We start from the raw sequence: 288358 nt of genomic DNA, 5'->3' as shown, positions 1-288358 counted from the left end.
AATTAAGTTCCCTATTCCCTATGTACTTCGCAGATATTTAGTATCATAGCATTATATATTTCATAATTATATTTAAATTATGTCTATGCCCTCTGCTGCCTGTTTGTGTTTGCTGTAAATAATGAAATGGAAAAAAAACATTAAAATTGAAGTAATGTGTTTTTGTGTCTATCCTAAGATCCAGAATGTGTTCCAGGAGCCAGGCACGCCATCAGTCTCTCTGGTGTACGTTGTGAAGAACCAGGATGCGATTCTTAATGGGACAATTTCCAGTGGTCTCCTCAACCAACTGACTGCAGAGCTGGTGGGATATTTTCTGTTCTACCCACCCCTGGTCATTGCTGAACGTAAGTCAAACCACAATGCACCATAAGGTTCTAAGAGACAAGGTTGACACATAGATTTAGCTAATGATAGTATTTGACTAAGTTCTCAGTTCTTGTAAATTGGCTGCCTTCATTTCTTATGTTGCAGAAATTCATTCGGCAGTGCACAGTACCACATAATTTACCATATTAATTCATATTAAAGGTCCCCTGTGAAAGTTGAAAAAAAAAAAAAAGTTAACAATTAGCCTACTGCTTCTCACCAAGATGCATTCTTTGTAAATTGAGGTCAAAATGACATCAAAAATGGTTAAGGATTTCTTTCATATTCTAGAGAGTCGGCATTTGACTACCTGGGATTAAAACATGTTAGACATGGGTATTTAGAACAAAAAAAGTAATTTTTCATAAAATAAATTCTTAATTTAATTTATTTTATGAGTCACCATCTAACTAAAAATCTGCTACTGCTGGTCTGAACATCAAAAGTAGCAAAACAACAATTTTCTATGAAATTGTATTTAAAAGAAAGATCTCTAGTTACAATTAGTTATTTCTGATAAAAATAAAAATCAGAGAGAGTAGAGTCTGTCAGCAAGAAAGACTTTTTTCCATCCAGTCACATGTGAGGCTGGTCATTAATGAGCGTAGGGATTTGTCAGCATTACATGATTTCTATTTTCCCTGAAACAAATAATATACATAGTTCATATCACACCAAAAACGTATTTGGGTTTAGAATGAAGTCGCAACCAGGTTATCAGTAATTCTAAATGCAAATAATGAACAAACAATTTTAAGACCATCACTAATGGGTGGACTGTGTACCCAGACACTGTCCTATCCCAAAAAACCAATAACCAATAAATCGTCAAGAGTTATTAAATATTGACTGAGCATTAAAATTTTAACCGGTGCAATATTTCTAGCCTTTAAATAACATAACAAAGAGTACAGTCTAGACCTGCTCTTTCTGTAAAGTGTCTTGAGATAACTTTGGTTATGATTTGGCGCTATACAAATAAAATTTGATTTGATTTGATTTGATTTCGATTTAGCCTTTACGGTACTGGCATGCATTGCAAATTATTTGCAGCATTTCGATGTGCGTTATCCGGTTGCAACTCGAATGTACACATACAGCTGGAGAAAATGACGCTAGGTGATTAAAAAAAAAATATCACCTATTATTTGCCACCTAGATGTCTGCAATCGAATACTATGAATAGCCTACAGTAGTAATACAGCCTTGAGATCATGTCATGAGGGGCTTGTTGCATTTTGCAATAAATCTTGTCAATCTTTAATAGTAAATAAGTGCCATAGTTTAATCAAACGAAGAACATTATATCAATTTAAAGGGAAGCAATGTCCAAAATCTACATTTTTTTTACAAGGTAACATAGTAGGCTAGGCTTTTTGTCTTGATGATTTAGTTCAATGGTTTAAATGGTTTTCCAGAGTGTAGCAGCACAGACAGCACAGCCAGTGGTAGTGCAGATGAGTTGCAAGCAGCAGAGCCAGGATTAGTAACGGAAACAGGGCGTGCGTGTGAGTGTGTGAGAGAGAGTTTGGTAAATGAGAGTCCTGTATTTTGTGTATGTGTGTATGAGATTGAGCGAAAGAGTTTTATTTTTTCTGATGAGATAAACAATTTAATTATGGCCATAAAATCAACAACCCCCTGCTGCCCCTGGACCCCCCTACAAGGTCTGAGGTAAGCCCCACTTGTATTTGGCTAAGTCCCAGATGTTTTCAAGTCCTAAAAATGCCCCTGGTTTGTTCTTTCCACTGGCTTAAACTTTAAAGGTGTATTTAATCGTGACTTTAATACACAGTTAAAAAGACAATTGTATTAGTGTGAGAAGGAAGATAACTGGATAAAATAAAATTGTAGAATTAGAAATGTCACAATTATGGTTATGTCCTTTGGGAGATGTACATTTTACATGTGGGGACAGGGGGGTTATCCAATTGGACCATCCCCCTTGTTAAAAATTGACAAATCACCTAGTGATTAACTCCGAACTGCCACTAAGGGCACTGAAGTGCATCTGATATCAATAGTTGTTGCAGTCTGAGTCGAGCAGGTCCGCAGCAGCAGGTGGTCTGCAGCAACGATCCCCAGGAACCTATAAGACAAGGGAGCGCCCGGGAAGATATATGGAACAGTGGAAAGAAATAAAAAAAAATAAAAATGCCGGCCTGGGTCCGGTTTATGTAAGAAGAATGACTAAAATCCACCTTGTAAATAACAATATGCCTCTCTAAACAGGCTCTTAAAGGGAATGAGCGCTGACACTCTGAAAACACGCCTAGGAATATTCCAGGGATTTAAGCCAACCTCTGTGCGCCTTGCGCCTCGTTTTGTGCCCAGATCGTGCGCCATGTAACTAGCAAAGGTGCGTCAGACATGCCCTAAGTCACTTTAGACTGTGAACCTTCTGCTGTCTAAATAAGGGCCCTCTGTGCTTTTTGCATGTGGGTGTATATGATGACGTCATCCCTGACGCATCACCGTTACGTCAACTTTATTTATAGAAAAGTCAACTTAAAAAAATCAGAAGTCGTGCAAACCCTAGTGTGTGTTTGTGTGAATGTGTGTGTCTATGCCGTGTGTGTGTGTGTGTGTGCTTAGTTTAACTCCGCCATGCTAGCGCATATGCGCATGTAGGTATGACTCTTGAACAACACAGGTGCGTTTGCATGTAGCCTACTGCACGTGGCTGAACTTAGACATGCACTAACAGATGTGTGACTATTTATGGTCAGGGATTCAAAAAGAAGTGAAGAAAAAACATTAGAGGAGATGTTTATCTAAATGTGGAGCCTAGTAACAGTCTGTATTGCATGGATTGCATGGCAGAGTTGAACTAAGCACACAAAGAAGCACATACGTACACATTTGTTGGACTTTTATGAAATAATCAGCCATAAGTGCGTTGTGTAGTCAGTGACACTGATCCCGTGCCATAGTGTGTGTGCACGTGCATGTGTGTGAGAGAGACATGGGCTGGATCCCAAGTCTCTAAAATTGCCTCACTTGCATCTTTTACCTACCTACCTATCTACCTAACCCTAACCCACTCGGGATGGCAGGCGAGGAGAAAGGAAACGAGTAAATGTGTTTCAAGGCCCAATCCCAATCTCCATCCTAAAGCCTAAGCACTGAACCCTCACAGACTTTAATGACGTCAGAAATTAAATGCGTGAGTCCGTTAGGACTTGATAACTGTATTAAAACGAGGAATGGAACAAACTATAATGACATCACACGTTGCCTGGAAACAAGATGTGTCATTAAATAGTTAGAAAAAAAGCCAATCTCCAGTATGTAATTGTGTATCTAACTATCAAAGCAAAACTGAAAACATAAACATCTCTAAAACATGCAATAAATAACCACCACAGTGATTAACTACATGTTTTCACTTCCAGTTAAACTTATTTGAGGTTGTTCAGCACTAAGCACTCACACATTTAGCAGGGATGAGCCTCAAAGTCCGTGAGTTTGGAGATTGGGAATGGGCCTTAGGGACATGAAACGTCCTTTCCTCTGAAGCGTCACATGAAGCAATGTCCGTTTATGATGACGGTGTCAGCTGCTCACAGCTGGATCAGCTGTCATTTGGCTTTAATAGTTGTTTGTGTCTGCACACATGCAGATTAATTATTAGTATTATAGTATTGGTATTAATTTAATTAATTTAACAAATACCTGCAAATGAAGAACAGGCTGCAGTCTGTGTTTACATTGTGTGCTGCTTAAAACCATACAGACCTCTTCTACTGCACTATGCTTTTTTTAATTATTTATGGAGTCATATACATTATGTAAACAATTTATTAGACTAAACATTTTCAGTAAAATAGAAATCATGTTATGCTGATCTTATTGTTTTCATCTGTATTAATTAGTTTCACTGTTTATCCCCTGTGTATATAGTCTTTGTCTTCCCTTGTTTCTTTGCTAGTTCATCGTTGTTGTTTCTGGTTTGGATTGCCTTGTTTCCTTGTGGCTCACACTGGCTCTCATTTATCAATCTTGCGTGAAAACGGTTGCAGATCTGATTGCAGAATTGGTCTCACGACAGGACACACGTGTGATTTATGAAACATTCGTGTCTGACCAATCCCAGCGTACGATTGATCTGGTCTTGATAAATGCGGTGGCTGAATTTGATCGTCATTAACATGTTACGCCCTTAAATATTCCTGGTTCGGAGGCCTCGCCCACTGAGGTCAAACATGGAGAGAAGAAACACTGGCAAGAAAAGAAACTTTTCCGAGATGTTAATCGGCATCCTCAGATCTGAGGTGGAGCAAAACAAAGATGTGCTTTTTGGCAGTCTGAAAACTGGAATTAAAGGAGCTCATAAAAGAGGATAACGGAGGCAGTCAACAGCGTTGCCGTACAGGAACGGACTCCGGCTGAGGTTTGATTAAAATTCTCAATAACTTACAAATTTCTTACAAATAATTAGGCTTACACATGTTACATGGGTATACATTTCTATTGTATGTTTAAATGTTTCAGAGCCAGGTACCAGCAGTATGTCGGCCAGGTCTCCTCCCCAGACCCACCGAGTCAGGCTGCAGAGAGCGAGCGCATGCCCTCTGCCCCCCGTGCTGCGCTGGCTCAGTTGTCGGCACACTTGAGGCAATAAATAACACATTAAAAGAAATAAACGAAACCCTAAAAAAGCCTTAATAAAATGTTTAAATGACTAAATGTTGTCCATTGTCTGTGTTTAGTATGCCTTTAGCCAATTTCACCTAGGATACTTCATCACATTACTGATTAAATACTGCAGCGCGTTTGCAGAAGTTTGAGGTATACTTTGCATTTTAAAAGCGATTAATGGGGTCCTGTCTCCTCCGTATAGCCCCCAGTGGAGGCTGTGCTGGCCACGGTTCCCTGGGCATTGGCTCCTCTGGCTGCGCCGGCACATCAAAAGGCACTCCATTTACTAATGCAATGTTGTGCAAAACTGAACAGGCCAAAATAATGTCGCACACTTTCTCTTGGGTATACAGCAGCGTTCCCCCCGCTGGTCCAAGACAGAGCCACCTGCCCTTGAGCAACCCGAAGCAGCGCTCCACTGTGACCCGTGTGCATGTGTGCGCACTGTTGAACCTGCGCTCAAAAACAATTGCACAATTTTACCATAGGCTATTTTGAGTTAATTTGCAAACACAGATTTCTGCTTGTATTTATTATTATTTCAAATTGTAATGTGCAATAATTAGTTGTCATGTTTAGGCTATCATATTTATTTTATTTTACAAAAAAAGTGGTATCAGTAAAATGTGGGCTTTAAAAAAAAAAAATCATTTTGTTTTATTCGTTTTAAGAATCCGTTTTGATCTGTTCTGAATATGTGGCTGCGTATGCTTAGATGACAGCTGAGGTTTGTTTAATATTTATTTTCAGACTCAGCCAGATTTTGCTGTGCTGCACCGCAAATCCACAGACTCAGATTTGCGTACACAAGCGCAGACCTGACGTGAGATCTGATCGTAGCTTCCGCTCACGTCCAAATTGATGAATGCCGAAGCTTGCTTGGAAATGGTCGTACGCACGGTTTTCTACCGTACGTTCGTTTGATAAATGAGGGCCACTGTGTTTCTGTTTTTCCTTGGGATAATTTTTTACCTGGACTTCAGTAAGGCTTTTTGTTCTACCATCATTCAGCTGTACAGTAAAATTTCTTAATGCTTGGCCACCCTACTCACTACCTTGGGTATAGGGCATCACAAGGAGTCACTAAGAAAGTACGGGAACCATGGGCCAGGGTCAGTCAGTGTGCCATGTGATAAATGCTAAAACATAAGGGATCTCATGAACAAACTATGATTTTAAAAGACAAAATATGCAGCCTAAATAACAGTTTACTGACCTGAGGAAACACCAAACACTGCCAACAGCCAGCAAGGCAGGAGCATGAGCACTTTACAAAGGCGGCAGGTGCCTTATATAACTTGGCCCTGATTAGGAGGTTGGTGGAGGAGGAGTCAGGCATGGGGCTGCGCTAACAAACAACGACTGCACTACACAATATTCGGGGAACCTAACATGATGTACGAACCAAAGGAGCATTCCCTAACACATTAGAATCAAGATCACAACACAGTTTTCTGTAAAATGGATGATTATGACATAATGAGGGGGAAATGTTGCCGCTTGCAACACAGTGAATGGGAGCTAATTTTTGTATTCCAGAGAGAGAAGCAGATGATTTAATATAATACAGAGTATGATCTCAACCTGCTCTTTGTAAAGTGTCTTGAGATAACTTCAGTTACGATTTGGCGCTATATAAATAACAATGAATTGATTGATTGAGTTTTTTTCAAAGGCTGGGCAATTGTACATGAGTTTGTTACTGCCGACAATACCGATAGAGGTTAAATTAAGGTTTGACATACAAATCAATTGCGGACCTATCGGATAGATAGATAGACGTACAGCATGGTTTGAAAAATTAACAATAAGCCAAGCAAGCAAACTACAGGCAAAATGTATAAAAAAGGGCTTTTTGTATATATATTTGGGCAGTAAAGATTTCTTGTATCTGTCCTTGTGACAGTGAAGCTGAACCAATCTGTAGGAGAAAGTCCTCCACTGTCCTAACTAAATGCGTTAAGTTTGCAGCCAATGATGAGCCGGCCTTCTTGATCATTTAATTAAGTCTGTTGACATCATGGGCTCCTCAAGTACACCAGCACACCACAACATGGTACAGTGCAAATGGTCAAGGAATGTACTGTTAGGGTTAACTACAGTAGGTACTGACCAAATTGTGTCCAGTTAGAGTATTTTTTTCTTAAGTATTGTCATACTGTATACTGCCTTATTGGAAATCTAGTGAAATAAATATATTTCGTTTCTCAGACATCACATTATAAATTATTCAAAGTAAAAACTGATGACTGCAGCAGCAGTGCACACATATTGACTCATTGAAAATGTAGGTAAAAGCCTATAGACCCCATGTATGACCCACTTAAGCTCTGTTTGTATTTCTTTCCAGCCTCTAATGCCATCTGTGAGATTTTAAAAGGGCAAACAGCTGGAAAGCTCTAATCATCTGAATTATGCCATAGGCAATCTATTGCCCATGCCTGAATCAGCTAATTTTAGCCTGCATAGATTAGTATCTGTTTGTGCGTGCTCTCATCATCCAGAGAGTTTAAAGATCACACACCACATGTCCATATCAAAATCCACTTTGCATCAACAAAGAATCAATGTCTGTTCCCTTAAAAAGCAGGTTATTTTACTAACGAGTAAAAATTTGTGAAGTATTCATATAAAATGAAATAGATTACTGATCAGTTGAAGAACAGCTGTACATTTTCGTTAACACAACTGTAAAAGTATACAGGCATTTGTTTGTTTGACATGTTAACTGTGGTTATACCCAGAGGGGGGATTACAAAAGTGACTTACTTTAGATTTAACAATAATAATAGTTTTTCCTGTAATCTCATTCACCATTTCCTGATATTAAACTCGTTTAAACTGTTTATTATAAAGCTTCTATAGACTTGTGACATGTTAGTTTAATGGTGGCATGACTGTTTATGTCAGCAAAAGCACAACAAGAAATTTAGGAAAAGAAATGCCAAAGATATGTTTTAAAAACATTTCCCCTTTCTATAATTTGTCCAACAGAAAACATGCTATGTTTAGTTTTTAACTTTAAAATGTCCTGCCATGTACTTTTCCCACACTTTTCACAATTGTTTAGAAAAACATTATCAATTTAAATAACTTTATCAAAATATTTATTAAAATAATTTCTGACAATATGAGAAATAAATTAGTTTTATCCTTTAAACCTTTTATCTTACAATCATTTCTTATTGGGGAACGTCTTCATTTTACCTAATTTTTGGAATTGTGTAACATTTTCAAGCTGTTGTGTTAATAGATGCCTAGGGCAAACTGTAAATAATCACCTCCTCTGCAGATCCATCACTAAGACACAAACATTCTGCTGTCACATTCACATGACTTCCATGGATCCCTTAAAATGTTGGATCAAATTGATTATGTCTTGACTTGCTTGACTCAGGAGTATTAAAAGGCACCAATCACCAATTGAATATATATTTAGTACATCATTTTTTCTTTCTAATTTTCATGTTGATGCTATGAAATAGAAATCTGCTTCCCGTGTTCTGTACAAAAGGGCATTATTGAGTTAAATGGATGCTAATTTGAGGTCAGAGAACGTTTTTAATATATTTAAATACTTTTAAAATTTCTTCAAACTTGGGGGGATTAACTAAGAATGAATTGCGGCCGCTGATAGCACCATAAATTGTGCATCATTTGCACATGCTATCTGCTTTTTCTCACTCCCAAGGTCCAATTCACAAAGAAAATTGCACGAAAGATATTCGAGTCCAAACACGCACATAAAGTTTTAGAGATCCATGCAGTTTGCTCTTGTTTTGTGTCTGACTGTGAAGAGGAGTTGTGCTCTCATGCATTAATTGAGCTGACACTGACGGAAACACTGACGGAGCTCAACTCCATCCATCGATCAATGATAAGCAGAAAGAGGAGGGGGCAGCTCTTACAATTTAGTTCAGACTCGGCAAGTGTTTTACTACGTACGCAACAGCTTTGGGTCGTAATAATAACTTTTATTTATATAGCACCTTTCAAGAAACCCAAGGTCGCTTTATATGGGAGATCACACAAAAACAAATAAACACAAGTACAAAGAAAGAAAGCAAAGTGAGCTGGTTAACATTTGTTATTGATTTTAGGTCTTGAGAAGTTGTTTATATGAGTGCTTGTTGCATTGCGGTTCTCAGGGAGAGAGGGTCGGGGCTGCCACACTGAAGGCTCTCTCCCCAAAAGTCTGCAGACGTGTGTAGGGAATGGGGAGTAGGCCCGTGTCTGAGGACCGTTGATTCTGGCACAGGATATAGGGGGAGAGGAGTTCAGAAAGGTACTGTGAGGCCAGGGCATGAAGGGATTTGCAGGTGAGAGGGAGGATTTTATAGGAGATGTGGGACCTGACTGAGAGCCAGTGAAGGTGGATGAGGTTGCTATGTGTTGCCAGGGCTTGGTGCAGTTTAGAACCCTGGCAGCACAATTGTATACATACTGGAGCCTTTCCAGGGATTTGCTCGATATCCTGGACAGGACTCCAGACTGCAGTAGTCCCGACGGGAGGTAATGAAGGCATGTATGAGGGTCTCTGCCACGGAGTCAGGGCTGGTCATGGATGATGATCAGAGGTAGAATGCAGATTTTGTGACTGATTTCATATCTGACTGGAATGAGAGGGTGGAGTCCAGGATGACACCCAAGTTGCGGACTTTTGGGGATGGGCAGATGGAACAGCCGCCCATGTCGACAAGGATATCTCCAACCTTCCTGAGCAGTGCCTTGGGTGCCACAACCATGAGCTCTGTTTTGTTGCTCTTTGGCTTGAGAAAATTAGATTACATCCAGTTTTTTATGTTTTGCAGGCAGGTGACAAGTGACTGTGGGGGGAGATTAGTGGATGGTTTGGTGCTGAGCTACAGCTGAGTGTCATTGGCTAAGCAGTGAAAGCTGAAGCTATGATAGAGGATGATCTGGCAGAAGGGGAGCATGTAAATGGTGAAGAGGAGGGGTCCAAGGAAGGAGCCTTGGGGCACACCTTGGTTGACACATGAGATTGAGGTGATTTTGATGAGGATGGCTTCTGCACTATGGTACGCTCTGAAGCCAGATTGGAGAGGTTCAGAGAGCTCATGGTTGGACATGTGCTGTTGGAGTTGAGCAGCAACTACTCTTTTCAGGATTGTACTGAGTTAGATATGGTTGGAGATCAGCCTGTAGTTAGAGAGGTCATCAGGGTCTAGGCCTGTTTTTTAAGGTTGGGAGTCAATCAATCAATCAAATGAATCAAATTTTATTTGTACAGTGCCAAATCATAAGTATGTCCTTGTTGCAACAACAACATATGTTCTTGTTACATCATCATCAACAACAATAACAACAACAACAGACAATACATATGGTTAAAAAGCCACTAATAATGGTACAAATGTGTGTAAAATTAGCATGAACTGCATAGTAATGAAGTGAAGGTAGTGACTGCTGCCATTTTGAAGGTGGATAGTACGATGCCAGAATGGAGGGAGGGAGGGAGTTGATGATGTCCATGATCATGGGCACAGGGTGGGTATGCATGCCTTCACCAGTGATGTGAGCATGGGGTCCAGAGAGCAGGTGAAAGGAGAGGCAGGAATGCAGCGGGGGAAAACGAACCCTGAGTGTGGCCAGGTGTCAAAAGCTGCTGGTTGATGGAGTCCACTTTGGTGTCGAGGAGAGCTGAGGTCAAATAGGTGGCTATTGTGTTGGTTAAAGCTGGTGCACTCACTGCCTTGATGTTTCTGAAGGTGTGTTTTTTGCTGTGACTGGGCAGTGGAACAGGAATGGTGAAATAAATGTCATGATGATCGGATACAGCTAGGCACTATAGGCAGGATAGAGATATGCCAGTGGAACATATCAGGTCAAGAGGGTGACCCTTGGCGTGTGTGGGACCTTGCACGTGCTGAATGATATTGAAACAGTCCAGCGGTGACAGAAATTCCGCTCCGAGGGTGCAGCAGCTGGAGTCCACGTGGATGTTGAAGTCACTGAGGAGGAGTGTATTGATCTCCTGGTTATAATAATAATGACAAAAATTATTTACAGACTGTATTTAGTGACAATTACATTTTATTGTTCACACAAAAGGTGGAATTGTTGTCATGATCACTGGAAATATTTTTACTCTAACTGTGAACTCTGGCATTTGTGAATTATTTCCTCTTTGCCATGAGTTTCATTTTCATAGAAAGGGGCCAAATTTACCCAGAATGTCTGCATAATGAATCATTTAAATAAGTGCAAACAGCACCAGAGCACAGAGATGCTATTTGCTCTGCAGCACTGTTTCGGGTGCATTTAATCCTTAGCATGTGCTCCGTGTTTTAGGCAGTCTTTTTTTATCATTTGCACAGGTTTAGTGGGCGCAAAAGATGCAAAATCCTTTAGTGAATTCCGCCCTTAATGTGTGTCTCCTATTTATCTTTTGGTTATCGGCATCTGTCTTGCCAGGCTGCAGAAATGAGTTGTGCTGCCCTTCATCACCCTTCTTTGTTTCCTTGCAGTAGGGACATTTTTGAAAATCCATTTCTAATTGTTACAATAATAATAATACATTTTATTTAGATGCGCCTTTCAGGACACTCAAGGTCGCTGTACAAACAAAACACAAACAAGAGTAAAAACACCAACAAGAGTAAAACAAACCAAATCAGTCACAATCTCAGTTACAATGACTGCAAGGATGGAAAACTGTATGCTGGAAATTATGTGTATCAACTACTCATATTTTTGTGTCATACATATTTGAATTATTTTTAAGAGACAAGATTTTAGAATTTGCAGAGAGATTGTCAGGGCCTTATGCATCACAGGTTTTTGACACTGATAACTGACTTTTTTTTAATCCTGAATCCAATGTGTGGTTCATGTTTTAAATGAGTGTCGAAGCATAAAAACACAAAAAATAGTGCTCTTTTTCAAGTCTATATTGTACTGTAGGGTACATTTTGTAGAAACCAAAGTAAAAAAGTTGTCTTTAAACATCTTTGAGATATGCTGTTACATTATGCCATTAATATCAAGTGTCTGTAAATTTTGCAAGTATAAAATGTAATGTAGGGGGACCTAACCAGGTATTCCAGCCAAGAAGTTACCCAACACCTGACATTTTTTGTACCTTTTCAAGTGTGTGAATTAAGGTAAATTATATCTAAAACCTTCTTGTCTTCAAATTAGGTGGTGTTTCCAAAGTCTTAAATTAGGCATTCTACATGTTGCATGTAGTTGTAACTTTTGTCTCTCTTCTTCTCTTCAGCCCTTGAATACCATAATCTCAACACGTCAATGGCTACCAAGAACTATTGGGTGAAAACAGGTAAATTGTTCTTAGACACACACACACACACACACACACACACACACACACACACACACACACACACACACAGAGCCACCGTGTATCTCGTCCCAGCCCGGGACAAGATGATCCCAAAAGCAGCCTATCCAAAGTGCAGCCAGTGTGTGTAAACAGCCTATGTCTATTAACTGTGCACATACAAACAAATAACATCATATATGTATTGTAAACAAAGACACATGCACTGCCCTGCAGTGCATCAAAACTCGTTTACGCCATGTGTAAAACTTCAAACCAAACTCAACATAAACAACGACAACAACAACAATATCCAAATAATTCCATAAGATCCTACCTTAAGGTGTCTTGCTGTTGATGCACCAGATATTTATTGTTGAACTCTCATTTTATCTTTTTTTCACTTGATGACTGGCCATCTTGACACTTAACTAGTTAGCCTTTAGGTGCGAAACATTTACGTTGCTATGGCAACCAGTCAGACCAAACCATTTTATATATAATAGGTGAGAGAAAATTGTTGACCATCACTCATTCATGGAAAATTCTAAAATAGAAAAGTTATCCAGCTTTTTTGAGTCTCACAAATGATATATAAATGAATCACAAAAATATATTTTTGTTGAAATATATCAAAAGTTTTTTTTACAATTAGAGGACCCTCCCCTGGCCCAGGGCCTAGGACAACATACCTGTGTGTCCCCTCCTGTCGGCGGCCTTGCACACACACACATGAATGTACAACTCCATGATCAGTGGTAATCAAGATCTGCATCGATTGAACAGAACAGCAGTTAAACCCTGGGGCTTGATGTTGGGCAGTTCAGCAGGATGGTATCGACTCTTTACCTTTTACTTTCCTTCCTTCTTACTGCCCACTTGTCTGTGTCTTTAGCCACACTGTTCCTGGGAACATGTACTGTTGTTTAATTCACAGTTTTTATGACTGGGGAAGAGGGAGAGAACAGTCAATCATACATATGTGTGTGTACAATGTGTTTATGTTTATTTCTGTCAGTGTGTGTGTTTGGTTTGGAGTACCATTGGTGTGTTTGGCTGTAATAGAAGTTTATGGATTAGAAGCTTTGAAATGGAAGGGGCAATAATCCAATCATCTCTATATCCAATTCATTTCCTGTCTATAGCTTCTCTACTGCCCTCAAATGATCTCCCTTTGATATGTCGACCCCTCTTTGTCTGCCAGAATACCCCATACATGCTTCAATTCCTGCTCTTTTCTCTTTTTACAGTTATCCAGGATGTGGAAAGCTCCTCCTTGGAGGCCAACTATCAGAGCTTTGCCAGCCTGATGGAGCAGCGGCTGGCTGAGCTCTTCCTGGTATCTGGCAGGCAGGGCTCTCAGAGGGCACGATCTCGGCGAGCCACCACTGTAGGGGGTTACACCGTGCAGGTAGGGGGGACTGGGAATTTCTATTTTTGTAATTGTGTATTTTGCAAGTCATGTTGATGGCAGGATTGTGCTTATCCTTGTACATGTACAAGGATGGTCTACAGAATCCACAATTTATGACACCTTCAATGGTTGTATTGTTTGAAAATGTTTTATGAGATGGTCTGAACTAAAATGACACATTATACCTCCCTAAGGGTTTTAGATGTCAACGTGTGTCGACATGTTTGTTATGTTTAATTGCACTTTAATTTTTAAAGATTTTCCTTTAATTAAAAACAAGTAGTTTGAGATTTATATCCCCTTGTCCTTTGGAATACTGGAATAATGTTCCAGCATATCTCAAAAATGTTAACTAACTTATTTAATTTGGTTACTACAAAATTCAGTCCTACGGTACAATATAGACTTTAAATTAAGCACTATCAGAATTGGTTTCAGTGTGTTTCATTACCATCGAAAAACTCCTCACAGGGGCTTTAAGTAAATTTTAATCAAGCTACTTTTTACTTTTACTTGAGTACATTTTTAGACTGGTAATTAGGGCCCGAGCACCGAAGGCGGTGCGAGAACCTCTTGAAATTGAAGGAATTATTATTCTTTCTTTCTTTGTTTGTTTGTTTGTTTGTTTGTTTGTTTGTTTGTTTGTTTGTTTCTGGTGCCAAATGAATCGCATATTTGGCGGCTTTAACATGCCCCAAAACTCATCAAATTTGGACTGTGCATCAGGTCTGGTGAAAAATTTGATATTTTGTGGGTTTCGCAGATGACTGTTGCAAAATGGCTCCATAGCGCCCCCTAGAAATTTTCAAAAACGCCTCCCCATAGAGGTTACTTTCACCTAGGTGTATGAAATTTGGTAAGCATATTGAACAGCCCAAGACGCACTAAAAAGCCTCTTGCACCCATACCTCAAACCAAACAGGAAGTCAGCCATTTTGCTTTGAATTTCAAAATAAGACGTTTTTTTTGGCGATTTCCAGGGGTCATACTTTAACGAACTCCTCCTAGGGACTTCCTCCCAGACTTTTCAAAGTCGCTCAGTTTATTGACAACACATTGAAGATTAAAAGTTATCAAAAGCTTGAGTTTTTGAGAATGGGCGTGGCCTTGGCTGGGGGTCAAAGTCTGATGTTTTTTGGGCAAAATGCCAAAACATGAAAATCACTGTTACTCTCACATACAGTCTTCTATCCTCTTCATATTTCACATGTATGACAAGAATCCCAGCCCCAACACAATAACAGGACAATATTTCCCATCAGGCCTAGCGCCCGCTACTGGAAGCAGGAAGTGACATGTTTTACTCTACAAGCCCCTCCTCCAAGGTGGTAAAACATATTAACCTCAAATTCATGTCAGGAAACTCTTAAGATCTTGATTAAGGTCTGTGAGAAAACTTGGTGAGGTTACAACAGAGGGCGTGACCCTGGCGGCGTCACGAATATAACCTTCGCCATGATGCCTCGCCATAACATTTAGGCTGCAATAACTCGTCCGTACTTCATCCTGTCTGCACCAAATTTCACATGCTTGATCAGAGTCCCGCCCTGAACAGATCTACACACTCCTTTCCTTACCAATCCTATAGCGCCACCCACTGGTGACAGCCTGTATCAACTCTCATATACATTGTCCAATCTCCACCAAATTTCACAGGTTTCATGAGGGTACTGCCCTGAACACATCTACAGATACATTTTTCACTCAAAGTCATAGCGCCACCTACTGGGCAGAGCCAGTACTAACTCTCACATACATTGTCCGATCAGCTCCAAATTTCACAAGTTTCATGAGGGTACCGCCCTGAACAGGTCTACATATTCCTCTTTCACTCATAGTCATAGCGCCACCTACTGGGCAGTGCCAGTACTAACTCTCACATAGATTGTCCGATCAGCTCCTAATTTCACATGCATGATGACAGTCCCGGCCTGGACAGATCAATATATACATTTTTCACTCATAGTCATAGCGCCACCTACTGGGCAGAGCCTGAATAAACTCTCATATACATTGTCCAATCTCCTCCAAATTTCACTTGTGTCATGAGGGTACTGCCCTGAACAGATCTCCATAGGATTTTGGGTGATGCTGATAGCACCACCTACTGGTGCACAGCCCCTGGCTGCAGCACATGCTGTGGCTCATTCACACTCTGCTCTTGCAGCACGCCCCAAGGCTGGCTCGCACCCCGTGGTCGCGACATGCCCCAACGTGGCCACGGGTGCGAGGGCCCGTTCATCGCCGCTTGCGGCTTTAATTCTACTTGTATTTAAGTAAAATTTCATCAAAGTAATAGTACTTTAGTGTTTTTTTAAAACAGAAAAAAAAAAAAGACAAACAGTATCAATTTGTGTCAAATAATCAACAACTAAGGGCCCTATTTACACGGCGATCGGTGCACCTTCTAAAGCGCATGGTGCTAAGTGATTTAGGGCTTGTTGGACCAACTTTTGCTCATTTAAGCAGCACACAATCTGGGCCCAAAGTGAAGCACAAAGCACAAAGATGAGGTAACACAATGGTGATTGAGCCTATGGACCACTGATGAAAGCCTTTGTATTTGCAGTATTACAGACTGGCCGTCTGTTGCGTCTTTTCGCAGAGCAAATCACAAGCAGCACCCAGTTAGTGACGCGTTTTCCATCAGCCAGCAGTGGTTGGTCTGCCAGAGAGGGTAGGTGGAGCTAAGCGGCTGCTTTTCAGGTCTCTGCAAGTTTTGCAAGTAAACAGTAATCTACTATGGCTGAACAAACAAAGAAAAGATCGATGACTACAGATACAATTTTGAAAAAACAAGCGACCTCAGCGAGGAAAATCAATAGTTACAACGGTTACAACCAGAGCCAACCGTGGACGTCACACATGCACAGTTTGGATATCTGGCAAGTGTGCTCCCGCCAGAGTAATTATACTATTGAAATTTCCATTAGTTTTTATTATTATTTCCTCTTTATGTTTGTTGACGAGTTCATAAGTATTTCTAATTTTGAGAAATTGACTAGTTTTAGTTTAGTTTTCTAGTTTTCTTCAGTCTTCTTTGGAGTTTCTACAGGAGCTGACATCCCCATATGTTGCTTTGCTGCTACCTTCTGGAACTAGTTTGTTACTGTGTCATCTTCATTCTAGGTTCTTTTTATTAGGCCATCGTCTCTCGTCAAACAGAAAAGGACAAAGTGGTTTCGCAACGATAACAAAGTTGATTTTACCTGCAATTCTATTTAGTTTTGGTTTGTGTTGCACTGTTCATTGTAGTTTTTATTTAGTTTACGTTTTTTTGAAAACAGTTGTTTTTATTTTTATTTCAGTTAACGAAATAAATTTTTCACTGCTAGTTTTAGTCTTCGTCTTAGTTTTTGTTAACTATTATAACCCTGGCTTCCGCAACTACCGATTATCACCAGGGTAGCCACCAAAGAGAACAAAACTGAGATCTTTGAGATTATGGGCCCTGTCGTCCACCCAGCGCAAAGCGCCAAAGCGTGCAGCGCAAGTGTCATTGTTATCTTCCACCCGGCACAGTCGTCATTTTCACGCCCAGCACCCACGTTGTGTGAATAGCAAGTGATCTTGCGCCACCAATAGCACCCGTGGGCGTACTGGTTTTGATATGAGGTGTGGTCAGGCAAACGGGTGGCGCGTTGCTATCTAGAGGACGCAGAAAGCGACTGCGTCTTAGACCAACAAAAACCTGGTTTAAAGTCTAGTCAATCTGTGTTTGCTATTTAAAGGCGCATTATGGACATACATCGGAGAGTTCACAACATAACACTTACCATCAAAGAAAGGTAGGCTGTAAATGTTTATTTACCTAGTTTTGCTGCTCGATCACATGGCTGTATTCTCCAGTGTGTGCATGATGGACACTGGACAGTGTAATAATATCTGTTGGCATGATTGTCAGTGCCACGGGTAGTTATGTTTGACGATTATAATAAATGTACCTCCTAGTTGCGTGTGTGTAAGTTATTGCTGTCAAAATTGGCCAAAAATGACATTTAATTATTCATTCTAAAAAAGCACATAGTCTTGAACTATTCAAATATCTATTTTTGTGCAATATGTCCACAATAGGGCATACCAATACAAACTACTTGCAGATAGATATACATATCTATATTGAACATAGATTATAAATTGTACACCTGGATTATAGCAAAAAGATATGAACTAGTGTTTTAGTGAAATTAGGAATGATATTGAGAGGAGGGCTGTTCTTCCACTGGACCTGAGTTTACAAATAGATACTATAAAAATGAATATTCTTCCATGTATCCTGTACTCATTTCAGTCACTACCAATCAAGATCCCTGAGAAGCAATTCAGAGCATGGCATGGGCGCAGGAAGTAGGGTGCAGAGGTTGCTGCAGTAACCCCTAAAATCAGAAGAAATAAAAACCATCAGCTAATAAAAAGGTGAAGTAACTCTGACTGTGTCGTAGTCTTTTTATCTGTCAACAATCAATAGCATCTAAATAGTTTATGATACTTCCAGCAGTTTTGCGACATTTATGTGTTTCAGAGAGTTTAGCGTTTTTAACTGAAAATAAGAAAAGACATCAGGACACTGATCATCCTGTCAGACAGGGCAACGGTGAGTTCAATTAATGCAGCTTTACATGGACACTGTATAACAGGACAGGTGACGTGGTTATTGCTGTGAATTAAATAGTAAAGGAGGGTTACTAAACGGTATTTTCAAATGTTTACATTTAGTAGTTCAATTAATATCTTAAAAAAATCGACTCTGTGGACAGGGGGAGAGAGATAAGATAAGACGAGCTTTATGGATCCACCAAAGGGTAAATTAACTCGTTACAGCAGCTTACGAAACAGGCAAATTAAATAAAGCACTCAAGTAATAAAGAAGATACAAAGTAGGTGGCAATAAAAAGATTAAAACATATGACAATTGTAGCGTTAAGGGGTAGCAAGATTAATAACTAATTAATAGCAAAAGGATTTAGGTTTACCTTAAATTCAGTGTTGGACGCCACCCAATTTTGACAAAACAGGGAAAACTTATAATTAGTTAATTAATGACTTCAGGCTCATGATCTCAGGGTTGCTACGAGGTTCTTGGACATGGTGTACAGTGACTTTACCATTTTATACACACACAAATCACATGGATCAAGGTCTTTATAAATGAGAGGTTTATTTAACTACTTCTAAGCGGAATATGAATGAAGAAATAAACAGGGACAATGAATACAACGATGAACAATACATGAATGACAACGGACCACATTGTAGAAAGCATCTGTGACTGGTTTCTTTGATGTTTTAGAATTAAATGGGATTTAATTACTAATGGCATCGTTCGGCAGTTGAGAGTTAAAAAGGGCACCAAGGAAGATTGTGAAGCAATTCAAAAGTAATTCTAATTTTAAAAGATTTTAGATTTAGGTTTAATGTTAATTAATCCTAGTTAATTTAGCATCAAGCATCAACACATGGGAGATGTAATTGAATCACCTGATGATCATCTGATGGGTGTGGCAGCAGGCTCTCTTTTGGCGCTCGGGCCTTTTCAGGACGACTTTCGTCCCTCGTGGCCGATTCGGCTTGAAACGGGTTTCTCCATCTCTCTCTCTCTCTCCGGCTCAGCAGGTAGCTGAATCATCTTCATCTTCACCCCCCTTTCTCTGGCTGGGGTGAGGTCTGTTGCAGTTTTGCCAGACATCGTTCGGGAGTGTCTTTTGTGCAAAGTCTCCTTTAAAGGTTGCTGGATTCGGCTTTTTCAACACGCTCAGTGCAGCACGGGATCAGCATGGTAATACTGGCGGCGTTCTGCAGCCCAGTACACAATAAGGCCGTTCTTGACGGCTCAGGACTTCAGGAGAGGTTCAGGCTGCATGAGCTGACAGCAGAACCTGGGACAGGCCATGTGGCCAACCCTCCCCGGGGGGGGAGAGAACTCAGAGGAGTCAGGAACAAGAGCAACAGGAGAAGAACAAATGGCGAAGGCCCAACAGGAGAAGAGAGCAAGAGGAAGTTGCTTGGAGCTTTATAACCTCGGGACCAGAGGGGTCTGGTTTCTGGGGTCCCTCTCTAGCCACACACATGAGGAGAAGGCTCTGAGATTGAGATTATGTCTTTTAAAGCATTAAAATCAATATTGCCTACTTCACATATTTAATTCTTCCATATTTAAAAGTTGGCCTCTGTCAACTAAAGAACGATACCAAACACTTTATATTAATTGTTGAATAAAACCTGTTGAAAAGGGATTAAATGAACTAAACAATTAAACAACAAGGTTGATGGCAACATCCATTATGACAACAAATAGTATATACATGTACACGTACATGTCTGCATATGCACAGGTAAACCTTTCTGCACATCACATGAATGGATCAAATGATCTCACTTGTCCACATGTGGTCTTCCTTTGTTAGCAGACAGACATGAGGAGGAGGTGTGATCAGGATGAGGAGAACTGCAGTTTCAGATTCACGTTAAAACAATTTTCACAGTATTAAAATATGTTAGCTCAGCATAACATTACTTTAAGTACATTTCAATTGCATAGGAGAATCAGTCACTTTAGTCCTTATATTCTTTGCAGAAAGGATGTGTCTGCATGTGAGTTATCTTCTCTGGAATGTGAGAAGGGTCGTAAACTTGGGGGATGGTTGGTACCTAAATTGACCATTTGTAACAGCACTCTTCTTACAGACTCTGCATGTGTCTGTTCCAATGATCAGAATACTTTGTAAAAAGACGCAGAATTAAGGTCAAGGCGATTCACGCTACACAATATATATGGTTACAGTAACAAAAGAGAGGGAGAGTGCAATTATGCACAGGAGCGGAGATCATCTTGCTCTAATATAACTCAGTTTATCAGGGAAGTGTGTAACTTCACTGAAGACTTCTGTCTTCCAGTGTCAGAATGACACAGTCTCATAAGTCTCATGGTCTGAATTTGCGGTCTGCGTATCACTAGTCTCCTGTATGAAATGACTTATCCTCACTGCGCTGCACTGTACTATTTTATGTTACTGTATGCATAACAGGCCACATCTGTGTAAAGTCTTTGTATCACTCCCAGATCTTTTCTGTGCAGTATTCCTTCTTCAGTTTTTTTTCCTTAAGTTCTCTGATACATGAAGTTTACGTGAAGTTTTATGTGTTACAGGGTAAAAAGCACTCAAAAACTCGGTATATAATGCTGTCGATTTGTAAAAGATATAAATAATCTTTGATATTTCAATTGATGCAAAAAAATGCACAGCATAGACTGACTTCCTCTCAGCACCTCCAGCTATGACTGTCTTCCAGCACGCCTGGAGCATGGGACAAAATTATGTGGAATGGTCAAAAGGCCAAAAATCTCATTTGAAATGCTATAGATTGGGAAACATAAAGGGGGCATGGCATTACCTAATCTTAGAGAATACTTTCATGCAGCACAAATTAGACCAGTGATTTACTGGTGTGCAGAGGACTATGAAGGAAAATCAAAATTGTTATGTACAAGGAAGGTAAATTCAAAGCTTCACTGGAGACAGAGATATGGCAAAGGTTTTTACTCGAAAAGGTAGATACTGTTCAAGGTTCAAGGTAATACAAAAATATCAATTAGAGAAAGAACTCAGACTTCTTCGATGGATAGCTTATGACATATGACATATGACATTTTATTATGAGCACTCTTGATCAGAGGTTCAAACAATGGATTTCATGTGGAATATTAGCACTATGCACAATGTTAAAAGATGGGAATGTTATGAGTTTCCAGGAGCGGAAACAAAAATATACACTTAAAAAACAGGACTTTTTTCCAGATATTTGCAATTAAGATATGTAATTTAAATAAAATAATAATAATTAGAACCACAATTGGAGTGTACAATTCAAATAAATATAGAATATTATCTGCATTGTATAGAGCTGAGATGGGAAAAGAAACTAGTTGTGAATATCAAAAAGATGAATGGTTGCATATTTGCAGAACACAGCAAGAAGAGAACACTGTTGAAAGAATGTTATTAGATTCTTTATTGCACCTAAAAAAAAGAGCAAATACATTTCTGCAGCACAACCTTGTTGGAGACTGTCTGGGGCAATAAATGTAGACCATTCCCATATTTTTTGTCTTTGTCCGAACATTGAACAATTCTAGGAAAATGTTAATATGGCTATTATCAAAATTCTGGGCTACGATATACCTAGGTCATGTATAGTGCTGTTGTACTTTGGTAATATCACAGAAGATATTGTGTTAAGAGAATACAGATATTTGCTGAAAGTAGTGTTGGCAGCTTGTAAGAAAGGGCCATCACAAAGAGATGGTACAAGGCAGAATCGCCAACACAAGATGAATAGGATAAGACAAAGGATGTCATGTGAAATTGGAGAAATGGACAATGTTTACATGTCAATGACAAGACAGGAGGATGAACTACTGAATTTGCCAGCGGAGTAGAAAAGGGTTTTTTTGGAGACATTGCAATCCAGATCTTTTCCTGATTTACTTTTTTGGTTTGTTTGTTTATGTGTTTTTAGCTTGCTCTCGTCTGTGTTTTTGTATTAAATCTGGTTTAAGATAATATGTTGTACTGATGTACTCTTTCAGATGGTGAGTATGCGTAGAATGCCTGGTCCCAAGAACCCAGCTGAGATGACATACTACGCCCAGCTACACGGCGCACCCATCACTGGAACAACTGCTGCTAAGACCCTGAGCAGTCTGGACTCCCAGACCATGGCTCTGACACTGGGATACTTTGTACAAGTGCAGGCTGAACGTAAGTTTGTTAACTAACTCTGCAGTGGTATAATACATTATCAAATTTGTAGGGCAAAACAAGTCATGCACAAGAGACACCATGCATATGAAGGGTTTTATTATCCTAATGTTGGTGTGCATAAGAAATACTTTGAAAGAACAGTTAAGATATTCAACTGGAAAAAATAACGCTTTTGTGATGTCTCTAACTGAGCAGGAATTGTCAATGTGAAAAAACAAAGAAACCAAAGGAGGAAAATGTAGACCTTTCTGGGCAGAAAATGAACACATTAAGGAGGAAAGGGGAACATGCATAATTTTTTACTCAAGTAAAGGAATTACATTGCAAACTGTTAACAATGAAACCTACTACACTTTATGACAGCTAAAAGTTTTGGAAAAACAACATGAATGAGAGCACAGGGTCAGGGTATGGTTTTAGAAGAAAGAAGTCCACAAAGGCACCTAGCTGAAGCATTTGCCCCTACCTAAGGCTTATCTCGATAAATACAGACACAGTGTGGGATGGGAATTGTATGACTTGCATTGTCTTCAAGAATTTTAACAATTTGTTAAAATCTGTCACCTGGTGTTAATAGCGAAACTATGTTTAAATGCTCAGTCAAATACTGATATCATTTGTATGGTCACAGCTGTGGTAAAGATGCCGCCAAGTAACCTGTGGATCATGGCTGTTCTGACGCCTCTCTTCTTGTTGGTGGTGGTGATCGGTATGGTGGCCTTCATTTTATGCAAGAGGAACAGGGTCATCTTCAAAACTGGTGCCTTCAGGACCTTCAAAACTCGTTCCAAGGTTAGACTATCATACATCATCATAAAACTCTGTCCCCTTCTGCTTTTGTTTACTGTATATTTGTTCCTTTCAACCTTTTTTTCTGTAATGTTTTATATAAGAGTAAGTGTTAATAGTAGCATCATAAATTATAAATTGTTAGTTAATAAGACATTGATAAGGATGTTACAGAGCCCCGGAATGAAAAAAAATAAAATGAGCGCACAAGGTGCTGCCCGTTTGTTGTTGTCCACTGGTGGAGCCGAGGAGCGGTGCTCAAACTGCTTCTTTCAATTACACACGGAGTGTGTCCAATTCATGGCACAGAAAGGAAAGCCAGTGGCAGAGTTGGATGAGCCAGACAGGGTTACAGGTCTTGCTTTATGAGTGGAATTTGAATGTGTTGAATGTTTACATGCAGGGCCACAACAAACCTGTCACAGAGCACAGCATTCCTGCTTTCCAAATTAAATTGGTTCTGTAAGAGACACAGCTTTCCCAGCACAACAATGTGTTCACTTCCCCCATGTAATATATTTACCTGTGGATAACGAAAATATCAGAATCAGAATATTGGCCAAGTATGTGGGCACACACAAGGAATTTGACTCCGGGTTTTCTTTGCTCTCAAAGTACAGACACACTAAACAGACATACTAAACTTAAAAACAAGAACAGGTTAGACAAAGGTAACACAGACTCTTAGACACTAAACACAAAATCGACTAAACTACTATATACAGACCTATGGATATAAAAATATTTTACAAATTATTAATATATATATATAGATATATAGATATATACATTATTTAAAGAAAACACAACACTTCTTAACAATAGACAATAGTGCAATGGTGCAATAGAGGGTGCAAAGGTGCAGAGATAAATATGGTTGTGAATCAGGTTGTTATGTAGCAATGACAATAAATAATAAATAACATATTTATCATGCACAATGGATGATTGTATAACTCACATGTACAGTTGATTAGGTTATTTAGTTAGTTTATCAGAGAGACAGCCTGGGGAAAGAAACAGTTTCTGTGTCTTGTTGTTTTGGCGTACAGTGCTCTGTAACACCTGCCAGAGGGGACAAGTTCAAACAGTTTGTGACCGGGGTGTGATGGGTCTGCAGTGATGTTACCTGCCCGTTTCCTAACCCTGGACCGGTATAAGGCATCCGTGGAGGGCAGGTCCGTGTCAATAATCCTCTCTGCAGACCTGATTGTCCGTTGCAGTCTGTTCTTGTCCTGTTTGGTGGCAGATCCAAACCAGACAGTGATGGACGTGCAGAGAACAAACTGGATGATGGCAGAGTAGTACAAGATCAGCAGCTCCTGAGGCAGGTTGAACTTCCTGAGCTGGCACAGGAAGTACATCCTCTGCTGGGCCTTTTTATTTGTTTGTTTATGTGAAAGGTAGTACTGATTGTCCGGGTGCTTGATGTGATGTTTCCCAGCCTCACCTGCTGCCTCCTGTCAGTCAGTTGGTAATCCACTGGCAGGTGGGGGCTGGCACAGTGAGCTGGATGAGTTTGTGGTGGAGGATTTCAGGGATGGTGGTGTTGAATGCTGAGCTGAAGTCCACAAACAGGATCCTCGCATTTGTCCCTGGGGAGTCGAGGTGATGCAAGATGTAGTGCAGTCCCATGCTGACTGCATCATCCACCGACCTGTTTGTCCAGTAGGCAAACTGCAAGGGGCTCAACACCAGTCTCTCAAAGGATTTCATGATCACAGATGTCAGGGTGACGGGCTTGTAGTCATTCAGTCCTGTGATGGAGGGTTTCTTGGGGACCGGGATGATGGTGAAGCATTTTAAGCAGGAGGAGACTTCACACAGCTCCAGAGATCTGTTGAAGATTGAGGTGAAGATAGGAGTCAGCTGGTCAGCACAAACTCTCAGGCAGGCGGGAGACACGCTGTCAGGTCCTTGAGCCTTCCTGGTCGTCTGCCTCTGAAAGAGCTGACACACATCCTCTTCACAGATCCTTATTGCAGGTGGGGGGGCAGGGGGTGCAGGTAGTCCTTTGATGTTGGAGTGGGTTTGGGGTGTGTAAGCGTTCTTTTCAAACCTGCAGTAGAAGGTGTTGAGGTCGTCAGCCAGTCAGGGGTTTTCCACAGGGTGGGGGGATAGTCTCCTGTAGTTGGTGATGTTCTGCAGGCCTCTCCACACTGATGCAGGGTCGTTGGCTGAAAAGCTGTTTTTTTAGCTTCTCAGTGTAGCTCCTCTTTGCTACCCTGATCTCCTGTGTGTCAGTGTGTTCCTGGCCTGCTTGCACAGCAACACATCCCCGCTTCTGTAGGCCTCCTCCTTGGCCTGATGTAGCTGCCTGACTTTTGCAGTGAACCAGGGTTTATTGTTGTTGTATGTGCAGAAGGTTTTGGTCTGCACACACATGTCCTCAAAAAAGCTAATGTACGATGTCACAGTATCAGTGAGTTCATCCAGGTCTGTGGCTGCAGCTTCAAAAATAATCCAATCCGTACAGTCAAAGCAGGCCTGTAACTACAGTTTTGGCCTATCTCTCCATGTCTTCACAGTTTACACTACAGGCTTAGCAGATTTTAGTTTTTGCCTGTAGGTAGGATTAAGATGGACCGGACAGTGGTCAGAGAGTCCCAAAGCTGCACGGGGGACAGAGCGATATGAGTCCTTTAAAACTGTGTAACAGTGGTCTAGTATGTTGGCATCCCTGGTGGGACACTTTATATGCTGCCATTATATTGATAGTTCGTGGCTGAGGTTTGCTCTGTTAAAATCCCCCAGAATGATGAGCAGGGAGTCTGGATGTTTTTTCTCCACGTCTGTGAGCTGGTCAGCCAGATGGCCTCAGTTACACAGTCCTGAGGTGGGATGTAAAAACCGACCTGAACAAACGAGGAAAACTCCCGCGGTGAATAAAAGGATAAAAAGAGTCTCCAAGTGAGGGCTGCACAACCTCTGTAACACTGTGACATCTGTACACCAACCTTTGTTAATATAGGAGCAGGTTCTGCCTCCCCTTGTCTTTCCAGAAAATTCTGTTACGCGGTCCGCTTGGTAAAGCTGGAAGCCCAGTAGATGTAATGAGCTGTCCGGGATGTGTTTACTGAGCCAGGTTTCAGTGAAACAAATGGCGGATAATGACAAATTACTGAGCCTCACTGAAGCAATACAGGTACATGTCCCTTTTTATTTATATTTTTACAAATTCCCCCATTCTGCTGCCAGAAATTCTTCCCAGAGCACTGAGATGCAGAATACAGAATACTCAATACGCAGATGTAAATAGTTGCCAGCAAAAGCAGTACAAACTCCTGTTAGAGTAGGATTTGCCATACCCTACAGTGCACAGGTCCTTCTTTCAGAGATGGAACTATATGCCTGTGACATTATTCAGTGATTTAGTAGGATCAAAATGGTTTGGGACCGATTGCCAAAACCGGAGTACCGAAGTTTCGACAAAAGGAACAAACAGACCAATGTGTGCAACTACATAGGAATATGGCAACATCATTTAACCATATCAGGTCTTACAACTTTGTAGCATAAATGGGTAGCAAGATTAATAATTAATAACTAATTAATAGCAAAAGGATTTAGGTTTACCTTAAATTCAGTGTTGGACGCCACCCAATTTTGACAAAACAGGGAAAACTTATAATTAGTTGTTAATGACTTTAGGCTCATGATCTCAGGGTTGCTACGAGGTTCTTGGACATGGTGTACAGTGACTTTACCATTTCATACACACACAAATCACATGGATCTTTATAAATGAAAGGTTTATTTAGCTACTTTTAAGCGGAATATTAATGAAGAAATCACCAGGGACAATGAATACAACGATGAACAATACATGAATGACAACGGACCACATTGTAGAAAGCATCGGTGACTGGTTTCTTTGATGTTTTAGAATTAAATGGGATTTAATTACTAATGGCATCGTTCGGCAGTTGAGAGTTAAGAAGGGCACCAAGGAAGATTGTGAAGCAATTTAAAAGTAATTTTAATTTAAAAAGATTTTAGGTTTAGGTTTAATGTTAATTAATCCTAGTTAATTTAACATCAGGCATCAACACATGGGAGATGTAATTGAATCACCTGATGATCATCTGATGGGTGTGGCAGCAGGCTCTCTTGTGGCGCTCGGGCCTTTTCAGGACGGCTTTCGTCCCTCGTGGCCGATTCGGCTTGAAATGGGTTTCTCCATCTCTCTCTCTCTCTCCGGCTCAGCAGGTAGCTGAATCATCTTCATCTTCATCCCCCCTTTCTCTGGCTGGGGTGAGGTCTGTTGCAGTTTTGCCAGACATCGTTCGGGAGTGTCTTTTGTGCAAAGTCTCCTTTAAAGGTTGCTGGATTCGGCTTCTTCAACCCATTCAGTGCAGCACGGGATCAGCACGGTGACACTGGCGGCGTTCTGCGGCCCAGTACTCAATAAGGCCGTTCTTGACTGCTCAGGACTTCAGGAGAGGTTCAGGCTGCATGAGCTGACAGCAGAACCTGGGACAGGCCATGTGGCCAACCCTTCCCCCCCAGGGGGGAAAGAGAACTCAGAGGAGTCAGGAACAAGAGTAACAGGACAAGAGACAGGACGAAGACCCAACAGGAGAAGAGCAGAGGAAGTTGCTTGGAGCTTTATAATCTTGGGACCAGAGGGGTCTGGTCTCTGTGGTCCCTCTCTAGCCCCACCCATGAGGAGAAGGCTCTGAGAGTGAGATTATGTCTTTTAAAGCATTAAAATCAATATTGCCTACTTCACATATTTAATTCTTCCATATTTAAAAGTTGGGCTCTGTCAACTACAGAACGATTCCAAACACTTTATATTAATTGTTGAATAAAACCTGTTGAAAAGGGATTAGATGGCAACATCCGTTATGACGACAAATAATATATACTGTACATGTACACGTACACGTCTGCATATGCACAGGTAAACCTTTCTGCACATCACATGAATGGATCAAATGATATCACTTGTCCACATGTGGTCTTCCTTTGTTAGCAGACAGACATGAGGAGGAGGTGTGATCAGGATAAGGAGAACTGCAGTTTCAGATTCACATTAAAACAATTTACACAGTATTAACTCAGCTCAGCATAACATTACTTTAAGTACATTTCAATTGCATAGGAGAATCAGTCACTTTAGTCCTTATATTCTTTGCAGAAAGGATGTGTCTGCATGTGAGTTATCTTCTCTGGAATGTGAGAAGGGTCGTAAACTTGGGGGATGGTTGGTACCTAAATTGACCATTTGTAACAGCACTCTTCTTACAGACTGCATGTGTCTGTTCCAATGATCAGAATACTTTGTAAAAAGATGCAGAATTAAGGTCAACGTTGCACGTTACAACTTACAAAAACATTCAGATATGCAGGACAATGGGCCTCAGTTACGAACAGTGCGTACGCACGAATCTGTGCTTGAACTGTGCGTACGCACGTTTGACGCACAAATCTGGGATTCATCAATTTGTTCTTACCTAAATTTCTTCGTACTCTGCGAGCAAATGTAGAACTCCCTCAGACCATGCGTACGCACAAATGATGAAAGAAATGTCCTAGGAAATGTTAACACACACCCTTTTAACTAAATGCATAATATATTAAAACTTCATTTATTGAAAAAAAGGCTTTAATAGGCAACAATAATTGAATTTACTAATGTATGGACCAAACGTAAATGCCGTGTCATCCTCATAATTTATTGTCATATAATTAAAATCTTCAATTATAGAAGTTGAATTAGTTTCTTAAGTTTACAATGGAGTAGACCATATGAAAATGTTCACATTGAAATGAAACACTTTTGTTACAATTGTTTCTATTTCTGCTGATGTGAAACTTTTCTTTTTTCCTTTTGAGGCCATCTTTCACGTTCTTTCAGCTTCTCCGTAACACCGCTCTCTTCATGTGGCACCAAACAGATGTCCTTATACAGAGAAATAGAGGTGTGGCAGTATGCTGATTGCAGATCGCAGACACGCGCCTGTCGATTTAGAATGGTTCTGATTTACTAACATACGCGCGGTGGTGAGAACAAAATTGGCCGGTACGCACGTGTCATAAATCCGACGGTGATTTTGCGCAAGTACTTATTTTTTGCAGAGAGTAAGAACATTTCTGCGCAGATATTAGTGAATGAGGCCCATTGATCCTATTTTATCCATTTCAGGGTGGTATGATTTATGGCACACAAAATGACAGTATCTCATCATATGCAGAGATATGTATATGTTTGGTATAATCGTGCATTTTGTGTTGGAGTCCGTCTATTGGGGAAAAATAGTAAAAGAAGGAATGTAATGTTTTATTTCAATGAGATTTGTGCCCAGTATGAGTATACATTTTTTGGAGGTATATGCAAATCCAGAGCTTTTAACAATTTTTTCCCCTTGGACTGAATTAAGTTTGCAGTTCAGAATTTTGTAAAATGGTATATGCAAACTTAACAGAAATTGTTGTATCAGTTTTAGAACTGTATGTAGAAAATTACTTGAAAGATGAAATAGATCAGAAACATGGCCACATATTTGATCAAATATGGAAACTGTTCAATGCTCGGATTGGTCCTTAAATACTGAAAGAACTGAAAGTGTAAGCTGTTACATAAAAGTTATATTAAATAATGCTAGGAAAAAGAGTAAAATAGTAAGGATATAATCAATAGCTGGGACTGTTTGAACAAGACTAGGTCAAAACTTAGTATGTGGCTGACCGCATTATTATGTGCGCTTTTGTGGGCAATGCGTTGGAAGGACTGCCCTCATGAGGCCGATGACAGCGTGTTTGAAAGCAGGTGCGTGCTGCGGATGTAGGTGAGGACAGCGGAGGAGCAGCGGAGGAGCAGCCCCGCCTACACACCAGAACAACGTATCCAGAGCCATTTAGACAGAGAGTCGCATCAGTGGAGGTCCAATATGCTACATGATCAGTCAGTCAGTCAGTCAGTCAGTCACATACAGACCCGTGTGTAGGGCTGACCCAGGCGGTCAGCCAAATTGTTTCAAAAATGAATCTTTCCTTTAATGTACATTGTTTGTTAAATAACAGACTTGCAGAGGGCTGTACCACATAGTTCAGCATACCAAGGCTTTCTTTACTAAAGCTGGATCGGCAAAGCCTAAAGCCCCAGTTAGAGATAATGGGTATCACAAAGGTTATCAATTTTTTCTGTAAACCCAGGCTTTCAGCTTCAGGAACTGTGCATGCTCACATAAAAGTGGATGTTTGACGCATCATCAGGCTGTTATAATGGGAAGAAATGCACTAAATGAAATGCTAAAAACAAAAACTGCTGCTGCCAATAAGGCAAGTGAGGAATGCTGCAGAAAATATATGCGTTAATTAGTAAATTAATATGTTTATCTTGTCATCTGATATCTTCTTAGTGCCTTAAAAGTATAGTCAGGAAGTGCAGACACTGCCCCTTCATTAAGAACATGTTGAAGTCACTGTAGTATTTTGATAAATCAAAGTAAATTCAGAGAATAATCAATGATTATATCTACTGTCTAAACAAGTCAGTCTAATCAAATCAAGTCAATTTCCTGCATCACTGACTGAATGCATGAAGGTTCCCTTGACGTGATACTTTCATATACTGTAACTGTAATGCTGCGTTTTGTGGCATTTCTAACATAACATTATAGCTCAACAACCAAAACTCTGAACATAAGCTTATCCTGACCAGGTTAGAAGTGCAGAGTTAGTTACCATGGTCATCTAGCCTGGTTAAAGGATAGCCAGCTATGTTTCAAATCCCTAAGTTTGGCTCAACAGCTTGCTTTGTAGTACACCCCTCAACTTTTTGGTTTTGGTCAATTCATTACGTATGATGACAATAAAAATGTTCAGCCCTTTCCTTTAAAACTTTTTCTGATCCTTGAGCAATGTTCCATTCTTCACAGATCTCAGCTCTGGTCTCAGCTCAGTTCAGATCTCTGATCTGTTCCATTCTATTATTTCCTTAACCCCTCCCTGCTTTTATCCCACCGACTGTGTCCCTGTTTAGACCTCATATCGAAGAGAGGGCAGTTACCACCACCAGGTATTTACTTAGACACTTGTTGGGTGGATTACTGACTAACGAACAGAATTAATAATTAGTAAATTCTGCTTTGTGTGCTGCTTGTGACTGACTAACTTTGTTCATCAGCTTGTTTACAATTGTCTTGTTGGCTGCATTTTTCTGTATGTGCTGCCTGTTTCTGTTGCTCAATATAAATGTTCTTGTGGCTACTGTGTGTACATGAGTTGTTCTACCGTTCTCTTAAATAAATAGGAGAGGGCCAATTGGGAGAGGATAAAAATGTCATAGGGTTTTGAAATTCACAAGCACATTCCTTAAATTTTAAATTGTTTTGGTTTGAGTAGATGGGCTAATTTAACATGAGATGCTAGCTCACAACAAATGAGCTAAACTCTTTTTTTTGGTAGAATTGTTTAACATTGACTCAAGCTTGTCAAGCCATTTAGTCCGCAGAGTCCCTTTCCACCTTCAAGAAGAAGCTAAAGACCCAGCTCTTTCATGAACACCTTTGCACTTAATGATATTGATGATGACGGATGACGAAAGCTGTTTGTTGGCACTTACTGACTTTTTTCCCTTCTGTCTTGATCGTTGCTTGTGTTGTATTAACTCTCAGATGTACGTCGCTTTGGACAAAAGCGTCTGCTAAATGAAATTGTAACATTATAACATTGTAGCTTGTACCATCAGCCAAGTCTGCCTCTACCAGTTATTTTAGCTTATCAATCAATCAATCAAGTTTTATTTGTATAGCGTCAAATCATAACCAAAGTTATCTCAAGACACTTTACAAAAACAGTAGGTTGAAACTGTACTCTTTGTTATTTAGAGAGAGGCCCAACATGAATCACCATGAGTAGCACTTAGCAACATTCAGCACATTGGCAGAAAAACTTCCTTTTAACAGGCAGAAACCTCGAGCAGAACCAGACTCATGTTGAACAGCCATCTGCCTCGACTGGATGGGCCGAAAATGGGATAGAAGGAGATGCAGGATAGAGACAGGCAAAGAGAGCAACAACAACATATGTCCTTGTTACAACAACAACATATGTCCTTATTACATCAACAACAACAATCAATCAATCAATCAAATTTTATTTGTATAGCGCCAAATCATAACCAGAGTTATCTCGAGACACTTTACAGAAAGAGCAGGTCTAGATCGACTCTTTGTTATGTTATTTAAAGAGAGGACCAACATGAATCACCATGAGTAGCACTTAGCAATATTTGGCACATTGGCAGAAAAACTTCCTTTTAACAGGCAGAAACCTCGAGCAGAACCAGACTCATGTTGAACAGCCATCTGCCTCGACTGGATGGGCCGAAAATGGGATAGAAGGAGATGCAGGATAGAGACAGGCAAAGAGAGCAACATATGTTCTTGTTACCACAACAACATATGTCCTTGTTACATGAACAACAACAGACATATACTTATGGTTACAATGCCAATAATAGTAATAGACTAGGGTGAAGATTAGCAAAATAAATAAATAAATAAATTAGCGAGAGAAGCAGAGTAATGATAAAGGCTGAGGTAGTTGAAGTCAACAGGTCTACTATTAGCATTAGCAGCAACAATAATGATACTATGGGGAAGGCTGATGTTAGTAGTTGTTGCAGTCGAGCAGGTCCACAGCAGCAGGTGGTCTGCAGCAACGATCCGCAGGAACCTTCAAGACAAGGGAGCACGAGAACTCCCGGGAAGATATGTGGTTAGTAATGTTAATGGGACCAGAAGATACAGAGTTAATGAGCTGCATTAATATGACAGAGAGAGAGAGAGAGAGAGAGAGAACGAGAGACAGAGAGAGAGACAGAGAGGGAGAGAGACAGAGAAACACAGAGAGACAGAGAGAGAGAGAGAAGCTTGGTGTGCAGGTCCCCCCGGCAGTCTAAACCTATAGCAGCATAACTATGGGCTAGTCCAAGCCTGAGCCAGCCCTAACTATAAGCTTTATCAAAGAGGAAAGTTTTAAGTCTACTCTTAAAAGAAGAGAGGGTGTCTGCCTCCCGGACCTTGACTGGTAGATTGTTCCAGAGGAGGGGGGCCTGGTAATTGAAGGCTCTACCTCCAACACTACTCTTAGAGACTTTAGGTACCACAAGCAGGCCTGCATCCTGGGAGCGCAATGTTCTAGAGACGTAATATGGCACTATGAGCTCTTTAAGATATGATGGTGCCTGACCATTAAGAGCTTTGTAAGTAAGAAGAAGGATTTTAAATTCTATTCTAGATTTTACAGGAAGCCAGTGCAGAGAGGCTAATACAGGAGAGATGTGATCTCTCTTCCTAGTTCTTGTCAGCACACGTGCTGCAGTATTTTGTACCAGCTGCAGAGTTTTTAATGACTTATTAGGGCAGCCTGATAGTAACGAGTTACAATAATCCAACCTTGAAGTAACGAATGCATGGACTAGTTTTTCTGCATCGTTTTGAGAAGATGTGTCTGATTTTTGCTATGTTGCGAAGATGAAAGAAGGCTGTCCTTGATATTTGTTTTATGTGGGAGATGAAGGACATATCCTGATCAAATAGAACTCCCAGATTCCTAACAGTAGTGCTGGATGCCAGGCTGATGCCATCTAGGGCAGCTATATCATTAGAGAAAGAATCTCTAGGGTGTTTTGGGCCGAGCACAATAACTTCAGTTTTGTCTGAATTAAGTAGCAGAAAGTTTCTAGTCATCCAGATCTTTATGTCCTTAAGGCATGCTTCTAGTTAAGATAGCTGATTGGTTTCATCTGGCTTCATAGATAAGTATAATTGAGTATCATCTGCATAACAATGAAAATTAATGGAGTGTTTCCTCATGATATTACCAAGAGGAAGCATATATAAGGTAAAAAGAATTGGTCCGAGCACAGAACCTTGTGGAACTCCATGACTAACTTTGGTGTGCATAGAGGACACATCATGGACATTAACAACAGATAATATATACTTGTGTTCATGATGCCAATAATAGTGGTACTTATTAATCTTCTCAGATAAAACCATGTCAGCTGTTTGCAGGGTTTTTAATTCACCACATCCCTCAGGAGGCAAGGTGAGGAAAGTAAAGGTTGGAGGGGTAAAGTGGTATGGCGGGCAAGTTTTTGGCTGGTAATGAAGCTGGTGCGACACCATGGCACAGCAGGGTTTAAACAAGTTAAACACACAGTATGTACATGTTGTGGAAAGTAAGCATTTTCCCTGCTATACCGTATCTCCTTTTAATGTAGTATCACATGGACATTTACATTTCCAAGCTCAATGTTTTGTTTGCTTTTACAATCATTAGTAAACATTTTATAATGCTTATGCTGTGTTTTACGAGAGTGCAATCAATTTTAGTTATATAGAACCAAATCATAACCCTAGTTATATCAAGACCCTTAACAAAAATGAGTCTAGCAAAAGTGGCAAGGCAAAACTTTCTTGTAGCAGGCAGAAACCTTGAGCAGAACCAGGCTCATAGTGAACAGTTATCGGCGTCGACTAGGAGGGCAGAGAAAGTGGGATCGAGGGAGATGCAGAAATAAAAGCTTGGTGTGCCAGCGTCATAGAAACATAAACCACAAGGATATACAAATTGATCCTGTTCTAAAAGTGTTTCCACTGTAAATTATTCCTGTTAATAATAGACTCCATCATTTTGACTCCATCATTTTTTAAAGTCGACAGCCATGTCTTGAAAGTCAAGGCGATGCTGACTAGTTGCTGATGACGTCACTAATAATACCACAGGTGAAGGGAATGCTTTGTAACAGCCAACAATATGTATGCAAAACTTAATGCATATGCAGCTAACAGCAGACACTTTACACACATATTATTTAGGAGCAAGTAGAAACAACAACAGGTTGCAACTCAGCTGCAATAATGTATGCAATAACATAGTGAAGTACATTGTAACCGTCTTCTACACTTTTGACAGTGTAAGAGCACAGAGAGGTGCTGATCATGTTGAAAATCACTCGATGGATCATGACGATTGACTTCTGCACGCTTGGTTTGGTGACTTTTCGTTTCGTCCCAAGCACAGATTGCACCACAATCCTTTGCTCCAACAGCTACTGGAGTATGACAACTGTGATAAGCGACCAGTCGACGTAAAGCAAAAAGCGTCATCACACAGCAGTAAAGACCACCAGTCGACCAGTTGACTAGTCTGTGCAACCCCTACATCACACTAAGCTATCAGTCACGATCACAGGCTGTATAAATAATGGACGTAGTCTCAGTGACGTCACCCATAGGTTACTGAAATGTTTTGAAGCCCGAACATTGGAAATGCCAGTGCCGGCTAATCCAGAGACGGGCAAAGAGGCAGAGCGTGAACGAGCTGAAGCCTATGGCCTATGACCAGGCCAGCTACTGCTAAGAAGCTAGGCTATATGCTTCTCAGCGTAGCTAGCAGTTATTAACCACAGACTGTATACATAATGAATGAGCTAGTTTAACTTTGTGTTTCCCACAGAGGAGATTATGTTTGTGATGGTGACTGACAGCAGGTGTTTATTTATCAGACAAAAGAAGTAGCAGACTGGTTGCTCGCTCGCCCAGTGAGATAGCGGCTGGTGAACGACACGAAACAGGAAATTGTAAATGTAATGTAAAAAATGTAATTTTTACTGGGAAAAGCCAACAACTCCTGACTCCTATTTACTGGCTGACGGTTAAATGGATATTTGATAAACACTGAACAGGCTAACAAGCCAGCTTAAGCGAGCACTGCTTTAGTCTTAAATTATATCAATACTATAATATTAGCATTTAACTCACCGAAAAGCTGGAGCACATACTTCTTGCACGGCCATAAAGTTCCATAAATCCCACAGAGACAGATTATTTGTCCAAATTTTTAATGAAAAAATTCCCCAAAAGGATCCAACTACACAAACAGGTGAAGTTAAGTTCAGTGACTGTATATCTGTGTTGACAGCCAGCAGTGATCCACCTGTCACTCAAGTGACCCGGCCCCTATGATTTAAGGCTAAGGATGATTTAAGACTTAATATAATTAAAACAGATGAAAATCACCCCTCGTACAGTTATCTTGAACAGTAACGTTAACTATTAATAACAAAACCGTTTTTTGTACCAGGCTGTAAACATGTTTATTTCTGCTGTAAAAATGGGCATTTTCCCATCTGCTGTAATGTTATTTCTTGTTTTCTGGAGCCAGCCTCAAGTGGCCACTAAAGGAGCTGCAGTTTTTTGCACTTCCACATTTGCTTCATTTTTTCAGCACCAGATGTTGCTGCTTGGTCATGATGCAGGAGAAGCCAAAGCTGCTGATCAATACTGTGGTTTATACCATGTCTGCATGTGTGTTAAAGCATTGAGTGATTCTGCATATTCTGGCTCATTTCTTTATGCAGCAAGTTTTACAGTGCCTTCTCTTTTTTGGGACCTGGTTGGAGCAGATTGGTTATTAGTAAAATATGAATAATGATCCAAGATGTTAATTCATATTTTAATTAACAACTCCTCCTCCAAATTGAGGAAGAGAGACTGAATTCAAGCTAGATCCAACACTTAGTCAGTACTGCTGTACATCTAAAGTACAAGTACAGTTGTGTTTCTTAATTTTTTTATGTAATGTACCCACTCTTTGGAATGTTATTTGCATACAGCTCTGTGGTGTTTTTCCAAACATTAGCCCTGCTAAAGCTGAATTTTAATCAATATGGCCACAGGGGAAATAGAGTATTTCCCATCCATCTGCTGTACCTTGTCACGTAGCTGTTGGCTGTTACTCTGAGCTAAAATCAGACAAGAGGAGCAGCTTCTGTTTGATGGTGCCAGCAGAGAAAACAAGTGTGGATAATTTAATGCTGGAGCGGTTTTGTGCTCACAGTAACTCCACGTGACATCTTCAAGCAAAAGAAATGGTTGGACCCTATGTTCTATGTCTTTCTCCCTCTTCTCATCAGCTCTTTCCCTGTCACTGTTCTTCATGGATGTGGAGAAAACTGCCATCCATCTCTGTCTGACAGATCAAAGGTTTGCGCTGTACTACATGTCCTGACAGCAACCCAAGTCTTCATTAAACTGAGCTGCTTGCACAAGATGAAAGATGACGATTTGTTAAGTCAACGTGCTGTCAGTAGACGGTTGGAGAAGGAGGATTTACATAGAGAAAAAGGGAGAGACATAAAAAGATGGATACATAAGGATATGTGAGTGGTAAAACAACAGACAAAGAATGACCTTCAACAAGTGCAGAAAAATAAGAGATGTTAAATGCCAGGAAACCTTTCTAGGTTAAACCCCTCGGCACTGTCATTTCAGAAAATCCATATACTGTGTGCATGAATGACATAACCCATAAGCCAGTTCAACAACCTAGATACCACATCTCATGTTTGGTCGACAAAATAACACATAATGGATATTGATGGAGGGATATGTTTGGAACTGCATATTCAACGGGTACCTCCCTTGCCTTCTGTCCGTTGTTAGATAGTCATAAATATACACACACACACACACACACACACACACACACACACACACACACAGCCAAACTCCCTCTTAACCTGTGAACAGCATGAGGCCATAGGCAAAGTTGACAATTTCCATACATCTTTTACACGATAGAGTCTGGACTGTCATTGTACATTAACACAGTGGGTAGAGGATGTTTTGCAGCCACATGCATATTCAATCCATATATTCATGCTGTGGTAAAATGAGCTATCCCCATTCTTTCCTCATCTCATGTGTTTGCGTATATATTATATGTATCGCTTTCCCCACAGTAATCCACAGCAGCAGCTAGTGTGTTGGAGCTAGATGATGGCAAAGCTGTGTGTATGACTGATGAATTATTAACAAAGCCGTCAGCCGGATGCTCACGCTGCATAACCTCACATGCACTCAGAATTTAGCATGCATCAACAAATGCATTAGGCGTCCTATTTTAGAGCTGCTCAAAATAGAAGAGAGGAGGCAAAAAATTCAGGGTTTCATCTGCTTTGTTGTGTAACCTAAAAAGGGTCTTTCTCTACATTTCTTTCACTTGTTCTCTATTCTGCAAGTTCAAAGCCATTTACATATACAAAGACTGTGTTCAGGCATTGGATGCTTTAGAGAAACAAATCTTCTACTTTCTATGTTTGTTTCTTTGGCAAATCCCCTGACTTTAAAGGTTCCAATTTTTTATTATGCCAGCCCTTGTGTTTGGAGATGGATAAAAACTGCTTAGAGGTGGGAGGTCCAACTTATTACCTTTATATGAAATAGAAGCAACACTTACATGGATGCTTTCGTTTGTATTCAGGGGACAAGTTTAACAGGAATAAGTAGTATTATGAGTCATCCATTTGATCCTTTTTCAGATCAGCAAGAAAAAAACAGAAGACAAATACAACTTAATTTGACATGCAGCATTGCCTACAGACTGCAACAACTTTGTCTATCCCCCTACACCATTATCATTATAATTTACAGTGAAGCAAAAGTAACCTTCATACATAGGATAAAAGTGTCTTATAATGAGTAGAATAAATCAGTTGCTGTTTGTAGGCATATCCTTCAAAGTTGACCCCCAACTCTATGGCTCAACAAATGAGAGCGAGCCCAGTGATGGTTGTGCAAGATTAACAGCAATTAAAAAGAGGGAGCAACGTTTATGAGAACGAAGCACTAAACCAGAGGAACAAAACATTACTATTATACTATTATACTACTACTATTTTATTGCACGGTGACTTCACCTACACCTGTTGATAGGTGTCAAATTTTAAGGAGAAATTGTGTGACCTACACATGGCAAGGCCTTTACTTCAATTTTTAAGTTTTCGGGTAGACCAACCCCATTAAATCAAACCTTAAAAACAGACCACAAGTTCCTTGGATGATACATTTCCCCCCCAAGTACACATTTATTTAAATTATTCAATATATAAAAGACAACATTTACTAACAGCAATTTAAAATTTAATTTAAAAACACAGAAAACAAAACTAAATGCAGTGCAATATAATGAGTGCCAAGGACAGGTGGCTACGACCGTAGATAGTGGGGGGAGGGAAAATAGAACAAAAGAAAAAACTGTGTTACTACAACATACACAGTCACAATCACATTAAAATACTTCTTGGGGGAAATTAACGCCACAAAGGGCAAGCAACAGATGACAAAATAATAAAGATAATAATCACCAAGGAGCTGAACAAAAGTAACTTAACTTGAACGAGACGAACTAAACAAAATATACAAATTCTAAACAAAACAAAACAGCAGTGGCAGTCAGGTCTTCATTGGATGACACGGAAACACGGAAGATGAGGGAGGAGCTACGGCCGACTGAGATCGAGCCCTACGGTGGCCCTGGAGGGACAATGTTCTGCTTACTACATTCGTAACTAGGAATTATCTCAAAATGTATTGGGATCTAACATTCACTCTAGGTGCACCTGTCATACTGTTGTGCTGATGTTGGCTTTGCTTGCAAAATTAATTTTGTGATTTGAGAGTCTGACCATTATTAGCCATAGTTTAGAATACTTCTCTAAACCAGGCATTATGGTCTAAGTGCAACACCTTTATCACTCATTGCTAATTATTTTGGGTTATAAGGCACAGTGACCTACAGCATTTTTCTTACTTATCAGTCTATGCTATGTTGAAAAAATGAAAAACTGCACTGTAATATGGAATACTGAGTTATCCTGTGTTGCTTTCATGTGTCATTGCATGTGCTTTGTGTCTTGAAAATCGATGCTTGTTTTTGTAATATTTTTTCAGTACCTCAATCCAACAGGCAAACTGAAGACAAAGACCATTTAACACCAGACTGTTAAAAAAAATCTTTTGCCTCTTAATTTGGAGAAAGAAAACTCTGGCATCTTTTTAGCCAATCAGATGAAAATATAATCTCCAGAATTCAGTTCCTGAATGGGTTGATCTACAAGCTGCAATAGCTTTGACCTTGCAGAAATCAAGGGTTTTATGACCCCTAATATGTGTTATTGTTTCCCCTGCCAGCCGGTCCAGGGCTTTGACTATGCCAAGAAGCACATGTGTCGAACAGGGGATGAGACCATCTCTGTTACAAAGGACACTCTTGTGCTCGGGCTGCCTGTACGAGATGCTCCACTCTCACTATCCTTGGATAAGAAGGTCCACCAGGATGGGACCGCCAGCAAGAGACCTCCATCTGCTGACATACACAAAGGAGGGTAAGACAGTTACAAATTTGTCTGCAAATAGAAGACTTCCATTACTGACTTATTTCTGCATAATACAAAACAAATCTGGATTTTTTGGTAAAGCTTGCCCATTTAAATCATCCCTACTGGCTGTTATTGTGCTGAAATAACAGGCAGACTGGACGTTCTGTTACCAACTGGAAAATATGTGAAGGGGAACCACATAGTTCTTGAGCAGCTGTTTTAGTCCGTAAGCAAACCAGCTACAAAACCATGAGCTTTTCAGAAGGTCCAGACATCAGTGTTGATTTGTTCACTGCTTTGTTAAGCCAGAGAGAAGCCAAAAGTAAGTAGTGCAGACTCTGACAGATTGACGTGATCTGAACATAAATCCATTGTAAACCAGAAGCTGTTCAGAGACAGTAAGCAGGAAAAGTCCCTTGTTTGCATGCTAATTTTGATGAAGCATTTTACTAGATTTTTTAAATGCTTATTTAAACAGTACTGAGACCAAGTCACAGATGCTGTGCTAGCAAGAGCAAAGAAACAGTAGAGGTGGTAGATGTATTATTTATTGTCACAGTTATTTTGAGTTGATAAGAGCTTCATCACTATATTAGCGATGGTCTAACACATACATACATAGAGAGGAGTGAATTGTAGAAATCAGATAAATCTTCAGCCATGACAATCTTTTAGATAGCACTGAGCAACGCTTTCTGTACTCCAACACAACAAACGGCACTTCTCCCTCTTCGTCTTCGTCTTCGTCTTCTCTCACTCCTCTCTCCTTCTTCCTGCAACAACTACGGTCTCGCGCGAGATTTCAGCGCGAGACTTCTCCGTGAGCGAGTCTTGGTTACAGACAACAACAGAGAGCATAAGGTAAAGTAGCATGGCTGCCATAGTGTTGTCAGACACTGATTATAACGATCTGAGCCTGTCACTAGCAAAAACAAGCGCTTTTAGTGGCTGTATATTGGCGTATGCGTGGTGCCCCATTTAGTTACATTGTATCTCATTTCGCGGCTGCCGGCCGGTGCTCCCTCCCTGAATACTGGATCGATTTCAATAATTGTTGTCTCCACTAGTCACTTACACACAAAAACATGGGAAAATAGGGTCTAGGTTGAAAAATCCAGAAGTTATCCTTTAAGGGTGTACTCATTCAATTATGTGGTCAGTAGTAAAAGTTCTCCGTCACTTTTACCTCATCTGTCCTATTTTCGTGAATGGTATATTTCAAGAATTGCAAGCACTTTGTTTAAAAACTGCACAGTAATGAAGCCAGCCAATGTGCCAAGCCAGGCACATTTTTATATGTGTATTGTGTATTTTCTCTTGTAAATTTTAAAGTTGGGAAACAGTGTTTTTAAAGATCTGCATTAGATCCCCTTTTCCATATTTTGTTTTTGGCAACATGCACCCATGATACAAGACAAATATTCAGTAATTTTGGCAACTTTGTAAAACAGCTCCTGATGAATGTCAAGCAGCCACATGTAGGGAGAGAGAAACAGAAAGAGTCACTGTGTTCAGTTACAGCAGAGGTGTAGGTGTGGGGAAAATAACTTGAAACAAGCAAGGTGTGCAGATTAAAGTCGTTTGTGAACAAACACTAAACTATGGTGACGAGTGAAGCACAATTCTAATGGTGAAAAAACGATATAACCTATTCTGCACCAATGAACACATTAGTTTCTTAAAAAATCATATTTTCTCTGATAAGATATGTTCCCTTACACTGACAATAGAGGAAAAGAGCTAGAATCATGTTTTTAGTTTAGTAAATGCAGCCATATAATACTGTTACCGCAAGAAGCAACAAAAAAATACAGTGATAGTAATTTTAGGTCGTGTTGCCCTACTTCTGCTTGTTGTGCCCGAAATGATTTTTCCAACAACAAACAAACCTGTTTAACCTGACAAAAGTTTTATTTCAACTGTTTTATAGATGGAAAAAAAGATACTTAATTTACCTATGAAATGATACGGCCCATAACGTTATCTACACAATTTATTGAGTATCATTTTGTGTATATTTTCAGACAAGGTAAGTTGTCTCCTTAAACAATTCAAAAAAATGCTGCTCCAGTCTTGTCACAATAGGAGAGGTGACATCCTCACTCTCTGCTCCATCATGCTTGTTTGGTGAAAACATATTATTCAACTGCAGATTTGTCATTGGTCTTAGGAAAAGAAAAGGTACAGAAAGTACAGAAAGTGAAAGGATGGCATCACAAGGAGTGCTTTATTCTTTTCATTGAATCCTTCCAGAGAGCTACATTGTGTGATGCAGTACATTCAGAGAGGCAAAAAGAGGCAGGTTTTGTTGGATTTGGCAATACTTTCCAGTTATTATTGATTATGTTGCTCCTCTCTCTGCCCTTTCAACAAAGATTTACATGGAACACACATTTCTACCATCACCCCTCCAGCAATTTATTTAATACCACATGACTTTAACTGGGACTCAGCCAGCTATTGGCTGCACTTCTTGCATTTGTGTGTTTGTGTGTTTGTGTGTGTGTGTGTGTGTGTGTGTGTGTGTGTGTGTGTGTGTGTGTGTGTGTGTGTGTGTTTGGGTATATTTTCCCACATTCAGGACGGCAGCCTTGCTTTTGGCTTTGTAATGTCCTATCTTGCTGATCTGTGCATCTTACACCACCTGTAGACTGGCCTGTCACGTTCTGTGACTGCTGAGATTTAAAGGACTTTTAAATCTTTTTCATACTCTAATGTTGTTTATTTTTTTAATTTATGCTTAAAGTGAATAGATAGTATATTGCCCATATTAACTGTGAGATGATGCCCCATGTTCACACTGACAATAACAAGTCCTTCCCTCTCCTCTCTTACTTCCTTGCCACTGGATGTTGTTGCCATGGATACAACAGGCAGTTGCCAAGCGATGAGGATGGCTCAATGTCGAGCAACGGCTCTGGCAAGCTGAACACCAGTAAGAGCTCCTCAGCCCGGAGGCCAGCGACCAGCAACAGCAGCAAGAATGTCAAGGAGGAACTGCACAAGAGGAGCGCCAACGGTAGGGGGTGCAGACAGAGGGGTAAAGGATACAGTATATGCAGGGGGGGAAAAAGAAGGAAGATGACAGAGAGAATGAGGAGTTTTTCACTGGTTATGAAACAGACTGAAATTAATTACTCTATATGACCCACAAAAGCAAACCAGAATATCAGCAACAAGATTAATTATTTCTACATAGTTAATTTTAAGGGCTGAAACTGCTAGTGGGGGATAGGTGTCAGACAAAGTGATTAACTGCACGCTGCTTGTTTACATTTTTAAGGGCAGAAATTTAAAGTCAGTGATACATATGACAAGAAAGCAGGATGAGATTTTATGTGAAAAACCACCACTTAAGCATGAACAGGACAAAATCAGCAAAGACAAAGAGGCACGGCTTTGTCCATAGCTTTGCTTTGTCGCCAAAATCAACACAAACAGAAAGTTCCTCACAGTAGCTTTAAGTTAATAATGTAGTGTATCAAAACATTTGAAAGTGGTACTAAATTACATCGGCAAAACTGTCTCATAAAACAGCAGCAAAAATATGTCTAAATTACACAGGACAGGTCAGACCTAAATCAATCTCGTTTTTTACTAGATTTCTCTAGTTTTTACTCTAATTATTGATAAAATGTAACTTCTAATTTTGCAGCGCTATAAACATGATTGCTGTTGCTGTCCATTAGTCCAGTTAATTTATAACTTCAGTCATACTTGTATAATATTCAATGAAGATACAAGATTAAAAGCTAAACACACACAACAAACTTTTATCTGCCATACTTTATCACTGTTGGCTGTAAGTATAGCCTACGGTATATTTGATACTTGGTCAACGGATTACTAGGCAGCTGAAATTCCAGTTCTGCATAATCAAAATTAGTTAGATAAACATTGCTTTGATCATTGATTACACTGCAATGTTGCTTATGACCCTGGGAGTTTCAATCTGTTTAGTTTCAGCAAACTAATGTTGGCAGTAATTTTTGTGATTAACATTTTTTATGCAGGCAAATTAATAAATACATGAAGGAGATGAGTAATTATTTCTCCCTATTGTTCACAAAGAACTGGCCATGCATAGAAGTATTCATTTCATAAAAATACATTGGTGGAAGAAAAACGGGAGCACACTGAAGGGCACCACCCTGGGATCAGGGACTAATAACCAAAAAGAAAAAAATGTAAACGTTAATATTGCTTTTATTTAATCAATGTTTTCATTAAAGGGAAAAACAAGGTATGAATCCGAGAACTGACCTTAGCAACCCACTATTTTCACAATGCACATACACAAGTAATCACAAACAACTGCTCTTTAAAATTGTAATAGAAAAAGTAACACCAATCACAATGAATGATACATAATCAAACAAATAACTTTCATAAACCTAAACTACAAGCAGCTATATTTACAATAAATCAAAAGCTGAGGCAGGTGTGTGTGTGTGTGTGTGTGTGTGTGTGTGTGTGTGTGTGTGTGTGTGTATGTGTTTGTGTGTGTGTGTGTGTGTGTGTGTGTGTGTGTGTGTGTGTGTGTGAGAGGGCAGTAGTACTCTAAGGAGAAAACACATTTAACTTTTTTTTAATTGTTTTTTAAACAAACACAAAACAGACAATCCAAACATATGCCTATGCCAAGATGACCTGTAAAATAAAACTAGACATAAACAGATAAACACACACATTTAATATTAATGACTCCCATCTCTGAAGTATCAACTAAACTTCTATGTTAGGTGGGGAAGCCCTTAGTAACGAAGGGGACCCTCCAATTGCAAACCGACGTCTCTGACTGGTTAATATCAGAGCAGTGCACACAGAAAAACAACTGTTCCCATTGTATTTAAATCTATTTAGATCGCTCAACATTATTACAGGAAAATTTGTTTAACCTCTTATGATATTGCAGCAGACCAGGTTAGTGTAGGGGCTGAGCACTCCCTGCTAGAAGGATCAGAAGGAGGTTTGGACACCTATCCTTACTGAAGGGCTTGTCCTTCAGTAGGTCGAATATCCCGCTGCAGATAGAGAATGCTAGTCCAACATCAACAAGCTTAGATGAGGGAATTATGGTTTTCTATGCTGAGCTGTAAACAAGGAAAAGCATTCTCACATATTCATGATCAGGGTGGTTCGTAGTTAGAATACACTTTAGGGGGAACTCACTCAAGTATGGATTGCGGCAGAGATAGCAACATACATAGCATATCATTTCATCCTGCTATCTGCTCCGTCTCAAGGTCCAATTCCCAAAGTAAATTGCACTTGATATTCTGGTGCAAACGCTCATAAAGCTCGGCTGCTGTGTATGGTTTGCTCTTGCAACAATTAAACTCCACACTAAGGGATCAATGATAAACAGGGAGAAAAGGTGGCAGCTCTTCTAACAGTTTTTTGTGAAGCCCAGACTCAATAGGTGGTTTACTAATTTCACTGTCTGTAAGTTAGCTTCATTTGTTAAAAGAGCCCACAATAGCAGCTCGTCCAGATATAATAATCCTGGTCCTGCATATCGGCTCCAGACTAGGGCCGATCTCCTGATTATAATTAAAACAGCAAAATATTATTTACAGACTGTATTTACAGACGTTTTAATGTTGATGGTCACACAAAGGTGTAATTATTGGTATCATTTTATCATTATTGGTAATCACTGGTAACTCTGAGCGTGACAGCCCCCTTATACGGCACTGCAGTTACCACCAGCTCTGTACGGTGCTGTTAGTGCTGCCGTTTGCGATCTAGACACTTTTTGATATGAGGTTCATTTGCATAGAAAGGCGCACATTTTTACCCAATTGCATAATGGCGTATTTAAGTATGAGAGCACAGTTTGGAGTGCATTTAACCCTGTGCACACGCTTCAGGAATAAGGCGGTGTTTTTTTTGTGTCATTTGCACAGGTTTATTAGCCGCAAAAGCCGCACAGTCCTTTTGTGAATGTTTAGGAGGTCATGCCTTGCTGCTTGTAAGCATCCACAGGTAACCTTGGTTGGAGGCGGTGGACTGTGCTTTGAGTTTAGCACAAACCTTCTGGCTTACCCAAGGTTTTTAATTTGGATAGGTGAAGACATTTAGCTTTCTTTATTTGAGTCAGAGTATAAGTTAAAAGAAATGTGATAGAGCAAGGCAGAGGCTTTGGCTGCTTGTGCACATTGCATCCATGAACTTTGGCACTATTGGCAGGGCCCTGTGATCTGGGGAAGTCAGCTTTCTTGGACAATATAACTTTTGCAAGCATTATGACTCACACACTCACTTATTAGTGGTTATAAATCTTAATGCACATTTGCACCGTACGTTTTTTACACTAACTCTACTCATCATGTTTAAATTTGCACTGCCTCCATATAGCCACTACTCTATGTTGCAGTGTATAGTTGTATTTTTAATAGCCAGTGGCAGTGTTTAGTTTGATTGAACAGAGTTTGATTGTTATCTTTTCTGAACATTTGCCATTTAGGCCTATTAGGCCACGCTGTATTGACAATATTTGCTGTTAGTCCAGGTATAAAGACACAACTTTAAGCAGTACCTTAAGTAAACCGTAGACATTTTACAAATGAAAGGAGTCCCAGACTAAGCGACTTTAATCACGACCTAACAGTTATGCTAACTATCAGCATGCTCAATTTGTCACTCAGTTTGCCTGTAAACAAAAAGAAAGCGACAGCATTCTACTAATAGCTCACATCAAAAATGTAGTCAAACAAAGTACTCAAAATTAAATTGAGAAGGAAGGAAACAACATAATTTTTGAAAATAAGCTTATTTGGTTTCTTGCTCAGTTAGAAGTGAGGATCAATACCAATCCATATCTGTCCAGTCAGTATAAAGCTAGCTTAGCATAATGACTGCTAACAGAGGTAAACAGCGAGCCTTGCTTTGTACATCACAAAAAAATCACTGTTTTGTTTTTCCTTTGGCTCTTGTAGGGTATAACAAACATAATTTTAAGCAGTAATGAGCTTTAGAGGTACTGATAGGTGGGAATTTTTAATCACCTTTGGAGTCAGACTAGCTTTTTTCCCATTTGTAGTTTTAATGCTAAGTGAAAGTAACTAGCTCCTGACTCTACCCTCTATATTTACTGTACAGACATTAGATTGGAATTAGTGCTTAAATCCAAGTCTCGGCTTTAAAGCATATTTGCTAATGTTCCCTTATCTTTCATGCTGCAGAATTGCAGAATGGCCAATGGAGCTTACTGAAAGGACTGACTGTCTGACTTTTGCTCACCTCTTTGTCTTCCTTGTCTTACAAGACCCATATGAGGACCATTCAGGCTCTCTGCGTCTCATTACAATCAAACCCATGACAGCTCAGCCAACCTACTCCTACCCCTCCTCCTCATCCCACAGCCAAGACTCTGTTGTCCTCAATGGGGAGGTGAGTCTGCACGCACACACACACACACACACACACACAAAACACGCCAACACACGTAATGCACATGCACGTCTGAGGCTTTATAGCACTCAGCTGTGAGGTAAGTCTGCAGTGTAGATAGTATGTGACACTACAAAAAAACTCGAACATCATCATCATGAGTCATACAGACACAATAGATAGTGTACAACAGTATTTGATGGCCTTGCACTCCATCTTGTGTGCTGCTGTTCAGTCACACTTTTAGGTTACTCCAGTTATACATTTGAAGTGATAATAATTGTAGTAACAGTTATGTATAGATGGTATGATATTCAAGCGCAAACACACCCATAAAGTTTCACAGATCCATGTAGTTTGCTCTTGTTTTGTGTCCGATTGTGGACACAAGTGTTGCCACAAGGCTCATTTGAATAGAAAAGGGCCAATTTTTCCCCAAATGTCTGCATAATGACTCTTTAAATATGCGTGAACGGCACAGGAGCACAGAGACGCTGTTTGCTCTGCAGCGCACTTTGGGGTGCATTAAACCCTCTGCATGTGTGTCAAGAGTCCTTTTGCACAGTCATTTACACAGGTTTAGCTGGCGCAAAAGCCACGCAATCGTCACAGATTTCTCATTAGCAGACCATTGCTATGAAAAACAGACCATTGCTAGGGATAAAGCTGATCAAAGAATCTGGAGGAATAATTGTAATTATATCAATCCACGGTTTTCATCTCTTTTCTTTTTTTCTGCTATAGAGAAATAGCAGACCTCGGAATGCTGTAATTAAACTCACTAAATATTATCCCTTACATAATATATGATCAATAGCGTGAGATAACATCCAGTTTAAACTCATTTGAAACATATTAGGATGATAGGTGGTTTCTGTGAAGGGGTACCTCACTTCATATGACAGAGGTGTCTGGGGATATCTGACAAAAAGTTGTTGAATATGAATTATCCATTTATGCAACAAATAATATGCCTCCTCTCCTGCTCGAACTTCTCAATCCTCCTGCCACTTTCCTATTACCCAGCAACCTCTCACTGTTTACTTTCCCGTCTTTCCCCTTTTCCACCTTAACCTCTGTGAAGCTGAGAGTGATACACAGGCTGACGGTAAATTATCCATTAATCTTGAAACAAAAGAACCACAAAATTCCCTCAGGGCTCTCCTGTTTTCAAGTTCATCTTCAATTACTTGCGGATCATTAACAGAAAATATCATGGTTAAGGCATGACATATTCTCTAATCATCAAACTGCAGAACAAGTTTAAAAAAAAACAAATTTTCTGGGGCGCTGGTATAGCTCAGTTGGTGGAGCGGGCGCCCCATGTACAGAGGCTATAGACCGCGTCGCACTGATCGCAGGTTCGACTTCCGGTCTGCCGATCATTTGGTGCATGTCGTCCCCCACTCTCTATTCCCAACATTTCCTGTCTATCTTCAGCTGTCCTGTCAAATAAAGGCAAAAGCCAAAAAAAAAGTATCTTTATTAAAAATTATCTTAAATAAAACAAAACAAAAAAATATTTTCTCAGCACTAAAGAGAAAGGACACAAAAACATGAAGATATCTTATTTGAAACTAAAACAGCACTTGGTTGCCTCATCTGAATGGAGCTAGGGAAATATGATTACTTGAATTACTTGAATTTGAATTAAACACTTGAATGTATTGATTGCAGACAAACCATGTTGGGTTGAAGCAAAAGTCTGACATTGAGAACTACAGGAACAAACTTCGTCAAAAGGCTCGAAGGAAAGGCTACGGGGAGTTCTCTTTGTCTGAGAGTGGCAGCCATGGTTACAGTCACCGTGACACCAGGCAGAGTCGGCATGACAAGGGGGTCAAGGAGCCAATGACCGCTGAAGAGAAGAGGGCCTCCTTTGCAGGATGTCACAAGAGGTATGAACAGGGCCTTTAAACTGTAAAAGGAGTATATGTAGGTGCATGCCATCATTCAAAACAGGAATGGCCCATTAATCACAAGCCTTAATGGCCTTAACCATGCCCAGATGGTTGAACAAATCAATAAAATGGACCAGTCTATTCAAACATGGGCTGCTGTGAGACAAAGGGCCCTATCGTACGGCCATCACAAAGTGCCTTGTGATGGCCGCCCATGGGCATGTTGGTCCCAAAATGAGGTGTGGTCAGGCAAACGGGTGGCGCAGAAAATGACTGCGCCATAGACCAACAAAAACGTGGTCTAAAGTCTATGGTGCAGTCCGTCTCTGTAATTTAAAGGGCGCATCATGGGCATACATCTGCGATTTCACAACACGAGTCTCTGCTTGTTACTCATACAGGGATACACAGCAGTGCTTCTACTCATCAGGAAAAAGCAGTGTATTTGCAGATACAGTGAAATAACATTGTTTATGGGACTGTGAGACGGGAAGCTTTTGTTTACCTCGTCTTCTTAAATCCTGATACTGCTTTCAGTTTGTTACCAATCTGGTTAGAATTGCCGGAAGACGTGGACAATCTCAATGCTGCCTCCACTCACACCTGCTTCACCTGCTCGAGCCATGCATGGGCCAAAAAGTACAGAGACACCAAGCTCTCCATCTCGTGCGCTCTTTCTGATGCACACTCTCATTAATACACGCAGAAACAGACACACACTCACACACACACACACACACACACACACACTCACACACACACACACACACACACACACACACACACGTGCGCAACTTAGAGGCACATTTATTAGAATCCTCAAACATAACTACCTGTGGCGCTGACTATCACCCACAGATATTAATACACTATCCAGTGTCCATTACGCACACACTGGAGAATATAGCCATGTGAACCAGCAGCAACAATAAGTAAATAGACATTTACAGCCTACCTTCAGCACACAGAACTTTAAACACCATCCAGGCCTGACCTGTATGATCCTGACAGAGTGTCTGGATATTTAAACAATTGATGTTATGCTGCTGTGGCTAGTGCATAAAGGTACACAGGTCTCTCTTAATTTTTTTTTTAGGCAGTGGGATTGCTTCAGTGGCTTTAACATCAATCCCTGCTTTGACATAGAGTATATTGTTCAGTGACCTGTGTATGTTCTTCATCTGCAGGGGCACAGAGGAAAGAAATAAGTTAAATATGTCGGTCTAAGCCCGCTATATATAAAAAGAATGACTGAAATCTGCTGTGTAAATAGCAAGGCGCACCTGGCTTTAAAGGGAATGAGAGCTGACCCTCTGATTGGTTTGATTCATGTTAGGCCGAAAACACACCTACGGGGGATTTAAGTCAAACTCTTTGCACCTTGCGCCCAGATTGTGCGCCGTCTTACCAGCAAAAGTGGGTCGGACACGCCCTAAATCATTGACGGCCATGCACTTTATACTGTGCGCCTTCCGCTGTGTAAATAGGGCCCAAAGTCTCACCAGAAGTAGTGACAGTTATATAGAAATGTTACCCCCAAAATTAGTATTATACTGCAATAAAAACTTGAATCATATTTTATTATTCAATTGTACTACTAAAACTATTCTAAGTTTGTTTAATTTCCCTTCATCATTATTTGAGGTCCCAGTATATGAACAATGAATATGTGACTTTTTCACACCGCAAAATTTATTTTTTCAAGCAACCAGCCAAATAGTGGAGCGGCTAAGAGCTGATTTTAGGCAGAATCGTGCATTTGGTGATACAAGCATGAAAATTGGCATGAGCAGTCTCCATGGGTCACTTGACAAGAAAATTGTCCCAGCCACTTGAAATTTCAAGATGGCGGCCATTTTCAAGACGGCTGCCACCTTAGTAGAGCAGTTAAGTGATGTAATCATTCAGTTGGTGATACACACATGAAAATTGGCATGAGCAGTGTACTTGGGTCACTTGACCAGAAACTGATCACAGCCAATTGAGATTTCAAGATGGCAGCTATTCTTTGAGATTGCCACCAGGATCTTTAAATAATATATTTTCTCATGTTAATTTGAGTTCCTAAAAAGGCCAAGAGTGTTTTTTTGATTGTGTTTTATCTAACTTCTCACCCTTGACCTGTCCGATGTGGTAAAACCTGCCAGGAGTTGCCTCCTAACGGCATAGCTCTCAGGGTTCAGTGAAGTACACAAGCTCCCTTACCACGAAAAGGTAACAGTCACAAGGGAGGGTTTTTTTTGTTTTTTTTAAGGCCTAAACAAACAGACAGTTATGTTGTCAATAAAAAAATACTAAGGGATGGGAAAACAAAAAGGAAGATTAGTAAAATAGCACAGCTGTGGTGCTGAATGGACAGCGCTCCAAAAAATAATTGAGCAATTAGTACTGAATGGTAATATAGGCAGATCCAGAGGCAACAGCAGGTCTGACTGACACAGCCATGGAACCATGACAAACTGAAAATATCTCTCACAAATAAAAGGTAGAGGTGCTGACATTACAAAGTAACTCCTCAACTAAAAATATCTCTCACTGGTAATTAGCCAGTGGAAAACAATACTAAAGAACTAAACTAAAAATGTGATTCACTCTTAGAACTAAAGACACACTGATGTGGCGATGGGGAGCCGAGCCATAGGTCTACACCAGAAAACACAGGTGGCCAAGGGGGAGTAACCCTGGCAAAAAGAATACACACATAGGGTCTAGCAGGGGCAACTACACAGACATGTGCAAGTGACTCCATATCTGAAGCACTTACACCTTCCAGTACATGCCTTGGTGCACCCGCATTTGGTCAACTCCCAACAACTCTCTGCAATAGGTGGAAGAGGAGTCCAAAAGATTTTCCACTCCTCATCTTGTTTCATACATCCCCAGTCGGATGGGCTTGGCATTTCCGGTTGTTGCTTTAATGCCTGTCCCCACACGTATCCAGCCTCATAAAATGCACGTTTGGCATGCTCCTTGAGTGCTGCTTGAGTTGGTGGGATCATGTCATATGGTCTTTGTTTTCTGGCAAAGAGATCAAGCCTCGCCTCATTCACAGTTGTGACATCGCTGGATCTGTCATACATTAGCACAAAAAATCTCTTCAAAGCTTGCAGGTCGCTATCATCCACTGCAGACGGGTTTTGCAAATGTGTTTGAGACCTCATCACACTCGTCCCATGTTTTCTAAACAAGTTTTTCCTTTGTGTCCTGCTGACAAATACAACATCTGTCCCAGTTGGTTTTCTGAACTGTTATGATAACCTCTGCCATGTCTGCAGCAAATGTATAGGCAAAGGCCGAGGGTTCATCCTTTTACCACCTTTTACCAAACACATTCTTGTATGGGATACAACTAGGTTCATGCTTTCGCCCTACACCTAGTCCGATCGTTCATCCAATGCCATTTAAATCCTGTGCGATCTGTACACCATCTGGTTAACTAAAACCCTGTTAACCTTGGCTCGGCTCTTACGCGCTGGCACAACCTATCAATTCAGGTGCGGCTATCTAACTGATTTGGGGTAAATTAGATAACATTTGGGATACTAACTTTCAATTAGCTGACATTGAACCCCACTCTGAGTTTAACAGTAGTGATATATCACCAATGTGCCCTGGTAGTGCAGATATTCACTCTAGTCTAAATTAATCAGACTCTAGTCTGTAATCACCAAATCAACACAAGTGTATTTTTATGCATCAGTGTTAGAGGTCATAAAATGAATCCTTTTTACTGAAAAAAACTATATTTATATGAGAAAATTGACCTTTTGAAGATCCATTAGGCGGCTCACGCCAGTTTCCATGCTTGTATTAGCCTAAATGCTCCAATAAGGTGGCAGCCATCTTGAAAAATGTCCGCCATGTTGAAATCTCAATTGGCTGTGAGCATTTTCTGGTCAAGTGACCCATGTACACTGCGCATGCAAATTTTCATGTGTGAATCACCAGCTGAATGATTACATCACTTAACTGCTCTACTAAGGTGGCGGCCATCTTGAAATTTCAAGTGGCTGGGACAATTTTCTTGTCAAGTGACTCATGGAGACTGCCCATGCCAATTGTCATGCCTATATCACCAACCAAACAATAACATCACTTAATTGTTCGACCAAAGTGGCGGCCATCTTGAAAAATGGCCACCAACTTGAAATTTCAAGTGGCTGGGACAATTTTCTTGTCAAGTGACTCATGGAGACTGCCCATGCCAATATTCATGCCTATATCACCAAATGCACGATTATGTGACTTATCTGCTCTAAAATTTGAATGATAACAAAATCTACAAAAAAATAACTTAAGGTTTCATAATCGTGAGAAAATGTGTAACCTTGAACTGTGACATTTACAAATTGTGACTTTTACTAGTTATACTATCTAAAGCACTGTATTCAAAATCATTGATTTCTCACTGTTTTTGTAAAATAAATTATATTACTGTGTCTATTGATTTTTCATCCATCAATGCAAAATTCATCTTCCCCAAGATTGAAAGTACCATCGGTTTAAATATTAAATACAGAATTTTTTTTTTTTTTTCAGAGTTCAAGGCCTGTGTCACAAGAGGTAGCTACTATATGGCCCTTAGCTTGCAGTTTGAAAAACATTTTCCTTTTATATCTGTTCATCAGGTACTCCCAACCACGGGAGCCCACCTACTGGAGCCGGCAGTCTCTCAGCAGCCCAAGCCCAGTTGAGGCGGAGATGGACCTGCTTGTACTGAGAGAAAGATCCAGGAGGGGCATCCGAAACAACGGCTACGATGTGAGTCACTGGACAAGTTATGTACCTTTTGATGAAAGCAGAGTAAGAGTTCTTTGTTGTATTTTTTAAACACAGCCATAGTAGGGAAGAGGTACATTCAAGAACATGTCAGAAGCAGAAAATGGACAGTTCATACAATTATCTTAGTGATAAGAAGCCAATACCTCTATAACCCTGAAGTCTGAACCAGAACTAAAGGTGTGTAAGAAGAATATGTAAGAGATTTACTGTTGAGGATATTCAAAAAAGTGGAGCTGTAAAGAATGCTGGATGATCCGATAACAAATTCTAGCAGTTGAGTCATACAGAGAGATGATTTATCTATAGATGGATCCTTTTAAATATGTTACATGATGGTCATAGCGAAGGAAAGCTCTGCCACTTTTATCTTCTAACAGCATTTATAACTTTCATTCTTCATCCTGTATTTACTCTAACTCTGGTCCTCTGAGTTCTCTTTCAGAGCATTGACAAATCACTGTTGAATGGAGTTCATAAACTTGCACCACACAGAAGACAGAGCAAGTTAGACAGAACTGGAGGAAAGGACTAAAAGATTAGAAAACATATGATCCCTATTTTAACAACAGCAATAGGTGGAGAAATACTGAGGGAGCAGGACATAAAATGGGGACAGACCGAGTGAGTGTGAGTGAAATGTCTTTATGCTGCGTCTTTACTGCACCACACACCAACAACGATAACGGTTAATAGCTTTAATGCACCAAACTGTTGAAAAGCTACAAGGAGAAGAGAGTGTGTTTGTGCAACAGCATGTATGTTTGTGTGTATGTCTATGGTAGGCAAGTAAGTTTTGTGTTTTATAAGCAAACTATTACATCATACTCTGTGTTTATGGTGGTTTTGCTGTAGCTGAGGGCTGTACTACAATGGTCTGCCCCAATTATCGGCATATTACTCTTCTCAGCCTCCCGGGTAAAGTTTAGTCTAGAGTGCTGGAAAGGAGGCTCCGACCGATTGTCGAACCTTGGATTCAAGAGGAACAATGTGGAAGCCGACCTGGCTGTGGAACAGTACCCATGCAGGGCTGCTTAGGGGGGACATGGGAGTTTGTTTATCCAATCTTCGTTTTGTGGACTTGGAGAAGGGGGGTGGGGGACTCATTGCTACAAGCCATCTGGTCTCTGTATAACCAAAGTGAGAGCTGTGCCTGCATCCTCGGCACAAAGTCAGACCTCAAAATTCCATCTCTGCTTTTTGCAGATGATGTGGTTCTGTTGGCTTCATCAAACTGGGACCTCCAGCAGGCATTAGGGCAGTTTGTAGCAGAGTGTGAAGTAGTTGGGATGGGGGTCAGCACCTCCAAGTCTGAGGCCGTGGTTCTCTGCCGGAAAACGGTGGATTTCCCCCTCCAGGTAGGGAGTGAGTCCCTGCTCTTCTTGTCCTGTTCACGAGTGAGGGTAAAATGGATCATGAGATTGACAGATTGGTGCAACATCAGCAGTAATGCAGGCATTATACCAGGCCGTTGTGGTGAAGAGGAAGCTGAGCCAGAAGGCAATTTGATTTACCAGTCGATCTACGTTTCAACCCTCACCCATGGTCAGGAGCTTTGGGTATTACCGAAAGAATGAGGTCACGGATACAAGCGGCCAAAATGAGCTTTCTTTGAAGGGTGCCTGGGCTCAGCCTTAGAGATAAGGAGCTCAGACATCCAGGGGAGCTCGGAGTAGAGCCACTACTCCTTCACATCGAAAGGAGCCAGTTCAGGTGGTTAAGGCATCTGATTAGGATGCCTCCTGGGTGCCTCCCTGAGTTTTTCTGGGCACATCCAACTGGGGGGAGACCCCGGAGCAGGCCGAGAGCTTGCTGGAAAATGTTGCTGGGTAGAGGGACGTCTGGGTCAACTTGCTTAGCTTGCGGTCACCGCGACCTGGCCCTGGATAAGTGGAAGATAATGGATGGATAGATGGATGGATGTACTACAAAGCAAGTTCAACCCATGGCCTCTTTGCTTAAGCTTGCTCAACAAAACCCGGAGCCACAGTTAGAGATAACGGATATCACAAAGGTGATTATCATCTTTCTCTGTTAACCCTGGCTTTTTGCTTCAGGGTTTGTAAGCGCTCAAACAAAAGTGTGCGTTTGACTTGCATTTGATGCATCTTATGCACAAAAAGAACTGATGCCTGGCTGGCTACTTCAGTCTGACAGCAATAAGGAATCTAAGAAGGTTATTGTGGTAAAAACCAACACTAAGTAGGGCAAGAGAAGAATACAGCAAGGAATTAAAATTATGGTGTTAATTTGTAAATTCTATATTTTATTTATCCCCTGTAACAGGATTGGGCAGAGGACAGGGTAAAAACGGTGGTGCAGCAATCAGACACAGGGTCAGGTTAATGGTAGAAAAGGGTTTTTATTTACCCTAACAGAAAGTCTTTGACAAAAACAGAAAATTTAGCTCCTTCAGGAGGCCTATCATTATATCTACAAAAGAAAAAGACTATCTTAGCCGGGCCTCTAACCGACTTACCAGCTCGAAAGAAATATCACCTCAAAGTTCGCCTTGGGTCTCACAGTGCAAGAAACAGAGAGCCTCCTACTCCCAGCATGTGCCACCCGAACTGAATCCCCTGATTCCCTTTGTTCTCCCCTGATGATTGATCAGCCCCAAGTGTGTGGCTTCCCACACCTGCTCCCAATACTGTCAATTGGGAGTGGGTGGAGCCACCCGGCAGAAATGCAGATCCCTCCAATTACCTTGCCCCTCAACCCCTTACACACCCAATTAACTCTCAGTGCCTCCCATTTTATTTCTATGTTAGAAACAAACTTTGAAAATACACTCAGTTGCAACTTTATGTTGTTCCTGCAATAAACCCTACCATTATAAAGGTTATAATAGTAGTAATAGTTATAATTCAAAGCTTAATCCAAAAGGGCAACTGGACTTGGTGGAAGTTCTTGAAGATGTTTCACCTCTCATCCGAAAGGCTTCTTCAGTTCTAAACTGACTGGTGGACGGAGTTAGAAATATAAGCCTCAGATAATAGTTACAATGTGCAGTTTTTGTTGAAACTGTAGTGAGGTGTTAAGGTGACTATAGTTTGTGTTTAAACTTTTTTGTATTAAGTTTATTTCTACTTAAGGGTGTTTAGTGTTTTCCATATTCCATACTCCATCTTGAAGTACAGTTCAACAGCAACACAAACTTCATCCTCCCAAATTATGACTACATCACTGATGTGCGTACTGTAGATTGGTTTTGTCTGCCTGATAATCTGATAAAAAAGTGTCAAAAAAGTATTAACTTGAAAATGAATGGGTTTTTATTGTTTGTTTTCGTTTTTTGACATATTCCATATTCCACATGTGTGCTTATGTTATTTTAATCACTTAATGGACATGCTAATGAATTGAATCAACTGTGTGCCCTGAAGGGAGAACCTGAACAGTTTGAGGAGACCAATGTGGACCGCCTGATGAGCTCTCTGGGTTACGGAGGTGGATCTACTGGCACTGGGACTGGAAGCCTGGGGGTGAAAGCTCACCGTGGCTCTGACTCCTCCACACTCAGCTCCCAGCCATCCATTGACGAGGTCCGCACACAGATGCATATGTTGCTAGGCAACGCCTTCAGCCTGGCACCTCAGGACCACGACCCCCCTTCTCCTCATACCAAGTAAATATTTTTCACAGAATTTTTTTTTTAAAACATCCTGATTTTCTGTATAGAAAAGAGAGGTCCCCCCCTACATTGCTTGAAATCCCAGTGTATAAGTTCATGCATCCCACTTTAAACCGTTTATCACAAAGTAGAGTACACATTTCTGAACAGGTCTTGATCATAGAGAATGCATAGGAGAAAAACAAATTAACTAAAGAGAGAGGTGTCTTTCTGTTGATTAAACTTTTTTTTTAAATTCCTCTCACTCATTAGCAGCCACCACCATCACCACCATCATGCCCACAGAGCCTACAACCCGTCCCACACGAGCCACTACAGTGACGGGGTGACCAGTGCCCCAGGGACTATGAACCATCCCTGCGGAGGAAGGCAGAGGAGCACAGGCTACGAGGATATGCACCAGTGTAGCCTACCCAAACCAGTGAGCATTTAGGAAGAAGTTTAAGTGTTGACTCACCAAAAAATTAAAATAAACAGCTCACCTACCTCTAGCTAGTGTCTAGCCTGTCTGTTTCTCATCCCCAATACAGTGGAGATGAATAAAATTCTACGGGAAGGCTGAAAAATGATATTAACAGAGAGTTTGGTCAAAAGCATATGATGAAGCAGTTTTTAATAGCTATCATTTCTTCAGTTGGGCCGTATTGCACACCCATTGCAAAGCACACAGCAGAAGTGTCATTGCTATTTTCCACCTGACGCAGTTGTCATTTTCACGCCCAGTGCCCATGTTGTGTAAATAGCAAGTGATCTTGCACCCACGTTAGTGTCCATCAAATCAAATCAAATCAAACTTTATTTATATAGCACCTTTCATGCAAAAAGAGTGCTTCACAGAAAAATTAAAAACATATCACAATAATACAAATACTGGAAACTTGCCCCTCCTGACCCACCCGCAGAGGCACACATTCACTTTATCACACACAGATATAGACAGACACACATGTACACGTATGTACATACACACTCACACACATACACCCACCCACACACACGCATGCACTCAGGATAAAACATGGTAAAGAGACATGGCAGGACACTGAGGAACAGGTGAGGAAAACGCCACCTATGGGAGCCATCCGCACTGTGAGGGGTCACAGTCTGCGCCTGCAGGGAGTGCCACCCACAGAGACCACCCCTACCGGGAAAGACCGGGATAGACTCCGCACAAGGTGCGGAGCCCCACGGTCCTCCGGGCCTGAGGGATCTCCAGGACGACGTCCCCGTGGGCAGACCAGACACAACTCCCAGTGTGGAGGGCTCCCATGAGGAAACACTGGAGCTAAAAAGTAAAAGGCTAAAAGACAATAAGATAGGCTGAGATAAATGTAAGAAATAAAATGATAAAAATAGAAAAAATAAGATAAAAGCAATAAAGTGCAAAAAGAATTAAGAATAAATCAAAAAAATATTAGATAATAAAAATAGAATAAAATAGTTAAAAGAATAGGATAAATCAGTTTAAAGCCAAGTTGAAAAAGTGAGTCTTGAGCTTCTTTTTAAAAATATCAACAGTCTCTGCGGTCCTGATGCTCTCTGGCAGGCTGTTCCACAAGTGTGGGCCATAGTAACTGAATGCTGCCTCACCGTGGGTTTTTGTCCTAACTTTAGGAATGACTAAAAGGCCGGAGGGGTCCGCAAGGGTTGATATGATAAAAGCGGCTCAGATAGATAAGATGGCGTAAGACCATTAAGACACTTAAAAAATAATAAAATAACCTTAAAATCGATCCTGAAACACATGGGGAGCCAATGCAACGACTTTAAAACTGGTGTAATGTGCTCCCGCCCTCTGGTCTTCGTCAGCACACGTGCGGCGGAGTTTTGTAGCAATTGTAAGTTAGAGATAGTCTTTTTGCGAAGACCAGAGAGCAGGGCATTACAATAGTCTAAACGACAAGAGATAAAAGCATGCATCAGCACCTCCGTGTTAGCCTGAGAGAGAAACGGGCAGACTCTGGCAATGTTCTTAAGATGATAAAAACCTGTTTTTGTTACGTTTTTAATGTGTGGGATAAAAGTGAGCTCAGAGTCAAAAATGACGCCCAGATTCTTCACGTATTGTGATGGTTTAAAATCCTGCAGTTTTGGTAAAAGTTTCTCTCTCTTGCCTTCAGGACCAATGATTAAAACTTCTGTTTTGTCCTGGTTGAGCTGTAGGAAATTCTCTGCCATCCATGACTAAAATACAGTTTAAAAGGGTATCAATAGGCCCTGTGTCATCAGGAGACACGGCAATGTACAGCTGTGTGTCATCAGCGTAGCTGTGAAAATTGATGCCGTGCCTCCTGATGACATCCCCATGGGCGTGTTGGTCTTAAAATGAGGTGTGGTCAGGCAAACGGATGGCGCGTTGCTATCTCGCTCTGCTATTTAAAGCACATTATGCATACATTGGCGAGTTCACAACACACAAGTTTCTGCTTGTTACTCACATGGGGACGCACAGCAGCGCTTCTACTCATAAGAAAAAAGCAGATACAGTAAAATAACGTTGTTTATGGGACAGAGGAGACAGCAAGCTTTAGTTTCCCTCGTCTCCTTTAATCATGATACTGCTTTCAGTTTGTTATCGATCTGGTGAGAAGTGCTGGGAGATGTGGACAAGCTCACCACTGTCACACACACTTTCTTCACCTCAGGGAGATTCCTGCTTGAGCCACGCACGGGCCAAAACTGCCGAGACCGACACCAAGCTCTCTATCATTTGCGCTCATTGTGATGTGCGATCTCCCTAATACACGCAGAAAAAGACACACATTTGCAAACTGATACATTTATTATAATACTCAAACATAACTACCTGTAACACTGACAATCATGCCCACAGACATTAATACATTGTCCAGTGTCCAATACGCACGCACTGGAGAATACAGCCATGTGATCCAGCAGTAACAGTAAGTAAATAAACATTCACAGCCTACCTTTCTTTGATGGTCAACACACAGAACTTTAATAAACATAAGATCCTGTCCGATCCTGACAGCGTGTCTGGAGATTTAAATAATTAATAAAGTTACGCTGCTGTGCCTTGTGCGTAAACATATACAGCATTCCTCTTAATTTACATTTCTGCTAGGCAGTGGGAATGCTTTAATGGTTTTAACTTCAATCTGTGCATCGACATATATCGTACAGTAACCTGTGTGTGTGCAGCCTGTGCAGGGGCACAGTGGAAGAAAAAGGGTTAAATATTTTGGCCCGAGTCTGGTTTAGATAAGAACAATGACTGAAATCCACCGTTTAAATAGCAACACACTTGCCTGCAGGCACACCTGGCTCTTAAAAGGGAATGAGAGCTGACACAGCCAACCTCCATGTGCCTTGAACCTCGGTTTGCGCTCAGATTGTGCGTCATGTAACTAGCAAAAGTGGGTGGGACACACCCTAAATCACTTAGTGCCATGCGCTTTAGACTGTGCGCCTTCCGCTGTGTCAAGAGGGCCCACTGACTGTGGTGTCTACTGAAAGAATAGAATAGGATAAGTCTTTTTTATTATTATTTAATTGCCTAGAAAAGAATAAGTCTAAATGGACAAAATAATCCACCTGTAAATAGTTCAAATCTATTCTATTTCATCTTTATGATTCAAGTAGAGTTACTAAGTAACTACTAGGTAATCAGCAGAGGTAGAAACAATATTGAATTCCTTTACTTAAGAAAAACAAGCAATTATACCTGTATGTAAAAATACACCACTACATGTAAAAGCCTTAATTAGTTAGTTAATGTACTTAGTTGCTTTATACCAATGAAAATCAGTACCATGGCTTTTAATTAATGTCACAGGGTTACTCATGACTAAAGCATAATGCTGCTGCCATCAAGTTGAATGCTTACTATACTGGTTTAAAAAACAAACAAGAAGAAACCGATAAAGCCAGATGCTTGTTTCTAATTTACATTTGTTGTTTGCGCAGGGTTTCCGGTTCACACAGCTTCCTGATATGGGCATTGGGTCTCCTCCGCCACTGATCCCCTCAAGGCCAGGACCACCACCGGGGACCTCACTAAGACGGTATCACACACACATTCACACACTGAAATATAGACATCTACATACTTAAATGAGAAAATGTATATAAGAATACAAATGTGAATAAAATTACACAAAACAAGGAACTGTCTTTACACCTGTTAATAACAAGAACATTAAGAATGGAGTTTTAGTTCTTACTAAACATCAAATGTAAATGAGAATGAGAATGTTGTTCACAAATATTAATTAGTTATGTTAAGCAATCAACACATCATTAATTACATGCTTTGTGATTACTTAATCCAAATTAACTGTATATATCATTAAAAAAATATCAAAACATTTTTTGTGAGAAGACTTGCATATAAGACATGAACTGCATTAAATTACTTCTTCTAATCTAGTATTGCACTTTATAGTAGTCTTACCGAGCTTCCCTTCAACTTCTTATATATGTGTATGTAAGTATTTATTCCCCCTCACTTCTCTCTCTCAAGCCCATATGTTGGTGTGATTCAGTTTAAATGAGTAGTTTCTTTATTTAAATGCTGTTGCTATGTGCATCATGTTTCTGTGCAGTTAAGCACTGCAGACAGTGTTGGATTGTTCAGCTTTTTTGAATTGTGGATTTACTGTTCGCCATCTAGTGGACAAACAAAAAAATAACACGCATATGTAAACATGTTCTAGCTGCAATGTAACTGACAGGCACACACTACTCTATGAGAAAATTCATATAGATCATTTCTTAAATTAGATAATTAGATATTATATATATCATATATTTTGTATGACAGCGACAGCCCTGTTGGTTTTACATGCCTGTAATGTTAATTGAATTCTGAATCTATGATTTTGAAACTATGGATGTGATACACTTAATCTTGCTTTAAAATCAGAAAGAGATATATTTTAGTAATTAATCAGTCAGCCTTTCATTCATCAGTTCCTCTCTACCCTCAGGGAGGAACAGTGCAGCATTTAAATTATCTTCCTCTTTTGTATGCAGCATGAAGCTGTGTGCAATAGTGCGCACGCTGCATGCATTATGGTCCTGAGCCCTTGAAGTGACATCATATGCCCAAGATCTGCTGCTGTAGTGTAACAGATGTTGCAGTGTAGAAGAGCTTGTAAAGGATAATGACAAAATCGGCCATAAAAAATAAATACATAAATAAATAAATTGTGGAGTAAACACAGAATAATAAGCTAAAAAATGCCTTAAACATGTTCTACATGGTCAACTATTTAGTTGATTTTTTTTTCTGTAATTTTTCCTTGCATTATTTAATCTTGTTATTAATTTTAGGAGTTTTCCTTATTATGCATGTAAACTCCTGCACAGTGTCTAACATGTCTGTTATGTTTAGTTTTGCATTTAATTTATTCTGTGTTCTGTCATGATTTAGTCTACTTTAGTTATTTCATTTGTATTTCGTTGTTTAGGTATTTGCTGTTTTACTTTGACACCTTGGTTGCGGTCGAAAAGCGTCATGAGGTCAAGGAAAGGTGTGAGGAGAATTCAAAAGTAGTAAGGAAAAGACAACCGTGATGCTCAGAGAATTCCGACTGCACTTACACTGGGTAGATGTGACTGATGTCATGTGGTTCTGCCGTGTAAAAAACTACAATCTATTGATAGTGGACTACAAAGAGCGCATCTATCGCCTGGTGCTTTCTTACCTCGTTGTTTCATAGAGTCATAAAAACGGCCCGTCAGGACAAGGCAGCTTTTACCAGCATCAGTCTGAGGACCTGAAAACACCTGAAGTATTCATATCTCTAAACGTGCAGTAGATTAAGAATCCATAAATTAATGATTTTATGTTTTTTAAATCACTTAATTTACTGTATTATGTTGTAAAATTGTATTATGTTTTGTTGTTTTCTTTTACCTTATATGTATTAACGGTAACATTACTATATTCTACACTTATTCTGTCTTACTATGAGCTCGTAATGTGTGCAAACTGCAAACTAACACACTCCACCGTCACAGATGATTATTTATTTATTTATCATATGATGGGCAAAACAACGATCGTGTTTTAGTTATAGTCCTGCACCTCATCAACCTCATCACAAGAGAACACTTCATAGAGGCACTTGGGTTTAATTTGTATTATCTTACAGTAGAGACACTTACTTGGAGGTTGGGTAAATAAAAAAAGAAAATAAGTTACTAAAGGTGAAGAGAAATGGTTGTCATATTTACAATATTTCAAACATATCCTCTTATATTTATCCACATAAATCATAAGTTTGATTGTTTGAATACAACTGTTTATTCCAGTCAAACTGGCAATTAAATCTAAATCTACTATTTTCTGTCATGTTCATGCGTGTTTTCATGACCACAGAGAAGTGTGTCACTTTAAATGTTGTGGTCAAGGAATTGTGGGTCATTACTGTCTTTTCTCCTTTCGTAAAGGATGGTCCAGCGTTTCCTATGCTAAGGAGACAAAAAAGGAAGCAATGAAGCTCCTTTCCTTATCATTTACAGAAATCGAAACGCTCTTATCATGGCTGACACTTAAACACTGTCTAGCCCCTGTCTCTTGTGATGATCCACTTCCTGCCTTTGTGTGTTTTCCCGCTTGTTTGATTATGTGCCCTGACCTTGTCGTTTCACCTGCCTCTTGATTGTCTCTCCTGTGTCTAATTAGCGTCACATCCCAAGTTTATTTAGTCTTTGTGCTTCCCTGTGTCAGTTTGTCGAATGTCGTTTGTCATGAATCATCGTCATTCTCAGTAAAACCTTTGGATGTCCTGTTTTCTTGTAGCTGTTTGTGTTTTCTCCCTTTGTTGGATTATCAGTTGGAACTTTTTGTTGGATTTTAAAACCTGGACTGTTTTAAGTAAGCCTTTGTTTTTTGGCTTTTTGTTAAACTTATTTTTCTGCATCTGGGTCCCCTCCCTTTTTATTTTTTACAACAGAATTGTGACACTTAGATTGTTAAAACTTGACAATGTACATTTTTTGTGGCATCAATAAAATATGTCTAAGTGTTTTGCCTTGCACAAACATGGACATTTCAGTGTAATATGCAACTACTATATATTTTTTTAAACATTTCAACTTGATTGCTGCTTTAAACTTGAATGTTTATGCATTAAAATGTTGTGTAGTTGTCCTTTCCAGGGCTTTTGTACCAAGCATGAATTTACTTTTATAGTTGTGATTACTGTATGTCAGGTTAATCACTCTTTTCCACTGACAGTTCCACCCCTGATGTTAGTCTGAAGCCTCGTGTGTCGGAGGCCTCAGACCTGCAGGCCCAGCAGCTCAATGGTGCCCCATATCTGCCACTGTCCAGGACCCCATTCCCAGCTGTCACTGTCGACCAGTCTATTACCACCTACTCAGGTATGACACGGTTGTGATGTGTTGAAATGCAGTCAGCAGCCTATGATGATCTGACCCCTTCATGTATTATCCAAATCCATCTGTATATCTTTTTGACAGGAAATCCGATAACAGCAGTCTATGCTATATCAGCCAACCGCTCGGGTTACTCAGACTACTTTGTCATGTCACCACCATCGTCATACCGTAGCCCATCCTGGATGTCCTATCCACCTGAGCCAGAAGACCTGCCACGCCAGTGGAATGACACACCGGTGAGGGACATGCCCTGTACAATCTAATCTAAAACATGACATGAACATTTTTTCAGACTGTAAAACAGTTCCTCTCTACTCTCTGCAGAACTCACGTCATCTTGAAACCATCTGCTGAAGTTGTCTGCCTGTGACATTGAGTGAAAACAGCCCATAGCTTGGTAGGTCATATATTCATGCTTGTTTAGTGAATAGAGAATTATGTGATGCTTTCATCTTTTTACAATTTTGATTTTAAATTTTTTTATGTTTTTATTTCACAAGACAACAGCTTTTAGTACTTTAGGTGAAAAATGTGATATCAAAACTACATAGACTATTTGGATGACATTTAAAAGTTCGATTTTAATAGTAAAATTTAGCTCCATTATGGACATATATCAGGAAGCAACAATCAAGACTGCTCCATTGTCAATAACTAACATATTACGGGATTAGCCTTAATATCTGTAACAGTAGTTTCAGGCTGGGTGTTTGGGTTTTACATCAATCCATATAAATATCAATATATGGTACCCTATGAGGTTTTTGATAACTAATAGCATTATTGATTAGTGTTTTGATGTGTGGTGGTTACCATCATGAAAGCAGCAATAAGTCTACAAAGGCAGATTGAATGCAAACAGAAGCATAAATGTACAATAATTAACTTTTGAAATAATCAGTTAAGATACAAATAATGTCTAAAAGGTTGTGTGTAATGTATACCTAAACTAAGCAGTTTTAAATCCTAGTTTGTTGGGGCTTTCATACTGAAAGGATACAAATCAGCTTCTGAGTGAAAATTGCAGGTCAGATATATGTGCTTACTGTGTCTTTTTCCAGGTGTCTGATTTGATGAGCAGAGGACCTCCTCACTGAATCTCCCTGGAGCTTTATCACCCCTCCTTCACTTTGGTGGGGCCTGTCCTATTTGTTTTCCATTCTTCCTCTGCCCTGAGCTTTGTTTATTGTCACTCTCCTGCTTTAGTTGCAGCTTAAAGCGTTTCTTATCCTCCAAAGTTCCTCAGTCCCAAAAGCCCCTTCACCTGGTCAAACCTTCGCTTAAATCTCGTTACAAATGCAAATGCTCAGCCATAATTCTCTCGATTTCTGTATTCTCTTACTGGCCCTTACTGGGCCCCCTGTTAACATCTTTATGTAGGCGGCCTCATCTGTGGTGACCACCTCTGCACAGCAAGAGGCTCATCACACTGCTGAACTGAACAGTGCTCAGCTGAGCTGCATAAAGCTGTGCTGTGTCTCCCTGACTTATAACACAGCGTGCAGTGTAGATGAACAGGGGGAGTAGAGTGCAGTGTGACATGCAAGATGGGACCTTTCAACTAGTTCTCGTTGTACAGTAACAGCCATCTGCCCAGCACATAATGGCACACAGCGCTGTGTTATCAGTACAGCAGTGCCCCAGCAATTACCAGTGGTCTCATCCTCCTCTAAATTAGACTGGACTGGACGATCCTGGACTTTCCCCTTAGGTCCACCATAAAGCCAGGAATGCTGGAATGACTTAAAACTGTGCTTTTTTGATGAATTCCAATTCCTATGTAAACCTTCTACAGCTGATTAATATGTATTTTAAACTTAACTAAGAAAAGAATTCTAATGAAATAGAAAAAAAAATTGTCTTGAGCTGTCTCAATTTCAGTTTTTGGATAGTTGTGATTTTGTCATTTAATTTTGTGTATTATCAATGGTTTCCTGTACAAAAAAAAAAGTGAGTGATTACTTTCCACTTATTTCAAGGCAAAAAAAAAATATATATATATATATATATATATACATTTTTTAAAACAGAGAAATCGGCGGCTTAGTTGTTTGTGGTTATGATAGCATTTATGTTCTTTTAAAAAAAAATATCTTCAATATTTCTTTTCTGATTCAGCAAAGAAAACAAAAATGTGTCACTATGTTCTGTCCATCATCTGATTATGAAGTTTTTGTCTGATAACCATTAGGCAGACCTGGATCAAATATATTAATTGAAATCCTTTTTGCATAGAGTTCTGTGTGCAGGGTTCTTTGACTTTACACATAAGATTAAAAAAAATTACGATTTTGATTTGAGCAGATTTCAATTCTTGTTTGACTTAGGTCTGTTACAATTATGTGAACACACGTGTATTCTTAGAAAAAAACTGTTCTTTTACTTGAAAATTGTCTACTGTATTCTACTGTATAAAGGAATTTGACTGGGTTATTTTCAAACTTGACAAAGAGGGATGATTATTTGGGCACAATCCAAATTCTGCCCCCTCAGCTCTACCACTTGGCCCTCCCCCTATGTTTGTGTGTTTCTGCTTAGAATAGGGTGTCTTATTTCTTTTGGGCATTTACAGTCAGTGGTTATCTTTACCTTAAAATACCCCTTGTACTGAGTGCAAACTGAAGAAGTGCAACCACATACATCCATACTGCTTCAGGGAAAGAAATCCAAATCTTTGGAATCTATTTCAAAATTGAAAACAGGGGTAGGGCAAAGGGGGAATTGAAATTGGGCCATAGTGACCGGACTATAGGGTTGTAATGATCATGAAACATGCCGGGCTCGTATGAGCCATATACGTAACAATTAAATGTATAACTGTATATATCAGATGATTTAATGAATAGAATTATGCAAGTACTGTGGGTGGGAAACTTCACTTGACATTCTTATGAAGCCATTTTTATTTTTATTTTTACTGCATTTATGGTCAGTCAAAACTTTTTGAAACTCACTGACTTTCAGAGGGATGTGTCCATTTCAGTATCATGTGGCATAATTGTTCATAATAAGATAACAGAAAACATTACAGACAACATATTAGAAAAGAAACGGGTGTTAAGAATGACGTGCAGTAAAAAGGCACTTGTTGAGGAGATCTTACCCTGCATTTTAATTATTCTTTATGTTTTAACAACACTTAAATGTAACAATAAGGGGCAAAATAATCTTTTGTTTTGTTTTGTTTTACAAAGAATGTTATTGTGTTCTTCCTCATTTGAGGAGAACTATAAATCTTTATTGAGCACACAGTATGTAGGGCTCTCTGACACAAACCCACACACACACACACACACACACACACACACAAGATAGGGAGTATGATGAGAAAGGGCATACAAAGATATAATAGATAGAAATGGTAACATAAGATAGTAAATATGGTTTAACATGACCTTACCCCTAATATAAGAAGCCCAAACCTTGCCATCACAGAGCATTGAATATTCAGATTCTATAAATCTGAATAACATTTTAGAAGTAGTTTCCACTGAGCTTAAATCTGTAAATGCATAATCAAAGTAAATCATTAGTTAACATATTGTTTTAACCTAATTATAAAAGGGCTGCAGCTACCATTGACATCATAGAAGATGTGCAAATTTAACAGAGTTAGGCTTAAAAGCCAGATTTTGATTTTTGATTTTAATTATTGACATTTGATTGTTTTTGGCTTAGACAGCATTTACACTGTTTATAAAGTTTTGTGGGAAAATATAAGAAAAATAGGAATATTATTCAGCAAATAAAGTAAAGGTAATTTAAAGGTAACAGTCATTGCAGTTGTTCAAAAATGTCTTATGAGGGCTGGGGTTGGAAGAGATGCCTTTCACTCAATCAAATTTTAAACATATACCACATTTCATACAATGTCAATGTGCACCATCAATCAATCAATCACATTTTATCTGTATAGCGCCAAATCATAACCAAAGTTATCTCAAGACACTTTACAAAAAGAGCAGGTCTAGACCGACTCTTTGTCATTGTCATGAGAGGCCCAACGTGAATCACCATGAGTAGCACTTAGCAATATTCGGCACATTTGCAAGGAAAAACTTCCTTTTAACAGGCAGAAACCTCGAGCAGAACCAGACTCATGTTCTGCCTCGACTGGATGGGCCGAAAATGGGATAGAAGGAGATGCAGGACAGAGAAACAACTTGTTACATGAACAACAAAAGACACATACTTATGGTTACAATGCCAATAATAGTGGTACACTAGTGTGAAGATTAGCAAAAAATAAATAAGCGAGAGAAGCAGAGTAATAATAAAGGCTGAGGTAATCGTAATTGTAACAGTTGAAGTCAACAGGTCTACTATTAGCATTAGCAGCAACAATAATGATACTATGGGAGAGACTCCTTGAGGAAACGCTTGGCGGCATGCCCACCTGCAACTTCAAGAAGGCTTGATACTCAGAGCGGCCGTACGGTGCAAAAGCACACAAAACAATCGGAGCCCCATGTTTCCTGAGACAACACTGAACAACGCACTGAACATAATTACTTAGATTTAAAATACATTTTATTTTTAAAAGCCTTTATGTGGGAAGTTGTTTTCTTCAAGTTTAGATATTGTTTAAAATTTGTCCATCTTTTAAATCATGGGTATTTAGGGAAAAAAAGTGAAGATATGAGATGACAGTACTGGATCATTAAAAGAGCACACGGTGCTGTTGTGTTTTTGAATCGCCACCATCATCATTATCATCATCAACCATCACATTTAAAATCACATTTAGTGTACGAACCCATGTATATTCAAAGAGAACACACCTCCACTTATGTTTCAATTTTGTTCACTCCATGTTAAGGGGTAGGTGGGTTTTGTTTTTAAGCAGTAATTTTAGGAGCCTTGATGCTATGCTTTAAGTTGATGTACAATGTTTGTGCTTTACACGGGTAGCGGCGAGATGCTTTTATTGACAGCTGACTCTGGGATGGACTGTCTGTCAGTAGATTTTACTTCTGCCATTTGAGCCATGTCCTGATGCTGTGACATCATGGTGGCGCTAATGATGTCACACTATCGTCGCTAGGGTGTTGTGAGATCACAGTGACGACAAAAATGAATGCTGTTGGATGTAGTTATGCAGAAACTTTTTGGTGAATTTAAACAATAAAGATAAATGACTATTCTCAGCTTGCATGTGTTTTTTTTTTCTTTTTGATAGGTTTCTTTTTTTTCTTACAAATTTGTGATATATCTGATACTGCCTTGTTGATATGTTATGTATTTTATTAACTAAGTGCCTTGGGTGTACAGTAAAAGTAGATCACTGCCTTAAGACCACTAGAGGGAGGCAGACACATACATCCTTGGCCTCGTCTTCAGGAGTCACATTGATTGTGTCCACCCTTTGAAAGTACTAAGAGCAAGTGATCAAAAGTACAATCCATTCATAATTGTGTAGTTAGTTCTGGCAGCCATATGCAAAAGAATAAAAGGTGAAAGGTGAGGTAGTTGCATAATTAATAAAACGTGTTTGGAGAAGCATTTCTGTCTCTAAGATAAAAGTGAGCTGTGGTAATAGCCCTTTGACAGTTTCACAGATTTCTCAAAAAATGCTTGCGGTCACAGTGTGAACTAATTCTTGTAAATTGCCACATTCACAGCTAAGAATTACAGAACATACAACTGTTTTATATTGCCTCCAATTGTAGCCTAAAGTAATAATTAATGTCACTTTGGAGAATGCAATTTCTGTTTGAGTATTATGGAATGAAAGGGAATAACTAACTCTCTTTAAAGGTTGTTATGTCTTTGTTTCTCAATCTGTACTCAAAATAAAGGAAAGAACAGCTCTCCAACGATGAAGGATTTTTCTTGAATTTCTCAGAACTATTTCTCAGTAAATTGTTCTAAACTCAATAATTTACTGAATTTGGTTTCATCCCTAATTTTTGTTATATACATCTGTATTGGTGTCTAATTCAAAGCGATCATCAGTGTAAATAAGAAGTCAGTTGACCATTCAAAGCTTACATGACTTCACTTTAAAGGCATAGTGATGTATAAAACTTACCATTCATTTCTTAAATGGCTGGTTTGAGATATATCTTTATTATGTGAAAGATTAATTAATGGTTTGTGTAAGTAGAGCACATATGGGCAGGATTTGTGATATCAAGTGTTATGTGGGGATGTGAATCCTCCAGTGCACAATACACGGATTGCACATCTTGAGTCAGTCGCTAAACTTTCAAAATAAACAATATTTGCATATTCATAGATTCTGGATAACAACTATGGGGTACAAGGTACATTTTTTAATCTAATAAAATAAAAATGTTTAACAAGGTAATTTGCTTTTTGGTTGATAATTTTTTTAAATGTCTAAAAACACATTCATTGAGTTATTGAGATTTGGCCACCTAAAGGGATGAGCAGAAACAGCAACATTGATAGATTGTCACTACACTTCAGTTGCTATAGAGAAGAAAAGAAGAAACAGTGATTAAATACCTTTCCAGCTGACATGGATCAATACATGATTGCACTGAATGTAAGTCCAACATTTATTTTCAGGCTTACTCCCTTCTAAACCATCTCTTAGACCCGATTGCAACCAAGCTGATTAACTTCATTCGGAGAGCCCCCACATAAGGGGGCTGGCAAGCCTCTGCGTGTGTAAAGCATTACAGGGCATTTAAACATGCGTGTATATAGTCACATGGCACACCGTTTCAATCAGAAGAAGCTCGACTAGAAAGCTAGCATAACCATTTCCAACTAAACAAAACACACGTCACACACCGAGCACCAGAATGATCTTGAGGCAAAACATGTTCTCCGGCTGAACCCGGTGCATGCCTGCAAACACAGCGCTCTGGATATCTTATATTTCAGGGTAGCCAAATAATTACCTCAAATTAAACCTGAGATTCCGCAGATTCTAACAGTATAACTCATCACTGTGCGACTAAAACTCGCCAAGAAAACAGCCAAAAGCCAAACTAGACAAACTTCACTTTTTACAGTTCCTACTATAAATTTGGTCTTACCTTTGTTGTTTTTCTTATCAAAAGTGGTGTCTGGTCACATAAATCCACTTATAATGGCTACTCCTAACACTGGAAATACTAACGACAACATCCTGAAGATTCATAGTAAGATGAGAAGGGTAAGTAAGATTAGTAAGTAGTAGTAAGTAGTATAACAATTTAACCTGAACCTGACCAAGACAATGACTCAGCAGGAGCAGATTGCCTTGTCACAACCCATCGATGGAAAAGTATGTAATTTTTATATTAATTCATATATTTATATTTGTATGTAATCTTTATATTGTGTTTGATTACTTATTGATTTGTTGTGAAACGTTTAGAATAGTGTTAATGTGTTTTATTTCCAACGATCTGCTTTTTTACTTACGCCAGCGGCATAGAACTAAGATGGCGTCCACTGAAACACCATTTGGGAGGATGAAGGACCTACTGGCCGTCACAGTGTTAATGCTGTATCTTTGTACAGCTGTTGGTACATGATACATTACTGCCCTTTATTTTATGAAAACAAACGCTTATGGGCTACATTTATGTAGGGTAAATCGGTCTATTAATTATTAATTATTAAATAATTAATAAGTCATAGAATGCCTGCACTCTGCATTGAATAGCAAAGTTTAACTTTAATTCAAATGATTTATCATATTGGAAGTATTTATTGGGGCACCACCCTATTTTGACAAAACAGAGAAAACTTATTAACTTAGTTAATTAATGAATTAGATTCAGTCTCATAACCTGAAGGGTGCTACAGAGTTGAGTTCATTAAGCGTTGTACAGAGGCTTAGTTCTTCACACACACAAAACACTTAAACCTTTTGTCCGGGCTTCTTTTTCCTTTTCCCTTTGGGATTCACGGTCCACCAAAGAGCCATATATACTCCTCTTAACCTTAATTATTTTCTCCGGACTTTCTTTTGTTTCGTACTTTCCTTAACTTCTCGACCGTCAAAGTAACGCGTAATTGTATCCAGCTCAGCAAGCTTGATTTTCTTTCTTTTTCTACATCAGTAAAGCCCGCTTTTATATTTTGAAGGTATTATCGTCCGGCCGGCGAAATTACTTTTAAGTTATTTAAACAAGTTAATTAAGAAGTTTTGTCCGCCTTCGGCTTTTGACTACCAGCACTGAATGCGGGACCAGCGTGTTTTGCCCAGGCAGTTAACCAGAGACCTCTACCGATCCACCGTGGTGGATGCTCGGGCCAGCTAAAATAACATCGATCCTTGCATTCGTCGACCGGCAGTGACGGCCTTTCACCGGGTGGAGACCCGTTGCGGAGCCCTTGATGCCGCCGACTGGAGCGAACTACAGCTGGACCCCACCGGAGAAGCCCTCTGACAATGCTGCAACAAGTAGGCATAAAACACCCGACACTGCTGTGATCAAAAGTTGATGTAGCGTGTAATATTTTGAAATTTCACCATTCCAAATTTAGAGATCTTCGTGATATCCGACCCGTCCGTTTATCCGCCATAAACTAAATCAAAACATATTCTTTATCACTATCGCCAAGTTAGTACTTTAGTTCATAACCAGGTAACAATCTTCTTTAAGTGTTTATATTCATTGTATGCTCACTTATTCACTTATTAATCATCATTTTATTATAAATAAAAGGTCTTCATTTACTGATCAAAGTCGTTGTCTGTCTATATTTGTCATTACAGAACTATGGTCAATGTGTTCAGATCTTACTAAAAAGATAACGAGACTGATACATTTTCCTGTAATCCTATCTGTTTAATTTCCTCCTAATCGGAGGTGGTGCCCCTTTCAACGAGAGTAAATTTCTAATCCAAAAAGGTAGTTACCGCTACATATTGTCTTCAAATTGTGTACAAATCTTCAACACGTTAAATTTAGGTGGGAAAGGGGTATTAGATACATTTTTGTAACATCATACTAAGTCACCACATATGACTCAATGCATTACATTAAAATGAGTATTATCTCTGTACATTCAGCATAGCCTCTGTATATATACAGTACACCTTTGCAAGCTGCCATGGCAACATCTTACCAGCACCGTAATGCAAACGTGAGCCCCCCCCCCCCGCAGCTTATCCTGAGTGGGCCCATTTACTGCAGCACAGAGCAGGGGAATTTTAACATCTTTGTAATTGTATCGAGTACATTTTGAACTGTTGGAGCTTTTTAACCTATATGCTGCATGTTTAACTTTACTGTGTTTTTTAATTGACGACTGTGCGCCCCGCAGCTTCAACATCAGGTGGGGGAGACCCCGGTATGACCCTGATCATTCTTGGATCCCATCGGCTATAGTTGACGATGATATAGCCTCTGTGGACACTGGTTAACATGAAGGGGTAAACAGGATAAATGACTTCCAGTCAAGACTTCCTTTTTCGTGTGCTGCATTGTTTACAGATAAATAAACCGTTGTGATTTACTTTAATTAACAGGTCTTACCTTTGCCGAAATTTCAACATCATGATGCAGATTAGTAAAAAGTCAAAATGAAGCGTTGTCAGGTCTGTCCTCAAGAGGAGAAGAACAGAAGTTTGTTGAACGGAGGTCAGATCGAGCATTTCTGATGCATTCTAGGAAGGCGGGAAATCTGAACGCTAAACAGCTTTCGTGACACCACGTCAGGGAATTTATCTCAAGTTAAACTTTAGATCTAGAACAGATTGTTAGCAGTTAGCATGCAGACAGAGATTAATAAGAAGCTAAATCACTGTCAGAGATCCACGGATTGGAAGCCTGGATTTCGCATTACATTCCACCTGCTTTTGCTCTCCACATGGACTATTTTTCCTGCATATGCCCATATGCAGCCTGCTGATACATGATTGGTCAATATTACTCGGACTACAAGCATACTACAAAGGCAAAACAGAACACTTGCTGTCTGAAAACTCCATGTCCCACATCCCATTTCTGTAAATACAGATTAGCCCTGATAGATAGCCTTCTTTATTATTTTTCCAATAGTTGCTGACAGGCGGGGGCGGTTAGTTATCTTGAGCTTGCTGTTAATTTCGTTTTCTATGTTACATTCTATTTTTATGATCACTCTAATGCACAAATAACATTAAGACAAATTCCTTATAGGTGTGGAGCCCCACAAATTTTTAACGGGCCATGCCGCTGGGCCGAAGAGGGAAGTTACAACTTTCTCATTCATTCAGCCCATATCACGCGTGTGTTTGAGCGGTGAAGCGTTTGTCTGTGTGATATAGAAGCCCACTTTTTGTGCGACCATGGCATGTCCATTTGTCAAGGACATTGTTGACGAAGGGGCTGCACTTTTCTGCAAGGAGTTCAACCCTCATCGGGAGAAAATGTTAAGCCTCTGATTAGATGTATTTTCATTTCCCGACCACTTTTTATTTGAGCATTACCGTTTTTTTTATACAGTCATTGCAATATTTTTGAACACTCTCCTACAGCCACACAAAACCAATATCACCCAACATAGACATGCACATTCAAGCTAATTATTTGTGTTGCCTTATGTTACGTTTTTTCTATTGGAAGTTTTCCTTACAATTTTTGGGGACACGGAGCGACTCAGCAAAGCTACCGTCTGCAGGGCAGTGAGGAAAGTCTGCCTGGCTCTTAAATGTTTTTCGCATGTTTTAGTAACATTTCCCAGGCACAAGCCGCTGAGAGCCATTAAGGAGGAACTCCACAGGAATGCAGGTAGACGATGTAGAAATCAGTTTAAATTAGTGATTATGTATTGTATGCTGTTAATGACATGTTGCTGTGACCTCAGAGTAGGATTACTAATTTCAGTTTATTCTAGGATTTCCCAATGTGATTGGATGCATGGATGGAACCCATATTCCCATCATGGCATGTCAATCATGTCAATAGGAAGTCCATCCACAGCATTAATGTTAAGGTAGGTATGACCACTGTGCCAAAATGTCATAGACTGCATCACAATCCTTCAACTTACATGGTAAATGGACTGTACTTATATAGCGCTTTTCTAGTCTTTGCAACCACTCAAAGCTGCTTTTACACTACATATCACACTACATATTGGCTATGCCACCGGGAGCAATTTGGGGTTCAGTGTCTTGCCCAAGGACACTTCGACATGTAGCCTGAGGGAGCTGGGGATTGAACCTCCGACCTTGCGATTGAAAGACAACCAACTCTGCCACTGAGCCACAGCCCCCATCTCTCAGTCTTTGCACTGTTAAGATCATATGCAATGCTTCACATCTCATCACAAGTGGATCGGGTCTGTCTACTGTAAGCCACAGAATGAAACGTGGTAAGTAGCCTAGAGCTTGGTTCAATATCATTCACTTGTCTCCCTCCTTTAATACACTCGATGTAACCACTATACGTTACAGGACACTTTGACGGCTATCTGCTGGGTGACAGGGGCTACCTATGCCGGCCACACCGCTGACCCTCACCCTGACCCTGAGCCAGGCCCCTACATCATCTCAGGGTAACCCCTGAGAGGGTTTGCGACATTATTGTTGCATGTGTATTTCTCCGTAATATTGCCACAATTAGAGGAGAGCAACACCCTGCCCTACAAATAGAGGCTGATGAAGACCCCCTCCCTGCAGCTGGAAGGGCAGTCAGAGATGTCATCTGCCACAATTATTTTGCTGTCTAAGACACATGGATTTTTTTTTTTTACCTTTAGTTCTTTAACATTGCTTACCTTATTTAGATCATACATACTTTAAACTATTAGTCATATTTCTTAACTTCCAACTGCTTAGCTATTGTTGAACTGTTTTAACCTTGTACATTTTCTACCCATTGACCCATTTACACAGTGCTTCTTAGATGAGGCCTGGGTTGTTTTCCACACTTGTTTTCTACTTTCTGAAGCCCAAGGTCACTGAGGTCTCCCATCTCTAAAAAATGCCTGTGTATTCACCCCTTTCTTTGTCATTATCATGAGGCTCTCGGTGGTTGTGTCTCTGTGATGCTCTGACCCCTTTGCAAAAGTATTTTCTAATTATAATAAAATACTCAAAAGACAAATCTATGTCAAAGTCAGCATTTTTCCACCACCACTGCCGAGAGCACTCAAATAAGACAAATGAGTCAGATTTTATTTAATTCTCTATATTTCCAACAAATACAAAAGCTGTGGTTAGTTATTGAAACAACATTAAAAAAAACAAAAAAACACAATTCACCTGTGACTATGCACCCACCTCTAACTTGTGTTTCAATATTTCTATCTCCAGTGCTGCCTTTTTAATCTAGTGGTCCAAGTGCACCATTTATTTGTCTCTTTTTTTCAATAGATGTCTCCTGTAAGCTTCCTTTACAGGCAACTGGGAATACATAAGGATGGCATTAAATCATACAGTTCTACATGCAGAATTAACCCCTGGCATTTAGTGAACATCTCACTGTGTTCACCTGTGCCGTTGAATCTGATGGACCCTCCTCCTGCTGCCCAGCCATGCTCTGTTAAAAAAGGATAAGAATGTCTGTTCATACTTCAATGTAGGCTACATGCCACAATATTCCACACAAGAATGTAAAGAACAGTGAATGGAAAGATATTATCAGTAACACATTATTTTAAGATGTTACCTCTGTAGGCCTCTCTGTAGCAGCATCTTCTTGAGCTTCATCCTGTTAAGATGAGTGTTATGTTTTAGAACACTCAGTATTTGGTATAATCTCTGGAGCATTGAGTACAATCAATCAATCAATCAATTTTTATTTGTATAGTGACCATTTACAACAAAAGTAATCTCATGACACTTAACATGCAGCCCAGGTTTAGACGGTACTCTTTATTTCTTAAATCTTACGAAGGCACTTGTGTCCTGGGGGGTGACAGGCTCAGATGAGCTCCCCGCGGGGATTCCCTCTGCCACTGGCCCCTGTGAGTTCTGGCTTAGGGCCAGCTCCTCTGCCTCAGTCAGAGGTGGTGATTTTGGACCTCCACTAGTTTTGCGGGCCTCTGCCTTCTTTCTGTTGGCTGAGAAGGATTCAAATTTATTGAGGCCTAATTAATCAACTAAACTCGATTTAGGTGAGGGAACATAATATATGTGAAATTAGCATTATGTTAGGGATAAAGCTAATGCACATTAAAAACAGCTACTTAATGATATTTGCTTTGTTTAATATTTAAAATATGATTGAAGTGAGGTTCAGCCATGAGTCTTTTTTGCCTAAGTGTAAGGGAGATTGTCACTGGAATGCTGGGGAGGCTATATAAGGGTGTCGAAAACAAGTGCCCCCACCTGTGTGAGAAACCAGGAAGTGCAGCGAGACACGCATCACGACGGACACCAAACCTTTGCTCGCGGTAGGCGCTATATTAGCTTAAAATGTTGTTCATATCATGCAATAATGATGGCACAGCTAAACGTTGCTAAGACAAGCGAATTCACTCAGGTAAAGCCCAGAAACAAGACAGCAGAATGAAGATCGGACGCCGCATAGGCATGCCGACATTACCAGTAGGCCAGCACTCAGTTAAGCTGTAAACACCAAATCATCTTTAGTGAGTGTTAACTTACACAAACATGTGTTATGAGTTTTATTTCATTATAGCTTTTAATCATCTGCTTATAACCGTTATGATTGCATGCGGTGGGATGGTAATTGTGAGTCGATATTCATCAAACTGCGAATGTATTAAGTCATGTGGCAGTATGTCTTTTTCTTTCTTAATTATTCAGAGACTAGAGGCTCCAGAAGCAGAGATACCCTTTTTTTGTAGTTGTTTGTGTAGATCTTCTTTGTAATGTTATTAATTTTACTGCTTGGGGTGCAGTTGGACTCAAATAGTGATTCTTAACAAGTGCAGAGCAATTTGTTGTGGGATTTAGAATGCTTTTTTTTGGAGCCGCTGCTTCTCTCTGTAGGCTATATACACTGAACAAAAATATAAACGCAACACTTTTGGTTTTGCTCCCATTTTTCATGAGCTGAACTCAAAGATCTAAGACTTTTTCTATGTACACAAAAGGCCTATTTCTCTCAAATATGGTTCACAAATTTGTCTAAATCTGTGTTAGTGAGCACTTCTCCTTTGCCGAGATAATCCATCCACCTCACAGGTGTGGCATATCAAGATGCTGATTAGACAGCATGATTTTTGCACAGGTGTGCCTTAGGCTGGCCACAAAAAAGTGTTGCGTTTATATTTTTGTTCAGTGTATTTTGCTATATGTATCAAGTGATCTGTGCCAATCCCTTACAGTCTTAGAGTTACTACTGACTGTCCCTGTTTAGTGTGTTGCACAACTTGCTCCTTTAAAGTGGTTACTGTGAAACTCAAGCTCGGTAAATTGCCCTTGGCCTGTTGATGTTTTTTTTTTTAAATCTTTCATTCTGTAAATACATTTTGTATCTTGGAAGCGACCAGCCACTCATCTGTTTAGTTGAGACACTTACCTGTTGTAGCGTAAATCGGTCGATTAATTATTTAATAATTAATTAGACTCGTCATAGAATGCCTGCACTCTATATTGACGAGAAGTTAACTTTAACGTTAATTAAAAGACTTAACCTATCATAGGTATTTAACAGGGCACCACCCTCTTTTGACAAAACAGGGAAAACATATAATTAGTTACCTAATTATTTTAATTCAGTCTCATAATCTGAAGGTTGCTACAGTCTAGACTTGAGTTCGTTTCGCGGTGTACAGAGACTTAGTACTTCACACACACAAAACACATAATGCAGATCTTTATAAATGAAGGATTTATTAACTAATACTACTAAACATACATGAGATAACTAAATATGGTGATGAACATGAAAACGATTAATAACAGGATGAATATGATGAAAGATGGACTGAAAATGAAACCTGTAAAGGGAGCACGGTGCAGCAGCTGAGATATTGGGAGGTATCTTTGCTAAAGTTCTACTCTATCCCTTCATACCCTTAATACTACCACATCAGCTCCGATATACGGTAAAGCAAAGTTAGACCTACTCTGATGGAGGATATGGTCAACCGTGCTGTTGGTTAGGCGTGTGAAGGCCGTCAGACCGGCATCGCCTGGAGCTTCAGGTGCCCCGGGCTTAGACCCGGGTAGCATCCCTCGGAGCGGCACAGCACGGCCGGTTCGGTCTCTCTAGATGACGATGTGCAGGTCACTCCGTGTTGTGACTGGTACTGGATGGAGGCTGGTTGCGTCTTCTGGGCTCTGAGTTTGAGGCTTGTCAGAGCGCAAGGATTGGAGCAAAAAGAGAGCTGTTGTCTTCAGTTCTTGGAACACAGGGCTAGAACAGCTTGAAGTTTACTTGGAGCAATGTCTACTCGCGAGGTCTTCAGCGCGGCAAGGCACACGCAGGCTCTGGGCCTTCTCTAAGATCCAGGTGCAGGTGTCAGCCGGACCGCCGATGGAGAACTTGGAGCAGGTGTCGGCCGGACCGCCGACGGGGAACTGGGATGGGAATCCTCCAGCTGGGCCAGAGGGGGTGTCGGCCGGGAAGCCGAGGGAGAGCCAGGAAGGGAATCCTCCAGCTGGGCCAGAAGGGGTGTCGGCCGAGACACCGACGGAGAGCCAGGAGGGGAGTCCTCCTGCTGGACCAGAGGAGCCATCTGGACCCGGGGAGCAGGAGTCGACCGGGGAGCCGACTGGACCCGGGGTGCAGGAGTCGGCCGTGGAGCCGACTGGACCCGGGGAGCAGGAGTCAGCCGGGGAGCCGACTGGACCCGGGGAGCAGGAGTCAGCCTCGGAGCCGACCAGAACACAGGAGCAGGAGTTGGCAGAGCCTCTGACCAGGACACAGGAGCAGGAGTCGGCAGAGCCTTCGACCGGAACACAGAGGCATGAGTCGGCAGAGCCTCCGACTGGAACACAGGGGCATGAGTCGGCAGGACCTCCGACCGAAACACAGGAGCAGGAGTCAGCAGGGCCTCCGACCGGAACACAGAGACAGGAGTCGGCAGGACCTCCGACCCGAACACAGGGGCAGGAGTTTCTGGGGAGCTAGGCAGTGGAGGCTCTGGGGCTCTGGGCTGGGGAGAGGGGCGAGGAAAACGAGAGCCACGATGGCCACGTCTTTTCCTGGTGCCTCCGCGGAGCCAGGAAAAATGGCCAAGCAAGTCCCAGTCCAGGGAGACTGCTCAAAATCATATTCCCCTCTCACCGCTCTGAAAATGTTCTGAAAATAATGAATTTTTGAAAATAAATCTAAATTGTCCAAGTCTGCTGGGTCCATCTTTGGCCTGTTCATTCTGTCACAGTTTCAATAGAAACAAAAAGGTGAGGACCCAGAAGCAGACTTAGAAACGGATTTAATTAAATAAAAGGCAAAAATGCACAAACAAAATTTAAATTCAACAAAAGACAAAAAAGGAAAATCAAAAGGCAGAGCAAAAAACTTACAAAAAAAACAGGAACAGGTAATCCAAGGGACACGAGGGGTCAGGGGAAGCACAAAGAATATCCAGGGAAAAACACAAGGAACCAAGTGCAGGTCAGAGACATAGACTAAACTCCAGAGAAGGACGACAATGAACAGGCAACGAGACAGGGGAGCACAAAGACTAAATAAACTTAGGAGGTGAGGCTAATCAGACACAGGTGAGAAAATCAAGGGGCAGGTGAAAACAATCAGGGCAGGGCACATAATCAAACAGGCGGGAAAACACACAAAGGCAAAGTAAAACAAGACAAAACATACATAGGGCAAGAACTACAAAATAAAACAGGAAACACTAAAAACCAAACTCAGGACTGTGATAGCAGAACTCAAGCAGAAAATCTCTAGACAGTGAAACACAAATTAATTACATAACTAAACAAGACTAAATCAAGACAAGAACACAATATATTAAATACAACATTAAACAATAAGAACTCATGACAGGGCATTACTGTATACTGAAGAAAATTGTCGGGTGTGACAAAAGCAGAGATTTCAGAGGCACGTGGTGTTAACGGAACCTGCCAGTAACCTTTTAGAATGTCAAGTTTGCTGACATACACTGCTGGACCAATCTCATCAATACAGTCATCAATAAGTGGCAATGGATGTGCATCAGGGACTGTTACAGAGTTCACCTTACGAAAGTCGGTACAGAATCTTGGACTGCTGTCGGACTTCTCATCCAGGAGACATGGTGAGCTCCATGAACTGGAGCTGGGCACAGCGAATCCATGTTCCACAAGGTAGTCCACCTCTTTCCTCATGCACTCCCTCTTTGCAGGATTAACCCGATAGGCATGCTGTTTGATGGGTCTTGGGATAGTTAAGACAATGTCATGTGTAATGACAGTAGTTTCAGAGGGAATATCATTAAACAAGCACGGGAAGTCAGAAATTAGATTCTCAACATCACCACGATGATCATCAGGAAGATGAGCCAAAAAGTGAGACAAATCAGAAAGTAGCTCAGAATTCTTCAGTCTTGCCCCCTGTGGTGTGGCACTACACATAACCAGCCCATCCTCTTCAGCGGAGCTCAGTGTTGAGAAAACAGATACTGATGACACATCTTTTACCTCTGGGACGACAGACGTTCCACTTCCATCTTCTGGTGTAAAGTATGGCTTCATCATGTTTACATGACACAATCTGTTTCTGCGTCTGCGGTCAGGAGTTTGAATGATAAAGTTAGTGTCACTGACTTTCTTCTCCGCAACATAGGGAAAATGTTTTGCAGATAAAGCAGAACCAGGGATAGGAGAAAGAATCACTTGTCACCAGGTTGAAACGAGTGGGCAATGGCTTTCTGGTCATAGTGTTGCTTCATTTTTACCTGAGAAGAGGATATAGAGTCTTTGGCTAACAAACAGGCGCTCTGAAGACGAGCTCTGAGTTTCATAACATACTCAGGGATGCTATTGACTTTCTTTCCTTCTGGCAAGAGAAGTTGTTCTTTTAGAAGCTTTAAGGGGCCACGAACCTCATGTCCACCAGTTCGGCAGGACTAAAACTGAGTGACTCCTGTACAGCTTCACGAGCAGCAAACAAAACGAATGGCACAGCCTCATCCCAGTCCTTTTGAGACTCAACACAGTATTTCCTGAGCATGGACTTCAAGGTCTGATGAAACCTTTCTAGTGCCCCCTGGCTTTCAGGATGATAGGGGCTTGAAGTTACATGCTTAATGCCTTAGGTTTTCAGTACCTGGGAAAACACTTGGGATGTGAAATCGGTACCCCGATCGGACAGAACCACCTTAGGAAGACCAAACATTGTAAAGAACTTCATGAGCAGGAACCTAGTGGAAACACACATAATGGTCAGAAGAAACTGGTTGCCAGATTTGGTCTTTGGTAATGGTCCCACGCAGTCAACAATCACTTTTTCAAATGGCCCACCCATCACGGGTATGGGACAGAGTGGGGCAGGAGAAACCACTTGGTTTGGTTTGCCAGTGACCTGACACACATGACATGAGCGGCAATGGCGCACCACATCAGACTTCAGTCCTGGCCAGAAGAAATGTCTAAGGACTCTATCATAATATTCCGTGACACCCAGATGTCCAGCCCATGGATTGTCATGAGCCAGAGACAGTACCTGACCACACACATTGGGACCACAACTTGATAGGTTGCATTCCAGTCTCCACCATCCAAGAAATCACCACTCCAACGGTGAACCAGCAGTCCATGGTCTATGAGGTAGGCCACTTTCTTTCTATTTGCCTCCTCAATACTAAGAAAAACAGTTTTTTAGTGTTTTATCACTCTGCTGGGTTGCAATAAACTCATCTCTTGTGGCTGGCAGCTCCACTGCCTCTGTACTTGATATACCAGATTGCTCATGATTAGGTTGAAATGCTGATGGATTCTTAGACTCTGGAGTTTCAGTATCAGCCGGCTGGTCTACAAAGAAGAAAGAGTCAGATAGGTCAGGTCCATATTTCTTTGTCTGAGCCCTTGTGACTGCACAAGCCGGAAAAATCTCAGGAGATTCTTGGCTGTCATAATCAGTGTCGGTTGCAACAGGGACATCTACTATCACTGGAGTTCGACTCACCTTTCCCCCATCATTACAAAGGAGGAAATCAATACCAGCAACAGGCAAGTCAGGAAGAACTGCAACGTCAAACCACCCACTAAGTAAAGGACACTGAAGATGGATTCTGTGTAGTGGCGCAAGTACATTAAACATCCCGACCCCCCGGACTTTAACACTAGACTGACAGAAGGTAGTAGATGACAAAGGTAAGATGCCGTCCTTAATGATTGACTAAGAACCAGCTGAGTCTCTCAGTAAGGTGATCACTTTATGGTCTTTTGAATTGCCAGTCAATGAGACAAAACCTTTTGAAATAAAAGGTTTGAAACAAGGGTCAGGTTTATCATTAATGGCCTCAGACTGTTCAGTAACGTAAGTAAAGTGTTGGAACCGTTTTAATTAAACACACATCCTTTTTTTGAGGAGCTGAGGGTAATTGCTGTTTCCGTTTCAATGACAGGCAGTCAGTAATTACATGGCCTCTTCTGTGACAATAGAAACACTCACGGTTCTCTTGGGAGGGTGACGGGGGACCTTTGGCCTTTTCAGGGGCCAAATGGCCAGAATCAGATCTTGTGGGACGTGAAACAAAAGTTCTGTCAGATCGAGGGGAAGATGCAAACACATTTTTATGGGTTAGCACAAACTCATCTGCAAGGACAGCAGCCTTGGATAATGAAAACACTTTCTGTTCATTCAAGAACATTACCACCTTCTCTGGCAAGGAGCCTTTAAACTCTTCCAACAGAACAAGCTGACGAAGTGACTTGAAGTTGTTTTTGACATCATTGGCGGCACACCATTTATCAAAGAAGGTGCCCTTCTCCCGTGCAAACTCAACAAAAGTCTGACCATTGGATTTCCTGTGATTCCTAAATTTTTGCCTATAGACCTCAGGAACGAGCTCATAAGCATGCAAAATGGTCTCCTTTAATACATCATATTGCAGACCGTCTAAGGAAAGGGCGGACACTACCTCTTGCGCTTTACCTATCAGCTTGCATTGGAGGAGAATAGGCCACATGTCTCTTGGCCAGTCGAGTGCTGAGGCTATTCGTTCAAAAGCACTGAAATATGAATCAACTTCGGCCTCCCGAAATGCCGGCACCAGAGAAATATTTTTACTCACATCAAAACCTTGTTTATTGGATACAGTTTGAAAAGGTGTGGACCTGTCAGACATGTTCAACGAGTGACTGGTGATTTTCAGAGCCTCAACCTCAAGTTGCTTTAGTTTTACTTCTTTCTCTGCATCAATTTCTAACTTTCGTACCTGTAGGCGGAGATCATACTCTGCCTTACGCACCTACTCCTTTTCCTGGGCCTCTAGCTGAAGGCGAGTTAAGTGAACCTTGAGCTTGGAATCCAGACTGAACCCAGGAGAGTGTGGAGGAGAGAAAGGGTCAAAACGAGGTAACGTAGCTGGAGCAGATCTCCCAGCATGGTCTGCAGGAGGTGTTACTAGTACCTCTGCTGTAGTAGAAGAGACATCATTGGTTGAAACCTCAGCCACAGGCTGGACAGGACTAAGGACATTTAAATCAACCAATTTTCCTAGGACCTGTTTCTTGATTTCTTTCTTAAGTCCATACTTTTGAACAGAAATGTCAAAGTGCGCTGCAACACACAATAAATCATCCTTGCGACATACATCAATCTTTTCAAACGAGGGATTGTCAACAAAGTCTTGCAAGTTGAAACTCATTTTCACTCACATGCCAAACAAACACCATAAGTAATTTCTCATTGACTGTCAGAAGGAAAAACAGGTTTATCCCGGACGAGCCCCCAATTGTTACATTTCCCTTTTAGCAGAAACAATAACTCTGACAACCAACAAAGAAAGAACTCAGGGCGGACGTGAGGCAGTCAAAGAAAAAAGGTTTATTCACAATATTTAAATGAAGGTAAACAACAAACGTAGGTTTGAAAAATGTGGGGGAAGGAGGAACTGTTGGGGTTGTGCCAAACAAAATAAACAAAGTACAACAAAATAGGGCCTAGCTCAACTCTATCTGTGAGGAAAGAAAACGAAAACAAAAGGCCTGACTACCTTATCTACAAAGTGTCTGAATATAATAAAAGTATAACAGTGGCAACAACCCATAACCTGGTGTAGTAACAATTTCCTGCTAAGTGCGTGAATGTATAGGGTACCCCAGCCTTACCTCAGCTCTACCTCCCCACCACAAACAGACAGCCTTAGACAGCCAAGCAACATAGGGGAGAACAAAGCAAAAGAGAGGCTTTTAAAATGGTGCCCTCCGTCTCTGATTGGCTAATTGGCTGGAGTGTGAGCCAATCCACAGCTCTTCCCGAGCTCACAGGTGGCAGCCAATCTTCCACTTCTCACCTGCAGGACAAAGGGAGAAGAGAGAGAGAGAGAGACACACACACACAACTCTATACACGTAACAATGACCATTGGAGCGATGAGTGCAAGAAAGCATTTCAAACGCTTAAGAAGTTCCTGTTTAGTGCGTTGCACAACTTGGTCTTTTAAGTCGTTACTGTGAAGCTCAAGCTCAATAAATTGCCCTTGGCCTGTTGAAGGTTGTTTTTTTACTTCTGCAATACTGTAAATACATTTTGTATCTTGGAAGTGACCAGCCTCTCATTTGTTTAGTTGAGACACTTACCTGTGTTAGGTGAACCATCTAGAGATTAATAGCTAATGTTGCATTGTCGACAGTTATAAATGAAGAAAAAAAGCCTTACCTATTTGAATGATGTTCTTGTATTTCATTTATAGCTGCTTCCACGTACATTTTTCTCCCGCTGGATCCCCCTCAAATTAATAAAAATTTTAGCTTCTATTCCATTCCAGGCATCATTTAAATGAAAAGACCAATTCAAACTTCACTCGAGCAGCAAATTCTTGCCACACCGCTTCTCTCTCTTTTGCAGCTGCAGCAGCAGAACAGCTGATTTGAGTTAGTTCAATCAACCCTGAGTAGATTCAGCCAGAGCTAAGCATGCTCACGCTGACTGTAAAAAGCCAGCATTAATAGAGCCCCGATACCACGATTCACCATGGCAATGGTACACAAAAAGAGGTCCTCCTACGACACACTCGAAATCCTCATGCGGACGTTCAGCGAATACGAGTACGTTTTTAGAAAAGTAAAGTAGCACGGCTGCAGCTGCAAAAGAGAGAGGAATGAGTGAACGCGTAAGTTTGAACTATTTTTTAAATATTTAATCGTGACTGGAATGGAATAGAAGCTAAAATTTATATTATTTAAGGCGCAATCCAGCGGGAGAAAAACGTACATGGAAGCAGCTAAAAATAAAATACAAGAACATCATTCAAAGGTAAAGCTTAGGCAAAATCGGCTCATGGCTCAATCATATTTTAAATATTAAACAAAGAAAATATCATTCAGTGGCTGTTTTAATGTGCATTAGCTTTATCCTTAACATAATGCTGATTTCACGTACATTATGTCCTCTCTTCTAAAGCCTGTTTACTTGATTTAACTGAATTGTGTTATTTTTTCTTTTTTTAAATATTGTTCCAATAATTAACGGCTGCTTCTGTATTTGTAGGAAATGAAGAGGACCAAATAAATGAATCATTTGTCTTATTTGAGTGCTCTCTGCAGTGGTGGTGGAAAATCTACAAATGATGACTGTGACATAGATTTGTCTTTATTTTATTATAATTATAAAAGACTTTTGCAAAGGGGTCAGAGCATCACAGTTTTCTCTTTAGGTTTCCCTCATTTCAAGGCTAACAATCCCGGGGTTTTCACTAAACCTGCTATCTGAAACTGACCCCTGGGGGGTATACTACGAAGCGAGTTCAACATACCCAGGGTCTCTTTTCCTGATCTGACTTCACTTAACCTAACAAAGGAAATGGCGCTTAACTTTCACGCGACACTAGTTATAAACTCGATAAGTCAACCCGGGGTTTCTATGAGCACATTAAAAGGGAGTTGTTTGGAGCAAACGACCAATCTTAACACGGGCAAGTCTGCCATCAGCTGATCGGCATATTTTAAAAACTCAGAGCAAACTATAATTTCAGAAAGAAATTACACATTATCCAGACTAAAATCCACTCACTTCGGCTGCTGAATGCAGGAAGGAAAAATAGCAAAAAAAAATGCAGACTGTGTAAATGTGCAAAAATAATAATATCACTGCTCCATCATTAGAGAATTATATATTTATTATAACACTCGTGTGGTACATGAGATTAAAACAGATGTATTTTTGTTAGTGGCAGATTTAGACCTTATTCTCTCAGCTGTATCAGTACTTCAGGCCTCAGTGTTTTTTTATCCGTTTCTGTTGTAGATTTACATCAGTAAAGCACAATGAATATCTTTCATGAATATATTTTAAAAACTCCTACGGTAAAGTGGAAGTGTTTTACCGCTCTCTCTCCTTCCTCCCTTTCATGATCTACTCACATAGATCCTAAATCAAGAGACCTGATTTGTCAGTAGGTGGTGTGTAGTTCAGGTTAATCTCTTATCTGGAACATAACCTGCTCCGGAGCAGGTTAGGTGTTCACCATAGTGATCAATCAATCAATCAATCAATCAAATTTTATTTGTATAGCGCCAAATCATAACCAGGGTTATCTCGAGACACTTTACAGAAAGAGCAGGTCTAGACCGACTCTTTGTTAAGTTATTTAAAGAGAGGCCCAACATGAATCCACCATGAGTAGCACTTAGCAATTCGACACATTGGCAAGGAAAAACTTCCTTTTAACAGGCAGAAACCTCGAGCAGAACCAGACTCATGTTGAACAGCCACCTGCCTCGACTGGATGGGCCGAAAATGGGATAGAAGGAGATGCAGGATAGAGACAGGCAAAGAGAGCAACAACAACATATGTTCTTGTTACCACAACAACATATGTCCTTGTTACATGAACAACAACAGACACATACTTAAGGTTACAATGCCAATAATAGTGGTAGACTAGGGTGAAGATTGGCTAAATAAATAAATAAATAAATAAATAAATAAATAAATAAATAAGCGAGAGAAGCAGAGTAATGATAAAGGCTGAGGTAATCGTAATTGTAACAGTTGAAGTCAACAGGTCTACTATTAGCATTAGCAGCAACAATAATGATACTATGATCTATGATCTAACCCGGTAAGAAGTGAACCACCTTCGTAGTACTGAAAACTCGGAGTTAACCCTGAATTTACCGCAAATCCTGCTTCGTAGTATACCCCCCTGGTCCCTACAAGTGTTGCGAGTTAACAGTAATCTTTTATGGCTGAACAAACAAAGAAAAGATCATTGAAAATCCAAAGAAAAAGAAACTAATTTGACACTCAGGTAAAGGCAGTTTAATAAGGGAAGCGACCATCAGCGAGGAAAATCCTGAGTTACAACCAGAGCCGATCATGGACATTAACCATGCAACACTGTCTAGATATCTGGAGATTGTGCTTCCGCAGTTACCGTTTATTCACCATAGGTCCATTGGTGCCGCCAAAGAGAAAGAAACTGAAATCTTTCAGATTACCACTTTAACGTTCTGGAAATCTACTTATATTATGTTTATCTTCCAAACAGGCAGTTTTACTTGAGAAAAATGTATAAGTAGGTGTGACAATTCTACTTAAATACATTCTACTTAAATACCTAACCTTCACCATCTATGGAAATACAAGACAAAATGAGGAACATGCTCCTTTAGCAAGGATTTACTTGAGTAAGAAACTATTATCTAAATAAAGCAAATGTCTTCTATGGGAAGAATAAAAAAAAGGCTGGATGTAAATTTTGAATAAAGTTAAACTGCTAATGGATTTTACCCTAATGCTTTATTTCCTTAGACTGAATTTGAAAAAGTTAGTGGCTGAATGCCAGTGTTACTGGCTACTATGAAAACAGGTTGTTTTCATTCTGAAAGGTCATCGAGTTGTTTTTGACTCCATATCTTAGTCAAGGGTAAGAAGACACCAGCCAATCCATCAGCCAGTTTATTGTGCAGAGGCACTCCAGATGGGATCCATCACTGTGCTATTTACTTAAGCCACATCCAGCTCTGACAACTGCTTTCTGTTAGGTAAACACTTTGGCATGTGGATGAAAAGCCACAGAAAGGCAGGAAATTCTGTTTGACTTGTTTTTGTTTGTTTTGATCAAGCTCTTTTCTCTGATGTTTTATTATTTAAACACACACGTACACATATACATTTATTTAAAAATGGGCATGGCTGATTTAATTTGGTCAAAATCAAAGTTAAAAAAAGTTGCACCAGCATTTGGGACAGAAGAAGGATACCCAATTTTTATTTAAAAAAAGCAAAATACATTCAGAAAGGGAAACAGATCAATATATCCTCTGACATAATTTTTTTTCTTAAAGGTCCAATATGTAACTTTCTGAAAATCCTCATTCCTAGTGACACAGTCGGCCGTTGAGTGAACTGCAGTCTACCTTCTTGTATGCACTTGCGTGGACACTCACACAAATGAACAAGCATCCAGGGTTTTTGCCGAAGGCACACAAAACTGAGCATGCTCAACCTTGGAACTCAGCGGCTCTGTTTACTTTGCACTGACGAGACGTGTTTATTGACCGGCATCATGTTGTCCTAAATCGACACCGTTTGTAATAATACCTGAGTTAGCTGGCGAAGTTATTTGTCAAGCTGGACTGACAACACTGACATACACACTCAGATGGTATTTTGGTTGTCATAACGTTAGCGAGCTTGCTAATGTTAGCCAACTACCTCTAACATAAATACACTGCATGACTCCGGCATTGTGCTTTGGTAACCAAACGTCAAATTACTCAATTACTAGTCAGATCAGCCCCGGGAGTCTGCATGAGTTAGCTGATGTTATCCACTTGATGGTATTTTGCTACATTGCCTAACTGGCAAATCGTCTGCAATAGCAGACAAGCTAACGTTTGCTTGCTTGCTTTTTTGTTTTTGTTTTTATTGAAACATGGAGTTTGAACAAAGTATTTAATCTTCAGTTTCACAATTTCAAGTTAGATATGTATAACAAAAAAATAAAAAACAGAGAAAAAACAAACATGCTTGCTTGCTAACTGTAGCTTGTTGCTACAGCTAGCTGGCCAATCGGTAGTTAATACATTTGCTTTGTTCTGTTACATAATAGAAGAGCTTGTGCTGTGAGAGAAAAAACGCAGCATGCGGTGAGAGAAAAATCGCTTACGCAGATACCTTACATCCTCTTGTAATGCGGAAAAACTGCCCCGAGTGCTTTACAGAAAAATCTGCCACAGGCTGTTAGAGGCAATGGAGGAAGTTGGGGAAGGTCTCAATTTTTCAGTTCCTCTACTATCCCTTCACACACTGGCAATAAAAAATGATATTTGATTGATGAATGCAAACTCTTATATATAGCCCCTTTAAATCCATAGTATACATTAAATATAAAACCTTGAATCCTAAATTTCCATAATCCCTCATACTTTTCTGAGGAGTTGGTAAAATAAAAAGTGCAGTGATTAGGGAAGTGAGAGATTTACACTGAGATTTGATGAACTAAAGGTAAAGGTACTTTGACTACTCCTTGCCAAAATACACCTACTTGGGGCCCGAGTAGGTGTATTTTGACCAACTGATAATCCGGATTATTGACAGTTTGTTTGTTTGAGATGTGAGGAAATTGAGTGCCCAACATTTTTGCAGTCGGTTTTGAACGGCAGGCATTAGAAGTGTATTTGTCCCCACCGTGTGTACGATCCACACAGACACAGAGGGCGGGCTTAGTTTGTTTGTGTGTATTAGGGACGGCTGGCTCTTATTAAAGCGCGGATCTCCAGATTGGAACTTCCCTCAATTTGCGTCAAGGAGACAACAGCGTGCACCAGTGCTTGTTTTTTTTTCTCCTCAAAGCAGCCCTGCAGCCCTCAGGCTTTTTTCCAACACTACACACTGGAAACAATAGCAGCTGTTGCTCACTCTTCTACTTCACCGCTTTAACATTTTGCGCCCCAGACGCGCTCTCTTCACTTCAGGATAGACTCTTTTTTTTCCACCTTTACCACGGACTGTGACGCTGTTGTAGTTTGGTAGGAGTTCGTGTGAAGGAGCTGGAACTGAGCCTGTGTCCGCAGTTTCGCCTTTGTATTTGGGTTTTAGGCTACTTTGATTGAACTGCCCCTGTATCTGGGCTCTGATATGGGAATGTTTTTACATTTGCTGCTTATGCAGTACTATTTCGTCTCAAATTTTGTGTGCCACGCCGTCGCTTTCGTTGAGGAGCCCCCCGGAGGCAGGTCGGACGGGTACTGCGGGCGGATCCTCCGGGCGCAGACTCAGGGAACCCGGAGGGATGGCCATCATGAGTTCAGGCTCAGAGTGGAGGGGGACCCTGAAACCTATCAGCCTGGAAACAAATACAGAGGTAGAGTTTCTCAGTCAATCTGTGCAATAACTACATATCAAGTAGACTGATAATCATGTTCGAGAAGAGGACATGCTACTCTGAAATTCAAGTATTTTTAGATATTATTTCTAGAAAACTGGTTATGTGTAACAACCAAACATTTTTAGTAGGAACAGTTAAAAAACTGACAAAATATCCAATGTCTGCCCTCCTCTGAAATTCTGCAGACAGATTATGATAAAGCTACTTGGTTCTATGATATCTGACCTATATTCACTTCCTGTTCTTTCTGCAAGCAAGGACACACACACACACACACACACACACACCCGCTGAGAGAGGGAGAGAGAGAGAGATCTGACTATTATTAAACTGAACCTTACAAATTTAATTCCCCAACCTTCCAGGTGGATTTGGTCACATACAAATAATTTGGCTGACAAATAGAAATTCTTGGTGAGCTTAAAACACCATGCCATTTCTCAACTCAAATGACAACTTTTTGACTAAAATCTAAACTTTCTTCATAAAATACAAGTAAATCTAGGGATGTGATCAAGGGATTTTAGAGTAACATGGCCTGGCATGTTTAGAAAAAACAGGCTTAGAAAACCTTCTACATTTGAAACTTCCAACAGGGAGCTTTTTAGGACACCACCAAAGGAAAAAAGAAATGATTTCCCAAATGGAAAATAAGTTAACTTTTTAAAAAAACAGATAAGGTTGTAAATATCGACGCCACCTCTCTCAGCCCCATTTCCACATTTGGCTAATGCTCACAGAAAGGCTACCTCCATGTTTGTTTCCCTTGCATCATCCAGGGTAATCCTGCATCATTTGGCATGACCCTGATCTGTCCAGGAAGTTATGTGTCCTTTTCTGCTCATTGTCTCCCCTGCAGTGGTCCTCCTGGCAACCAGCCCTGCTTATTTCAGAGGTTTCACCCTCATCGCACTTAAGGAGGGTAGAGAAGGCACCACTGATGATGATTACACAGGCCAGTTTCAGGTAAGGATGACGTGGAGACAAAAGTAAGAATTGCTGGATATTAAATGTGCTCTCCCAAGTAAATGTCAACATACCTTCCTGTTATGGTGTTATGTTTTGTTATTCTTTGCTGCTGTTACTTTGCTGACGGATGCAACAGAGCTCCCCTGGATGAACCTAGCCTTGATTGCTATTTGGTGTAGCCCTCTAGAGAAAAACTAGGTAATAATTGTCTAGCAGAGGCTTCCTTCAGCTAAAAAAGGAGAGAGGGAAAGAGTAGGCAGAGGAGGACTGCAAAAAGATTTTTGGTTCAGTATTAACACAGCTCACACTGTGAAGCACATAGCTCCGGAGGAGAGTCAGACTTCCTGAATTACCTCCTGTGCAGTGTAAACAGGAACACACATCTGTAAGTGTGTTTCCACTTGCTGATCCTAGCCAGATTCTCACTAAACAGAGCAGGAGGATGCTTTTATTTAGCCAATAGTTTAAGGAAAGAACTGAGAAGATTTTTGGTATGTTTTCATCTGCCCCCTGACTAAAACATGTTTGTTAAGATTTTGTAGTACTGCTGCCTTCCCTGCATATAGAATAAGAAGTGAGAGGGAGTTATCTTAAACTAAACTATTTGATTTTACATTGAGATAAGAGACAAGATAACTTATAACCTCTCATTTGCAATCTACCATATATCCACACTGATAAGAGGGGAAAGTTTTTCTATTAAGGGGTTTAGTGAGGCTTGCAGGTATAATGTATTTATGTAGATACACATTAATATTACATGAAGCAATGACAAGAAGCTTAGTTTTGTGCACACACACACACACACACACAAGCACAAACAGGCAGGAAATGCTGTACACATTCCTGCCCCTAGTTGTACATTATTCTGCTGATTAACAGTGGGCGGAAGCAACATGCATTGTTTAAGTATGTAAACATAGAGGTAAACCATGTATGAAAGTTTCAAATAAGATTCAATTCACAGCCGTACTTCTGTGATGCTGTACTTGAATGCTGACATATTAACAATGACAACAAAACAGAACAGAAAACAAAAAGTCTTCATAGCCACAAAGAAAAAAGTTAGTATGACAGATCCTCTGACAACCATGAATGAAATGTTTATTATTGTCGTTGAGGGGGGTCTACATCTCAGCTATATAGTGTATACATTTTAGATGCAAAGGATTGAATGGATGTGTTGCAACACAGATATTTTCAGTTCCATTTTGCAAAAGATTTTTGTTGTTTGCAAAATCATTAATTTGTAACATTTCAGTAGTTTTTTCACACAAAGACCTGTCACATGCATCCATTTAACTTCTCCGTGTACTAACATTAAAAAGTTGAGAGTAAATTTGTGTTTGCTCCCTGAGGAGGACAGATATGTTAGTCCTGATGATAAGTCTGGACAGATGTTTTTTAACTGACATTGTAAGAGATTGGTGAGGGTTATATTGCAGATGAAGTTGAAAAAGTTGAATGCCAAAATATGTTCAGCCACTGGTGAAATATCAATGTCTAAGCTGTCCTACCACTAGTTCGAGGGCTTAGGTTTAAGAGGAACATTAGATCAGCAGACGATAAGCTGTTGGTGAATGATATAAACATTGACCTACGGGGACACAAAAATTAAATAAATCAGATCTTGGGGTGGCTGTGGCTCAGTGGTAAGGTCGGTCGTCTTTCAGTCTGAAGGTCGGAGGTTCGATCCCCAGCTCCCTCAGGCTTGTCGAAGTGTCCTTGGGCAAGACACTGAACCCCAAATTGCTCCCGGAGGCATAGCCAACATGCCAACATGTATGAATGTGATAACTGTTTGACAGTTAGCACTTTATGTAGCCATCAGTGTATAAATGTGTGTGTGAATGGGTGAATGTGATATGTAGTGTAAAAAGCAGCTTCGAGTGGTCGCAAAGACTAGAAAAGCGCTATATAAGTACAGTCCATTTACCATCTCACGAACCAGCTTGTTGTATGAAAGGGAGATAACAGAGTAACCACCTTGTTTTCTAGCGTTAGTATTGTCTGCCTTGAGAACAAGGACCATTTGAGACAAGCGTTATTACTACATGTATGCATGCAGTGACAATGCAGCACTAACTCAGTTACATTATTTTGGTTTAAACAATTACTAAAACATATCAGCACCATCTGCTGTTTGTTTTCTGCTTCCTGCACAATAAATACCTCACAATCTCAACCCCAGAGTCCCAACAGAGTCTTGAGTGAGACTGAGACTAGGGAATAGGCAGTGAGCAAAAACTGATACAGTGTGACCTGAGCTTAAACAAAATTGAAGTTGACCATCTGGATTTGCAATCTGTTTAAAACATATTGGTAAATCTTTCAGACACTTCTGTAATTGACTATTGTAATAGACACTTTTATCTTCGTGTGGAAAATGATTAGGCTTGTAGATATCTCGGAAAGCATTGGCAATTGTCTGGCGACAATATATTCTCTGAGAGCAACAACCACCTATTCAGGGCTTTGGGAATAGCCACTGGTTAGCAATAAAGGATTTCCAGCCAAGACTTCCTTTACTGTGTGCTTTATGTTTACAGTCCGACTGGCAACTTGAGAAGCGATAATAGAGTTAGAGCAGGGGTCTCAAACCCTTCTCCTGGAGAGCTACCTTCCTGCATGTTTTAGGTTTCTCCGTACTCTAACACACCTGATTTGAATGTTTTGCTCATTATCAATCCCCTGAGATGCTTCAGTTGGTTGATAACGAGCAGATCATTCAAATCAGGTGTGTTAGAGAACAGAGAAACCTAAAAAATGCAGGAAGGTAGCTCTCCAGAAGCAGGGTTGGAGACCCTTGAGTTAGAGTTTAGATGTGATGTCTAAGAACCAATTGTTGGCTGCGCTTAAATGCAGATATCTGTGTATAGAGAATAATAAAGAGCTAAATCTTTGTCAGATGACAGTCAGTGGGAGCCAGGATTGCATTACAGCAAAGTGTGTTCTGCCTCTTTTGCCCTCCACACGTCTCTTTTCCTGCATGCAACCAAAGCCTGCTGACAAGACAAGAAGCGGCATGACAGCTAGTCTGGCTTTGTATCTAAATTACTTTAATACATTAAACTTAGCTTTTCTTTATCAGGGAGGATAACAATAGTTGTTAAGAAAAAAATACTTAATACCACAATTCATTTTCCTAAGAGCAAGTTATGAGGCTGGTTTTGCAATGTCATGATAGTTTTTGTGCAGAGGAAGAAGAGCCAAATGAACCCAGTTGTCATTCCTCATATGGCTATTCTCTCTCCTAGCTCTCTGGAATGGGGTTGTTTTTGGCAGCTGTCCTGGAATGTGCCCGCCTGCTGTTTCACTAAAACATCACAACTGGGAGCCGCTGTCAATTTTTTTTCCTTAAGCAGTAATGGTAAACTGACTATACCTTTATTAAACCTTTCTTGTCTTCCTAGTGCTAAAAGCACTATACACGGCATGTCATTCACACTTTGTTCTGACACTGAAGACAGAGGCCATAGAAACATTGCACAGCCTTCAAGGGCAATTTGTGGTTCAGTATCTTACCTAAAGGACTTCTGTCTTACCTTAGAGAGTATGTCTGTTAGTGTGCATTTGTGACATCATCACAACTCCGAATGAGCCTTGTCTGCTTGGAAATGCTTGTTTGTGCTTATATGCACCGACTAAAAGTGGTTTGTACGTGACAGTCTGCATGTGTGTTTTTCCCAGTCCTCCTTGTGTTAGTGTGGGACCTGGCTCTTATTTATCTTGGCCAGCAATGTGTTATTGCTCTGGGAGACAAACTGAGCTTGTTTGGATAAGTGGAGAGATGACCAGACATGAGATATTATCTCCTTTTTTCTGCACAGATTAGCTCTGATTCTGATTTTTGCTTCAGAAAATGTACCAGTTAAAAAAAGTTCTTATTTTCAGATAGAGGCAATTACATAGCTTAGTTAAAGAAAAAGGATGTGAAAAATGGCATAATTGTAATGATGGAGACCTGATAATTAGCATAATCACACTTAAATGCAACCCTAATGAAATGGTTGCCTCTTTAGGTACCCAAAGATGGATGCACACTGGAGCCCAAGTCTCACACCCATTCCTGTTTTTGTGATTCAAAGGAGTTTATAAGGAATGTGTCCTTATTTACGAAACAAGGAATTTCCAGTGAGGCAATTTACACATAGGATCAGCTGTGGTTCAGGGGTATAATGGGTCACTCTACAATCAGTAGCTTGGTGGTTCGATATTTTCAGTTCCATTGTGCTAAGGATTTTTGTTGTTTGCAAAATCATTAATTTGTAACATTTCAGTAGTTTTTTCACACAAAGACCTGTCACATGCATCCATTTAACTTCTCCGTGTACTAACTTAAAAAAGTTGAGAGTAAATTTGTGTTTGCTCCCTGAGGAAGACAGATATGTTAGTCCTGATGATAAGTCTGGACAGATGTTTTTTAACTGACATTGTAAGAGATTGGTGAGGGTTATATTGCAGATGAAGTTGAAAAAGTTGAATGCCAAAATATGTTCAGCCACTGGTGAAATATCAATGTCTAAGCTGTCCTACCACTAGTTCGAGGGCTTAGGTTTAAGAGGAACATTAGATCAGCAGACGATAAGCTGTTGGTGAATGATATAAACATTGACCTACGGGGACACAAAAATTAAATAAATCAGATCTTGGGGTGGCTGTGGCTCAGTGGTAAGGTCGGTCGTCTTTCAGTCTGAAGGTCGGAGGTTCGATCCCCAGCTCCCCCAGGGTTGTCAAAGAGTTCTTGGGCAAGACACTGAACCCCAAATTGCTCCTAGTGGCCTAGCCATGAACGTGATAACTGATTGACAGTTGGCACTTAATGTAGCAGCCTCTGCCATCAGTGTATGAATGTGTGTGTGAATGGGTGAATGTGATATGTAGTGTAAAAGCAGCTTTGAGTGGTCGCAAGACTAGAAAAGCGCTATATAAGTACAGTCCATTTACCATCTCACAAACCAGCTTGTTGTATGAAAGGGAGATAACAGAGTAACCACCTTGTTTTCTAGCGTTCGTATTGTCTGCCTTGAGAACAAGGACCATTTGAGACAAGCGTTATTACTACATGTATGCATGCAGTGACAATGCAGCACTAACTCAGTTACATTATTTTGGTTTAAACAATTACTAAAACATATCAGCACCATCTGCTGTTTGTTTTCTGCTTCCTGCACAATAAATACCTCACAATCTCAACCCCAGAGTCCCAACAGAGTCTTGAGTGAGACTGAGACTAGGGAATAGGCAGTGAGCAAAAACTGATACAGTGTGACCTGAGCTTAAACGAAATTGAAGTTGACCATCTGGATTTGCAATCTGTTTAAAACATATTGGTAAATCTTTCAGACACTTCTGTAATTGACTATTGTAATAGACACTTTTATCTTCGTGTGGAAAATGATTAGGCTTGTAGATATCTCGGAAAGCATTGGCAATTGTCTGGCGACAATATATTCTCTGAGAGCAACAACCACCTATTCAGGGCTTTGGGAATAGCCACTGGTTAGCAATAAAGGATTTCCAGCCAAGACTTCCTTTACTGTGTGCTTTATGTTTACAGTCCGACTGGCAACTTGAGAAGCGATAATAGAGTTAGAGCAGGGGTCTCAAACCCTTCTCCTGGAGAGCTACCTTCCTGCATGTTTTAGGTTTCTCCGTACTCTAACACACCTGATTTGAATGTTTTGCTCATTATCAATCCCCTGAGATGCTTCAGTTGGTTGATAACGAGCAGATCATTCAAATCAGGTGTGTTAGAGAACAGAGAAACCTAAAAAATGCAGGAAGGTAGCTCTCCAGAAGCAGGGTTGGAGACCCTTGAGTTAGAGTTTAGATGTGATGTCTAAGAACCAATTGTTGGCTGCGCTTAAATGCAGATATCTGTGTATAGAGAATAATAAAGAGCTAAATCTTTGTCAGATGACAGTCAGTGGGAGCCAGGATTGCATTACAGCAAAGTGTGTTCTGCCTCTTTTGCCCTCCACACGTCTCTTTTCCTGCATGCAACCAAAGCTCCCTAGCTCCCCCAATCTACCTGCCGAAGTATATGGGAGACAAAAATGAGCTTGTTTGGATAAATGGACAGATGAGTAGACATGAGATATAATTTTTTTCTGTACAGATTAGCTAGGGTTCTGATTTTAGCTTTGGGTAAATCTACGCAATCAGTTTAAAATGATACTAAACCCAAAGTTACTCCCAGAGACATAATCTGTGGTGCATAAATGTGAGTGAATGATTTAGTGCCATGCAAGGCAACTGTTCAACTAATTAGTGCATGAATGTGTGTATAAAGGGTGAATGCTGACAGAGTGTAAAGCGGCTTCAGTGGTCAGAAGACTAGAAAGGCGCAGTCCATTTACCATTTAACGGCCCTGGAAACTCGGCTTGAAATAGCAAAAATGCATATATGATATCAGAGTTGAGTGTGTCATAAAGCATCCACAAAAATCTGAGTGAAAATAAATGTTCAGAACCACGAGAGAATCGAAAATTGGCTCATTTGGCTATTCAGACCTTTTCTCAGGTCTGTGTAGGCGTGGCAGATCCCATGTTGATTGACACCTGCCAGGGTCTGCCTGTCCACGTACTCATGGCAACTGTCAACACAACAATGGCGCAAGGGAGGGCAGGATTTTTTTCAGCAGCAGGGTAGAGGGTGTTGTACTACCCAGGTATGTGCGCATGTGCACATCATATCAAACTATTGCTGTCAGGTGATTAAAAAAATGAATCTAATTAATTACAGGCTTTGTAATCAATTGATTTCAATTAATCTCATATATCAATGATCTCTGTGAGAAGCACATCACATGTAGACTTACTCAGTCTGGATTACCCTCTTTCTAGATGGTTATTTCTTACTTCCACAGTTTAATTGTTCTCTCTTCTTCACCTCATTAAGTTTTAATTCCCAAACTACTTTAATCTGATCACTTTACTTCAGTCCCCCAACACCACTGCACCTCTGCTCTCTGCACTGCTACTGGCCCCGCTAACCCTAAGACACCTTAGTGTCTGGTAACTTTTTCTCTGCTATATAACTGGCTAGTTTATTAAACAAGAGCAATGGTAGTTTCGTCAGACAACTCACATTTGTGATAGTGTGAAATGTTTATTTCACCAGCAGAACATAGCTTGTGTTTGGCATCAAGGCTCTGACCTCATAACTCCTCACAGATTTAATTTAAATGCAGAAATTTGAGGATTGATGAGATAATATCTTAAACCCCCCAGAGTTTGCAGGTGGATGCTGGGGTAGTGGTGGAGCTGAGAGTATGAGCGCAGTACTGGTGTAGGGCAGCAGTGGCAATGACAGAGCAGAGGGAGTCTTGAAGCTTAAAGCTCCTGTGAGGATTTTTGGCTGGTTATAAAACAGACTGAAATTAATTCTGATTACTCTTTGTGACCTACAAAAGCAAAACAGACCATCAGTGACAAGATTGATTATTTCTATATCATTATTTTTTTTGCCTGACACTGCTGGCGGGGGGTAGGTGTCAGACGAAGCGATTAACTGCACGCTGCCTTTGTTAATATTTTCCAGGGCAAAAATTTGAAGTGAGTGATACATATGACTGTTAAAGAAAGCAGGATTATTATTATTACTGACACAGACACCCCGTTTGAACTGTTCACTGAACTGAACTCTTAATGTACATAAGCTAGAGAATTGTGCAATAATTCAACTGTGCAATATGTTGACATAAATACTGTCTATACTGTTCATTTGTAAACTCTTATGTATAGAATTTTTTTTGCATCATAACTCTTATTTTGCATTTGACTTTATTCTGGCAATTATATTTTTTAATTCTGGCATACATATTTAAATCACCATAGATCCACTTCTCAGCATTTAATCTTTATCTCTTATATTGTATATACAATGCAAATATTTGACATTTTTCTTACTTCTATTTTATGCCATATATTTCCATATATTTCTCTATGCTTTCTCTGTGTCAGAGCAACTGTAGCGCCCTGTAATGTGATTCTAAAGTGAAAAATGTTAGCAACAATGACCTGATACATCACTGACTTCCAACTAGGATGTACTAGTCATATTTCAACCCTACTTTCCACCCATCAATGATCCTTCTTCGAACAGAAACACTAGAATTGTGCCCATGTGCCATTTATTCGTAGGATGGCATACTGCTTAACTGAAGATTGAGCGACTAATAGGATCCACAGCTGTCCAAAAGCATTGAACATAAGTTCTTTTATACTGTATACCTGGTTAGTTCCCACTAGACCCCATACCACTGGGTATGAGTGCTATGGGGTCCTTTCCAGTGTATCACAACACGGGACATAAAGTCTGGGCTTTATATTGTAGATTTCCCCTTGCAAATCTAGAAATAACTCTGCTGGCTAGCTATCCTGTCTTCACTTATGGAAGGGATTTTAGCATGTACCATGGAATGCGTGGAAGGTATTGTGAGACGAGCTTTATGCTTGAAATTATGTCATTTCCGTCGGTAAACGGGGGGACCTGAAGGATCACACAAACTGGTATTGGTATTTCTCATAGTTTCCAAAGATTCTACTTCTACCACATTATTGTTGTAAGTTTAAAATGTTTCGCTAGAATGGCAGCATTAAAGTGAAGGTTATAATCTTGAAGATCTTGAAGTTTCATTCTCTTTGGTGGGGATAAATGTTAATTGTGGGAGCAGACTTCAGATATCCAGACAGTGTTGCATGTGTGACGTCCACGTTTGGCTTCGGTTATAACTCTTGATTTTCCTCGCTGACGGTAGCTTTCCTTTTAAGACCTTTTTTTCCTTTTTTGAAGTTGTATCTGTAGTTATTGATCTTTTCTTTGTTTGTTCAGCCATAGTAGATTACTGTTTACTCGCAAGACTTGCAGAGACCTTAGGGCTATTTCACAAAACCTAGTTAGCAGATTAAGCCAGAACTTTCCACTTATCTTGGCTGAATTTAGTCGTTACTTGGTTTCATGAAAGCGGTGGAACATAAGTTACCATGAAGATTTATTCCATGCAGCTAGCCTGCTCCAGACCAAGCTAACAGGCAGGCTTCATTAATCCTGGTACCACTTATCAGTTCAGTCAGCAGTGATCGGAAACCAGTATGTATGTAAGCAAGAAACTTCTCGTAATCCTAGTGAGAATTTTTCACTAGACATTTAAAAAGGTAATAATATAAGTAAGTACGTCAGCATCCAGGGGTTGTTACAGACCTGCACAGCCGAAGTACCTGGGCATGCGCAGTCTTCTTTTTTGTTCTTCAGTGGAAAATGTTCAAAACTGTTCCCTTTACAATGTCTCGATACCTTCTTGTTAACATCACACAGCCCATAAAGCGCATTTTTTATTTAAATGCGTTGAAAGTGCGTCTTTGTGTAGACAGGATTACACTCACCGCTCGTCGTTATATATTCTACCATTGTGGATGAGTGGTTGTAATGTATCTTCATGGTAAATGTCCTGAGTAACATTAACTTTCACTGCTCATTTTTAAGGCTAATGACAAGTTATTCCTGCATTTTATAACGATGACGGTTTTGAGTAAGAGTGGTTGGTGAACGTATCGGCTATTTTTAGGCTGGTTAAGCATTTATGGTTTGCAATAGTTTTCTCGTTGTTTTATTATAGCAGCAGTGTTTTTTTATTTTTTATACATAATATGTGTTTCACCTCTTCATAAACTTCCAATAGTAGCTCTTGCTCGATGGGTGTAAAGTATGCTGCACGCGTCTTCATTTCAGCATCAGGAAATCTGTGATTGGCCCCGTCGCCGTACATACACCTGGATTGACTTGCACCTGTTCAGCCTGGCTTGACCTGCGTGAAACAGATTAAACCAGGATGCACTAACTACGCTCTGTCATTTAGTCTGTTCCCTGAGTATGCTCTGTGTTCAAGATTTTCAAGCTTTTGCACAAGAAAAACAGAGATAAGGAAAAACATGGCAGACTTAAAAAGGGACATGAAATTATTTAAAAAGAAAAAATGTGGAAAAAAAAAAAAAATAGAATAGAGACAGCCCTTGAATACAAACAAGACACTTTGGTTTGACAGCATTACAGGACAACATTTTTGAATTTCTCTTTAAATAATACAAATTATTATAGCACTAAAATCTTTGTAAAAATGGAAAGTGGATTTAAAATGGGTACTGGTTTAGTTTAGTTGGTGGAGAAGGCGCCCCATGTACAGAGGCAGAGTCCTTGTCACATTGGCCACGGGTCTGACTCCGACTTGCTGCCCTTTGGTGCATGTTATTGCGTTATTAAATGCCACAATCCACAGACATGGCTCTTTTTGTAAATGAACCTACACAGACCCATAGTTTTTATGGTGTAGCTGTTTGTATATTAAATTAATGGTTTTTTATATCAGACAGGAAAAGTAACATGATGCAATATTTATGATAATCATAAAATCTCAGCAGTATTCTGCAGTAATAGTTAAACTTTGATTAATGTTGGTGCCTTTGAGGTGTCCAAAATCCGTGTTGCTTTCTGAAATATGCCTTCAATCTTCAAGTGTTGATCATGTGACATTTCAATTTATCTGTGTTTCTGCCTGTTTTTCCTCTGAAAAGCTTCATTGCTAGACTTAGATCCTAAAGACTTTAACTGTATTCTCTAACCCTTAAATGAAGGAAACCTCGGGTTTGCCGTTTCAGAAAGAGAGGTAACTTCAACTCTGAGTTGGTTACTATGGTAACTGAGTCTGTGAACCTAACCTGGTCGGGAGCAGGTTTTCTTCAGGAAACTCAGAGTTTGGCTCCGTCTCCTCCCTCTAGAATATAAAACCCTCATTCGACTTTGTTATTCATTCAGCCCGTCTCACACGTGTTTGAGCGGTTACAAATTTGAAAAAAAAAAAGATGCGTCTCTGTGGTGCTCTGACCCCTTTGCAAAAGTCTTTTATAATTATGATAAAAAAATCAAAGTCAAATTCATCATTTTTAGATTTTCCACCCCCACTGCCGAGAGCACTCAAATAAGACGCCGTATTATGTTAGGGATATAGCTAATGCACATTAAAACAGCCACTGAATGATATTTCATTAGTTTAATATTTAAAATATGATTGAAGGGAGGTTCAGCCATGAGCCTGTTCTGCCTGAGCCGCACCTTTGAATGACGTTCTGGTATTTTATTTTTAACTGCTTCCGTGCATGTTTTTTTCTCCCGCTGGATTGCTCCTAAATTAATATAAATCTTAGCTTCCGGTCGTGATTAAGTATTAAATAAATAGACCAGTCCAAACTTGCAAATTTACTGGAGCAGCAGTTTCTTCCCACGCCGCTTCTCTCTCTTTTGCAGCTGCAGCCGTGTTACTTTATTTTTCTAAAAACATGCGTATTCGCTGAACGTCCGCATGAGGATTTCAAGCTCCACTGGTGTGACGTAGGAGGACCTCTTTTTGTGTACCGTTGCCATGGTGAATTGTGGTATCGGGGCTCCATTAATGCTGGCTTTTTATAGTCAGCTTGCACGCACTTAACTCCGGCTGAACCTACTCAGAGTTGATTGAACTAACTCTGATCAGCTGTTCTGGAACCAAAAAGCCAGCGAATTTTAATTTGGATTTGGATTTTAATCTGGACTGCAGTTCTTTATTAAAGTATAATCCTTGTGTGGTTTCTGTTTTAATTTATGATGTTGAGCCCTTATCTTCCTCTTTTCCTCTCTCTTTTATATCACTCGCAAAACTCTGTCTGTCTCTTCTTATGCCTTTTAGACAGTTGTTTGTGTCTACTTTTAAGTGATTGAACCGCAGTCTGATGACTAAATTTGTATATAATACGGCATGAGGTTAATAGAAATGTTGTGTACACGATTTTAGGTGTTGTGTGTTTAGAAAGGGGAGTTCTTGAATGAAAGGGAGCTGTCTATGACTGTTGTCTGCCTTTTAATGTCCTATCATGAGTTTGGGACTGGGTGTCAGATCACAGTTAATGCTGAGCTGCGGCAGCTGGGGAACACAAGCTACAAGGTCACAGGCCATGAGTGCAAATGTGTATGTGTGTGTGTGTGTTTAGTCTTTAAAACGTCTGACGTCTGACAGAAACCAAGAGTACTTGTCTAGACATGTCTTGAATACACAAGAATGCTATTATCCATGGCCCCACTGACGGACGTTGAAAACCTCTTTCCCATTACTTAGCTTTGGCTCAAGCCTATGCCACATATAAGACTGAATAAAGAAAAAGGAAGTGTTAAAGACATCAAAGCAAAATCAAAGATTCAATGGTCCTAGTATGGCTACTGATAATTAGACACCAGTAAACCATCATCATTATTGTTGAGATATGAGTGTATAAAATGACTCAAAATTGATGCAATGTTAAAAATGGACATGCAAAGTTCACTAGTACCTCCTTCCGCATTTCCAATCATTGCTAGATGCAGAAAAGGTATGGCTTTTCTTGCTCAGTGATCACTGATGAAATTAGAAAGTACTTCCTCTGTTAACCCATAATATATTTACATAGAAGCAAAGTAAATGAGTTCTCCAATACATTTTGATGCTGTTCCCTATGGTTGTTTGGTGCATTGTTTTATTGCAGTTCTATTTTTATATTAATGGTTGTGCTAGATGTAAAGTCATGGATAACCAGTCATCATCTGAGGACCATAAAAGTCTGTAAGAAATTTCATAGCACTAGGAGTAGCACTAAACCAAAGGCGTGGACAAACTGGCATTACTTTCCAGGAGCCATACCACAGGTGTGTTTAAAAATGGTTATCCACTGCAGATCTATACTGTTCCTCACCAAACATCCAACTGTTAAGAGAGCTAGCTAGATAGCTTAGATAGCTCTAGATTTAACAGGTCAGCTGAAACTAGAATGTCTCTTTAAAATTAGTTGGGAAAAATTGCCTTCACGTTGACTTTCGGTAAATTTTCAAAAGCAATGTCAGTCACTTTTCAATATTTATAACGAAATCCTGCTTTTTTTGTTTCTAGATCATTGATGAAGAAGACACACAGTTCATGACCAACTGTGCCCCTGCTGTGACAGAGAGTACACCTCGTAGACGTACAAGAATACAGGTTTTCTGGACAGCGCCGCCTACTGGTTCTGGCTGTTTAATACTGAAGTAAGTTTTATCTTTATGCACCAGCTTTTGATTATGATCGTACTTTTAAGACTTTGTTTGAATGCAAAAATTACAAAATTATAAAATCAGCTTGCAGAGAATTAAAATGCAAGAAGTTACATTCATCATAGTGAACATTAAATCTATTTTTTTAATTGTCACATCACATGGCAAAGCATTTGCAAGTGAGGAGTGTTTTAAAAACTCCCATTAACTATCCCACAAGACCATGCAATAATAAGTTATAATAATGGAAAAACCTTTAAATTATCAGCATTAAAAATTTGTTCTAAAGTCAAATCTTAAGGCCAATGAAAGTAGGTTCCAATAAATCCCTACAAATAATAATAGTTTCTTGACAAAAACAAGAAGAACAACAAGGTGAGAGAAAGGTTTACTGTGATTGATGACTTTAATCAAAAGGTTAGTAGTAGTAGTAGTAGTAGTCTCATCAAGTTGATTTTTAGTAACATTAGTAACTGCTCAAAAGAAATTATATCAATCTTAAACCATATGGTGTCCTATGGATATAAGAGGGCACAAATGAAAAAGTTTCAGTCAAAATTGAAAACCCCCTGTATAATCCATCTAGTTTTACAATATAAAAACTCCAAAACTATAGCACTCTATCTACAGTTTTCCTTTTTTCACTAGACAAAGTAAAAAGAAGAAATCTGGGCTGCGTCACTACCCACGAACACTGTACCCTGGCATGTTCATTGTTTTTACAGATAGTCATTGGTCATAGGCAACACATTAAGAAAGCTGATGCCAGGTGTTTCATCACAAGCCCTGACAAACTGCTGCTAGGGTAAAGGGACTAGCTTTACAACCACGAGACAGATGATGATTATGGGGGCCAATTTGTAGTTTGAAGCGGGTGAGACTATAAACAGCACTGTGTTATTTCAAGACTGGTGTGTGTACTGAGTATTTGCGACTTAATCTTACTGTGTTAGGAGGCAGCAAGAATACAATAAAACAGTTCATTCCTGAATACCGTCCTACATATCAAAGGGTTTGTATTGTTTCATAATGGTTCCCTAAAATGGTTCCGAGAAACAGTTTATTGTTGATAGAGGAAGGTGATGGTGCTATGGAATCAGAGATGTCATGTCATAATAGACATAAACTTGATTCAGGAATTAGAAGAAGAGCCTGGTCGTGAAATCAGCCAGGTAGATATACAACATCAACATATAATAGTTTATTGCAGGATATTTGGACACATGGTAAAACAAACTGTGACCAAAGAACTAGCATGTGTCTGGACTTTATTGGAGAAAATACAGTCCTTTCCAAACACCTCTCCCTTACTTCTCCTAAATTTATGCAAATGTATGGTCTTAACAGTTATCTTAGCAACAATAACATATGACTACTAGAGGCTTATCAGGATGGGGAAATGGTCAACTAATAAATTATCCTCTTGGAGACTCTTTACTTTCTCTTTACTACTTAGCCAGTCAGCCAGGAGGTGTACAGGGTTTAACATTGCAATATACTGTATGTGGTTATGATTTGGCGCTATACAAATACAATTTGATTGATTGATTGAATTTGATTGATTGATGCAATGATATATTTTATATTTTTTGGGGCAGTCAAACAGATTTTTTTTTTTATATAGTAACAATAGTTACCACATGTTAAATCCAGCAATGCAAACTGAGTGCAAAAGGCCTTGTGGAGATGCAGTAAGTTATGGGAATATGTTGCTGTTAGCCTCATTTTGTCAAATCAAGAATACAAATGATAAACAACCAGTAACTTTGAGTTATTGGAATTCCAAAAGTGAATAACCTGAATAACCTCTTCTTCTCCCCCTCTAGGTGAGATGCTATGACTTGCCCTTACCTACGCAGCATACTCACAGCTGTTACTTTGAATTTATCTGTGCTATTCTATGACAGATGGCACAGAGCCATCCCTGTGTTTGCTAGTCCAATAAATCTTGCCCTGCATATGAGAACATATGCTATGCAGATTAACCTTATATAACTGTCACATTTGTCTTTCAATGGTGAGATAGAAATTTAGCATTAAGCCTTTGAGTCTCACTCTGTCTCCTTTCGTAAATATCCACTCTCTGCTGTTGCTTGTCACATAATCTTTGTTGAAACATGTTTTCATATTTTTGCCATGCTGCAACACAGTCTTCAGAAGCAGCTTCATGTCAGTCAGGACAGATATACTTTGCAGCCTGCCTTTGTCTTAATATAGTGGACAACATTTACAACATTTGTATGAAAACTTTTAGACTGCGAATCTGTACACTGAAGCTACACATTTTCACTTGCGACCCTTATCATACAGTGTCATTGAAAGGCATCACCACAACTAAATCATAAGAATGCTCCTTATTAACCTGTATCTTACCAAGCCTCATTTTCTGAACTCCTCAGCACCTTCCAATACACTATATTTGCCCAGCTTCAAATGCAACTCCTTACAGTTGGGACTACTCCAGCACTTGTCCTTCACTGTCAGTACTGGAGCTGGTCTCCAGGATTGTTTTTACTAATAACAAGAGTTACTAACAAAAAGAAATACAATGACCAAAAGCCACTCTTTATACAGGTATACTCTCAGATAATGATTGTTAATGACCCTTTTTCAAGTCCCAAAATCAAACAGTGGTGAGATGTCACTGTTAGACCAAGACACTCTCTGTGAAAGTTTCGGGATGCAACTCCTAGCCATGACCAAAGTCAACCATGTAAAAGTGTAATGTAATGTGCCCTCTACTGTTTTAGACAGACGAGTGATATGATTTTAGAGATGCCAATGTCAGTCTGTGTGTTGTTAGTCAGTCCAGACTGAAATATGTAAAATCCTACTGAATGGATTTTCTTGAGTTAAATAAGTCCACCTGTACCTCAACAGGATTAACAGTACACATACGCACAAATAAAGCATGTTAACTATAACATACATTCACCTGCACTTGGAACAGATTTTAGGATTTAATACATCAAATAAATTAACCTTTATTTCAACAAAACAGAACTCACAGGCATAGGTACACATTTATTAAAATGGCTATGCCTAACTGCTGATTCACAATGCCCACATGAGCAGTGAAGGTCAGTTGCGGAACATAGCGATTTTTAATTTCAGCGTGTATGTTAACAGGTTAGAGCCTTCACACAGCCCACACGAGCGGGCACTGTGATGTGGATTCTGAGAGTATACGGCCCTGTTCACATTTGGCATTAGGCATCTGTCCTGGGTGATCCGATCACAAGTGGACAGCTCTGAGCCTGCAGTTCACACGTGGCATTAACGAGCCCCTCAAATATGTTTCTACGCTCTGTATGCAAATAAACATGGAGGCTCAGTCTCCTTTATTAGACTAATCATATAATAATATGAAACATCATATGAAAGAAAGTGTGATGCACACTCGCAGCACAGAGAGGGGGAGAGCTGCTGCGCACGAGCAAAGGAGGGAGGGAGCGGGTGATCACGGACTAGAGTGGCGAAGTGATAATAAACTTAGTTTGATCATTAAGCCTGATGCTCCTCCACAGCTCTGTGTTTATCAAATATATGATACACAGCAGACTGGAGTCTCTGTTAGCTGTGACAGACAGATAGACAGACACAAATATCTGCTTGATTAACAACCAGATCCACGTTATGAAGCGTCGGTCTCCTCTGCGCTGCGTTTTTATGATGATCTGCATGCGGGATATAGCACCTGCTCGTGTCATTCACGACGTGATGTGAAGATGTGATTTAAACTTTATGGTAACTGTGCGCGAAAATACGAGACAGATCGCGGATGTTATTAAGCCATTAAGGAGCAGAGCCTGAGAAACGCACACAGATCTGTGTCCTCCTCACTGTGCTGCATTATCTGATTAACTTCAGGTGGATCACTTGATTTTTAAACTGTGATTAACTGCTCCTGGATCATATCTCTGACCTGCGCCGTCTCTCTCCCTCTTCAGTTCAGGATCGTCCTCCTTTTTGGGTATATATTTTTTGGCGAAAAAAACCTAATCATAAGTCTCACCTAGGCCATAAGTATATTATGTTAATAATAATAATAAAAAAAAACATCTATCAAGTGTAGACCTGCTGAAGCATTGCAGCCGACTGTCAGCAGTTAAGCGCAGCTGTCACACACTGCTCAGGCAGGCTGTGTGAAGCCGTCGTAAGTGGAACTACCAAAAATACTGCCTACTAACATGTTTTTTACCCAGTTCTCTGAATTTAATTTCTTTTATGTTTGATATCTATTTAAATATAAAATAAAAAGTAATACTTTTTCTCAAATTTGACTTGATTTATCATAGACCCTTAGGTTGTCCACTGCTGTCAAGTGCTGATGTATTGGCAACTCAATGGGCCCTAATCCTATAAGCGCAGCGGCACACCGCGTATGTGTCATTGCTATATTCAACGTGATGCAGTTGTAATTTTCACGCCCAGTGCAAATGTTGTGTAAATAGCAAATGAAGTTGTGCCTAAATCTATCTTGAGGATGCAGAAAGCCATAGAATTTAGATCAGGTTTTTGTTGGCACAGTACTTTCCTGGTATTTAGAGGGTATCTGATACTGTTGGTGATTTTGATAAAAAATGAAGTTACGCTGTTGTGCCTTGTGCGTAAACAGCATCTCTTAAATTGGAAAGACATTAATCATTTCTGATGTTGTGAATTGTTTCAGCCAAGCATCAACGAAATTTCTTACATCTGTAATTAACATGTTTGTGCTAAAATAACAATATCCCAGTTATAAACATCCATTTACCTCTTTCAATTTATATCAGGTCTATGATATATAGGCCCCTCTGTTTGGCCTCATAAAACCAATACCGTTTCACCAATGTCATTGGATGGCAGTTGTGACGAATCTATCAAGAGGAGGGACATCCTCTCCCTAAAAAGGGGGTGACTGGTCATAAGATTATTCATACACCTCTTCTCATAGGACTTTAAGCCTAACTGTCCACAGATTGAGCTAACCACTTCAGCGCCAGGTGCTAATTATTTTGTGTCTTGTATGGAACCCTGATTTTGCCTCTAGAAATTTGAGTGTTACTTTTCTGTGACTGCCTCCCTACAGCTAACTGTAGCTCACCCGCCTGTTACCAAACAGTAACACTTACCTCCTTAGCGGAGTTAGCTACCTTACTAACATTAGCTAAACCTGCTTCCATATTAGTTATTGCCACGAGCTAGTCTCCACACAAGCATTCCACCTTCTAATCTACCTTCTAATCTCTGCCTCGGCTGCAGTTTTAGAGTGCTGCCTGCTCACCATGGCGCAGTTAAAGCACAATACAGCAATTAATATTGCACAAGCTACACCTTCACTTTCTCCCATGTAAGCAGTTAAACCCCAAACAATGGGACTGTGTATAGGGGGTAAAAATATTGACGATGGAAACTCATCCAACATGTATTGCCTGTGTCAGAGTGCAGCTTGCTCAGGCAGCGCTGGATACACCTACCTCTTGTAAGCAGGCTGCTGCGCCAGGTGAGCTTTAGCATCCAGGACCAGTTAGCGATGGCAGCAACAATGAGTATATCAGATGGGCCACGCTAGTTACACTTTGAAGCAACAATCCCTTGCCTGAGGGATTTGATGATTGCCTGCTAGCTGGTCATTTTGGTTCTCTGTAAGTCAATAAAAGATGTCTGATAGCTCTGACGTTTTGCCCGGCATTTACCTCTTTGGGTGAGTAGACAACACCACAATTGATGGACACAGGAGGAGTGGTCAAGGGGGCTTTGTCCCCGGCACACCAGAGGCATGGATTTGCATGAACTATGCAAGAGGGCAGCTGAAGATGGATATCTCATGACCAAAGGTGCAGGTTGAGCAAGTTACTGAAAGCAAAATGGGCAGACGAGCAGCTCTTACCAATTTTTCCTGTGTGTTTGGAGGAGACAATGGTTGCTTCTTGCGTCTTAGTCCCTCCCACCAGAGATGCATGGAGAGACGCGAGGAAAACAAGAGAGGAGAGAGGAAATGAGGGAAATGTCCCCTTGTTCTGCTGCAAACCTTGTCCAGCCCCCCTACCTTTTGACATTGGACATTAAGGAAAAAGGCATCTACCACAGCATCTACTCAGTCGAACCCTTGGTAGCCTCTCACCTGCACCCCTAGTTTTCGGGCCGAGATGGAAAAGGCCCTGTCACCATAACACTTCATCCTGGATCTCTGGACAGACAGTCTTTGGTCAGATTATCTCAGTTTTCTGATATGGGGACAGGAGGTCTGTGATTTAGGAGGGGGCCAGACCATGTAATGCCTTGTAAACAAATAACATGATTTTAAAATTAATTCTGTAGCTCACAGGCAGCCAGTGTAGGGAGGCAAGCATGGGAGTAATAACCGTTAGTTAGCTTTGCGTTAGCATGCACAAAGCATGGTTAGCTTTGTGCTAGCATGCTAACCGCCGGTTAACTTGTCCTACCTGGTCTGAAGCACTTCAACATTTTCATATGGTCTACTCCATTGTAAACTTATTAAACTAATTCAACTGCAATAATTGAAGATTTTAATTATATGACAATAAATTATGAGGATGACACGGCATTTACGTTTGGTAGATACATTAGTAAATTCAATTATTGTTGCCTATTAAAGCCTTTTTTATCAATAAATGAAGTTTTAATATAATATGCATTTAGTTAAAAGGGTGTGTGTTAACATTTCCTAGGACATTTCTTTCATCATTTGTGCGTACGCATGGTCTGAGGGAGTTCTAAATTTGTCCGCAGAGTACAAAGAAATTTAGGTAAGTTAAGTCATTAATAACTAATTATAAGTTTTCCCTGTTTTGTCAAAATTGGGTGGCGTCCAACACTGAATTTAAGGTCAACCTAAATCCATTTGCTATTAATGAGTTATTAATCCTGCTACCCCTTAACGCTACACTAATGAAATATCATTCAGTGGCTGTTTTAATGTGCATTAGCTTTATCCCTAACATGATGATGACTTCACATACATTATAATTCATGTTGATTAAACTGAATGTGTTAGTTTAAAAAAATAAATCCTTATTTGAGTGCTCTCAGCAGTGGTGGTGGAAAATCTAAAAATGATGACTTTGACACAGATTTGTCTTTTGATTTTTTTATCATAATTATAAAAGACTTTTGGAAAGGGGTCAGAGCAGCACAGAGACGCAACGTTTCTTCTTTTAACTCGGTAACCGCTCAAACACACACGTGAGACGGGCTGAATGAATGAGGAAGTCGAATGAGGGTTTTATATTCTAGAGGGAGAAAACAGAGCGAAACTCTGAGTTTCCTGAAGAAAACCTGCTCTGGTCTCTGGTCTGCCAGAGACAGTAGGCGGAGATAACAACAAATAAGCTTGTGTGTGAAGCGGTTGCTTTGTATTGCACAATTTAGTCTGTGTAAGATCTATGGGAACAATATAACTGATGATTCCTGTACCTGTCACCAATATCGCGCCAGTCTCTACAGTCAGTGTTTTTCAGCCCTCTGTTGTATGTACCTCTGTTTACTTAGGTGGAGACACTCTGAGGACTTGCTACTCCAACACAAAGACTGCTATTAGAAAAGTACTTAAATGAAGAGAAAATTAAGGCTGTCAGGCGATTAAAATAACAATTTATTGATTACATTCTGTGAATAATTAATTGAAATTAATCATATACATCAATAATTTTTGTGAGAAGCATTCCATCACAGGCAGACGAACTTAGTGTGCATTACCCCATTGCGAGTTGTTTTTTTTCACCATTATATTTGAACTTAATTCTCACATTATTGTAGTGTTCATTCACAATCACTTTTAATCTGCTTCCATCAGTTCTTTTTTTCATACACATAACCACGCACACTTATATCTCTGCTTTATATTTGCCACGCCTCTTTCTGTTTCTCTCTCTCTCTGTTTCTGCTCTGTTCATTTTCTTCATCAGCATAATGTTTTAAATTGTCTCCCTAAAAACTTAACTTGCGTTTAGGTCTTTGTCACCTGCTGTTTAATTTTTGACAACAGCAGGTTGGCTGTGAGGGGGGGAGGCTTGTTGTTAATGAGTAGCGTATCAGAACAGTCAAAACAAACGTAGTTCAAAATGACAATGGCACCACTCACCTGCTTTTCATACAATAGCATAAGTAGGTCTATACTAAAGAAAAAAGGCCCCACCTCAATCAATGCATTTGCAGGGGTATTAGAGGACGTTATTGTATGTATGTATGAGTGTATTTTAGTTTCTATGCAGAGCAGATGTGGAGTACCTACTCGCGATAGGGGCGAGTTCTCTTGGACAGATACAAAACTAAAATAAAAGCCAAGTAAAGTACGCAAGGGGCGTAATAGAGTGCGATCAATCTAATCTTTTTTGATGTGTTAGTTCTATAATTAATGTATTAAAATAAACAAGTTGTTTTGACAGCCCTGAGTGAATAGATACTTTGGCAATTAGAGCCCATTGTCACATCATATTTTTAGGGGGGAAGTGAAGCCCAGAGTAGTACAGGGTAACACCTCCCCAATCCCCCCACCAATGGAGGCTACACACCAGTGGTGGCAGTGGAAGAATGCTGGATGTGATAATGAGTGCAGTTCCAAGAGCATAGCCCTGACACTGGTTGTGATGAACTGTAGGTGAATGGGGGAAGCACTGTTACATGCAAAGTCTTCCCACTTAATGACAGCTGACAGCAGCAAGAAAGAGCTAGAAGATTGGTTGATGGAGATCAAAGTAAAATCAGGTTGGTTAACTGAAGAAATAAGGAATTGAAAGTGTGAAAGTAATGTGAATGAATAACGAATTAAGTTCTTCTTTTTAGAGTCTTCCTGATTCTGAGCTTTATTTCTATCAGGAGAGACTTAAATATGAATGAGAGATAATTTACCCACCTGTGCATTTTAAGATGAGCAATATGTTAGGGTTTTTGGAAATTAGACCCCATAATCATATTCTAAAAGGGTATCGAAGCCATGAATAGTTTGTCAACCCCTAAAGCAAAATGGGGTCCTTCCCTCACAAGACGTGCAATACTTGCAGCACCAATGCCAAAGTCCAAGTTTTTAACCTTTGAATCCTTTAGTTGTAAACCCTACACAGCCTCTTATTTCCTTTTCCTTCCAGCAGAAGCAGTATTCCTTAACGTCTCTTCAGTGATGGTTATACTCTTGATAACTTACTTACTCTTGACCTTCCTGTTCAAGTCCTTGTTGTTCTGCTTCAAACTTTGGAAGATCAAGGACATGCAGAGCTTTTGGATTGTCTCCATGAAAAGCTGCCAGTAGAACATACTATTTGCCTTAAACAGCTTGTTTACAGGAACCAAGGTGTCATGAAATACAACTTGCTTATGCTTTCATCTTGGTTGAAAACTGAAGCCCACTGTCAACCCAAAAAGCACAGATTTCCTCATGCTTAATGCTGACAGGAGAAGCTACCATTTCTAAAGTGGTGAGAGAGGGCAAAGATAGAGAGTTTTGTGTCTTAGATATGTAGCTTCTAATTTGCAGGAACTTAAAAAAGTGTTTTGGATGAATATCATATTATTGTCTCACATCTTCAAAATACATGAGAATGCAATTGTCAAACAGATCTGCAAATATGTGTAAGACTTTGTTGGCCCAGATTTTGAAAACTATATGTCTTATACCAGGTGTGAAGCCACTGTTACACCAGATTGGTGTAAATTGTGATAGTACTGGGGTTTTACCCCAATATTTATGTACCTCATGCCAGACGTACTGAGTCTTTGGGGCGGCTGTGGCTCAGTGGTAGAGTCGGTCGTCTTTCAATTGGAAGGTCAGAGGTTCGTCCCCAGCTCCCTCAGGCTACATGTCCAAGTGTCCTTATGAATGTGATAACCGGTTGACGGTTGGGCACTTTAGGTAGCAGCCTCTGCCATCAGTGTGTGAATGGGTGAATGTGACATGTAGTGTAAAAGCAGCTTATATATATCCTGTTATTTCAGGACGTGAAAAAAAACACTACACTTTAATCTATTTTATGCATTGATTGCACCTCTTTTACTCTCCAACTTTCCCTCCCTGTTTTTCCTCTTGTTTATTTATTTATTTCCGTTCTCTCTCCAGGGCCAGTATTGTCCAGAAGAGAATAATTTATTTCCAAGAAGAAGGCTCTCTCACCATTCGACTGTGTGAAAAAGGTAATGACAGCTGCCCATCATCCCTCAAAAGCTGCCCATTTTTCATCCTTGACCACTTATAATGCTGCCATTTTCACTTGATCAATCTGTTCTTTTTTACTTTTGAAGCAGAACCATTCTCATACCATGTTTAAAAGATATAAAGTGAAATGTGAAGTGTGAAGTAGATGGGAAATCTTCGAGGACAACAAATGACAGATGTCCTGATTATGTGTATGTAAAGAGCTGGGCCACAGCATTTATGGTATCCATGAAAAATGCTGCACCAGACTGAAGAGCTGAGTGCTCCGCAAATAAACATGGAGACAGTGAGGCAACAGGTGTCTCTTAGCTCTGGTGTAGAAGTTTATTGTATAAAAACCAAAGCCCGGACAAGTTGCTTTATGAAATTTTGTGTTAGGGGAATTTTGCATTTTACACAAGCCAATCAACGTATCCAGTTTCAAATTGCTTATTCACCTTAAAAGGAGGATGTGAAGTGAAAATGTATTCTCTATTGCATAATTTGCACTTATGAATACTAACTGATCCCCTTAACCTGTCTTTGCAAAACAAAGGTCAAAGCCAATATTTGAATATTTAGTCTGCTTCAACACTATTGTGTCATTTAAATACCAGTTAATTCCAGCAATATAATTTTGTGGCATCCTTACTGCAAAACTTTAGTCATAAGGGGCCTGGCAGCTCTCTCAGCTCGCTTTTAGTGGCCCAAGTAGAGAGTCTGCTGGAACCCAGGTTTATTTGTTTGGATTTTTTTCCTGTCCTGTTTTTGAAGCCATAGCAGCTACAGTTCCCAAAAGCATAAAAATATGGATTTATTGGCCAGATAGGGGCCATATGGCACTGACTTCACGTTTTAGCTGATAACTTTTCAACCTAAGAAGTTTAAGAAACATTTTTCCCATGGATTTTATAGATCCAGAAGGTCTCTCTCTCTTTCGAGAAACATTCCTGACTGCAACAAGGACTACAGCATGGCATCCGTTAAAAGACTACAAAACCCAGGGTCAGCAGGGCAGTCAGGAAAATGGTTGCTGCCCAGCTGAACCATATTAGCTAATTACTAGCGAGGGAAAGAGAAGTGAAAGGCAAACAGTGTAGAGAGAAGAAAGTGTATGACTGAGGTGGACAGAAGGAACAGGGCCTTTGTCAGCATAACAATAAGATAGTAGAATTTTGAGTTAAATCTCTGTTTTGATTTTGTCTGCAAGAATTAAGTTTACCTGTATGACAAGACTAAATACATCTTCATTCCATGCACCCACACCTCCCAACCTCTCAAGACATCATAATATATAGTGTATATATAGTGATTCAAAATGTGTAAAGATATGTCAAATGAGTTGGCAGTGATTAGCATTTAGCAATTTTCTTTTTCACCAAATGTTTGGTCAGACTTCACTTATTCAACTGACACCTGAAACCAGGCATAAGGATTTTTTTCAGAATATTAGATGTGTCATTTTGACCATTGTCAGTATTCAAAATTTGCACAGCCTAAAATAGATTTGCTCATGTTATGTTATTGCCTCATGTTGTCAGAAGGTGTGTAGAAAACCATTTCCTGCAGTGGTCAGTCAGTAAGTCACCTGCTCTGGCTATACAGAAGTCATCATCCCCAGATGGAGTAGTCACTCGCCAATCTAGTGAGCAGTACTAGTCTTTGTACTGCTCATGCAACTGTGACAAGGAACTCTGCCTTTCCATGTTGGAAAATAAACCACATTTTGCCAAAAGGTCCAGTCCAATGCCAAACCACTTCAACTTCCTACATTATTGTGTATTTTATTGTTGGGCTTTTATGTTTTTTAAAGCACTTTGTAACAGGGGTTTTGATAATTGCTATACAAATACGTTTTATAATTATTATTATGATTGTTGTCATATAACTGGATTTTGGGGCTAAAGTCCTGCTGGTGGTGCTACAGGACAAAAAATGGTTTTACAGGGATTCCATCAGTCATCACCCCACCTGTTTGTAAATTCCCTTCTTTTAAACACTTTGCTTTTTCTGTGTGCTGCGTTTGGGTCCTCACCTCAGTGAGCGTAACATGTTTTTGTCATCCTTCTATTTCTTTTTTCATCTTTAACCTTCCTTATCCTCCTTCAGTCACTTGCAAGGACTGTTAGGTTAACTTCTCACAGGAAGGGTCAAAGCTTGGTGGAACTGTTGGTAGAATTCATGACAGTGAGTGTGTGTTTCTGTGTGTTGTTACATTAATTTACTGTCTCTCTGTAGAGCGTGTCTTTGGGGAAGCCACAGAAGCTCCTGCCATTAAATGCTGTGCTTGTGGAACAGCCAAGTACAAGCTCACCTTCCATGGCAATTGGTCAGAGAAAGTACATCCCAAAGACTACCCAAGTGAGTTCAACAGAGCACACTGTAGATGTGCCATGTTTCCCTGTAAAGCAACAACTTAGCTGTGCCTAGAAACCACCACTGCAGTTTCTGTGTTGACTGAATACGATACTGACAGGATAGATCAATCACATATTACTGGATGGTAGGAGCAAAACAGGGCAATATAATCAAAAGTATGGCAAAATTAATCATGTAAAAAAAAAAAAATTCAGACAGACAGGTCTCATTTTTAATCATGAGTTCTGTAATCAGACTGAATCAGTGCATTAAATCATCTACATATACCAGTGTTCTATGCGCAATAGGTTATAGATATAGGCAAATAAATGAAAAATAAAGACAAATTCAGCAAAACTGAAAAATACTTTAAATCACCCGTGAAAACACTTCTTCTCTGTCTCTCTGTTCTTCCAGGACGAGCCAACCACTGGTCGGCTCTGATTGGTGCATCTCACTCCAGAGGCTACCTGCTGTGGGAGTATGGAGGCTACGCAAGTGAGGGTGTCCGTCAGGTTGCTGAGTTTGGTTCCCCCATCAAGATGGAAGAAGAGATTCGACAGATGGTAGGGTTCTCATGATGGAGCCTTGACAGGTTCTCTGTCACTGTATGTCTGATGTATGTAGCACTATTTTCACGTCTTTCTCTGACCCTAATATTGGAATCAATCCAAGTGCTGGTGTCAGAAAATTACAAAAATATAAATCTGAGAATTAAATCGTACTTGCACGGCTACCTCCAGTGGAGAGGGAATGTAGATACAGTTTAATCCTTAGAAATGCTCATCAACCCCTGTTATTTGTCAGGAGCTATAACAATGTAATGATTTTGGTTAAGGTGAAATGCGTTGTACATTGTAAGACATTGTATAAACCTTTTATGGGAAACAAAAGAAAGAGCTTGAATACATGCTAGTATGGTTCCTTAGTGCCCCATAATGTCTCTAAGAATCCTAGAGGTCCTTTTGGTCTTTGATTGAGAATCCTTCAAAGCTTGGGTGTTTTTAGGGCGGAATAGGTCTTACATCCACTCATGAAATAAAGACCATTCTGTTGTGTATGAGAGGATGAATCAAGGTTTTGTGAACAAAATACATGTATATTAAAAACATCACTTCAGGTTAAAATAAGATGTCCATTCTATATAATTTTTTTTTCACCTTTTTCAGTGGAAAAAGACAATTGTTCCATACATTTCCTCAACTGTTTCTTTCCATGCAAGGCCATTTCATGGCAATTTAATTTCTACTACCAGCTCATAGTATATCTATAAAAATATCTATCCTGCTTTTTCAGCCCACTTGGATCATTTCCCAAATATATAACCCTGAATACATAGATAGATAAATACTTTATTGTCAGACCAAGTCTGAAATCTGTCTTGCATCACAGCAGCTCCATTCGCAACATAAAAGTTAAGGACAGGATACAAAAAAAAATCCTTCGACAAAACAATTCATAACTCAGAAGACAGTGTTCAGGGCCCTTTAACGTACTTTTGGTCTGGGATTCAGCTCAATGTTTAATTTCACGATAGACTGATGAACAAAAGAGTGCTTATAAAAGAGTACCTTATAAAAACCTGGAACCTTTATCTCCGGTTTGATGGTAATAGTTCATACTGACTATTCTTTCTGAAATTGATGTTCAAGCTCTGAACTAGTTATCGATTATTGATGACATCAGACAAGTCCTTTATTTCACTTTTTTCTTTTTCTCTGAGCTGATCACATAAGGAGTTTACTCTAATGACAGCCTTTGCAGCATTCCACAGAGTGTCGGGAGTCACTGTTTCATTATTATCATTGTTGTATGATCAATTTGGCGATTAGGGCTGTTAAAAGAGGCTGTTGTTGAGTCTCCATAGAGTCTGTTTTGGCTTGTGGCTTGTTGCTTCATCAGAAATGCCTCTTACCCCTATATCACAGTTTATAACTCTGTGTCTATCAAAGTTAAACATAAAAAATAATCAATTCTTGAGTAGGAAAAACAAGTCTTTATCAAGTGGATGTGTCCTGGGGTCTGTTTCACAAAGCAGGTTCAACAAACTCTGAGTCTAGCCCTGAACTCTGAGTCGATCTACTCTGAGATAGGAAACTCGTTTTCGAGTTTTCGGTTCCAGAACAGCTGATCAGAGTTAGTTCAATCAACTCTGAGTAGGTTCAGCCAGAGTTAAGTGCGTGCACGCTGACTGTAAAAAGCCAGCATTAATGGAGCCCCGATACCACGATTCACCATGGCAACGGTACACAAAAAGAGGTCCTCCTACATCACACCAGTGGAGCTCGAAATCCTCATGCGGACGTTCAGCGAATACGAGCATGTTTTTAGAAAAATAAAGTAACACGGCTGCAGCTGCAAAAGAGAGAGAAGCGGCGTGGGAAGAAACTGCTGCTCGAGTTAATGCGCAAGTTTAAACTGGTCTATTTATTTAATACTTAATCACGACCGGAACCTAAGATTTATATTAATTGAGGAGCAATGCAGCGGGAGAAAAACGTACATGGAAGCACTTCAATCATATTTTAAATATTAAACTAATGAAATATCATACAGTGGCTGTTTTAATGTGCATCAGCTTTATCCCTAACATGATGCTGACTTCACATTCATTATAATTTATGTTGATTAAACTGAATGTGTTCGTTTAAATAAATAAAAAAATTCCAATAACTTAAGGTGTCTTATTTGAGTGCTCTCGGCAGTGGTGGTGGAAAATCTAAAAATGATGACTTTGACACAGATTTGTCTTTTGATTTTTTTTGTTATAATTATAAAAGACTTTTGCAAAGCGGTCAGAGCAGCACAGAGACGCAACGTTTCTTCTTTTAATTCGGTAACCGCTCAAACACACACGTGAGACGGGCTGAATGAATGAGGAAGTAATGAGGGTTTTATATTCTAGAGGGAGGAGACAGAGCGAAACTCTGAGTTTCCTGAAGAAAACCTGCTCGCGACCAGGTTAGGTTCATAGAGTCTGTTACTACGGTAACTGGCCGAGAGCTTAAGTTACCTCCCTTTGTGAAACGGAAAACTCAGAGTTTCCCTCATTTCAGGGTTAACAGACTCAGAGTTTTCAATAAACATGCTTTGTGAAACGGACCCCAGGTCTGTACTGTATCCTGAAATGATATGGCTGTAGGGACTGATACTACCTGGTATTCTTGGATTTGAATCTTTTATTCTGTTCATCCACTGTAATGAATGATGATCGTTCTCCAGTACAGATTCATAAGATAAGATAATACTTTATTGATCCCCAGGGGGGAATTTGGGTGTTGCAGCAGCACAAAGACAAAATAGCAAGTAAATACAGTATAAAATAAGAATAGATAAATATAAATAAAATAAAAAAAGGTGTTATATACAGCTGTTGTACAAGTAGGAATAAGTGACAAGTTAAAGTGACAGTTATGAGATAAAGTGACATGGTATGGGCAATAGCAGCAACATTTTAGCAGGATGAGATAAGACAGTATGCTACGAGGTATAGGGTATACAATATGGTACAATATAGAGATGTAGTTCGTGAACGAAATGTCCTAACAGGTCAGACATTCTGATCCTCGACCATGACAAACTTATAGGCAGCGGGGGTATATCTTGCACACAGCAGTTCACATATGTTTACAGCACTGATGAACACAAACAAAATTACGCATATTAAAATTACAATGACCTGGGTTACTGAGAACCTTCACACTAGCAAATACAGTTTGAGCGCCGGGTCATTTCGTTCGTGAACGAACGAGTGAGTGAGTTACGGGTAAACCGGAAATGTCACTGAACGACCTGGTGAACGAATGTAATGAACAAATCATTCAGCTGAACGAGATCCGAAGATCCGGGTCACTGAAGTGAACGAGAGCTGACATCTCTACATTTCACCTTCTGACAAACAGAGGGCGCAAATCAAATTTAAGCATCATGAGAGCCAAGCTCTCAGTCTTTTTACCAAAATACAGCTGAAGTCAAGCAATGAAACAGCCACCTCACTCATGGTTACAACTATAAACCAGCACAAAAATGACAATTACCAACATCTGCAGAATATATGTTCTAAACAGACACATAAAAAACACTAACAAAGTATTTTTATGCATTTTGGAACATAAATGGCAAACTTAACATTTAAACTACTCAGTCAGCACTAGGCGGCAGGCATGATGTGAAATGAGGACGTCCCTATCGCTGCCAGAGTGCGCGTCACAGCTGAGCAGAGCAGCACACACAGCAAAGGGAAGCATTTTCTTTCCCATACAGAAAGAAACACTGTGAACAACAAACTCATGTTAAAATCACAGTAATCAGCCAAAGAAAGCTTGCTTTCAGAGCACCACTGTTTCTACCCTCTGCGCATCTAAACTGCGCAAACGAGATCCCGTGTGTACAGTCTGTCTCTCAGTTAGTTTTAAGTTTGATAATGACGAAGGCACAGGGGCTTTAAGCTTTATTGTCTGCTAGTTTCACAGCGGTTATGCTCTAAACAACAAGCTTACACGTCTACACCTCCATCTAACCCCGCAGGAAGATACAGGGTTTGGTTTTAATAAGCCAACGTCGCGCTGCTACTAGGTGTGTGCATCTGTCTACTCTGCCCTCCGTCACACCTGCAGCTCCTTACAGCACAGACACACACGCGCATGGACAGTTCTAATTCACAGAACGGCAAATGAAGACGTTTTGTGAAGTCCCTTTCAAGTCTCATAAAGATGTTAAAGTTACGATGTTACGGTGCTATAGACAGCCAGAGAGCAGAGCAGAGAGACAGCCATGTCACTGTGATGCAAACTTTTGATTGAGTCCCGACCTGCGGGCTATTGGCTGAGTTCCAGACAGTCCATAGATCGTCCAAAATGCCCCAAACAGAGCAGAATAATAAGAATAGGAACACAGACAAAGGGCAGATCCTCTGCAGATACAGACACCAGCTCACACTTCTCCTGGATTATGATGTTGATTAATAGGGCATATTTAATATGGAAAATCCTGCTCATTAAGCCTTTTATTACTATTATTAACAGTTTCAGTCTGTCAAATGAGCTGGTCTGTGTTCAGTGACTTTTATCTTCAACAGCACTGTATGCAGGTGGGAAAAACAAGAAAATCATATTTGTTACTACTTTTGTGTGTTTTTGTGTTATACTCACTTCTATTTCATTTGATATTTTATTTTAGTGCTATTTAAACTGCTATAGAAACACTATTTTATTTGAATGTTTGCAAATGTGACAAAACCTTTTCAGATTTGGAATTTTACTATTTTAATTTCAGATACATTTTGAGTCCAAAAAGCCCATTTCACTGCAAAGGCTTCATTCTGAAAGGTCTTTTTTTTTTTTTACCTTGCAAAAAGTTTATGGCTTATCTACTGCTCTCGTCCTCTCCCTCGTCCTGAAGTCTGACCCTGAAGCATCTGTCTGCACTGTGAATGGATGGGTGAAATCTGGACACTGTAACACAGGTTACTCACACAAACAGTTTTTCAGGTTAACAAAGCATGATCAAAAAAATACCCCCTGCAGAAACATTTTGGCCTCTTGAGCATTTTAGCCCACTATGACTGTAAACAGCTATTGAGTTTGGGACAAAATAATTCCAATACAAATTACAGTGTGTACAGTGTGTCTTACAGTGTTCATGTTTGGATATTTTAATACATAACATATTGAAAAAAAATCTCTTGTAGCCTGCTACTACAAGCAGTCACAACCTTTGACTCTCTTCTTACTTATTCTTAAGAGGTTACTGTAACAACCTTCCCTAACAAAGTTCACTGTTCACTATGTGTTTGTGTGTACGTGCGGCACCTGTATGTACTAACGGGCCATGTGAAGTGTTCTTATACTCACATTGCTGTGACTCAGTGAATTAAATGGCCCTGTATTGCTGTTCTGCTGCCAATTTTGGGCAATTTGTGTTTAATTCAGCAATGTAATCTGCACGAGAAATACATTTTTTTACACTTTACAAGTGCTGGTCTAGACTTTGTTATATCATTTAAAGAGACCCAAATAAGCACTTGGCAACAGTGGCAAGGGAAAAAAAAGCTTAAAGCTCCTGTGGAAAGTTTTTCTTTATGAAACAGACTGAAAATAATTCGGATTACTGTATACGACCTACACAAACAAACCGGCCCATCAGCCACACAGTTGATTATTTATAAATAGTTATTTTAATGCCTGAAACTGCTGGAGGGGGGTAGGTGTCACAGGAAGTAATTGACTGCACGCTGCCTTTTCAACTGCAAAGATTCACAGTGAGTTATACATATGACTGTTAAAGAAAGCAGGGTGAGATTTTTTGTTAAAAACCACCAATTAAGCATCAACAGGAAAAAAATAGCAAAGAGATGAGAGGTTTGGCTTTGTCCGCAGTGGGCACCAAAATCAATAGAAACTGAAAGTTCCTCACAGGAGCTTGAGTAGGCAGAGACCTCAAGCGGAACTATATTCAACGGTGAATCACCTTCTGCCATGACTGGATGTGCCGAGAATGTGAAATAGAGACAAAAAGATGGGAACGATACAGACAGACAGACAGACAGACAGTCGGCAGGAACCTGCAAGACAGACATACAGACAGACCGACGGTTGGCAGGAACCTGCAAGATGAGGGAGCACAAAAACCCTGGGGGAAGATACAAAGTTAGTAACATATATACTGAATATGGGACATGAATGTATATAGACAGGAGCTCAGTGTATCAAGTCTTATGGCTGATACAAGGAAAACCTAATCCAGCTGTAAGCTTTATCAAAGAGGAACTTTTTAAGCCTACTCTTAAAAGTAGAGAGGGTGTCTGCCTGCTAGACCCTTATCTGACTCTTTAAGATATGATGGTGCCTGATAATTAAGAGCTATTTGGGTAGTGCTCACTTAATAGGGGTGGCTGTGGCTCAGTGGTAGAGTCGGTCATCTTTCAATCGGAAGGTCGGAGGTTCGATCCCCAGCTCCGTCAGGCTACATGTCCCAGTGTCCTTGGGCAAGACACTGAACCCCAAATTGCTCCCGGTGGCATAGCCCAGGGGTTCCCAAACTTTTCCATACCAAGGCCCCCCAAACAGCATTAGCTTCTGGCCGGGGACCCCCAAACCCACAGACAATGCTACAAAATATGTAAAGAAACATCAACTTTTAGAATGTATTTTCTTACTTTTAGCTTGCTGTGTGAATGCAGCAGATCGCCTGACCAAATGCTCTTCTTTACATCTGAAGAAGTCTACTGTTTTATCGGCCTCTGCCGGATCTTTTTGCATCAAGTGACGCTGAAGTTTCGAAGGTTTTAAACACTGGTTTGAGAGGGCCTCCAGACAGAGGACGCATTTCGGGCAATCATGGCCATTTTTCTGTATTGCTTTAAAGCCATACTTAATGTATGCTGCCTCATATTTTCGGATTTTAGTTGGCCATGAGTTCTTAGGTTTTTTTGCAACAGAGTCCTCCATGGCAGGGCTGTTGGTCTGCTCCTTCGGTATATTTGTTGTCAAAAACCTGTCCATTTTGCGCTAGCTAGCTACACCAAGCTTGAGGAGCAGAGCAGCTTGATAACAACCGCCAGGTCTACACAGATTATGATGTTGTTATGACGTCGTCATGCCGAATTTGCAGCTGAATTTGAGAACCCGAGATTACGGCAGTTTACGTGTTGTACGGTTCAGGACAAATGGTTATAAAAAAAAAAATTAAATTTTTTTTTTTTTTTTTTTGCATTTTTTTTCTTATCTTCCCTCCAATTTTCTGAGGCCCCCCTAGCGCCCCCTGGCGGCCCCCACTTTGAAAATCACTGGCATAGCCAGATATCTGATTGACAGTTGGGCACTTTATGTAGCAGCCTCTGCCATCAGTGTGTAAATGTGTGTGTGAATGGGTGAATGTGATATGTAGTGTAAAAGCAGCTTTGAGTGGTCGCAAAGACTAGAAAAGCGCTATATAAGTACAGTCCATTTACCATTTAATATTTCAAACCATTCTACGTTATATACAAAAATATACTGTAATATACCATACAGCTGAAGAGTCTTATGATAGACTTATTTGAGCAGCCTGATAATAGGGAATAGCAATAATCCAACCTAGATGTAACAAATGTATGGACTATTTTTTCTGCATCGTTTTGAGAGATGATGTGCCTAATGTTACATAGGTGGAAAAATGGATGTCCTTGATATTTGTTTTATGTGGGAGTTAAAGAACGTTGATTACTCCCGGATTCCTTTCACTGGTGCTAGATGGCAGGATGATGCCATCTTGGGCAACTATATCATTAGATAACATATCTCTGAGGTGTTTTGGCCCTGGCATAACAACTTTAGTTTTGTCTAAGTTAAGTACACTAACCTCCTGATTGCTCCCGAAGGCATGGCCATCAGCATATGAATGTGTGTGAATGTGATTAGATCAGTACTGATTGGCAGCTTGACATAGCAGCCTCTGCAATTTATATATATATGGACCAACCCTTATCAACATACATTTCTACTGTGTGCTGGTTTGATTAAGGCCCACAGTATATGGTTGTCTCTCTATGCTTGCTCATTCTGCCACAGTCTCTCTGTGGGCACTGTAAGTGTGTTCTGGCCATTTGCTATGGAATAATAGTGTTTTGTTAGTGTGCTGTCAGTTTGGTGTGCGCCTGTCAGTTTTGGTTTGGGCTGTTGTGTGGAGACATTAGAAGCTGACAGGCACCCCTAACCCCTCTCTTGGCTAGCTCGGTCCGTCTCTATGAAATGAAAACTTCAGCCTGTTTCATAGTGGAATGAGATAGCTTGATACCGTGGACTGGAATTTTCACAATTAATATGTTGTATTGAAAAACTTTATTTTACTGTATACTGTACATTGGAATGCCAATGTGCTGTGCCAAAGTCTGAATAACTTTAGAAAAAGTAGTTATTTTCTGTGAATCAGAAAGGTTTCCTGTCCTGTGCTTTGTCCCATTCAGTCTTTAGAATGTAGATCCCACAATGTGTTTATTGTATTTTTTTCAAAAGGAGAAATGTGTTTTCACTTAAAGTTGTAGCTGGAAATATATTAGGCTGGTAAATTATTTTGGTTTAAGAAGCAGTTTGGACTCTATATATATAATTATAGTAATGTATATCATGTATAGACATTTTTTTATGATTTTTCAAAATAACGTAACATTTTATTTGTATAGAAATTTCAAAGATACACAAATAAAATCAAGGACTCCAGGGGAGGCGCAGCATGAGAAAAAATTAGAGAGACAGAGAGAGACGGAGCGGAGCGAATAGAATGACTATGTGAGACCTTGTTACTCTGGTGTCATATTGAGACCAAGCAGTCCGTGGAGACTGACGGTGAATCTACACAGGCAACGTATTTGAAGTTTTATTTTTGACACGCGTGTGCCGGGACAGAACCACTCCAATGTTATTCAACGCTGCAGTCTCCAGCAGCCGCGTATGCTGCACGGGAGGCAGGCGTTACGCAGGTAATTTTCTGCTGCTCCTGATGTCAATTTTTTCCCCACTGATGCGCGTCAGTGAAGCGTAGAAAGCCATTGACTGCTATGTAAATACATGCCCACAACCAAGGAACTCTTGTTACACAATGTGATCTCTTCATTTTGTCCAACTTCAATTTCAGTTTCCTTTTGAAGTTATTGATAGGCTAGATGAGCAGGCAAAATTAATTAGAAAGGGAGTGGATATTTGTACACTGAACAAAAATATAAACACTTTTATTTTTGCTCCCATTTTTAATGAGCTTAACTCAAAGATCTAAGACTTTTTCTATGTACACAAAAGGCCTATTTCTCTCAAATATTGTGCACAAATTTGTCTAAATCTGTGTTAGCAATAATCAGCATCTTGATATGCATCACCTGTGAAGTGGATGGATTATCTCACTAACACAGATTTAGACAAATTTGTGAACAATATTTTAGAGAAATAGGCCTTTTGTGTACATAGAAAAAGTCTTAGATCTTTGAGTTCAGCTCATGAAAAATGGGAGCAAAAACAAGCGTTTTTTGTTCAGTGAATTTCCTCAACATCAGAGTATACCAATCCTATTAAATCTCATTTGATCATACATTCTGCATGAATACAGAATTGCAGTTGCTTTTATGTTCTTTCAGGGGAGGCTCATTTTGCCATACTTTGAAAACCCCTAATTTAGAGAGAGGCCCAACATGAATCCACCATAAGTAGCACATAGCAAAATTCGGCACAATGGCATGGAAAAACTTTCTTTTAACAGGCAGAAACCTCGAGCAGAACCAGACTCATGTTGAACAGCCGTCTGCCCCGACTGGATGGGCCAAAAAGTGGGATAGCAGGAGATGCAGAATAGAGACAGGTAAAGAGAGCAGCAACAACAATGTTCTTGTTACAACAACAACAACAAAAATTAATACATATAATGCCAATAGTAATGTTAAAACTGTGTAAAGCAAGCATAGTCATGTAATAATGACATAATGAGGGATCAGAGATTAAAACAGATGTAAATAGGTGGGTTTTGAGTGCAGTTTTGAAAGAGGACCCAGTGGAGGTTTTGAAGGACTGGGGTGATGTGATCTCTGGTGCCCGTGTGGGTGAGCAGAGGGGTAGCTTGGTTTTGGATATATTGTTTGTTGAGGATTTTGATGGATGTGCCATATAGAATGCTGTTGCAGTAGTCCAGTCGTGAGGTGATGAAGGCGTGGATGAGTTTTTCAGCGCCTATGAAAGAGAGGGACGGGCCACGTTTTGAAGATGGAAGAAGGCAGTTTTTGTGATGTAGTTTGAGTTTATCATGGCGTTTGAAGGAGAGAGATTGATCAAAGATGACAACAAGGTTACGGATGTGTGTGGAAGCAGGAAATTGGAGCCATCAATGTTGAGGGGGGGGGGGGTCATTGCAGGATGTGGCAAATGAGGTTTTTATGTCCATGAGGCAGTTTGTGGCAGCAGTAATGGATATGGTGGAGATGTAGAGCTGGGTGTCGTCAGCATAACAGTGAAAATGCAGGCCATGGTGACGTATGATGTGATCAAGGGGCACCAAGGGACCGAGCACTGAACCTTGGGGAACGACTTGAGATTGTGGGGCTGTGTTTGTGTTGGATATATTGATACTGATAAACTGGTGGTGGTTGGAGAGGTATGATTTGAACCAGGATAGGGCAATGCCATTGAGACTGAGGGAGGACTCAAGGCAGGTGAGGAGAATGGAGTGATTGATAGTTTCAAAGGCACTGAGGTAAAGTAGGATGAAGATATTAAAGGAGCGGGCTTCAGAGGATAGGAAGAGGTTATTGGTGACTTTAATAAGGGTAGTTTGTCAGCTGTAATGGGACCTAAAACCGGATTGAAAGGTTCATAGTTGTTCAGCGTCCAGGTGGGTTTTGAGTTGGGAGGCGATGGTGCAATCCAGTATTTTATACAGAAAGAGGAGATTAGAGAGTAAGTGTTAGGGATGTCAGGGTCAAGGCCTGGCTTTTTTTCAGAATAAGTGTGAAAGGCAAGTTTGAGGGCGAAGGGGGACAGTGCCCGTGGACAGGGAGGAGCTGATTAGAGAGAGGATGAGGGGGAGGAGAGCAGGAAGACAGCCTTTGACTAAGGTGGAGGGGATGGGGTCCAGGACGCAGGATCTTCATGCCAGAGAATGATTTGATAAAAGCAGACTATCCAGAGCAGGAATCAGTTCTGGTCAACTCAGACTGTCGCCACATGGACTTTAATTCTCTGTATAAGTCCGGAGTGCATGCAGCAGAGATTTAGAAGGATGTCGGGGACCAAGGCTCCAGGGAAACGGTGGGTTGCGGTGTTAAAGAAACAAATAATCTGAATTATGGAATCCCCAACCATCAGCGTAGTCGGGAAGAACAGGGGAAGAGGTAATGTTAAGTGTGGGCTCTCAGACGTGGATGAAGTAGGAGTGGACGGTGAAGGAGTCTTCACCCATGCTGTTGGTGTGGATGGCAAGGGAAGGACAGAAAGTCCAGGCACAAGAGGAAAGCTCAGCAATGTCTGGTGGACGGCGAGGATGTGGTTTTTGTTCTCCAGATGGATGTTATGGTGAGGAGATACATGAGCAGAGCAGCTCCCTCTCCTGCTGCAAGTACTGCCCAGGGACTAGGGTTCATGATGAGATGGAGTGGAGCTGACCAGAAATTTCAGCTTAACCCCGGGTTGTGTCCAGGAGTTGTCAGGCACGGTGATTGGAAGAGAGGCATCAATAGCAGGAAAGGGCACTGTGGCATTATGCACTCTGAGTCTGGAGGTGTTGGCTGGACCGAAGGTGATGGTGTTCATTAGTTTCTTGGTTTCCTGGATCTGGTACAGCATAGAAATTCTACCTACCAACTCTGCAATTTTATCGGACAGGTGGGCGCAGCAGACACAGCCAAATGCAGAGGGGAGAGGGTATGTGGTGGCTGGGGAGCAGAAAATCAAAAAGGAGGCCGTGCTGATGCTGATTGACCTGCTATGAAAATTTGGCTTCAGTTTGCAGATTGTCATGGCACTGATGTCTGCAGTTCCCGTACCATTAGCTCCCAAAGCTAAAAGCAAGCCAGTAATGCCAGCCTTGGAAAGCTGTTCGGGCCAGGGTACGTAAAACTATAAAAAATATGCATGATTGCTAAAACAGTTAAACTTGGTAAAACATGCAGATAAAAACAGCCAGGATTTAAAAGTGCAGATTAAAATTTGACTTAAAAACTAGGTAAAAATTTCAAATTAAGACAGAGCTTCTGACAAGCACTCACAATGCTCTTTGAGGCAAGCCATTGAACCATCAGATCGTACCAAGATTTTCAGCATACCGTCATATTTGAAAAGCCTAAATAAGTGGATATTTGGCAAATGACAATTTGTGCTTCTTTTGGTGGTGAGGTATTATTGGACAATACTTTTCGTATGCCACTAGAAAGCAGACTACATACAAAGGAATGAACAATTTATTTTACACTAAGGTGACACTATGCCAGATGGCCTGAGAGTCAAACCATGTTCAGATCAGCAGCAGCATGTCTATAAGATGATTATTCAAAACAAGGAAATAAACATGGTCATTCACTAACATCCTAAAACGACTAATGACGCTATATTTTGCCTAAATCCACTGTGATTCTCCTCATGCACACGCTTCACTTAAAACAGTTTGCTTTGGTAGTTCAAAAAGTTGTGAGCTTCTCAAGGTTTTAAACACACAAAAAACACCCACATACACATCCATCACTATCTATGGGCCATCTAAGGTCAGACCTTATGAACATCAATCGCTGCTGTAAAGGTGAAAAGCATGGCTCAGTAATCCCTGTCTTAGCTGAGAATCCCAACCATCCAGAGGAGCAATCAGCTGTGGTGATGTGTGGACAAAGCCTTAAGACCAACCTCTCCAGCCCAGCACTGATCTGTGCTCTGTAACTAACACAGGCCTGACCAGAGCAAATGGTAGACAAACTAGCAGATAGACAGAGATGCACCAGAAGGGAAGATGAGACCTGACAGTTCTTTGTGTGATGACATGAGTACATTCCAGAATCAAAAATCAGGCACAGGTTCATTTTAGTGTTTTGCTATGAGAATCACCTCACTGTGACAATTTTTGGAAGTTCCACCAAGTCTGTCGGTGACAGACAGGTCAAACTGTGCTTGGGGCATGCCCCCTATAATTACCACAGTTGACCCATCTCTCTCAAATCCTTCTCACTTTTTTTCTCTTAAAAAAACTATAATAAGCTTTCTCAGCCCATCTCTGACACTATGGTCTGCAGCACGGGTCCCCCCAGGGAGTGGTTCTGGCTCCATTTCTGTTCACCCTCTACACTGCAGACTTCACCCTCAACACGGCGAACTACCACCTGCAAAAGTTCTCTGAAGACTCTGCCGTTGTTGGCCTCATCACCCATGGGGATGACAGGGAGTACAGAGAACTGACCCAGGGTTTTGCAGTCTGGTGCCAAACTGGACTGGTCAGACAACTAAAACGCACTCTACAAGAAGGGACAAAGTAGACTCTATCTGCTCAGGAAACTCATGTCTTTTGGAGTGGAGGGGGCACATCTGAAGTCCTTCTTTGACTCTGTGGTGGCATCAGCAATCTTTTTTGGAGTAGTCTGCTGGGGCAGCAGCATCTCTGCTGCTGACAGGAATAGACTAAACAGACTGGTAAAGAAGGCCAGCTATGTCCTGGGTTGCCCTCTTGACCCTGTGGAGGTGGTGGCTGGCTGGAGAATGGTGGCCAAGCTGTTGTCTCTTATGGACAAAACGTCCCACCTCTTGCAGGAGACACTAACAACACTGGGAAGCTTGTTCAGTGACAGGCTCTGTCACCCACGGTGTTTTTTCTTCCTGCCGTGGTCAGACTCTATAATCAATAGAAAAGGCTCACACCAAAACGGAGACAATGTGCAATAACACTCCTGTTAAGAGTGCTGCAACTCTCCATAATCTACATGTGCAATACTTATTTTTATTTATTAATGTGCAAAACTTCACTTCATCATCTACTCTACTTTAACTTATCTTATTAGTCTGTACATATTTTTCACTTATCTTATTAGTTCTGTTCATATTTATTTAGGATACACTTGTTTACTTACTTATTTTATTATGCCCTTTATTGTAATGTTGCACTATCCCGTTTGCTGCTATAACACTGTAAATATCCCCGTTGTGGGACAAATAAAGGATTATCTTATCTTATCTTATCTTAATGTACTACGCAAGCTCAATTAATTTTGTACATCCCTATTAAACAAATCACATGCATATAATAAGTACACAGCAACAATCATCATCCATAGCACGGTCCTTAATCAGCTAATAAGCACAAAGGTATTTTATTCCACTGAATTGATTCAACACTTAAACTCCTAGCCTTAAAACTGCTAAGCTAATGTATGTTTATGTTGTCCCACACATTTAATCACACTAATCACAGCAATGATACAAATCCACCAATCAACTGCAGCTAAGCAGCAAAGGTCATTGTTGCTCGTATAACTGGAAAGTCACTAAGTGAACTAAACTAGCTGATTGACTCAACAATGCAAAGAGACTGGAAGCGAGAAGCTTTTCTTCTTGTTCTTTGATACTGTGCAGCTGCTCTTGAGTTTTCTTGTGAAGAATACATTAATAGGTTTTTCCTGCTCATGAAACTCTCATAAGGTTTATATCAGCGACAGGCACCCTGTAATGGCTGAAATGGCTTGCACCCTGTAACCCACTGTCTGAGAAAAATATTTTATGAGCCAGTACCTAAAACATGTCAAATATGTTTTCACTGGTAGTAATGTCCAGATGCTTAACTTATAGTTTAACTGAAATTCATTTCAGAGATTTGTTTCAGTTGTCATTACCCAAAAATGTATAATCGTTGTGGTTTTTTGTGGTGACAGCACCCACTACATCAGTGTTCTTTACTTTATGATTAAATTGGTGTAAGATCTGTGAGGTTGGGCTTTGAAAATATCATATTACTTCAATTCCAGGCCATAGAGACTTTCTGTCCCAACCATATTAACGTTCTGCTGTCTACTGTATAGTTTATCTGGCCTTAAAAGCCCCTGTTAACCCAAATCCACAAAATCCTTATAACTGTGTAATTTAGGGTCTTATGTACATACTATTAAGCATCTTAAAAGTTTTAGAAATTCATTTTAATCCAAACTTGAGTTATTGCCATTCCTTCTTTGTTAACTTCCCTGGCGCTGGGGTTAAATTGGGCGTGGTTATGTATGATATTTATCACGTCAAAAAATGTCCTTGAACTAATCAACCTCAGTTGTCCCACCCTCACAGGTGCAATAACACTTCTCGGCTCACGATCAATCTTCCTCTCTGACTCTGAGCTAACTCGTGTCCACATACCCTGAACGTGTCTGCAAATACCTGTTGTAATTCGCTACCTAACGATCGCCTTTTTCCCCCATCATGCCTGTGTGTGCTGTCCCCAGGTGCACATCTACCATTTGAGATGACAACGTGTCATTCTTCTATTTTCTAAATGCAGCGGACTTGGAGAAGCAGCAGTGTTTCGCTGCATACATTTAGTGAACTGTTGCAGCCGCTGCTTCAGAAGTTGTAATTAAACGACTCTTTGGAGATTTCCGCTTCAAATCAACGATCGTCCATCCTTTCCTCATTGAGGAAGAGCACTGAACATGTGAACTCGCAAAGTCTTGGCAACCAAATATACAACAACGGGACCAGTTTACTTCTAACTGCAAAAGAGGGTCCGCTCCGCATCGCTGACATCGGAAAAGATGTGAAGTTCTAATACGCAATGTAAACAATCCACGAGCCTCTATCAGATGTGTGCTCAGTATCAAACTTTCAGCTCCCTGGCAATCTCCCCCCAGCAAGATGGACAATATCATACTGAAATGAGGAGATATTGTCTATCTAACAGCACCAGTAGCAGTGCAGAGAGCAGAGGTGCAGGTGTGTTGGGGGACTGAAGTAAAGTGATCAGATTAAAGTAGTTTGTAAATTAAAACTTGATGAGGTGAAAAAGAGAGAACAATTAAACTGTGGAAGTAAGAAATAACCATCTAGAAGGAGGGTAAGTCTACATGTGATGTGCTTCTCACAGAAATCATTGATATATGAGATTAATTGAAATCAATTGATTTCAAAGCCTGTAATTAATTAGATTGACAGTTGCCATAAGAACGCGGCAGACCCGGCACGTGTCAATCAACATGGGATCTGCCACGCCTACACAGTCCTTAGAAATGGTCTGAATAGCCAAATCAAACTTTAGACTTATGATATATCATATATGCATTTTTGATATTTCAAGCCAAGTTTACAGGGCCTTTCAGCATACCTAGGTCTCTCTTTCTGCCGGTCTTGTCCTCTCTCTGTGCCTTTGTCCAAGTGGTCACATACAAAAATTCCTGTGAATGGTGACTATATTTCTGCCACAGGACTGAGGGCATGGAATTCATCACTTGCTTTCACTGAGTAAGACCTTGGATCACCTCCAGGTCAAAGCAATTACTGGACTTTGACTCCCACTCTGACCTCCCTTTACACCCTTTTCTCCATTCACCTCTCAACAAAAACCCTACTTCTGTTTCTCCCTGTGACCCTGCCTCGTTCTCCCTCACCACTGCATTGTCTCTCTCTGACATCCATACATACTTCAGATTTTTGTTTTTCTTCGCTGTTTGCCTTTCCTATCTCCCTTTACTTTTATAACTTTGTATTGAACTGGATCTATATTGTAGATTTTGCAGAAGTTGCTGTAAAGGCATAGTTTTGGCTCTGTCTGGTTTTATTTATTTTTTTATCCAACACCAGCAGGTAAACTGCTTTATCCTAGTGTCACAGTTCTGAATCCATCCAACTGCATTATAAGATAGACACAGGTCTGCCCACAGAAAAGGTCCGGTGAATGGGCCCTCAACTAATCTAATTGATTTATATAAATGAGTGTGCATGATATGTTGACATGCTCTCCCCTATATCACATACATATATAGTTGTTATAGTTATAGGGGCAGCACAGACAGACACAACGTTACAATTCACAGACGTCAAAGTGGGTTCAAATTCTAGAGTCAAAGTAGATGTTACGGTTTGTAATCATTTAAAGGGACCCAAAAGCAGACACAGGCAGGCAAAGTATTGTTAAAGGGGGTTTATTGCTGAGTAGAGGCTGACAGAGTTGTGAAGACTGAATGCTGGAAGATCTCTGGCGATGTAGCTCTGAAGGCAGACTGTGATTCCTCTGTGATTATCTTCTTTGGGATAAATATGAATTATTTTCAATGAGTAGTAACAGTTTGTTGTACAATGCTGATGATGTGTCCGCCTCCGGTAGATCAGTGTCCGTTTACACAGACAAACACACGATGATATGTTCTGCATGTTCATTTAAAAACATATGTAACGGACTGAAATTCTGTCTATTTTCTCACCTCTCCATTTTTTGATGGGCCGATGTAGCCGAGCCCAAGATAAAGCAGCATAGGGCAGTATACCGTAGTAGTAAAGCTGTTAATAAGCTAATGCTACTGGTAAAGCTATTTTTAACGTTAATTCTTGCTAATAAAGCTAATGCCCACCTTCATTAAACCACCATGAAATGGAGAGAAGACTGACAGTAAGTATTTCTGTCCATCACGTCGTATTTAAATCAACTTGATCTTTTACTCATTCAGCAATTGATCAATCTTGTCAGCGTAGTAGAGTGAAGTGGCTTCATAAAAATAAACACATGCAACATTAAGTTGCACAAGCTATTTTCCTCAAGTAAATATTCTTGCGTATAAAGGCTGTACCACTTAGTAATGGGCCTGATATATTCAAAACCTTATACCTTCATGTCTTTAGTTGGTCATTATTAATTGCAGCTGTTCTTTGTAACCAACAGAAAGGTTTACCAAGACAAGGTGTGGCACTGATTCATGCTTGCTAATATGCAACATGACAATGTTTCCTCAGGTGAATGTGTCACATATTACACCTGACACTGGTATATAAAATCTTGGAGAAGGCATTCACACGCACGCTCGCTCACTCGCTCACTCACTCACTCACTCACTCACTCACTCACTCACTCACTCCTTGTGTCACAGAAACAGCAAAGTGCAGAACAAAACAATAGTTTTTCTGTTGTCATAAAGCCCTTGACAACAGTAAGCAAAAAGCACAAGTAATGTAATGTTTAGTAAACTGAATTATTTAGAAGCCTTAAAAAGCTTATTGTTTGCAATTGTGTACTACAATAATAATAATACTTTGTTTTGTTTTAAGTTACAACAATTTTGGTTATTTTTAATTTCTGTATTTGTGTATTGTCACTGCCCTCTCACTCGTTTGAAGGATGGACTTTAGCACTGTGAGATGCTTGAAATTAATTACACCTTTGAAGATGGTAAGGCTGATATTTCACATCACTCCCGATTTATCAACATTTGAATCAAGGCCAAATGATGTTGTGGGTTGTTTTCTCATATTGTTATGACACTGACAATTAAATTAGACATATTTGCCCTGAACCAGTCCAGATCAAGCAGCTTAACTAAATAGTTTTTTGATGTTGAACTTTGAAGAAATATAAAGGAGGATCTTTTTTACCTGAATTGTTTTGAAACTCTTCTGTCGTACATAATGGAAGTACTTGGACACCTAATCAGTGAGATAACAAGGCATGTTTTGGATTTTTAAACATTATACACCTTTGCCTAGGAGACTATAAGTAACTAAAAATAAATGAATTCTCTTCCCTCCCTCTTTGGATTTGCCGTCGCCATGTCAAGATGAATGCTCATGTCGTGAGCAGACCAGGCCTGCTAGTCGAGAGCCAAAAACTGTGGCTTTTGATTGACACTTTGGGCTGCAGTAACAAAAAATGCTTGCTCTAAACGATTAATCGGATCTGGGTGTTCATCAAATCACGACTGTTTTAATCAAATCAGCTTTAAATTAATTAAATCACTTAATAATCTATCACTTAATTTTTTTATTCACATGCATTTTTATCACTCCATGTTTCAATTCACATGCATTTTCAACACCTCTCTTTTTATCACAATTTAACAATTTAAATAATTGTATTTATACTTTTTGTTACGTCCACCCTTCATAGGAGACCCTCATAGGATTGATAATGAGCCAGCTTCAAAAAACATTATCTGTCCAAGGATTACCCCTTCTGATCTACACCCATCTTCATGCCTTTTCTGCACCATCAGTGACGTCTTGTGCAGTTATGTGATACCAAGGAGTTTTAAGATTCTGCAGAGGGATTGACTGGCAATCTCTGCAGCCAGCTTCAATGGGCACACATAACGCATGCTAATCTTGGCTGTGTCACTCGCCTACAATGTCTGCATACTTGTCTCTCTTTCTCACGGACGCCTCTTCCAGTCTGTTTTCACAGCAGGGGATTGTAGATTTAAGAAGGACAACTTGCTTTTTTGGACATTGGGGAGATGTCTGGCCTGAGGCTGGACTTTACCATGGTGTCAGGAAACTTGAGATGCCACCCACGGTCAAACTTTAGCTGCCAGCTTGAAAAGTGGGTTATGATAATGTTCTCTTGTCCTGGAGGTGTATTAGCCTTTTTTATTAATTGCAGTTGTTTCCTAGTGGTAATCTCTTTGCAGACGGCATCTGCTATTTCCCTTAGCACCTGGCACATCTCAGCAGTATCACCCCTTTTCCAGGACTTTTTGAGAACAGCTCAGACCAGCAGGAACATTTGTGCATCTGGGTGACCCTAACAGAAATTGGATGTGCTCTAGAGGATTTAATAAACCAACTGCATTAAGAACTTGATCTGGAGTGGCTCAGACTACTGTAGCTCTGACCAATAGATATTTTGCTTATACTTAGTTCCTTGGTATCAAGCAGCAATCTGTGTTCTCATGTGGCATTACTTTAAGAAATACTTACATGTGTGAAATATGTATCTGTGTGTATTGCATTATGTAACCTTAGCTGTGAATTTTAAGTCTGACTTATAACATAGGGGCCCAGTCATTCATCTATTCCATAACCTTTAAGCAACTGCAGTTGCATTAGTGCAGTGTTGATTTTCTGTTAGATGACTCTTCCCTAATTCCCCAGGCTCATTTTCATTTTATTAGACAGAGTCTGGAAAGACCATACAGAGCCTCCCATACTGCGAGTGTGCCTCCAGGCAATACTTCATTCTAAAATAAGCGATGGCAAGTGGGCAGAACTAATACCAATAAGAGCATTTTGGAAAGAATGATGCTGGTTGTCTTTGCATCTGCCCCGTCTTGCTCACACAAGTATGTTTCCATCCAGGTGTCAACATGTATAGTATGTCCTGTAAATTCTTGTAATGTCACACGAAACAAGACTAGGTCAAAACCTAGTACGTGGCACATTAGGTCAATGTGCGCTTATCTGTCCTTATGAGGACGATGACAGTGTGTTTGAAAGCAGCTGCGGACGTAGGTGCCGACAGCGTACGAGCAGTGGAGGAGCAGCCCCGCCTACTCCCCGAAGGTCTCCAGAGCCGTATAGACAGAGAGTCAGTGGAGGTCCAGTATGCTCCATGATCTGCCATTGCGATGCAACTCTCTCTCTTTACAGCTGTGAAAGTACCGTCACTCACTCAGTCAGTTACTCAGTCAGTCACATGCAGACCTGTGTGTAGGGCTGACCCGGGTGCTCAGCCAAAAATGACAAGGCAATGCTTTAAACATACAAATACGTAATGTTCTAAATTTTACAGTTGATATTTTGCTGCCAAATAGCACTGAGTCGTTAGCACCCTCTGGTGTTGGTGGGTTGTTAGGCTCAAATTGGAATCTCCCTTGTTTACACATCTCTTTGCAGACTAATGACCTACAGAGGCTTATATTTCTAGCTCTGTCCAGTTTAGAACTGAAGAAGCCTTTCGGGTGAGAGGTGAAACATCCATGTCCAGTTGCCTTTTGGATTAAGCTTAGAATTCCCCTGTAGAAACATGATGGCTATTATACATCAGCAGATGGTAATTTTGTTTATACAAGAGACCAACATGTTCAGACTTTGAAAGGGATAGTTCGGATTTTTTGACCCCCAGTTGTATGAAATACTGGCCAGTAGTGTAGTGGATGCAAAGCTATTAGCTTACTCACAGAGTCCCGTGGTCGGACCTCTGTCTGGTTCCAAACGTAGAATAAGTAGTTCCGGTGACATGCCAGGGTCACGAAACCAAAAGGTTTTTCCCTACAAAAACAACACTGAGGCAAAGGTGATCCATTTCCAACACAAAATCACAGTCCGCGGATTTCATATACTGCGCTGTTTTTTTGGCACTACTTTCTCTTGTGAACAATCCAGTACCGCTACGTCTGCGGCTGGCCAGTCTCTCATGTAAGTCGACTAGCAGCTGTTTCACTGTGATTCTGACTTATTCATGTAATTGCTGAAGTAAACATGTCGGACTCTGAAAGTAATGAAGAAGATTTACCTTTTACAACGGATCCAAAGGATATCGGTATGAACCTGAATATACTGATGCTGAACTTCGTCAGATGGACATAGAACGGGCAGAGAGAGAAAGGAGAGAGACAGAAGCTGTGCAAGCAGACGAGGGGCACACAACTGCTGAAACGAGAGATGCATGAAAACTGGTGGGAAGTGCCAGCCAATGCCCACCGAGTTGGAGAGTTACTGCTGTCGGGAATGGGAGCTGGACATGCCGCAGTTGCAACATCTCTCAATCTCAGAGGAAGCCAGCGCATCTGCTTCTACCTGTATTTACTCTGTGACAACAAACGTCCTCTGCCAAGTTACCAATTCCAGCGTGTTCTCTCAAAAACAGCTGATGGATCACTTCACCTGAGAGACCAGCCTGTCGCAGGCGTAGTGTTACTGGATTGTTCAAGAGAGAAAATAGTGCCAAAAAAACGGCGCAGTGTATGAAATCCGCGGACAGTGATTTTGTGTTGGAAATGGATCACTTTTGCCTCTGCATTGTTTTTGTAGGGTAAAACCTTTTGGTTTCATGACCCTGGCATCTAACCGGAACTACTTATTCTACTTATTCGGAACCAGACAGAAGTCCAACCACGGGACAAGCTAATAGCTTTGCATCCGTTACACTACTGGCAAGTATTTCATACAACTGGGGGTCAAAAAATCTGAACTATCCCTTTAAGCTTTCAAAAAGTGAAATATACTGTAGTGTCCTCACTCACAGTCCGTGAGTACGTGGGTTTTTTTAGGCCGCGGAAGACCCTCTAATAAATGCCGGTGTTGCTGCATCTTGCACAGAACAAAGAACAAATTCGCCGTTGTATGTTGTTCTTCTGTATTTACGTGACAGCGGCCGGAACTTCAATGCGCGTCATAGCATTACGCTGAAGAGGAGGTGGAGATTAGCGTGTCGACCCGGGTTTTGTGTTCCCATCATTGCCGATCGGAGCCAAGGTGTTTTTTGACTGGTGGGAAAGAGGCTTTATTGACTAAATGCTCTCTTTTCCTCCCTCCCTCTATCCATCTCTTTCTCTCTGCAGGGAGATGAAGTACTGACTGTCATTAAAACTAAGGCTCAGTGGCCAGCATGGCAGCCTCTCAACCTGTAAGTATCACTTATTATCTATTTCACTAAAGGGGAAAGGCACCTGACATGTGGTTAGAAATTAAAAGGACACAAAACTGTGAAACAGCATCTTTAAACCAACTATGAGAAGTGTTTAACTGTTTAAGATACAGTCTCAATTTGTTACTGATGCCTCTGTATGACCTACAAAAGGAAACCATACCATCAGCTAGAGGATGACTACATCTTTGTAGGTATTTTTTAATGTATAATATTTTCTTGTAGAGCTTGGCTTTTTGGGTCCAACTGAACATGTCAGTACTGTTAAATGGATTGTACTTATATAGCGCTTTTCTAGTCTTTGCGACCACTCAAAGCTGCTTTTACACTACATATCACATTCACCCATTCACACACTGATGGCAGAGGCTGCTACGTAAAGTGCCCAACTGTCAATCAGATACCACATTCATACCCGTTGGCTATGCCACCGGGAGCAATTTGGGGTTCAGTGTCTTGCCCAAGGACACTTCGACAGCTGGGGATCGAACCTCCGACCTTCCGATTGAAAGACGACCGACTCTACCACTGAGCCCCAGCCGCCGTTAATTGTGATGACAGGCACTAATAACAAATACTTTAACGCATCACTTCTAATGGGCACACAGGCAGTTAAAGAGCTGAGAGCGAACATTGTTAGCTGTTGCTTTGTCCCATCAGTGGTTTCAGCCCCCCCCAAAAAGTAAAGGAAAAGAACAAACAGAAAATCTCTCCGCGAGGAGGAAAACAAAAGACTATGAAAAAAACTCAAAATCACTCCCGAAGGAGGAAAACCAAACTCCGTAAGAAAACGGACAAAAATAAAACGCACTCCTCAAAATCGGAGGCTCTACAATACACTATCAAACTTTAATAAGAACAAAAGATCGCTCCAACGGAGGGTAGCAAAACGGCTATAAAACAGAACTAGACTAGGCACTAAACTAGGCACTAAACTATGAGATGTACAAACAAAAAATCACTCGCAAGGAGGCAAAGAAAACTGGCTTACGTGGCTTGAGAATAACACGGCTGAAACACGACATGGACTGTGGCAAACTGGCTGTGGTGCACGACAAGGACGAGACACTTTGGCACAAGACAAAGGGAGACACAGACTATAAAACACATGAGGGTAATGGGGAACAGGTGGACACGATCAGGAATCAGGGGAGACAATCAGACCGGTGACACATGAGGAAGGGCAAGTGAGGAGAGTTAATTTTCAAAATAAAACATGAAGTCACGAGACAAACAAAACCCAGAACGAGACAAGAAGAAGAAGAAGCTGATTGGCTTCAATTTCCCATCTTTCCAAGAGGTGACTCTTCCAGGACACTTAGGCAAGCATGAAGGATAGTGGCCAACCCCTCCCACCATGGACACAAACCCTGGCAGGGGGGCTGCTGTCCATTAGGATCAGACCATCACAGGACCAGAACAGTTTCTCCCAGTTTGCAGCTGGCCTCATAACAAGGCCCCTTAACCCACACTGACATTTCTTGATCTTTCTTGATATTCCCCATACTTTAAACTGGGAATCTATGCATCATGGGATTAATAGTTGTACATTCCTACAAAACTGCAAAATCTTAATATTCGGCATGATATTATTTTGATTTTATTGGAAATGTATATTTACCTAGCTCAGTATTCTACTCTGCGTAACCTGTTAAAATTTTTTCAAAAATAATAATTAAAGATATTTACAATTAATCGGATTGTGTAAATTCAAAAGTAAACAAATAACGCAGTAATTCAGCATGAGTAGCTTTAAACCAGAATTCTAGTATAAGCATACTTTTGATTATTGAACATTGTAGAAAGAGAAGATTATTCTTAATCATTTTTTAAAGCGGAACATATTCTGTTTGACTCGTAGCAGTCTCTGGACCCATTGGGTAACATCTGACAGCATCACAACAATACAGCCTCAAGGACCAACAGCCAAATTTTGAGGGCTTTGGGTGGAATCGACGTTATTAACATACGCATTAAAGAATAACTGGGCAAAGACTTCCTTTTTTGTGTGCTCATCATTGTTTATACACAAACTAGAAACTTGAGGCGTGACAATGAATTTAATGTTAAGAGACAACGTCTAGGACCAGACTGTTACCTGCACTTATATGCAGATGTCTGTTTAAGAGATTATAAAAAAGCTAAATAATAGTCAGATTGTAGCCGGTGGGTTCAGGGATTGCATCACAGCCAATGCTTAGAGTGTCTTTTGCTCTATATACTGTTTTCCTATGTACAGTCAAAGCCTGCAAAATTGCAAGATAATCCTACTCAAACTACAAACAGAAACCAGTACACTTCTGACACAAACCATCTTGTCCCTCTCCTACAGATTCTGGACTCTAATGCTAATAGAGATTAGGATTGGAATTAACAAATATACAAATCATTTCAATCAATTTCCTTTTTAAAACGCATGTATTTGTTTCAATGTAAAATTAATAACAGTAGATGACGGTGAAGCTTTGTGACCTTTGTTTGAATACTGTTCTACAAGTAATGTAAATATTGCTGAGAGTAGCCCAGATGACAACAGTGTCAGGCATTAGGGAATAATTACATGCAAATTTCTTGCTGACAGTATGGTTCGTTGTAGACCATATACTATTTTTTTTAATGTACCTGGATTTGTTCCATGTTTATTGTAGTGTTTCCAATTTTTTTCCAATTTTACATTGTTCACACCGGTCATCAGGCGAGCAGCTCCTTCCGCAGAGTTTTCTGTGGACCGGACCCGTCACTTGATGTCTTTCCTGTCCATGCTTGGGCCAAGCCCAGACTGGAATGTGGGACTGTCAGGAGAGGACCTCTGTACTAAGGAGTGTGGCTGGGTCCAGAGGCTGGTGACGGACCTTATTCCCTGGGATGCGGGCACTGATAACGGCGTCACATATGAGGTAATTTATATGAAGCAATCCTGGCAAAAATAAGCTACAAAGTAACCAAATAATGTAAGTGTATATTGTTGTTATATACAGTATATATACAGTATATATATATATATATATATATATATATATGTGTGTGTGTGTGTGTGTGTGTGTGTGTACGAGTATTAACCATATATGCTGTATATATTGCTTGTAAATGAGATAAAGTAAACATCTGTTAAGTATTTTTACATAAATTGGTGTGGCTGTATTGATATATATAATCTGACGAGTTATGACATGTATAGCCGCATATCATCTTTCAACCGCTGGCTGTCGAGGTGGTGCCCAGCAAACGATGTGGGCTTCATAGATAACTGGCAGACATTCTGGGGAAAGCCTGGTCTGATCGGAAGAGACGGCATTCATCCCACTTTGGATGGTGCAGCTCTTTTGTCTCGTAATATGGCTAAGTTTGTTCGTCGTAAAACCTGACAAACCAGAGTTGAGACCAGGAGGCAGAGCTGTAGTCCTACACACTCCTCTGAGCTTCCCTGTGAGCAGTTTCCCACCCACAATGTTAATGTTATAGAGACTGTGTCTGCCCCCCAACCTAGGCCTTTTATTACAGTTAATTCAAACTTAAATGAAAAAGGAGTAAATAGAAAATTTTTTATAAAAATTAAAACAACAACCGAAGTTATGCCAAAAAATATGAGAATTAAATGTGGTCTGTTAAATATCAGATCCCTGTCATCTAAAGCTCTATTAGTGAACGATCTGATATCAGATTATCATATTGATTTACTCTCTTTAACTGAGACTTGGCTGTGTCAGGAAGAATATGTCAGCTTAAATGAATCCACTCCTCCCAGTCATCTTAATACTCATACTCCTCGAGACACTGGTCGAGGTGGTGGAGTGGCAGCTATCTTCAGTTCTAGTCTTCTAATCAACCCTAGACCAAAACTTAGTTTCAGCTCTTTTGAAAGCCTTGTTCTGAGTTTTTCACACCCAGCTTGGAAAACTTTACAGCCTGTTTTATTTGTGATAGTATACCGCCCTCCTGGCGCATACTCTGATTTTCTAACTGAATTCTCAGAGTTTTTATCAGATTTAGTCCTGAGTTCAGATAAAATAATTATTGTAGGGGACTTCAATATTCATGTAGATGTTGATAATGATAGTCTTAGCATAGCATTTATGTCCCTTTTGGACTCTATTGGTTTCACTCAAAGTGTAAACCAGCCTACTCACCGCTTTAACCACACCCTCGACCTTGTTCTAGCTTATGGTCTTGAAACCGAAAACTTAATTGTCTTCCCACAAAATCCTCTTTTATCAGATCACTATTTAGTAACATTCAATGTCCTATTAACCAACTACTCTCCAGTTAACAAAAATGTACTCACAAGATGTTTGTCTGATAGGACTGTAGCTAAATTTAAGGAAACAATTCCAGCTGCTTTTAATTCTTTACCACATCTGTTTACTACAGAAAGCTCTTATTCTAATGTTAGTCCCTCTCAGCTTGATCAGTTTGTTGATAGTACTGCAGGTTTGCTGAGAAGTACTCTAGACTCGATTGCCCCCTTAAAAAAGAAGATTATTAAACGACAGAGGCTAGCTCCATGGTATGACTCAGAAACTCGTAACTTGAAGCAAATGTCGCGTAAATTTGAAAGAATGTGGCGATCCACCAAAACAGAAGAGTCTCGTTTACTCTGGCAAAATAGTCTTAATAAATACAGGAAGGCCCTACGGCATGCTCGAGGTGTCTACTACTCCTCTCTCATAGAAGAAAATAAAAACAATCCCAGGTACCTTTTCAGCACTGTAGCCAGGCTGACAGAGAGTCACAGCTCCACTGAGCCAAGTATTCCTATAGGCCTCAGCAGTGATGATTTTATGAGCTTCTTTAATGACAAAATCCTAAAGATAAGAGACAAAATTTGTAACCTCCTGCCGTTAACTGGTGCAGATGTATCTTTGGAAACTGCTCAAAAACCTGATGTTTACCTTGACTGTTTGTCTCCAATTGACCTTCCTGAGCTAAATTCTCTGATATCTTCGTCTAAACCATCAACCTGTCTTTTAGACCCGATTCCAACCAAGCTGCTTAAGGAAGTCTTTCCCTCAATTAGCACTTCTTTACTAGATATGATCAATATGTCTTTATCGACTGGCTATGTACCCCAGCCTTTTAAACTAGCTGTAATTAAGCCACTTCTTAAAAAGCCTACCCTTGATTCAGGCACCTTAGCTAACTATAGACCTATATCTAACCTTCCTTTTATCTCAAAGATCCATGAGAAGGCAGTCGCTAATCAATTATGTGACTTTCTTCATAACAACAGTTTATTTGAGGACTTTCAGTCAGGATTTAGAGTCCACCATAGCACTGAGACAGCACTTGTGCGCGTTTCAAATGATCTACTTACTGCTTCAGACAGAGGACTTCTCTCTGTACTCGTCCTGTTAGATCTTAGTGCTGCTTTCGACACGATAGACCATCACATCCTGTTACAGAGATTAGAACATTTAATTTAAGTTTGTTTAAATCTTATTTATCAGATCGATCTCAGTTTGTTAATGTTCATGATGTGTCCTCTATGCACACCAAAGTTAGTCATGGAGTTCCACAAGGTTCTGTGCTCGGACCGATTCTTTTTACCTTATATATGCTTCCTCTGGGTAATATCATGAGGAAACACTCCATTAATTTTCATTGTCATGCAGATGATACTCAATTATACTTATCTATGAAGCCAGACGAAACGAATCAGCTATCTAAACTAGAAGCATGCCTTAAGGACATAAAGATCTGGATGACTAGAAACTTTCTGCTACTTAATTCAGACAAAACTGAAGTTATTGCGCTCGGCCCAAAACACCTTAGAGACTCTTTCTCTAATGATATAGCTGCCCTAGATGGCATCAGCCTGGCATCCAGCACTACTGTTAGGAATCTGGGAGTTCTATTTGACCAGGATATGTCATTCATCTCCCACATAAAACAAATATCAAGGACAGCCTTCTTTCATCTTCGCAACATGGCAAAAATCAGACACATCTTGTCTCAAAACGATGCAGAAAAACTAGTCCATGCATTCGTTACTTCCAGGTTGGATTATTGTAACTCGTTACTATCAGGCTGCCCTAATAAGTCACTAAAAACTCTGCAGCTGGTACAAAATGCTGCAGCACGTGTGCTGACAAGAACTAGGAAGAGAGATCACATCTCTCCTGTATTAGCCTCTCTGCACTGGCTTCCTGTAAAATCTAGAATAGAATTTAAAATCCTTCTTCTTAATTACAAAGCTCTTAATGGTCAGGCACCATCATATCTTAAAGAGCTCATAGTGCCATATTACCCCTCTAGAACATTGTGCTCCCAGGATGCAGGCCTGCTTGTGGTACATAAAGTCTCTAAGAGTAGTGTTGGAGGTAGAGCCTTCAATTACCAGGCCCCCCTCCTCTGGAACAATCTACGAGTCAAGGTCCGGGAGGCAGACACCCTCTCTTCTTTTAAGAGTAGACTTAAAACTTTTCTCTTTGATAAAGCTTATAGTTAGGGCTGGCTCAGGCTTGGACTAGCCCATAGTTATGCTGCTATAGGTTTAGACTGCCGGGGGGATCTGACACACCAAGCTCCTCTCTCTCTCTCTCTCTCTCTCTCTCTCTCTCTCTCTCTCTCTCTCTCTCTCTCTCTCTCTCTCTCTCTCTCTCTCCGTTTCCGGTGTGTGAGCGTGGTGGTGGAGGAGTGTGAGTGGCGTGGAGAATTCGAATGGTTTCTATCACCTGGTTTCTGGTTTCAGTGTTTTTCTGCTGTATGTGTGTGATCAGGTAAGAGTATTTCTATTAAATCTTTTAGCGGACTGTTCCCAGATTGATCTGCTGGGTTTGAGTGTTTGTTTGGAGGAATGGCATCCGCCGAGACGTCACCCCCGTCTATCCGGCAGGGAGTCCGGATAGTCCCCCCAGACGTAAATGTGTGTCTGTGGAGGAAGTTCTGCTGGCTGTGGGAGAGCAGGTGGGACATGACAACCTGTGCTTTTTCCTCCCGCATGAATAAAGGTGTGGTGGTGTTTATGAAGACGGAGCCGCTGGTCTTTAATCTCATCGAGAGTGGCGTGGTGCTCCGTGATTTGTTTGTACAGGTGTCCCCGCTGTCAGTGCCCTCCACGCGGATCACCGTCTCCAAGCAGAAGCAGGCTGCTAACGCTGCTAACACTGCTGAACCATTTGGTGACCTGTTTCGGGCTGCGCCCGCGGCTGACGCCACGTCCAAGCAGCGGTGCCCGCTGCTGGGGCAGCGATGGGTGCAGAAGTGGATTATGCTCCTCATGCTGCTGTTAACTCTGAATCATTTAGTGTAAATGATGAGTCATTGAGAGAGGCTGTAGAGATGCAGGTGTGTGCAGCAAATAATGTTCAGCCAGGTAAGTTTAGTGATGTGTCTGTAGCTGCTGTAAACCTGAGAAGCTCTCAGTCTGCAGCAGATAATGTTCAGGCAGGTAAGTTTAGTGATGTGTCTGTAGCTGCTGTAAACCTGAGTAGCTCTCAGTCTGCAGCAGATAATGTTCAGGCAGGTAAGTTTAGTGATGTGTCTGTAGCTGCTGTAAACCTGAGTAGCTCTCAGTCTGCAGCAGATAATATTCAGGCAGGTAAGTCTAGTGATGTTTCTGTAGCTGCTGTAAACCTGAGTAGCTCTCAGTCTGCAGCAGCTGAAGGTGAATCCCACCTTAATGATGAGGAGGCGGCTCCCGTCAGCAAAGGAGGTGTTCAGACAGGGTGTAGTCAGGCTTCATGTGATGGAGAGGACATGGAGGAGGACTATGACTCTGATAACACTGAAACCTCTAACAGAGGCACAGACCTCTATACCTTAGGGGAAATAAATTGTTTCATGGATGAAACATTTAATAAAAAAGCTGTGAAGGTGAGTGATTACTTCAGTGACACAGAGAAATGTATTAAATCAGTCATCACTCTGAAGAAACAGGTAGGTTTTGACCTCCTGGACGAAAAGAAAAGGTTCAGACTAAAGAAACACATCACTAATCGGAGAAAAGTAAAGAGTAAAACGGTCCGTAAATCTCGAAGATAAAATGATCATGCATCACAAGGTGTTTCTTCTTTACAGTTGTTTGCTTGTTTCTGTCTGTCTGCTCTTTCTGTCTCTTTTTTCTATGGGGAGCCGTAGAACAGGATCTCTTAACATTAATGGTGGGAGAGACAGACATAAAAGAGCTCTGATATCTGAGGTCTGTGCTCAGAAGAGGATTGATGTGCTGTTCCTGCAGGAAACACACAGCGATCCATCTGATGAGACAGACTGGGCTTTATGGTGGGACGGTTCCTGTAAGCTCAGCCATGGCACTAACGTCAGTGCAGGTGTGGCTGTTTTATTCAAAGCCTCTGCTAATGCTAAGGTGCTATCCTGCAGTGAGGTGGTGCAGGGCGGCCTGCTGGTGGTCAGAGCAGAGATAGAAGACTCTGTGTTTGTTTTTGTAAATGTTTATGCCCCAAACATTGGTTCACAGAGAGTAGCTTTCTACTCTCTGTTAAAAAACGAGCTGATGGCTTTCCATCAGGACCAAATTATCATCGGGGGGGATTTTAACTGCACTTTAGACTTCACCATAGACAGGATAGGAGAGGAACCTCACCCACAATCATCCTGGTCTCTGAGCTCTGTCATCTCCCACTGCGATCTGTTAGACACCTTCAGAATCAAACACCCTCAATCCAGACAGTACACATGGGTCAGAGTCCATAACAACACAGTCCGTGCAGCCAGACTCGACCGGTTCTACATCTCTAAAACCCTCAGCCCCAAACTGGTTCAGTGCCACATCATCCCGGTCGGCTTCACGGATCACCACTTTGTTAGCTTTGAGCTAGCTCTGTCTCCAGGTCAGAGGGTGAAGTCCTGCTGGCATTTTAATAACAAACTGCTTCAGGACAGTGCTTTCTGTCAGAGCTTTGAGGTGTTCTGGGAGCAGTGGCAGAAAAAGAAAGCTGACTTCGGTTCCTTGAAGCTGTGGTGGGAGGTTGGAAAGGCACAGATCCGTGTCTTCTGCCAGCAGTACACCTCTCACTTCTCTGCCCACTTGAAAGCAGCTGTCAGAAACCTGGAGTCTGATATTAAGAACATTGAGGAAGGCTTACAGCGCACCACCACTACTGGTTCACAGCTGCGGGAGAAGAACACAGAGCTGAGTTCCTTCCTGAGGGAGAGAGTGAAGGGAGCCCTGGTCCGGTCTCGTTTCCTGCAGCTGAAGGACATGGACGCCCCAAGCTCCTTCTTCTTTAACCTGGAGAGGTCTGTGGCCCAGAGGAAGCTGATGTCCTGCCTGAAGCTTCCAGGGGGCAGGGTAACGACTGACCCAGCTGAGATGAGGAGCCACGCTGTGGATTTCTATGCAGACCTCTATGGAGCGGAGGACTGCAGCGTTGAGTGCAGCGAGGAGCTCCTGGAGGGTCTTCCTCAGCTCAGCGCGGAGGAAGCAGCTGCTCTGGACACCGAGCTGACTCTGCAGGAGCTGACTGTAGCTGTGGGTCAGATGGCTTCAGGTCGAGCCCCTGGGATTGACGGGCTGTCTGCTGACTTTTTCAAATGTTTCTGGAACATTGTTGGAGCTGATCTCCATGCTGTGCTGCTCGAGAGTTTGAGGACAGGATCTCTCCCGGTGTCCTGTCAGAGGGCAGTACTCTCCTTGCTGTCAAAGAAAGGAGATCTGGCACTTTTAAAAAACTGGAGGCCAGTAGCCCTCTTATGCACAGATTACAAGATACTGTTGAGAGCTCTGTCCAACAGACTGAGAGACTTTGTGGGTAACATTGTTCACCTGGATCAGAGCTACTGTGTCCCGGACAGGACGATTATGGACAATGTTTTTCTGATCAGGGATGTGATTGATGTGTGTAACGTGTATGATGCAAATGTTGGGATTGTGTCTTTGGATCAGGAGAAGGCATTTGACCGGGTGGACCACTCTTATTTGTTTTCTGCACTCAGGGGTTTTGGTTTTGGTGACGGGTTTGTATCGTGGCTTGGTTTGTTGTACAGGGGTGCACAGTGTTTGGTGAAGATGGGGGCAGGGTTGAGCCGGTCAATCCCTGTACAGCGAGGGATCAGGCAGGGCTGCCCCATCTCTGGCCAGTTATATAGCTTAGCTATTGAGCCCTTGCTGTGCAGGTTGAGGGGTCGGCTTAGCGGGTTCTCTCTACCCGGGTCCTGTGGCGTTGAGGGTCCCCTTACAGTCTCTGCATATGCAGATGACATAAACATCTTCATCTGCGGCCGGGGGGATGTTCAGTGTCTGCAGGACACCCTGTCCCTGTATGAGAGGGCAACGTCTGCACGGGTGAACTGGGCTAAGAGCGAGGCTTTGTTGTTGGGTCAGTGGAGAGATCAGGCAGTGCCCAGTCTGCCTGGGGGTCTTGAGTGGGGGAGGGAGGGGCTGAAGGTGTTGGGGGTATTTTTGGGCACTGAAGGGTTTCAGAGACAGAACTGGGAGGGATTAAAGGAGAAAGTGTGTGCACGGTTGTCTAAATGGAAATGGTTGCTGCCGCAGTTGTCGTATAGGGGAGTATAGAGTCCTGGTCGCCAATAACTTGGTCGCCTCGACTCTCTGGCACAGACTCGTGGCTCTGACACCACCAGAAGGATTGATGGAGGACATTCAGAGGACAATAGTGGACTTTTTCTGGACTGGTAACCACTGGATCAGGGCAGCAGCTCTTTACCTGCCAGTGGATGAAGATAGGCAGGGGCTCATCAACATCAAGGCCAAGATTGCCTCCTTCAGACTGTTCACAGCACAAAGGCTGCTCTATAACTGTGGTCCCAGTTGGCTGGATACAGCTCAGCTGCTGCTGAGGAGAGCCGGACGTTTTGGATACGGTAAACAGCTGTTCCTGCTGCAGCCTGAGGGCTTGGACCTTCCTGGTCTGATGCCGTTCTACAGCTCAGTACTGCAGGCATGGCGGATTGTTACGGTTTCTCGCGTGGCTGGGGAGACTGCGGGCATGTGGTTTTTCGAGGAACCCCTGTTTTTCAACGGCTTCATCAGGACTCAAACCCTTCAGTCAGCCACCCTGTGGTCCAGCCTCAGGGGGGCGGACTGCACCAAACTTGGTCACCTGATGAGGATGACGTCTACCTCTGTGGACTTGCTGAGAGAGAAGACCAACATCACATCCACCAGACTGGTCCACAGGGTGGTGGAGGAGGTCTGTGCTGCATTTCCGCAACCTCTGAGGACCTTTGTGAGGAACCATACTCTGTGTGGCCAGTGGTCTGAGGGCAGCGAGTATGGGTTTCCCTCCCTGTCTATTGCCCCAGCAGTGGGGGGGTGGCAGGAGGGGGCTGGTCAGCTGCTGTCCCTCAGAACCCCTCTCCTGGACAGGTTCCAGGAAGCAGGGAAGAAGGCCCTCTACCAGGTGTGCGTCAAGGTCCTCCATGTCCGGTCCTTGTCAGGGATGAGAGTCGAGGTGGGCTGAGTTCTTTGGTCCAGACGTTTCCCCAAAAGGCAGCTGGCGGTCCCTGTACAAGCTGCCCGTTGAAAAGAGGACAGCTGACCTCCAGTGGAGGATTGTACACGGGGCAATAGCTATGAACAGATACAGAGCACACATTGATCCTGGGGTGGGAGAGGGCTGTTTGTTCTGTCCTCAGACTGAAACCTTGTCTCATTTTTTTGTTGTGTGTCCGAGGCTCGCTCCTCTGCTTGGCCTGTTAAAAGAATGGTTTCAGGCTCTCGGGGAGACATTTTCTATTGTTTTGTTTGTGTTTGGACCGAGATACTCGGTCAAAAAAAAGAGTATTCACACTCTGATGAACTTCATCACTGGTTCTGCTAAGTTAGCCATTTGGCTAACAAGGAAGAACCAGGCCCTGGGAGTCGGCAGCGTGCAGCCGGTGCCGGTCCTACAGGGTCTGTTGAAGTCCCGGCTGAATGTTGAGTTTTTGAATTATAAAATGACGAACAGACTGCAGACTTTTAGCCAAGTATGGGCCGTTGCAGATGTTCTCTGCTCTCTGAGGGGTGATGGAGAACTTGTTGTTAAAACCCCTTATCACTCCGGGCATTTTCAGCTAAAACGCCTAGAAAAAGCATTGAAAAAGTAAATAAAGGTCTGTTTTTGAATCACTTGGGGTACATGCATGGGTTTTGGCTTGTTTGAAAGGTAAGACTCTGAATTTCCTCCTCAAACAGTCAGAATCACTGTCAGTGCTACTGGCATTGAGTTATTTAATTTGGAACAACACAGAAATTAGAAATTTTTATTGTCGCCTGAATTTTTCTTTGCAAAAAAAGCCTGCAGAGGATCACACTTACAGGTATGACCTGGAAAACAACATAGGGCCCTAGCAAAAGTTGTAAACTTGTCTCAGTCCAAAGTAGATAAGAATAACACAAAAAATTAATTTGTTTACAGCTGTTTTTCTAAAGGTTGGTCCATGCGTTTCCAAAATGGACCACTTGGAGACTCCAAAGGACCCATGCTAACCAAGGCCACATACTGAGGATAAAATGACTATAACTTTTGAATGCTTCAAGCTACAGACATGGTTCAGGGCTCTAATGAAAGGTGACACTTAAAGGTACCCTATCCCAGATTCACTGTCAGTACTTCTGACACAGAACTATTGAAGCATAAACAACTTTTTAGTGCACTTTTATCCTTTTGAAACTAAACTTGTGCATATAAAAGAGTCAAAACAAGTGCTAGATGAAAAACATAACAGCCCCCCACTAGCCCCCCTCCTCTGTATGCAAATTCACAGCCTGTTGGTAACATGGCAGCCATTGGAACAGTCAGAGCGAGATCAAAGCACAACGGCACGTCCCAGGACGAGCACTTTACTGGCGTCTTTGCATGACACTGCCTGCACTTCAGCCGACAAAACGCATTCGCAACTCAAACTAAGACTTATTTATGTAATAATATACAGTTATATATGTTATATTACACACACGTACACCTGCAGGTCAGCAGACGCACAGGGAAAACGATCGACAAAATGCGCATTCATAACTCTAAATAAGGGTTATTTATTTATAACTATAAAGTAATATATATATAATATATATAAATATATATGTGTAAGTTATACAATATAATCATTACTTTGAGGGGTCAACAGTCCAAAACAACGGCTCTAAGACAGCTCTCTCTGTTTACGCACCTAATGCGCACAGACGCAGCCAGCTCAGCCTCATCACTTTTCCCTTTACGCTCCCCCCTCCTTGGCTTGCATCTACAGTTACCCAGACACATCATATATTGCCGTGTTCAGAATTTCATTGGCTTTCAGCTGATGTCAATCACACTTTGTTCGGTTGCATTTGGCTGGCTCTGCCTTCAGTCAAAGAGGAACAGGCACCTTCCTTCAACGCCAACTCTCGTTGGCTACTGTAAGCTGAGAATCAGTAATGGAAGCTCCTATTGGTTCAAATAAGACCTCTATAGAAAGCTAAGAAGCTTGCCTCCATTTTGATATCGGAACGGAGCGGTATATGAATATATTACAGTAAATACACGGGGAAAAGAGCCATTTCTGACGGCCGATTAGTAACGACGAACGGCAATCTATGAATACTTATTGATGGAATAATGCTTTTGGACTAAATACTTTACTGGATTATATCATCTGGACCTTTAGCAATGTACCAGGAGTGAATTTATGAAAAAAATATGCATCAGTGGAATACAGTGAGCCTTCATTGGTGAGTTACGTCAATTTAGTAATTGTTTGTTTATGTATTGTTGGCGTTAATTGCACCCGCTGTGGTGATTGGATCTTTTAATGGTTTATATCAATAGAATCTTGAGAATCTTAGCTTTCTAACGTAGTGACACATGAGTGACAACATAAAGTAAGCATCGTAGCAGATATGCAAATGTTGCAGTGATCGCCATGACGGCCCGTTGGCGGGCCGTAGAGTGGTAAGAGGCTACTATGTGATTTTTTGCTGATGAACATTTTGTTGGTGTCTTTTGGTTTTTCTTTGATTGTGTGAGCTAAGAGACATTTAGTCTCTTTTTTATTATTGTTGTACATTTATGAGTTTTCCCTTTTGAAAATTGAAAATAAAGGGTGTTTTAAAACTCAAAACTCTGTCTCTCTATCTCTCATCTCTCTCACCTCTCTCCCTCTCCCTCTCTCTCCCTCTCTGTCCCTCTCTCTCTGTCATATTAATGCAGCTCATTAACTCTGTATCTTCTGGTCCCATTAACATCACTAACCATAAATCTTCCGGGAGTTCTCGTGCTCCCTTGTCTTGAAGGTTCCTGGGGATCGTTGCTGCAGACCACCTGCTGCTGTGGACCTGCTCGACTGCAACAACTACTAACCTTCCCCATAGTATCATTATTGTTGCTGCTAATGCTAATAGTAAACCTGTTGACTTCAACTGTTACAATTACGATTACCTCAGCCTTTATCATTACTCTGCTTCTCTCGCTAATTTATTTATTTATTTATTTTGCTAATCTTCACCCTAGTCTACCACTATTATTGGCATTGTAACCATAAGTATGTGTCTGTTGTTGTTGATGTAACAAGGACATATGTTGTTGTGGTAACAAGAACATATGTTGTTGTTGCTCTCTTTGCCTGTCTCTATCCTGCATCTCCTTCTATCCCATTTTCGGCCCATCCAGTCGAGGCAGATGGCTGTTCAACATGAGTCTGGTTCTGCTCGAGGTTTCTGCCTGTTAAAAGGAAGTTTTTCTGCCAATGTGCCGAATATTGCTAAGTGCTACTCATGGTGATTCACGTTGGGCCTCTCTTTAAATAACATAACAAAGAGTCGGTCTAGACCTGCTCTTTCTGTAAAGTGTCTCGAGATAACTCTTTGGCGCTATAAAAATAAAATTTGATTTGATTTGATTTGATTTTGATTTGATTTGATACAAAAAACCCAAAATGTAATGGCCCAACCTGACCCGCGAACATTGGCAAAGTAACAAAAACATGAACACCACACAAGGGTCAGATTAGTCATACTGAACTGAAACAATGAACTAAAAACACTTCATTGGTCAATCGAGCTTAGGGGAACTGAAGAGTTGAATAATAATTACTCATGGGTTTTGTCTATGAGCAACACACATGACACATAGTAATTTGATCCATTGTTCATATAAAGATATTGATTACAGCAGATTTGCAAACTGAACTTAGTAACTAACTTGTTCACTAACCCTCCTGTATTGGCCTCTTACAGTCGCCAAACAAGCCCACCGTTCCTCAGGAGAAGATCCGACCTTTGACCAGTTTGGACCACCCTCAGAGCCCATTCTATGACCCAGAGGGAGGAGCCATTACCCCTGTAGCAAGGGTGGTTTTGGAACGCATTGCTAGAAAGGTAATATGATGTAATATGTATCAAAATTGTAGGCTTTGTGTGTGTTGTAGCGTGAATCGCCTTGACCTTCATTCTGCATCTTTTTTACAAAGTATTCTGATCATTGGAACAGACACATGCAGAGTCTGTAAGAAGAGTGCTGTTACAAATGGTCAATATAGGTACCAACCATCCCCCAAGTTTACGACCCTTCTCACATTCCAGAGAAGATAACTCACATGCTGACACATCCTTTCTGCAAAGAATATAAGGACTAAAGTGACTGATTCTCCTATGCAATTGAAATGTACTTAAAGTAATGTTATGTTGAGCTAACATATTTTAAAACTGTGTAAATTGTTTTAATGTGAATCTGAAACTGCAGTTCTCCTCCTCCTGATCACACCTCCTCCTCATGTCTGTCTGCTAACAAAGGAAGACCACATGTGGACAAGTGAGATCATTTAATCCATTCATGTGATGTGCAGAAAGGTTTACCTGTGCATATGCAGACATGTACGTGTACATGTATATACTTTTTGTCGTCATAATGGATGTTGCCATCAACCTTGTTTTTTAATTATTTAGTTCATTTAATCCCTTTTCAACAGGTTTTATTCAACAATTAATATAAAGTGTTTGGTATCGTTCTTTAGTTGACAGAGGCCAACTTTTAAATATGGAAGAATTAAATATGTGAAGTAGGCAATATTGATTTTAATGCTTTAAAAGACATAATCTCAATCTCAGAGCCTTCTCCTCATGGGTGTGGCTGGAGAGGGACCACAGAGACCAGACCCCTCTGGTCCCAAGATTATAGAGCTCCAAGCAACTTCCTCTTGGTCTCTTCTCCTGTTGGCTCTTCGTCCTGTCTCTTGTCCCGTTACTCTTGTCCTGTTACTCTTGTCCTGTTACTCTTGTTCCTGACTCCTCTGAGTTCTCTTTCCCCCCTGGGGGGGGGAGGGTTGGCCACATGGCCTGTCCCAGGTTCTGCTGTCAGCTCATGCAGCCTGAACCTCTCCTGAAGTCCTAAGCCGTCAAGTAGCCTTATTGTGTACTGGGCCGCAGTACGCCACCAGTATCACCGTGCTGATCCCGTGCTGCACTGAATGGGTTGAAGAAGCCGAATCCAGCAACCTTTAAAGGAGACTTTGCACAAAAGACACTCCCGAACGATGTCTGGCAAAACTGCAACAGACCTCACCCCAGCCAGAGAAAGGGGGGTGAAGATGAAGATGATTCAGCTACCTGCTGAGCCGGAGAGAGAGAGAGAGATGGAGAAACCCGTTTCAAGCCGAATCGGCCACGAGGGACGAAAGTCGTCCTGAAAAGGCCCGAGCGCCAAAAGAGAGCCTGCTGCCACACCCATCAGATGATCATCAGGTGATTCAATTACATCTCCCATGTGTTGATGCTTGATGCTAAATTAACTAGGATTAATTACAGTGTGTTCGCTGTGTGTTCGCTGTGTGTCTATGTCTGTCTGTGTAAGTGCACTTGAGAAATGAAATTTAAAAAAAAAAATCTGATATTGGTACATTTTGGTCAGTTAGAATAGGCAACTGCCTGTTACCACGGGATCGGCTATGGCCCAGTGGTAGAATCGGTCGTCTCTCAAACGGAAGGTTGGGGGTTCAATCCCTCACTGCTACAGACACATGTCGAAGTGTCCTTGGGCAAGACACTGAACCCGAAATTACCTCAGGTGGCATAGCTATATGTCCGTTTATACTGTAGATAGTTATTGGAGATTGGCACTTAGGCCATCAGAGTGTGAGTAGTGTAGTAGAAGAATCAACAGAGGAACAATGACCTTACACAGCTCTGTCAGAGGCTATCCAGTTTTAAGCCACATTTTTAGGTTGCACATTTAGATCCTGGTTATTTTATCTATATATTTTAACATCTAAATATATTGTAACCATCCATAGATCGTTTTAACCCTCCCACCTGCCGCATGCGAATTTGCTGTTAGCATAACCGGCTTGTTTTAGCATGGAAGCTAGCTAGCCAACAGTGACAACAGCTAATATCACCGCTGCTCTGCTCTTTCAACACCATCACAACCACCACCAACCAGGAGAAACTTACGGCCATCTAACCTGCTTCCCGGAGGTTGCTGGTAAGTCTCATTTCTGCTAGGACCTCCTGTGTGTAATGCTACAAGCCTGCTTTCTGCCATTGGCTCCGGTTGTGGAGCCCCCACAGGTAAGTTTTCGTCCTGTGTGTGACCCACATTAAAGTCAGTGTTACTTGATCCTGTGAGTGCCGGAGCTTTTTTCAAGTTTCGTCCTGTGCCACTGCCTGCCTTCTACACCAAAAAAGAGAAGCATTTACCCCTGTCACGACACCTTTACTGGCCATGGCTCTTTCCCCAGTACACAGCCACTACACTACACTCATGCCCCCACTCGCCTCACCATTCGGAAGCGACAGCTGCCTTCATCTGACCCAAAATATCTCAGAGCTGGAGGGGAGAATATCCATCCTATACCAGATCAGAGATGAAGAACGGATCCTGGACTCTGTGATCACTATGGGTCAAGCTGTCACCATGACAACCGCCATAGAACTGGACTCGACCGTCCTGTGACTAGATGCAGCCGCTGCCCAGGCTGCGGACCACTGGACCATGCTAGGAGCTAAGCCCAGGGCCCTGGTTAGCTCCACTCCAGCCAAGAGGAGCCGTGGACTACTGCCTGTAAGGATAAACATGGTGGCAAGCTCCCCCGTCGCCCCTTCCACCTCAGGCCCTCCAGCTGACCAACAAATTCTCCATTCTATGCGAGCAGGACTTCCTCCACTCGCCAGACACCGCACCCCTGTTGCCGCCCCCACTCTCCATGACTGTGTCCAAGCCTTCCTTCTCGCCCTGCATCCAGCTATCCAGCAGGAAGCCTCTCTACTGGGAAGGACTTTTCCAAAGTTACTAGGCACTCAACATTTTCACTAGCCACAATTTTTTTTTCTTCACCTTGTCACAGCCATACGTCCTACAGTCAGCGCAGCTACATTATTTTCTTTGTTGGATCATTATAAGCCAATCTTGACCTGACCTTTTGGTCTTTTCTTTTTCTATGTCTCTTTTTCATTTTCTGTTTCATCAAGTTTTTTCTTCTGTGTTGTCTCCTCCCCAGGCTTTGTTACACATTATGATTCTTCACAGGGGCGTCATGTGTTGTCACTGGCGATCAACCTCAAGGCAATATTGTTTGCAGGTAGTGCTCATGTCCTGCTCTGTATGCAAATGAACACGGAGCCTCATTCACCTTAATAAGACATCATATAATACAAAAAACTGTGATGCAGAGTTACAGCACAGAGAGGGGGAGAGCTGCTGCACAGGTGCACAGAGGACACAAAGGATAGATCGCGACCCTATTTAGTCAGGGGCAGAGTATGAGACCACACACAGATCGGTGTCATCACTGCACTGCATGATTATTAACTGCTCACTGCTGGATCACATGATTATAAACTCTGATAAACTGATAATAGATCACACTCTGGATCATCTCTCTCTCTCTCCAGCCTGTCTCTCCCTTTCGTCAGTTTCGGATCGTTCCGTATTAAAAACTTTCAAGCAGTCTTCTTACTGAAGGAAAATAGAATGCCACCTGCCAGAGTGGCTAGTGAGAGTGAGTGAGTCACCCGCCACTGCCCAATTCAACCCGCATTTGGCAGGTTGGTGGGTTTTAATGTCAAGCACTGCTTGTGGGGCTCGCGATGTTGGTTTTATTGACAATTTTGTTCTGTTTTGGGACCGACCATCACTTTTTTAACAAAGATGGAATTCACCCAACAAAGTGGGCTCAAGAATGCTGGCCGCTAATATACAGCATGCGGTGCAATTGTCTCCATGTGATTGACTGTTTACACTCCGCACACTCGCCTCGGGGCCTACTTCCCCTTCTTCTTGTTGTCACAGAGAGGACCCGTCAACGATGCACTTTTAAAAGGGTAAACAAAATCAATCTTTGTTACATAAAATGTATCGCTGTCCGACCACCACTCGTATAAGATGGCTTTTTTATGTGAGGTCTCTGTCTAATAAGAATTTTATTTTAAATGAGTTTATCTCCTCCGCCCTCCTAGACTTCCTGTTCCTAACTGAAACTTGGTTGGAGTCTAGTGAATATAACCAGCTCTTAGAATTATTTTCCCCTAATTATTACTTTTTTTTAGTTCCCCCAGGCTTTGTGGATGTGGAGGAGGTATTGCAGTCATTTTTAAAAAAAAATGTTTGCTCCTCCCGCTCTATAATGTACTGCAAGTAATATCTCAGGTGCCTACAGAACCTCCTCTCAGTTCAGCAGTATTGAGGCACAACCCCTTCAGTTGAACACAAATTGGTCTCACAGTTTAATTCAAATTGTGGAGATATCTTGGACTCTGTAGCCCCCCTGAAAGTCAGAAAACCAAGAGGCAAATCTCTGCACTGACTGATTAGTGACACCCGTGCACTATGTCGTAAGGCAGAACGCAAATTGAAAAAGGATAGGCTTCAGGTGTTTTCTGAGATACTTAAAAGGCTGTCCGGAAAATTATCAGGAATCTGTTAAAGCCGTAAGAGCGAAATAGTTTGCCACCATCATCTCCAGGAATTCCGATAATCCCAAAGCTCTGTTCCATACAGTAAATTCAATTCTCCACCCTGTTGCTACCACCTGTCCTGTGCCATCCTGTGCATTTTAGGGCCCAGTGAATTTGCTCTGTATATGTGCCCCTTAGGCTCCATCTTCCACGTCCATCTTGACAAACTGGATAAAAGCCATGATTGGATTACCTGATTTTTTACAGATTACGTAATAATATTTTTAAAACAAAGATTTGATCCTATCTGACTTTTCTTTAATCCAATTAGATTACTTTTAAACAGCAGGCTCAGTGTCTTGCCCAAGGACACATCGACATGTGGACTGCAGGGCCCGGGATTAAACTGCAGACCTACCAATCAGAAGATGAGACACTCCAATTCTGGGAATGGCTAAAATCATCAACATGAATGTCCTAGAGTGGCCACTCAGGGTCTTGATGTCACCCAAAATGAGAGTTTGTAACTGGACTTGAAAAAGGCTGTTTACTCAAGATGTCCCCTCATCCTGTCCCAGCTGGAGCAGTTTTGCAGAGAATACCGAGCCAAATGTTTTTCCATTGTTGGACATGAAAAAATCCAAGGGGGGTGAATACTTTTTATAGGCACTATACTTGCTTGTGTTGTCTGTTTGGTTGTGTTTTCTGTATTTCCTTACATTATTGGGAATTGGTTTTGTGTTTGGTTGACTTGGCTGTATTTGCAGCGCATTATCCAAATGCTGTGTTTGTGTTTTTTGGAAGATAACATTGTAGAAACAAGACTTTTCACAGCCAGGGGTCATCCTCTATTTTCATAGACACAATTCTATACTAAAGAATCAAGATTATTTTGTCTCATAAATATGCTTTGCATAAATATGTGTGTTGTGAGTGACCCCAGTTTTCCTTGTGTATGCAGGGAGAGCAGTGTAATGTGGTGGCAGACAACATAGATGACATTGTTGCTGATATTGGACAGGACGAAATGGAAGAAGGTACAGTAAATGTAAATAAAAATTGTATTCAATATTGATTATTTTTTTACCTTAATTTAATTTTTATTATATATTTTAATCTAATAGTTATAGTATTTTTTATTATTATTGTTATTATTGTTATATATATAATTTATTGTATTTGTCTTCTTGTTTTGTTTTGAGTGTCAAATGTTGAGGGTGGGGGGTCGTTAATGTTTGTTCATGTTAATGTGTATTAGAAACAGAAAAAAAAAATTGTTAAAAGAAATCTTTTGCAGAGACTATGAGGCTTTAGTGTCTAATGATGCTTATTGTTACCAAAGGGCATACACAAAGATTCTTAACTCTCAGATGTACGTCGCTTTGAAAAAAAACATCTGCTAAACATTGTAACATTGTAAAGCTCATTAAAGACCAATGGTTACGGGTCAATTAGTCAGAAAGCACATCTGCCAGGACTCTGTCTCAGACCTACTGTAAGAAGATTAATGCCCCACTGATGCAGAGCGACACAGCTGTGTCTGGATCAAGTCCAGTCCTTGTTTTCTGTGATGCTTTACAGATCATCTCATTTTGGATGATGCGTCCGCAGTACTGCAAATTAAATCAGTTTGTGGCCACTACCTGAGTAATTCCTGAGAATTATTTTTTATATAATTTATGTTGTAAACAACTACCTAAAAACTCTCTAGCATCCCTCCATTTTTTCTGCCCTCTGAACCCCCTGGAGAGCATTTTTAATTAAACCCAGTACATCTTCTACTGCTTGTAGCTCTGCTACTTATAATAAATAGACAAGAGATTAACAAATCACACTTGTTGCTTTCTCTCCAAAGCCATCCCTCTGCTTTGTGCTCTCTTGTGGTCAAGCATCTGTCGTAGTCTCCTTTGGATTCAATAATAAATAATAGGGGTGGGCAAAAAAATTGCGATTCTTATCTTCTAAGACTCGAAATCGATTTATAACCTCCAAAAATCGATTTTTACAAACTCCTTTTTTCCCCATCTCACTGTGTGCACTTCACGACTTCGGTAGAACACGAGGTACAGGGCTTGACATAAGCACTTGCCTGGTTGCCCAACGGTATGTTTGTAACCCTCCAGGGCCAGAAGATGAAGCATTTAGATGATGATCCTTTATTAGTTAAACAACGGGGAACTTTACAGTGTTACAGTAACAAAGTGGATAGTGCAACATTACAATAAAGGGCATATAAAAATAAGTAACTAAACAAGTGTATCCTAAAAAATATGTACAGAGCTACTAAAGCTAATACACAACAGACCAAATGAAAAACTAAGTCAGCAAGTGTACAACATGAATGAGTATTGCACATGTTGAGAAGTGAGATAGTGATATTGCAGTGATATTAGAAAAAAAAAATTATTGCACATGTAAATTATGGAGATTTGCAGCACTCTTAACAGGAGTGTTATTGCACATTGTGTCCGTTTTGGTGTGAGGGTTAACTGTTGATTATAGAGTCTGACCACAGCAGGAAGACAAGATCTCTCTCTCCATGAGACACTGCGGGTGAAGGAGCCTGTCACTGAACGAGCTTCCCAGTGTTATGGTCTCCTGCAAGGGGTGGAACGTGTTGTCCATCAGAGGCGACAGCTTGGCCATCATTTATTTATTTATTGTATTTTATTTAAAAGGGACCATGTACAGTTTAAAACATAAATGTCACCATTTGATGCACCGTACCAGATTATAGCTTTAAGCTAATTCGCATCTGTAGTCCCTTGGCAGGTCAACACAAAAGGAAAAACAGGACAATAACAAACAGTACAGAGTAAAGTATACAACAAAGTTACAAGAGAAAGATCACACCACATGAGAAAGAACACACCAAAAATGCAAAGCTACACACAGTAGCACATCCTAAATGCATGCTTGTCAAATAAAATCAAGACATAAAGACTATAAGATCATTCTCCTGTCAGCCACTACCTCCACAGGGTCAAGAGGGCAACCCAGGACAGAGCTGGCCTTCTTCACCTGTTTATTAGCTACCAACATTGGCAAGCTACCGTGGACTAGTGAAATGTTTTTAAAACCTACTCCTGGTCAAATTCCAGGAAGAAGGGCAACAGTTTAAAAAAAACAAAACAGAGTGCACTGGACAATGGAAAAATGAGGAAAAAAAAGATAGGGGTGGGTGGTATACAGGTATACACGTGGATTTGCAATACCGTCATTACCGGGATAAACACGTTTTAGTTTTTGTACACACAGACGTTTTACTTCCCCCAACGCCGATGACCCATGTAACACCCATAGCAGACTTTGCAGACCACACATGGAAGTGTAAGTGCAGCTTTTTGTGAGAGCACAGAGTGAACTGACAGCTGTGTGCATGCTGAGTCTGTGTGTCACCTGTCTGTAAACTGGAAACATGCACGCAGCGCTGCTTCTGTCACCGATGTGCCTGAAGGATGATCGAGGCAAACAGGCAGTTACACATGTAGCGGTAACTACCTTTTTGGATTAGAAATTTACTCTCGTTGAAAGGGGCACCACCTCCGATTAGGAGGAAAATAAACAGATAGGATTACAGGAAAATGTATCAGTCTCTTTATCTTTTTAGTAAGATCTGAACACATTGACCATAGTTCTGTAATGACAAATATAGACAGACAACGACTTTGATCAGTAAATGAAGACCTTTTATTTAAAATAAATTGATGATTAATAAGTGAATAAGTGAGCATACAATGAATATAAACACTTAAAGAAGATTGTTACCTGGTTATGAACTAAAGTACTAACTTATAGTGATAAAGAATATGATTTGATTTAGTTTATGGCGGATAAACGGACGGGTCGGATATCACGTAGATCTCTAAATTTGGAATGGTGAAATTTCAAAATATTACACGCTACATCAACTTTTGATCACAGCAGTGTCGGGTGTTTTATGCCTACTTGTTGCAGCGTTGTCAGAGGGCTTCTCCGGTGGGGTCCAGCTGTAGTTCGCTCCAGTCGGTGGCGTCAAGGGCTCCGCAACGGGTCTCCACCCGGTGAAAGGCCGTCACTGCCAGTCGACGAATGCAAGGATCGATGTTATTTTAGCTGGCCCGAGCATCCACCACGGTGGATCGGTAGAAGTCTCTGGTTAACTGCCTGGGCAAAACACGCTGGTCCCGCGTTCAGTGCTGGTAGTCAAAAGCCGAAGGCGGACAAAACTTCTTAATTAACTCGTTTAAATAACTTAAAAGTAATTTCGCCGGCCGGACGATAATACCTTCAAAATATAAAAGCGGGCTTTACTGATGTAGAAAAAGAAAGAAAATCAAGCTTGCTGAGCTGGATACAATTACGCGTTACTTTGACGGTCGAGAAGTTAAGGAAAGTACGAAACAAAAGAAAGTCCGGAGAAAATAATTAAGGTTAAGAGGAGTATATATGGCTCTTTGGTGGACCGTGAATCCCAAAGAGAAAAAGAAAAAGAAGCCCGGACAAAAGAAAGTTTGTGGTTTTATCAATGTTGTGACTCGTCACTTTGTGGGCGGTCTCGAGCTCTCATCTTACTGCCGCAAACTTTCTTCATTTGAAATAAAGGAAATTTCCTATATAATCACGTAGTTATTTGATTACTTAATTTTCGCACAAAGTAACATATTCTTTATCACTTGTGTTTTTAAAACACACATTAAATGAAAATAGGAACATAATCATGAACACAAGATAACTACGGCAAACAAACTTCATAAGCATTATAGATTATTAAACGGTGCATGCAATTCCTAATCAATTGGTTGCCAGATCTAACTCTAGCATTACTACATTAAAAGAAATAGGGGTTAAATGACTCGTTTCAATAAAGATTGCCGGATTATCAATAATTCACAGACGTATTTCAACATGTCCACTGGATGGCAGTATGGCCACACGGTAGAAGTTACAGTATAATTGTAGTTTCATATCTCAGTAAAAATATAACGTACAGAAGCGGGAATTGAACCATTTTGCAGGGAAACACAAATTGAGTAACATGAACTTGTTTCCTGAATGATTGGACCACAAGTTTACCTTAATTATGAACTGATCAAAAGTACTTCACAACACACACAAGAATGCTCTTAAATTTATGACTGGCGTCTGTTTTCACAGGGAGAGTAGGAGAGAAGAGGAGGTGTTGGGTGTGTTTATGTTGGGATGAGAGAGAGAGGAGAGACAGATAAAACATAGGAAAGGCAACCATTGTTATTCAGTGTCCTTATCAACCAATTCTTGTTGATTCGCCTTTTCAATCAATCAATCAATCAATCAATCAATCAAATTTTATTTGTATAGCGCCAAATCATAACCGGGGTTATCTCGAGACACTTTACAGAAAGAGCAGGTCTAGACCGACTCTTTGTTAAGTTATTTAAAGAGAGGCCCAACATGAATCCACCATGAGTAGCACTTAGCAATTCGGCACATTGGCAAGGAAAAACTTCCTTTTAACAGGCAGAAACCTCGAGCAGAACCAGACTCATGTTGAACAGCCATCTGCCTCGACTGGATGGGCCGAAAATGGGATAGAAGGAGATGCAGGATAGAGACAGGCAAAGAGAGCAACAACAACATATGTTCTTGTTACCACAACAACATATGTCCTTGTTACATGAACAACAACAGACACATACTTATGGTTACAATGCCAATAATAGTGGTAGACTAGGGTGAAGATTGGCTAAATAAATAAATAAATAAATAAATTAGCGAGAGAAGCAGAGTAATGACAAAGGCTGAGGTAATCGTAATTGTAACAGTTGAAGTCAACAGGTCTACTATTAGCATTAGCAGCAACAATAATGATACTATGGGGAAGGCTGATGTTAGTAGTTGTTGCAGTCGAGCAGGTCCACAGCAGCAGGTGGTCTGCAGCAACGATCCTCAGGAACCTTCAAGACAAGGGAGCACAAGAACTCCCGGGAAGATATGTGGTTAGTAATGTTAATGGGACCAGAAGATACAGAGTTAATGAGCTGCATTAATATGACAGAGAGAGAGAGAGAGTCAGAGAGTCAGAGAGAGAGAGAGAGAGAAGCTTGGTGTGTCAGATCCCCCCGGCAGTCTAAACCTATAGCAGCATAACTATGGGCTAGTCCAAGCCTGAGCCAGCCCTAACTATAAGCTTTATCAAAGAGTTTTAAGTCTACTCTTAAAAGAAGAGAGGGTGTCTGCCTCCCGGACCTTGACTGGTAGATTGTTCCAGAGGAGGGGGGCCTGGTAATTGAAGGTTCTACCTCCAACACTACTCTTAGAGACTTTAGGTACCACAAGCAGGCCTGCATCCTGGGAGCGCAATGTTCTAGAGGGGTAATATGGCACTATGAGCTCTTTAAGATATGATGGTGCCTGACCATTAAGAGCTTTGTAAGTAAGAAGAAGGATTTTAAATTCTATTCTAGATTTTACAGGAAGCCAGTGCAGAGAGGCTAATACAGGAGAGATGTGCTCTCTCTTCCTAGTTCTTGTCAGCACACGTGCTGCAGCATTTTGTACCAGCTGCAGAGTTTTTAGTGACTTATTAGGGCAGCCTGATAGTAACGAGTTACAATAATCCAACCTGGAAGTAACGAATGCATGGACTAGTTTTTCTGCATCGTTCTGAGACAAGATGTGTCTGATTTTTGCTATGTTGCGAAGATGAAAGAAGGCTGTCCTTGATATTTGTTTTATGTGGGAGATGAAGGACATATCCTGATCAAATAGAACTCCCAGATTCCTAACAGTAGTGCTGGATGCCAGGCTGATGCCATCTAGGGCAGCTATATCATTAGAGAAAGAGTCTCTAAGGTGTTTTGGGCCGAGCACAATAACTTCAGTTTTGTCTGAATTAAGTAGCAGAAAGTTTCTAGTCATCCAGATCTTTATGTCCTTAAGGCATGCTTCTAGTTTAGATAGCTGATTCGTTTCGTCTGGCTTCATAGATAAGTATAATTGAGTATCATCTGCATAACAATGAAAATTAATGGAGTGTTTCCTCATGATAATACCCAGAGGAAGCATATATAAGGTAAAAAGAATCGGTCCGAGCACAGAACCTTGTGGAACTCCATGACTAACTTTGGTTTGCATAGAGGACACATCATGAACATTAACAAACTGAGATCGATCTGATAGATAAGATTTAAACCAACTTAGTGCAGATCCTGTAATGCCAATTAAATGTTCTAATCTCTGTAACAGGATGTGATGGTCTATCGTGTCGAAAGCGGCACTAAGATCTAACAGGACGAGTACAGAGAGAAGTCCTCTGTCTGAAGCAGTAAGTAGATCATTTGAAACTCGCACAAGGGCTGTCTCAGTGCTATGGTGGACTCTAAATCCTGACTGAAAGTCCTCAAATAAACTGTTGTTATGAAGAAAGTCACATAATTGATTAGCGACTGCTTTCTCAAGGATCTTTGAGATAAAAGGAAGGTTAGATATAGGTCTATAGTTAGCTAAGGTGCCTGAATCTAGGGTAGGCTTTTTAAGAAGTGGCTTAATTACAGCTAGTTTAAAAGACTGGGGTACATAGCCGGTCGATAAAGACATATTGATCATATCTAGTAAAGAAGTGCTAATTGAGGGAAAGACTTACTTAAGCAGCTTGGTTGGAATCGGGTCTAGAAGACAGGTTGATGGTTTAGACGAAGATATCAGAGAATTTAGCTCAGGAAGGTCAATTGGAGAAAAACAGTCAAGGTAAACATCAGGTTTTTGAGCAGTTTCCAAAGATACATCTGCACCAGTTAACGGCAGGAGGTTACAAATTGTGTCTCTTATCTTTAGGATTTTGTCATTAAAGAAGCTCATGAAATCATCACTGCTGAGGCCTATAGGAATACTTGGCTCAGTGGAGCTGTGACTCTCTGTCAGCCTGGCTACAGTGCTGAAAAGGTACCTGGGATTGTTTTTATGTTCTTCTATGAGGGAGGAGTAGTAGACACCTCGAGCATGCCGTAGGGCCTTCCTGTATTTATTAAGACTATTTTGCCAGAATAAACGAGACTCTTCTGTTTTGGCGGATCGCCACATTCTTTCAAATTTACGCGACATTTGCTTCAAGTTACGAGTTTCTGAGTCATACCATGGAGCTAGCCTCTGTCGTTTAATAATCTTCTTTTTTAAGGGGGCAATCGAGTCTAGAGTACTTCTCAGCAAACCTGCAGTACTATCAACAAACTGATCAAGCTGAGAGGGACTAACATTAGCATAAGAGCTTTCTGTAGTAAACAGATGTGCTAAAGAATTAAAAGCAGCTGGAATTGTTTCCTTAAATTTAGCTACAGTCCTATCAGACAAACATCTTGTGAGTACATTTTTGTTAACTGGAGAGTAGTCGGTTAGTAGGACATCGAATGTTACTAAATAGTGATCTGATAAAAGAGGATTTTGTGGGAAGACAATTAAGTTTTCGGTTTCAATGCCATAAGCTAGAACAAGGTCGAGGGTGTGGTTAAAGCGGTGAGTAGGCTGGTTTACATTTTGAGTGAAACCAATAGAGTCCAAAAGGGACATAAATGCCATGCTAAGACTATCATTATCAACATCTACATGAATATTGAAGTCCCCTACAATAATTATTTTATCTGAACTCAGGACTAAATCTGATAAAAACTCTGAGAATTCAGTTAGAAAATCAGAGTATGCGCCAGGAGGGCGGTATACTATCACAAATAAAACAGGCTTTAAAGTTTTCCAAGCTGGGTGTGAAAAACTCAGAACAAGGCTTTCAAAAGAGGAGAAACTAAGTTTTGGTCTAGGGTTGATTAGAAGACTAGAACTGAAGATAGCTGCCACTCCACCACCTCGACCAGTGTCTCGAGGAGTATGAGTATTAAGATGACTGGGAGGAGTGGATTCATTTAAGCTGACATATTCTTCCTGACACAGCCAAGTCTCAGTTAAAGAGAGTAAATCAATATGATAATCTGATATCAGATTGTTCACTAATAGAGCTTTAGATGACAGGGATCTGATATTTAACAGACCACATTTAATTCTCATATTTTTTGGCATAACTTTGGTTGTTGTTTTAATTTTTATTAAATTTTTTTGATTTACTCCTTTTTTATTTGAGTTTGAATTAACTGTAATAAAAGGCCTGGGTTGGGGGGCAGACACAGTCTCTATAACATTAACATTGTGGCTGGGAAACTGCTCACAGGGAAGCTCAGAGGAGTGTGTAGGACTACAGCTCTGCCTCCTGGTCTCAACTCTGGTTTGTCAGGTTTTACGACTAACAAACTTAGCCATATTACGAGACAAAAGAGCTGCACCATCCAAAGTGGGATGAATGCCGTCTCTTCCGATAAGACCAGGCTTTCCCCAGAATGTCTGCCAGTTATCTATGAAGCCCACATCGTTTGCTGGGCACCACCTCGACAGCCAGCGGTTGAATGATGACATGCGGCTATACATGTCATCACTCGTCAGATTGGGCAGGGGTCCAGAGAAAACTACGGAGTCCGACATTGTCTTTTGGTCCTGTCAGAGGGTACATGTTTACGTGTTAATTCCTTTGATTGTGAACAAAGACAATTCTACCCAGGCTCGACCAAGGGGGTCTGAGTGTCGTTGTTGATTCACCCCTTTATCTCCTAAAGGGTGGTTTCTTGAAGTGTCCGAGGACTTGATAGTCCGCTGGGAAATGTTACTTTTGTCACCTTTATGACTTTGAGTGTAAAACCACTGACAAGGTTCCAGGATGTCTGGTAAACATCCTCCCCGGTTAATCCAAAGGTCCATTAGTTGGAAAGGAATGCATTTAGAGTTAACACTCAACGATAAATGGCTATCAGTATTGCCACACTAGTGAGGTCCACCTCTGTCCTCGCTACACACAAGGTGGCTATAAGTGTGTGTATTCCCGTTATCAACGGCACCTCGTCTTGGCACACGTTAACGCTGTGGCTTCATAAACAAACCGTTCACAGAGCGGACGTGCCGCAGACTGTTTACTTTAAACGGTTACACCTTTATCACACACACAGCACGAGGTTGTGTGTGTACCGACAAAAAGTAGAAGACCAAAATCTTTCGTTGAAAAAATAACTGTTATTAATAAACCTCTTCATTTATACCCATCTGATTCTTGTGGTCTATTTTAGTTTATAATAGTTCACAACTGAACACATATTCAGTAATAGGAACCCTTACATAAGGAGAAACGAAGTGTGACATTAAAATAATACCAAAAACAAATTGTTTCAGGTCCAGTGGTTAAATGGCAGGGCCAGTCAATTTGGAAAGTTACTGGCCCAGAGTTCCAGTGGAAAATTGTGCTCATTGTCAACCACTGCAGGTAAATGTTACCTTTGGTCTTAGATTTGCCTTTGTGTGTTATTATTGTTATCAGTTGATAACTTTTTCAAAAAATTAAAATTAAATAATCTTATGCTTTCATGCCATTATTTGCCGCACCGCCATTATTAGCTCACAGAGGACTGGAGTAGATTCTGAAGCATGTACTAAGTCAAAAATCAATTTTGAATCAAAAATCGTTTTGAATTGAAAATGATCTTATCATGACCCCAAGAATCTGAGTCAAATCAACTTGTGAGACACCCAAAGATTCCCACCTGTTACGACCCTGAGGTTGTATGAATATAGAGATATAATAAAAAACCAATCCAATATCAGTCCAACATCCCTCACCTCTCCTCTTTACTGTAAGTAATTAGTTCACTTGCGTAAGCAGAATGAAAAATATAAGTAAGATGGCAAATTGCAAATTAAGCTTAAGTAATAATGTCCCTGTTATCCTAATCAATCACTAAATGATTAGACAATTAAAACAAAAATATTTAAATGTGTCTTTTTCTTTGGTATATGCTCCCTTTGCTAAATATCCCTGTGTATTTATCTCTTAGATGACACACCAGAGACATGTATCTACTCAGCTTGGTCTCCCTGGTCAGCTTGCAGCAGTGCTACGTGTGAAAAAGGACGCAGGATGAGGCAAAGGATGCTAAAGGCCCAGCTAGACATCAGCGTTCCGTGTCCACACACTCAAGATTTCCAGCCTTGCATGGGACCAGGATGCAGTATTGAGGGTAAAAAAACACAGATTTATGGTACAGTGGCAATATAAGAGAAATTATGTTTGAGAGTGGAGAACCACAGTTGTGAATCCCTCCACCTACTGTAAAAATGTTGCAACAGAGATGGTTGAGCAACTCCACTGTGTAATTTCTTACAAACTAAATTTATGGCCATATTTAATTATGGAGTATTTTGACTAGAACGGGCATTCTCAGCCAACATTTATTTTAATAAATATTTATTTGGTGATGGGGACACACTTAGTAACGCAGCCGAAGTGAGAAGATTTTTTTTCCCCTTATTACATAGAACGTAACTTCTCTGTAATTACCTGGAGCTTGTCATTTGTTACAGGACCATCATAAGAATTAGTCTAATAGCAACCAAAGGGACTGTTAGCTGTGTCAGTCCCCAAATTTAACATTTGAAAGTACAGCAAACCCGTATACTACTTTTTTGCTGCACAAATGGCAATGCTCTACGAATTGCAATGTTGACCTGTTCTGTCCTGGATCCAGACTGATTTATTGGAATAATAATTGATGTTGGTCATGAAATTTGTATCAGGAATTCATTTTTTTTTACACAGTAACAACTGACTTTGGTGAACTTTATCTATACCTTTGATTTGTCATTTGCAATACCCAAGCTATATTTTGTGTTAAAGACTAAATAGCAATTGCTATCATGTTAATAAGGTTAAGTAAAATTTGCATGCATTAATATGTAAATAACACTGACAACTTCTAAACAGAGTGAAAGATACAGCACAAAGGTAATTTCTCTCCATTTATCATTATTAAGGGTGTAACTCCTGTAGTGCAATAGGACCATCAACGCCAAGGGAACTTTAAAATCCCGATCTTTGTCGTTGCTGCTAACATACTGGACATCTTGCGCATGCTAAAAATTATATGTATTTGACTTCTCAACCTGACTGACTAGATCTGGTATTTAATTTGGAATTTGTTTAAACACCTTTTCCAACATTTTTTCTCAATCAACACAGTGGAATGAATGCCTTTGCGGGTGGGGACCAATTTACTGGCTGTGTTCTTCAGAAATTGATGAAATGTAATGCAGTAGGGAGGAACATTTTGTTGGCAACTGATAATTCTTCCATAAGGGTTGTTAAAACTGTAATCAATTTACAATCAGTTAATGTGTTAGACATTGTGTTAAATGAAGACTTTACATTCCTTTTGAAAATCTGATTTGTAAAGCAATAAGTATAAAAGACAATTTAGAGGCCAAATCAATACCTTAGACTTTATTTTTAATCTCTTCACTGTTTGGTTAGCTTTGTTGTTAGCAGCCAAGTTGTGAACACTAAATAATCTGAGGCATATTCCTTTTTAGAATTTAGAAGTTAGACGAAGCAACAGATAGTAAAGCCCCGCAAGATAAAAGGGGACAACGGGAGTATTGTGTCATGAACCGGGGACCAAGAGGAAGGACTCAAATGCAAACACACAGACCGGTGATCAAAATTCAGAAACGGTGTAATGCCAGGCAAGGTTCCGTATACAGATGATAAGCAGTCAGAGGTATCAAAAACATGAGGCAGTAAAAGGCAAGGTACTTAAGCAAAACAGGGTCAGATCAGTAGTCAAAAACAAGAGCTAGGAAACAGAATGCTGGAACGCGACACAGAGTTACAAACAAACTGGCAATGAGACAGGAGAAGACAGGGTAAAATACATGAGGTAATGGGACTGATGAGACACAGCTGGGGAGAGCACAATCAGGTGTAGGTGAGCACACGACGGGGAAGGGGCAGGACACAGACCTGGAACAGAGACGGGTGAGTGATTTCAAAATAAAACAAGATATACCAGACATGAAACAGGAAGAAAAATAAAATAAAACTTAACCTAGCAGACATGACAGATTGTGTTTGTCCAGAAACCTCATTATAATGATGATCAATGAGAAGATTGAAAGTAGGGCTGGGTATTGGCAAGGACCTCACGATACGTATCACGATACTTTTGTTACAATAAGATTCGTATTGCGATACTTTTGAAATATTCTACATAATTTAGGCTACTGAAAATGTAAAAGTGGAACTGAGAATACAACTGGCTGTGTACATTGTGTACATTGCCAAACATTGAATTATAACTATTTGATTTAGAATTTCCATTATAATTTATTAGAACAATATTTGAATTGCTGTTTCAGTGAATAGACTGATGCCATTACACATTATATGAAAATAAAGTGAAAACATTCTTAATGTGTCACTATACTCAAATGTAGATGCCACAACATGAAAATAAAATGTGTAGTGTTCTGTGTAATTAGAGACACAGAACACTAAATATCAAAGCAAAGTGCATATAAAAAGTTTCCTTATGTGCCACTGAACTGAAATAAATATGGCTGCTATATTATCACAGTGTTTCCCAAATATAGATGACACTTGGGCAGGTCGCCCAGGTATATTATTGTTTCTTATTTTATCCGTCCAAGATCTTCATCCACGATTGATTAACAACTGAACATCCTCCATTCGCAAGCAGATTCTGAGGATTAGCTTTTTCAAAATGGCACCTTCAACTCTGACACGACAGATAAAAAAAATCTCCTGTAGTCCCAAGGGAAAGTGTCCTGTAACTGGGTTCAGTAATTCCTGTCAGTTACTCTGACTTACTTCTCATTTGGGAGAGCATTAGATTGACTGACTAATTTGGCATATAGGGGAAAATGTAGAGTGTATCTACAAAAGGTATAGCTAGTTACAGATCAACAACATATTACAGACTAAATGTAGAAACCTGTGATTATTGTTGGCCTGACGATAAAGCAACTAATCACAATCATAGTGGTAATTAACCATCAGCTGTTACAAATAATCAAAACTTCTCCTTTATGGCTTTTACTATACTTAAACCCAGCTTTACACAATCAGAAAATGCAATTGTTATACAGTCAATAAATGCTAAACCAAGTCAAATTTGCACAATACACAAAGAACACAATTTTTGAATCGTCACCAGATGGTTGATAGTAGATGTTGCTAAAACTTCTCCATCAAACTATTCCAAAATCGTAAATGGACTGTACTTCTATAGTACCTTTCTAGTCTTCCAACATGTCAGCATTCACCCTTTTACACACACATTCATATACTTATATAGTCGGCATAACATTCTGACACATCATTCATTGCAGGGATGTAGGGAGTAATTTGGGGTTCAGTATCTTGCCCAGTGGCATGTTTACAGGAGGAGCTGTGATTAAACTGCCAATCTTACCCTTTTAAAGAATAACTGTCAAACACACTTGCTGTGAGAGACCACTTACGATAAAAGACTGAGGGAAAAGTAAATCAGCAAAGAAACAACATGCATTCCTTTTCAAGATTTTATACATTCCATGTTCTAATGAGTGTCTTGTTTAATGCTATCAGTTACACAGTGTTATTTGGATTATAGTTCGAGAGGACAGTGGGCCAACCTGCCTTGCTGGGGCCATTTGAGTATTCTTAATGATGAAAGCAGAACCCTGTACACTTGGACTGTTCTTTTCATGTTATATTATGTATTCTAAGTTAGCACAGCCAACCAAATTATAAAATGTTACCTGCAGTAGTTATGTGATGAGTTATTGTTAACCACTGTTTAACAGTTTGTATTTCTAGTCTATACTGGAAATATATCAATTTACACATAACACCCCAGTCTAGCTACTCCATTGACTGCTATTTGGTGCGTATTAGTCAGCAGATATAGTTTGGAACCCAGTAAATCGAATAGTAATTTGCAGAGAAATCCTAAATCTCTATCATCTCCAAGATGGCCTATTATCCGACTGAAATTTTCTTAAAAATACATTTTTGGCATTATCCTTTATTAGACAGGACAGCTGGAGAGAGACAGGAAATATTGGGGTGAGAGAGTGGGTTGATACGCATCAAAGAGCTGAATGGTTGGAGTTGAACTTCTGGCCGATACATATGTGTCTCAGCTTCTACCATCTGAGCTAAATCAGTGCCCAGAAACATGACCTTTACCTATTTAGTCCTTTTGTTTCACTCCTCTTTGAATCTCTTCCCTTCTGAAAAAAATCAAGATGACACAGTAAAAACACAAAACACAGTATTTCAATCAGATCCCATTTCTTAATTTAGATTAATTGGGATAACTGGTATGTTAAACCTAACACAGGACATTTTGCAGTGGCAGCCAATATTATTTAACCACATCTGGCTTATGTATATTACTTATTGAAATAAATGGTAGCTCCAGAAGTGGATGTACTTTTGTAAAATTTGCATCGACAAATTGCAACAAGACAACTAAATATGAAAGTTATGCAAACATGCCAGCTCAAGTACAAATGCAGAGCTTTCTCTAATTATATAGCATAGAAAATTTAATGCCAAGACTACCTTATAAAAGTATCAGTTGCAAATCACTTTTGCTTTCATGCTGAAAAGGGCCGTCAACGTGTATGATGTCGGAATGGATCAGCTGGTCGGCCTGCAGTGTGTCGTGTGGGATGGGGATGAGGTCTAGAGAGCGGTATGTCAAGCAGTATCCCGAGGATGGCTCGCTTTGCCAGCTCAACACTGAAGAGACAGAGAAGTGTGTCGTCAATGATGAATGCTGTGAGTTCTTAGTTATTAAATTCTGTTGTGAATTTAAAATGACAAACTTCAACCAATCATTTCATTTCAATTTTCGAAATGACTGCATGATGAAGCAAAACCAATAGTACCGTTGAGTAGCTGTTATAAGATATATGAAGTAAAGTGCATTTTTATCTTATCTTATTTTTATCTTCTTTTAAACTACATTATTGCAGACTCACTTTATCTGTAGCCTTTGTGTTTGCACGTTTTAAAGAGATCTATAACTTTTGTATAATGCACTCTTATTGTCACTATGTTTATTTAAAAATTGTGTCATTGTGTTATCATGAAGCTTGTGTTGTGCTTAGTTTGCTAGTACAGAATATTTCCCATATTCTTACTTTGAGCACATTGGTACATTTACCCAAGTGCAATTTTAAGGTTTTTGTGTACTTTTTTATGTATTTACATATGTTCATTTGGTGCTACTTTTGTGTTTGTTTGTTTTTTGCTGATAACTTTGGTGAAAACATTTTTGTGACAAAGTATATTTATACTGTATTATTTCCTTTTAATTAAGTTAGGGATGGAATTATAACTATTTATATATCCCTTTCATAACTTGAGACTTGATATGTTAAACATTTACTTATTTTATGTGAACAATGAAGAAGATGGACAACCATGACTATTTTTTTTAAATCGAGCTCTGACTAGCAGTCAAGCTAAAACTGGATCTGGTGGAAACATTTTTTTTTCCATTGGGCTCTTTGTATTTGTCCTTTCCACAGCACCCAGCAGCTGTGTGGTGACTGAGTGGAGTGAGTGGGACCCATGCAGCGTCACCTGTGGACTTGGTATGAGGAGACGAGAGCGAATGGTGAAGATGCCTCCTATAGACGGATCGATGTGTAAGACGGAGGTGGCTGAAGTGGAGAAATGCATGATGCCAGAATGCTGTAAGTTATCAAATATTTATTTCCTGTCATTTAATTGTAACTGTGGTATCATACATACATATAATTTATTTTTCTTATGTGTTTTTTGCTTAAACTGATGAGAAAGATTAATAATCATCAACAATTCCCACGTTTTAGTTTGTAAAGTTAAGAATTACTGATAGTTACATCTGGTAAATAGTACTAGCTGTGGTATGTGTGTTTGCACACATTTTTTTGTGTTTGTTTGCAGATACCATTCCCTGCATGCTGTCACCCTGGTCTGACTGGAGTGGGTGTAGTGTGACTTGTGGGCGAGGCGTACGGACACGTCAGAGGATGTTGAAGTCTGATCCTGCAGAGTGCACTGAAGAGCTGGAGCAGACAGAGAAGTGCATGCTGCCTGAGTGCCGTAAGTATCTACAGTACAAAACTGCTGCATTTTATTACCGAAGACAAATTAATTGTTTTACTGCCTGGGTCTGATTTAAGTAGTTTAAAATGAGTGTACAATGACAAATAATACAAGATTCCCAAAATTTTACATCTAATTTCAAATTGAGTTAAATGATTCAAATTCTTGGAAATAGTTCTTGTTTCAAATTCAGTTACGGCACAATACTGTCAATAAGATAGAAATGATTGTTTATTATTATTATTATTTTGTTTATGTGGGGTTTTTTTGCAATGATAATTCTAAGTTGTCATTCCATATTTCCTTCCTGTTTCTTTGGTCTTATTTTCAGTATATGCTTCTTAGTTCCTTTTTCACTTACTGTCTGCTTTGACCTGTCGCTTCTGCATATTAATGAATGAACCAAATCTAATGGACTCAAGTAACCCATGTTCCTTCTTCCCTAGATGTCAACATTATTTGTCAAAAATAAAACCATGAGAAAAAAATGGAAAAACTAATGGTAAATGGATTGTACTTATATAGCGCTATTATTATATAGAGCCTTCTGACCGCTCAAAGTGCTTTTACACTATATCTCACATTCACCCATTCACACTCCCATTCACACACTGATGGCAAAGGCTTCAGTGCCAATCTCCAATCGGTATCATGCACATTTAGATGGGAGCAATTTGGGGTTCAGTGTCTTGCCCAAGGACACTTCGACTGTTCCACAGAGCCCCAGCCACCCCTAATTGGAATGATGGCCAGTATTATAAAACAATTGTTGAAACCCATTATTGAATTCTTTTAGATTTCATTGCAGCATTCGACACAGCAGACCCTGCCATTGCGTGTGTTTTCTGATGAGGATGTGGGAGATGCTGCTGCAGGAATGGGAGAGACAGAATGCGAGGGGCGAGTGTCCAGCAAGTTAAATAATAAATTGACTGTCTTTTTGACAGATAAAAAAAACACACGACAGAATTAGGTGCCAAATAAACTTGTTACAACAGTGTGGTGGCGTCTGCAGTCTTCTATGCAGTGGTCTGCTGGGGGGACAGGGAGAGACTGAACAAACTGGTCAGGAGGGCCAGTTCTGTCCTGGACTGTCCTCTGGACTCCATAGAGGAGGTGGGTGAGAGGAGGATGTTAGCCAAGCTGACATCCATCATGGACAACCCCTTGCTACCCCTGCATGAGACTGTGGGGGCCTTAAGCTGCACCTTTAGCAGCAAACTGAGACACCCACCTTTCAAGGAGTTCACCGCAGGTCATTAATCCCATCTGCAGTCAGACTTTATAACATCAGCATCGCTGTCTGATCACATAACTCTGTAACTCATCCACCAGTCACTACATGGCAGCTACTTTGCACTGTTTTTCTATTTATGCATATCCACTGTAACATATTACTATAGTATAATACCATACTTTGGTACATATTCTTCTGCATTTTTATCAATCAATCAATCAAATCAAATTTTATTTGTATAGCGCCAAATCATAACCAGAGTTATCTCGAGACACTTTACAGAAAGAGCAGGTCTAGACCGACTCTTTGTTATGTTATTTAAAGAGAGGCCCAACATGAATCACCATGAGTAGCACTTAGCAATATTCGGCACATTGGCAGAAAAACTTCCTTTTAACAGGAAGGAACCTCGAGCAGAACCAGACTCATGTTGAACAGCCATCTGCCTCGACTGGATGGGCCGAAAATGGGATAGAATTTGATTGATATTACTATAGTATAATACCATACTTTGGTACATATTCTTCTGCATTTTTATTACCTCATCCATACTGTGCAATTATGTCTTGCAATTACTTCTTATGTGCAATTGTTTTTATTCTGCAATACTGTAGGTCACTTTACGTATCATCAACCATATCACCATGATACACACCGTGTGGGTTTTTTACTTGGTGAATTTTTTTTGTACTAAAACTTAACTATCCACAACAAGTGAAGGGTGTACATAGTGTATATATTTATTGTTAATATTATCATTGTATTTTATTGTCTTTGAATACAGCAGGGGCAGCACGCACAACTCCAAACTATGTAACAAAATATCACTTAGGGTGCACGGCAGAAAATCATATCCAGAAAAACAAAATCTCCGGCACGCACAGGATCATAAATGATAGCCTTTAATGTGGGTCACGGACGTAAGCATTTCGGCTCAATGCCGTCTTCATCATGGATTTCATTGTCTTTGTCTTGCCTTTTTTTATCCATCACTTGTTTTACCCTGTCCGTTACTTTGAGCTGTTGTAACAAGTGAATTTCCCCCAATGGGGGAATCGATAAAGTCTGTCTTATCTTATCTTAACAGAATCACTGCATCTGGCTAAAGCTGCTGGACAGTCCTCAGCTCTATTGCTGCTAGACCTGTCTGCTGCCTTTGACACAGTGAAACACCAGTTCCTCTTCTCGACTCTCTCTGAACTTGGTATCTCAGGATCTGCCCTCAACTGGTTAAGGTCCTACCTCTCAGGGAGATCTTTTAGAGTATCTTGGAAAGGAGAAGTGTCCAAACCTCACAGCTTATCCACAGGGGTGCCTCAAGGGTCAGTGCTCAGTCTGCTTCTCTTTCTAATATATACCACCTCACTTGATGCAATAATTCACTCCCATGGTTTCCCATACCATTGCTATGCGGATGATACCAACCGGAGGACACTAGAGCATCGGCACGGATCTTGTCATGCCTTGCCGATATCTCTAAATGGATGAAAGAACACTACCTTCAGCTCAACCTATCCAAGACTGAGCTCCTTGTCATCCCAGCCAGGGTGCACATTCATACCTCTGCAGATCATCCAGAACGCAGCAGCGCGACTGTTCAAACAGCCCAAAACGGCACCTCACTCCACTGTTCATATCCCTCCACTGGCTCCCAGTTGCCGCTCGCATCAAATTCAAAACCGTGTTGCTCGCTTACAAAACAGCAACAAAAATGGCTCCTGCCTACCTGAACGCCCTCATCCAGGTCTACACTCCCTTCCGCTCACTATGCTTGCCAATGAAAGGCGCCTGGTACTTCCATCACAACAGGGCCCTAAGTCGCTAACTAGACTCTTCTCCTCAGTAGTCCCCAGGTGGTGGAATAAGTTACCATTCTCCATTTGGTCCACAGACTCCCTTTCTACCTTTAAGAAAAAGCTAAAGACCCAGCTCTTTCATGAACACCTCTGCACTAATGATATAATGCTATTAATGATGAAGGCATTGAGTATGTTGTTGATGTTGATTAGGATATTTATGATGATGATTATGACTGTATTTACCTTGTTGATGCTGCTGCTGATTATTATAAAATCATTTAAAAAAACGTCCTGTGCACTGTCTGTCGGCACCAGTGTCCAATCACAATTCCCTCCTGTCTTGATCGTTGCTTGTGTTGTATTAACTCTCAGATGTAAGTCTTTGAACAAAAGCTTTTGCTGAATGAAATTGTAACATTGTAGCATTGTTGTAACACTTATTCACATATTATTCATCGTCACAATCCATCTTTTAATTGCTATGCTATTGCTATTTTCTAGACTTCTGTCTGTTTGGCCTGACAGTTGAATGTTTATTCTGTAATCTTCCTGAGTTCCTGCCCTTGCTTTGTTTGTCAAAGCACTTTTTAAAAGGTGCTATATAAATACAAGTTATTATTATAATTATTATTGTTATTATATTATTTACCAATACCTACAAGGCAACTCTGGGTTTCAATATTGCATCCCCCAGGACTTAAAACAGTGGGGGTGCTACACTCACCACCCATAAATCTGCATTTATCCATATCTCCATGCTGCAGGTACTTAATTAGTTTCTATTCGTCCTTCACTTTTTTGACTGAACTCTTACAGGCTGTAACTTTGAGAGTAAGAAGAATAGACAGAAGCAAAACATTGTAGGGTTGTGAAGGAAAAATGGCCTGGCCCACTACATATAAATTGAAACTTAACTGTGCTCTGTCACACACAAACTATATAAGCTGCATCTTCCACACATACGTAGCTCCGTATTTTCCTTATTTGATTCGTTTTCCATCAAAGAAGAATTTAACAAAGAAAAACAATAAATCTTATTTGACTTAATATTATATTGTGAGCATAAAAGTTACACATACATGTCCTGCAGAAAGGCAGATTAAAGAAGAAGTTTGAGTTAAGACAACATAGATCTACTAAACAGCACAGTATTTGCCTTTAATATGAATTGAGCTCACATTGTTAAGAATAACTGATAATAAGGTCTTTCTAGGTAAATCTCACCCAAGTTCAGTGGATTTTTAGTGAAATAGTACAAAACTCTACTGAACCTAGACTGATACATTTGATCTTGAATTCATCAATCCAAAGATTAAATGTGCAACAATTTGTTTTCACACACTCAAACATATTCTCTGCCTATTAGTCTGATGTAATTGTCTACCACTGCTTTACTGGTTATTTTAGATATTTCCTCTTAATATCAAAATTCTGTTCTTCCTCCTAGCTGTCGACTGCATGGTATCTGATTGGTCCGAGTGGTCAGAGTGCAACAAGTCTTGTGGAAAAGGACATGCCATTCGGACCCGTATGGTCAAACTGGAGGCCCAGTTCGGGGGCAGTGCTTGTCCTGAAACAATCCAGAGGAAGAAATGTAAGATCAGAAAGTGCCGAATGAAACTGAGGGAGGAGAAAGGAGCTGGAGGTGGAGGAGAAGGGAAAAGAAGGAGACGTGGTAAACAGGGAAGAGATGCAGCTGGGGAGGAGCAGCTAGGTAGGCAAGAATAATCTGTTATATTATAATTATTATTAAAGCTTATATATGAGACCAAATATGAGATGCTGTTTGTTTGTGTTCCAATATAGGTTGTAAGCTACAGCCGTGGACCAGCTGGACAGACTGTACCAAACCATGTGGAGGTGGAATTCAGGAACGTTATATGATGGTGAAGAAGAGAGGTAAAGGCACTCTGATGGCAAGCTGTAAGGACCGGAAGGAGATTCGTGCCTGTAACGTTTATCCCTGTTAGCGGGCACTTTTGAGTTAGAGAGGAGGCAATGGCTAGTTCGTACATAAGTGTTGAATACGTTGTGTTTAGGTATGTATAGGGGATGGCAGAGGAAAGAAGAAAATAAGGAGAAGATAATAATGTGCTGTAGGTTCTTGGGCCAGATTTTGTTTTACTTTTTTTTAACAAACCCAAAATGTGTTAGATGATTTCTGTGTCCTGCAAAAAAAAAAGAAAACCTTTTTACACATTTAAGATGAAAAAAATATATATTGTAGCTTTGCTATTAAATAATCAAAAATCAATTTTTGTGTATTTTCAGAAGTTTTTTCCCTGAGGTTTGAAATAGGATGGGGATTCACACAAAAATCTACACCTGTTTTTATAGAAAAATACCCACAGGAATTATTTGCTTTGTGCTGTATATGTACTGACACAAAGATGCCCTCTCTTCATTATTTATACCATGCAAGAGTCTGCCCATGGCCATCTGTGGTGTTAAGGCCCATTTGGGCTTCAGTTCCCAGGCAACATAGGTATCACTATAAAAACTATGGAAACTTGCTAGGGTAGTTTGCTTCGTGAACACATGACTACAAATATAAATGCAAATAAAACAAGGCAAGGAAACCCCAGACTAAGACCATGAGACAGACATTACTTCAATTAACAACAGTACAGCAGAACACACTGGGGCTGCGGTGGAGAAAATATAATGAACCTTCTAGCAATAGTTTAATATAAAATGCTTCATTACAAATAAAAGCCCTGTATTAGCATAAAAAGTATCAAAATTAAAACTACTAAGTACTACAGGTAATTTCCAACTGTTTTGTATATGTTGGAAAGTCTATTCTAATCAGCCTTATCCCCTTATAGCACTAAAAGACAAAACTCGTACACAAATCAAGGTGCAGCTTTGCTGTATAGGTGAAGGTTTAAGTCCTCCAACAATGCTTGTGTAACCCCAACACCCCTTGTAGCCAATGTATTACAATAAGAAAGGTTAAGAGGGTGTGCTGAAAATTTTGAGGATTCTTCATAAACTCACCATATAAAAAATAATTTCCTTGGGGAAATAAAGAAAATAAAAATATAAATAAACAAAGAAATATCATCAAAACTTGAATTATAATCCTTGTATGGACAACTTTAAGATGGCAACTGTGTCACTCATTTAGACAGAGCATAAAACGACTCAACTGATGTTTGTCTTTTTTGTAAGACTTTATACAGGGAGTGTCTAAAGATGTATTGATGTAGAGTGTATCTACTATCTAGCCAATACTTCTAATGAAAAAACACTTTCTCTAATAAGACACATTTAAATGAAGATGTTTTATACTGTTAAATTAGGCTTTATATACCCTACTGCTGTTCATCTGTTTTTTCAGCTCATAAGACATTAAGTCTGTGATAAGTCTCACTCATTCAAAAGATCTGTAATTACTGTATCTCTCTTTGTTGGTTCCTGAAAACACAAATAGATAAAGCCTTAGAAATGTTATTTCTTTTCAGAGTTATGGCTGCAACAGAGGTCAATTTAAAACAGCATAAAAATATTGTAGGACACCGTAACATTGTTTTTATTGTGCTTTGCTTTCTTCTTTGCAATGAGCAGTGTTCCAGTTTGTTTGTTTTAAAAAGAATGTCATCACCAAAGGTCTATATTCTGGAGATATTTTCATGCCTTTATTGCTTTCACTCCTTACTGTTTTCAGGCATTTTTTTTGTTTTATTTCACTGCCCATGTTTCACTAACTATTTTCCAATAAATCACTTTTCCAATAAAAAAAATGTAAATGTGAAAACCATGTCGTCATTGGACTCGCTTTGATCTGGGGCCCTATCTAACAACTCAGACAACACTTCACACTGTTTTATTACTTCATAAAGATATAGATTAGGGTTACCACTTCAATAGACATATACATATATGTTATTAATTAAGTCAGAAGAAAAGGAAAAATATTTAAAGAAAAAAAAAAATATATCATCATTATCACTTTTAAAGATGTAGTATTTGTCACAATTTCAAGGTAAGTAGAGGACCCAGGTGCAGACTGGTGCAGACGTGATTTATTAAATAAACAAAAGACAAAATCCCAAATGGCAGAACAAGTGTAATACAAAAAAAGGACAAAAAGGCAAAATCCAAAATGCTTACTCAGAAATAGTCTGGGGGAACATCCATCAAATGTCCAACTAAAGTCCAACAATTAAAGGAAGAACAAACACCGAAGGAGCCACCGAAGATAATCCACACTGGGAACACTGAGAACAAGGTTTCAGGACAACAGACAGACACAGGAACATGGGAAGACTGGGGAGGTGAGAGTAATCGGGCACAGAGAGACAATCAAGGGAGCAGGTGAAAACGGTAAGGGCAGGGCACATAATCAAACAGGCGAGTCAACACACAAAGGCAAGAAGTTTAACAAAACAAGACGGGGCAAGAACTACAAAATAAAACAGGAAATGTGCTGAACAAAAGTTATACAAATCAAAAACACACATTAACAATAAGAAACCAAAGCAAGTCTAGAAAACCAGAGTTTTAAAGGAGCAAAAATCTAGGTAAAAGGTAGGTAAAAAGGATCTACATAGAGATAGCTCTGTGAAATATCTGTCAAACAGCCTGAAAAAAGTTTACCTTTTGGACATTTTTACATCCAACAGGAGGAAAAGCACAGGTGTTTATATTGATGACTGCTGTATTAAATTTAGCTGCTTCCATTTCATGGTCCTGGTTGTGTGCATGCTGACTGCCTGTCATGGCTTTCTCAGACACCTGAATAGAACAGAAACTGCTGGATATAAAGTGTCCGCTGTGAAATAAGCCCATTCTAGCTTATAGACTTAAGAACTTCCTTAGGTCTGAAAATGTACTTACAATTTCATTCCACTAGATGGAGATAGAAGAATGGGATACATATAACCCAGAGAAATTCAAGATGATACAGAGAGCAATATAAATAGAAGACATGCTTCTAACGCAAATGCCAAGCTTGGTATGATAGTCAGGCTTTACAACCCAGTTTAATCTCACTGTTCTTTGTCCTTTTCTTCTATTTAATTTTTTCTAGACCTGAACATAAACACAGATTAAAAATACAGGAGGTTAAAAACTGCATTTATTATGCAAAAAGACATACATTATTTAAAGGAAAAGTCCAACAATTTGCAACATTTATGTTGAAACATTTGCAAGTGACATTTTAAAAGGATGGAGAAAAAAAAAACAAATCCTTACAAAGTCCTTAGAATCTGGTCAAGCTTAAAAAACACTGCATCCTACATTTCCTAAAATACAGCTCAATATGAACCTTTGTAAGACACCCCATGATTTGGTCACCGTTTAGTCAGCCTGATCAGAATCCATCATGGCGGCCAATAGTGCAGGGCATGCTTCCCAGAGAGTATGTAATTACATATTAATCATACTTATTTTCCATAAAACAAACAATATAAACTCATAAAATTTCTGTCTTAATATTCTGATGAGGAAAAAATGTTCTAACTTTGCCTGTAGTGTTATTTAGCAACCTTTGAAATGTATGTATCCCCCGAGATACGTTGCCAGATTAGGGGTAGAAAAGGTAGAAGTTTGGTCACTGTATACTACTCAAAATTTTGTCTCAAACTGGAAGGCATGTTAATATCAAATTTTATTTGTATAGCGCCAAATCATAACCAAAGTTATCTCGAGACACTTTACAAAAAGAGCAGGTCTAGACTGACTCTTTGTTATGTTATTTAAAGAGAGGCCCATCATGAATCCACCATGAGTAGCACTTCGTAAACATTCGACACACTGACAAGGAAAAACGTCCTTTTAACAGGCAGAAACCTCGAGCAGAACCAGACTCATGTTGAACAGCCATCTGCCTCGACTGGATGGGCCAAAAAATGGGATAGAAGATGATCCAGGATAGAGACAACATATGGTAAATGGTAAATGGACTGTACTTATATAGCGCTTTTCTAGTCTTTGCGACCACTCAAAGCTGCTTTTACACTACATATCACATTCACCCATTCACACACTGATGGCAGAGGCTGCTACGTAAAGTGCCCAACTATCAATCAGATATCACATTCATACCCGTTAGCGTCTTGCCCAAGGACACTTCGACATGTAGCCTGAGGGAGCTGGGGATCGAACCTCCGACCTTCCGATTGAAAGACGACCGACCCTACCACGAGGATTTAGCAAGAACAACATAGTAATGATAAAGGCTGAGGTAATCGTAATTGTAACAGTTGAAGACAACAGGTCTACAATTTAACATTAGCAGCAACAATAATGATACTATGGGGAAGGCTGATGTTAGTAGTTGTTGCAGTCGAGCAGGTCCACAGCAGCAGGTGGTCTGCAGCAACGATCCCCAGGAACCTACAAGACAAGGGAGCATGAGAACTCCCGGGAAGATATATGTTTAGTAATGTTAATGGGACCAGAAGATACAGAGTCAAAGAGCTGCATTAAAAAAAATAGAGAGAGAGAGAAAGGGAAGGACACACACACACACACACACACACACACACACACACACACACAGAGACAGAGAGAGAGAAAGGAGCTTGGTGTGTCAGATCCCCCCGGCAGTCTAAACCTATAGCAGCATGACTATGGGCTGGTCCAAGCCTGAGCCAGCCCTAACTATAAGCTTTATCAAAGAGGAAAGTTTTAAGTCTACTCTTAAAAGAAGAGAGGGTGTCTGCCTCCCGGACCTTGACTCGTAGATTGTTCCAGAGGAGGGGGGCCTGGTAATTGAAGGTTCTACCTCCCACTGTACTCTTTGAGACTTTAGGTAGCACAAGCAGGCCTGCATCCTGGGAGCGCAATTTTCTAGAGGGGTAATATGGAACGATAAGCTCTGCTTTGTAAGTAAGAAGAAGGATTTTAAATTCTATTCTAGATTTTACAGGAAGCCAGTGCAGAGAGGCTAGTACAGGAGAGATGTGATCTCTCTTCCTAGTTCTTGTCAGTATACATGCCACAGGATTTTGTACAAGCTGAAGAGTCTTTAGTGACTTATTAGGGCAGCTTGATAGTAACTAATGCATGGACTAGTTTTTCTGCATTGTTTTGAGACAAGATGTGTCGGATTTTTTCTATGTTGCGAAGGTGAAAGAAGGCTGTCCTTGATATTTGTTTTAAATTCAAGATGAAGGACATATCTTGATCAAATAGAACTCCCAGATTCCTAAGAGTAGTGCTGGATGCCAGGCTGATGCCATCTAGGGCAGCTATATCATTAGAGAAAGAATCTCTAATGTGTTGGGCCGAGCGCAATAACTTGAGTTTGTCTGAATTAAGTAGCAGAAAGTTTCTAGTCATCCAGATCTTTGTGTCCTTAAGGCATGCTTCTAGTTTAGATAGCTGATTGATTTTGTGGCTTCATTGATAAGTATAATTGAGTATCATCTGCATAACAATGAAAATTAATGGAGTGTTTCCTCATGATATTACCCAGAGGAAGCATATATAAGGTAAAAAGAATCGGTCCGAGCACAGAACCTTGTGGAACTCCATGACTAACTTTGGTGTGCATAGAGGACACATCATTAACATTAACAAACTGAGATCGATCTGATAAATAAGATTTAAACCAACTTAATGCAGATCCTGTAATGCCAATTAAATGTTCTAGTCTCTGTAACAGGATGTGATGGTCTATCGTGTCGAAAGCAGCACTAAGATCTAACAGGACGAGTACAGAGAGAAGTCCTCTGTCTGAAGCAGTAAGTAGATCATTTGAAATGCGCACAAGTGCTGTCTCAGTGCTATGGTGGACTCTAAATCCTGACTGAAAGTCCTCAAATAAACTGTTGTTATGAAGAAAGTCACATAATTGATTAGTGACTGCTTTCTCAAGGATCTTTGAGATAAAAGGAAGGTTAGATATAGGTCTATAGTTAGCTAAGGTGCCTGAATCTAAGAAGTGGCTTAATTACAGCTATTTTAAAAGACTGTAGAACATAGCCAGTCGATAAAGACATATTGATCATATCTAGTAGGCTGGTTTACACTTTCAGTGAAACCAATAGAGTCCAAAAGGGACATAAATCCCATGCTAAGACTATCCTCATCAACATCAACATGAATATTGAAGTCCCTTACAATATTTTATCTGAACTCAGGACTAAATCTGATAAAAACTCTGAGAATTCTCTGAGAGTAGAGCCACTACTCTTTCGCAATGAAAGGAGCCAGTTCCTTTTGTTTTTTGCGTTACTTTTTTATGTGGTTGCTATTTACTTGGCAAAGCTGGATTGGTAAAATTGAATAAAATCAATTTAAAAACTAGAATGTATAATGTAAATGACCAGGGAAAACAACAATGAATAATTTCTCTTCATCATATTAAACATGAATGTGTTTACCATTTTGACTCTGTTTATACCTTAATAGGGCAATGTATCCTGGGAGATCAAACTCATAAAATCCAAAATATGCAAGATATTTAAAAAGAAAATATGGAAATGTTTTACTTAGGTCCAAAAGACATAAGATTTAACATTAAATTGTTTTTACAACTAATTTCCACTCCTGTCTGTTTAAGGGTTAACAATCCTACCAAAAAGCAAAACATTTTTCACAACATTACTGCATTTTGGATCTAACGTTTGATTTCTATTTTGTGCAGTTTACTTGATGATAATAAACTTGTTGAACCTGCAGTCTCAGATGTTGAAACATTTTACTGATGTTCAATTTTGCATGCCTGTTTAAGTGAACTGCACAAAAGTCCTACAATGGGAGATAGGTGTTATGAAGTCAGCCAACATATCATGAGCAAAGGATGGTCTTAAATTATAAATGCTTGATAAGGTACAATAGCTTTTTATCCACTAATGATCAATATTGAATTATGTTTTGCAGCGGTTTTGTGCCTGGTGCTTCTGCTCATACAGTAAGAGCAACAATTAGACATGCTTTCAGCTTCAAACAAAGTATCAGGCAAAAGCACTTTATGACAGTTCCAATGATGATGGCTGCAGTGATTTTTCCTTTAAACATCTGAGAAAAATCTCTTTGCAGAGCTGTTATTTTTAATATTAGCAAGAATTCAAATATACCAAATATTAAAAGTATATTAAAAGTATATAACAATGGGGTGTCCTGGTAGCTGACATTGTAGAGCATGCACCTCATGTACAGAGGTTGATTCCTTGCCACAGCAGCCCAGGATTTGATTCAAGCCTTGGCCCTTTGCCACATGTCATCCCCTCCCCTTCTCCAGCCTTCACTCTGGAGGGCAAAAAAAAATCTTTAAATGTTTATTACACAATAATTGGAGTGTATAAAATAAGGCGTTAGACATCGATAATGTTGAATTTGAGGGTGCTGATGAAATATGACCTGTTGGATTATAGTATTTCACTGCAGGTAGCCTAGGGGATATATCTGTACGGGGTGTCTAAAATAAATTAAACAAAATATTGGAAATATCTGATGTAAAAGAGCTAAAATGGTACATTCCTGGCACCAGAGTTTTCATTTAATTCTTGCTAAAGTGAAAATGTTAAATGTAGCCCTTTGGAGCATCAAGTAAGACCAAGAGTCTCAACCATAGACTGTATAAAAAGATGGACGACATAACAGCTCCCTAAAAGTGAAGCCAAAACATTTCGGGCACCCCCTGCTGACTGGCTGCAGTATAGGTCATAAAGCCCGCCTCCTCCATGTTAACAGATGGGACATGAATCAGACTATAAAATCTAAATACACGCCCGATAAATTTTTCTCGAACATGGTTTCTGTCATTATAGCTAGTTATTATCATGCTGATTTACGTCCAAGTGTTCATTTTTCTGACAAGTTTATTTTTAATTATTTTGATGCTGTCAAAATGATGATTGACAGCTCTGTTGACAAATTAGGCTCCTGCAGCCAATGAGTTCCGGGTGAGCAGAGCGGAGGACGATCTGCGAGTGGAAATGTAACTAAAACAATCACTACAGTCATTGCAGTTTCCATACCTGTGAACGTTAACCTCAGACCACAGAGAAGCTATTCTGGTAACAGTTAGCTAATACGATATTCAAAGGGCAGTATTTAGGCAAATGACCTCTGGCACTATTTACCAAACCCTCCAGAGGAATGAAGGGGTGTTTCAGGATAGTAGTTGCTATCTTCTAGCAATTGCTTGAAGTGAAAAGAAAGTCATTCATAGTGTCACCACAAGAGTACACAGTTATTTCCTTCTATGATAAGTCAACATGTCTGCCATGAAAAATTCGTATTGCATATGTTGTGGAAGTGCTCGGTAAGTGTTCAAATATTGTACTTTCATTACAGTATTTTCGGACACATTAAGTGAGGGTTGTCAGTAAGGGTAAGCACCCTTACCTGGGGTCCGTTTCACAAAGCAGGTTCAACAAACTCTGAGTCTAACCCTGAACTCTGAGTTGATCTACTCTGAGATAGGAAACTCGAGTTTTTGGTTCCAGAACAGCTGATCAGAGTTAGTTCAATCAACTCTGAGTAGGTTCAGCCAGAGTTAAGTGCGTGCACGCTGACTATAAAAAGCCAGCATTAATGGAGCCCCGATACCACGATTCACCATGGCAACGGTACACAAAAAGAGGTCCTCCTATGTCACACCAGTGGAGCTTGAAATCCTCATGCGGATGTTCAGCGAATACGAGCATGTTTTTAGAAAAATAAAGTAACACGGCTGCAGCTGCAAAAGAGAGAGAAGCGGCGTGGGAAGAAACTGCTGCTCCAGTAAATTTGCAATTAAAAAAAATAGGAGCAATCCAGCGGGAGAAAAACGTACATGGAAGCAGTTAAAAATAAATACCAGAACGTCATTCAAAGGTAAAGCTCAGGGAGAACAGGCTCATGGCTGAACCTCACTTCAATCATATTTTCAATATCAAAATAATGAAATATCATTCAGTGGCTGTTTTAATGTGCATTAGCTTTATCCCTAACATGATGCTGACTTCACATACATCATAATTCATGTTGATTGAACAGAATTGTGTTAGTTTAAAAAAAAATCCAATAACTTACAGCGTCTTATTTGAGTGCTCTCGGCAGTGGTGTTGGAAAATCTAAAAATGAAGACTTTGACACAGATTTGTCTTTTGATTTTTTTTGTCATAATTATAAAAGACTTTTGCAAAGGGGTTAGAGCAGCACAGACACGCAACGTTTTTTTTTAAATTTATAACCGCTCAAACGCGTGAGACGGGCTGAATGAATGAGGAAGTCGAATGAGGGTTTTATATTCTAGAGGGAGGAGACAGAGCGAAACTCTGAGTTTCCTGAAGAAAACCTGCTCCCGACCAGGTTTGGTTCATAGAGTCTGTTACTACGGTAACTGACTGAGAGCTTAAGTTACCTCTCTCTGTGAAACAGGCTAGAGATACCCCTCTTTCTCTGGTTTGAGTTACCTCCCTTTGTGAAACGGAAAACTCAGAGTTTCCCTCATTTCAGGGTTAACAGACTCAGAGTTTTCAATAAACCTTTGTGAAACGGACCCCTGGGTGGTAACCACCCTTACCTGGGTAAACGGTTTTAGATCAGAAATTGGCAGAGTTTGTACCTTGAGTTGAAGTATGTTCATCAGTATCGAGTGAAAGTGAAGTTTTCATGCCTTGATTCTGTTATAAAACGATACAGTTTATAGAGTGAGATATAAAGGGTATGTGTAGTGTGTGATAAAGGCTAGATGATGGTCCAATGCTTAATCATCCATCTTCTTACAACCAGTGAGTGATTCTTGATCGGCCGTTGGGACAGCAACAAATTGTGTTTATTGAAAGGTACTGTGGGGACCCCTGTGGGTGATCTTGTCCTTTATATGTCAGTAGAATATTATACTGCTTCCTCTTAACTGCCTAACATATCACTTACTGTGAATATTTTCTTGAAAATTGTAAACAAAGGCACTTTTGGGGCCCTATTTACACAGCGGAAGGCGCACAGTCTAGAGCGCATGTTGCTCATTGATTTAGGGGGCGTGTTCGATCACTTGCTATTAACACAACATGGGCACTGGGCGTGAAAATGACAACTGCGTCAGGTGGAAAGTAACAATGACACTTGCGCTGCGGCGCTTTGTGCTGGGTGTACAAGAGGGCCCATTATCTTCATGTTGTAAATTGTGTCAACTGACACTTACCTATAGTGGCAGCGGTGAAAGGATTTAAAAATCAGAGAAATAATCCTTCTTATTTTTGGTCTTTTTTGCTGTTGTAGTTCATATGAAGACATCGGTATTCATTTCAGTCTGGTTCATAACGAGTTAAAAACTCCTCACAGTACGTTTCAGTTTTGTTGCCATGAAGCCATAAAGAATTTCTATGCATTGTGCAGGTTTCGAGCAACAACTAATAAGGTTATAGCATGCAGAATAAAAAGCATGTACATTTTAGCTGTGATCCAAAGAGAAGTTTATGTAGCACATACATGTTGATTTGCAGCTCCTTGAACCTTTAGTGCTGCTCCCTGCAGAGGATCTCTCGAAGTCCGTGTTTTTTTCAAGGGGTTCCTTCCCAGCATGCTCTCTGTCATCAGTCAGCTGATCCCCGTGGGTTTGCCAGCTCTGTCCAACATTTGAAAGTGGCTGTGAGTTTAGAGCATAAGCTTTGATTTACCAGCAGATGTGAAATATTGATCTCATCTAAAGTTTATCTATTCGCAATGCCTTACATGGCATAGTCTAAAAATACACATACTTGTATCTTTGTGCCTCTTAGTTAATCACCCATGAAAAATGAATAAATAATGGTATGTTCAGTAAAAATGCATTTTTGTGTTCTAGCATGTTATTTTAGTGCACCCTACTAATGTTAATACATATCCCATTAAGATCACTAACGAGTCAGTAGCTCCCTGCTTAGTGACAGGAAGAAAAAAATAGATTTGCATTGTGGTACCATTAGCACGCCTGAGCCATTACACTATGCATGTGAGTGAACATGTTTGTGTGCATCTTATTTGGAGTCCCATTGGTGGTGATGTGGTTGCAGACTAACTGATCTCATTTTGCTACTCTCTCATCTAAGTGCTTCTTACTGGTGGGACGGTCTTAGTGCTACCCCCTCATCCCACCCCCACCTCCTTCTCTCTTTGTCCTTGTCTTTACTGTAGTCAACCACATATAAGGACAGGAAGTACTGTACATTCTCCATTTAGAGAGGAATATGCAACATTTCCCAGATCTTGTGGAAATGAGCTCCAGAATAAAATATTCAGTAATTCATAAACTCATTTACAGTGTCGTGCAAAATGCATATGATCTTCTGTGTTTTTTATTCTGGCTTTACTTTTATTTTATGGCTTAATAAGCAACCCATCTCAGGATGAACACACTGAAGTAGCCTTGTGGACCATTTGAGAAAGGGTTACACGGTCATTTCCAAAAATTTAAAAAACATCTATTGCAAACCAGCTATAAAGTCATAACATGTTTAATGTCTATTCAAAGATTGTGATTGCTATGGACACAGCTCTCACTATGAGTGTAACAGAATATGATCATTTTTAAATTAATAAAATAATTTCCATATCAATATTTTGTGCCAGAAGGTTCCTAGTTCGAACCCTGGTTCGGACGAAGTGGGCCTTTCTGTGTGGAGTTTGTATGTTCTCCCCATGCATGCGTGGGTTCCCCCTGCTGCTTCCTTCCACAGTCCAAAGACATACTCGTTAGGTTCAGTGGTGACTCTAAATTGCCTCTAGCTAAGGGTGTGAGCGTGAAAGGTTGTCTGTCTCTTTGTGTCAGCCCTGTGATTGACTGGCAATCAATCCAGGGTGTGCCCCACCTCTCACCCAATGCGAGCTGGAATAGGCTCCAGCCCCCCGCAACCCTGAACAAGATAAGCGGTATAGAAAATGGATGGATGGATATTTTGTGCCAAATTTTTAATTTTGTAAGTTGGTAGCCATGTAATAAGGCATAATGTATAGTGAGCGGGTGGGGGGTCCTGCTCACCCTGTCGGGTTTCTATTCTGTAATAACAACCTGCTCTTGCTATACATTATCCCTGCTTACATGTGTCACAATAGAGACCGAAAACCATATTTGTGGTAGCAGATTGTCCGGACACTAAATGTTGCTGGTAAGTGTTGTCCTTTTATCACCCTACGCGTTGTAAGCTTATTGTTAGCTGTCTAGTAAGTTAAAATTATTGTTGTCATAGAAACAAACCCCACATGCAGCATTTTTTCTCTCACCGCACAAGCGCTTTATCCCAGCATTCCCCTCGCCCTGCCAGTGCATTTCTGCCAGAAAAAGGCGCTATGGACACAGGGCCTTAATTCTTAAACAGGGCCCAGATTCCTAAATGATCTACTAGATTTGTAGATTAGAACTGTTAATCTAAGAGAGTAATGTTGTTGTTACCATCAGCATAATTACTGTGTCACCAATCTCTCGAGTTGGTTTCAGCAGCAGTCTCATTATTGGAGCACTATTTAGTTACCCTGATGCCTTTCTGAACTGGACTGAAGTATTGATGTGATACACAAACTTGCTTTGATCATGAAGTCTTTGTGAAAGAAACAGACAGATACATTTGCATTATATATATATATATATATGCTCATCTTCTCTATGAATCTATACATGTCTGAATGTAAAATATCTAATAAGCTTCTCCACAAACAACAGAGCAGCTTTTAGGGGATAATGAAAAATTTAAGGACCATCATGCACATACACACTCCTAGACAGATGGACATGTTGCCTTCCTGCCTTTTAAGCCACCATGAGATTCTATATCCTTGTTGGCCTCATTGAGAGTGTGTAGGGCATTAAAAAGTGCATAAATTGTGTGTGTTGTCAGAAGCTCTCCATTGATATTCCAATCAAAGTGGTCTGATGGGAGAGCTAACAGAGCAGCAGGTTGGGAAGTGAGGTGGGGAAAGGCCTGATGTGTGTGTGTTTTAATGCGTCTCTTTCAGCCTTTCTGAGTCATCGAAACATTTTCTCTTTTTCACACTCCTCATGAATAAATTCATTATGTCTATAGAAATATTTATTAACATCTGTAAGGACAATTTACACAGTCTGCCTTAGGTTCATAATACATCTTGTGTTTACAGTTTGATTAGTAGCTCACAACAGAAAAGTTTCAAAAATGACTCCCAAAAATGACACATGCATTGTACCTACAAACACAGAAAGAAATTGGCATTATTTGTGAGTGTCCAATACAAAGACATAAACAATACTGTTATCAATCAAAATTTCAAAAACAAACACTGGCTTACAATCAGGGTGTGGTCTAAATTAAAGAAAATAAGTATTACAGTCTGATCGTGTTGCTGCCCTTTTAGAATGTAATGCTGTTTCAATTCTGTGTTTTCAGAATTGTTTCACAATTGAACTGTTTCAATTCAGTGTTTTCAGAATTGAAACAACCATTTCACTCATTTCATGGCAAAAGAAAGACTAAACCCTAATGACAAATCTGATTTTGAGTGATTAATTATTTGTTAGATTTTATGAATACAAAGCCCCTATTCAAATTCAAAAGTCTTTTCCCACTGGTTTAATTAGAATGATGTCGGACATAAAACAAGGCTTTCCGAGTATAGTAAAGACCTGTGTCTGCAATAGTCTTGCCGTTTTTAAGTAAAATTTGGTTGGGTTTTGTCCATTTTGTTATTTTTTTATGCTCTAGTTTGAATGCATTACATCCTCTATACATCATTTTAATTAATTGAAGTTTACATTATAATAGATCAAAAATCAGTAACAGTCTATCTTTCTGTCCCTCCACTCCAGCAGAATTTCCTCTTCCCCAGGTCCCTTTACTGACAGTCTCCACCACTCCACGAAATGCCCTTAGACCTTTTCCCTTGCTTATATGATCCTGCAAATCTCCAACACCTCAATCCCCTTACCCTAGCTTTCCGTCCATCTACCCAAATGCACCTCATTCCATTGTCAGTCACTTACAACATGAAGCATGAGCAGACCGTGACGGCTGCGTGGCGTGACAATCCTATTTACATTAGAAACGGGAATTAGAAACTAAATTAACACGCAGCGAAAACAACCGTATGAGCCGAAATGGAGAGACGGACAGCGAGCTAGGGGGAGAGAGGGACAGATCGCATAGAAGTTCTGTCTGTAACATGATGTCATTTATTCATTTTTATAATGAAAATGAACACGTCCCGGAGCCGTCACGCACAAGGCACCCTTCCAGTGTTGCCCACAGAAGTGCACATTGACCTGATGCGGTCGTCACATACTAGGTTTTGACCTAGTCTTGTTTCCTCTGCAAGTTTGTCAACGTTGCTCTGTAGTTTCACACCTTAGCTTTAAGCCTGTTTTCTATGATTTCAAAGTTGTTGCCTTCCTGTTCCCTATAACCCTGCCAGTTGTACCTGCCATTCTCATCCTCCTGTAAGCTTTGAAACCATTTTAGTAAATTATTGAAGTGCACAAGCTCTGCATACATTACCTATGCCTTTTGGTTCAATGACTGTTGCCCTGATTTAAGGTGACTACGTTGATAGGAACGTGTTCCAGTTTCTACTGAATTTTCTCTCAAAATAATTTTCATCAAAAAATGTAAATTTAAATACGCAAATCTTCTAAAACCCTGTATTTTCCTGTAGTTCATTGGAGACAGCTCTCTAACTGTAAGTCGTGGTTAATAGAGACTGTAGTGAAGTTCTTATACTTAATTGATAAACCTGAAGATTTGTGTTTGACATATGCACTTCCATCCATACTACTCATGCATGCTCTTTCTCTGTCTCTTTCTCAGGGGGGTGGGGGGCACTTGTTATTTAAAGTGACCCACTGTCCAGTAATAGATTAATACATATTAATGGCATAGTAACTGGGTCAAAAGAGGAAGACACAGAGACAGATAAACACTTGAATATTTCAAAAAGTGTATTTTATGCCTGCACATGGTATGGAAAAGCCCATACTCGTCCACAGTAGATCAGCTCAAAATAAATATAAAAGTTTTATTCTGCAAACACAAAAAACCCTGTTTTGGTGAAATCTCACATTTAAAAACAATGTTTTGTAGGCTATGATCAAAGGGACGAGCAATGATGGAAAAGATAGTATACTATCTTGAAGGAACTAGCATGAAGGACTGCAAACATCCACTGTGCTCGCCTCCAACCATGCTTGCCTTAACACTGGACCTAAGCCAGCAAACCTAGAGCAAGCTAACCTTCAGCCTATGCCCTTGTTAGCTTGCCTTGCCTTGCCTTGTCCACCTGCGATCCCTGGCTCTATTTTTGAACTCCTAAACTATTGGCCCCGAATTGCAAGTTCATGCTCAAGCAATCATGACAAATTATTATTTAACTTAGGAGGCTAAGACTATGAATGAAAATGATTAGCAGTCAAAATTAGACTAGTCTTTTGCCCGATATACTACATGCCATATACATACAAAGTCATGTCCACCACCAGTACTTGCGTTCCCTTATTTTAACCACACCCTGTGAACAAAGTATAACAATTAACATGCAGTAGATATTAAAATTTATGTTACCTCAGTCAGAGCAAAACCTTTTCACTTTAAATCTTTACAGGAAGTGGTTTGTGAGACAGTCACCCGTAGACGAGAAAATAAGGTTTACAAGATGAAAATTTTTTTTTTTTCATGTCTGCTCTGGCTGCCATGGAGTTAAGGCAACACTTTACCCTTGCATGAGAGGTTTGAATGTTCTACATCACAGCCAAACAAATGTTTAAAGAGCTGGGACTGTATTGATCTGAACAGGAATCTAGGCTATGTACCTCTTAAAATCACATCTCATAATCTCACTTTATCTATCTTAGCTGACCACTCACATAGATCACAAGTTAGAGCTTCAATTATCTAAACATGATTGATATTGGTCCACAAACTAAGTTGCTAAAAAAAATCATTACCTTCAACATAATCTTAACCTGTTAATACTGTTAATACTAACAACTAAAAATGAAAAATGAAAGTACTGTAGTAGTTCACTTGGAATGTAGATAAGTGTTTTTCTGTTGTGAAGACACTAGAGGAAGTAAGAAGTGTGCGTTAGCCTTTGCAGCAGTCTAAGTACACTGAAGCCTTGTTCAATCTAGTGACAAAAGTTGAATAGCTTTTAGCTGACGTTACTAATGTGGTCGCTTGTACTTTGTACGTTTTAACATTTCAGAAGAACTTAATGGACCTCGACCAAATATCATTCTTACACCCTGAGACTGTGTGTGTGTTTGTTTGTGTCTCTGAGTTTGTGAGTGTAGAGGTGTGTTTGTTTGTAGTTATGCGCAGTCATGGTGATGGTGGAGTCTTCAGGGAATTTGTGGATCCTCCCTGGCTTCCACTCCCCACCGCTCCTTGTCCAACCCACTGAACCACAAAACAGAGAGGGAGGGAGAAAAAAGATACTAACATTAGTTGCAAACAAAATTGGAACATAACTAAGGTTGATTTATAGAAAATCAAAATGTGATTCATTATACAAGTAAAGTAATAGCCAACATAAGTAATTATAACCCTTACATGATAGCAAATCTCACTTAATGGAAAAAAGTTAAATATCCCCTAGAGGTCCAATGACATAATGTTATGATGTAACTTATAGGAAGTTGTTTTCTCTTGGTAAGGCTGTGTAAGCCGGGCAAGACAACTTTTAAGCTAAATCATTCATCATTAAACATTATCACTTGTCTAAGGCAAAATTAAGATCACATCTTGACACCAGTGCTGAAAATTCCCAGGTTCATTGCCTTTTCCACCTTTCCATCAGATGCCTTTGGACTTTCCCTTCTTTTCCCATACATACATACATACATACAGTATACACATACATACATATATGTCCCTGTTATAATCATCCTCAGAATCAGAATCAAGTTTATTGCCAAGTAGGGTTACACATACAAGGAATTTGTCTTGGTTTTTCTGGTGCAAAACAATGAACACAGAAATAGAATAAAAACAAGTTAAAAGCTCGTAAACAGTAGTACTATGGTTTTGGTCCAGATGGACCACAGCCTCTTGCTGGAGGGGAGGGTCTCAAAGAGTCTGTGTTTGCGGTGGGAGGGTTCAGCAACCATTTTACCTGTACAGGGTCCCTGGAGATGTACAGATTCTGGAGAGATGGCAGATTGCAGCCAATCACCCCCCCTGCAGAGCGGATGATATTCTGCAGCCTGCCCTGCTTGTCCTTAGCAGTGGCAGCAGCTAACAGACAGTGATGAAGGGGATGGACTCAATGATGGCTGTGTAGAAGTGCACCATCATTGTCTTTGGCAGGTTGAATTTCTTCAGCTGCTGCAAGAAGGAAGACCTCTGCTGTCCCTTTTAGATAATGGAGCTGATGTTCAGTTCCCACAGTACAAAGACTCCACAGTAGTGACTGAGGGGTCACAGAGGGTGATGGGGGACGGGTGGGGCTGCGTTCTTCCTAAAATCCACAACCATCTCCACTGTCTTAAGAGCATTAAGCTCTAAGTTGTTCTCACCACACCAGGTCACCACATGGTCAATCTCCCACCTGTAAGCTGACTAATCCCCACCAAAGATGAGTTCAATGAGGGTGGTGTCGTCTGCGAACTTCAGGAGCACTTTGCATACAGGGAGAAAAGCAGAAGGGAACGAATGCAACCTTGAGGGAAGCCAGAGCTGATGGTCAGACAGAAAGTCTGTAATCCACCGGCATTGCTTGGTCCAATGTAAAATAGTGTAAAATCTTGAAATTTCAAAGCAGAAAAAGGTATTGGTCGAGAAGCCAAACACTTTCAAGCTCAGTGACCTCCAGTGGATTTTAAATTAGCTTTTTTTTAAGTAAATACAAACTTAAGCTCTTCAGAATATATCTTGTAAATGCAGACCTAATGCCTTTTGTGTGTCAAATGCAAATCATCAAGCAGCTGATGCTCTTAAAGTAAACAGCACTGAGTTATAAGTAGCTAAGTACAAGGGAAAAAAATGTGAATTATGAATTTCATACTAAAATACATTTCAATACCACATATTTTTATTTTCGATAGTACTGTAAGGAACCAAAGCTTTAAAAAACACACAAGAGATCTATTGTCAGATTTTCAACCCAAAGCTGCAGTGAGCAATGAGAGAGAGCTGTGGTCAGTGAAACAGAGAAAAAACACATTATTTTCTGATTGTTTCACAGTAGTTACACTCTAAACAACAAACTAGCACACCTACATCTGTGTACAACACCGCAGGAAGGTACAGGATTTTTTTTGGGGTCACTCTTTATAATGCTGACTGTATATGTCTGTCTGCTCCACGCTCTGTCACACTTGGAGCTCTTATACAGCAGCGACACAGTGGACTGTTCTCATTCACAGAACTGCGAAATGAGGATGTTTTTTTGTGAAGTCTTTTTATTTATGTGTATTTTGCCTTTTATTCCATTTTATAAGTCATTGTAATGTATATATCCCTTTATTTATGTGTACTTTCCCTCCTTTTATGCCATTTTTGGGGTTTGTTTGATTTTTCTTAGTGAAAGCTATATTTTGCATCGGTGGTGGTTATTACACAGTTATACACATTGGTAAAACTAATTGCAAATTTGGAAATTGCAAATTTGCAAGTATTCCAGCTTGAATTGATGAAATATATCAAAATGTAAAGGAAAAACACCTTTTGTTGCTCAGAATATCATTTGGTTACCATATATCCATTTGGAGTCTCCAAATGTCCTTTTTGGAAGTCTGGCTGGCTTTTTATGAAAAAACAAATCTTTTTTTCTGAATTAAAAGGCCCACTGCTCTGTTTCTGTATCACTTCTAGGTTTTCTGACACTTTCACAAGAAACAAGAGGGGGTTTTCTTCCTGGCAAGACCCCATTCATGCATGTGGTCAGAGTGGTTCAGAAGTAACAGCCATTTTAATTTGGGTATGTCATTTTAGCCATTTTTGCTCAAAATAGGGGTGGAGTGGAAGTAGGGCTGGATATCAATAATGATTTCTCAATATGATTGGATTCTGATTCACAAGGTCCCAATTCAATTCAATTTCCGATCCAAGTCGATTCAATTTGATATTGATTTGACTAGGGGTATTTCAGTTACAATAAAAATTTTAAATGTTTACAATAAGAATTGACCTCAAAGAAGTTGCATCATGTACTTTGTACCTATCACGACAAAAATTTGTCAGCACAATATAGGGCTGCTCAATTATGGCAAAAACCATAATCTTGATAATAAATGAACATGAATTCAATATTTAGAAATAAATAATAAACTAAAAAAAATGTGATCAAAATATGTAGCCACATCCTACTAAAAACTCCTAAAAATATATTTAGCATTTTGTTTGCTAACTATTTCAAATAGTGCAGTCTGTAAATCTGTCCAATGAAATTAAAGGCTGTTAGGCAGACAAACCGTCAAATTACAGAAGTAACCGAAAATAAATGTTCCACTTAAGTCTAGCCTAAATAAAAAATGTTTAACCCAACATGGTAAATGCTGGTAGGGGTACCCAATATTGCTAAAGTAATCTCTTTAAGGTTTTTAGCAAGAAACACCAGCCTGTTAACATGGTCTGGTTTCAGTGCTGATTGCAGGCAGAAACAATATTTACACCTGTGCTGAAAACACTCTCTGAAGAGGAACTTGTGGCTGGGATGCAAATATACTTTCTTGCCAGCTGAGAGAGCCATGGGTAGAGCTTCCATGATTCCCTCCATCACTCTAGTGACTCCTCCTCAGCATCGATTTTCCTGCCTGGAGGTAGGACTTTAGCTCAAGAGCTATGGCCTGGTCCTGTTGCAGAGCCGATCCTGCATCATCTTTGTCAGTGACCTTGAAGAAGCTGCCCAGGGCCTTCTTCTTCTGCTTCTTTGGTGCAGCAGCAGCAGCAGGTGTTGCTGCTGTCTCGAGACGGGCCCTCTCCTTGGAGGGGACACATTATCAAGAAAATAGGCCTGGTCCTGTTGCAGATGGACCCAACCTCGGTTTTCTTCGCCGACATACTTTAACTTGAACCTCGGGTCCAGGGCAGAGGCCATGTCCAACAGCTATAGTGTTGCTGTGTCATCATATTTTCATTAAAGTAGTCCAGTATCTTCTTTTTGATACTTCTGGTGAGGTCTATGTTGTCGTCCTCCACTGCCAACATTGAATGGTTGAAGAGGTGGAAGGTTGGTTTTAAAAAAGACACACATACATATTTCTCTCCAGAAAGTGTGTCTATGAATTCAACCAGAGGGCTGAGTGACTTGTTGATATATCAATGTCCTGCCACATGGGGATGAGATGCCTGAGCTTTCGGTGTTTTGAGAGGACCTGGGCAATAGCCTTCTGCTGCTCAAGGACCCTGTCAATCATGGCCTGCCTTGATCCCCATTTGGTCGGACACTCACAGTGAATGTTCAGGTAAATTCAGCTTCTTCTGTGCCTCTGCAAGCTCCCTCTTTTTTTTCCAACTGTAGGAGAAGCTGCTTCTTGCGCAGCCCCATCACTCAGTTGATCCTGGGATCATTCATTGCATTCTCTAAGATTAGAACACATATATTTAGTATCATGATAATCATAAAAACCTTTATCAAATCATCATCTGGCAGTTGCCTGTGTGTGTGTGTCTGTGTATGTGTGTGTGTGTGTGTGTGTGTGTGTGTGTGTGTGTGTGTGTGTGTGAGAGAGAGACAGAGAGAGAGAGCGATAGATAGAGAGAAAGAGACAGAGTAGCTCACATGAAATTTTGTTACATATTATAATATTATTGCGTTGATATCGCGTTATCAAGCTGTTCTAGCCCTGTGTTCCAAGAACTGAAGACAACAGCTCTCTTTTTGCTCCAATCCTTGCGCTCTGACGAGCCTCAAACCCAGAGCCCAGAAGACGCACCCAGCCTCCATCCAGCACCGGTCACAACACGGAATGACCTGCACATCGTCGTTAAGAGAGACCGAACCGGCTGTGCGGCACCGCTCCGAGGGATGAAGCGCCAGTCCTTTCATCAAATTTACCTTATTAATTGTTTTCATACTCATCACCATATTCATTTATCTCATGTTTATTTAGTAGTTTAGTTAATACATTCTTCATTTATAAAGATCTGCATTATGTTTTTTGTATGTGTGAAGTACTAAGCCTCTGTACACCGCAAAACAAACTCAATTCTAGACTCTAGCAACCTTCAGATTGTGAGATTGAATTAAAATAATTAGGTAACTAGTTATAAGTTGGTGCCCCATTAAATACCTACAATAGGTTAAATCTTTTAATTAAAGTTAAACTTTAAATTCCAGTAGTCAAAATACAGTGCAGGCATTCTATGACTAATTAACTATTAAATAATTAATCGACCGATTTATGCTACATACAACAAGAAAACATAGGCGATCATGACAATGAGGGGCTGATCATTTTGGTTCAACAGCACCACTAACTTTATGATCAGCGTTTAAAAGCCTACAGGGACATCACATGGAAAGCCTAAATATGGCAGGAAATCAGCACAGAGCTGGGTGGAATGCCAGGTAGGTTATTTAAAGTTTGTAATGCTATTAACTTAGCATGCTAGAGGCTTACCGGTTTATATTGGTTCATCGATGTAAACAAATGGACTCGCATCTGTTGTGTCCCATCCAAAATAACAATGACAGGAATGTTTTTTAGTCAGCAAGTCTGTCCCTAGATCACTTGCCAGGCTTTGCTTACTTGAAAGTTTTAATGAACAAATACGTTGATGAACGTTACGTTTTCAAAACCTTAGGCTATAACCTAGCACAACTCCGTTCACCACATTTTACTTTCACTCTCCAGAGCTTGCGTTTTGGGGAGAACAGTGCTGTCTTCAGAGATAGATATTGGTTAACTATAATTTATTGACATGCTATCTGGCTTAAGTAACCTGGTCAAATTTGATTGCCTATAAATGCGCTCGCCATACTATCAAGTAGCTACAGTAACCTGGTCTCCGACAAGGTGGTGTGTGCAGGGCAGGCAGAACCAAATTTGAGGGACCGCCTTAAGAAGGAGATTAAAGCTGAGAAACCTAGTGGGTCAGGTGCTGGCACAACAAAAAATGTGGAAACTGATCCTCTTTCTGATGTTCCTCAAGCCTACAATCAAGGATAGGCCGACCAGCGGGAACATGCCACAAGGCCCTGTCCCTGGGGTTACTGCAACAAGCCAGGAGTCTGAGGAGTTTGTGTTCCTAGAAATTTGTGCCAGCCAGGGAAATGTGACCAGACCAGTGAATTTGAAGACAAGCTCCTGGAAAACCTGTGTCGCAAATATGACGAAGATGAACTTTGGTGTCTCAGCCTGGCTTCTAAACTAAAACATCTTGTCTGAGGAACAGAAGAGCCTTTATCAGATTGAAGTAGCTCAGTTGGTTCACAGAATTAGTTTTTCACAATTGTTTATAGCCCATACATTTAGTAGGTTTATTGTTGTTTTCTGGTTTCAGGTTGTATGCCATTTGTGTGAAGGAATATTTGTATGTGTGGGGGGGTCATCTCTCATCCACCCACATGAGCTATTGTTATCAATCACTGCTGTTACATTTTTTTTTTCTTGCACATTCTGTGCAAGGCCTTTATGAAATAAGACAGTTTTGTGAGTTATTCAGTTCACTTATATATATATTGTATTTTATTTATTTTATTATTTAATGGTATATATATTGTATATCTTTCTATACTAATCACAGTATTTTTTCAAGACTAAGCTGTGCAATCTTTATTGTAATTTTTACATATTCAGTCATTCATTCATTTCTTTTTTGACTGTTAAAAAAATGTACTGCATTTATGCACTTAAAAAGTAATTACATATACATAAACATTATGCTATTTCAAGTGATTATCTTTTTTTAAGTATTAAACATTAAAATGATATGAAGTCTATCTACTTTTAAAGTCCTCCAAAGGGTGATTACAGTGCAGCTCTTTGAAGGACACTTCTCCAGCAGGAGAGACAAAGTAGTGAGTGAGGGTCTCCCTGGCCTTCGTAGCCTCCTTTGTGCCGTTATTGCTGCCCACTCTACCCAGGTTGTTGTGTGAGTTATCAATCTGGGGAGGTGAAAATGATGCAGTGCCCGAGCGCACGAAGTTGTGTAGCATGTAGTTTCAGGTTGCTGTCCCATGACACGCCTATACATCCTCCATTGACATGCCAATTGGCCGAATGCATTTTCAACTACCCTCCTTGCACAGGAGAGCCTGTAGTTGAAAATCCTCCTTTCTCTTGGGAAGAGTTTGCCTGGGTAAGGACGCATCATGTACCTCTTAAGTGGAAACGCTGCGTCTCCCACGAAGGAGTATGGCACCACACCACGGTCCTCTGCCCCTGGGACAGTGGCATCTTCAGGCAGGTCAGCTGTGCCCCTCTGCAGAGCTTTTTCAAATGTTGAATTGGCCAGTACTCCCCCGTCACTTGTCCTGCCAAGAGCGACCATGTACACAATCCGAAAAAGGTATCGGGCATCAACTACAGCCAAAAGGACAATGGAGTGGAAGCCCTTATAGTTGTACTAGGCTAAACCAGAGGAGTGGGGGGCCTGAATCATAACATGCTTGCCATCAACCGCTCCCAAGCAATTGGCGAAGTTCCATTTCTGCCCGAATTCCTCAGAAATCTTCTCTCAGACTTCCTTGTCTGGAACAGGCATGTAGGTGGGTAGAAGGACCTCCCAAATGACCATGGCCACTTCTGGGACAAGACTGTGGAGACTCCAACTCAAAAACTATTTCATCCATCTTCAGCTCCTGGAAGAGCTGATGAAATTCTCCATATGCTCTGCGCTCTAGCAGAATAGGTTGCACCCACATGCACTTTTGTATTTGTTGTTTCTGTTGTCTCTTTTTCAGACGCAGATAAACAAGGGATACACAAGATGCAGCTCTCCTTTCACTATCCATATTGTAGATGAAATAATTAGCTTACATTTTAAAGGAAATCTAACAATAATTTAATGTTTGCAATAGAATATTGATAATAATAATCAATAATTAGCCTACATACAATGATGACACGAAATAAATGGATCAAGTATAGTTTATTCAACATCACCATAGCAACATCTCATCATGTGTGCGTCAGAGTGTTTGTACTTTTCCTGTGCCGTGCAAAAGGTGTTGTCCGTCTGCAGTCTACTGTATGCCTGAATCCATGTGCACTCAGCATAGCAGAGAGTAACATAAACATCAGTGAAAAACTAACGTACACATTCATGGACGCACACACGATAAAACAAGTCCGTCAGCGATCACTGATGTCTCCATAGTAGTTGCAGTAAATGAGTCGGGGCATGTCTCCCTCACTGCCATGTTTCGGCTAAGTCGTGCTGCATTCAGGAGCGCTCAGAAACATGAGTGATCAGACATGTTTTTACACATATTTTTAAAGATCGATCTCAGGATTTATTAATCGATATTGGGTCATTCAAATGAGATCGAATTGTAAAAATCAATTTTTTAAAGCCAACCCTAAGTAGAAGAGATCTGTAAGTAGAAGTCTGACTGTAGCATCAACATTTCAACGTGTCCAAACAGCAATCAGCAAGAAAATTTGCTTGATTCCACTGAGTGTCCAAACTGGCTGCAAGCAACACAGCTCTGAGCGACACAGCGACGCAATGCAACACGACGCAATGTTTTGACCCTGACACAATGTTTCTATTTCAATATCTGTCTCTCACATAGACAAGGACGAGGAGAGCGGGGAAAAAAGCGTGTAAATGATGCTTCTCAACCAATTAAATCTCTATATTCTGATGCTGCTCAAGAGTGTCAGTGAAATACATACAGCAGAGAAATGAGAGAAAACTGTGAGAGAAATAAGAGCGTACTTTCACATGCCATGCTTGAAATAGAGAAAAGTTTACGGTGAAAACAGAACTTTTAATAAAGAATGGACAGACTCTTATATGAATGGACAGAGACTTATATGTTCATTCTTCCCTTAATCTCAGAACCTATCAGCTATCATCTGACAACAATATAGCCCTTGCAAGAAACGGCTAACTTTTCAGGGCTTCTGGTGTAAGATGGAGGTGGGTGACATTGGAAGATTGCGTTTCTCCCCTTTTTGCTCTGCACTCGGACTGTTTTTCCTGCATGCAACCAAAGCCTGCTAATACGTAATTGGTCAACATAACTATTTTTGCATTTGCATAACAAATGGAAACCAGAACACCTCCAATATCAAAATCTAGTCCTGCGCCTACAGATGCATTTTTATACAGAATTTGTAAATAGAACTAGGCTTCTATATTGGAAACAGAAAGTAGCATCAGGAAATGATTTAGTGGATAGGACGGCAATTTACAGCCCAAACTCTGAACATAACCTGTTCCTAACCAGGTTAGGAGTGCAAAGAAGATTACCATGGCAATAAAACCAGCTTAAAAAAGAGTCAGCATTGTGACACTGACTAACCCATTTATTGTGCTTTGTAGTAAGCCCCTCTGGATATCTGTGTGGATAACACAAATAAGTCATTAGTCTGGATCTCAAGCCCTGCTGCTGTAGTCCAGTGCTGCTGCTAATGGTCTTAGATCACACACAGTTACTGGAAAGTGTCTGAATGAACCTCTTTGAATGTGTGTGGCGTGTGTGTGTGTGTGTGTGTCTGTGTGTGAGAGAGAGAGAGAGAGAGAGAGAGGGAAAGAGAGATAGGGAGTGTGTTAAATCTAAACAAATAGCCCTAGAGATAGCAGCAAGACAGCTCTTCTAGCTTTACCACTGTTGGCAATATCAGGGTCACTGACCCTTTGCAAATCCTGTGCCTCTTCTGGTAAACACAGTGTGACAGCTAGTGCTTCATTTACTTCTAGAGCTTGATGCTGTGCTCAGTTAAGTGAACTGAAAGAATTGGGACTCCTGGTGTCAGGATGCAACTAAAAAAAGTACCATGTTGATTTATAGTGTAAAGAGCTCTAACTGCCTGCTCAACACTTGCACCGTAAAGTTGGATGATTATTTTCTTGTGTTCCATGAAAATGAAACAGTGCCCTGATGCAAAGCACCTTGTAGCACAACAAGCTAGAGCTCCACAAGATTCAAAGCAGGTACTTAGTGCAACCTGGGCCACTTGACAATAAAAAAGGAAAAACAGTAGTTTAGCACAGCTACCAACTTATAAACGTAGTGTAATATTTCAATCTCTTAATACATTCACACATCCGACATTCTACAGTGCTCTTAGTTACATTTGTCTGCTTCATAAAACGCCATTGCATCTTATGGGAATCTGTTTACCATAACATAACATAGTTAAATGGCAGTGTCAGGTTGTTTTGTTAAATAATTAAGACTGCAAGGAAAATAAATTGTTACTTTATACTACAATTATTCATTTCTCATACAATTGGGCAAACAGACTGTGCTTTTGCTTAAAAAATATAAATAATGTTTATCTTAATCAAAGCATTAGAAAATACTTGAACTGCTATGAAAGAATGCAAGACACAATTAAAAACCTCCCATAAGATAACCAATTTGCAGTGGAGAGGAGTTACATCAGAGTTGAAGTGCTTCTATAACAAGTGTTGACATTATAAAGTTTAGACTTATTCCACAACTTTAAATAGTATTAATATCACCACTAGTACATATAAGTACAGTGGTAATAGTGAAAAAGTGCACAGAAAGACTGGTCCAAATGTAAGTGTTTTGGAGGCGTTCAGAGTTTTCTTAAACTCTATTCAATGTTTTTCATGGGTGGGGAACATTTTACACAGTTTCTAAAACAATGTTGATAAGGAAACCTAAAACAATAAGATGTCAAATATGTTGAATCACCCTTTTGGCCTGGCCCATAGTTTATTGCATATGCATCTATAAACATCACGTTTATGGTGGCATTGGAAAGGTAGGAGTTAACAATCCCTTGGTGGGATCTTGTTTAGCACTGGAATTGGTAAATTCCTGCTTCAAGTAAAACATTCCCAGGCTAGAGCAAACTGCAGGAAAAACAGCACAAAAATTATTGTATCATGCTTTTCCAAAGAATCAGAGAGATCTACATTTATGTAGCTGTAGGAGCTGTCCTTGGTGACATCTAGTGACTGCACAGTCATGGCAGTGTGGCAGTAATTTGCCGAGCTGTCTCTCAAACTGAAGCATAGTTCCATCATGCTACTGGCCGCTCACCTTGAACTATTGCAAAATCATGGTCTTCAAATACTGGGCCAGGTTAACCAAAAGTGACAACTGCAGCCTGCAACATATGTCATGTTTGGTGACCAGTGTGTCTGACGATGAAGACTTTATCTCTAGAAAGACCAGAAGACCACAAAGTCCCAGAGCACATGAAACCTCTGCCAGCATTTTCCATCATCTAATTATTGTATACAACCCTAAGTGGAGCTTTCACAAGTTCGATCAGAACAAGCACCGGCTCCAAACTACAGCCACTCTGAACTTCGTTCCTGCATGTCAGTGGGATAGCCAAATTGGCAGAACTAGAAAAAAGTTACCAATGTGTTTACAATCTACTTCCTATAAGAGTATTTCAGGGTTAAGACAGACCAACTAAAGGAAAATTCCTTCCAGAGACCATGAATCCACCTTTTTTAATCAGAATCCTCCTCTGGAGGTATGCTGTCTGCCTTTAAACGGTCAGGGGAAATCTATTTGGGAAATGTTCTGACCAACGATCAGTGCATCCCTTCTCCATCACCACTGATGACGTGCAGCTTCTCTGTTCTCACTCTCTTCACTTTACTTGTCACTTAGAGAAATGTTTAAAGCAAATGCTCTCAGGATTTTAAAAGGGCAGCTGTTTTCTCTCATGGCATCCACAGATGTCACAGTCATCTTCATCAGATGGCCCAGTTTAGTGCAGTCAGCCTCTCTAAGATTGACTTGCAGGCAGACAGAGCGCAATGTTTAAGGCTTTATAGAGGCTTGTTTTACAGTATTATGTTGTATAAAAATATAGATTCTAAACACAACCACTAAAACAATCAAAGCAACCACATGCCTAGAGTTTTGGGGTACATCTTATAAAATTGCCATGTTTACGTTCTAAGTTGTAAGAGTCATCCTTATAACCAGAACTCTTCCCCCAGGGTCAGACTGGGAACAAAATTCGACCCTGGCAATTTTAGTCCGGACTGGCCCCATTTTTCTCCAACATACACAGTGCAATATCAGGCTTTTTCTAGCATACAGGCTAAGCAATAGATATTAAGTTGGCAGTAGAGGGGGGATGTTTAAGACCAATGAAATCGGGCCCGCTGCCACGTAACTATGGCTTAGCTGTTGTTTCAGAACCATGGACAGCCCTGTAGTAATTAGCACTCCGGTGCGATCATATCCCTTTCAGAAGCTCTGTAATCCATCCCCTCTAGCCTAGCTCCGCTAGCTCTGTTAATACTGTCAGGGTGACTTTCACCTGCTGCTGGGAGGTTGTCATCATGTCGCTCATCGTCCTCATTCTCAGCCTCCTCGGCCTCCAGGTCTTGTCCCTGTTATGTCCATACTCTTTCCCCCTTCTCTCCTTTTGGTGCCGGTGCAGCTAAGCGCTTACGTTTTGTTAACAGCCGGATTTTGCGTGAATAATTTGGTTAGTTTAAAACATTTTGCAGCATCGGCCTCAAGATTTTTTCTCTTTTCCTCTCTGACCTCTTGCTTTCCACCTTTTCTCTTTTTTTTAATCCATTTCTTTTTTGTTTTCTTCACTGACTCTGTTTTCTTATGTCTTTATTTGATTATGATTTTATTAATTCCCGCTTGTCCTCTTGGATGGACGGACTCATTTGAAGGGGTGGGGCGAGGTGACGCTTCCTGCACCCGCCTATTGGTAGCCTATTTGGGACCGTGCAACCCCTAATCAGACAGGCTGTTTCAACATGAAGTGGACTGCGGCCAACAAGTCAATTTTTTCCTCCCACAGTCCCCCCCACCATAGTTCTGGTTGCCTGGCGGCCCATCTGGCCTTTGCCAGAGTTGCCAGTTTGTCAGTCTGAGCCTGTCTTCCCCTGTATGACAGCTGGGGTAGCAACAATTTCTCTGTTTTTGAAATTCCCACAGCACACAACAGTATTCCCAGCACTAACCCGAAACCTAACCCTGGCCACTTCTTTCTATTATAAGGTCATCAAGGAAGAGGGGGCACTGCCTGATTCCTTTACTGTCCAATGTCCATGTGGTATAAAATAAAATTCCCTCCCTCGTAATGTTTAATTACCTTTTGTAGTCTGACGAACTACCATTAACGTTACTATTGTAATTATAGCATTTCATCGCCTGTTTGTTTACAGTCAACTGCGTCGTTTTTCGGCAGAATTAATATTTTCTTGCTGTCATAACGTCTTACCTTGCCTGAATTGTCCCGGTAACGTTTGTCATTAAATTAGGAGCAGTACAAGCAGTTTTGTTTACAGGTAACTTTGTTGAGAACCTGTTTTGTCAGCTAACGGTAGCTAACTTTAGCCCCCCCCTTAGACGTTTAGCTTCAACATTTTTTTCTTTTTACTTTGTGTTATAACGTCACAAAGTAAAAGGCTCTTTCTTTTTTTAAATTGTGGTGCTTTCTGGAGGAGAGTGTGGTTGAAGATCCCGACTACGTTCCGGATCTTCAGAGGCAGGGGCCGACAGCAGCAGCCTACAGCAGGAACCAGCACAGGAGGTGTAAGAGCCCCGAGAAGGGCAGGTCCTTCCAGGGGCTGCCAGGGTAGGAGCAGCAGGGTCGTGGGGTGATGCAGAGTGGGGAATCTGCTGAGGAGAGGCCCGGAACCAGCAGACATGTTGCCCCAAGATCCACAACAAGAGCCAGAGGTCGGAGGGCACGAGGACCTGCTGTACTCAGTCCTGACGATCTCATCCGAGTCCAGCAGTTCATATAGTTTTGTATTTTTTCTTATTCACGTTGTTCAATAAAACCTTGCATTGTATAATTGCCTTTGTCTTTTTACTCACATAAAGTAATGTTTATTATGCTTTACTTCCATTATGCCCCTTTTTTCATATTCCCACTTCATCTGAATGAACTGCAGTGAATTGCTAAAATCAATTTTTTAGAAAAACATTTATTATTGTACACAGTTTATCATTTTTTTTACAGCTGTTAGCTGTTAGTTATTTGGTCCCAATAAAAAAAGCAAATAAATAACATAAGGCACTTGCACGTTCAGCTCTTCATGAGTTCCAGGGGTACCAAGTCTTGGCTGGTGCTGGATGTCCTCCATTACTGTGGGAGTGGTGTACCTTGACAAAGATTAATAAAAAATAGAAACGTGACACAGGATATAAATTGCATAAACTCAAACAGGCTAGATTTTATATAGATCTTAGGCTGCTTTGGCACAGAGTGGTGTTATCACAATGTACAGTAAGTGGAGCAAGTGTATGTATCAACTTATTACAATTTAAAATTCACTACTGGTAAATAGTACTTCTTCCCAAGGATGGAAAAAGTCACAAACATAGACAGATCGGTCTTATTTACACAGATGTCAGCTAGCCAGCATTATCTATTAGCCGGAGAAGTCTTCTAGCAATGTGCTGAACTAGCTCTGGTTACTGTACAACCAACCAAGTCAAACGCAACCCCGGAGTTATAATACTAGAACTGGGTTAATGACAACTTCACAATAAACACTGAGGCTAACGCTGAAGCTAACGTCACCGGTAGTGTAACGTTAAACAAACTGACTCCACAGCTTGGTTACCGGCGCTAACGCTAACGCTAACGCTAGGCTAAATATCCCTGCACAAATAACATAATATTACAGAACGATAGTAACTGGTAACTGATGTTATCACATGTAATGTTGTGTTTTAGGATTAGGCAAACTAAAAGTACCTGTCCAGCAGAAAATCCGCGACCATCTCTTCTCTTTTTAGCTCCGGATGTAGCTGCATTAGCCTCCTCTAATGCTGGAAAGCAGAGCCGATGTTGACTCCAGTCTTGCCTCTTGCCGCATCAAGCTCTTTCTTTATGGCAGCTTTTTGTGAAATAGTCTTCTTTGTCCTGATACTTTTCTCTGTGGGGGCAGCTGATGATGGAAGTGGCGGCTCGCCTTGGTCATTGTCAGTTCTCCGTTCCTTGCTCTCTCTCACCGCTCTAATGCTCTGCCAGAGAGGCGCGCGACTTGCGAGCCGTGACAGCGGTGCAACTGGGAGGTTACGCAGCGACGGATGACAGACAGGAAGCTCGGCAAAAGAATTAACTCGGATCGAATAAAATGATTGGTCAGACTTTTATCAGAAATATATGAGAATTAAATATTGATGAGTTTTAACGCCTAGTGGATTTCTTTTATATCTTATTGTGCTATACGCTTATTAGGAGCATTTTATGATTACAAAAGAAAAGTGTAAAAATGCCAGAAAGGTAAGAATTGCTTTAACCTGCACAGCAAGGGCTCAATAGATGAGCTATATCGTAGAGTTTATTTGAGATAGGTCAACCCTTTCTTGTCCCATTTCGGGAGAGGTCGACTCAGTCCATGGATAGTGAAAGCATTACTTTAGAATAAACAACCCAAACCAACATGAACTCCAATCTATGTCATATGTTAGATTAGTAATCTGTCTTTTGCAGAAATAACCCTTCATATTATTTTTGAATAAAGTTATTAGACATTAATGCTCTTTTGTACCTTTTGTCTCTTCCACCATTAAATTAAATACTCTATTTTGAGGCTCCGCACAGAGAGGTCAGAGAACAGAATCATAAGGTGACAGATCAAAAAGAGGAGAACACTGTGCAATGCAGGATCATGTTACTTTGAGTATTTTTTTTGTAGTTTTTCTTTTCTGAAAGTTGTGATATCCTTTTTGGAAGAGAAGCATTTCTTTTTCATCCAACAGGTAAAAACCAACCTTACTTTTCAGTATACCAACAGATCTGATAAGCTTTTTATGTCACTAAAATAATCTCTCTGAACGTTGAATCCATAAGTGTATTATTTCCTTGAACTGTCCCTGTTCCTTGAAGAAGTTTCTGCAATAGATACAATCTCTGATCTCAGAGTCAACAACCATGCCTTCAATTTCACATGATACCTTGTTTTTAAAATTGAATTTTTCCCCCTGGAAGACCTGTTGAAGCTGCTTCCTCACAATTGCCATGAGTGTACTTCAGCACATGCAGACAGACTGCTGCTTAGATTCTCTGCATATAAAGAAAAAGAAAAATGTTCTCCTACCAAAGTCACTACTCTCACAATCTAAACCACAGGTTGCCACTTCCCCAACCACTGCCGATTCCCCTGCCAAAGGCCTTCCAACCATGGACCTGTTACCATCTTCTGCTCCATTGTCGCAGAGCAGCCAGAAGCATTGGTAGTGTGTGTGTGTGTCCCATATCTATCTATTTTTTGTCCCCTGATGGTATATAGCACCACCTCGCTTACACCTCCAGTGTTTGTGTAGATGAGTCCAGGAACATGAGAAAGTAAGTGCTTAAGTTACATTGTCAAATTTACAGAAGCTATGAAGCTTGATCTCCAACAACTCCTCAGATATGCACGGCAGAGCATCAGATAAGGTTTCCACAGGTCAACATGATTTTACATAAAAGTTGGAGGAAACTGATAGCAAGGAGACTTCCCTGAATATGTCCCTGTGAAATACACCACTGATAGACGTTTGGCTGATCTTCACAGAATACAATGATTGCTTTGTTCTTTATATAGCAAGAGTGCAGACAACATAGCCCGGAGTGGAGACGAAAGAATGAGATAGGTGAGGTGACACCATAGACTGTATAAAAAGATGGATGACATGACAGCTCCCTAAAAGTGAAGCCAAAACATTTCGGGCGCACCCTGCTGACTGGCTGCAGTATAGGTCATAAAGCCCGCCTCCTCCATGTTAACAGGTGGGACATGAGTCAAACTATAAAATCTAAATACACGTCCAATAAATTTTTCTCAAATATGGTTTCTGTCATTATAACTAGTTATTATCATGCTGATTTACGTCCAAGTGTTTATTTTTCTGACAAGTTTATTTTTAATTAGTTATTTGATGCTGTCAAAATGATGATTGACAGCTCTGTTGACAATTTCGGCTCCTGCAGGCAATCAGTTCTGGGTGAGCAGATCGGAGGACGATCCGTGGGTGGAAACGTAACTAAAACAATCACTACAGTCATTGAAGTTTCCATACCTGTGAACGTTAACCTCAGACCAACACAGAGAAGCTGTTCTGCTGTTAAACACGCCGGCGTGCGGGATCCTTGCTGTTTTTTTGTTAAGTTAAGTGTGTGTTTGGGTTAGCAGAAGTGGCTACAGCCGCTTCACTCGCCGATCTCTACTGCACAGTCTCTGGCTCCATATGACGTAGCCATCGCAAGATGGCAGTGCCTATCACGGGCTATTTTGGCATCAATTTCGTACAATGGGAGCAGATGGAGACGCCTTTTCTATCTATATATACAGTCATTGGGTGACACCATGCAGTTTAAAGGACAGAAGGATGAGGCAGCATTCAGTGGACATGAGAGTTAAGGGGGCAGTATGGAGATGAGAGAAGACTGTATGAAGACTGTATCCTTCAAAATTAATAATGGACACATTTGGGCTTGTAGAATGCAGAGCGTTTCATAACTGATGCGAGTAACAATTAGCTGGCAAGTAATCCATTTTGATGCATTTTATCTTCTGACCCCTTTAGCTGAATAGAAATAGATTTAGCTTTCACAGGTCAACATGATTTTACATGAATCAGTCAAGCATCACTTTTATTGTGCTCTGTTTTTTAATTAGTGTGGGTTGGGAACCCAGAAAAGGAACTTGGTGAATATAGCCACCTCTCTTTGTTCCTCTCTTTGTAATTGCATCTGTTTACATACAAATAAACAGGTCAACTATCCTAAGGATTATGCAATCATTTTTGTTATGTATTTTTTCAGGTATTTTTTTCGATAGCTTTACACAGATAGTTAATTCTGTTTTGGAAGTCTTTAGTAAAGAGAAGCTTGTGTTTGCTTTACTGTGCATATGGTACTTTAGCTTGAGCTTTTTGTGTATTTGTTTCTCTCAATGTTTTTACTATGTTTTGACATGAATGGTGTGCTTTTTTGCCCGATGTAGTCTGAATCTCCATTTTATTGCAATCTGACATGCAAATCAAGATTTCTTCTCATCTTTTGAATTGCAAGAGAGGGGGGGGGGCAGACATGAGCAGAGTCATTTAACAAAAAAAATGGTTTTGTCTACCACTGTAATAGCATAAGAATTTTTACATTGTAAGAGTGTTACTTAGCAACCCCAGTTAAAATCATTAACAGAAATGTCCTGTACCATTACACACAGCAGCACATACCTCTATGAGAGGGTGCCAGTGTGCAATAGGTTTCCGTGGGTATGTCAGCATCTCATTCCAGTGGTCTCGTCCTAGAGTCTCAGCTTCACTTCCCACCTTGCAAACCCCGATCACTTCATTATGTCCGACCCTGCAGAACAGAAACAACAGTGTACAGAGGTGCAAAATGTCTGTTTATGTGCTGTATATGTAGATGAGACTGATAAATCAGGGTAACTTACTTACCGGTCATAGTCCATGACAGCTATGAGCAAGCTGATCTGATCAATATTCTCAGGAGGTACATCAAACACAATTGCTTCATTGTACACTGGGTTCAGAGTGTTACGTTTGGTTGACGTCTTCCTCTTTTTTAATCTCCGGCCATCACACATCAGGGACACTTTGACATATGGATCTGGAAAGAGGTGGAATGTGGCAAGTCCAGTCAGGATGTCAAAATACATTGGCATGGAAAAGTATCAGAAAAGCTATCAAACAAAAAATGATATTGACTAACATAAACAAACAATAAAGAACGTGAGTACCTTATATGCTAATGTGACAACAGCACCTCTCTGTGAAAACATTGCATTGTCAGTCAGCACACACCTGAAGCTCCAGTGATGTCCATTGCTTTGAGATTTCTAGCTTTGATCATGGTGATGGTTAGCCGGCCAGCAGTGGGGAGATAGCACAATGAGAACATCAGCTCTCCCAGGTCGACATTGTCCTGTAAAAACAACAACAAAATATGTTTTTTCTATCAACATTTAAGAGAAAAGCTGTGATTGCTGATTTGCCATGACTCTTTCAGGAGCAGGGGTACATGAAACATTTGAGATCTGAGTTACCCACATGCAAAGCAAATTATTACAAATATTAAATAATGGATCACATGATTATTATTTTAATATATTGTATTTGAGAGCCATTAATCCCAAATGGTACTAACTGGGATCTATATGAAGTTATGATCAGTTTTTCCGTGAAATTGACACGATTTGTGGCTAAAGTATTGATGTTTTAATGATGTCATTTGTTCAGATGGGTGGGAGAAAAAAATCTAGCTAACCCTAGATAAGTATGAGTCTGACACGTCACTTCTGTCGGCTTTTGCTGTCCCTAATGAAATTAACTGTTTTGCTCATCATATTTCAACATTTCTAATGAATACAAATCTAAATAAATGGGAAAACAGCTTTGAAGTACTGGGAAGTAACTAAGTTCAAATACAGAAGAGTATTTAACATTTTTTCTATTTTTTCCTCAGTAACATTTCTAAATAATTTATTTGTACCTCGTACAGCCACGACATTAACCTGACCCCAACATAATGACTAGTTTATTCACTAAATAATATTCTAACATGTTTTATTATATCAGACTTTGGTTAGTTCTTGGTTCTTGGTTAGCTCTTCCTAAATTTCCCTGGGGAATACCAATAAAGTATCTCTCTCTCTGTCTCCCCCCCCCCCCCCCCCCCTCTCTCTTTTTATTACAAATACAAACATGGAGTTGGAAGACTTGCTAAATTGCAAATGGGGGAAAAGTGTGTCTCAGGCATGTCTGGGCATATTCATCACTATCAATCTTCCTGGAAACAGTTTGTCATTGTCATCTTGCAATAAGTCCTCATAAGCCTGTTCATTGTTTTGCCCACAGTAAACAAGAGGATTTTTAATCTAAGTTCCTTTTACGTCTTCCTTCTTCCTTCAAAGTTCCTTTTGCTCACACAATTCAACAAATCAAATCAAGTTTCAGAGCTGTGCAAGCTATTTTGAAATCGGGAACGTTGTTTTCTAAATTTTCCATTATGTCCTCTATTTATGGGTGTAATTTGCAGTGCAGTGATCTCTCAGGGCCACAGTACGAATCCCTGAAAATCCATCCAACAGAAGGCACATTAAAACATGTTACGCAAGTGTCTGCACATTAAATATTGATCATGTCTAGGACACCTCCAGTAGAAAAACATGGAATCCTTTTTAATCATATAAAAAAACATTCAGGAACACCATGACAGATCATAAGTCAACATGCTACAGAAATTTCGTGTCTGGAGCACTTAAATATGTAACCTTGAATTCAATAATTGAGTACACTAGTGGAATCTACCCATATCTTTGACTCAGCTTTTTTTTTTCTCCTGCAAGTATAATCCCTGTTTTCACATCCTGTCTCATGTCAAGCTCTATTCCCAATTAACACATTTGAAAATAACGTGTGATGGTGTGAGCGGGAGTTGTGTGTTGTGTGTTTACACAAGCACAAGGTTTCTTACAGGGGGAACTGATTTCTAGATTTCCACTTTCTTCCATGCTTTGGGCTGATGATGCTCACTGTTACTAAATCATAAGAAAAAGGGGGGAAAAGCATTACTAACTTTGCATAAAACATCACAAAAGGGAATTAAAAACAAAGGGGCTGTTTAAGCATCTGCAAATACAAGTCATTGAAGCTCTTTTCAAATCACAATCACACTCTTGCTTCTTTGAATTCAGCTGTTTTATGTTTCAGTGAATGACGTGGGAAAGCAGAATACAACCATCTCTTAGATGTGTCTTTATACATTATGTTCAATCAAGTATCATTAACAGGATATTAATGATTTTAATACTTACTCTAAGTCTATAGTAACCAATTTGCTAAAAAGCCTAGTTACAGGTTAACTGTAATAGTTAAATAGCAAACTCATTGATCACTTAGACATCAATGTGTCCTCCATCTGCAGTTGCTCAAGAGAAATCTATTCAGGCATCTCTCTCTCTCTCTCTCTCTCTCTCTCTCTCTGTCTCTCTCTCTCACACACACACATACACATGATTCTATTGCCATTGGTATTATGCTCAATATTGACCAAAATGACTTGATTCATCATTCATATCGACACGCCTGCAACGACTTAAACAGACCCAATATATGCTCACAGATATGTGCCCATGCAAAAAAAACATACACACAATGTAGCAAAGCTGTTCATTTGTGACATTTGGTCCTATTCAGTTTGCATGCTTTTAATACATTTAGGACATGAACAACCCCAATTTGGTAGTTTAACCAAGCATGGTTTGGGGCATAAGGGCCAAGGGTGCCAAGGGGGTTGTATAACATTTCATAAATAACCCTTGGTGTGTCTGAGCCATAAGCCTCAAAATACAGCAAAGTAACTGCCCTGGTCATTTAGATCTTTGATCTAGATTTAGATGTTTGAGACCTATAATAAATTTACCTCTTTGCAGGTTGTGTGTGTGTGTGTTTTGTGATTAAGAAAGGGCATGCATTAATAAGATTGTGTATCAACTTGAGGAACAGCAGTGGGTAGTTTTGATACTGTTAGCTATAAACCTCTGCTGGGCCATGGACAATCGTACAGAAATGCATTGTTAAGTTCATGCCCCCTCCCGTTGTCTATTAAAAATGTCATGCATTTGGTGGTTGGGTCACTAATTCTGACTCCTTATAGAGATCTCCATGTGGTGCTCACATTTAGAGATTTGTTTATGTAAACAGGATTAATACCGTACAGATTAATCCCATGAGTTTAATAGCTCTCCTTGTCTGTAACACAGAATGACAGTGTAGTTGTTGCATAGCACCTACTGCATTTAGTATGCGTGTGTAAGCATGCGTATGTTGTGATTGTTTCAAATTTAACTTTGGTGATGACATACGTGTGGAAAACCCTCACTAAAAGGCTGAGCAACCCAATAGCAACTGCACAGAAAAATCTCTGGCACCCCCAGCGTCCGCTTTGTGCCTGGTGTACCACGCAGCCCATTGACTGTGTAACGACTTGATTTATCACACTACCTACCTTGGAAGTATCTGCCTCTAACAGAGACACAGTATCACCATTGTTACTCTGAGCCCAGGCATTCATGACACCTGCACGCTTATGGCGTCTCGGGTGAAACATACATATGGATTCTGGCACAAGTACAGGAATTCACAAACTGACTAAAACAGACAGTCACTCATATAAACAAAGGATTAGCAAACCTTTCAGCTCCTCACAGATAATGTGATATCTGTCTTTCATCTCACAGATACACTCATGCAGTACACTTAACCTTTTCAGACTATAGAGTGCCGCTCAATACTCTCATAAGCACTCAAATCAAGCCTGCGGTCAGGATTCTGGTCACTTGTGCCCAGCCAATGAAATTAGACTGGTTCTCTAAAGTGCCCCAATAAAGCAATGAGTGTGGACAGTCCATCTTCTCCAATTGTAATACTAGCACCTTCTCTCCCTCAGGAGCAGCTGGGCATTATATGCAACCTTCTTTTGCTGTGTGTTTTAAAATAACATAACTCAATATTTTTTTCCTCTGTCTCACTGTATTTTCTATTTATATAGCTCCCTTTGTGTTGTGAGTGTTAACATGTTTCATTATGAAATTGATTGAAAACTATAACATATTAGCGAGTGACACTTTGTTACACTGTGAAACTATTATTTGAAAACTACTATTTGTATCATGCATGCTCCTGACTGAAAGGATAAGTATGTTTTCATGCTGTGGATGTAAGCACACTGTATCTGTTTGATGAAATAAACTTTCTTTGAGCTGAAAAGCAAAGAAGCAGCTTTCTTAGGAAAATAAACCTGGTGAAACACATTGTGAAAGGTGGTTATGAGGCTAATAAAGATAGGATTTTTAAAAACAATGTTCTTGTGTGATGACAGGAATTATAATCAATTAAACATGTTATTTAAGCTGTATTCCAGCAACTAAGTGCACTGAGTTGTGGGTCTCACAAGTTGCATTTAAAAAAAAAAAGACTGAAAAAGTTGAAGCAGCAGATGCGAGGATAGTGTGACTTTCATTTTTTCATGTCTGTTATGCTGCAAAAACATTTGATCCTACATTTTCCATGCTGCAACTCAATAGTATTTTTGATAAGACCCCTTGTCTGGTAAATCCACACATCGTACAAACTCAGTATTAAAAGATGTGGGTGTTTAAAAACCGATTTGCAGGCAACATGTTATAAGTTTGAAGTCTCAAAGCCCAAGCTGATATAATGCTGATGATATCAAACATTTTAATAGATCTCCTTTTAGGCAGTATGTGATAAAAATGTTTGGTAGTAAGTGTACAAAAATTAACAAACTACATTGCTGTGGCTCAGTGGTAGAGTTGGCCATCTTATAATCGGAAGGTCGGAGGTTCGATCCCCAGCTCCCTCAGGCTACATGTCGAAGTGTCCTTGGGCAAGACACTGAACCCCAAATTGCTCCAGGTGGCATAGCCAACGGGTTTGAATGTGATAACTGATTGACAGTTGGGCACTTTAGGTAGCAGCTTCTGTCATCAGTGTATGCATGTGTATGTGAATGGGTGAATGTGATATATAGTGTAAAAGCAGCTTTGAGTGGTTAAAGAGACTAGAAAAGCGCTATAGAAGTACAGTCCAATTACCAATTACTTAAAAATAAATTACGCTCTCAGGCCTTTGCCCATGAATAACTACATTTCCAAGGATCCTCAAGGTTTTCACACCAAGGTGCAAACGTCACCCTGGATATCTGCTGGTCATATAAAACTCCACTCCTCTATAGTCTCTCTCTTCTCTCCCAGCTCTCCTGATGACTCTGTGACTTTAAAGGCCCTATGTTAAGATGCTTGCTTTAGAACTTCCACAGGCAAAACAATCTTGCTTTTCAGACCACAGCAGCCCTTTAATGGAGTTAGAGTCCCTTTGAGCATAAATTGCCTGTCTCCTCTACAGAGTTAAGATCGGACTTTGAACAGTAAGATCTATGACATACAGTCCCCCCATGGTTGTTTAGAAAACGTGATTCTGGTAACTCTGATTAACACTCCTCCCACATATTGTGTTTTCTGTGTCATGGTACTCCAATTTAGATTATATTTTCCCCAATCTGATGAAGGTTCAGTTATTCATAGAGATTGGTTCAATTAAAAAAGAAAACATTTTTTTAATTCATTTGTTTGGTTTTGGTTTTTATTTGTTGTTAGTACAAATATGTGCACAGTTTGTGGTCATGGTAAAAATGTATATAGTTCTGATATGTGTTTCTGTCATATTAATGTAGTGTTAATGAGCTAAAGTGAGTTGGCTTAGTTAAACAACATGATCGCAAACACAGGTATGAGAGTTTTTTCAGCTCACTTAAACATTGGAGATCTTATTACACAAGGGCCAATGAACAGTACAATATATCTGACGGAATGTGGTGTAACTAAATAACTCACTGCCAGGGCAGAACTCTTGCTGTATGGATGAATACATCCTGGCAGAATCAGGTTAGGCTAAAGGATCCATCATAACTCTCAGTAAAGAATATAGCTACAAAGAAAACCCTGCTTATAGCTGTAGTATATTTGTACTTCAGACAGTATAAACCCATTAGACTGAAAGTTGCAGCTTTCCAAGAAAATGTTTAAATACTCTTACTTAAAAATGTGCTAAATATGTTACAATAATGATTGTGTTATTATTGTGTTTTCGTTATCATTTTAACTGTACATCTCATGTTTTTATACTGTTCAGAGACATGTATCAAAGTAGATAGGATATTAGTGCAGTTTATAGCACATTGAAATTTGGTGGAGGGCAAATCCTACATTTCCTATCATACATATTACATTTCATGAAATCATTACCACACAGTTCTGAAATGTAAGTCAATAACACTTAACAAAGCAGTCTGCTGAAAAGCAGCACTGGTCATAAATCTAAACATATGTGGTATAATAATAGTGGAGCTGAGGGTAAAACCAACATATTTATATGCAACACCAGCAACAACAAAAGAAAATTTTGTCTGTTAATTGGTTCTATGGATGTTTGTTTCTGTAATACATTAAGGATCTCCCTCTAGTTAAAATCTGATTCTAGAGAATCGTATTACCCAATTAGGGATGGGGGCAATAAGGCCAAGTGCTTGTTATATGGTTCCATTTGTCATTGATGAGAGATGGGTACCTCCCTTTCTGAATTAAACAACCACACATACACACACATCGTACAGTATGCACACTCCATTTATCAAGATCCCAATTAAAGGCCAACCAGACTGCAGTCAATAGTATTGACTCGGCCTGCAGTGACTGCAGGTTACAGTGTCTCTGAGCTCTTTGTCTTTCTCTTCAAAAAAAATCTTCAGCTACAGGAAAAGAAGAAACAGGCATGTAACAGCATGACAGTTGTCCAAAAGCCAATTGAATCTAACACGTACTCAAGCTGAAAGTCCCTTGATAGTCCAAACTCATTAAATGCAGTACTGTATGTCTGCAAAAAGATAGAGGAGGAAAGGAGGGCACTGATTATTTGCTTATATAAAATATACTTGTGTGAACATCGCAGGAAAAGATGCATTGAAGTTATCGATAATGATTCACTGCATATGGAGTCAGATGTATCAATTTGTCTCAAAAAATATGTAGGACACATAAATTAAGACATTAGCTAAAGGTGTATAACTAACTAAGGTTAACTAATAAAAAATGAAAATAAGGCAACCAAACAACCTTTGCAATACAACTAGGAGTGTAAAGATTCACTGATACGCATCAATAACGATTTTGACGTTAAAGATGGGACTACTGGTTGATGGCTTGATAATAAATTTATGAATTTGTGTACCGACAAAATGCAGCTAATTCGGCACACTGTGCTCAGCGTCTCCAATCTTGCGAGACTCTCATGCTGACCTCTTACCTTTTACTGGAGTATTCTTAGTGTTAGGATGCAATATATCTGTAAATGTCAAAGCAATTTACTGTGCTCCACATCAAAAATCCAGCCAGGAGTCATTTGGACTTTAAATGAAGGAGGAAGCCTGTTCCAGTTCTATGGAGCCATCAGAGAGCGCTAAGCCAGTGCAGCCAGCTGAAGTGTCTTCACAGCCGTCAGAGCCAGAGCCACCTGCATCCTCGTCCCCAACTAGAAGGCCACCTCCCTCACCTGCCTGCTCAACTTTAAGAAACCATGGGCCAACTGGCCAGATGGCTGGAGACCCTGCAGGACTATGACTTTGAGATCCACCACCGAGCTTGTTGCCTCCACGCTAATGCAGATGCCTTATCTCGTCGGCCCTGTGATGAGGAGAGATACTGATATTGCAGGCGTACTGAAGACCAGGAAATGTAAGCCCCCATGGTGGCAGCTCTACGAGCTGGTGCTGCAGACAGGGATGGACGAACTTTAGCTATAGCTGACAACAGCAGCTTTGAGCCCAATGATCCCCAGTACCTCCGCCAAGACCAGAACCAGGATCCTGTCATCTCTCACGTCCAGGCCTGGGTGGGGGCCGGTCAATGACCAGTCTGGGCAGCAGTTTCAGCATTGGACCCTGAGACCAAGGCTCTCTACTCCCAATGGAAGAGCCTTACTAGCCAAAACGGCCTTCTTCACCTGGAAAACCTCCAACAGACTATGCAAAACACGACATCTGGTGGAGGCCAGGGAGCTTGCTAAACTACACTTCCTCAATCTAGGCCGCCCGCCTCCGATGTCATGTCTCGTTCAAAATCGTCAGGTTTGAAATATAGACTGCAGACCAGAAGATTTTTTAGACAATCCACTGGTATATTCTCGTCGTATTTCAGATTCTTTACCGCTCTGAGCCATTGCCTGCAATAGTATTTCTCACCAGCACCTCTCACTGGGCTGTTCCTTTCAGAGGGAGGGGCACAATGCATGCTGGGTGTTGTAGGAATGTAGAATAGGCGAAACCACAAGCTGTTTGTACAACTTTCTCCTCAGCTATGGCATCAATTTCAAATATTATCGTTTCTATCAATGTCTATGAATTTAAACAAATGTACTGTATCGTATTGATGCTTGTGACTCATCGTGCCTAAGTGGTAATGTCGATGAAGAAACATGGGGCTATGGTGCAAAGGACACTGTCATGAGTCATTCTAGTTTAGTTATGTTTTTGTCTTGTATTTCGGTGTTCAGTTATTATTTCTTGATTTACCTTGTCTTGTTACTTACCTCCTAAGTTTATTTAGTCTTTGTGCTCCCCTGTCTTGTTGCCTGTTCATTGTCATCCATCGCGCGTGAGTCTATGTCGTCTATCCTGTGTCGTCCTTCTCTGGAGTTTAGTCTATGTCCCTGGATATTCTTTGTGCTTCCCCTGACCCCTCGTGTCTCTTGGATTACCTGTTACTGGTTTTGTTGTAAGTTTTTTGCTCTGCCTTTTGATTTTCCTTTTTGTCTTTTGTTGGATTTTAGATTTTGTTTTTGCATTTTTGCCTTTTGTTTATTAAATCCATTATTTCAGTCTGCATCTGGGTCCTCACCTTTTTTTGTTTAAACCGAAACCCTGACAGACACATGAAGAGTACAGTCAAGCAAAGGTACCCAGCCCCAGCAAAGGTACATTAGGTTTCCAGAGAGGGATTTTAATTTTTGGTTTATTTATGGTGTGTGGATCAACACTGGGGGGTTATGGTATCACCATGGATCCACACAGAGAAAGTGTCTTGCCATGGCAAGCTTAAATTTGGAGTTTATTAAAACTCAGTTACTCACAGTAAGAAGTTCTGGCAGGAAAGATTATGTTGGGAATATCTCAGTGCTCCAGTTGACTTGATAAAGTACACACCACAGAATGAAGCTTATTTATTTATCTATAAGCATGCAGCTCACAAATACTGAATAGGAATAGTGCAGTTCACTGCATATGGCCAAGGAGGGCAAGAGGCTCGTTCTGTGCCAGTAGCCATGATTAATGCTCACAGACTGGAGACTGGACCAGCGCAGGGTCCCTTCCTGTAATCCCAAGGGAGGTAGCCTAGTTCTTCAGGAACAGTGAGAAAAATTAGAAACTTCACATTTTAATTTGTTTAGACCTCTCCTACTGATGCAAAATGTTGAGGCATGAACACAAATGGCATTAAAGCAACATAGCCTCTCTTCTGTGCTGTTTTGTTCTGTCACGCAGTAAATGCCTCAGTCTAATATTGAAAACCATTATGGGTCAGTATCGCTGTTAGCATAACAGTGCTAGTATGACTAGATCTTGAATTTTAGTTTGATCATGTGATGTATTTGTGAATGTGAGTGCACAGTTTGAGTTGAGGTTTTGCATGTTTTCTCATGAATAAAGCAAATAAAAACTTTAGCAGAGCATTCAAGGGAACATAACCCAACTTTTTGTAATCACAACAAACAAAACTTTATTTGCCATAGTGAAGACAAATTGACACCAAACGTGTCCCTCCATTTCCTTTAAGGTTAAGCATTATTTAATCATCACTCCATGCTAATGCCACAATCAATCTTTAATTTGATACGTTCACAGTAAATGTAAATATAAGCCTGTACAGAAAGGGTACAGATTGGGAGCTTGGTGTTTATGGAATGCTGAGTAAAGGGGTTTTGCCACAATTCAAGAACAAATATTAAACCAAGTTACATCAACATGACTGCCTATAGGCATGTGTATCTATTTTCCTTCTTTGTAAGAGAAAATATCCACAAGGTTCCTAGAGAAAAGTATAAAATGTCCACTTAGTTTCCTGATTATGGTTTGTGTTGAGTAAATTGATGATTAATAAAGGATTATATTTAGGAAGTATACTCTGCAGACTTAAACTCAGGAGACAGGACAGCTGTAGTTCACAAGTTGGGTACCTCAGAGGAGGTTCTAACCCAAATATACTGACCTTATTTAGCTGGAAATGCTGTTATAGAGCTCACAGTGTATTTGTTAGCAAACAACATGTGTCTGCCCTTTTGTGTGTGTGTGTGTGTGTGTGTGTGTGTGTGTGTGTGTGTGTGTGTGTGTGTTTGTGTGAGCTTGTGATAAGAGGTGGAAATATAATCTCAACGGGTCTTTGCATGACAGTCGTTAGCAATGCAAAAACAGGTTGGAACTGGTTGAGTGCTGACCCAGCTAATCATCATTTTCTGGCTTTGAACTTAATTAGATGTTAAACAGCTTTGTTGTTGTTGTAAGTTATGAAGTCTCTCAAAAAATCCTGAAACATTTTATGATGAGACTAATTTGTAGTCCTTGTATACAGTTTGCATTGGTGTCTGATTAAAAGGCATACATATAAAGGCATTAAAAGCACACATAAAACTAAATGAGAATCTGAACTATTTTTTGTCAAATAAGGGTCCTCATCCAAACAGGAAGCAAAACAAACAATACTGTAAAAAAAAAAAAAAAAAAAAAAAGTGGAAGAAAAAAACAAATAATGCACATGCACAAGAAAGAGCTATAATCTGCTGGAATCAATCTCCTCTAAGTCTAATTTGAATTTAGCTCTTCTATGAAGACCCTCTTGCTTCTGCTGTGCCAATGTACCCTGGACCAAATCAAATTGCAACAAATGTGCACAGTTTCCTAGAAACAGGGACTAGGTCAACTTAGGTCAAGACTTTCTCATCTTATCACACTCTATTGATATTACCCGTTTTTACACTCTGGGGATCAATAAAGTATCTTATCTTATGTATTAAAAACAGTATATCAGAATTGCTGCTGCTACTAAAAAAGTTAAAACGAACAGCACTTGGACATGAAGTTGTATTCTGACCACAATAAATAACATATAATCTAAATAATAAATAATGTCCTGCAATTTCAATTGCAGTGTATAGAAAAAACAGGAGTAGTGCTGCATTTACAGAATGTCAACAGAAATTGGTAAACAATGCCAGCCAAGCGAATCTGTGAGGCCAGAGACCTGGGGTCCGTTTCACAAAGAAGGTTCAACAAACTCTGAGTCCAACCCTGAACTCTGAGTCGATCTACTCTGAGATAGGAAACTCTGAGTTTTCGGTTCCAGAACAGCTGATCAGAGTTAGTTCAATCAACTCTGAGTAGGTTCACCCGGAGTTAAGTGCGTGCTCGCTGACTGTAAAAAGTCAGCATTAATGGTGCCCCGACACCACGATTCACCATGGCAACGGTACACAAAAAGAGGTCCTCCTACGTCACACTAATGGAGCTCGAAATCCTCATGCGGACGTTCAGCGAATACGAGCATGTTTTTAGAAAAATAAAGTAACACGGCTGCAGCTGCAAAAGAGAGAGAAGCGGCGTGGGAAGAAACTGCTGCTCGAGTTAATGCGCAAGTTTAAACTGGTCTATTTATTTAATACTTAATCACGACCGGAAGCTAAATTTATATTAATTTAGGAGCAATGCAGCGGGAGAAAAAAACATACATGGAAGCACTTCAATCATATTTTAAATATTAAACTAATTAAATATCATTCAGTGGCTGTTTTAATGTGCATTAGCTTTATCCCTAACATGATGCTGACTTCACATACATTATAACTTATGTTGATTAAACTGAATGTGTTAGTTTAAATAAATAAAAAAATTCCAATAACTTAAGGTGTCTTATTTGAGTGCTCTCGGCAGTGGTGGTGGAAAATCTAAAAATGGTGACTTTGACACAGATTTGTCTTTTGATTTTTTTTATCATAATTATAAAAGACTTCTGCAATGCGGTTAGAGCAGCACAGAGACGCAACGTTTCTTCTTTTAATTCGGTAACCGCTTAAACACACGCGTGAGACGGGCTGAATGAATGAGGAAGTCGAATTGATAGAATATAAGAGAATATAAGAGAATATAAAACCGAATCGGTTTTATAAAACCGAATCGGTTTTATATTCTAGAGGGAGGAGACAGAGCGAAACTCTGAGTTTCCTGAAGAAAACCTGCTCGCGACCAGGTTAGGTTCATAGAGTCTGTTACTACGGTAACTGACCGAGAGCTTAAATTACCTCCCTTTGTGAAACGGAAAACTCAGAGTTTCCCTCATTTCAGGGTTAACAGACTCAGAGTTTTCAATAAACCTGCTTTGTGAAACGGACCCCAGCACAGATGCTAATATGTTAAATGCTAATGTAGGTATACAAACATGACGATGACAACATGCTGCTATGGTCAACATCATCATTTAGCTTGTTCTCAAACATGTCAATATTAGTATAAAACAAGTACAGACCACACTGATGGAACTGTCATTAGTTATACAGGTTTTTGGTCATTAAGATTTCCTCTCTGACCATAGCTGCAGGCCAAATATTGTTCAGCCTAATAGCTAGCTAACATTATAATCAGCAGCATTGCATCCTCCAAGGAAAAAACTAAAGATTTTCTTTGGAAGGATTCAGTTCAAGAAAATATGACATTTGTAAAACTGCAAAAAAAATAATACAAAACTGAAAACAAGTAACTCACTTTTTAAGCATTATAATATCTGTAGATCATGAGAAGCGAAAGATTTACTGACAAAATCCAGTGTGCTTTAAGCAACCAAGCACTTATTCAGATCCACAAATGAATCCAAATAAATAGCACTATATATAAATATACTCAACAGAAGTGACAATATTTACTTCTGGAACAAAGTGGTCGACTGACAATTTGCTGACTGACAGTTACATTGCTAGACTGGCTAAATTAGACTTTGCCACACTTTGGGTCTGGTTTGGAAATTTAAATATTTAGAATGATAAGTGTACTGCAATAATAATACATACAAATAATACATACTGTAAGATCACCTGACCTGTGATGGCTCTTTGGGCTTACAGAGACTCTAGCTATAGATTCAGATGCATTGATACAGTCACTATGATAAAAATGACTAATCTAAAGCCTTATATGCCTGCACTGAAAAAAATATTTTTTTTGTCACGAGGACAACTATAGTTGTTTTCCTTCCTCCATTCAAGCAATACATCAAAGAGAAAACACAGAACATTTTGGTTGAATTAGGCCTGCAGACTTCATTTTTTAAAAATGTTGCATGTGATGCAATATTTCACCAAACCTTGTATCCTCAGCCTTGACTAAGTAGTCAAGTGACCTGACTAGAGCAGCCGTTCTTTTAAAGGGTCTAAATATGTTCAGGGGGGTATTTTCTTTTTAGGATAAGCCTACACAAAAGTCTTTTCCGAGGCTAAATAATAAACACAAAAGAAAGCAGCACAATGTTCAATTTATAACATTTGTATAAAATAACACATACACATTCAACACAAGGTGGAAATACTTCTACATCTTTAGAGGGATTAAGGCGTCATGACCATCCAGAGAGCTCAGTTAGAGCTCCAAGGAAATGACAATTACAAACTGATCCCAAAAGAGACACATAACTTGATGTGTAGTCTTGTCTTGAAGTGATTCACTCAAAGTCTATTAAAAGTCCTCATCTGTTGTTGTTATTTTAGTAAATCTATTTTAATCAGTTCCCTAGCTTCCTGCTATTACTTTATACCACAACTCCATAGGCTGGAAATCTAATTAATGACTAAATGTTTTTGCATTTGCTGATCTCTGCTGAACCTGTACCTTCAAAAGTAAAGTATTGCTACTGAGGTTCTAAACTTTTTCTCAGTGCTCAGAGCCCAATACAGATTTAAGGTGTAGGAAAATAGACTGGAAGCATAAAAAGAAGTGCATGTTAAATGCAGCCTATGAAGATATCTATTGATATCTATATTTACTGATTTAGTCATTGTGACACCAATGTCTGAACATAATGGGTGGAACAATCCTTTGTACAAGTAAATGGACTGTACTTTTGTTTCTAGTCTTTGCGACCATTCAAAGCTGCTTTTACACTACATATCATGTTCACCCATTCACACACCAAAGATACGTCATGTAGCCTGAGGGAGCTGGGGATCAAACCTCGGACCTTCCGATTGAAAGATGACCGACTCTACCACTGAGCCACAGCCGCCCCTCTCATAAGTCTATTTCTCTATGCTGGTGACAAAAAAGTTACAATTGACTGGTCAGACTGCACATAACTAAGTTATTTTGTCAGTCTAGTTATAAATCATTTTTGTAAATGAGTTTCTGCTGAGCTACAGTATGGCTAAAATCGTGAACATAGCATACATATTAATATGTATAATACAAAGTATACATTTTAATATGGAGTCACACTTTTCTGTTCTTCTCCATGAACTGACCATATCTGGGCATTTTTATCACCACTTTATTTTTCCCATAAGACTTTCTATCCCAAACTGAGCCCTATCAAACTGTAATCCTCACTCAACAAGACAGGCAAACCATTAGGAATTCCCTGGCAGGGGGATCTAACTTCCTTACTGAGTTACTCAGTGTACCATCGCTGTAGATGCATCCAAGTGAATAATGTAATACAGACGGTGTCTCTGTATCTCTTTCAAACCAATCCCAATCTGATGTCAGTGTAGATCTGGGTCACTTCCCCCCACGTGTTTCCTACTGCTTTCATTAAACATTAACTGTGTCTAAGTAAATTTCTATGTCTCTGCCTCCTGAAACCACTGATGACACCACTTGGTGGGTCAATGAGATACAAGTCCTCAAAACATTGTCTTCTTCTGTTGTTGAGTCTTTTGTTGTTGTAACACATTATTTTGGTCTTTTCTTTTGATTCTTTGTGGAGATTTAGAAGAAAAACAAAACAAAAACGTGGTATTTGTACTGCCAGTCTGAAAAGCTTTCATATGTACCCGACAGCAAAAATGACATTGATCACCTAAAATGTTGTTGACAGTAACAGTGGACAGTGAAAGCTAGCATGGTAAAAAAAAATCAGATAGAGATAGAAATGAAATCATAAAAGTTGGTAACTCACCGAGGTCACGTATTGTATATCCCGGCACAGTTTCGTCTCCCGTGGAAAGTCAGCAAGATCTAGGAAGTTGTCCACCACCACTTGGCCAATCAAATCATGACGAGAGAACCTGTCAAAGTCGTAGACGCTAAAATGCAGTTTACGGCTAGACAGCTCGGCATATGCCACAGGAAAGAGAAACACCTCATCAAACACTGGGTTGAGTGTCTTGCGGTGCACCTTCGTCTGGTGCTTGTTTTTGCGGTCAGGGAGAAGGTAGATCTTGACATACGGATCAGAGGTCCCTGTGAAGTCCTTGGCGGGAAGGTCCTGGGCCTTGTGGATTTTTACTATCAGCTGCTCCAGGTCGAAGTCAAACTTCAGGACGAAGAGCAGACGCCCGCAGCTGTCAGTGCGACGGGCATCTTCAGCATCCACAGAGCGCTGCTTGTAGAGTTCTGGTTTGATTCGACCCAAACCAGAAAGAGACTCCTGGCGCTGAAACTGAGCAGGGTTGAAGTCTGGATTGGACAAGTTCATCTGACGACGGATGGAGTTGTGCCTGTAACAGGGTTTGGACATAAAAGATCAATCAAACCATTTTCATTGACAAAACTCTTTAATATGCTGAGTTCTCGCTGATTTCTCTGTGTCCATTTGTGTTCAACCTGCCAACACCAAAGCTGGAGATTAGTTTGAGGATAGGTCTTTACTGACCGTACAGATGAGGTAGGCTCTGTAATCTGTCTTTGAACCCTGTCCCTGGCCAGAGTGTGGACCTGGTTTTTCTCCACCTTGGCCTGGGTCTCCAGCGGAATGTCAGGCGATGTGTGACTTATCTTTAGGGCTGACTCTGGGATAGCCATAGCTGGGGGGGGCCCAATTGGCTCCTTCACACAACCATCTTCGCTGTACTCCCTTTCCTCCCCGTCCACCTGCACAGATGGCATCAATGTTTATTGTGTAAGTGAATTCTAGCATAAAAATACAAACTTATAAACTAGAAATTAGATTGCAGACCTTGAAGGGTAATGAGAGGAAAGTATATCTTTGTGTATTGTATGTATTTCTTTGCCAAATTCCTACTATGCACTGGTAAACTGTTCATCTTTACAAAAGTTTGTTTGGAAGACTAAAAAATCTTAATTTAGTCCAATTATCTTGTAACAATATTAAATGCTGTAATTCAACATTGAAATGAGCTGTCACACAAAAAATGGTCAGATCTGATCAAGGGCACTTTTAACCTGCAGAGACTAACAACAGCATCTTAGTTAATACACTTTAGTGGAAAACTACTTTATAATTACATCAGACTTTGTCATTGAAAACAATGTTTTTGTTTCTCTGCACTGTCAATATGCATGCATTTTTTTCCTCTCTCTTCCTGCGGCTGGGGGATTACAGTAGGCCTACATTTCCATATCAGTACCCTGATGTGTTGTTTACAGTTGGAAATAAAAACCTGAGCATGTTAGTGGGGGGATAGGGAAACTCCAAAATAAAGCTCCAAACTCCAAAAAGATAAATAACAAGGTATAAAAAAATTCTACCACAAATACTCATAACTGACGCAGAGACTGTAAAACCTGACAGTCTATCTTAATAACAGAAGTATGTTAACTTCACTCAGTCCTCAAAGAGATTTAACTTAGCTCACCCCAATGAATTAGAATTATCTTAAAAATGATTAATTGTGGTTCTGACTCATTCATTTTGAGTGAAATTAATTTTTTGTAACACTTTAAGTTGTAGTAATTGATAACAGTAAGTTAGAGTAACTTATTTAGTCTAAATTGAGTTCATAGCATTTTTAAAAATTGTAAACCCCGCCCACGAGGACTGCTCTGATGCAGAGTAACCGTTTTTGGCTGGTTCAGGAGTTGGTCAAGTGCACAGGAGAAAAAGCTGGACTAACACAGCTTCTGCACTGGAATAGGAGTATTTTTGTAGGGAAGCCTGCGTTTTATGATTTTTTTACTGGAAACTTTCACCATTGGCTCTGGAGGACACCACGAGTGACGTTTCTGTTTTAAAAGGTAATTCTTTTTAAGTTGAGCTAAAATGTTGCACTGAATTTAGCTAACATTAGCAAGTGAACATTCATCTTTGGGGGTTAAATTACTTTGATACCTGCATTCTTGTTCAGGTTTAAGGCTTTAAGCTTTACTATTAAATGTTATTTTACTTGTGCTTGATATTCTGATATCGCTATGTGTGTTCTGTTGGCTAGCTAAGGTTACTGACGTTAGCCTAATTAACTTCATTTAAGCTAATACTTATCATAGTTTAGCTGGACTAGACCTTCTTGGATTGTGGAGGAAATTATTAAGAAATCTAATCGAATTTGGTTGATGAAAAACGTCTTTGACATGGCCCACTGATACAAACATGTTAATATGCTCCATATTAACATTTCAGACATTAACAGCATGTAACATCATGGCACAACTGCTTCTCACAGTAAATTTGTGGGCTACGTTTTTTTTCATACACAGGTGAATTTCAAAGGATTATCCATAAAACCTCAGTTCAAGAAGATGAAGGAGGTTTCGATGACACCTTCTGAAGAACTGTTGGTGGCCTAGGAGGGGCAGGTAAGGATGCATTAATGAATGACACCTGTGGGTTTATTTAGCATACACTCCTAATATGTAATCATACATTAAAATATACTTTATGTCCATCTGTGCAACAGGAAGAAACACACACATGTGCAGGTCGAGCAACAGCTGTGGCTAACCTACCATAAAAAATCAACATGTCTGAATCATCATTGAGGATCAGGTTGTAATGTCCCTCAGACTTTTGACTGCAGGACTGGTGATTTTTTATTTGGACTATTCTTTGCTCTCTGTTTGAACTTGAGGTCTTAAGTGCTTTTTACTCTATTGTGGTGTTTAGAATATTTAGCTGTGGTGTCTTTACACTTGCTGTGTTTTCATGGTGTTGTTGGTGTTGACTTAATACTTGAATGTTGGTCTTAAATGAATAGATTTTACTAAAATCTTAAGCATGTAACAATTTTATCTCATCTACAGTAAATAACAGTTGTGTAAGAAAAAGTTATTTTTTAAAAGTAATTAAATATTTAAACAGATTTTTGTTATATATTATTATAAAATATTTATTTTGGGAGCTGTGTAATAATTCTTTACATTAAAATGTTTACCTTGTATGGCTAAGTGCATGTTGTAAGTGCTAAGCATTGAACTGAATAAAGTGTTTGAAAGATGTTCCAGTTGAAAGTGTTTGTTTTGTGTTAATGCAACTTAAAAGGTTTAAGGCAATCGCTTTCCTCAAATGAAATGAGTAGACACAGGAGAGTTTTAAGTTGAGATAAACTACTTAACTAAGTTCATCTTACTTAATTGATTCAAACTACTATAATATATTTCAAACAAGTTTATAGAAATTATACATATACATTAAAATAACTCACTCATTTTAAATTCAATACACTGAATGGAATGGGTACTATATACTTAATTTATTTAAGTTACCTTAACAATAAATCAAAAGTTAGGTGTACTCAATTGAAATACATTCTTATGCTTAAAATATTTGAGTTAATAAACATTAATGGTTTAAGGGAATCTGTTTCCTCAAATGGTTTGAGTTGAACTAACTTGTCAGGTTTTACAGTAAGAAGTGTCTTACAGGCTAAAGATGATCTGGGAAAAAAACATCAATGTCCAAAGTGGATCAACTCAGATTAGAAAACATTTTCAAATACTATTAAAACTATTAATTCCAGTCTTACGCAGTGATGAAAAATAGTATTTATTGGGTATTCATAATTCCTTCAGGATGCAAGGAAAGTGCAATTTTAAAAAGTTAACAATACACTACAATGTATCTGTGTCTCTCTCATTTTATTTCTTTATTTAATGCACTTATCTATACAACCAGACATCAACATTTGAGTCAGCAAACAATTTGGTCACAGACATTGTCTCTCAACTAAACTCAATTATTGCTTCCTCAGTTGCTAGTCAGACTGTAAACAATGATGAGCCCACAGGAAAAGAAGTCTTGGTCAGAAAATTCCTAATTGTCTAACTGAATAGAAGAAGCGTCCAAAAAATGGGTCCCAGGGGCTATATCTTGGTGGGATTTGAGCCTACAATGTGAACTTTGTGCAGGATTAGTTATTTTAATAGAGCCCCCCAGAGGCCCCCTACCAATGTTGAATCTAAGGGGTTAGACCTCATCCAGGTCATGGTAATTCAAAGCTTAATCCAAAAGGCAATCAGACTAGGTTGAAGTTCTACAATTTATTTATCTCACCTCTCATCCAATATTTCACAGTCTACTGTTGCTAACAAAAGTACAACACTGGCACGTCTTGTGAATAGAAATATGCGAGACCCCTATATGTAGATATAGCATGTCCTCATGTGTATAATATTTAAATAACAGTAAACAAAATTAATTTGCTCATTCCAAATATAGAATTATAATTTGATGATCTTGCAGACTCTGAATTAAGATTTTGGCTGGCGGGGCGTCATACATGTTTGACACTGGTTTACATCTCTATTGTATAAGCTATCTAAACCTAAATAATTAATGTAATAAAATGATGTTACATAACTTTTAAGTGTGAGTCTATCTTTCTCCTTACCTCTGTGAGGACGGGCTGTTGGTCTCCTCCCAGGAAGTGAGCTCCTTTGAGTACATCTGGGAGGAAGCGGCCGCTCAGTGGCACCCAGCACAACTTCCATGACACAAAGACGGAGACACTGAAGAGAGCCAGACCACAGGTGGTCACCAGCAGGGACAACAGGCTCACAGATACATCTAGAGATAGAAGAGTGACAGAGAGGAACTAGTAAGTGAACATGGATTTACGGTGGTACAAACATACCTGGCTCCCCTGAGCGACATTCTGTTTTTGTTCAAATGTTAAATGAAAAGGGAAACTATTATAGTTCCTCATTGTAGGCAAAATCTGAAAAAAAATCACTCCTACAGATTATCCACATATATAACAATTAGAGACATGACACATTACATTGATGATGATGAGATGCTAAACAATTAAATTCAAAACAGCTTTCACAACCAAAACTTAATTACTAAAAACAAAGACCTGTTTGTTATGATAATTAATTTTTGTTATTAGGAGTTAGGCAGGATCAAGTGTTCATGTCCTCTGTTGTTTTTTTCAGTCTTGTCATTTTTCTTTTCATCACATTCTTTGTAAAGCATCTCAAAGATGGGAGGGAAAACACTTTTCCTTTCTTAATTCCTGCCACATGTAAAACATCTGCTTTTTTGCTGGAGTCAGAGACTTTCAGGAAGACATTCCAGAAATGGGGAACATAAGTGAAAAATATACACAGTAACTAAACAATTTTACTAAAGCGTCCCAAACCTCTGCTACTCATATAACAAATTCCACTGTTACCCTAAATTGCTTTTTAACTTATTTGTTTATTTCCAGTTTGATCATTACAGGGTTTTGCTGTGATTTACCTGTTTGCATTTGAAGTTGAGTTGTCACACAACACAGGGAAAGTATGTTTGAATCTTTAATCCACCAGAGAGTGTCCTTGTCTAGTACAATGCCCTGCAGACTCCATTATACACTGTGAATATCAGTGATACATTCATGTATTCGTGTTCAATTAATGCATGTTACTTATTTTGTTTCTCTAGTATTTTGGCATTATATTAAAAACCAAAATGATTGTATGATACACTGAGCATCTGTAGGTTCCGTGTTATTCACTTATAACATGCTGTCACATGATAAAAAATACGCTCTACTTTTGAACAGCGTTGAAATGTCACATTTGTACAGCTTTTAGCTGTGGAATTCAACATTGTTCCCTTTATTTAGTCTTTCCTGGTAACAGATCTGAGAGCCTCTCTTGGCAGGACAGCAATAAGTCCTTTGAAAGGCAAAATTTGAAATGTGTGTATGAGCTCTTTTATGGAGCCAATTTGAGTCCCATCCTTGAGTAAAATCTACATAAAAAAAGACATAGAGGGCAAAAATAAAGACTTTTGTAGCCGAGATTCATTGAGAAAGAAAATGAAGAAACTATGCAAATAATTTTTTCCTTTTTTTAAACAATGTATTTCTCTCTTAAACTAGTTTTGGTTTCTCAACAACTGGAGTCATCATTTAGATCAACAAGGTATTAAATACTGTACTGTGATAGAGCGTCTTACACTGAACGATAGGGGACTGCAGTACGGGAGAAGGATTTCTGTAGGAACAATTTCAATAAAAAATTCTCACTCACAAACATAAAAAAGTATGGGCCTTTTGTTTATATGTGTGTGTGTATATAGCACATAGACAGATACTAAACTTTTTATTTTATTGTAACAAATATTCCAGTGAAACCAGCTGCCAGCTCATGATATATGGTATATGGTTTGTACAGATATGTCATGAGGAGCTACCTACACCAAGCAAGGTAAAGAACATGTAATTACACAAGATGAAGAGATAACAGTGTTGACTGGTATCCATAGCAACGACTATCATTGGCTTCTCCAGTGCTGCAGGTGTCTGTGAATAACAGTGTGGGGTGCTCAGACTCCATTTTATGTCAGTTTAATAAATGTCTCATTCATGTTGGAATCATGGCTACAGCTTCCATCAGTTGTCAAAGGCAGAACACATGCTGTGACATTGCTGAGGGTGTGGCTATCATGGATGTACATGTAAGCCCACAAACAGTGCAGCAGCCGCCCTGAGGGAGAAGTGTGCAGTGGATTTGCTGGAATGAAACTGCAGCTTGCTGTGGCTGGAATGTTACGTAAGCCCCTTTCACACATGCACTGCACTCAAAACTTTGTGATATTTTCCAGGTGGGCTGCATTGTGTGAACAGCCAAACTTTTTACTCGGACTTTATGCAGACCTCTTCCTGCCTGCCTCCTGGTAAAGTCTCAGCAAAAAGTCTGGGTGAGCCAATGTGTAAACGCAGCAATACTCGTTCACGGCGTGTGAGCAAGGGAATTATTTCTACTCTTATGGTATTACTCTTTAAGTAATAGAGTAATACCATTATAAAAGTGCTTCATTCTTTTCCACCATATGTTAGTGTTCGTTCATGAAACTAATCTGCTCATCTGGCTTCTCTTGAGATTTTTGATCCCCACACATACCTCTACTGCACACAACAGCCTTTTCTATTTCTCTCTCCATTTAAGTATCTGATCTGACATTGACCAAATAACACAACTTCAATGTTTTACCCGTAATCCCATTTTCACAGCAGTAGGTAAGCCGCGCGTGAAGGAGGCTTGTAATTAAAGACATTGCGTGTCCAAACGAACAAAACCCACAAATGAGACCGACACTACACAGCTGCACAATCTTTTAAAACAAATGAAATTGGAATAAGAAGGTTAATATTTAGAGGACGTCACACCTCAATCAATGCATTTACAGGAGGGTCATACCAGCATATGTCTGTGTGTGTGTGATTGTGTGTATACACAGAGCGGAGACACAGAGCACGGGGGAAGAGTGCATGTCCAGTAAAGTAATTGATCTTTAGATGGTGATATTTTACAGATGATACATGATAGATAGATGTCGCCCCCATCCACCAGGGAAAATGTCACACTGTGAGGGACATGTGAAGGGCAACTCAAAATTTCAGGGGCAGTCTTTCCTGAATTTTCAGGAAATTGACATTCCTGCCATTCATTAATTCCCATTCTCTTCAGCCGGCCTATCAGCATGTGCTCACCACCTGCAAACCCCGCCAGTCTTTCATGCCCTGCTCCTCTGTCTAGGCAGCCCAGTCATTCCTCTCTCCTGTCCTCTGCTCCAGCCCGAAAAGACCCTTCTAAACCCTTCTCAATCTCTGCTTCCATTGCAACATATCCTCTGCATTTATCAAACTACAACTGCGTGTATGATATTGTATTCTCTTCACAAATAAAAGAACAATCAGGTCACAAATGTTACCAGCTGATGAAGATTCTTCTGTAGAGGAAGTTAACAAGACAACAAAATTTAGACCTTTCTACACAACACCCATAAAGACAGCATTGTGCACAAGGCAGCAAGTCTGTCAATGTGACTCTGGGTGTTTTCTATTAAGTCTGGAAGACTACACTGGTTTCCTTGTCTGTAAGGCAACAGACTTACAGAGCCTTTAAAGACGTCTGGCAGTCACCTTTCACAGGCACTCGCCTGGCCATTTTCACAAAAGACAGACGCAGGTACGGTTATCCTGGCTTTAAGGGCGTCACTGGCAGTCTTAGCCAGAGCTTCTGCTGCCTAGCTACCTCCTGTAGTCCAGACACAGTAGGCTTGTGTTCTCAGCTGGTACAAATAGAGAGCATGCAGCCTGTCGCTGCCCCCCCCCAAATATGTTTGAATTATAAAATTAGTCTAAAGGTCTATGAACCCCAGAGTACCTTGTGGCTTTATTTAATTACCTTTGTTAAAACCTTTTCTAAATCCACAGGGTGTCTCTTTTTTATGCCCTCTTGCAGGATGCAATCATGGCAGCAAGGCTTCAGCCCTGTACAGCTGGTGGTATCATTAGATTAAGGAGCTCCAATAATCAATGAGCTCCCTTGTTACTAAAGTAAATTGACAATTATAATTAAAAAAAGGTCAGAGCGGTTTTGATTAGTGTAATTATCTGTGGCAGGGTTGCTATTTTAATATACAAGAAGAAATACTGGTACAAGTGAAAAGTCTCTTGTAACACTATTAACTACTTCAAAGGATCGTCAACTTAACTGTTTAAGTGGGATGCAAAAAGTCTATGAGGCAAAATGGCAAGATAAGTTACTTGGCAGTCAGCAGGTGCTAATCTTTAATTTGATGCCTTAAACAAAGTTCAATGGATACTACTTCCAAAGATATAATAATGTCTGCTGTAAAAAAATGGGTTTTGCTTTTATTATTTTAAGAGTTACAAAAATGTAACTATATAAAGGAAAAGATACTTAAAGATATACTAAGTAGGATTTTCCTAGAAAAATAAAATATAGACTTTTACAAATATAATATAAATCATCAGAGTTGGCCAGAGTTGGTTAACCAGCGGTTAGCATGCTAGCGCAAATGTAACCATTATGTTGCCGGTGTTAGCTCGGGGGGGTGGGCGTGTTCTCGCACAAGAGAGTGAGAGTGAGCTTCTGGTGCTGAAGAGCCCAGGAGGAGGGGCCCAGTTTGAAATGGATGGATAGACAGATAGATAGAATGATAGATAGCACAAATACAGCAACAGCCCAACTGGCAATCATACAAACAGATCAAGTGCAGGCGTGGACAATTTAGCATAAGGAATACATATAAATAACATTCATAAATATTCTGTATGATGTACACTGTAAATGGGGCCCGGTCTCCTACCACTCAGGCACCAGTCTATGGATCATTAACGGGTGAGACTGCTGACTTATTTTCCTGGCACTTGCAGCTTTAGCCTCAGTTTTTTAACATTATGTAAAGGTAGAAATCAAGTGCATATTAAGGACACAACATTTGCTAGCTAAACTTGGGGCAGATATGCCTAAGTGGTAGAGTCAGTCGTCTCTCAATCGGAAGGTTAAGTTCAATCCTCAGCTCCCTCAGTCTACATGTCGAAGTGTCCTTGGGCAAGACACTGAACCCTAAATCATTTCCGGTGACATAGCTATTGGAATGTGAATGTGATGACTGATCAACAGTTGGGCACTTTACTGAGCAGCCTCTGCTATCAGTGTGTGACTGGGTGAATGTGACATTTAGTATAAAAGCAGCTTTGAGTGGTCACAGGACTAGACAAGCACCACACAGTCCATTTTTTACTTGACATTTGGCCAGCAAAAGTGCCTTAGCGAGCTAATCGAATGATCAGATAGAGGTTTAATATGACTGCAAGGATTCAGGTATGAGAACAAGGATGTATCTTTCTTTAATCAACAATAAGACACAAGCCATTCTCACAAATGTTATCAACCAATTGTTGCATAAAAAAATGATTAAGCAAAAGCCTATGTTTAAGGTTTTGAAGCCACTTGGACTCAAAAGAGAGAATGTCTTACCACCAGGAAGCACATCAGCGGACGAGATCAGAGTCAGATTTTCGTTGTACAATGACGTGAATGGATTTTCCTGATGGAAGCCTTGGTAAAGGCAATCTCCTGCCTTTGAAGTCAATCAAGCTTAAAACCCTGAAGTTAGCACATTTACAGATGGCAGCTTTTATTGATTTGGACTAAATCTCCTTCTGATGATGAGTCGAGATAATCAGCAACACTACATTGGCTGATGTCCAAGTTTTTGAAGGCTTATTTGTATTAAACTTCTGAATAAGTAGCAACTGAGCAGAAAGATGGCCAACAGCAGTTCCTATGAGGTATAAATGCCCCTGCCTGTTCTGCATGTTTAATTTAGCATGTGTTATTGTCACATGCACTCACTCTCACACATTCAGAAGTGCAATAACATATCTCTCCTGGAAACAAATGGTGGGCCTATGATATTTTCTGGGCAGGATAAGGATTTATCATAGACTGTATAAATAATGGACGTAGTCTCAGTGACGTCACCCATTGGTTTCTGAAGAAGCGCTTGGAAGCCCGAATTGCGCCGCTGCTGGGGGTCGCCAAATTGGAAATGCCAGAGACGGCTAATCCAGAGGCAGGCAAGGAGGCGGAGTGCGACCGAGCTAAAGCCTATGGCTGAGCTCTATGGGCGGGCCGCATGAATCAGCCAGCTACGGCTATGAAGTTAGGCTATATGCTTCTCAGCGTAGCTAACGGTTATTAGCCATAGACTGCATAAATAATGAATGAGCTAGTTTGACTTTGTCATGAGGAGAATCTGTCGGTGACTGACTGCAGGTGTTTAGTTATCAGACTAAAGAAGTAGCGGACTTGCTGCTTGCTCGCCGGGTGAGCGAGCAGCAAGCCGACACGTAAAGGGAAACTCAAAATAACCGATCTTCTCATCACTGCAGTCCGCTGTAATCTCTTGAACTCCGGACTCCTTTTTACTGGCCGATGATTTAATAAATGTTTGATTAACACTGCACAGGCTAACAAGCAACTAAAGCGAGCACAGTATACCTGCTTATTAGTGCTAAAAATATTTCAATACAGTAACACTAACTTTAAAGATTCTTTTCAAAGTTCAAATACTGTTCATGTAAAAGTCAGGCAAAAAAGTAGGAATTACTTATTACCAACAACCACTCATATGAAAAGGGCATATTTCATATATAACCCCCTAAAAAGGCCTTGTCCCTTATCCTACTAAAGGAAAACAACATTTTTTTTAATTTCACATATTGGACAATATTGTCCTCAAAACAATGCAGAATAATACATTAATGAGTCTCCACTGGAAAATGTTTTCCCTGCACAAGTTGTCCAGTGGTTTCAGATGTAACTTTTTCTTTTTATGCTTTTGCTTGCTCTTAGGGCCCATGCCTACAAAGCACCCGAGAAGTGTTAAGACTCATACACAAAATAATTCCAGTTTCATTTTAGTTTCGAGATCCAAGTAACCACGTTTATGGATTGGAGGTTTTCCTTCCTTTAGATTGTAGACCCACATTTGTAAAAGCAGGTTCTGAGATTTTGAGAGTTCAACTCTTATGGTTGTTCAATGTAAAAAGAAAGTCCCCTTTTCCAGCAAAGCTTAACACGTAGGTGAGCTATGCCCCTCGTATATACATCAAAATAATACACTTAAAGTTAAAGTAATTGGCTATGAACCACATTGACACAAGAGCCACGAGAAATTTAATTAAAATAAACTGAAATGCACAGCGTGTAGGCTTGAATTTGGTCACCGAAAAAAAAATCTGATATTGTGTAGGCTTATTTATAATTTATATATATTTATGTTATTGTATGTTCATAACAACAGTTAGGATTTTTTTAGTCAGGATGTCCTCTATGCGCACCAAAGTTAGTCATGGAGTTCCACAAGGTTTTGTGCTCGGACCAATTCTTTTCACCCTATATATGCTTCATCTGGGTAATATCATGAGGAAACACTTCATTGATTATCATTGATGATACTCAATTGTACCTCTCAGTGAAGCAAGATTGTCATGAGTTGTTCTTGTTTGGTTTTGTGTTTGGTCTGTTTCGTTGATCTAAAAGCATTTCCTGTTTTATTTTGTAATTAACTACATTATGTAGCTTTACTTCCTTTCTTTGTTTCTTTCCCTCCTTTGTGATTGTGAGTCCTGCCCTTATTGTTTCACCTGTGTTTACTGTCTTCACCTGTGTCTGATTACCCTATGTATTTAGTTTCTGTGTACCTTCCCTTCTGAAATCGTTGTCATTCTCTGTGAAACGTTTGTCAAACCTTTAGTCTTCCCATGTTACCTTGTTCCCAGTGTTTCCCTCATGGAGTTACCTTTTGTCTGCACCCTTTTTATGGACCTTATTGTTTCCCTGTGGATTTAGTTTTCTATGGACTCTGTTCTCAGTAAGTTTAGTGTTACTCTGCCTTTTGGGAACCCTTTTTGACTTTTGTTGGATTTAAGTATATTTTGTTTTTGCATTTTGCCTTCAGTTAATTTAACTCGTACAGTATATCTAAGTCTGCATCTGGGTCCTCAACCTTTTTGTTTCAACTGAAAACATGACACAGATGAAACCTAAATCTAAACTCAAAGCATGCCTTAAGGAGATAAAAACCTAAATGACTAGAAATGTTCTGCTACTTACCACAGGCAAAACTTTTAAGTTATTCTGCTCGGCCCCAAACACCTCACAGACTCATTTGTTAGGAATCTGGGAGTTCTGTTCGATCAGGATTTGTCCTTCAACTCCCACATAAAACACATTTCAATGACAGCCTTTTTCACCTTCGCAACATAGCACAAATCAGACACATCCTGTCTCAAAACGATGCAGAAAAACTAGTTTATGTATTTGTTACTTCTAGATTGCATTATTGAAATTCCTTATTCCTTATCATCAGGCTGTCCTAATACATTTCTAAAGACTCTTCAGCGGGTACAAAATGCTGCAGTGTGTGTACTTACAAGAACTAGGAAAAGAGATCACATCTCTCCTGTATCAGATTCTCTGCACTGGCTTCCTGTAAAATCTAGAATATAATTTAAAATCCATTTCTCACCTACAAAGCTCTTAATAGACAGGTACCATCATATCTTAAAGAGCTCATAGTGCCATATTACCCCTCTAGAACATTGCCCTCCCAGGATTCAAGCCTGTTTGTGGTACCTAAAGTCTCTAAGAGTAGTATTACCAGGCCCCCCTCCTCTGGAACAATCTACCAGTCAAGGTTCGGGAGGCAGACACCCTCTCTACTTTTAAGAGTAGACTTAAAACTTTCCTCTTTGATAAAGCTTATAGTTAGGGCTGGCTCAGGCTTGGACTAGCCCATAGTTATGCAGCTATGGGCTTAGACTGCACACCGAGCTCCTCTCTCTCTCTCTCTCTCTCTCTCTCTCTTTCTGTACACATTCGTGCCATATTTGCTCCTTTGTCTAGTAGCATCTTTCAGGGCTCGTTGCTGCCATGGACCTGCTTGACTCCAACCTTATTTTTATTTAAATTGTTAATGTTAATCTTAAAGCTGCTCGACTCTAACTGTTATAATTAATATTATCAATCTGCCCCATATAATCATTATTATAGTTGTTAATGGAGATAATAAACCTGTTCACTTCAGATGTTGCAAATTTTTATTATCAGTCTTTTATCATTAATTGCTATCATTACAAATTTTTACCATTATAATTGGCATTGTAGCCATAAGTCTGTTTTATCTGTTGTTCGTGTTGTTGTAACAAAAACATAGTTGTTGTCGTTGTTGTTCAACCTGGGGTCCGTTTCACAAAGCAGGTTCAACAAACTCTGAGTCATACCCTGAACACTGAGTTGATCTACTCTGAGATAGGAAACTCAGAGTTTTCGGTTCCAGAACAACTGATCAGAGTTAGTTCAATCAACTCTGAGCAGGTTCAGCCAGAGTTAAGTGCGTGCACGCTGACTATAAAAAGCAAGCATCAATGGAGCCCCGATACCACGATTCACCATGGCAACGGTACACAAAAAGAGGTCCTCCTACGTCACACCAGTGGAGCTCTAAATCCTCATGCGGACGTTCAGTGAATACGAGCATGTTTTTAGAAAAATAAAGTAACACGGCTGCAGCTGCAAAAGAGAGAGAAGCGGCGTGGGAAGAAACTGCTGTTAGAGTAAATTTGCAAGTTTGGACTGGTCTATTTATTTAATACTTAATCACGACCGGAAGCTAAGATTTATATTAATTAAGGAGCAATCCAGCGGGAGAAAAAAACGTACACGGAAGCAGTTAAAAATAAAATACCAGAACGTCATTCAAAGGTGCGGCTCAGGCAGAACAGGCTCATGGCTGAACCTCACTTCAGTCATATTTTAAATATTAAACTAATGAAATATCATTCAGTGGCTGTTTTAATGTGCATTAGCTTTATCCCTAACATGATGCTGACTTCACATACATCATAATTCATGTTGATTAAACAGAATTGTGTTAGTTTAAAAAAAAAAATCCAATAACTTCTTAAACGTCGTATTTGAGTGCTCTTGGCAGTGGTGGTGGAAAATCTAAAAATGATGACTTTGACACAGATTTGTCTTTTGATTTTTTTATCATAAATATAAAAGACTTTTGCAAAGCGGTTAGAGCAGCACAGAGACGCAACGTTTCTTCTTTTAATTCGGTAACCGCTCAAACACAAGCGTGAGACGGGCTGAATGAATGAGGAAGTAATGAGGGTTTTATATTCTAGAGGGAGGAGACGGAGCGAAACTCTGAGTTTCCTGAAGAAAACCTGCTCGCGACCAGGTTAGGTTCACAGACTCAGTTACCATAGTAACCAACTCCGAGTTAAAGTTACCTCTCTTTCTGAAACGGCAAACCCGAGGTTTCCCTCATTTCAGGGTTAACAAACTCGGAAATTTCACTAAACCCGCTTTCTGAAACGGACCCCACAACATATGTTGTTGCTGTTTGTTGGTCTCTATCCTGTATCTCCCTCAATCCCACTTCTCGGCCCATCCAGTGGAGGCAGATTGCTGTTCAACACGAGTCTGGTTCTGCTCGAGGTTTCTGCGTATTAAAAGTACTCTTGCCAAATGTTGCTTAGTACTGCTCATGGTGGATTCATGTTGGCTCTCTAGCTTAGTTATACAACATATAGTAGATATTTTTGTAAAGTGTTTTGAGATAACTTAATCTAAAAATGTATTGAAATAAATAAAGATAGTGAGAGAAAAATTGCCTATTTCTAAATTAAAAAAAAGATCATGCCAAGGCTTTGAAACACATGCCCAATTTTGGAGATTGCTGTTAAAATAAATGTTGGATGAATTCAAATTAAACACTTATTCTTTTTCTATTGAAAGGATGGCAAGTAAGACCCAGTAAGATTAAACTGGTTAAGATTTTAGGAGCAAAGAGTTACATTTGAGTCACTGCATCCTACAAATGGGTAAGAAATGAGAGAAGTGACCTGCAGCTGAACTTAATGTAATCCCCCTAATCATTTCAATACTACTGGTCACCAGTGGAGACAGGTTAAAACTGCAGAACACGACGCTGCAGATGTGTGTCCAGTCTTCATCAGTAACCCTGGCAACGACTTATCCACAAACAGTTATGTAACATGTGGAATGCAGTGTCACCTCCCTCAGACTTACATGTTATAAGTGAATTCATGAAGCATGAAAGGGATTTCAAGGTATGACTATAATGATCTTTTCCTGCAGCTTTCTCTATGGCTAATTATGGGACATAAAAACACTCATTAAGAATGTAATTAAAAATGATCATTATCCTGCTTGAAAAATGTCATCAGTATAAATGCTGGTCGCAAAGGAATACAACAATCATAAACCCCAGAAGTCAGGCGGTCTGAAGAAAGACCTGTTGAACTCCAGACAGACTTCTGATACATTTTGCCAGATGCCATTGAGGGTATATGAAAGTGACATATTGAATGTTATCAAAGAAAATCCAGAGGCAAGAGGACTCCAAAATGTTTTGATTATGACAGCTTCTGCTTTTTTAATGGAAAATGAGGACAAGCTGATTCGCCTGGGGGCTGAAGCCTATATTATGGCTGTGCTGAATTTAAAAGACAAAGGGAGTTGAACGAGGTTAACCATCAAAAAAGAAACACAGGCACAAACTGCAGAAATTGGATACCACCATTGGGCTACATAAATAAGGTTAAACAAAATGGCAATTTAGTCTGACAATCCGTCAAATCAAAGGTATTGAAAAGTCAGTTGCTGGAGTGAATGTTGATATTTGGCAGCGCAAGTGTCATTGCTATCTTCCACCCAGTGCAGCTGTCATTTTTACACCCAGCGCCCCTGTAAATATCAAGTGATCTTGCGCCACTGTTAGCACCCATGGGCATGTTGGTCTTAAAATGAGGTGTGGTCAGGCACACTGGTGGCGCGTTGCTATCTTGAGGACGCAGAAAGCGACTGCGCCTTAGACCAACAAAAACCTGGTCTGAAGTCTGAAGTCTATGGCGCAATCTGTGTTTGCTACTTAGAGGGCGCATTATGGACATTCATCGGTGAGTTTACAAGATAAGTCTGCTTGTCACTCACACGGGGACACACAGCAGCACTTCTACTCATCAGTGTGTTTGCAGATACAGTAAAAAGAAACGTTGTTTAAGGGACAGACTGCAAGCTTTTGTTTCCTTCGTCTCCTTAAATCATCATACTGCTTTCAGTTTGTTACAGATCTGCTGAGAAGTGCAGAAAGGCATGGACAAGCTCACACACATCTGTCTCACCTCAGGGAGATTCCTGCTCTAGCCGCGCATGGGCCAAAAGCTACAGAGACCGACACAAAGCTCCCCATACTGCGCGCTCATTCAGACGCACGCTTTCTATAATACAGCAGAAACCAAGACACACTCACACACGCAACTAAGAGGGTAATATATAACCATACTCACACATAACTACCTGTGGCACCGGCAGTCGTGCCCACAGATATTAATAAACTGTCCAGTGTCAATTACGCACGCAGGAGACAATACAGCCATGTGATCCAGCAGCAACCTGTCTTTGATGGTCAGCACACAGAACTTTGATAAACATTAATGCTGTGCCTCGTGTGTAAATGTACACAGCGTGCCTCTTTTCATTTTCATTTCTGCTGGGCAGTGGGATTGCTTTAGTGGCTTTTACATCAATCTGTGATTCGACATGAATCGTACAGTGACCTGTGTTTTTTTCTGTGTTAGTATAATAAGTATAATATGCCGGCCGGGGTCCGGTTTATATCAGAAGAATGACTGAAATTTGCTGTGTAAAAAGCAACACACCTGTCTGCAGGCGCACCGGGCTCTTAAAGGGAATGAGAGCTGACACTCTGATTGGTTTTAATTCATGTTATGCCAAAACACGCCTAAGAATAATTCAGGGACTTAGCCAACCTCTTTGCGCCTTGCGCCTCGGTTTGCTCCCAGATCTTGCGTCGTGTAACTAGCAAAAGTGTGTCATACATGCCCTGAGTCACTAAGCGCCATGCACTAGACTGTGCGCCTTCCGCCGTCTAAATTGGGCCCCACACTTGGTTAAAACAATGGTTGTAAAAGCAGCATCTTCATAAATATCATCAACATTGTGAATGTCTAATATGCTACACACTCACCCACCAACCCAACTTTTGCCCTAATTTTCCACTACCTCCTGCATTGCCACGAAACATTCAAGAATTATGCACAATAGCTTTGTCAAATGTGAATTTCTAACCTGTTAACTTGTTAAACACACACAACTAAGAAATTGTTTCCAACAAGTATACACGCACATATAGGTAAAATGGTAAACGGACTGCACTTATATAACACATTTCAAGTCTTGTGACCACTCAAAGCTGCTTTTACACTACATGTTGCATTAACCCTTTCACACTCACATTCATACACTGCTGGCAGAGGCTGCAACGTAAATTTCCCAACAGTCAATCAGAAATCATTCACACACAGATGGCTATGCTAGGGAAATAGTTGTGCATGGGTCGACCAGGTGGAATGTACATGCAGGGGATTCAAAAGAATTTTGTGTTGTGTTGTGTGTTGTGTTAAGGATTTCAAAGGATGAGAAGAGAAGAGTAGAGAAGACAAGAACCATTAACGTTATTGAGCTCATTCAAGAATATTACCAGAGGCTCAAAGATAACTAAACAAAATATCTAATGGTATGTTGCCTAGCAACAATACCTCAAAAATGCAATCAAGGGTGTAATGAAATCTAACCTATTTCCCTCAACATTTAATCAACCCCTCATCTTGGAGACCAAGTAATGAAAGTGCTTTCAGCGTTACAACTTTCCACTGAATCATTGTTCCCCTGGTTAGGACCTGTGTTAGTCTCCTCTGCTTTTGATTTTTATTCAGAGGTAGACATGTTTTCTGTCTGTGCATGCTCTCAGCTACAAATCTGAGCATGAGAAGGTTATACAGACAGAAACTTTAGTTCTTACTGTTACTGTGGGATAAAAGTTTTTGGGGGATTTTTTTGGAGGGATTTTTGGAACATTTTAGATCCCGCAATTGGGTACAGTCTTTTGTGCATAAGTATTACATGAATAATAAGCAAATAAAAATCCATATTTGATCAGCTATATTGAAATCCTTACAAATCGACTCCAGATCACTCAGCAGGTACACAAATGGACATGGGACACACAGGCCGGCATATATATTCACGTGCACCGGCCACGACCTCCACCACAGACTCTATACAACTTTATATTTATATATATGTATATATAGATATAGATATAGATATATATAGATACATATCTATATAGAATTGAAAATTTTAAATATCTATCATCCTAGTTCTGTGGGAGACACTAATGGATGTAAACTTCAACTGATGATGCCATCCTTCAGGATAAGCAATATAGTTTATTAAATAAAATAAATGCTTTTTAGGAGGTTATAGATATATATATATTGACCACCTTTACCAGATGGCGATGGTACTATAAAGGCTATACTTATTAACCAGCTACCATTGTTCTTGCAACATTAAATTTTAATAAGAACAAATCAACTGCCAGGGACTGATATTGTTTATTCATTATTTTGAATACTTTGCAATTCTTTTGATTTTAAGTCTTTTGGGCCAAAACAAAAACACACATTTATTTTGAACCATTTTAAATGGTGGTATAGACGCCTAAACCATGACCAACATTTAGAACTGCACTGGCATCCCTCCTGTGAACAGGTGCAAATGTGTTCAATGAAAAGTGCAAAAAAACTAAAAGCATGGTAGGACTTTTGTTTGGATATCTTCTGCAAAAGTTAAACTCTAAAAACTTTAAATATGAGAGAGAAGTAGCCTGGCTCCAGTCTCCCCCCTCTGGACATGGAGGGATAGCTGTCGTGGATCCGACTGTGTGTGTGTGTGTGTGTGTGTGTGTGTGTGTGTGTGTGTGTGTGTGTGTGTGTGTTTGTGTGTGTGTGTGTGTGTGTGTGTGTGTGTGTGAATTTAGAGCAGTCTAATACAAGAGGAAGTGGGTCACAGCTCCTCAGGGGAACCACTCTGGTAGCTTGAACTTCCTCTTCATCATGCATGTTTAATAATGGATTGTAACATGTTTAAAGGCAGCGGCCCAGCCTCAACCGCTATGAACACAAACCAACATACATGTAAACACACACACACACACACACACACACACACACACACACACACACAAACACATACACGAGGAGGCGGAGGGGGAAAGAAAACAGCCAAGGGTATGCTCACTGTATATGTGTATTACATACGCATTGGGAATATAGTCTTCTGGCCTTCATGCTCTGACATGTATGCATTGCCATCCTATGACACACACATGCACACACACAGTACTGAACATTTTTATCACAGTAGAGATGACTGGTTTTGTGGAATCGTCTCTTTTGAAACAAACCGTTTTCTGCTAGGGACTTTTCTTAAGTGGAAGTTTTTCGTGTGATTTTTTCAGTGAAATATCAACACTGTCAAAAAATGTAATGTATTTATTTAAGTAAGTGAAGGGGCCTCTTTACAGCTTTATGTACCAGAATGATTTCAGACTGGTGTTTATTGAGCAAAGAAAATTGTTTCAAAGGCCAATACTGATGACAATCCAGCCAACTACTCTGGGCTGGGAGTGGATCACTGATCCTCTTTGTTTTGCTGGATCCATGTCTGTAAGTGCTGTGAGCTATGGGGAATAACGGGTGGGGCATTTTCTCTCTCTACAGCCTGCCAGAGTAAAAGAGAAACCAAGCCAACAGTCACACAGTTCATCTGCTCAAGGACGGTGATGGATGCTTTAGTGCATTTGCAAACAAAAACACACTCAAAGCCAAGATCCTCAATGCGTTGTGGATTGCTACATTGCTTCATGCTTCTGGATAAAATCAACAAGTTCACAGATCACATCCTTCTCGCATTTAGTAAACTGGGAACACAATGTTGTGTTTGTATATTCCACTTTTTTACTGTAGAAGATAATGGTTTTAAGAATGAAACCCAAGGGACGGAGAAATTCCTCTTCATAGTGCAACCCTCTCTCTAAAGTAAAGATCCTTAAACTCTGCTACACATGTCTGTCAAATGTCAAATGTCAATCTACTGAAGTAATAATGAATAGAAGAGGCATTTAGTTTGGTCCGTGGAATTCCACATTGCTTTGTAATTCTCTTCAATTCCAGCTTGGAAAGTTGAAAAGAGTTGGCTACCTGTCTGCAGAATGAAACAATGGAAATAGAAATTTGCATTTTACGAGCTCCTGGAGGTAGGTAATGAGAAAATCTCTTTCCTAATATTATTTAACAACATACAGAAATATACAAAATATGATGAACTCCACTACTTGTTACTTTCAGTAAGACTGACCTGAGTCCGTGTAACGCGGTCGAGCCAAGTCCCTGAAGTAGTAAATGAAATCCAGGCAGTTGTCGTCCTGCACCTCCCCTTTAGAGCACAGGTCGGAGAGCAGTTCCAGCGCCTTTTGACAAATCTCATCCTCTCTTTCTGCAGGCATTGCCCTCCAGCATCCTTCTGAATGGTCGGCCACTCCGGCTGATCCTCTTCCAGCTCTGTCACACACACACACACACACACCCACACTCAGTCACTCACAGCCTCAAGCAGCGCAAAGACGCACTAGAAGCACAACGTTTACAGTACTGAATAGGTCCGGTGCGCCCGACGGATCCGCGAAAATCCGGTGAAATCCGATTTTATTGGAGTTTAGGTAAATTTTGAGTATAGGCAGATTGTTTCAGATGAGAAAGGAGAAGTTTTTAAAAAAAAATCGTTGTTGGCATGTTTTTGTTGTTCTTAAAGCAAATATATGCCCTTCTTCTCCTTTCCTTCACGTCTTTTCTGCCCGTCTTTATGTTTCCTCCTCCTTCTCCCGTCCTCTGCTCCGCGATGCTACTGAATTACAAGCCTACTGAGCCCCCAGGCTTCAGCAGCGCTGGTCAAGGTCTTTGAATGAATGCTCGGCTTTCACTGCGCTCAATTATTTCTCAATTCACTGGGATGTAGAGAGACAGACAGGAAGCTCTGCCTCCATCAGCCCTCCTCCATCTCTACCACCACCGCCCTGCTGGCAGCATCCCCTAAGTCCTCTGAGGAGATTTGTGTGGGCTTCAGCTCCTCCTGATCGCTGTGCAAATGTCAAGAAATCCCTAGCTGCACCTCTTTTTTTTTCTTTTGTCTAATGAGTAAGTCAGTGATCTGACTCCTTTCACTATGAAAACACTTGAGTAATTAAGAAATGGGGAGCAGATGTTTAAAAGTAGGGATAGAGGCTGAAACATCTAAGAGGCCCACATTGCACAATCTTGACCTTTACAGATGGAAGTAATGAAGGACGAGAACAAAAGAAAAAGGTCACATTAAAGCCCCAGTGAGTGACAAAGGCTTTCCTACCTTTGTCCCTTTTCTTTCTAAATGTGTTTTTGACACATTAGAAGAGAACCTTTTAAAGTGCATGAATAAATACCTCCAAGCAATGTAAAAAAAAAAATTACTTTTTGAAACCTTTGTTACATTTATTGGCAGTTTTTCAACTGCATACAACCAACTCTTACAAATACGACCAAATAAGACACTTTTAGCCGTTCAAATGGCATGTAGCTCTTTGCGTGCTGGTGTTACAGTGGTCTGAATCATGTTTGCATGCAAGGCATCACAAGGAACTGTTATGACATCACCAGTGTGTCATTCAAGCAGCTGCATTTCACAAGTTTACAAATATATAAACAATGCAAAATACACATTCAATGCTGTCGGAGGGTTAATGTTACAGTGGCCAGCAGATTTACAGAGGCTCCAACCAGAACTCTGACACCGGGATGACAAAGACAGTGGGGATGAGAAAGGAGGAGAGGGATTTTGAGCCTTGGTGCTGATCTCCAGAACACTTCCGTTGTGAACGGTAAATGGTAAATGGACTGTACTTATATAGCGCTTTTCTAGTCTTTGCGACCACTCAAAGCTGCATTTACACTACATATCACATTCACCCATTCACACACTGATGGCAGAGGCTGCTACGTAAAGTGCCCAACTGTCAATCAGATACCACATTCATACACATTGGCTATGCCACCGGGATCAGTGTCTTGCCCAAGGACACTTCGACATGTAGCCTGAGGGAGCTGGGGATCGAACCTCCGACCTTCCTATTGAAAGACGACCGACTCTACCACTGAGCCACAGCCGCCCCAAGTAGTGATAACTAAGTTTTTCTGTTGGATTTGTTTTCTGTGTTTGTTTGTTTTTGTTGTTTGTTTTTGTAGTTTGTTAATGTAGTTGCAGTGCGTTTGATAAACATGGACTCGTTTTGGCTTTTTGCAACACATTATTTTGAATTTGCACCCATTTCTCATAATGGAAATCTTTTGGGCTGTTGCAGTACATTTGGCAATATATAAAACAGCTAAACTAGTTTGAATTAATTAGAAGTGCAAGCAATATGAGCTTGTTTAACTAGCTAACATTAATGTTGGTCCAGGACAAAAAAAAACTAATGCGTTTCTCTGATTACAAAATTTCCTCTGGAATAAAACTTCCTGTGTTAAAGTCAGCATTTGATTTTCAGGTCAATTCAATTTAAATCTCCATAAGTGTCCCCAAGCACCAGGAGTTTTACAATTCACGCTTTACACAGCATGAGAAATAATCCAAAAAATATGTGTATATGCTTAACCTTCAGCATGTGTGAGGAGGATTCCACATGTCGCACTCGATATCCCCTTATGCAACAAGCTAAACTTAACCGGCACATAGCCAACAAACATCCAAAGTTAGCACTATGTTTCTTATGACTTTACAACTTGCTAATGTTTAAATAATATGGCTTCCTTGCAGATGGGATATTACTTCATCTTTATTTCTCTCCTGAAATGGAAAAAGTTTATAAATTAGCTGTTTCGTGTAAGTATGAAAAATGTGCAAGATTATTTATTATTGAATCCTGGTATCTTGTAAGAAGATTTAAGCAAAATAAAATGTGTTATTTATTTTCAGCATTTGTTACGTCTTGACATTCTGTTTCCTGACAGCATCCTTTACCAACCCAGGAGTTTTTAGCCTAAAATCAAGCATCGCTCAGGTCATGTCTTATATAATCGGGGCAATACTTATCAGCTTTTTAAAGGCTTTTTTCCATTTCCAGCAGATATTGAGCTACAATATAATTCACCAGGAGTTGTGTTTTTGGCCAACTGATGTATGTAAGTCCGAATTCACTCTTTTGGCTCTGTTTTTGATCTCCTCCTACTCCCCAAGGAAATATCTTTCTCTTTAGCTGCTGAGCGCTTAACAATCATTATCAGGCATCTGTGTTTGCAGTTTAGTGTTGGGCAGGTTTTTACAGCTCTTACCCTGAAAACAGCTGCAGCCAAAAATGGTTCTCAAAAAGGCAGTGAGAATAAACACAACAGTGTGGCTGGAAGCTGAAACAATGAACTGAAAGTCAATATAAATGTGTGCAAAGCCAAGGGAAGCTGCAGATTCAGGAGATCATTCTCTGTAGGTTCATCATTACAAACAACCCATCTCACTTTTATTTTCCATTGCTACTGATACATTCAAAACACAGTGTGCATGATAATAAATGAACAAATACAATATACACAAACACTTATCCAAAGAAAACAAAACATACAGTGCTGATCTTTTTGCAGGCAATTGTTTGATTCAGAATATTAAAGTGATTAATTTTCAATGATTACCTCATCACAAGTCTATATTCCAACACAGTTGTTGTATTGTTTCACGGTTCAACAACTGACTGATTATATAAAAAGATAGGATGTGCTAATATCTAGTTTAATGAAACTGATGCTGAAATGCTATTGTCAAGACACATAATGACAATGCTAGCGATTTAATCACTTGAGTTAATGTTATTTTTATAGCCTAAACTTCTCATCCAAGTGAAGCGTTCAACCAAGATGATATCTAATTGAACCAGAACCATGAACCAGATGATGTAATACTGTCAGCTTAAGTGGTCAGCAGGCCCAAAAATAAGTGCATCATCATAAAGCAGGAGATGTGGATGAATGCGGAGGTGTTGGTATAAAACCAACTTCTGAGCAATTTCAATAGTGTGTGTGGGTGGGAGTGTGTGGGGGGGCTTCTTCCAATGTTTTTTTTCCCATCTCTGTACAGATGTTTATTTGTTTATTTCTGTGTGCGTGATATACTGTCACATCAGTGCACCTGTGTGTGTGTGTGTGTGTTGCACAGGGATGTGTCTGTGTGTCATTTGGATGTGGGAGAGTTTGATTTACCATTATCTAGGAGGATTCAGCTGAGCTCAGAGCCAGCCCAGCTGCCTCCCAGCAACACAGGGCATCTGTTCAGCCTCCACACTGATCGCTCTGTTCTTAAACTCTCCTTCGAAAGCACTATCCACATATTAAGTGTTCACCGAGGCTAAAGGGCTAACTGCTTTGATTTCAAAATGGAAATCCTAATTTATCTGCTATCTTTTTGCTTTTATTTAACTTACATTAAAGGCTGTGCTTTAGAACCGCAATCCAGTGCTGCGATGATAGAACTTATATAAGAAAGTACAGTCCATTTGCTTATTTGTTTGAGGTGTTCATTCGATTGGCCAATAGGTCTTTAACAGATAGCAAGGAAAAATTTAGAACAAATCAAAAGGAGAGAAGGAAACAGAAAGAGAACCACCTGCTGGGGAAAAGAGGCTTTAAAATGGATTCAAGAGGAGAAATACGAGGTATTTTAAGAGGAGGGCAGAAGTCAAGGCTCTGTGAACAAACAAGTGTCAAGTCTTTAAAAGCCTTGGTACTTGACCACAGGATGCATATCTGTGATGTGAAGCAAAGTTAATTTGATTTTCACAATGGAGAGTAGTCTATACGAACCCTTGAACCTTTCATAAACATCAGTCTGTCTGAAGCTGGAATCAGACCATCTTCAACATATTCTCTTTAATAAAATCAGTTCTGGTGATATAGATTGAGGCATAAAGTAAACATTTTTAAGACACATCTGAAATTTAAAAAAAAAGCTCAAAGGGAAATAGCCGTGTAGACATACTTCAGCAATATAGGCCCTTAAAATGATTAATTAAATGATCTCAAGTGCATGATCTACAGCACATGGGGCAATGTTATTTAATATTGTAAAACTACCTAGATAGATTTACAGCACACGATCTGGGCGCTTAGTGAGCCGCAGGGCACAAAGGGGTCAGATATAACATGTTTAACTGTAATATGAGTCAAATCAGAGTGTCATCTCCCAGTCCTTTTACAAGACAGGTGCAACCTTACCAGGTATTTTGCTATTTAGATGACAGATTCGGTAAACTGGAGTAACAAACTGTTTTCTGCTAAGTGAAATGGACTTGCTCGTCTGTGAAGTGAAGGCGTGCGAGCAGACCTACAGGAACAGCAGGAATCCACCAAAGCTCCCTGAGATGAAGCAGTCATGGGAGAAGGAGCAGTGAGTGTTTACTTGTCTTCTGGCATCACCAGAATGGCCACACAATGCTGAAAGCGCTTTAATGATGTCAGGAGGGAAAACAAAAGCTCGCCGCTCCCAGAAAACATCAGGTGGGACAGGAGGATTGCCGAAGCAGCTGAGCGTCTCATTCCTGTGTCATCTCCTCCTCCGACCACCAGCTCTCCTCCTTGTCTACCAGCTCTGCTCCTATAACAGATAACAGCTTGCCTCCTCCTAATTTAGTGTACTTTTGACAATTTTTGTAAAACACAGGCCCACAAACCCAGTTTTTCATAAAGTTTAATCTGGATCAGAATGATCTGGATGGGATTAAATCTCAAAATTGGGTATTTCAAAAGCAGAGATGGGATCCTGATCCTACAAAAGTGGGATACGGATTTGGTAATCCAATCCTGACTAGAATCCAGATAAAATGTTGATTTTGGCTATTTCAAAACTCTAAGGTGGAGATTAGGATAGGTTTGATGCTAAAAATCAGGATTATCCTGATCCCACTGGAACGGTGGATTCAGGATGGATTCAAGGTTGATGTAGAGACATGTAGGACACATGACACATATTTAATCATTCTTTTATTCAATGCTTGCATAGTAAAGCAACACAGACCATACCAAAACAATATCCATTCTAAATTAAATAATTAAACCTAAAATATTTTCAACTAGAATTAGAAAAAATAGATGCAAAAACAGTAATTTTACATTTCGTCCTCAGAAACTGTAATGCCAGCATCTTTCAGCCTCTCTTCGAAGAGGCGAATATGCAGCTTTGTTTCCCTTTGTTGAAGCAAAGTCAGTTTTATCTGCTCCTCGTGAGTGATCTGTTTCTCTGCCCTCTCAGTTTCTTTCCTCACCAGATCCCCATAGCCATCTTGACTCTTGGGGTCTTTTACCAGACGTCGCCTCTTATGGGGCGGTTCTACCCCTGAGGAGTGGGGGTCCTCTTGCTGTTGTTTGTCAGTGACCGGGGGTTCTTCAGGCTCTGCCTCAGCAGGAGTTAGGATAACAACTTGCTCTCCCAACTCAGTAGCAGTCTCCGAATCTGGAGTTTCAGTCAAAGTCCCACACAGTCCAGACTCACCACCTTGTGAGACTGACTGAATGCCATGCAGAGCCTGGGATCTCTTTCCACCAATAATGTCTAGAATGACATCAGTGAACTCCCCCCGCTTAAATGGTCTGTTGCCTGTTTTAGGGTTTTTAGAGTCACTGTGGTCTTTTGTGGTCTTCTGTTTTAAATTCTTCCAGCGAAGTTTTACCTGGTCCAGGCTTCTTAATTGACCACTCCCTGTGGCATTTACACTCTTCGTGATGTCAGTCCAGATATTGTTTCATCGTGGCTGTTACTGAGGTGCCAAGTTTAGCCATCATATTGCCATAATTTTCCCTTACACCAGCAAGGCATGTGCTACGGTGAAATTGCTCCCCTTTGAAGTACTTGCTGGCACATCCATTTTCTCTTTCTGTCTGTCTCTCTTGCACACTTGTATTAAATGTGTTCAAGTGTGAACTGGGAAGTTAATTGTGGAGTCTTGAAGCAGCTGTTCTAACGAGGGACCATTCCAACACAATGACATCCATTGTTCACTGTCTACAAAAGAGAAAATACAGCCAAAGGGGTGCACATTGCACGCCCAAAACAACCTCAGGAGTACACAAATGATGAACTGTATGCAAGATTTAGATTTGGTAGGGCTGACATTATATTCATTGTCAGTCTGCTTCAACCACAGCTGGAACATACTACTAAAAGAAGTTATGCATTGACTGTGGAGGAACAGGTACTTATTGCTTTGCGCTTCTACACATGTGGATCATTTTACCAAGTCCCTAATTTCCAACAAATCCTGAACAAACCACGCAGATCAAGCTCAAGTTCTATGAAATGGGGAAAATGCCAAATACGGTTGGGGCACTGCAACCAGATGAAGCAGCTGGACGGTCAATGCGAGAAGCTATACTGAACCATTATTTTTCTTTCGATCAATAAAAGCATTAGTATGCTGACAAAAAAGTGTTTTGTTTGACTTTCTTTTTTTATCCCAATGAGACATTTAATATACATACCATGTTAATGAAATGTATTACTTTGACTGACAGAGGCTGGCCTATTCAAAGACTGCAAATCTAGATTCTGCAATCCTGATCTTGTGGTATCTGGATCAGAATGATCCTATCTGAAAAGCCTTTGAAAAACCAGGACAAAATCTACAAGATCACTTTGATCTGGGATTGCAAAAAAGGGATTACAAAGTCTGGATCATTTTGATCTGGATTAAACTTTTTGAAAAACTGGGCCCTGGAGTTTAGCACCTTGCTACTGTGAACACCCGGTATCCCTCTTTTTTTCTAAATACTTATAATACTTTAATATATAGTTTGGTCTAAAAAATGAAAGACATTTTTAAGTCAAGATGTAAACTGTAACATAAAGTTTAAAGTAAGTTTTTGGCTAAACGCATGCCTGATCCCTGATTTCTGCTTATCCAGTTGTGTTAAAATTTGCTTTTCACTCAGTCATAGGCCTATGTGTACATTTATACATTTAAAATAATTTCTATTATTGAATGTAGACCAAATAAAACTTTATAAACTCTTTTTATAAACTGAATTTTCGTAACGATATTTTATTTAAATTTAAAAACCAACATTTTTGTCAAGGTTTTTGGTTTTAAATTTTGAAACAGTTTATGAGCAATTATTTCTTATTTGTTACAAGATACTTTTTGATGTAGTTTAGAATCAGAATCAGAATAACTAACTATAATAACTATTATGTACAAGATCATAGTGCAAATATGAGGAGTGCAACGATGCTGAATGATTTTTTTTTTTTAAATGTGTAATTATGTAACAGACGGCAAAATTTACATGAGGTAGATAGTTTTCAGTATTTACAGTAAAAAAAAAAAGTTAGGTATAGACACCACAGAAATCGCCCAAGACCTTTGCAAACTTGCAATTTCAAAAATCATAAACCATAACACTGAGATCCTGTCACTGAGTCTGGAATCTATGAGTCTAAAATGAGTTTACTCACCATCTTCTTCTTCCTCTTGCCATTTCTCCTGTTAGTGACTTTGAGACACTTCAGGATTGGATCTAAGATTCCTTCAACCTTGCTATGGTTTCAACATTCACCTGTACATGGAAGCTTGGACACATCATCAGTGATGTTACCTGGGGTATAGGGTGTTTCGGGTGTTTCAATATAAGACACCCTCTCCCAGGAAACCCAGCCGAGGTTTGTCAGGCCCTAACTTGTTTCCAAGCAGCTTGTGGATAAAACAGATCACCCTGCTTAATCCACAGCATCTCGCCTTTTCTTCTTTAGGTCTTCATTATGGGTCTTCTCTTGTGCTGTGCAGTCCAGTAATCCCAAGATGCTTGAGGACCCTGCAGAATGAGTGGCCAGCGATCCCCAAGTAAAGCTCACAAAGCAGAAAGCAGGCGTGAAGACTCCAAGCCAATTTCAAGGCTCACACACAAACTGGCTCTTGTATTTGGTCCCATTTCCCTATCTCTTTCTTTCTGTTCTTCGAGGAAGAACTTTCCATTTGGTCATTTTATGGCCACACATTTGGAACATATGTTATCAAATGGGGATGTTCTATTTAAGACTACATCTAAATACTTTCCCTAGATGCCTTTAAATACCAGTTCCATTTTCATTGTTTAAGGACAACATGGCATTATAAAGAAGACATAAAGGAAGAAAAAAGTTCCCTTGATAACCATCAGAGCTGATCTCTGAATGCATCCTAAATCCGTCCTGGGTGTGTTCACACCTGTACTGTCCAGTTGTGATCTGGTCACGAATACCAAATGTGAACAAGGTCATAGATGGCTACCTTTTTTAAACTTTTTTAAACGTACTTCTCTGGCCAGGATGTGAACTTTGCTGTATTCAAAGGAGTGTCCTTTGTCCTTTAGATGTAGGTAGACAGCTGAGTCCTGACCCAAGGAGCTCTCCTATGCTAGGCCATATGTTTGTGGGGTGGTTGTTTTGTTTCCCCAACAGGTCCCTGCATTCCTCGTTGCACTATGCTATAAACTATAAACTACATTGCCCTGCTTGTGCCTGGGTGTTTTGTCCTTTGGGTGGATAAGCTTCTGTCCATCCAAGTGTATTGGATGGTTTAAAGTGTACGGGAATATTGTGTTTGTTGAAAATTCTCCCAAGTTTCTCGGATACTCCAGACAAGGAATAAGAATGCTGTTGTGTTTGTTGTTTTCTTTTCTGTTGAAGCTGTGTTTCTCAGTGTCACCAGTGTGAAGGTCTTGCTGAAGGCCCAGTTTGGATAGCCGCACATCTTAAGTGCCTCCCTAAGATGTTTGTGTTCCTTTTTTTTTTTTGCTCTGTGGTGTAGGGTTCTAATGACCCCTAACTTATGTTACAGTGGAAGGTGAGAGGCAAAAAGTAGGTTTTGGTCTGTGTGGGTGTGGGTTTACTGTAAATTTCAATGTTGAGGCTAGGTGTCACCCACACATCTAAGCCAGTGGCTGGAGGTAGCTTCTGTGTAAGAAGTTAGAGCTCTGTTCTTTACTTCCTCAATGTAGAAATTTGCCACTACTGGAGACAAGGGTGAGCCCATGGCACAACCATTTCTTTTATTAATGCAAACATGTATCAGTGATTTTATAAGGGTTACTAAAGTTTTAAAGTTTATCATTTGGATGTTGACTGGAGAAAGTTTAAAAGGTGATATCCTGACAATTAAAACTGCTGAAGTATTCAAACTATATGTTAAGGCGTTGAATCTGAAAATGCTCAACATATTCAATGATACTAACAGCAGCACCATGGGCCAGTTGTTCTAAGGTAATCTGATCGGATTTGGTTATCGGATTGGATCAAATTTTGAAAATAGGTTGTTCAAAAGGGAAAGAAGGAATCTGAAATCGGATTAGATCACGTAATCCAATCCTAGTTTTAATCTGGATCAAACCTGCAGTTTGTGTTGTTCAAAACTTTTCAGTAGGATTTGTATAACTTTGATCCAAAAGAACAGGATTATCCTGATCCCAACAGGGGGTAGGATTTCAAGGTGGATTTCAGGAAGAAAATGTAGTAAAACTTTAAAATTGGTCAAATAATACAACATTTATATCATTTACTGTATATACTTTTTTTATATTTTGCACTTGACTTGTTTAACTGTTACAGTGATAAAGTATATAAAGTAGAAATAGGCTACCAATTAGGCCTTTCAGTATAGTAAAGTAAAAATAAAATAAAAATGATCTTGTCCCCATGAAATAATCCCCCAAACAGATTTCAATAACAAACAAAAATTCAATTTTTCTGTCATTCATCACTGTATATTAATTTCAAAGAAACAATCATCAGAGATGAACCTGTCAAAAATAATTTCTAACAAATGCATCCCTTACTACACGTCCAGTCAGACATTTAGCCTTTTTTAATTTTTTTATTTAAGACATTTTCAAAATATCCACGATCTATTTGTTAATGTATATTTGTTTTTTATTTGTTGTTGTTAGTGTATGTTTATGTTATTTTTGTGTTTTGTCTCAAAATAAGAAACACTTAAAGTGACCCAATGTTGGCTCTTCTACCTGTTGTTCTTTACATAGCTGGTAGCCCACATTGTGATATGTTGTCCCATTTAGAGGACTGGTAATCCGGATTTGGTAATCTTGAAAACTGTGTATCTGTTTAAAAAGCTAATAAAAGGTGATGTCATTTGGTAACGAGCGATCGTTTTGATCGCTACATCATTGATAACGTTCCTCGTGCACACGTGGCTCACGTGCTGTGAGAACTGAATTGCGAGAGAAAATATGTAACTTTTGTGACTTAATTAAACAGACTGCTGATGAAGACAGTCAACACAGCAGACGGAGAGACAGACAGATATTGATATATGTGTCATGAACTGGGGACCAAGAATGAAAGACTCAAATGCAAACTCAGACCAGTGGACAGATTTTCAGAGTTTTAATGCCGGGCAAGGTTCGGTACACAAAAAGGCAGTCAAAAATCAGGCTAACGTATCCAACAGATGTGAGGCAATAGGCAAGGTCTGTGAGAGTGTTGCGTCATTTCCTGTTTTCTCGCTGCTGCTGTGTTGTGCTGTGCCGATTGTAGCTGCTGCTAGAGCTCGAGCTAAATCGATTAATCTGTTGTAATTAGCATCACTGTGGTTATTCAGCTGCTGTGTACTTAAACAGACACTAGTTTTCATCAAGCACTCTCGTTGTTGCATTAGCGTCATATCTGCTAAACCCTTAACTTTATACTCGTTTAGCCGTTAGCTTAGCAGCTAGCTTAATCAATAGAAATGTCTTCTCCTTCTCCCTCCTGCTCTCCTGATCTGCCCTGTTCGGTGTGTCAGATGTTTAGCTCTACCTCGACCTCCTTTACGGATAAGGGTACTTGCATGAAATGTAGTATTTTTGGAGCTATGGAGGCGAGGATCACGGAATTAGAGACGCGGCTCCGCACCTTGGAAAACCAAGCATCGCTAGCTGCTGTAGTCAGCAGTAAGCCCCCAGGGCCAGTAGCCGGTGCGGGCCGACCTAGCGTAGCTTCTCCCCCGGCAACTCCCGAGCAGCCGGGATGCAGTGGCTGTGTTACTCTCAGAGGGAAGCATAGCCGCAAGACGAAGCACACGGTCCACCACCAACCACTTCACGTTTCGAACAAGTTTTCCCCACTCAGCGACACAACCGCTGAGAAACAAACTCTGGTTATTGGCAGCTAAATTGTCAGAAACGTGAAGTTAGCGAAGCCAGTGGCCATAGTGAAATGTATTCCTGGGGCCAGAGCGGGCGACAAAGAGTCACATTTAAAACTGCTGACAAAGGATAATCGTACATTTGATAAGATTGTAATTCATGTCGGCGTTAATGACTCCCGGTTACGCCAATCGGAAGTCACTAAAATTAATGTTGAGTCGGTGTGTGCATTTGCAAAGACGATGTCGGACTCCATAGTTTTTTTCTGGACCCCTGCCCAATCTGACGAGTGATGACATGTATAGCCGCATGTCATCATTCAACCGCTGGCTGTGGAGGTGGTGCCCAGCAAACGATGTGGGCTTCATAGATAACTGGCAGACATTCTGGGGAAAGCCTGGTCTGATCGGAAGAGACGGCATTCATCCCACTTTGGATGGTGCAGCTCTTTTGTCTCGTAATATGGCTAAGTTTGTTAGTTGTAAAACCTGACAAACCAGAGTTGAGACCAGGAGGCAGAGCTGTAGTCCTACACACTCCTCTGAGCTTCCCTGTGAGCAGTTTACCAGCCAGAATGTTAATGTTATAGAGACTGTGTCTGCCCCCCAACCCAGGCCTTTTATTACAGTTAATTCAAACTCAAATAAAAAAGGAGTAAATCAAAAAAATTGAATAAAAATTAAAACAACAACCAAAGTTATGCCAACAAATATGAGAATTAAATGTGGTCTGTTAAATATCAGATCCCTGTCATCTAAAGCTCTATTAGTGAACGATCTGATATCAGATTATCATATTGATTTACTCTCTTTAACTGAGACTTGGCTGTGTCAGGAAGAATATGTCAGCTTAAATGAATCCACTCCTCCCAGTCATCTTAATACACATATTCCTCGAGACACTGGTCGAGGTGGTGGAGTGGCAGCTATCTTCAGTTCTAGTCTTCTAATCAACCCTAGACCAAAACTTAGTTTCTGCTCTTTTGAAAGCCTTGTTCTGAGTTTTTCACACCCAGCTTGGAAAACTTTACAGCCTGTTTTATTTGTGATAGTATACCGCCCTCCTGGCGCATACTCTGATTTTCTAACTGAATTCTCAGAGTTTTTATCAGATTTAGTCCTGAGTTCAGATAAAATAATTATTGTAGGGGACTTCAATATTCATGTAGATGTTGATAATGATAGTCTTAGCATGGCATTTATGTCCCTTTTGGACTCTATTGGTTTCACTCAAAGTGTAAACCAGCCTACTCACCGCTTTAACCACACCCTCGACCTTGTTCTAGCTTATGGCCTTGAAACCGAAAACTTAATTGTCTTCCCACAAAATCCTCTTTTATCAGATCACTATTTAGTAACATTCAATGTCCTATTAACCGACTACTCTCCAGTTAACAAAAATGTACTCACAAGATGTTTGTCTGATAGGACTGTAGCTAAATTTAAGGAAACAATTCCAGCTGCTTTTAATTCTTTAGCACATCTGTTTACTACAGAAAGCTCTTATGCTAATGTTAGTCCCTCTCAGCTTGATCAGTTTGTTGATAGTACTGCAGGTTTGCTGAGAAGTACTCTAGACTCGATTGCCCCCTTAAAAAAGAAGATTATTAAACGACAGAGGCTAGCTCCATGGTATGACTCAGAAACTCGTAACTTGAAGCAAATGTCGCGTAAATTTGAAAGAATGTGGCGATCCACCAAAACAGAAGAGTCTCGTTTACTCTGGCAAAATAGTCTTAATAAATACAGGAAGGCCCTACGGTATGCTCGAGGTGTCTACTACTCCTCCCTCATAGAAGAAAATAAAAACAATCCCAGGTACCTTTTCAGCACTGTAGCCAGGCTGACAGAGAGTCACAGCTCCACTGAGCCAAGTATTCCTATAGGCCTCAGCAGTGATGATTTTATGAGCTTCTTTAATGACAAAATCCTAAAGATTAGAGACGAAATTTGTAACCTCCTGCCGTTAACTGGTGCAGATGTATCTTTGGAAACTGCTCAAAAACCTGATGTTTACCTTGACTGTTTTTCTCCAATTGACCTTCCTGAGCTAAATTCTCTGATATCTTCGTCTAAACCATCAAACTGTCTTTTAGACCCGATTCCAACCAAGCTGCTTAAGGAAGTCTTTCCCTCAATTAGCACTTCTTTACTAGATATGATCAATATGTCTTTATCGACTGGCTATGTACCCCAGCCTTTTAAACTAGCTGTAATTAAGCCACTTCTTAAAAAGTCTACCCTAGATTCAGGCACCTTAGCTAACTATAGACCTATATCTAACCTTCCTTTTATCTCAAAGATCCTTGAGAAAGCAGTCGCTAATCAATTATGTGACTTTCTTCATAACAACAGTTTATTTGAGGACTTTCAGTCAGGATTTAGAGTCCACCATAGCACTGAGACAGCACTTGTGCGCGTTTCAAATGATCTACTTATTGCTTCAGACAGAGGACTTCTCTCTGTACTCGTCCTGTTAGATCTTAGTACCGCTTTCGACACGATAGACCATCACATCCTGTTACAGAGACTAGAACATTTAATTGGCATTACAGGATCTGCATTAAGTTGGTTTAAATCTTATTTATCAGATCGGTCTCAGTTTGTTAATGTTCATGATGTGTCCTCTATGCAAACCAAAGTTAGTCATGGAGTTCCACAAGGTTCTGTGCTCGGACCGATTCTTTTTACCTTATATATGCTTCCTCTGGGTAATATCATGAGGAAACACTCCATTAATTTTCATTGCTATGCAGATGATACTCAATAATACTTATCTATGAAGCCAGACGAAACCAATCAGCTATCTAAACTAGAAGCATGCCTTAAGGACATAAAGATCTGGATGACTAGAAACTTTCTGCTACTTAATTCAGACAAAACTGAAGTTATTGTGCTCGGCCCAAAACACCTTAGAGACTCTTTCTCTAATGATATAGCTGCCCTAGATGGCATCAGCCTGGCATCCAGCACTACTGTTAGGAATCTGGGAGTTCTATTTGATCAGGATATGTCCTTCATCTCCCACATAAAACAAATATCAAGGACAGCCTTCTTTCATCTTCGCAACATAGCAAAAATCAGACACATCTTGTCTCAAAACGATGCAGAAAAACTAGTCCATGCATTCGTTACTTCCAGGTTGGATTATTGTAACTTGTTACTATCAGGCTGCCCTAATAAGTCACTAAAAACTCTGCAGCTGGTACAAAATGCTGGAGCACGTGTGCTGACAAGAACTAGGAAGAGAGATCACATCTCTCCTGTATTAGCCTCTCTGCACTGGCTTCCTGTAAAATCTAGAATAGAATTTAAAATCCTTCTTCTTACTTACAAAGCTCTTAATGGTCAGGCACCATCATATCTTAAAGAGCTCATAGTGCCATATTACCCCTCTAGAACATTGCGCTCCCAGGATGCAGGCCTGCTTGTGGTACCTAGAGTCTCTAAGAGTAGTGTTGGAGGTAGAACCTTCAATTACCAGGCCCCCCTCCTCTGGAACAATCTACCAGTCAAAGTCCGGGAGGCAGACACCCTCTCTTCTTTTAAGAGTAGACTTAAAACTTTCCTCTTTGATGAAGCTTATAGTTAGGGCTGGCTCAGGCTTGGACTAGCCCATAGTTATGCTGCTATAGGTTTAGACTGCGGGGGGGATCTGACACACCAAGCTCCTCTCTCTCTCTCGGTCTCTCTGTGTGTTTCTCTGTCTCTCTCCCTCCCTGTCCCTCTCTCTCTCTCTCTCTGACTCTCTCTCTCTATCTCTCTCTCTCTCTCTCTCTCTCTCTCTCTCTCTCTCTCTCTCTCTCTCTCTCTGTCATATTAATGCAGCTCATTAACTCTGTATCTTCTGGTCCCATTAACATTACTAACCACATATCTTCCCGGGAGTTCTTGTGCTCCCTTGTCTTGAAGGTTCCTGGGGATCAATCAATCAATCAATCAATCAATCAATCAATCAATCAATCAAATTTTATTTGTATAGCGCCAAATCATAACCAGGGTTATCTCGAGACACTTTACAGAAAGAGCAGGTCTAGACCGACTCTTTGTTAAGTTATTTAAAGATAGGCCCAACATGAATCACCATGAGTAGCACTTAGCAATTCGGCACATTGGCAGAAAAACTTCCTTTTAACAGGCAGAAACCTCGAGCAGAACCAGACTCATGTTGAACAGCCATCTGCCTCGACTGGATGGGCCGAAAATGGGATAGAAGGAGATGCAGGATAGAGACAGGCAAAGAGAGCAACAACAACATATGTTCTTGTTACCACAACAACATATGTCCTTGTTACATGAACAACAACAGACACATACTTATGGTTACAATGCCAATAATAGTGGTAGACTAGGGTGAAGATTGGCTAAAAAAATTAATAAATAAATAAATAAATTAGCGAGAGAAGCAGAGTAATGATAAAGGCTGAGGTAATCGTAATTGTAACAGTTGAAGTCAACAGGTCTACTATTAGCATTAGGATCGTTGCTGCAGACCACCTGCTGCTGTGGACCTGCTCGACTGCAACAACTACTAACATCAGCCTTCCCCATAGTATCATTATTGTTGCTGCTAATGTCTGGTTCTGCTCGAGGTTTCTGCCTGTTAAAAGGAAGTTTTTCTGCCAATGTGCCGAATGTTGCTAAGTGCTACTCATGGTGATTCATGTTGGGCCTCTCTTTAAATAACATAACAAAGAGTCGGTCTAGACCTGCTCTTTCTGTAAGGTGTCTCGAGATAACTCTGGTTATGATTTGGCGCTATACAAATAAAATTTGATTGATTGATTGATTGATTGATTGATTGAAGGTAAAAAGGCAAACAGGGTCAGAATCAGAGGTCATACACGAGAGCTAGGAACAAAATGCTGGAACGCGGGTACAAACGAACTGGCAACGAGACAGGGGAAGACAGGGGGTAAAATACATGAGCTAATGAGGGTGATGAGACACAGCTGGGGAGAGCACAATCAGGAGCAGGTGAGCACACGGTGGGGGAGGGGCAGGACACAGACCTGAAACAGAGACAGGGGTGAGTGATTTCAAAATAAAACAGGAAGTACCAGACAAGACACATGAGGAAAATATAAAAGAAAACTTAACCTAACGGGCAGGCATGACAATATGAGATTAATTGAAATCAATTGATTACAAAGCCTGTAATTAATTAGATTCATTTTTTTAATCGCCTGACAGAGGAAGCACTGCTTTCCCACGCGCCATTGTTGTGTTGACAGTTGCCATGAGAACGCGGACAGGCGGACCCCGGCAGGTGTCAATCAACATGGGATCTGCCATGCCTACACAGTCCTGAGAAATTGTGGGTTTTTTTAGAGAAGGAAATACCTGCGTTCAGACCTTTTTGGAACTTTATTTGGTATGTTAAAAACAAATACAAGGAGAGATGGCCGTACCTCTTTTGAAGATCTTGTCTGTAGTTCACACTACACACTAGCATTTATATTTAAACTTTAACTATAAAATTACTTCATTGTTTTGTTCTTATTGAAATAGTACACTTCAATTTGTCTAGGTATTAACTGTATATCTGGATTTTAAAAACACGGCACATTGGCAAGGAAAAACGTCCTTTTAACAGGCAGAAACCTCGAGCAGACCCAGACTCATGTTGAACAGCCATCTGCCTTGACTGGATGGGCCGAAAATGGGATAGAAGGAGATGCAGGATAGAGACATGTAAAGAGAGCAACAACAACATATGTTCTTGTTACAACAAAAACATACTTCCTTGCTACATCAACAACAACAGGTAATACATGGTTATGATGTTGCATGTGTGACTTTTTTTCTTCTATTTTTCTATATTGTTAAAAAATTGCAGTAAATAATGGCTTGTTGTTAAAGCATTTACAAAACTTACTTCATGAAGAAAGAAAAATGCAGACAATGTATACATTCTCTACTTACAAATATGTTAAGTGACAGTTAAACATGAGGAAAACGCATTTGAGTTGTTTGCTTGTGGAAAACAAAATAAAAATGTTCATACATTAAACTCAACTGCCTTTCAGTTAATTTGTCAAAACATCATTAGTTTAGGTTGTCTTGACAACAACACTGACACTCGCTTTTTAGGGGGTATTTTTCAGTTTTTGCGGGTTTTTCGTCTTCCGCAGCTCTTCCTACATACTTGGAGGTGGAGCAGGAGGGAAATGGTTATCCATTTCTTCTAGATGCAACTTACTCCTACAGATTAATACTGTAAATGCTGACATGAGTTGCTTGTTTCTGTTTTGTGAATCACACATAACTGTTAACTTGTTACCCTATTTTTCAAGGGCCACAATAGGATAGATATATTGATTTGCCAGCTCTTCTTCATACAATTAGCTCTATATGTCTCACAATGCCGCAGCCAAACACACTTCCAAGAGAAAAAAATCATGTTGTGAGCATGTGGTCCATCATTGAAACAATCAATACATAAACCATACATATAGTCGATGCTGTTATGAGCCATCCTCCTCTTCGGTTCCGGGGTTAGTATTACAGTAAAGTGCTAGATAGATAAACCATTAATGCTTTTGATCAGCAATGGAGCAATAAACTATTAAAGGGTTATCAAAAGCAAACTGGAGAAATCTGTTGCTCTGCTCAACATAAAATTATCAAACCTTTTGAGCATGTGTTTCCTATCATTTGCATTCATGTTTTATATGTAACAGTGTCAGGTGGCAAAGCACATTCTGTGAAATTGCTGATTGGAGGAAGCTCTTTTCTCCCACTTTGTTTATGATCTGAAGCTCTTGGTCAGTGTCCAAAGCTTTTGATCATAAATGAGGGTTAGAATGTAGATTATGTAATAAATCTAAAGCCTTGGTTTTCAGCCCGACTCGGTTTGGCACTTTGCTCAATTAATGCTAACGCAGCACCAATGTGACTGTCCTTCTGACAGTCCATGCAGAGGGCAAAGTCTAGACCGAGAGTTACCTTTTATAAATTAGCTGTAGCACCTTGCCATGTACAGGGAAACTGGGGCTCCCTCTAGAACCAAACCTGAGAGAGTTTTAGCCTCTCTGCACTGGCAGATAATTCTAGTATGTATTATAAAATATTACCCATGACTTAAAAGCCTTTACAAGTGTACCTTAGACAGAAACATTAGCTTTTATGCAGTTCATTAAAAGCTATCCCCCTAAAGGTGGACTGCAATCCTGTCAATATAGGATGACCTTCAGTGCAATCAAAAGCTGTTAATGCCTCGTTTCACCCCCCCCTACCCTTCAGACTAATTTGGACCAAAGATATTCATATAGCTATACAGCCTTCACATGTATATTTGTGTTTTTTGTGTGAAAGAGGGTATGAAAATGCAAATGCCAATAATCATTCTTAAAATTCAAGCCTTTGTTTTGTTGTTTAATTGTAGAGTAAATATGTAATAAAATCTCCTTGTCTCTTATGATTTAACTCAGTGATTTTCAAATCGGGGGCCGCCAGGGGGCGCTAGGGGGGCCTCAGAAAATTGGAGGAAAAAAAAAATAAAAATTTTAATTTTATTTTTTTAATAGCCATTTGTCCTGAACCTTACAACACGTAAACTGCCGTAATCTCGGATTCTCAAATTCAGCTGCAAATTCGGCATGACGACGTCATAACGACGTCATAATCTGTGTAGACCTGGCGGTTGTTATCAAGCTGCTCTGCTCCTCAAGCTTGCGTGTAGCTAGCTAGCGCAAAATGGACAGGTTTTTGACAACAAATAGACCGAAGGAGCAGACCAACAGCCCTGCCATGGAGGACTCTGCTGCAAAAAAACGTAAGAACTCAGCAGAACTCACTCTCATGAGGCAGCATACATTAAGTATGGCATTATAGCAATACAGAAAAATGGCCATGATTGCCCGAAATGCGTCCTCTGTCTGGAGACCCTCTCAATGAGTGTTTAAAACCTTCGAAACTTCAGCGTCACTTGATGCAAAAAGATCCGGCAGAGGCCGATAAAACAGTAGACTTCTTCAGACGTAAAGAAGAGCATTTGGTCAGGCGATCTGCTGCATTCACACAGCGAGCTACCGTGCCCGAGCGGGCCCTGAAGGCATCATTTTTAGCCTCATACCACATTGCTCGTGCTAAAAAACCTCACACAATTGGAGAGGATTTGATTCTACCAGCTACCAAAGACATTGTACGAGAATTGCTTGGTGAGGATGCTGCCAAAAAAATCGACGCTGTCCCACTCTCTGTTGTCTGTGGGTTTGGGGGTCCCCGGCCAGAAGCTAATGCTGTTTGGGGGGCCTTGGCATGGAAAAGTTTCGGATCCCCTGATTTAACTCACTAAACTCACTAAAAAATTATAGCATTTTGTTAAAATCAGATGGCATGCTTCTTCATAATTGTAGCGTTTCCTGGAAAAGCTACTTTCCGGATATTATCTCCTGTCAGACACACCCCACAAATGTAATGGTTCTTTTTTATGGCCTGGAGTGACTTTATAATGTAATCTGTGAAGGATTTGAATTAGATTCTATTAGCCATGATCCAAGACATCTGCTTTGAATCTCACCTAATACAATAGTATTATCTTTGAGTCTGTTCTGTTGAGGTCTTCCTTTCCTGTCATTCTCTTAAGCAAAGCTCTCCATCATGAGCCTCCAGTCCTCCACCTGCTCTCTATTTTACTATTATCATATAGTACTGATTTATCCTTCTTTTAATATACTAACTGTTTATTTCCCCAAACATGCATGTTATATTGTTAATTAACGCTTGAATGTAAATCATGCCACGAATTATATTTCTTGCATGAACATTCTATGGGCAGCTTTGGTGCAGAGTGGGTCGTTTTCTAATCGGTTAATTGGCTCAATGGTAGTCTATGTCGAAGTGTGCTTGGGCATCACATTGGACCCCGATATTGCTTCCAAAGGTTTGTGAATATGTGCAAATGTGTTTTGATCATTACTGATGGGCACTTGGTACTTTACATTGCAGCCTCTGCAAATAATGTATGAATGTGTGTGAGAGGTTAAATGCTGACATGTAAAGTGCATTAAATGGTTGGAAGACTAGAAAAGCTCTATAACTGCAGTCCATATTCCATTAATGAAGTTAATAATTATCATTAGAACTCTGTATGCTGCTCTGTATACTTCACTTGTTAAGGAAATAAGAGACTCTTTCCCTTTCAATTTTTCAGCCTGATTCTTCAAGGGAAAGATTTAGGATTTGGGATTTTAAATATCTTGTCTGTGATGGCTGACATGGGCAGATACACTGCAACAGCCCAAAAGATATCCATAATAAGAAACAGGCTGCAAAGTCAGTAACGATGCAAAGTGAATAACACATGCAAACGTACAAAACAAATACAACAACTATTTTTTTATACAGGCCTGTAGGGGGCGCTAAGAGGAACAAGATTTTAATAAAACATATTTTACAAAGAAAATCATTTACATCGAAGATTTGGGCTCCTGGGAGGACAAGGTTTTCACGCCCGCAGGGAAACAGGGCCATAGCCTGAAAGGGGCAGACACAGCCCCAAAGACCAATAGAAGTCAGTTTGAGGAAGTACAATGGCTCCAGGCACCCTGAGGCTGACCCCGCCGAAACCGCCGCTAACTCTCTTAGAGAGCAACACAAACCACTGCCAGACTCCCTCTTACTCCTCTTCCATACCCTGTATCTAACTCGTTCCTGGTGTCAGAGGGGTTGGAGCTGCTGTAAATCTGCTGGCTTCTGTGATGTTTATGTTACCCCCTGTCTTCAAACATCGCCATCATTCCCCGCTGAGTCAGGCCCTGCCCCGGGCCTGACCACTTCGACCTCTGCAATCTGAAACTACTGTGCCAGTTAAAGGTGTATACAGATGTTAATGTTTTATTTGGACAACCAAACATGTTAGTTTGAGATGGGCAAGTGAGGTGTGTTTGTATGCAACCATAATAAAATCAGATATTTCCATAATACCTTTGCATTCTTCAGAGCATATTTGAATAGGCATAATCAGAATATGGTCTTTACATACCTGTGTGTCACAATTGACGACCAGCTAACCTTTAAGGTTCACGTGGCCTTGATTGCTCAGTCATGTCGATTTGCCCTGTACCACATCAGGAAGATCAGACCCTACCTTTCGGAGCATGCAACACAACTGCTGGTACAGGCTCTCGTGATATCACACATTGATTACTGCAACTCCCTACTGACAGGCCTTCCTGCATGCACATTCAAACCTCTGCAGATGATCCAGAACGCAGCAGCGTATCTTCAATCAACCCAAAACAGCATGTCACTCTACTGCTCACATCCCTCCACTGGCTCCCAGTCGCCACTGGCATTAAATTCAAAACCCTTTTGCTCGCTTACAAAACAGCAACAAAAACGGCTCCTGCCTACCTGAACCCCCTCATCCAGGTCATTACAACAGGGCCCTAAGTCGCTAACTAGACTCTTCTCCTCAGTAGTCAACCGGGGGTGGAACGAGCTACCAAACTCCATTCGGTCCGCAGAGTCCCTTTCACCTTTAAGAAGAAGCTAAAGACCCAGCTCTTTCATGAACACCTCTGCACTAATGATATTGATGCTTTTGATGATGATGACATCGAGGATGTAGTTTATGCTGACTAGGATTTGCATGATGATGACTGTATTGATCTTGTTGATGTTGCTGATTTTATTATTTAAAAAAAATAAAATACATAAAATAAAATGCCCTATACGCTGCCTGTCGGCACCAGTGTCCGATCGCACTTGAAGCTGTTTGTTGGCACTTACTGACTCCGTTCCCTCATGTATTGATCGTTGCTTGTGTTGTATTAACTCTCAGATGTATGTCGCTTTGGACAAAAGCGTCTGCTAAATGAAATTGTAACATTGTAACATTGTATGGTCAATGACTGATGACTGCATCATCTGCAGTCAGGATTTCAGTGAGACACTAAATGATTTACTGGAAAACTCCAGCTTTAGCTGTTCATATTGGAAGTGTGGAAAAACACCTCACTGAGTCTATTAAGCGTCTTGGCCCTGATAATAACTGTTGCAAAAATCAAATCAAATCAAATTTTATTTGTATAGCGCCAAATCATAACCAGGGTTATCTCGAGACACTTTACAGAAAGAGCAGGTCTAGACCGACTCTTTGTTAAGTTATTTAAAGAGAGGCCCAACATGAATCACCATGAGTAGCACTTAGCAATTCGGCACATTGGCAAGCTTCTCAAAACCTGTGCTTAGCAGTGTAACGCCTTTTTTATTTGCGTTTGTGTTTTATCTGTGTTTTTAGCAACAGAGGGCCCATAATTTACACATTTAACAACTGTACTGGTTTATAATACTTATACCCCTATGACATTACTTGACTCAGCTCATAGCTTTGACATATTGATCTATGAAGACATTAGAGAAGCTAATTAAAAACAATGTCTTATAGCATGTGGAGAAGTTCCTTGATCCTCTGCAACTTGTTTGGGTTGAGTTGTGAAGGATACTAGTTAAATCTTTGAAATTTTAAGAACACCTGAAGGGGAAAAAGCTCAAAACACACTGTTATTTATTGATTAGTTCAAGATTACCTCCTCTGGACAGTATTGATACTCTTACTCTCCTGCCATTTACATGCTAAATGGTAGATAGTATTAACTACTGTCTATAGATTGCTTACGTTTTTTATACATCCTTTTCACAGGCAATGTACTTACATTACAATCAGCAGTTCAATAATTGTGTATTGCCAGTAAGCTTCAGGAAAAAATTCTATCAAACAATACAAGAGAACAATGTGCAGGTTTTAATTATGTCTTTTAAATCACTCAACAAAACCAAACTAAAACTAAAAGAACATCTGTTCTAAAATATTCTCCCATGAAACTCTCAACAGGAATCAATAGATACACTTTGATACACTGCACACTTCAGTAAACTGCAGTCCCTACTGATTGTGTGTTTGTTTGTGAGAGATAGAATAAGAGCATTTGCTCATTAGCAGGGTGTGGTTTCCTGCATATCCACAGTGGAAATGAGCTTTCTAAAGTAGCACTTCACTAGGAGTGCTGTGATGACCAAGATATCAGACCCTGAAGGAGCTAGGCAATAAAGTTATGTCAGAGGAAGGGTATGTCTCTATTTGCTATTTTTAACAAGCCCATTAAGTCAACATTCAGAGACTAGCTGCACAATTTCTCCTCACTGTGGTGGACTGTTGAACTAAGTTTAGTTATTAGGGTCCAAGCATTAAGCCCTTAGTAGGTGGGATATGTTAGGTCAATATATACCACCTCACTTGGTGCAATAATCCGCTCCCATGGTTTCTCATACCATTGCTATCTCACTAGACGACACTACAGTCTCGGCACGTATCTCGTCATGCCTTGCCGATATCTCTATATGGATGAAAGAATGCCACCTTCAGCTCAGCCTATCCAAGACTGAGCTCCTTGTCATCCCAGCCAGTCCCTCTATACAACCACAGATCAATATCCAGCTTGGACAAACTGAACTCATACCCACTAAGTCGTTGACACTGGGTGTCACAACTGACGACCAGCTAACCTTTAAGGTTCAAGTGACCTCGATTGCTCGGTCATGTCGATTTGCCCTGTACAACATCAGGAAGATCAGACCCTACCTTTCGGGGCATGCAACACAACTGCTGGTACAGGCTCTCGTGATATCACGCATTGATTATTGCAACTGCCTACTGGCAGGCCTTCCTACATGCACATTCAAACCTCTGCAGATGATCCAGAACACAGCAGCCCGTCTTCAATCAACCCAAAACAGCACATGTCACTCCACTGCTCATATCCCTCCACTGGCTCCCAGTCGCCACTCGCATCAAATTCAAAACCCTTTTGCTCACTCACAAAACAGCAACAAAAACGGCTCCTGCCTACCTGAATGTCCTCCTCATGTCCTGAATGTTCCCTCCTGTCTTGATCGCTGCTTGTGTTGTATTAACTCTCAGAAGTACGTCACTTTGGACAAAAGCGTCTACTAAATTAAATTGTAACATTGTAACAAATGAACATTTTGTAAGTTGATGTGTTGGAAACAGGAAAAATGGGCAAGCGTAAGAAGGTGAGCGACTTTGACAAGGGCCAAATTGTGATGGCTAGATGATTGGGTAAGAGCATCTCCACAACTGCAGTTCTTGTGGGGTGTTCTCAGTCTGCAGTGGTCAGCACCTACCAAAAGTGACCCAAGGAAGGAAAACCGGTGAACCAGTGACCGGGTCATGGGTGGCCAAGGCCCATCAATGCGCATGGGGAGCAAAGGCTGGCCCGTGTGGTCTGATCCAACAGAAGAGCTACTGTAGCTCAAATTGCTGAAAAAGTGTATTCTGGTTCTGTTAGAAAGGTGTGAAAACACACAGTGCATCACTGTTTGTCGCAGACTGGTCAGGGGGCCCATGCTGATCCCTGTCCACCGTCACCGCCTAGAATGGGCACATGACCATCAGAACTGGATCACGGAGCAATGGAAGAAGGTGGCCTGGTCTGATGAATGACATTTTCTTTTCTATCATGTGGATGGCCAGGTGAGTGTGTGTCACGACCTGGGGAAGACATGGCACCAGGATTCACTATGGGAAGCAGGCAAGCTGGCGAAGGAAGTATGATGCTTTGGGTAATATTCTGCTGGGAAACCTTGGGGCCTTTTATTCGTCCTCCAGAGTCTGTTATCAGATGTGTGTTCCGTGCAGAATTCTGTAATTAAACAAACAGAATTGAGTTTTCACCACAGCTGTGTAACACATCTTTATGAAAATACATCTGTTATAGGAAGCATTTGGATTTTTTAATATGTTGCAGAGTCTTATCATCCCATTCTGCCGATTTAGATTTTTTTATTCATTTTCCTTCAAGTGAAATAAGTGAATTATCCCCCAGTGTTTTATTGTCCCTGTGTTTCTATACATAGTTTGTTATCAAACAAATAAAGTATGGTTTACAACAGTCTTGTGTAGTATTTACCATCTCTGTTGGGCCTTTCTCATCACTGAGACTGACAGGTCTTGGGAGATTGTAGATCCCAATGTTTTTTTCATTTCATGCTCAATTAGCTTCCTTTTTGTACAACTACAGAATTGGAGCTTAAAGTTCAATAAGAAAATGCATGTGTAAACTGAGATGGATGTTTACAACTGACAATTTTCTGTTATACTCTTGCATTTGCTTTATTTGATTTCTCTTCTCGTGTGTTTGACTAACCTGGGCGTTTGTTAAAAACTTGTATGATTGGTTCATGACCAAAAAGATAAATTTGATGAAGATGATAATGATTAATCTTAGCAATAGTTTAGTTAGTTAATAGTTTAACAACCCAAATGCAATGAATGCAAGGCAGTGTTCTGTAAGGCTTTGCTTCCCACTTGGATGTCAAGTAATAGAAGCAACATTTCTCTCTGCAAAATAAGGTGTTTTGTCTCTCTCAATGTGTTTTGCACCTTGTTGAAGTGTTGAAAAGGTCATCCAATTAAGCTCCAGAATGCTGCCTGTGGCTGCTTCTGAGTGTGTGTGTGTGTGTGTGTGTGTGTGTGTGTGTGTCTGTGTCTGTGTCTGTGTGTGTGTGTGTGTGTGTGTGTGTGTGTGTGTGTGTGTGTGTGTGTCTGTGTGTGCGTGCGTATGGAGACATGTGTTCACTTGCCATTTCATTCCTTCACCTGTACACCAATGCTCCTCATTCTCGTCTTGACAGCACATAAATTCATTCATAATGGAAAAGACAGTAGACCTCCACGTTCCTCAAAGTGGTGCACTGCAGATCACAGCTACTCCTTATCATAGAGAAGTTATTCTCTAGTCCCTACAGTCATTTTGCAGATAAACTTTGGTTTATCATCTGATTAGCAAATAATTTGGAAACAGTATTTCCAAGGTTCTACTTGGTGATGAGACTAAATTCCCTCCAGCACTACTTGTTCTCAGCACACTGCACTGCACTGAATGTTTCTAATATTAATAACAGTATGACATAATCCTGTCTGCTCCTAATGCATGTTTGATGTTGTCTGTGCTTTTAGAGCCTGTTTTCTGTGAAGCCCTGGACTGGAGGTGTTGCCATACCCTTTCACATTTGGGGAAAATGGAGGGCACTCAAGGAGAGAACAAGGGTGGGAGGAAGAGCAATGCATTGTTACATTGCTTAGGAGGGGCAAAAAAAAACGAAACTACTGCCAGATATAGACATGATTGGAATTACATTGTTTGTAAAAACCGACATGAATGGATATTCAATATGATTTGGGCAACACTAAAGATGTTGTCAACATTTGTGCCAGATGCACTACAGTGCAAGTAATGTCCCGAGCTTTCCTATGTTTACATGAATTGTGCAGCACCACCAGTTGCAGTGTTAAGACAGAAAATGTCTTGCTGATGTGGAAAATGGCAAAATTCAAAAGAGGCAGGCCACAAATAACAGATTTGTGATGAAGTGAAACATGATTTTTGAATGTGCAGTGTAGGTCATTCCATTTCAGTATCAGAGGCCGCTCTATAGAGACAGCCAAATCCAATATCAAAGATTTTCTTTGTCCTGAGTCAGCCTCGCAGGTAGAACTTTCTCTAAATCTTTGTACATGACACCTCTTTCTATAGACAATAACAGGCTTTAGCATTACCATAACCCCAAAACAAAGCTGAAAGGGGCTCACATTGCACATCCTCATTTTATGCACTGTTGATATTAAATATTGATTAGTGGCACTAGTCAAAGAACATATGCGTAGAACAACCTACACTTTTTGAAGCCGCAGCTTTTGATTTGATATCAAACATAATTATAGACTTGTAGCATTCATCTACATTTCTTACTGTGTGACAAAACAGTCTCTCTATTGAGTGTAAAACAAAAAGAGCCAGACGTTATGCATGCAGGCAGGAGCTGACTGAATAACCAAAAAAAGAATCCTATTTTCCTGGAGTTTCACCAGGAAATGAAGCAAAATCTTTTTTTACATTTGCATTAGATGTCAATAAACCAGGATTTGATGGATAACAAGAGAGGTTAAGGAAATACACAGCTCAAACATATGTTTACTCATCTTTACTTTTTACTTACATTTACTCATTACATGATCTTCTTGCATGCATTTGCTTAGAAAAGGTCTCTCTTTGAAGGATTAACCTAGTTGTGGTCTTATTATGAATGCCCTAATTACATCTTCACAAAAGGAACCTAACAAGAAAATGCAAATGCGGAGGACACTGATTTGCATTAAAGTATAATGATTTTAAAGGGAGTAGTGTGACCGTGGAAATGCTACAGTAAAGTAACAATAAAATGTCCTTGAATTAAACATAATTAATTTTATAGCTGGGCTGATTGGCATTCACCTGGGCTTGCAGCTCCAGGGAGCATTCTGGTAATTAAATTTTTAAGAGTTGAACCACTGGAAGTCAGACAACCCACAGAGTGAGAGAGAGAGAGAAAGACAGATGAGGTGAGACAATGTTCGTAACAACTGGGCACATTGGCACCCAGCAGATATTGTGTATGTAGCCTTATGTAATAGGAGAGGAAAGGTCATTTACACATAATAGGTTGAGTAGACGATGATAATAGGTCAAATATATACACACCTTCATCTTAATCTGTTTCTTTCCCTCTATTGCCATGATAGCTGCTTTGTGAGTGAGCTAAATGTTAACATTAGCATACTAGCATGCTCACAGAGACCATACCCTGCTCCTGTTTAGCAGGGATAAAATAATACTTTGTTCACTAACTTATCCCCTGCATATTTGCATGCTAACATTTGTTATTGATCTATAAATGGTAAATGAGCAATTTGAAGCTAATGGGAATGTCACTGTGGCAGGTACAGTTAAAGTAGAGCCATTTTGGAGTGTTAAAGCATGCTGTATTACGCTGGCAATTTTCTCGACACAGCAAAATGCTGCATGGCATGACACATTAGAAATAATGGGTTTCAGAAGGAAGTATAACATTGTTGTGTAGTGTCTTTGAGGGCCTTTTGATGGAAGATATCGCTCCCTCCTATATGTTATATGTTATAAATACAAAGCTACTGTGACAATGACTTATTGTGATATGGTCTCTCTTTCACATTCTGTCCTTCGCAACGTTCAGCCTGTACAGAATCCACTTTCTCCAGGCCAAACTTGTCTGCACTGTATAGTATTAAAACCTCATTATCAGTCAAACACAAAGACTGGTAGGGAAGGTCAGTGATGATGTATGGCAAGCTGACAACACTCAGTCAATCTCATACAAACACACAAGAACAGAAATAAAGTAACTGTAAACATATGCTCAACTTTGGCCTTGTCATGATAGACAAACACATTCACAAAAGGAAATATACAGATAGAAACATACACATGGATACACAAAACACAGAAAATCACAGGTTACAAGTATATTGTCTATGACCAACTTACTCATAAATACAGGAGCAAGCACGAACCCCCCCCCCCTCACACACACACACACACACACACACACACACACACACACAAAGCTCTTGGGATTACTCATGTCAGTCCTGAATGTGAACCCCTTTGGATACCTTGCTGAGACTCTATGGATATTTTATAGGTCTCCTCCGCAAATTGTAATGAAACATTCATGAGGTTACATCTCATTATGTGTGTGAGTGTGTGTGTACTTTGGGTGTGTGTGCCTACATGTGTGTGTAGTGTGCAGCGAGAAGATTTCTAAGTTTATTCAAATCTGTTCGAATTAATGATTTCAACAATGGATCAAACATTGTAGAAAGCAAGGGGGGTTATTGGTTTAGCACGTACATTTTATTGCTTATTTTTTCATATTTAGTATTTTTAAGTAAAATCTTGAAAGCAAGACTTTTACCTGTAATTTTGTGGAACTGCTTTTGTGCAAAAATATATTCAGAATTGTATCTAAAGCTTATATAAGGTTTCAGCTGTCTATACAATCAAATGATTATCTTCAAGGGTAAATATTATAGGGCAATAATCATACACATATTTCCTGCATATTTCCGATGTCATAGATAGTATTAAAGCTGTAAGTATGGGGTCACAAAGACATGGTTTTCTCTAAGTCAAATAGGTAACCTGGTTATTGACTGCTCCTTCTCACTTCCCTGCTGCATTATAATATCATATAAAGCCCACAGAGGATTACCTGTGGGATATAATTACAGACCACAAAGTGGTTAGGGAAGCAGGTGGCTGTGGTGGGGTTGTCATGCAAAGGCCTTCGACTATAAGACGAAGGTGTATTCAGTGGGAAGTATAGTATTCTTGATGTGATGTGGCACCATCTCATGGAAGAAACCTGGTATAACTGCTGAGGTCAGACAAAAGATTAAATACTGTAGATCTCAAATGAAAGAAGAAGCGCTGATTTGTTAGCGTATTAGTGTCTTATCTTCTGTTGGCCCTGTCTTTTTCACATACTTGCTTCTTTAAGAAAAGCTGTATTTCCACCAAATCCACAAAGTATTGAAAGCTGACAACCAGATGTTATCTGTTGTTAACAAACCCACAAAAACAGTTGGCTCTAAAAAGCACCAGATGGAGAAAAAAGCGGTTAACCTACTGCAGTGATGCTTGAGTTATTCATAATGTCACAGAGAACTGTTGGCCCAAAATCAGTCAGAATATTACCAGATCACCAGATATTCTATTAAGAATATGCAAAAATGTACAGACTCAGATTTTAGATCTAAGTCAGATATGTGTTTAATTGTATGTGGACCTGTCTGGTCTTTTACTAGTTAAGCCCTCAGTCTCTTCAGACGGAATAACTATTGCTTTGAGAGGATATGGCGATATTAGATAATAGCACGTCTTTAACAATAAGGTGTAGACTTAGGACCAAGGAAATTACAAGGCAACAATGTAATATTTGATATGTGGCTATGTAATACCGCATCCAATATAAAACCTGTAATTCATCCTGAGGAAACACATTTTGTGTTTGAAACAAAGTGTGTTTATTGAAAATGTCTTTTGAATATTATTAGCTAGGTGTATTTTCACACAGGGTCATGTGGTGCTCATCCTGTCACTACACACAGCCTAGTTGACAACTTTTATTGAACAGCTTCTGGTCTGTGTAAGAACTGCGGACGTGTCAGGGGGCCATCTGGAGAATATTACATAAAAAAAGGACTGACCAATGGGGTAAGAACAATCTTTTTTCTTATTCTGGCACTGACTGTCTCTCTCTCCCCCTCCTCTTTTGGTTTTCTCTCTCACACTTCACATACACAAACTACAGAGGGTGATACGGAGGAAGAGAGAGAGACAGAGAGACTGGGAGAAAAGGGGCGAGGAAAGACTGTGGGTTGGGTTCACTTGGATCCAAATCCACTGGCGCAACAACTGATTAAAGACACAAGACAGAAAGTTCTAGAGCAACAACTCCAACAAGACTAAAATGCTTACTGAGCGCAGCAAGAGGAAACAAATATATTCAGCCATTTAAGAACCATCAAGATTTCTTTTCATCAAAGCGACACATTTTAAACTGTTTTAAAAGGCCATATGGATTGATCCTTTTTTTTGGCTTATTTTTAGTGTGGAGGGTTTTTCTACTGGTTTGTAATCTACAGGAAAGTTTATTAAAAGACAGGAAAAGTCTGAATAATCACTGAGAAGGCATTTCAGACACAGAAATATAGAGGTTGTTACTGCAGCAGTAGTAGTGGTGAGTTGTTGATAGAAGTTCTTGTAATGTCAGGCAGAGTGCTTCCAGTACTTTTCCTATCCCTCTATATGACTGTTGCTTCAGTCTGGAGCCAGGGATCCTCCCAAGATACCTTCATACTCCAGTACCTGGAGAGGAGACTGGCTCAGATGGAGGTAGGTGCCCACTGCACTTCTTTATCACATAAGAACCTTCATCACTCAGCTGACATCAGAGCAACTTCAATCCTCACACCCCTTTCCATTAACTATTGTTTGCAATGTTGCTCATACATGACCTTAATTACTATCTTGTATTGCCTGTACAAGGTTTTTAGTTCTTCTTACCATAATGTTATAAAAATCAGACTCTAAATTAGACAGATTAATGAATTACAGATTTCAAATATTACTTGTGGAATGGTAACACCATGCTCTAATCATCTGGCTGCCAAATTATTGGCATCCTCTTAGTTGTCAGATTTCTGCAATGTTTACCTTTTATGAGTATGTGCCCAGGTCAATAGATAATATAGAAAATATGAATGAATAAGTTAGTCTGACATGTCAGTCGGTTAACAGTGTGCTCAATTTCAGAGCATTCTCAGTTACAACAAGCCATCTAAACTAAACAACCACATAGGTTGGTTTCAGTTTAAAATAAGTTGTTACGCTCCACACTTGGGGTAAAATATCTTAAAGTCGTATTATTCACTGGAGTCTAACCCCAGTCTCATAGGTGTTGGTCCTGTGTTTGTTTAAGCATTCAATCTCCCCTGGCCGCCGACCTCTGGACTTATTGACTGAGCCCTACTGTCGGAAGTACTGTGATGTGAGCTTTATATGTAATGTCTGTGGTGCAGTACTACAAGCATCTGATAAACAGGCTCTAAGACTACAACAATACAATGCATTTACCTATGTAACCCATAATTCTACATTATGGGTTACATAATGTTTCTTTATCATGATTATTATAGATATTATTTATTGTCTACATAGTTTAGGTAATGTTTTCATTAATTATTTGTTTTTCCTTACTGCAATAAATTGTGGGTAATTTAATTAGCAAAGTCAGGTGAACTCTGCATCCTGAGCAGAATGCCTGGAATTCCGCCCCCTACTGGCACTTCATACTGAATTAAGAAAAAGTGTGTTTCATTGACTCCCGGTTACGCCAATCGGAAGTCACTAAAATTAATGTTGAGTCGGTGTGTGCATTTGCAAAGACGATGTCGGACTCTGTAGTTTTTTCTGGACCCCTGCCCAATCTGACGAGTGATGACATGTATAGCCGCATGTCATCATTCAACCGCTGGCTGTCGAGGTGGTGCCCAGCAAACGATGTGGGCTTCATAGATAACTGGCAGACATTCTGGGGAAAGCCTGGTCTGATCGGAAGAGACGGCATTCATCCCACTTTGGATGGTGCAGCTCTTTTGTCTCATAATATGGCTAAGTTTGTTAGTCGTAAAACCTGACAAACTGGAGTTGAGACCAGGAGGCAGAGCTGTAGTCCTACACACTCCTCTGAGCTTCCCTGTGAGCAGTTTCCCAGCCACAATCTTAATGTTATAGAGACTGTGTCTGCCCCCCAACCCAGGCCTTTTATTACAAACTCAAATAAAAAAGGAGTAAATCAAAAAAATTGAATAAAAATTAAAACAACAACCGAAGTTGTGCCAAAAAATATGAGAATTAAATGTGGTCTGTTAAATATCAGATCCCTGTCATCTAAAGCTCTATTAGTGAACGATCTGATATCAGATTATCATATTGATTTACTCTCTTTAACTGAGATTTGGCTGTGTCAGGAAGAATATGTCAGCTTAAATGGTGGAGTGGCAGCTATTTTCAGTTCTAGTCTTCTAATCAACCCTAGACCAAAACTTAGTTTCAGCTCTTTTGAAAGCCTTGTTCTGAGTTTTTCACACCCAGCCTGTAAAACTTTACAGCCTGTTTTATTTGTGATAGTATACCGCCCTCCTGGCGCATACTCTGATTTTCTAACTGAATTCTCAGAGTTTTTATCAGATTTAGTCCTGAGTTCAGATAAAATAATTATTGTAGGGGACTTCAATATTCATGTAGATGTTGATAATGATAGTCTTAGCATGGCATTTATGTCCCTTTTGGACT

At 40.1% G+C, this 288358-nt stretch overlaps 4 protein-coding genes across 5 annotated transcripts in view; 3 read left to right on the top strand and 1 right to left on the bottom strand.

Annotated features, from left to right (window-relative positions):
- The window catches only part of kiaa1549la (KIAA1549-like a), a 133709-nt gene extending 63029 nt beyond the window's left edge, over window positions 1-70680 (top strand). The window contains exons 7-24 of one of the 2 annotated variants that reach the window (XM_069685614.1): window positions 179-347; window positions 12251-12310; window positions 13561-13721; window positions 22312-22483; window positions 23118-23278; window positions 31266-31301; window positions 40270-40463; window positions 43331-43476; window positions 47728-47852; window positions 49530-49750; window positions 54382-54514; window positions 57919-58160; window positions 58422-58587; window positions 62094-62191; window positions 65374-65519; window positions 65619-65773; window positions 65862-65934; window positions 66599-70680. In XM_069685614.1, coding sequence (XP_069541715.1) covers window positions 179-347; window positions 12251-12310; window positions 13561-13721; window positions 22312-22483; window positions 23118-23278; window positions 31266-31301; window positions 40270-40463; window positions 43331-43476; window positions 47728-47852; window positions 49530-49750; window positions 54382-54514; window positions 57919-58160; window positions 58422-58587; window positions 62094-62191; window positions 65374-65519; window positions 65619-65773; window positions 65862-65891 — 2415 coding nt within the window. In that variant the 3' untranslated portion in view covers window positions 65892-65934; window positions 66599-70680. Of the gene's footprint in view, window positions 1-178; window positions 348-12250; window positions 12311-13560; window positions 13722-22311; window positions 22484-23117; window positions 23279-31265; window positions 31302-40269; window positions 40464-43330; window positions 43477-47727; window positions 47853-49529; window positions 49751-54381; window positions 54515-57918; window positions 58161-58418; window positions 58588-62093; window positions 62192-65373; window positions 65520-65618; window positions 65774-65861; window positions 65935-66598 lie in introns of both variants that reach the window. The other variant, XM_069685613.1, reaches the window with a different exon arrangement.
- A 21572-nt stretch (window positions 70681-92252) lies between these two features.
- On the top strand, window positions 92253-185983 carry spon1b (spondin 1b). Its single transcript, XM_069685729.1, has 16 exons — window positions 92253-92834; window positions 93718-93824; window positions 106781-106914; window positions 116975-117048; window positions 119288-119410; window positions 119825-119973; window positions 142359-142423; window positions 145140-145341; window positions 157560-157700; window positions 163174-163249; window positions 173090-173272; window positions 177706-177876; window positions 178632-178799; window positions 179032-179190; window positions 183677-183943; window positions 184036-185983. The coding sequence occupies exons 1-16, from the start codon at window positions 92609-92611 to the stop codon at window positions 184197-184199; spliced, it is 2409 nt and encodes an 802-aa protein (XP_069541830.1). The 5' UTR covers window positions 92253-92608; the 3' UTR covers window positions 184200-185983.
- Window positions 185984-197172: 11189 nt separating this feature from the next.
- Window positions 197173-254942, bottom strand: syt9b (synaptotagmin IXb). Its single transcript, XM_069686762.1, has 8 exons — window positions 254795-254942; window positions 238555-238730; window positions 234645-234862; window positions 233949-234489; window positions 218968-219088; window positions 218602-218773; window positions 218377-218506; window positions 197173-200513 (listed from the first exon to the last, which is right to left on the bottom strand). Exons 1-8 carry the CDS (start codon window positions 254940-254942, stop codon window positions 200436-200438), a joined length of 1584 nt encoding a protein of 527 aa, XP_069542863.1. The 3' UTR covers window positions 197173-200435.
- A 30899-nt stretch (window positions 254943-285841) lies between these two features.
- Window positions 285842-288358, top strand: part of olfml1 (olfactomedin-like 1) — an 11149-nt gene continuing 8632 nt past the window's right edge. The window contains exon 1 of the mRNA XM_069686939.1: window positions 285842-286396. Within this exon, the coding sequence (XP_069543040.1) occupies window positions 286268-286396 (129 nt within the window). The 5' untranslated portion in view covers window positions 285842-286267. The remainder of the gene's footprint in view (window positions 286397-288358) is intronic.

This window comes from Semicossyphus pulcher, unplaced genomic scaffold (assembly GCF_022749685.1).
Source record: "Semicossyphus pulcher isolate SPU_LCO1_2020_fin unplaced genomic scaffold, fSemPul1.0.p SCAF_8, whole genome shotgun sequence".
NCBI classification, from domain to species: Eukaryota; Metazoa; Chordata; class Actinopteri; order Labriformes; family Labridae; genus Semicossyphus; species Semicossyphus pulcher.
This window is presented reverse-complemented; position numbering and strand designations above follow the sequence as displayed.

Bases quoted from the DNA above. Each gene is read 5' to 3' on its own strand.
- spon1b (XM_069685729.1), top strand. From the start codon at position 92,609: ATGGGAATGTTTTTACATTTGCTGCTTATGCAGTACTATTTCGTCTCA. The intron at 106,915-116,974 runs GTAAGTTTTATC...TTCTCTCTCCAG, and splicing joins TCTGGCTGTTTAATACTGAA to GGCCAGTATTGTCCAGAAGA. The intron at 157,701-163,173 runs GTAATATGATGT...TTGTGTATGCAG, and splicing joins TGGAACGCATTGCTAGAAAG to GGAGAGCAGTGTAATGTGGT.
- syt9b (XM_069686762.1), bottom strand. From the start codon at position 254,942: ATGCCTGCAGAAAGAGAGGATGAGATTTGTCAAAAGGCGCTGGAACTG. The intron at 238,731-254,794 runs GTCAGTCTTACT...TTCTATCTCTAG, and splicing joins ACCGCGTTACACGGACTCAG to ATGTATCTGTGAGCCTGTTG. The intron at 218,507-218,601 runs GTAAGTAAGTTA...TCTGTTCTGCAG, and splicing joins GCTGTCATGGACTATGACCG to GGTCGGACATAATGAAGTGA.